Source organism: Odontesthes bonariensis, chromosome 18, assembly GCF_027942865.1.
Source record: "Odontesthes bonariensis isolate fOdoBon6 chromosome 18, fOdoBon6.hap1, whole genome shotgun sequence".
Lineage (NCBI taxonomy): Eukaryota > Metazoa > Chordata > Actinopteri > Atheriniformes > Atherinopsidae > Odontesthes > Odontesthes bonariensis.
Genome location: NC_134523.1, coordinates 35,097,463 through 35,385,820, shown reverse-complemented (window position 1 = coordinate 35,385,820; position 288,358 = coordinate 35,097,463). Strand labels below are relative to the sequence as shown.

General features: G+C 40.9%; 10 protein-coding genes, 2 long non-coding RNA genes and 1 other non-coding gene across 18 annotated transcripts; 5 read left to right on the top strand and 8 right to left on the bottom strand.

Moving 5' to 3' along the window:
* Window positions 1–18,682: 18,682 nt before the first annotated feature.
* LOC142367391 (replication protein A 32 kDa subunit-like) lies at window positions 18,683–31,467 on the bottom strand (the record flags this gene model as incomplete). Its single annotated transcript, XM_075449352.1, has 7 exons — window positions 18,683–18,776; window positions 28,179–28,276; window positions 29,241–29,348; window positions 30,159–30,266; window positions 30,370–30,441; window positions 30,534–30,647; window positions 31,354–31,467. Coding segments are annotated over 7 exons (708 nt in total), but the record flags the coding sequence as incomplete, so codon positions are not given.
* Window positions 31,468–38,388: 6,921 nt separating this feature from the next.
* On the bottom strand, window positions 38,389–57,597 carry pdik1l (PDLIM1 interacting kinase 1 like). The gene is made up of 3 exons (XM_075450243.1): window positions 57,462–57,597; window positions 48,267–48,562; window positions 38,389–42,231 (listed from the first exon to the last, which is right to left on the bottom strand). Exons 2-3 carry the CDS (start codon window positions 48,549–48,551, stop codon window positions 41,491–41,493), a joined length of 1,026 nt encoding a protein of 341 aa, XP_075306358.1. The 5' UTR covers window positions 48,552–48,562; window positions 57,462–57,597; the 3' UTR covers window positions 38,389–41,490.
* Window positions 57,598–65,542: 7,945 nt separating this feature from the next.
* Window positions 65,543–77,103, bottom strand: LOC142367390 (protein lin-28 homolog A-like). The gene is made up of 4 exons (XM_075449351.1): window positions 77,019–77,103; window positions 75,234–75,388; window positions 70,698–70,876; window positions 65,543–65,768 (listed from the first exon to the last, which is right to left on the bottom strand). Exons 1-4 carry the CDS (start codon window positions 77,101–77,103, stop codon window positions 65,543–65,545), a joined length of 645 nt encoding a protein of 214 aa, XP_075305466.1.
* A 16,010-nt stretch (window positions 77,104–93,113) lies between these two features.
* maneal (mannosidase endo-alpha like) lies at window positions 93,114–102,545 on the top strand. 2 transcript variants are annotated; one of them, XM_075450088.1, is made up of 5 exons: window positions 93,114–93,299; window positions 93,584–94,273; window positions 95,507–95,616; window positions 99,724–99,800; window positions 101,474–102,545. In XM_075450088.1, the coding sequence occupies exons 2-5, from the start codon at window positions 93,769–93,771 to the stop codon at window positions 102,108–102,110; spliced, it is 1,329 nt and encodes a 442-aa protein (XP_075306203.1). In that variant the 5' UTR covers window positions 93,114–93,299; window positions 93,584–93,768; the 3' UTR covers window positions 102,111–102,545. The 2 variants fall into 2 exon arrangements, with proteins under 2 accessions (XP_075306203.1, XP_075306202.1); XM_075450087.1 differs by having other exon boundaries at window positions 93,114–93,433.
* A 3,685-nt stretch (window positions 102,546–106,230) lies between these two features.
* On the bottom strand, window positions 106,231–106,303 carry trnav-cac (transfer RNA valine (anticodon CAC)). Its single transcript has one exon. It is a non-coding gene; the product is annotated as a tRNA-Val (tRNA).
* A 1,608-nt stretch (window positions 106,304–107,911) lies between these two features.
* sf3a3 (splicing factor 3a, subunit 3) lies at window positions 107,912–116,569 on the bottom strand. The gene is made up of 17 exons (XM_075450242.1): window positions 116,338–116,569; window positions 116,174–116,221; window positions 114,885–114,937; window positions 114,506–114,611; window positions 114,339–114,411; window positions 112,333–112,424; window positions 112,165–112,247; window positions 111,941–112,079; window positions 111,778–111,846; window positions 111,577–111,644; window positions 110,061–110,168; window positions 109,886–109,955; window positions 109,592–109,756; window positions 108,647–108,757; window positions 108,460–108,550; window positions 108,314–108,369; window positions 107,912–108,225 (listed from the first exon to the last, which is right to left on the bottom strand). The coding sequence occupies exons 1-17, from the start codon at window positions 116,431–116,433 to the stop codon at window positions 108,148–108,150; spliced, it is 1,506 nt and encodes a 501-aa protein (XP_075306357.1). The 5' UTR covers window positions 116,434–116,569; the 3' UTR covers window positions 107,912–108,147.
* A 1,591-nt stretch (window positions 116,570–118,160) lies between these two features.
* LOC142368148 (ubiquitin-conjugating enzyme E2 E2-like) lies at window positions 118,161–207,460 on the top strand. The gene is made up of 6 exons (XM_075450237.1): window positions 118,161–118,311; window positions 129,277–129,474; window positions 141,560–141,610; window positions 189,473–189,605; window positions 199,742–199,889; window positions 206,695–207,460. The coding sequence occupies exons 2-6, from the start codon at window positions 129,284–129,286 to the stop codon at window positions 206,790–206,792; spliced, it is 621 nt and encodes a 206-aa protein (XP_075306352.1). The 5' UTR covers window positions 118,161–118,311; window positions 129,277–129,283; the 3' UTR covers window positions 206,793–207,460.
* rpl15 (ribosomal protein L15) lies at window positions 143,037–249,277 on the top strand. 2 transcript variants are annotated; one of them, XM_075450238.1, is made up of 4 exons: window positions 143,037–143,047; window positions 246,742–246,923; window positions 247,006–247,142; window positions 248,917–249,277. In XM_075450238.1, the coding sequence occupies exons 2-4, from the start codon at window positions 246,752–246,754 to the stop codon at window positions 249,220–249,222; spliced, it is 615 nt and encodes a 204-aa protein (XP_075306353.1). In that variant the 5' UTR covers window positions 143,037–143,047; window positions 246,742–246,751; the 3' UTR covers window positions 249,223–249,277. The 2 variants fall into 2 exon arrangements, with proteins under 2 accessions (XP_075306353.1, XP_075306354.1); XM_075450239.1 differs by lacking the exon at window positions 143,037–143,047 and adding an exon at window positions 245,820–245,908.
* Window positions 217,287–238,076, top strand: LOC142367081 (ubiquitin-conjugating enzyme E2 E1). Of its 4 annotated transcripts, none has more exons than XM_075448991.1 (7): window positions 217,288–217,363; window positions 218,752–218,790; window positions 219,616–219,774; window positions 219,878–219,928; window positions 236,645–236,777; window positions 237,104–237,251; window positions 237,906–238,076. In XM_075448991.1, exons 3-7 carry the CDS (start codon window positions 219,623–219,625, stop codon window positions 238,001–238,003), a joined length of 582 nt encoding a protein of 193 aa, XP_075305106.1. In that variant the 5' UTR covers window positions 217,288–217,363; window positions 218,752–218,790; window positions 219,616–219,622; the 3' UTR covers window positions 238,004–238,076. The 4 variants fall into 4 exon arrangements, with proteins under 4 accessions (XP_075305105.1, XP_075305106.1, XP_075305104.1 ...); XM_075448989.1 differs by having other exon boundaries at window positions 217,294–217,363; window positions 218,752–218,794; XM_075448990.1 differs by lacking the exon at window positions 218,752–218,790 and having other exon boundaries at window positions 217,287–217,363.
* On the bottom strand, window positions 238,134–245,374 carry nkiras1 (NFKB inhibitor interacting Ras-like 1). Its single transcript, XM_075448992.1, has 4 exons — window positions 245,274–245,374; window positions 244,877–244,977; window positions 243,541–243,782; window positions 238,134–241,446 (listed from the first exon to the last, which is right to left on the bottom strand). Exons 2-4 carry the CDS (start codon window positions 244,968–244,970, stop codon window positions 241,204–241,206), a joined length of 579 nt encoding a protein of 192 aa, XP_075305107.1. The 5' UTR covers window positions 244,971–244,977; window positions 245,274–245,374; the 3' UTR covers window positions 238,134–241,203.
* Window positions 249,278–253,870: 4,593 nt separating the features above from the next.
* Window positions 253,871–255,469, bottom strand: LOC142367658 (uncharacterized). Its single transcript, XR_012767144.1, has 4 exons — window positions 255,332–255,469; window positions 254,696–254,861; window positions 254,349–254,534; window positions 253,871–254,262 (listed from the first exon to the last, which is right to left on the bottom strand). It is a non-coding gene; the product is annotated as an uncharacterized LOC142367658 (long non-coding RNA).
* Window positions 255,470–270,119: 14,650 nt separating this feature from the next.
* nr1d2b (nuclear receptor subfamily 1, group D, member 2b) lies at window positions 270,120–282,796 on the top strand. The gene is made up of 8 exons (XM_075450491.1): window positions 270,120–270,589; window positions 272,801–273,034; window positions 277,573–277,661; window positions 278,231–278,375; window positions 278,900–279,597; window positions 279,798–279,983; window positions 280,094–280,304; window positions 281,380–282,796. The coding sequence occupies exons 1-8, from the start codon at window positions 270,571–270,573 to the stop codon at window positions 281,574–281,576; spliced, it is 1,779 nt and encodes a 592-aa protein (XP_075306606.1). The 5' UTR covers window positions 270,120–270,570; the 3' UTR covers window positions 281,577–282,796.
* Window positions 275,126–275,703, bottom strand: LOC142368343 (uncharacterized). The gene is made up of 3 exons (XR_012767317.1): window positions 275,635–275,703; window positions 275,416–275,527; window positions 275,126–275,314 (listed from the first exon to the last, which is right to left on the bottom strand). It is a non-coding gene; the product is annotated as an uncharacterized LOC142368343 (long non-coding RNA).
* Window positions 282,797–288,358: the final 5,562 nt, after the last annotated feature.

Genomic DNA, 288,358 nt, shown 5'->3' with positions numbered 1-288,358 from the left:
GCATTGCTAAATCAAACAACCTGCGAAAATGAAACGCCAAAGCAGTATTTCGTCCTTTTTTGGTGGACCATCAAATAAAAAACAATCGACCCCCCCAACATCCGCACTTAACTGCAGCACACCTGATACTGTATTTAGTTAGAGAGATAGATGAATTAGGCTACTTTCTCTGTGTTCATTCTCTTGTTAAGCGTTCATTTTCATCATTTGATATCGTCGGATATTATTTAGCTGTTTCATGATTTCAAAAAAAAAAAAAAAAAACACTAAGTGTTATTCATTTGATATCATCCAATATTGAGCTGTTAGCTGTGTTACCTTAATTTTGTGACGTTTCATGATTAAAAAAAAAAATAATAATCCCCCCCTCTGTTTTTTTTGACAAATCGCACCCTGTGTGTCTGCATTTCCGACCGTTGATTCCGCCATTTTTCATCTATTTCTTTTTTTGTTTGCTACGACTGTAAATTGTAAAGCTAACCCGTCCCGCCGCTGAGATTGAGTATGGTCACGTGACGAGACTGCATGGCTACGTTTGATTGTTGAAACACAGTCACATGGTAGAGCCTTTGGCGGAAGTATCTCTCTCTCTGTGTCAAAATAAAACATTCAAATGAGGCGTACGCGGGGGGATAAAAATAATGACACGTAGAATACCAAAGAGGTAAAAAGAAAAGTAACGAGCTCATTGTAGCCTAATGTAGCGGAGTAAGAGGACAGTTTCTTCTTCACAAATCTACTCAAGTAAAAGTAAAAAGTATAGGGATTTAAAACTACTCCCACGAGTACAATTTTTTCAAAAACTTACTCAAGTAAATGAAACGGAGTAAATGTAACTCGTTACTACCCACCTCTGAAAACTCTGTAATGTGAATTTGATTAATTTGAAATCTCTGATGGGACTGTTTTTCTGCATTAAAATCAGCAACACTTCTGACTGCAATGGAGCTGGAAGTCAATCATCACATTCACAACTATATCAAATGGACTTTTCTCTCAAATTTCTGAATATACTGGACTAGTTCTAAAAATGCAAATTGTAAATTTCCACTGGTTGAAGAAAACTTAAAAAAAAGAAATAAAAATTTAGTAGTCCCTGTAGAACCACAGGGACTACTGTCAGAATATAAAATTCAGTGATAAAAAAAATAGAAACTAAATAAAAAGAAAATGAAAAACACATGTCGAACTAAATAATTGTTGCTGATTCTGCTCCAGCAATGCCTGGATTATCAAGAGTTAAAATCACCAGAGCAAGGACACTGTATGCCATGGAGCCCTGCAAGTACCACCAGGAGTAAAAAAAAAACTGGTGAAACTTAAACTGTGCTCTCGGTTGTGCAATTTTTGCAAAATCATCCATGCGCATCGTATTCTATTTTATGCTGCAACATAGTACAATCCAGAAGCAAACACCCAACAACCTGGTATGTTTACATCCTAGAGCTAAAGCCCTCTAGTGGCTGTAATAATTATGACTCCAGTAATGGTAATGTACAGCCACAATGTCCAACCAAACCAATGCGAAGAAGAAGCGGCTACGAGATGATGTGAGGATGTCCACAGTTGGTAATCTTGATTAGGACAAAAAGTACCTTATTACATGGTATCTGGTAAAGTACCTGACCTTCATGGGACAAATTGCTGGTTCAAATCTTTCATAACCTTTTCTTCAGTCTGTTCACTTTTCTATTTCTGCAAATACCAACTTTTCAACTCCCCTCTTACCTGCTACTGGCCATGGTAAGTAGTAAAAAGTACATGATTAGAGTTAGAATTAATGTAAATGTATATTTACATATTAAATGAGATACATGGTTAGGTTTAGAAAATTATAGTGTCATGGACAAGAAAGTTTTGGACTTATTGGTCGTGCTTTTCATCACATGACATGACGCTACCCGGCACAAAACAATTGCATGAAAAAATGTCATGTCACAATTTTTAATCCTGGACTGTAAAACTACTGGGCACTGCACATGTGGACTAAAGCCTCGTTTCCACTGTCAGTACGGTTCGGGTCACTTCATATTGGTACTGGTCGGGTCGCGTTGGGGTCAGCTTTGCGTTCCCACTGTACAAAGGGGACCCTCAGGGGTGGGCGGAGTGCGTGCCGAAGCGTAAATAGCATCCATAATTTCAAACCACCTCCAAGCTTCTTCAGCTTAATGCGACACTGGCTCGCGGCCCGGTTGAAACCATTTTTGCAGCAATTAGCTGGAAAACTTTTTCGTTTCGCACAGCACCATCGAGCTCCCGCTGCACAGCCTCCTCACAAACAACGGACAGCAGAGCCTGGAACTGGTTCTGTGTGCTAGGTACCCCAAGCAGAAGGGTTACAAAAATGGTATCGGGTACCATGGGACCAGTACGCTTTCGTGGTAGTGGAAACACAGAAATGAGCAAACCGTTCTGAACCGACCCGTACCGGACAGCATAGTGGAAACGGGCTAAACAGTCTTTATTTACCATTTCTGGTGAAGATTTCTGGACTGTGTAATACAATAAACAATAAGAGAAACTTGAAAACCACGTAGATAGAAAATTCTTAAAGGTGATAGAGAATGGTTGAATGGGGCATTAATCCTTGTTCTGTGATGTGATATATAGCCCAAAAAAAAATGGTTGGGTCTGTAATGGCTCAGAACCTCCCTAAAAGGCTCTCTGAAACAGCTATGTTACTATGCTGGGTTTAGAATGCGTCGTTTGCCCTTATTGGCGTCGTTTCAGAGCTTATCTGGCAACCACATTATGAAATGCAGGTAGGTGTTGGCGCTATTCGGTTGCCGTTGCTTGATTGGCTGCCCTTGCTCTCACTGAAAATAGAGCTATAGAGTAAAAGAAAGCTCATTCCCTTTAGATGAACAAGCCAGAGCAAACGTGCAATTCTTACAACAGGAATATTGCACAACACACATTTAAAACAAAATAAAATGTGATACTTACAGGCTGTACTGATTGCTGGGGTTGATTTTGTTCAGAATCAGAATCAGAATTCGTTTTATTGCCATTGTTAGTGAACAGTGTTCACTAACTAGAAATTTGCTGCGGCGTAAGGTGCAAACATGTAACATAGGATATAATAATAAAAAATAAAGAATAAAAATATATGAATATAAAATGTACAAGGTGTGTACAACAATACACAGTATCCAATATACAGAGCAACAACAGTGCAGCTTCATTAGTGCAATTTTAATGATGGTAAAGTGACTGGGGCAGGTTATGAGGTGATTATGAAGTGTTCATAAGTCCAACTGCAAGGGGGAAAAAACTGTTTTTGTGACGGGAGGTTCTAGTCCGAATGGACCGAAGCCTCCTGCCCGAGGGGAGTGGTGCAAATAGTCCATGTGCAGCGTGAGAAGGGTCAGCTGTGATCCGACCTGCTCGCCCCATAGTCCTGGAGACGTGCAGGTCATGGATAGATGGGAGACTGCAGCCGATCACCTTCTCAGCGGAGCGCACACCTCGCTGCAGTCTGTCTGTCCCTGTCGGAACTGACCCTGTACTGAGCAAAATTCCGACTGAAGCCTGCTCGGAATCGTGCAAGCTTTGTGAAACTGTACTCCGTGAAATGCGCAGAGCAAAGGAAAAGTCGGCGGTTGTATGTACTGGGGATGCTGTTAAAAATAAATAAAAGCCATTGATCGCGAACATTGCTTTCCGGGGGAAGAATATGCAACGATCGTAGTCCGCTTTCACAGCCTTGGAAGGCACACCAGTTCCTGTTTCTCGCCGAAGGGGCGTGTCTGAAACGGGGCGATTGCTGGAAAAAGTGACGTCACTTTTTCACAAACACGGATTGGCACTTTTTCTGGCAGCAAATCAAAAAAGGGGGAGTACTTGAAACAGAGGTTCTGACACTTGCTGGCACTTCGTGTGTACTCCCCACAGCGGGGAGACTCAGAACTAACACCAAAAACGTGAAAAAGATGATTTTGATTCTCTATCCCCTTTAAACATAGCAGTGTGTAATTTGTGTTTTTCACAAATGTGAAATGAAGACAAATGAAAAAGGATTGTTTGTGACATGTTAAGTTAGCTGTTTGCTTCCTGTCATCGCTGTCACCTCATTTCTTGTGCACTACGCTGAACAGCCAATCGGAATTAATTGATGCCGTCACGAGTCAAGTCGCTGCTCTCTCTCACGCTCACCCATGACGCCTCAGATTCTGGGGTCGGGGCTGTCCTCTCCCAGCGCTCGCCTGCAGACCACAAACTTCACCCATGTGCTTTTTTCTGCAGACGCCTGACTCCAGTAGAAAGAAACTATGATGTGGGAAACCGAGAGTTGCTTGCAGTGGTCTTGACCCGGTGGCCGGTGGTCGGGGCCGCCGTTAATCGTCTGGACAGACCATAAAAATCTGGCCTATCTCCGTTCTGCTCCCCGACTGAACTCATGCCAAGCCAGATGGGCCCTCTTCTTAGGAAGGTTTGACTTCACCCTCTCCTGCCGCCCAGGCTCGAGAAACACCAAGCCTGATGCCCTGTCCAGGCAGTTCACACCAGAGGAGGAGGAAGCTTTGGAGGGAACTATCCTACCATCATAGCACGTCTCCCAGCCTCCTGGTCCACGTACTTGCCATGGGTGGAATACTCCCACAACTCCCTGAACAGCTCTGCTACGGGTATGTCTCCTTTCATGGTCTCCATTGGTTTTCAACCCCCCCTATTCCCCAGTCAGTAAACAGAGGTCGCTGTCCCTTGAGTCCAGGCCCACTACCGCCGTACTCGTCGTGTCTGGAGGGAGGCCAGAGCCACTCTAGTCCGGACGACTGCCCGGAATCAGCGGATCGCTGATAAACACCGCACCCCTGCTCCAGAGTACAAGGTGGGTCAGCAGGTCTGGCTTTGCTCCCGGGACCTTCTTCTCCAGACAGAGTCCCGAAAGATGGCTCCCAGGTACATCGGCCCCTATACCGTTGACCGCATCATTAACCCAAGCGCTGTCCAGCTGAGACTCCCTGCGGCACTCAAGGTACATCCCGTTTTTCATGTGTCCCTGTTGAAGCCTGTGTTTGACAGTCCCCTGCATCCCCTGTCTGACCCACCTCCTCCTCTCGGTCTCATCGACGGCCACCCAGCATTCACAGTCAACCGCATCCTGGATGTTCGCAGGCGGGGCCACGGTTACCAGTTTCTGGTGGATTGGGAGGGATATGGCCCCGAGGAACGCTCTTGGATTTCACACTCCCTGATTCTGGATCCCAGCCTGTTAACTGACTTTTATCATAGATTCCCTGACAAGCCTGGTAGGACGCCAGGTGGCGTCCCTTAGTGGGGGGGTACTGTTGTGGACTGGGGTTTTCTGTTTTGTTTTTGTTTCCATATAGTTTTTGGCTGTGTGTATGTTTGGGTTATTTTCCTGTCTGTCCTGCAGGGCAGGTGCTGGCTCAGGCTGACCTACTTCCCAGAAGAGCAAGGAGCACAACGGATCACATCTGAGTTATATCCAGCAATCATCTCACCACTCCAGAAAAGCCTGGTTCACCTCCACAGCGCTGTCAGATGATTCAGTCTCCAAGCCATGCCTGAAGCCATCGCCACCTGCATCAGCCCGTTTTGTGTCATTTATTCCCCCCAAGAGGAAGCCTAACTGGACCCCCTATACCGCTTCCCAAGTGGCTGCTTGAGTTTGGATTATTAAATAAACCTCTGTTTTGTGAACTGCCTTTTGGGTCCACCCTGCTCACGAACCATCTCATATGTTGCAGATTCAACGTATTGAGTCGGCTGAAGATGAAAATTGACGGAGTCTGACAGTGGCAACGTGGCCCACACACACTCCTTAGCCAGGCAATGTTTTTTTTAAATTGGCTTTGTACAAAAAGAACCGATTTGGAATTGATTTATTTGGATAATGATTGTATTACAATGAATTGGATTGTAATTGGCTTGAATTGGACTATATCTTTGAAGTGCCTTGAGATATATGATATTATATATAATGACACTATATGAATAAAACTGAATTGAACTGAACTACACTGAACTTGAAAAATACAAGAGACAGTTGATCACTGATTCTCCAGACGTGGCTAATGGCCAACTGTCTGTGTGGTAAGGGGGTCAAAATGGACAGATGAGGTGACAAAAGTACTAGACTTTAACACAGTAGACAGGGTTTTCTTTTTTTAGCTCCAAGAACACTGGAAGAGAAATTAAATGAAAACCATGGTGCCTCTTGTCAGGATGCAGGTAAGATTCTTGAGTTGCAAAATGTAAAAAGTTTTTTTTGCTGAATTGCACTAAAAAAACATTTATATTTCACTTGATTGCTTCATAGCTTTTTACTAATTTTAATATGCAAACATCGGTTCTCATTATTTTTTTAATCTCTTCACACTATGCTCATATATATATATATATATAACTACACTAAAACACATATAACAAGATGAAATCAACAGATGATCCATCCAGAACATCAAAACCACATGATTTAACATCATAGAGTCAAAGAATCAGACTTCCCTCTCTGTCTTTGTCTCACACCATTGCCTTTGGTGGGTTTAGTCCATAAAGCAGGCTCCATCAATAGCTGCTCTGTGTATTGTACGCTCCTCTGGAAACCCCCAACACTGATAGAGCCTGCCACTCTCTGACAGCCGGTTGTCAGTGACAACCGTAACCTCAAATGCACCTAAATGGAATGCTTTCATGAGGACTTAATGGGCCTATCAACAAGAAGAGAGGGCCGATCTGTGTTTGTGTGTGAAAGAGCGACAGAGCAGAAGAAGAAAAAAAGAGAGATGCTGTAAATGGGAACAAACAGGGAAAATTCAAAACACATGGCTCTGCGGTTTGGAGAAGGAGATTTTTATGCGCTGCAGAGAAGTTGTAACAGGAATGTGGTGTGACTCTTATAGTATGGAATGAAAACACTGAAGCTATGCCAGCAGGGTGGATATAGGGTGTTCAGCTGGGGCTTACAGCAAAGTCCTTATCATCACGACTAGGTGATGTACCGCCGCAGTGTAAACATGAGAAGTGTGAGTCCCACGGCTGGACACCACAAGATGCAGACAGAGAATTGCATAGTTTAGCACATGGCGAGTGGAATATACGGAGGCTGCAAAATATAAAATCAAATCAGTTCAGCCTGAACGTTCCATATTTTCCCAATAATGTTTCAATTCCAATAATGATTTATTAGATAAGCTGACTGACTGAAATAGATTTTTGTGTGATTCATGTTTATCTATTGTTTCTGTGTTTTCCCATTCTCTGATATTTATATTATACACATTGACTGTTTCTTATTGATCTCTAAAGCCACTGATGTCATGAAGATGGGAAATAATGAAAGTTAAATAACTCTGCAAACCAAATCTATCTTTATTTATGCTGTAGAATGACATACATCCTTCTCACATTTAGGAAACTGTCAATGTTTTGAGAAATACTGCAGAAACCTACAGTCATACAACAGCCATAACATTAAAGTAACTGACAGGCAAATCAAGTAACAAGCCTCATCCTGTTAGAGTGCAATGATCTGCTGGGAAAATCTGCATCCTGGCATACACATTGATGTCAATTGCCATGTACCCAAACATTTTTGAAAACCAACCACACACCCACCACATGGCTACAGCACTCCCCCTATTGTGGGAGTCCACCTCCCACCCTCAAGGACAGCTGTGGACCCCAGAAAAAAAGAACATCACAAAGAGTCTGAGGTCTTCACCCATCTCCAAAACTCCCCAGATATCTTATGAGTGCTGGTGGCATTTGAGGAAGGCAAGCCCACTCCACAAAGACCCCACAACCCACAAGGCCAAATGATCTATTGCTAACTTCACGTTAACAGACACTCCAGGACACCCTCAGAAGTTTTTTGTCAACATGCTGACTGGTCAGAGCAGTTTAGTCAGTAAAAAGCTGAGCTATTAAATATCAGGTGGATGGTCATAATGTTTTGATCAGGATATGTACACTTATGACAGAACAAAAGACTAATATAAAGGGTAAGGATTAACTGTATCCAAGTGAGGAGTACAAAACATCTACCAGTTACTGCTCTTTATCAACAGAAAAATGTCAGCCTTCCTTTCTCTAAATGTTTAAATAGCCTTGTCTCATCATAAAACATGAAAGATATATGTTTGTGTGCATCACTATAACCCAATTGTGGCAGTTTCACAATCCATGGTTATAAATATGTTAGATGGCAACATCTCCTTACAGGCTGTTGTTTTCTGTAGGGCAGTGTCTACATGACATGGCAGGAACCACAACCTATGAATAGTTGAATTTTAGTCACAAACATGTATATTTGTCTAACTCTAAATATGTATATGATTCTAACCTCAACCACGTGTTTTTAACTCCTAACTCTAACCATTCCTGCACAAGAGTGAAGTAGAGAAGTGAAAAGGCTGTGAAAAACCTACAGGATGGGTTTCAAACTTGTTATGTGTTGTATGGAAATCCCCAGATTATCGGAATCCTCTATTCATTAGGGTATGAATCATTGGATGTGATGATGTACATGGAGACATGGAGCATGAACTGGGTTACTTGGGGAGGTGCTCACTTTGGAGGTAGATCATCAAGCAGCAAGATCTAAGGAAATGCTGAATTTTGGTGGTGACATACTGAGATAAAAGCCACATGTCTGTGGGGAACTGAATATAATTTTGTATCCTTTACTGTTTTGTGCTGTGGACCAACATAATTGTAACATGTTCTGTTTTGACATTAGGTTGACTGCTTTATTGGCTAACTGTGATCAGGTGGTCAGACACGCCAAATGAATGCTGATACTGCAACATGTCTACTGGTAATATTTGCTAAAACATGCATATAGACAAATCTTTCATAAAATGCTAACATATCAGTCATACATTTTCTTAGTTTATAAGAAAACTAACATTCTTAGTGTTCCTCTGTCCCCAAGTGGCCCCACAACACAAATTAAAAAGTTCCTACAGCTTTAGTCATAGAGCTAGCAGATTTAAGAAGATCATAGGGTTGGTTTTGTAAGGCAATATTGTGACCTATTTTGTCACTTAGGTATGGAGACTTGTGAAATAAACCTCAATGTCTTGTTTTTACATTGTTTCCACATTGCATGAGAAGGGAAGTTTTGGAGTTGGTGGAGGGGTTACTTTATATGTTGAAGAGTCAGGCTAGCTGTTTCCCCTGTTTTTTTTGTGCTAAAGTTAACTTAACCACACTCCAAGCCATACCACTATGCCAGTGCAGGACACATGGAAATGGAATTCATGTTGATCTCTAAGATGACTAAACAATATTTTCAAAACTTCTAATTTGCCTTGTAAATAAACAGCCTGGTAAGTATTGAATCATTTATTAAAATGGCACAGAAAGAGGTTCATAAAGATGAAAAGGTTGCTGCTAAATTATTTTTATTTTCTCATAGCGATAACTTGCACTACATTGATCATCAACAGGGGCTTAGGGTTTGCCCTCTTTTTAACACAATATCACTAAATACTCCAAGGCCCCATATACCTTAGTGTGAACACTAATTGCCTTTTCTCCACAGGTCTTCCTCTTCCATTTTTATGCCTTTTCCAGTGAGCCAGCCAGTCAACCTGCAGGATTATTGATGTGTTTACCAGCGGAGGGGGGATGCCACTCCTTGCCTTGGGAAACCCTGTGGCTTTCAACTATTGAGTAACACTGACTGCTGCCACGGCCGCTTCCAATCAGAAAAGTTGGAATGTGCTCCTATGTGCTCATAATGAGGAATAACAGAAGGAGAGAGATGGTTGCACCCTGAGTTTGACTCACCTGTTTCACTTTATTTAATCATAAAGCTGAGTCTCAACCAGGGCCCATTCTGTACAGGTTTTCAAGCCAAATTGACACAAAGAGGGTAAATCTGTCAAGACCTTACAGCTCCTTCAAATTGTTCAAACCAGAAAGCTTTTAAATTGAATTTATGTCAATGTTCGTCCATAGTTTTCTCTATATTAATTGGCAACAATAAGACTATACCCAACAAGTTACAGTAAATGCTGATCTCAGAAAATACTCCAGCATCTTTAGAAAAGCTAGCCTGCTAGATTGTAAAAAAAATTCCAAACTTATCATTGTAACCTTCATGTGCAGCTGTGGTGTACAATGAGCTGCTGTAGGTTCATATAGGAATTGGTTATATTGGCTATTAATTACATTGGTAAATTGGTTATTCACATAGTAATTATAAGATCTTAGTTTGTAAGCAATTACAAAAAAAGGAAAAGGACAAACCAATGAAGATGTTGACTGAAGATATTTACCTGGTCAGGGAAACAAGCATCATATTGTCAACAGCTGCATATTGACATGTAATATGCAGTTTGTCATCCCTCAACCTATTGGTGCTCAGATGACTAATTTATGTGATTCGCCTCATGGATTTCTATAGAGAATGTGAAGGACGTCACGCTGGGCTGCATATTGGAACAGGAGTGCGATCTTTCCTCCTGCTTTTCTCCTGACTTTACAGAGAGAAATCAAATCGGATTGCCAATGATCATGATAACCAGGATTGGACTGGACTGGATTTCTGACCCTGATTACCTCCACCAAATTTCCAGGACATTTCCAACTACATTTCTGAACTGTGTGTTTGAAATCCAAAAGAAGTTCATGAAAATGTTTGCATTGATTTGTGTGTAAGACCAGAAAATAAACAAGCAGATGTGATTTCCTGCAAAAATAAACCTCTCTTTTTTTTGGGCTAATTCAGTAAACTAATTATAGCACTTTCAAATAATTTTCCGTGGTTTGTTCATTTCGTGAAGTCCTTTAAGAAATGCTGTCCTGATATCTACCACCATTGTTTTCTGTTAAGCTTTGGTTGAGTTTGGTTAAAATGATGGTCAAAATGATCAAACCTGGCGGAGAAGGGCAGAAATGGAGACAGGGAAAGGGATGGAAAATTAAACTTACAAAGAAAGAGTCCATTATAAAACGTTATACTGTCAGTAAAATATCTGGTAATCTTGGATTTTTTTTAAATATTAAAAAAAAATAATAATAATTACCAGCAATGGACAGATATGTTTATGATTTTGTTACATTGATTTGCAAAGAAACAGGACATGATTTTAGAAACTAGTCTTACAGTATGTGCATAAAATTTGTCCCAAAAGGTTTGTATGAAGGCTCAATCCATAAAAACAGATAACCTTTGTGTTAACAGAATCCTTACAGCTACCAACATTTCAATGCAGCATGACATCAAGTTCACGTTCTCTGTACATTAAAGTAAATATTTCCATATGTTTATGCTTAGTTTTAACAATTCCTGAGAGCAATGTTTGCAATTTTGGCATCATGCCCATGGCTCGCACCTAGCTATGTCCACAAACTGCAGGGTGCCACCTGCTGCCAAGAGAAGTCAGTCTGATGAAAGCAGTAAAGTTGATATCAAATGCTAAACCAAATGGTCCTGAAAAGAAGCAAACTTAGGTCAAGTGTTAGATGATATTTTCTGTGACACCTCACTGTTACTTTCAAATAGTCATCTGATTAATTTCTAACATACAACCAGTCATTGGCATGGCTTTTAAGTCTTCAAGGGATTTTTTTTTCTAAAGTTAGTTTGTGTAAAAAAGTGTCAGTGTCTTAGCCATAGCAGACAGTGTGGAGAGTGCTCTCCGTTTGGAGATTTAAGGTATGGGACTGGCAGATGCCCGAAGCTGGCAGCTACTCAGAATGGGGACAGTAGAGGAACAGTATATGACAAGCCAAATTTTTTTTCACTTCAGAGTTACGTTTAGTCAACACCTCCAGATTGGGTTTAGGCAATAAAGTCCCATGATCAAGGTTAGAAAAACCCATGGTTAGGACTTGTAAAAATAATGTATTTAACACAATTGTCACCTTCACAGACACCATTTTGTTGGTTGTCTTACTTTTTTTATATATATATATTTTTGGGGCTTTTTATGCCTTTAATGATAGGACAGTTGGAGAGAGACTGGAAGCAGGGGGCAGAGAGAGGGGGAAGACATGCAGCAAAGGGCCGCTCGGTGCGGGACTCGAACCGGGGCCAGCTGCAGCGAGGACTGTAGCCTCTGTACAATGGGGTGGCTGCTTAACCCACTACGCCACCGACCACCCCGGTTGTTCAATTCAATTCAATTAATTTTTATTTATATAGCGCCAAATACAACAAATGTCATCTCAAGGCACTTAGATAATAAAGTCCAATTCAAGCCAATTGGAATTCAATTAATTGTAATCATAATTATTCATAAAATAATCCAATTCGTTCATATAGAGCCAATTCAAAAACAATTTCCTAGCTAAGGAAACCAACAGATTGCACTGAAACTTTTTTTTTTTTTCGGTCCAATCTCCCGTCCTGAGCATGCCTGTGGAGAGAAACGACTCCCTTTTAACAGGAAGAAACCTCTGGCAGAACCAGACTCAGGAAGGGTGGCCATCCGCCTCGACCAGCTGGGGCTTGAGAAGACAGAAGGTGGGGGGGGGGGGGGGGGGGGGCACTGTAACACCATTCAAAGGATATCTCTTGGAACACGGAAACACGAGTTAATGACCACAATAATGTCACATATACATAAAGAGAGGAAAGTGAGGAAAGGTGTGACAGATGAGCTCCCCCAGCAGTCTGGGCCTATAGCAGCTTAACTATGGGATGTTTCAGGATCACCTGAGCCATCCCTAACTATAAGCTTTATCAAAAAGGAAAGTTTTAAGCCTGGTCTTAAAAGTAGAAAGGGTGTCTGCTTCCCGGACATTTACTGGCAGCTTATTCCACAAGAGAGGGGCCTGATAACTGAAGGCTCTGCCTCCCATTCTACTTTTAGAAACTCTGGGAACCTCAAGTAAACCTGCAGTTTGGGAACGAAGTGCTCTGTTAGGAAAATATCTTACAATGAGATCTTTGAGATATGATGGAGCTCGGTCATTAAGAGCTTTATATGTAAGGAGAAGAATCTTAAATTCTATTCTGAATTTAACAGGGAGCCAATGAAGAGAAGCTAAAACTGGAGAAATATGATCTCTCCTGCTAGTTCTCATCAGAACTCTGGCTGCAGCATTTTGGATCAACTGAAGGCTTTTCAGAGAATATGTGGCCTTGCCTTTGCCTTAAAGAAAACAGCAGAGGACAACAAGGGTAATTACTCCTCAGAAGTCATCAATACTATCAATAACAACTTTTATGTCGATGATTGTTTGAAAGCCCTGCCCTCAGAACAGGATGCCGTGCAACTAGTTGAGGACCTGTCTGCTGCATGCGAGATGGGAGGATTCCACCTCACAAAATGGGCAAGTAACAGTCGCACTGTGCTCTCTGCTATCCCCCAAGAAGATAGAGCCAAAGATGTCAAAATGCTGGACCTGGAGAAAGATGAACTGCCGACGGAGAGGGCCCTTGGGCTACAATGGTTCGTTGAGAATGATTCATTCATGTTTAAGATCACACTGAAACACAAACCACTTACTCGAAGGGGCTTGCTATCTGTTGTTAGCTCAGTGTACGACCCACTCGGCTTCTTGGCTCCAGTCATGCTACCTGTCAAGCACATGCTCCAGCAGTTATGCAAGGACAAGTATGGCTGGGATCAACCAATTCCTGCCACAACATCCAAGATGTGGACAGAGTGGACATCTAGCCTGGAGAAGCTGAGTGACTTCAGGGTACCTCGCTGCATCAAACCAAAGCACTTTGGAAAACCAACACGCATCCAACTGCATCACTTCTCGGATGCCTGTGAATACGGCTACGGCACTGCAACTTACCTGCGGATGGAGAATGGCAAGGGTGAAGTCTGCGTCGCCTTCATGATGGGAAAAGGAAGAATGGCTCCCTTGAAACAGATGACGATCCCCAGAATGGAGCTCTCCGCTGCTGTGCTGGCTGTCAGAGTGGATAGAATGCTCAGGTTTGAGCTGCAGCGTCAACTTGAGAGGTCAGTGTTTTGGACTGATAGTCAAACAGTCTTGAAATACATTGCCAATGAACATTCACGATTCCACACCTTCGTCGCAAATCGAGTATCCTTCATCCAGGAAAACTCCAGCTTGTCTCAGTGGAGATTTGTGGGAACAAAATCTAACCCAGCTGATGACGTGTCCAGAGGCTTGACTGTCAAAAAATTCATTGAGTGCAGACGTTGGATAGAAGGTCCAGCCTTTCTCTGCAAACCAGAAGATGAATGGCCAGTCCAACCTATTGACCCCCAGCTCAGCCCAGTGGTTGACAAAGAGATTAAAACCAAAGTCACTGTCATGAGTACTGGTGTTCACGATAACCCGATTGCACAACTGCTGTCTCATTTTTCAGATTGGCTGAAACTGAAGAAGTCAGTGGCTTGGCTGTTGAAATTTAAGAATGTGTTGCAGATCCTCGCAAGAAAAAGAAAAGAAATCGCATCTGCAAAAACACGCTCTCAGAGCAGAGAAATTGCTCTAAAGATGCAAGCCTTCAAGTCAACACTAGGTGGCCAGAAACTTGACATTGAAGACCTGGAAATGGCAGAGAAGGTAATCATTGGAATAAGCCAAAGACAAACATTCTCTAAAGAATTGGACAAGTTGGAAAAGGCGCCACCTGGTGTGCAAAGAACAAGCTGCATATTTAAGTTGGACCCAATTCTAGACAATGGCCTACTGAGAGTGGGTGGGCGGCTCAGCAGATCTGCTATGCCTGAGCAAATGAAACATCCAGTCATCCTGCACAAGAGCCATCCCATCTCTTCTCTGATCCTACGTCACATCCATGAGCGTACAGGCCATAGTGGAATAAATCATGTCCTTTCTGAACTTCGGAAAAGGTACTGGATTAAACATGCAAACTCTGCAGTGAGAAACATAATCAACAAATGTGTTGTCTGCAAAAGAATATCTGGAAGAACAAAAATACAAAAAATGGCAGACTTACCAAAAGAAAGACTGATGCCTGACCTCCCCCCATTTACAAATGTGGGAATGGACTACTTCGGACCAATCGAAACTAAAAGAGGAAGAAGCCTTGTGAAAAGGTATGGAGTTGTCTTTACATGCATGTCTAGCAGGGCAGTGCATCTCGAAATGGCCCACTCTAGACACAGACTCCTGCATCTGCGCCATTAGAAGATTCATGTGCCGCAGAGGTCAAGTGTCTCACATCCGTTCAGATAACGGGACTAACTTGGTAGGCGCTGAAAAGAATTGAGAAAAGCTCTTGTGAGTGTGGATCAGGACAAAATAAGAAACTCCCTGCTTAATGATAACATCAAATGGTCTTTCAATCCTCCAGCAGCATCTCACCATGGAGGCGTATGGGAGAGGATCATCAGAATGGTGAGGAAAGTGCTTTTGTCAGTTCTGCAACAGCAAGTACTCAATGATGAAGGCCTGTGCACCATCCTGTGTGAAGCAGAGGCTATCCTCAACAGTAGGCCCATCACCACCATGTCACCTGACCCACATGATCTCGAAGCTCTGACTCCTAACCATGTCCTTCTCTTAAAATCTAAACCCATTCTACCACCAGGGACCTTTCAGAAGTCTGACACTTACCTGAGACGCAGGTGGAAACAAGCCCAATACATGGCTGATTTGTTTTGGAAGAGATGGGCCCAAGAATACTTACCACTGTTACAAGAACGCCAAAAATGGATGACTCCAAAGAAAAACATCCAAACAGGAGACATCGTCCTGATCGTGGATGCAACAGCGCCCCGAGGGTCCTGGGTGATGGGTCGGATCCTACAAACCTTTCAAGATGGAAATGGGCTGGTTCGTTCAGTGAAAATAAAAACACAGACCAGCATCCTTGAACGGCCCATCACAAAAGTCTGCCTGCTGATAGATGATTGCTCCCCTGACAACTAAATCAGTGGAAGTACGTAACCTTTTTTGTTTAATCTTTAAAGAAATGTATTTGGTATGGTTAAAGGCTCTATTGTTATGTTTATGTTATTGTATTATAGTCACACTCCATACAATTAGGGGCCGGAGTGTAAGAGCCAATTTAACCCTTTGGATACAAGTACCTCTTTCGCACCCTCTATGGACCTGGAGTATAAACTAACCCTTTCGTTTGAGTGTCCCTTGTGCACCCTCTACAGGCCTGGAGGGCTGTGTCTCCAAACCTGAGGCTTAAATACCTGCTGATGACCAGACCAGGTGTGGCTGATTGGAGGCAACAGCTTTCTTAGGTCTGTCTCCTGCCCTGAGAAGCTGAACTGGACTGAACACTTAAAACTCTTTTTAATTTCTTTATTTTGTTATCTGTGACAGTACAATTAAATCCTCAACCATTTGAGGTAAAATGATTTTCTTTTGTGGACATTCCGTTCTTTAAATTTTGATGGCAAGGACAAGTCAGTCAAGAACTAATACTCCCAATCAGTTACCGTGGAACATTGGTAAAAGACCAATACACTTCTAAAGCTACTGTACTTGATGATACATCACTGATAATAGTGGGAAGGACTCCATCAATCTTCTCTCTAATAGAAACAATTTTATTGATAAAGAAGCTCATGAAATCATCACTGCTCAGAGTTAAAGGAATACCTGGCTCAACAGAGCTCGGACTCTTTGTCAGACTGGCTACAGTGCTGAAAAGAAACCTGGGATTGTTCTTATTCTCTTCTATCAATGATGAATAATAAGCAGTTCTAGCTTTACGAAGAGCTTTCTTATACGTTTTTAAACTATCTTTCCAGACTAATTGAGACTCTTCTAAATTAGAGGAATGCCACTGTCTCTCCTTCCTCTGCAGTCTGCTTTAAAGCACGCAGCTGTGAATTATACCAAGGAGCCAACCTCTTCTGACTGATTACCTTCCTTTTCAGAGGGGCAACATTGTCCAGTGCTGTACACATTGAAACTATAGTGCTGTCAACAAGAAAGTCAAGTGCTGCTGGAGTAAAGTTTAGGTAGTCGTCCTCTGTCATATCTGCACATGGCAGTGAAGAAAAGGTTTAATTCTTTAAATCTGGTTACAGCATCCTCTGATAGACACCTTCTATATGTAGCACATTGAGTTGCCTGTGGTATGAAATGCGCTATATAAATAAAGATTGATTGATTGATAAATTTCTTTTCAGAAACTGTATAGTCAAGTAATGTAAACTCAAAGGTTATCAAAAAATGGTCAGATAAGACAGGGTTATGAGGGAACACTCTTAACTGTTCACTCTCAATGCCATAAGTCAGTACAAGATCAAGGGTGTGATTAAGGCAGTGAGTCGGTCTGTGAACACTCTGAGAAAATCCAATAGAGTCTAATATAGAATTAAAGTTCATATTCAGGCTATCATTTTCAACATCCACATGAATATTAAAGTCACCCACTACAATGACTTTTTTCTTACTTACATATAGCATGTTACGTTCTAGATGGAGTGTGACCAAAATTACATAATTTGGTTAGGGTTTAAAACATACAACCCAGGTGCATGTTTTGAGGAGATGGACAGTCTAAAAACTGCACAACAAACTTGTTTTGATAAATGAAAATATATTTTTCTCTTGTTCCCATTTTGAGTAGCTGCCAAGAGCGCTCTCTTGCACACCGTTGCTTGAGCGTATCACGTTTTTAATTGCAAAGACCATAGAAACTCAGGTCATTAATTGCCAAATATACAGCTAAAGGGAAAAGACTAATGACTGAAATCACCCACAATAGGGTTTTTATAACAATGAAAACCTTATTATTATCACCTGCTTAATCCAGTTAAGCTAAAAACTAGCCTTTGACAAGTCACTTACTGTACTCAACTTTGTTTCCAGAACAGCCTCCTTCGTTTTTTCTTTCTCTCCATCCATCATAATCTCCCCCTCCAGTCCTGCCAATTCTTTACAACCAACCCTTGTTACATAAGAATGCCAAAACTATTGCTCTCCAACAGGACTCACCGCTGTGAGCGGAAACTGTGGGAGCAAAGGGTTGGGCATCTCAGCCCGTACACAGCCGATGGCCATCCCAGGAATGCATCCTCTCAGTGAGTCTGGGCAGCAGCCAATCATGTGGCCTCCCAATGTCACTGAAGCACCGAGAGAGAAAAAGAGACACTTTTTAAATTTATGTTGGAAAAACGAAAAACAGATTTTTTTCTCACATACTGGCAGTACATGCTGAGGTTCTGTAGCACTGCACGCACAAATTCTTTCTTCTACTTTTAATAGGTAGAAACCACAGTATTGTGTTTTTCCTGCCTCACATCTCTTTGATGAATACAGTTTTAGTAATATTTAAAGAATCCCCCTCAAGCAATGTTCAGCGGTGAAAGGGTTCAGGCAGACGCAATGACAGATCTCTCTCTGCCATACCTGACATAAAGAGGTTTAGCTAACGCTACCCGACACCTACTGTTAATCCTATTTCAAATTGCACTCTCAACCATGAAATCCACTCACAAGAGGAAAAAAATACACAGCGATGCAGTGCAGAGGTTTTACACAGATAATCTTTCCCCTGCCACTTTTTCTCCATTGGCTTTAAAGCAACAAAAGCAGGTACAATTAAAGCACAGTTAGGACTTCTTAGTGGGGGGAAAAAGCCACATAGAGGAGGTTAGGTTTTTGTGAAAATAGGTATGTGAGAGAAATAAAAAGGGGGGGATGGTATCTCACTGCATCAGCGGGCGTTGCCAGACATATGGCAGACATTGGTGGTAACCATGCTGGAAAGTTCTTTGCCAAAGCTTGATTTGACCCAGTCCTGTAAAGCTTCCTGACGGTGGTTACAGTGAGTTAATCACATGAACTCTTCCAGGCCTTGTGGGCTGCTGACCCAGCACTGATCCCAGAACTTACGGCAGTCTTTAAGTCTTTTCAGCACAACAAGGCCTCTGCACGACCATCACAACTGGTTCACATAGAGGAGCAAGACAAAGAAAGCCAGAACTACTGCAGCAGAAGACATACAATAAAAATTATACAAAGGGCTGAAGTTAAAAGCTTATTCTTAACCTAGGAAAAAAAAGTTTTAAAAATATATTCTTCTATTTCTACTTGTTTTGATTATATCCCGACTTGCATGAGCAATACTGTAGTCATGGGTGAGGATGTCATTGTGACATCATCGAGTTGACATGAGCTTGAAACTTCAAGTATCTGGAGGAAACTATTTGGAAAACATTGCTATTTGCAATACAAAAGATCCAAAAAGGGGCCTCAAGAAAAATGATTGATTTATGGTAAATATAGTTTCCTGTTTTGTGTGTGTGACCAAAAATGTGATCTTACAACTGAATATCAGGATATCTTAGCCTGCACCAGTCTAGCTTTGACCAGTGTCTTTTACGATTTCCCCAAACTTTATGAAAGTGCAAATGATTACGGCTGTGGGTTAAGGACAGAAAACACATGTATTGTTTCTCTATTGTCTGAATTACCTGTAGTGTGGCAGCACGGTGGTGTGGTGGTTAGCACCGACACTTCACAGCAAGAGGGTTCTGGGTTCAACTCCCAGCTGGGGCCTTTCTCTGTGGAGTTTGCATGTTCTCCCTGTGTATGAGACTCCGGCTTCCGCTGTCCAAAAACATGCATGTTAGGTTAATTGGTGTCTCTGAAATTGTCCTTAGGTGTGAGTGTCTCATTTGTCTCTGTGTGGCCCTGTGATGGACTGGCAACCTGTCCAGGGTGTACCCCACCTCTCACCTGATGACCGCTGGGATAGGCTCCAGCCCCCCGCAACCCGACCTGCAGATTCAGCAGGTATAGAAAATGGATGGATGGATTTCCTGTAGTGAGGTTTCTCTAACAGGAGGCTTCTTAGTGTTAAAAGGAGTTTTTCATCTTCCTACTATCACACCATATATATATGTGTGTGTGTATGTAAAAACTGTACGATCTAGAAATATTTGAGAAGCATGCTAATCTCGGACAATTCAAAGTAATCTAGATATATTTCAAAAACTATATACTGTAAGTGAAAGTTATCTGCAATTCCTAAAGTGTATTAATGTCAGTTCTTTATGAAATATATTTTGTATATTTTAAAATTGTATCTTCAGAAATATTGTATATACGGGGCTCTGAAAGTATATACTTGTAATGTATATTTTGATGCCATAAAGTCTTAGTATTGTTTCAATTCTAAATGCACTTTTTTACACTTACTAAAAAGTAATCAGAAAATGTATTGGTAATTTACTATTAAGTAATCATTTCTATCAATAGAAATCTACGAAGTTTGATCAAGCATACTATCAATAGAATAAGAACATATCAATAACATAAGAATTAAGAACATATATTGCCTTAAAATAACAGGTAAGTATACTTCTAAAGCAAAGTAAGTAAATCTTAATCTACTAATCAAGCATGCAAAATCATACATACACAGCCATGTACTTAAGAATACTTTAAGTAGTTCCACACAAAAGTACAATAAATACATTTTGATTTTGCTTTTGTACTATTCATTTAAGAGTGGTAAATTTAGGATTAATCTGACTGCATGTACACTCAATTGGACTAAAATGGAATAAACTTTAATAAAAAAAAAATTTAGCAAGAAAAATTTGCAAATACCTTCAGAAAACCTGGAGAACTATAGCTCATTTTTCCAAATTAATCAAAATTGTTGTTTTGATACATGTTGATCTTTACCAAATGAATACTATGTTGACATTTTCTGTCTCTGCTCCACCATCCAGAATCTTTAAAGAAAGATGCCCAGTTGCTCTTCATACAGATCTCCCAAGCTCCTAAGTAAATGTGTGAGAAGCTAACATAGAACAGTTCCGACTGGTGTGGACTTCCTCCAAAGATGGGGCTGCTGGCTGACAGGAGGCTGCACAGAAAGGTAGTAGACAGAATGGGAGGCTGGCTGTGACGGATGGCAGGGTGGGTGTCACCAGGTACCATTCCCCCTGTCTCCATGTATCTCAAAGAGTTTCGCCTGGCTGATCAGGGACGACAGGAACGCTGCTCCCAACCTTCAGTCAGCTGTCACACGAGGTCACAGCAAAAGACAAAGCGAGCGTGTCACATTGTGTACAGGCCAGACGCACACCGGCTACACGCGTTGGCATTCAGCAGCACCCAACAGCTCCAGCTTCCAACTCCAGGAAGGGAACAGGCGTGGGCCGACAGGAAATGATGTGCTGAATTTAATTTCAGTGTAATTTCTATTATGTTGATGGTTACGGCTCTGACACTAGGGAGTGAAAACGGAGGAATAAAACCACAAAGACTTGGATTAGAGAGGGGAAAAAATGAGGGAGTTCAGAGGGTCGTATATCATTAAGCAATTGAGAAAGTTAATTAGGCAGCTCTGATAATTATTGCCATGGCAACCTGAGCGCACTCATGCAGATTTGATTAACGAGGTGCCATTTATTTGTACTGGCTCGACAACAAGACCTGCACAGAGCTTGAGAGACCCCTAAAGGTGGAATATATGAAATGTTTGCTTAATTCAGTCATAATGCACAGAATAACAATAAAGAATATTTAATATTTCACCTCAAACATTACAAAAATACTGGCCTAACATTTTCCACCAGTTTCACTAAAGGAGATATCTTTGGTGAAGCAAAGCGTTTGCTCTAAGTGGAAAAAAAAGCCATCTCGGGGGAGGTAAGCAGAGAGGGTTTTTCAAGAAAATAAATTGCATTTTTTCTCTGATAAGTGACTGTCAAAGGCATATGGTATACAAAAAGTGTAAAGTGAGGATGTGATTCGCATGTAGAGAAGCGTGGAGAGAATATGACATTGAGGGGATGTTTGTGGATTCCAGTACACATGTTGCCCTCTGGTGGAAAAACAACAACGGGGCTTGCTGTTGAGGGCCGTCTGGAGCCATATTTAGCCACAGCCACATATTGTCAGGCACAAAGATGCTTCATTATGCGCCAGGGGGCAATTATGGCTGATTGTTAAGTGAGCAGAGTACAGGAGCAACTTGGGAAAAAAATAAAAAACAATAAACCTGCCCTGTATCCAAAAAGATACAAGAGCTGTCACCAATCAAGAAGCATTCACAAAGAAGGAACAGATAGATGCTCTGGCTCTTCAGAGGACGTTTTCATCAACATAGGGGGAAAATGACACATTTAGCATGTGTTTGAGACATGCTATCAAAACCAGTTTGCTAAAAGAAAAAAAAAAAAAAAAAAAAAAAAAAAAAAAAAAAAAATCACTTAATTAGCACTCTCAAGGGTTTTTAGATGGTACCATTGGCAGCATGCAGACAAAAGTGAATACATGAAAGTAATGTAAGCTCAGTGGGAGATTTCTCCAGGGACCCACTAATCCTCCTCCACATCATTTCACACAGAGCCAAGTGAGAGGTATGGATTATAATTTATTATACAAATATCAAACACAGATGAATTCTAATAACAGTCAGATCAATTACAGTCATCTCACTCATAAAGTGTTTCATAAATATCTGACAATTTCTGTGAAGGACACATTCTGGTTTAAAAATAGAAAACAGAAGAAAAAACATTTGATGCTACTGTCACATTTCTTCTTTTTTAGTTCTTTTGAAGTCAGTCTTCACCTGCAGTTCATAGCCTTGTCACGTACTATTACATATATATTCGCTGTTTCTTTCCAGGCTAGTGACATTTTCTACATATTTTCCACAAGTAAATCAGCTTCTGACCAAATGTAATTCACACAAAGAAGAATTCATACAGAGGGCGATCAGGAAAAATACATACAGGGCAGAAGGGGATGAGTTAGATGGATTAAGTTTCAAAAGTTTGTTTTTATGAAGCTGCAAGCGAAGAAGTTTAAATCAGTAGATATAAATGATTCTCCTCTTGCTCAGGTTGTCAATCATCAAAGTCACAGCTTCTAGTAACAGTGCTGTTTGTCAGGAGAGAGCAAGCTCACAATCTTAAAGTATCAGTGAGTCAAAGTGGAAGTTCTCTGCTCTAGTAAAATCAAAATGTATTACGGTTCATGTGAAAAAATACAGAGAGCTGTATTGTAAATGTATGTTATATTATATTAATGCTACATAAATTGATATTTGAAGATGATCTTTAGATTAAGATTGACTACATCTACAGACACAAACTAATATTTTTCATTAAGTAGTGAAATGTCTCTCTTTCAGCATTTGATGTGTTTTCAATGTTCTAACATGAATATTGGTTTGAGAGATTTATCATCATTGCATTCTGTTTTTATTTAGATTTTATGTGGCACCCCAACTTATTTGGAACAGAAAAACACAAAATGAAAGGTTAACATTTAACGCGACGACATGGCAAGATGTAAGGAAGCGCATTGTACCATCACAGTCATAGCTCCTTTGAAATTAGGAATAGATGTATGTGGTTGAAAATGAGAAAATCCTATTCATACTAAATTCCTATAAAGTTATACTTATTATATATTTAACCATGAAATGCTGACATTCATACAGGCTCATAAGAATGATCTTCCTTAGAAAACACAGCTTGGCAAGAACCAGTGGCGGCTCCTCCATAGGGGCGATTTGTGCGACGCACTACCAAACACGGAGTTTTTTTTTTTTTTTTAATCTAGTTGCTAAAGTGGGACTGATCTGCTGTAGGCAAACTGGTTGTATATGTCATTGTCCAATCAGATTAAGGTCGCGCCTGGTGTTGCTACGCCCATTTTGTGCGATTTCTGTCAGGGTCGAATTTGCACCAGGAAGCTCCCATTGACATGAATGGGACCTCGGTTTTTTTCAAAAATCCTGCTCCCAATGCATTTTCTATGAGGGTTTATGTGCTCGCACAAACGACGCACAACGTGCTTTCGTCATCATATGTCTGTTGCGCGGGACCATGAACATTCTACTTGTTGTTGTAACATTGTGGTTTTCAATAAATAAAAAAATAAAAAAACATTCTATGAAGAAGATGGCGAGTGTCGAGTGCAACAATACGTTAGTGTTTCTGACCCTTTAGTCGTCGTACTAATGCAGAGAAGGAAGTTTGGAAGAATTTTGCAGGATTTTCGGGCTCGCCTTGCGAGGCAAAGATGAAACCCAGGGCTCCACCAACCCTGCTATTTTTCCAGGTAGTATAACTTACCCTTTTGTGCTCAATCATTGACTTGTAATGATTTAAATCTTTTATATAATGTTGACAATGATAGCAGAATGTATAATGACACATTCATTGTTAACGGTGCAGTATTATATTTAAAAAAGAGAGAAATCTCACATAAGTAAGCTGCACTTAACCATGTTTGACAACTGGTTATACTTTTCTAAGTCATATTTTCCAAAACTTCAATAAACACTTGACTTGGATTTATATGTTGTCATTTTAATTACATTCTTTAGAATGAAAATTGAATTAATCTTATCATTAAGAGCTTATGTGTTTACTTATTTCATAGAATCCTGGAACAATATGAGGAAAATAAATAAATAATGGTTAAGGTGTAATATTAACTGATTGGCAAATTATGCAAAAAATAACAAAAAATTATTTAAAATTATTACAATAAATTATGCTACCTAGACAAATATACCTCAGTCCTATGGACTTTTATGGTACTTATGGACATAACGGGGGAAATTGCAGTCACTTTGGTTATTTGGAAGACCAAATAACCCCTCGACTCTGCGTTGTGTTTATTTAAGGAAGACAAGGAGTTTCTGGATGATTGGACATTTTATTTCCTGTGTGGGAGCACAACAGGTTTGCATCAGTGCAATCGGTTCAGCTTCGCACAGCTCACTCTGATGCAGCTTTCACAGACTGGAAATTGCACTACCTAAAAAAAATGTCAGGAGCCGCCACTGGCAAGAACACCCCTGGTGATTGAAAGAAACAAAACTCTTCATCTTTCCCACGAGTTCTGTAGACAAGTCACAGATGTGCAGTGAAGCTAGTCCATAGCAGAGCAGGGGTTGTGTGCCAGTAGAGTTGAGAATAGAGCCCAAACTTTACCTCACTGTAAGCATTTGAAATGTCAATGTAGCCATGCAGCCAGGTCAGCTAATGGGAATCTTTGTTGCCCATGTGGTCTATGCTGATGCAGATAGAACACGAGTTTAGTCCATATTAAGCAAATGAACATGCTGATGAAATGAATAAGTATGGCAATTAATGAAAGCATCCACTCCATATGCCTGGAAATCCCTTTAGGTTTTCATCCAGAAATTGGCTTACTTTGCCATTTAGCAGACAAAAAGAACAAAACAACATTTTACCATCAGCAAAGGAAACTGAAATTCAGAACATAATGCAATATTTCAACCAGACAAGACTACAGAGTTCAGTGTTTCTCAAAGTATAGAATATATTCAAATGAGTTAAACCAAACTATTCTAAAGACTCAATTTACTTGCATCTCAAATGAAAACCAGCACAGGATTTGGTGTAAGTCATATTTATCTGATAGATTCCCATTTGCTCTTGTAAACGAAGAATCTTCCTCGCACACCAGAGTAAGTCATGGAGTTCCGCAGGCTTCTGTGCCTGGACCAACTCTTTTCACTTTATACATTAGGTAATCTTATTAGAAAACATGGCATAAATTTCCATTTGCTATGCTGATGATACTCATCTATACCCATCTATGAAACCAGATGAATCCAATAGGTTGGTCAGACTACAATCATATCTTAAAGACATAAAGACCTGGATGACTCAGAACGTTCTGCCTTTAAATTCAGACAAAACTGAAGTTGTTGCCTTTGGACCTCAGCGCTTCAGGCAGTCCCGGCGTCAAGAGGGGGCGCCCCCTCACACGGACTATCCTGCCCCCTCAGTCAAAATGCAGTATTTTCTTCTTTTTTTATTGTTTTTAGTCTATGATGTGTTAAAAACAACAGAAAACTCCACTGACTTGTTCAAACCAAAATGAACAGTCTGGATAAATAAAAAAAAATAAAAGTTGTGCAATTCCAAATTCCGAGTTTCCAGTTGTCCTTGAACTTCAAGCGTTCATCGAATCATAGCGTGATACGTTATGCCGTCAGTGCATCATCCCGCCACAAACAACAACGAACGAAGCACAAGATAGCAGCTATTTTTCAATTCAAGATGGACATTCGCAAATGGCTGAAAAAGCCAGAAACTACACCATCGGTGGCATCCCCGCCGCCTGGCAGCAGCAGCCCCAGAGCAGCTGAGGAGCACCTGCCGATGCCAAGTTGTTTGGAGAAGGGGCCGCGGGTTCAGCCTTCAAGTGAGGAGAGTGAACGGCTTGGCAGGTAGTGATGGGTCATGCGCACAAGCATCGGCTCTGAGAGCCGGCTCTTTGTAGTGAATCAGAAGAGCCGGCTCGCATCAAGTGAGAGCCAACTCCAAGTTTTTTTTCCATTCGCTGCTTAGATTTCACTTTCAGTGCTCAGTCCCAGCTTGACAGAGCTTTGTTATGATTGGCCAGCATGGCGACCAGCATGCTGTATTCACGTGAGAATTAAGGAGTTTGGTTCTGGTTTTGGTTCTGTGGATTTGTTTGAAATTTTTTGGTTCATTTGTCCAATAAAAAAAGTTTAATTGAGGACATTATTAATGTTTGCTTGAGTTTGGTTCTGTTCTATGGATGTGTTTGAAGTTTATTGTTAATTTGTGCAATAAAAAAGTTTAATTGAAATAAACAAATGTAAAAGTGGTTTTGTCACAATAAATGCAAAGAATTAGGCAATTATAAGGTCTCTCATAAAAACACTGAAAGCAAAAGGGTTTTCAACACATAAACCATGATTTATTTTTTTTGCAAAGTTAAGGTAAAATATAGGCTACAAAAGATCCTAAATAAGGAGCCGTTTGGGAGTCGAAAGAGCCGGCTCTTCTTTGGGAGCCGAGTCAAAAGAGCCGGCTCTCGGAAAAGAGCCGAACTTCCCATCACTACTACTGGCAGGTGTTACACCAAATTCTGCGACCCATCATATTCTGCGACCACAGGGGGCAACAGCGTACATTCCTCTGTATGCAAGTCTTGAGGACCAGCGACAAGAAGAGTATTTACGTAAACTGCGTAGCACTAATAGAAATTGTAAACTTCACCATGCATTGAATCGCTGTTGTTTAAATATGTAAACCCAAAATAGCCATTTAATAAATTGGAAAATGATTAATAAATGTTTCCAAGTGCTTTGTTGGGAGGGAGATGGGGTTCAAAACAGCTTCTGCCACCTCTTCATTACAATCAGCTCTTATTTAAAATAATATGTGACCCCCAAATAGCCAGTATCACAGAATATGATGGGAATCATATTCTGTGACCTCTGTGACACTGGCTATTTGGCTGACTGTAATGAAGAGGTGGCAGAAATATTAGAAGCCATTTTGAACCCCATCTCCCTCCCAACAAAGCACTTGGAAACATTTATTAATCATTTACCGATTTTATTGGTTTTGTATGTATGAATTGCAGTAATTTGGAATTTAAGGAATTGGATTGTATTACAATGAATTGGATTCTAATTGGCTTGAATATTTGAAGTGCCTTGAGATTGTTGTAATTTGGCACTATATAAATAAAATTCAATTAAAATCTTAAGTAAAAGGAATGGGACTCATAGTGAAACCACATATCGTCTGAAAAACACACTGCACTTGTATCAATTGCATTGAAGGTTAAGCGCCAACATTTAGAAAAGCCATGATGATAAAACTATCTGAACATTTGAATGAATCTACAAAGAACTCTCAGCCCATGGTCAGATGTCACCATCCATGTTTGGTATATTTTGGGAGAAAGACAACTGTGTTACAACAATTAGCAAGAAAGTGTGGACTGTCAAAAGGAACATAAGGTCATTGAAAGTTTGCATCTTAATAATTCGACAATAGAATAGCCTTGAGTCCTCATGAAAACCTGTCTCAGAGTAGAGATTGGACTCACAAGAAAGAGGAATAATCAGAATTCCATGGAAACTTTATCTCTTTAAGGAGTGTACAAGAAACATTTAAACTTCACTCTTTTCAGGAGAAGAAAAAAAAAAAAAAAAAAAAAAAAAAAGAAATCAGCTGGCGATACCGATGAGAACCAAAACAATGTTATCGGCTCAGAAATAAGTTCTGTTAAACACAATTATTCAAATTTGTTATCCAAACATGTGGCCAGCGCTTACATCCTTATCTGCTACAGGCCAGGACTAATGTTTTCATATTTCCACCAGCTTAGTGGCCAACTACTGCTCAGCTGACTTGAAATGATGCTCATTGTGGAGAAGATGTGACCTTTGAGGAAAGCCAATGAGGTTCTGTGCACAAAAATAAAAACGAGGCATATTGTAGTTGTATTTAAATGACAGGATGCATGTTGGGAGAGTGTAAATTATGAGCAAGTACCTGATGTCCCACATGCCAAGGTAATCCAGCTGTGTCCTCAGGTCATAAAAACTGATGCCTTCATCATGAACAGAGAACTTCCGTATTACACACAACACCTCACAAAAAAGTACAAATGCTGAAGTCAAATTGTTTGCCAGGATAAAAACGGCACTTTTTTTAAAATGTAAATTCTCGTATGCATGACGGAAAATTAATTTGGGTTTTTAAAAAAAAAAAAAAAAAAAAAAAAAAAAAAAAAAAAAAAAAAAGGATCAAAGTTACTTTTATTTTCCAATATTTGAACACAAAAATATGTTCTCGTGCTGTTAAAAAGACTCTAGGAAGAGAACGAGTATTTTGAGATGCTCGTTATTTTCTGGCAGAAGGTGATAGTTTGCTCATGTGCCAATTTAGGCTTCAGTGATGTTCTTGAGCTTTGGGAGAAAAACAAAAACCATGATGCTGCCTTAATAGTTATGCATATAGAAAGACGGTTTTCACCACAGTTTAATGTTCATATGATTAACTAGGAGTGTCTACACCCTTACATGGCTAAATATAGGAGTGTACAATTTCACGATGACTGACTTTTATAAAAATAAAAATTAAATAAAAAAGAACCACAATGTTTTACAAGTCTGGTGAAAAGAATGCATGTCCAATTTTGCCTTTGTGTGTATAGTCATGAAGCTATACAGATTTATACTGCATTTGGCCTGAGTTTTAAGGTTGGGACCAATGTATGGAGGGTCTTTATTTCCCTTTTATCCATGTGACTGAAAGTTGAGTAGGCTACAGTACAATGTTGATATTGTTTCATCTTAACCATTTCTTGGAAACTAGCTGTACATTTCAGATCATTGTCTTATCGGAAAGTTAAATGCAAACTGAAGTCTGCAGCTTGCCTGATATTCCTATAAAACTGTAATGAGCCTTGTGTGCTTTGGATGCATTTTCAGCTGTAAAAGTTCTGATCCAATAATGACACTCAGAATCCAGACTTTGCACGAGTATGAATCATTTTGGGCTGTATGAAAAAGTGGATGCAATTTGGGTGAACTAGCATTTTAGGTCACTGACCTGGCCCTGGACAGTGGAGAAACCTTTTGACAAGATGCCTTCAGAATGGGCACCACTATTCCCATCAGGCGGCAAGGCAGCAATGGTGTTCATGTTCACATCAAAAACCTGAATTATGAAAAAACACAATATTTTTTTTTTATTTTTTTTTTTAAAGCTTCCCAGCGACTTAATATTTAAGCCCATTATAACAAAATGAATATCCAGCTCTAACCAAATGTATGCCAGGAGCCAAGTTCTAACCCCAAAATAGGTATGTAAACTTGTGGGATGCAGTATTTTGGTCCCTAGAAAGCCTTCATATTACACAAATAGAATCCTTGTGTTCAAACCCAATCAAAAAGAGTTATTGACGATAGTTTTTTTTTTAAATAAACAAACTTTCCAGTTTTAACCATCATTTAAAAAAAATAATAATATTTTTTTAAATATTGGTATGAGAATGTCTTCAGAACAGAAACTGTAACATGAACAGTTAGATGCCATTTATATTAGAAAAACAAATTTCTGGTAGAGAGGGAAGGAAAAAAATAAATTATAATTGGGCACAATTGTGTCGTTTTGGTATCAATTTCTAAGGTACTGTTCGAAATTCATACAGATCCTGGTGCAAGTAGCTGCAATATCTTTAGTTTAAAAATAAAAAAAAATAAATAAAATTGTTTACCAAACAGTTAAAGAAACAAACTACATACTGGTTCAAGAGCAAGTCTTTCACAGCCTTCAGTTCGTCCCACGTGCATAGACGGGAAAAGTAAGCTGGGTATTCATTCGATTGTCATCTGCAAGTCTATGCATCTATGCGTCACTAAATCGCACAAACATACTGGATCTTTAACATTTAAAAACAGTGGTATATTGCTTTTTTAAAAGACAGTATCTATGACAGAATATCTGCATCAATCACTATACCATTACCTTTCCAAACAGCCGTTTGTGAGCTTGTACCACTTCTAACATGTGGGAAGAGATCTCATTCAGGTCCTTTATACAACGAATTTTCATTGCCAGTAATGATCTCTGACCCTAATAGGAAAAAAGTAAATAGAAAATAAAAACAGAGTCATATTCTCAAAGTCCTCCACAATCACATCCATTAAACCTCACCTTTGGTAAGTTCTTTACTTACACAGAAGTTGTGTAGACTTCCTATCACCTTCACATATGTTCCTGGAGAAGCAAAGATTGTCTGTGTGCCATCCTGTAAAAAACAGAATTTATAAATAACCATTTACCACAACCCGGAGTCCTAATCCATTTTCCATCCAAGTGAGAAGTACGGATACTACTGGCCTCCATGTTAACCCACAGCTTCACATTCAAAGGTGGACCAGTCATGTCATCCACAGAGTATTGGACGTTGGTCACAAATGGAGCAAATCCTCTGATGATGCCAACAACAGAAACCTAAAAATAAAAGATAAACAACTTCTGCTCCAACTCCATTCAAAAGTTTTAAGGAGGGGGTATGTGTATATGGTAAGACCAATATCTCCACCTTCCAGCACATCCTCAAAGACCACCTCTGAAAAACTCATGATGCTACACTAATATAAGATCAATCAGCAATAGAATAGTGATCAAGGCTGCCAACTCTCAGAGCACCAGAATCACAGACTTTATTTTTTAATTTTTTTTACATAAGATGCAACAAGTGCTTGCAACAAGTTGGGTGGATTGCTGGGTAGACTGCCGTCTGCCCGCCCAGGAATACAAACGGTGTGCCTGGGACTTGTCGCTCTTAAGGTGGATGTGTGAGAAGTCTGATTGTGCACCTTCCAGGGAAAAGCCTGCTTCCCTATAAGCTTTTTACAAAAATTTAGAAGGGGTGTCGTCTGTGTCTTAACTCTGCGACTTAAGAGGTCAGCCAGAACCAGCAAGGCGGCAGTATACCTCATCCAGCAGTGGGGTAATCTACCCCAGTGTTGGGTCAGACTGAGTTCACCTTTCTGAGTCTGAGGGCAGTGCTCTGCAGGGTCAAAGCAGAAATCCTCAGCGACAGTGCTGATGGCCGATTTTGCTTGCGATGTGTTTAGTAACAGAAAAAGAATCTGCTAGCAAAGGGGATAAAGTTGTTTAGCACTGGACTTTAAGGATTGAGAAGCACTCATACCTGGTTGAGTTCCAAATCACAGATTGCAAAGCTGTCATTGTTGACTCGTGAAGCATACAGCAGCTGAGACACTGTGCAGGGCAAAATCTCTAATTGAGCCCTCTGCGGATGAAGGGATGCACAGATTAGTACAGATAGTTAAACAGATTAACACATTTCCCCTGATAATTTAATTGTTTCACTTGATACAAGACAGACAGACCTTTAAAACACCTGCATTGGAGCTTGTGGTCCCACTACTGGACTGACTACTCCCTGTGAAACGACACTGTTAACTGTTTGAGTAAAGGATATGAAATACAGATGACTTAAGAGATCTGTCACTTACTTTGATTCCACATGTCAAAAGAAAAACATAACCATCACCTTGGCCGCTGCTAAAATGTTCTTCAGTAAAGAAAGCAAATACAGCATTCAAGCCAGAAGCACTTGAAGAGCCTAACTGATCTACCTGGCAGGTTTTTCCACAGGTGAACTGAATTAGGGCAATTATCTGTGAGACAGAGCAGGACTGTAGAAAATAACCATATAAGGTCATGAAAAATAATTCTGGATGAATTTTTTTTCTTTTCTTTAAATGCAGTTCACTTATTTCACTTGTATTTTTTATAAAAAATCCATTAAATCAAAAGTGATTGACACATGTAAATTTCATTTAGTCTCTTCAAAATATCTTACGACATGAGAGCAAACACGTTTTCCAGCAAAACCGTGAAAGCAAAGGTGTGTCCAGATGCAAACTCAGATCACAACTGGTTTTGGCACCTTGTCTTCAAAGCTTAGTTCAACCGTCAGAAATCTGGGAGTCACCTTTGACAGTCATGTGAGGTTGGACAAACAAATTAACAATGTCGTCAGGACTAGTTTTTTCCAGTTGCGTCTCATGGCCAAAGTTAAAATGTTTTGAAGTTGTCATGACCTTGATAAAGCCATCCATGCCCTAATGAGTTCAAGGTTAGACTATTGCTTTTATAACAGTCCGCAATCCTGGTAGAGCTCTGAGGTCAACAAATCATTTTTTGCTGGAAGTGCCCAGGTCAGAATACAAACACTGGGGTGACCGAGCCTATTTCTGACCTGGGTTCTGATGCTGGTCTATAAAGCTCTGAATGGTCTAGGACCAGAATACATCAGTGACCTCCTGACCCAGTATGAACCTTCCAGACCCCTCAGGTCATCTGGATCCGGTCTTCTATCAGTTCCCAGAGTCAGAACCAGACATGAAGGAGCTGCATTCAGCTTCTATGCTCCACATGTCTGGAACAAACTCCCAGAAAGCCTCAGATCAGCTGAAACACTCAATGTGTTTAAGTCCAGGTTGAAGACACACCTATTTTCAGCTGCATTTGAATGAAGCTCCAAATCTGAAGCTTGAATTTCAAAACTTAATCATATCTTAACTACTGATTTTATCTAATTTCATCTTTTGTTTTTATTTCTTTCTTTTTTGTTTAAAATTTAAATCATGCATTTTATTTCTACTGTTTTAATGTAGCCTATCTGTAAAGCGCCTTGTCTGTAAAAGCGCCTTGCCTGTAAAAGCGCCTTGCCTTGCCTTGCCTTGCCTTGCCTTGCCTTGCCTTGCCTTGCCTTGCCTTGCCTTGCCTTGCCTTGCCTTGCCTTGCCTTGCCTTGCCTTGCCTTGCCTTGCCTTGCCTTGCCTTGCCTTGCCTTGCCTTGCCTTGCCTTGCCTTGCCTTGCCTTGCCTTGCCTTATATCCTAATGTTGCACTGAGGAACAATTGCCTTGCCATATATCCTAATGTTGCACTGAGGAACAATTGCCTTGCCATATATCCTAATGTTGCACTGAGGAACAATTGCAGGCAATTGGTGCCTAAAATAGTTTACATCCTCTGAGGTTTTGAGCTTTCAAACCATGTATCATTTAAAAAATTTAAGCTTTTAATAATGTGTTTAATGTGAACTCAGAATTCCGGAGTTCCCAGTCTGAAAAATGTTAAGTGGAAAAGCCACTTGATTTCCAACTCAGAAATTTAGAGGAGCCTCATGGTCCCGACCTATCAATCCAACATGGCTGCCCTGTGCATAAAAAAAAGTGTTGATGGCTACAGTACAAAACAGTATGAGAACTTCCGTCAGTTTGTGTCTTATTAAATTTGTCTCTCACATGCTACTACCCAACCTCTTACAGTGAACATATTTTTATGAAAAATGCAGCATAAAGTACGGTGGCCGAGAAGGGCAAAACAAAATTACAAACTCTGAAACACTTTTACATTTTGGAAAACAAAATTACATTTCCCAAAACAAATTAACATTTCAGAAAACAAATTAACATTTCGCGAAACACAATTACATTTCCCAAAACAAATTAACATTTCAGAAAACAAATTAACATTTCAGAAAACAAATTTACATTTCGCGAAACACAATTACATTTCCCAAAACAAATTAACATTTCAGAAAACAAATTAACATTTCAGAAAACAAATTAACATTTCAGAAAACAAATTAACATTTCGCGAAACACAATTACATTTCCCAAAACAAATTAACATTTCAGAAAACAAATTTACATTTCGCGAAACACAATTACATTTCCCAAAACAAATGAACATTTCAGAAAACAAATTAACATTTCGCGAAACACAATTACATTTCCCAAAACAAATTAACATTTCAGAAAACAAATTTACATTTCGCGAAACACAATTACATTTCCCAAAACAAATTAACATTTCAGAAAACAAATTAACATTTCAGAAAACAAATTAACATTTCAGAAAACAAATTTACATTTCGCAAAACACTTTTACAAGTTTCGAAACTAATTTACATTTCGCGAAACACTTTTACAAGTTCCGAAACAAATTAACATTTCACAAAACACTTTTACAAAGTCGACAATATTACGGAAAGGGAGGTTCCAAACCTCCAAGCTCCGAGGTTGACCCGGAAGTTATAACGGAAGTCTTCAGTTGGAGTTCACTATGAATTCAAATCGAAGGCTTCCGTTATAACTTCCGGGTCAACCTCGGAGCTTGGAGGTTTGGAACCTCCCTTTCCGTAATATTGTCGACTTTGTAAAAGTGTTTTGCGAAATGTAAATTTGTTTTCTGAAATGTTAATTTGTTTTCTGAAATGTTAATTTCTTTTGGGAAATGTAATTGTGTTTCGCGAAATGTAAATTTGTTTTCTGAAATGTTAATTTGTTTTCTGAAATGTTAATTTGTTTTGGGAAATGTAATTTTGTTTTCCAAAATGTAAAAGTGTTTCAGAGTTTGTAATTTTGTTTTGCCCTTCTCGGCCACCGTAATAAAGCCTTATCATCAACTTGTATTGCTAATAGTCAGGTCATTTAGCAAATCCTATTGGTCTCCCATGTGAAATGCAGTCAGATTCGGTCTAATGTCATTCCCAGCTCAGAGTTCAAACTTCAGAGGCAAAGTGGATGCAACATAAAACCTGAAGTAGGTTTTATGTTGCATCCACTTTATAAACATGCAAATTGGGATACCCAAGTTTCATCAAGTCTCCATGGAACAACACCATGTAAAATCCAGTAGCCAGAATCAAGCAGGTGAGTGATTAGGGGTTACAGTAATCAATACAGGATTCAGATTGCAGCCGGTCGTTGTGTTGATAGTACATTGGTGCCACAAACAGATTTTTAGGCATTTCAACTTTCTGAGGCTATCTGCTTCCACTTGATACATTTTAAAATGTGGCAGCTTCACTACTCAGGTAGACAACTATGAGAACCCATAAATCTGCCTAGAAGCCATGCCTGCATGTTATAGCGTGAGCAGTGTTAGCAGCTTCACTTTACTCAGGTCGTGTACAGAGGCTGTAACATTTCTAAAATGCAGACACGTGAAGCTGTTGCTCACACTAACGGCTATAAAGCATTAGTAAAATATGAGCCTTAACCTTGCCAGAGTAGACTGCTGCAATGATCACAGTAACATATTTGTTGTTGGACATATATGAGATGGGCAATAGACAAATGGATTCAAGTCTGTAATTGTACCATTGTGTTAACATGGAAACCCTTTAGCATCTCCGTCAATGACATCATGATATAGCAGCACCATATGTTTGGAAATGTTCTGAACACATTTTTCTCTCTCATGGTTTTCACGCACTGACTCGTACATGTTCAAAAACCAGAAGACTGTGAAGCAGTTTCGGAATCACTGTGCAAACATCTTTTAGAACACCTGAAAAAAGGAATGGAATAACCTCTCTTAACCTGGGTGTTGAGCTGTTTTATTTTTCAGAAAAAAAATACAGGTATGTCACAAAACTATATCATTTAACAGCGGAACGTTCCGGATTTGTAACACATACTTCAAAAATTCTAAATAAAATGGTTGTAATCAATGACAGTTTGTGTTAGATCAAGTAGAGGGGGAGAAAAAAGTTGTAATCATCTTGTGACTTGCAAAAACAAATACCTGCACAAGTCTAAATGTAGCTTAGTGAGCTGTTGTGCCTGGTTGACTGGCAGGAAACAGAGCTGTCAGTGGAAACAATGGAAAGGATTTTAAAACTGCTTCCAAAGGTTCAAATTAGACTAAAGGGCTGTGTATACTCTCGCAGCAGTGTGTCGCAGTGAGCTTGTCGCAGACACGACGCAGTTATTTTTGATTTATGCCTATGTTAGGACAGAAAACTCAAAACTAGTAAGGGCACAACCAAATAATCTTTTTTTAAAAAGGGCAAAAACAAAAGTCAATGTTTAAGACTGTGGGAAACCAGTTGAATGAAATGGGGTTTACATCCAGAAAAGCTAAATGTAAACCATCATAAACAGATTAAAACAAGTTTACAGTGGACTAAAGACAAGCAGTCATGGACTGTGGATAATCGGATGAAAGTGAGAATCAGTGATGATTCACCAATCTCCATTGGACACGCAGTTTATGCTGGAACGTCTGTTTGGTAAAGAACCAATGAAACACGTAAAGACTGCCTGAAGAAAACAAGCCGTTTTTTACCACATTTTTTAACATATTTCCATAATTATTGATGATATGGGGTTGATGTTACGCATCGGACTAGCGAGAGCACTGCTGTCTGAAGTATTCCATTTGTTTTTTCCTCCTCTTGATCTGAAAGTTGACATTAATTACAAAAATTCCATTATTATAAGTCATATCGCGATTTCTCTTTTTTAATAAAAGAGCTGAATGATGGTCCTGGATCAGTTCTATGTGGAGGGATGATTTCAACTGGTAAAACTGGAAAAATTCCAAAGTTCCGTTTCCAGATAGTCCCACTTCCAGACAGAGAGGACAGCTGACTTGACCCGTACTGTATACCAGCTTTTGCTCACACAAAACTACAAACAACAGGCCAATGACAAACATACAATTATCACTAGTACACAGACTGTATTATCCAGGAAGTATATCACATCTTTTCTTTGACCAAAGGAACCTTGAGAGATACTGAATCAAGACCAGAAGGAAAACTGAAGCCATCACAGCAATTTACATGTCAACCAATCAGGCTCTTGAAAACAGAGCACTCAGTCATATGTACATCAACCTTATTCATACCGTTGATCCTGTACAGTATTTACACGTGCAAAGAAATTGAATACAACAAATCAGAGGAAGAAATCTCTTAATACCCCACATCGAGCATGTGTTTGACAAGTGCCTTCTTCCTCCTTCTCGTCTAGAAGGGTAGAAGGGAGAAATTTGTCCGGAAGTGATTCTACCCATCATCCTCTTCTGTGCTTAGAGCTCGGAGGCTATGGGTGACCTACTTTAAGTCCAAACTTTGCTGCTCGCGCACATTCTTTAAGCGAAGCAGCATCGTCCGAAGCAGCCAGAGATGTCCTGCAGTGAAAACAGGCATCAGAATACTGATTTTTGTGGTATTGCTATTCACAGCAAAGTACAGTGCTGAGGGTTCATAAAACGCTGTGCATCTCAACCACAAATTCTGCCAATTCTGTGTCTGAGTGCAATATTAGGGAGGCCACTCTAGTATCAAAACAGAACGTGAAAGCAAATGTCAAGTGCTTCATTACAGGGATTCTATCTGTTACAGATGAAGGGGTGGGGGGTCCATCACACTGAAGATGGGCAACAAGTTGAGTGAAATTTAATTTTTCACCAAAGCTTAAGAGCAGCAAAGGAGCCAAGATTATTTGGCTTTTCTGGGTTCTTGTAAAAAATCTGTAAAAGTACACACAGTAAGAGGAAAAAGGGGTCCCAAGCGTGATCCCTCTGCCAAGTTCTAAAACAACTTAATAGGCTTAGAATTAGCTTGTCAAAGGCATGACCAATTGGATTACTGTAAAATTCAGAAGCAAAGGAAACGAGGAACAGTGACATAGTGAAACGAGATCAAGTTAAACACAACGGTATTATGTGTCAAAGAAAACAGAAAAAGCTCAGATCCTCTGGCTCGAGGAGGATGGCGTGTGCTGTCTTCTGTCACTTCTTCCCTGAAGGTAAGAGGTGCTGCATGCATAAGTAAGAACACTGGCTGACATTGTGCTCAGCCTCGTAAACAAATACCAACAGTGTTATCGCACCCAATCCAGCCTCACAGCGCTCCACCGCAATATGCAGTAGGTAGTTAGGAGGAATAAATATTTTAAAACAAAAGTGCTTTCACTCAATTCTTCGCTCTCTTGTACACGTTTGGGTTCGAAAATGTTCCAATATGAATGTTCAAGTCGCTGCTCTTATTAAAGAAGCAGCTTCCTCTTCACAAAAACAGGTCGCATGGAGTTCTCTCAAGAGTAGATCTGATTGCCATCTGTGGGAAAGTTGCTTCACAAAGTTGTTATTGTTGTACGCTTCCTTGTTAGATTTTTTTAAAGGATCATTCTGATTTTTTTTTCCAAGTACGGCCACATTTTCATAGTTTAAAACACTGTGCTCAACAAAATAACTAATGACTTCTGAGAAAGACAAACCTGTATCACAACAAGCACAGCTGTGACTGATACCATTACTGACGACTGCATTTCCAAGTTGAGCCAAACCCACGGTTTGGTGCTCAATAAAGAGGATCAATGTGTGCCTAACATTTAGTCTGAAGTTTATGGGCTATAAAATTTTTATTAAACACTTGATATTTACTTAAGCTTGCTTTGCTTGTTGATAAACTAAAAGATTACTACAGTACAACTATACATAACTGGCATGTCAACGTCAGGATTGTGCCCTTGTGATTAAGTTTGGGGGTTTTTTTGTTCCTCAGTTTAACATTTTTATTAATCTAAATGCGCTTTAGAGTATAGTTCATGACAGTTGATTCCCCCTGTCCATTTATTAAATGGTAGAAGAAAACTGAGCAGCTGCAGATAAGCTGTGGGTAGAGGAGGGACCAAATTGTATATTCACAGATCAAGCAAAGGTGTAGGGTTAGCTATTTTAATGCATGAAGGGATTATTTTTATGTAAATAAAACATTATAAATATGCATTTCTTTTATTGGTGGAGATGAGTTTTTAGGGGTTTCATCAAATCCCCAACAGTGACTTTAAAATAAAGCTGTAATTCAACCTTTGTGGTTAGAAAAAGCGTTTGTAATCGTGAAGTGCCAAATGTGAGTAGATTTACTGTTTGGAAAGTCAATCTCTTAAGGCAATTCATGGGCAGGTACACAGTACAGCGATCTAATAATGAATGGTAGCTCAATTCCTTTAATGAAACTCAAAAATCGCAAATAAATAAGAGACCCCTGGACCATGTGGGAGGAGGGTGATGGCTGTACAGGGTAGGGAGTAAGACGATGGAGTTTATTAGTTGTCCGACAAACTTCAACATAACCACAGCACTATAGAAGTTTGTGAGCCTTAAAACTATGTGCTTCTGATCTTTGAAGTACACTAACCTTTGTTATGCACATTCTTTGTCATTTACATTTAATGCCATCAGAATGCCCTGGAGCGCTCAGATACAACAGATCACAAATTTGGTTTTCAGCCCGTAACCACAAAGTTTTGCTATACAGTAACATGTCATGTGCCAACAACTGCATAACGACAGATTAAAGATACATTTATTTATTTTTTTAAATGTGACAGGTGAAGTCAAGAGACTATGTTACAAGACAACACTATCTGGGGACGCAAAGAAAATGAGATAAAGGGTGGCCTACAAGAATAATGACTGGATGACAGACGGATGCAGACCAGCTCAACTGTTCTGTGCCGCATCGCGTTGGCTTTGCTCTACAGATAAATTTGTCGACGTGCAGCTTCATGAGCACGAAAAGTTTGCAATGTCTCCCTCTGTTCTGTGGAGGCTGTGAATCAGGAGGTTGGAGCTCTGGTTGATTCCTATAATGTAACTACTGAAACATGTTTATATGCTCCAAATATTGTTTTGGTGTAAAAATGTCCGTTTTTCAAATCTCATCCAACTCTTTAAAGTTTGCAACCTTTCAAAAGATTCAATGCGGATTATGCTTCACAGGTGTTCAAAAAAAATAAATCAGAAGAAGACGCAAGCTGTACTACAGAAAAAGTAGAACATTTTTATTTTGCGTTTGTCTTTAGTCTTCTTCTAGTTAAGTCGTGCTACATGACCTTTAATGTTCCTCAAAGGTCTTTTGTCGTGTCTGTGGTGTCTTTGTGGCCTCAACTATAAGACATCTAATACATCCTAGCCCATTTAAATCTAATGTGTTTTATTTCTAAGTGCCTTTGACAGCAAAAGGTAGAATTTCAAGATCAAGACTTCCTGAGACCAGAGTCCCATTGGAAAAGAGTTGATTTCAAACTTGAACAGAGAATCAGCTGATCATGTCTCGTTTAAAATAAAAGTTTGAAGCTTAGATAAATTGAATTAATCAGAATGGTTATGCCAAAGTTATCATTAAATGTTCCTGTGCTGGACAGTTTTAACTCCAGAACCAACCAGCTGATGGGAACGTTGTCAGCCTAAACTCAGACATATTTGAAAAGTGATAAAGTTGACAGCAAGGAAAAATTGTTTGGAATTAAATGAACATACTTCACAAAAATTACTGAAGGTCCAGTGCGAAGATAGCAGATATATACATGTCATATGTCCAAAAGGTGCTTTGTTGAGCATAATGTTACGTCTACACAAGAGAACTATGACAAGAACCACTTGTAATAAAACCGAATGATCCTTTAGGCTCCCTGTCTCAATGGCTGTGTGAAGTGCTCCATTGTTAGGATTAAGTGTTTTTGTGTTTAAGGCAGTACATAAATAAAAGTGGCAACTCTTGATCATCATACATTCTAGTCAACTGGTGTGGGCTGGGTCTGGGACCAGTCAACTTATTTTGAAGTTTGCAATGGGCAGTAAGGACATTGAGAGAGGAAAAAAAAAAAAAAAAAAAAAAAAAAAAAAAACACCAACCACAAGCACCTGCTGGCTGCACACAAAATGTTCTCCACTAAACCAATGAAGCAGCTGACGGAGAAAAAAATATATATTTTTACGCAACAAAGTTTGGTATTTTTCACCCCCCAAAACCAAGGACCGAAATCTAAATCAACAGTTAACATTTGCCTACAAATACCATCATGCTTTATGTTTTTAATTACCTGAGCATTCAGGGCAGAACTGCATTTGATGCCAAAATACAATCAAATCGTGATCTAAAAATGAATGCTGGTTGTAATGACCAGGCTGAAATGAGTTTTTCAGCAGATTCTGTCAAGCCAGGAATGGCTTCAAAACACATTCCACACATTGAGGTGACTGGGTTGTAATAACGACCCTTTGGATAACTGTATGTTGCAAAAATCACAGGATAACGTCTCATATTGCATTTAGTAACAATTAGCACCAAGTTCATGATGGTATTTGGAGACAAGCTGTCGCTTTAACTTTCTCCGTGTACTGAATGAAGGACTTCTGGGGTAATTTTGTTCTTCCATCATGCTCGAGTGATGGTGTAAGGAGGAAGCAGTAGCTGTGATGCAAGTGGCCTGAGACAAAGCTGCAGTTTGGTGCAGCAGCAGCTGTGGGTGTCACACCTCCATCCTTTAATATAAAGACACAGCTAGTAGAAGACTGTATGTGCTTAGACAGTGGATGACGTTTAAACAATAATACAACCATTGCCTGTTCTATTTATTCCCCATTACATGAAGATCTGGGTTGTCAGTAGGTAATGAGATGTGAGCATGTGCTTGATGGGAGTCCATGGTGCCGTTTGCCCATCCATCACGTGTCCCAATCCAGCTCTCTACATGCAATGCGGACCAGTCTGAGCTCCAGTTCAAAGGCGTCGGGCCGTTCCTGAGGGTTGGCCGACAGCATCTCCCTGATCAGCTGCTTCATGTGGCTGTTCATGCTCTTTTTCCTGGCAGGGATCAGCAGCTCCATCTTTGGGTTCTCCAACAGGGCCTCCCCTAAAGGTACAATTTCTGAGCCCTGCTGCACGTAGCTCCCCAGGAGCTCCTTCTGGGTCTCCACATCCACAAAGGTGATGCGCTCCACCATGGCCCAGATGATCACTCCCAGGGCAAAGATGTCTGCCTTGGCCGTGTAGTGGCCCTCCCACACCTCCGGGGCCATGTAGAAGTCTGTTCCACAAGCTGTGGACAGGAAGCACTTGTTGACGTTGGCGGGCTCCTCGGGGTTGAGCCCAGAGGTGGAGCAGACTTTGCTCAGCCCAAAGTCGGCCACTTTGAGGGTGGGCTCGGATGAGCCGGCAGGAGTGCAGGCCTGCGAGATGAGGATGTTGTCTGGTTTGAGGTCGCGGTGTATGATCTGGTTGCGGTGCAGGAAGGCCAGAGCGCTGCCCAGCTGCAGCATGAAGCTGGTGTTGGTCTTGCGGCTGGGCTTACGGGACAGTAAGTAGGCGTTCATGTCACCCCCGTCACAAAAGTCCATTACAAACCATAAGTAGTAGGCACAACATGGGTCAAAGGTGATCTCACCCTTCAGTGACGTCTCCACCAGCTACAGCACAAACACAGAGGAAAAGAAAGATATTCTGTTAAAAAGAGATGGACAGTTCCAGACACAAGCAGCACACATCTCCCTCCATTAAGCTGTCAACACAAACTAAACAAAAGTTCACAACAAAGCTGCGTCTTTTTTTTTTTTTTTTTTTTTTTTTTTTTTAAATCCCTGCCACAGGATGTAATTTGATCTCAAATCTTCTGGAGAATGGGCCTCAAACCTGTGAGGTTTACCATTTCTCATTCAATTCAGATCACATGGACTGAGTTTCTGGAATTCGATAGATAATGACGTGTATAAAACAAGCAAAAGTGCAATTTTTTTACACAATCAATGAGAAAGTAAAAAGTTACAACTTCTGTGGAAAATCTCATTTCGGGCTTGCTCAAGATGTTCATGTTGAAAGTTTCAGATATGATCTTCTTTAATTCTGATCACAAATATCAAGAGTTAGCATTTGTACTAACTTCATATCATAATATTACTAATTATCTTAATGAGCAGATTTTCAATAACAATTTCTGACAAAAGTAACAGAAAAATATGAGAGCAACTCTATTGGGACTATTGGACTGTTTTAGATGGAGCGTGTGCAGAGCACCAAGGCTCATTTCAGTACATATGCAGATCGAATCAAACCCCAACCACGTTAATCGAGTGTGTTCGTCCGGTTTTGAGGATCATACAATTTTTTATGATTTTAGTTGGACTGACATGTTTACAAGTATTTTAAAAGTCCAGTTTTAGTCAAACCAACATAATTTAAAATTCTAAATGACTGTTTCACACAGCATGTCCCAGCTTTAAAGATGAACCCTGCTGCTTGCATGCTATAGGCTGGCATTGCTAGCTGGCTCTAGGTGAAATTTGAATTCCTTCCTTTCACACTGAAACACACACCAACTTCTGTTTTTACAAAAAACATTTAGCCTGTGACTTTAGATCCTGTATTAAAACGTTTAATGTAAACTGCTTTACAGTCAAAACAAGTGTCCCGAATATGTGTAGCAGGCAATTCCCCCATGAAACCCTGCTGTAAACAAATGGCTGTCAATTGTGTGACATTCCATGAGCCAAAGAATCCACTGCCCTATTATGATTTGCTCTTCTGAAAGCATGTACTGGAATGTCACAGAGCAGTAAAAAAAAAAAAAAATTAAACAAAACAACAAAAAGAAGAAAGAAAAAAAGAAGTGGAATAACAGGATTCTGGGAAAGCGTCCAACGCTGGCACTGCAGAAAAGTGAATGAACAGTGCGACAATCGGCCAGTGAGCTGTTCAAAGGCTATAATCAGGCCTGTGAGCCTGCTGTCACGCAGCGGGAGGCACTGGAACATGACAGGCTGCAGACAGGCTGACTGGAGAGAGGGGCCCTCTCACCCCCACCCTCAGACCCCAACCTGACAGCACATTCATGTAACTCTGGGGCCACCGACAACAGGGATCCAACCAGAAGCCCGAGGACACTTCTGCATATGCCCACATAAAACACAGCCAACATCTGTGTTGATAGCAACTGTCTCTCAAACCTTAAACTATAAAATCATATCATAAAAACAAAACTTGTTACCGATCCCTGATGACTCACTTTGCAATACAGGGGAGGGAGAACAATTTATTTTTTTCTTATTATTATTTTTGTGTGGGAGTGAAGATGTCAGTTAAACACAGAAAGATGGCGCAATGTTGGAAAAAGTTATTAACTGAGGTCGGCAGCTGATTTCAAGAAAGCTTCATATCCTGACATGAGACATGACATCTTCATTATGTCATGGCACACTGTAAATCTAAACATGCTTTCATCAGTTACAGAAAGTTTACAGTCAGCCTGTTTTAGTACATAGCAACATGAGGCCAAACAAACAAGTGCTCTTTGTACACTGTATTCAACTTCCTCCTAAGTCTGCAGTCGTCTCTGTAACTTGTGGAGGGAAACCATTAGCCCAGTGTCTTGCCATCTAAAGAATACCAGCTGATATCAACAAGCTGTGCTTCTGACACCACTTTGTTAAAAAAAAACATGACAGTAGACAGTGCGTTTGTATGAGGGGGAGATGATCAGATAATGCTGGGCTCTCTGATACAACAGATGTTCCTGTAAACTTTACACATATCTGGTTGTGTGAAACTCAAGCCTGTGTCCTGGTTGGTTCACATTAATAATTTCAAAGAACTAGAACACATGCACATTTAGGAGGGGCCACACCCACCACACCAAGACTGAAAAACATCTTACTACAATGCAACCTACAGCCTCATATAGTTTAAAAACTAGTTTAACTGGCTAACTGAGCACTGTAGCAGTAGATTAAGTTTGATCTTTATGTTTCATTTATCTGAAACTGATTTCAAGATACAACTTTTCATCAAACAATGTAACACACCCACCATCTGGAAAAAAAACTTGACTGCTAATGAGCGAAACTGAGTGTGTCCTGTCAGCTCTAAATCAAAATATACATGAAACAGCTGATTCCAGCTGGAAAACAGACGCTTTCCTGTCTACAGTGGTACAAAGTTTCCACTCCTACACTTCTGTAAAGCTTTCAGCTGCGCACAAACCTGCACAGTTATGTGATGGAATGAATGCGCAAGGTGACAAGAAGCAGACTTACACAATGTGACACAACATTGTTTCTCGTAATGTTAACAGATGCATTTAAAAAAAAGGTTAGAGCCCTTCCCTAATGTGGAAATTCTCAGGTAAATAAAATGTATGGCAGCCGGGAAAATTTACTTCCCAATTTCCTGGAGAAACACATATTTACACATAAAAACACACACAACTTGCAAGGAGAGAGACAGACAGTGACGTGCTCAACCTTCCTACTATTTGCTTCTGTATGCAGTCAGATGTTGTCGAAACAAGTTAAAAGGAAGAAAGAGTAAACAAATGTGAAGTATGAGTCCACGCAACAGGTTTTGCTTGGAGCAATTCTGACACATAAAAGTAACATGCATGAAAGACAGAAACTGAAAGGAGCTTCGTCCAAGTCTTTGGACCAGGACAATTCACAGAAGTGAACCAAACTAGTGCCAAAAAAAAAAAAAAAAAAAAAAAAAAAAAGCTATTTCTATTCAGATTAATTCAGACATCTGATTTCCCCACAACAACATAGGTTAATCCATTTTTTGTTTAAAAAAAAAAAAAAGATAATAAATCATATTCTAATCTAATCATATACATTCAGAATATTCAACTGCAACATCTCTGTTTATACAATCCTATAAAAAAAATTTAAAAAAACAATCAGGACAGCCTTTATTTTTAAGATATTTATAAGATTGGTTGAGCCTGCGAGCAGTGAAAAAACACATACTTCTGTTTTTACTTTATTTTTGACTGGCTGACCCACCCACTGGGTACTGGATGCTGTTACACACCTGTCTAGTCTGGAAAGCTAACTCGTAGAGAAATCTACTCATTTCTCTCTGGCTGTTACTGAGTCACACCTGCTTGTTTTCAAGTAGTGATGCTCCGATCGATCGGCTGCCGATCATGATCGGCCGATAATGCCCAAAAATAGCCTGATCGGCGATCGGAAAAATATGCCGATCAAAAAACCGATCACGTGACGTAAATTACTAGCTTTTTTTTTTTGACGTAAATTACTAGCGACCACTTTCTAATGTGGTACGTGACGTGTGTACAGAACCGAACAGGCAAAACCTCTACAGTGCATCTCGACAACATGACCTCTCCTGTCTGGAATTTCTTCAAAGTGTGTCAGAAAGATGTGAAACTTACTGCGGTCACGCCATCTGCGCTTCGGAGAGGCACGGTCGCGCTAGCGACACTTGAAAATCGAGTGCCCGTTTACATCGCGTTGTACGGTAAAGCGTGTGAGCGGATTTATGGTGCATTCAAGTGCACCCCGTAAACTCAGAAATCTATATCGAAGTTGATTTTTCATTTGTTGGAATACATACACCTGTCATTACTTGGTTGTTTTTTACTACATTCTTTTTAATGATTAAAACAAAATGATAGAACAAAATTATTGAAGCATATTCAGAATCAAACTCATTTCTGCATAGTCAGATTTGAAAACTTCACTTAGAACCAAATCAAAATGTTCTCTGCCGACTCCACAAGATTCTTGTTCTACATGTCCCCAGCTACCTCTGTGGTGATTTTCAAGTCATTTCACTGCATCATTGTTTAATAATCTGATGTTGAAATCATACCCAATGAATGGTGTATATGGGCAGATTAAAATATTAATAGAAAATAAAAAAAACAATTGTTTTCTGCAAACTCCACCAGATTCATGTTCTACATGTCCCCAGCTACCTCTGGCGGTTTAATTTCTATAAATGGTGCACTCTCTGCACTTCCTTTCATCTGAAAGGCATGGAAATGTCAGATTCCTTCCGTGATCGGCAATCGGGCAGATCATGATTTTGTTGATCGGTGATCGGTCCAAAAAATGCTGATCGGAGTAGGGCTGTCGCGGTGAGGGAATTCCCACCGCGGTGACTCATAGCCGCTCAACAGCGCGGTATGCGGTGATATCGTATTTTTGTTCATTAGGCTACTTTTCACGACATGCAATGTCAGATGAAAATCGAGCGCATAATCCGTCTTTTTTTCCCAGCGATTCTGACATTTCACTTTGCTTTGCCTGTCATTTACTCGCTCACAGACCAACATAGCGGAGATCAAGCAGCGCATACCCCAGTTCTGTTGCCAGTGCCACATGGCAAATATCAACATTGTTGCAGACCTGCGCACGTTTCGTTTAGTAATGACGGAGAAAAACGAAGCAGATCAGTGCAGCTGTTGAGCTCACGTGTCCGGGATACAGTTTTTTTAAACAGACTGCCGCCGACCAACCAACCCAAGCTGAACTTTAACTGTTTCCGCGAACAGACAATTCACAAACTACTCTGAGAATACGTTTCACCTACACAGTTTTGTTGAAATGATCAGGTATTTCCCAACAGCAAATGTGCACACCAAGCTGTGGTTCTGTGGAAGCTAGTTTTTTGTTGATATTAGACGGTCGCATTTACAACGTTAAACATGGATAACAAGGGAAGATTCAAAGCCATAAAGTGTCCGGACTATGCAGAGGAGTAAAGCCGAGATAAAGATAGGCCACTGCATTTTATTTTAACTTCTATTGCTACGACACTGAGTAGGCATATTCTTGTAATATCAGCTGCTGAGGGAGAATGAGACCACAACGAGTAGCATGCAGACGTGTGTGCGTGTGCGGTGCCTATATGCAAAGATGACGACAGAAACGGGGCACCTCGCTGTGTTAATGTGTTTCTCCTGCCTTGCGGAAAAACTCTTTTAGTTTCTCGAGTTGTTCTGCGCGTGCAAGGGGGCGTGCGGTGGTGGCGGTGGCCTGGACACGCACCGCGGAGGTCCTCTCAGCACCGCGGTGATTGCATTTTGCGGTTATCGCGACAGCCCTAGATCGGAGCATCGCTATTTTCAAGTATTTTCTCTGTAAATAGAATGAACACCCTGAATGACTGAGAACTGATGTCTGCTAGTGAGCCCACAGGTGGCTTTATGAGCTAAATCCATAACCTTGTGTAATTACCGGGAATAATACTGCATGACATTATAGCAGCGAGCCAATGTGTGTTGACTTCCATCAAATGTAAACTTGAACTATGTTTTTCACTCTTTGGGAAACTCAAGGAGTCCTTTACCAAGATAAATGTACGGGTATCCATCTATGGTCTTTAGGTGTCTGTTTTGCTTTGATCTGTTAATTTATTTTCCAAATGTCGCAATCAGTTTCCTCCATTGGAAAGATTTCACTTTGTGGCAACTAGAGGAAGTGTTGAGTGTACACTTTCAGCACGGTTATCTGCTCTGTGCAAATAAACTGGAACAAATATGGTTTCACAATTTAACCTACTTCATAAATTCAGTGTGATTGCTGGGTGGTGTCAACAGTCCTTCAAAGCTTCTATCGACTGTCTTTACTGCAGGACATAAATCCAGCATGAATGCATGAAATATTTGTACTTTTTCCAAACTTTGTTTAATAAAATTCTGCATCTGTACCTCAAGGTAGAGAGGGGAGTTGGAGCCATGGTTCATCCGCTGGGCTAGCTGGTCTCGCTGAAGGATACACTCCTCCAGGTGGATGACATTTGGGTGTTGGCTTTGGATGCTGCTCAGAGCCCAAAACTCCCGCAGGGCCAGCTCCACATTCTCTGGAGAGTGGCAGCGGATCTTCTTCACTGCCACCCGGGCCCCTGTGCGCTTCACCACTGCCTCATAGACAACGCCGTAACTACCGCGCCCCACCTCCTGGATTAGCTCGTACTTCGGCTGGCTGCTTACCATCCTAGTCCTCACTGTGGAGAAACAACATGGGTGTTAATCTCACCCTGTCAAACTGGTTGACTTTACATGATTCACTTTAAAGCGATACTCCGGAGTAGATTCAACCTGGGGTCATTTGAACCGTGATATCCAGCCAAGTAGCCCACCCGCAGTTTTTTCGATATTGGCTGAACATCAGCTGAGTTACTGAGTTATCCCGAATAGCTTCGTACAAGGGTTAATGGATCCTGGCACTATCTCCAAAATTACCACACTAAAATCACATGCCATGACACCAAACTTCTACAGTAGTACAAATATGGTCTGTACTCACAAAATGATGCATTTGGAAGTTTGAAAATAGTCCAGGAGTTTATTATTATCAACACAAGCCTGATAGCTTTTCTGCTGCTAAAGCTGCGTCGACGTCACTTCTGGGAGCTGGGAGCTTCAAAGTAAGATGAGGGTTGATCTACTACTGTAGACAACAAAGCAAGGCTGCTCAATTTCTCCATTGATAAAATAATTTCACAACTCTACGACATAAAAATTCATAAAAAAACATGTAGAATATACTTTGTTCTTTCCTTTAGATGGACATCTGTCCCAAGACTCAGGTTGGGTGTGTTATTAAAGAAAAAAAGCACCGACTGTCAGACATATGCTCCACATCTGCCCACAGCTCGTTTTTAGACAATTGAACTGAATTCATTGACAATTGAATTGCTTTACTGTTTACATCTATCTGCTGCTCATGGTGTTGACATTATCAGTTCAGGAAAATGTGTTTTGTTGTGCGTGTGTGTGTGTGTGTGTGTGTGTGTGTGTGTGGGGTTGGTTGATCCGACCTGGATGCCTCAATATCTCAAAATGAATAATAGTTACTTGACTCAACTCCAGTTGAGTACTTGTTGCTTTCAACAGGCTTTGCTAAAATATTGCAGCTCTCGTCTCCTTTAAAAAAAAGAAATTATAATAATAATTAAATCTGGCCTTTTGATTGGGCTTCTTTGTGATAATCGACCAGCTTATTCAGAACAAATATCAACTGATAACAATCAGTGCAAGATCGATCGAAGTTTCCTTATGCAAGGAGTTCAAACATACTGTCAGCGCAGTGCAAAGATGCAGAGAATGGAGGCTTTTAGCCTTCTGCTCAGTAACATGTACAGAAGTTTACATTCACTTCCTCTTAAAAACAGTTAAAAGCAATCAACACATCCCGAGTATATTTGTGCGTTAGTGTGTACCGAATGCACAGACCGGAGGTCCTCATGAAACTAGTTAGATCATGATGGAAAACACTGGAAGTAACAACGTGACTGTGGCTTTAGAAGTTAAAAGGTCCACTAAAAGCGCTGCTTCCCCAACTGACCTCACATAAACAGACACGCTCAATAAAGATGAATAAATCATCCTCATACAAGATGCACTTTTTACAGCAGAAAGGGCATGCAACCTGGTGCAGCTACTTGCTATCACATAAAGCTGTGACACATATTAAATGCTTAAAGTGATACTCCGGAGTAGATTCAACCTAGGGTCATTTGAACCGTGACATCCAGCCAAGTAGCCCACCCGCAGTTTTTTCGATATTGGCTGAACATCAGCTGAGTTACTGAGTTATCCCGAATAGCTTCGTACAAGGGTTAATGGATCCTGGCAGTATCTCCAAAATTACCACACTAAAATCACATGCCATGACACCAAACTTCTACAGTAGTACAAATATGGTCTGTACTCACAAAACGATGCATTTGGAAGTTTGAAAATAGTCCAGGAGTTTATTATTATCAACACAAGCCTGATAGCTTTTCTGCTGCTAAAGCTGCGTCGACGTCACTTCAGGGAGCTGGGAGCTTCAAAGTAAGATGAGGGTTGATCTACTACTGTAGACAACAAAGTATATGCTATATTCTACATGGTTTTTTTATGAATTTTTATGTTGTAGAGTTGTGAAATTATTTTATCAATGGAGAAATTGAGCAGCCTTGCTTTGTTGTCTACAGTAGTAGATCAACCCTCATCTTACTTTGAAGCTTCCAGCTCCCAGAAGTGACGTCGACGCAGCTTTAGCAGCAGAAAAGCTATCAGGCTTGTGTTGATAATAATAAACTCCTGGACTATTTTCAAACTTCCAAATGCATCGTTTTGTGAGTACAGACCATATTTGTACTACTGTAGACGTTTGGTGTCATGGCATGTGATTTTAGTGTGGTAATTTTGGAGATAGTGCCAGGATCCATTAACCCTTGTACGAAGCTATTCGGGATAACTCAGTAACTCAGCTGATGTTCAGCCAATATCGAAAAAACTTCGGGTGGGCTACTTGGCTGGATATCATGGTTCAAATGACCCCAGGTTGAATCTACTCCGGAGTATCGCTTTAAGTAATTATTCATAAGTTAGTGTTTTATCATTTTCAATTAAAACAAAAAAGAATGATTTTGTATGTTGGTGATCATAGTTGGTGATCAGAAATCTGAATTGCTCTAGAGAATACCCACGCTAATATGACGTTAGTCAGACCAAACCAGGACTTTTAAAGTATATGTAAACATGTCTGTCCATCCAATAACTGTCTGAAAATGAACTTCTAACAGGCCTGGGTAATGTGGTTGGGATCAACCGGACTCAAATGGGCCTAGACACTCTGCACATGCTTTAAAGTTCAATCTTTTTGCATCTTTTTCCAGCAGAAAAGTGTAATGTGCATATCAACACAGCTGAATTCTCAACAAAGCTGCTCATTCACATGTTTTTTTTATCTTTAGTCAGGCAGCTAAACGCCTCAGAAACTCACAGTGACAGAAAAGCAGCCCATTAAAACCGTGTCAACACGTGGTCTCTTAAAGCATTTCCTGTCATTCTGCTCCAACAAAATCCTGACAAAAATCATCATTCAAGCAACTTAAAGACAACATATCTCTGCAGGGGATTTGGCTTTACTTTCATGTACAATGATCTCCCACAGACAAAGTTAGAAGTGGCAGTATGTGTTGAATATTTTTTTTCAAGCTGTCCATAGCATCAGACATACATCATTCAATAACTCAATTCCCCTCCTGTGCGTGTATGCTGGGATAAGCATTGTGGCCCAGTTAAATGGCCAAGTCAAGCTGTAACCACACCTTGACTCAACCGTGTTTGTGTCTGTGTGTAATGTTGCCCAGAATGCAACATCCAGTATTAAGTTTGTTGTTTGTCACACCCATGGATGTATTATATTAACTGGATAAGGGACTGCAAAATGGCCGCCGTAGATTTCAATGGAGTTGCTCGCCTGGCGCATATGCCGAAAAAGTTCCTGACTTCCGGGTCTACTTCCGCGTTATGCGGCCCATAGAGCATGCACAGTAGAGTCACCCCCCATGATGCTTTGGGGCCTCCCATCATGCCCCGGGGCGATGAGGACGTGCACGTACACAGCTGTGACGTCACGCTGGGAAAAGAGACTTTTCTGGGGCTTTTCTGGCCGTTAGAAAACTTTTTGACGGATAAAAAGTCCATGACTTATATAATACAAAGATTAGTAAATAACAGCGGTTACAGCTGGAGACGTCCTGTGAACAGTTTTACAGGCATCTCTTTTTCTATTGCGGTCTATGGAAAAATGCTTTTTGGGCCACAGGGGATTTTTTTTTGTTGCAATACCACGAGTGGCCACTAGGAAAAAATCGGCGTGCTGGCTGAGAGGCAGCGCCGGAGTGTGGTCACACCCAGTTCCCTCCACCACCCTTCTGCACACAAACATATTACTATCAATAGGTAATAGCAGGGTAAAAAGAGCAGGCATTTAGTTTGGCAGTAACAACAGCAAATCTCTCTTGTTGCTCTCTTAAAGTCAAGCTGGGTTAGCATAGCTTTTCTTCCAGCTCTCTTGTTTCTGTACTCCAACTTGAGCTAATGGCATTACACTCCACAGTGGTTTCTTCCAAACATAGGGAGTGACACACTTCCGATAACAAACCTGCTAAGTTAGACTGAGTCACAGATGCAGTTAGGGGGTTGGTATATGCAGTTTAACACAGGAATCAAGACAGGTGAACCTCTGAGGATGTCATTTAGCAATAAATCTAAGCTGCTGTCTGCTGTCATTTGCTCAGCTGATACACTTCTGAGCATGTTGCAGACTCCCTTTGGCTGCTACATTAAAGTACTTTATGACTTAAAATGTTTCTACAATTTGTGACTGGCCTGTAAGATGAACCCTTTCAAGACATAAAATATCTGCCATTAATGGCTTCATAATCATCCGTTAAACTGTCAACATTCTGTCATTCAGACACACATACAACAGCAGTTTATTTGCAGTAAAGTAATGACCATAGTTATAATAAGTTCAACAAATTTTTCTCTTCATCTGGAGACACCTTATCCACTGTCACTTCTGCTGTCCGCAGTGTGTGTGAGTGGATCTGTCATTATATATTCCACTCTCCAATTTGCATTTAAATGGAGTTATTAGATTCTGGTTAATGAGCTTAATGTGTTAAATTGCAATGCTCAGACTGCTTTCTGCTGTTATATAGAATCATCATGTTTGACAACCCCTCACCCCCTACTCATCTTTCAGAGGTCACACTGCTCCCATACCAGGCCTCTAAATCCACAGGATACGCAGTGATCATGTCCTTGCCTAAACTCATATTGTCACATGAAAGGGACAGAATGCCTTAATTTACCCGTCTCCCTCATATTCATATTCTTGGTGCTGCTCTGAACTGAGAGACTGCAGTCAAGTAAATGTGCCCTCACCTGAATTACAATAACATTAAGATTGCAAGAAGAAAACCATATCGGCTACATTGTTTTGGCTGTTAATTACAGAACACTCCTGCAGCTATACTAGGGGTGGAACGGTACAAAAAAACTCACGGTTCGGTACGTACCTCGGTACGGACCCTACGGTTCGGTACATTTTCGGTACAGTGCCGAAGGAGGCGTGTTGCGAGGTTCGAGCACATGTAATAGATATCTGAATCCTGCCTCTTCTACAGTGGAATATGGGCGCATAGCAGATGCGATGTAAATTCCAATTGCTTCGGTAATTTGTTTTGCTCTGCATGTATTCGTATCCAGGGGTTGTTGTAATACATTTGGGAGACGTAATTGGTCGGGTCTTTTCATGGTTCTATAGCAACGCATCTGACGGAGGTGTTTGGTGGTCGGTAGCTACGCCACATGTCATGCTATCACGGCTGAAATGTTTCATCATACCACACAGACAGAACCGGCGCGTGTTTAATAAGTTAAACTTACACGTTGTCTCCTTTGTCTGCGGCGCTCTGCTCTCCTTTCTTCCTTCATGAAACGAAGAAGTATCACCTGACTCTGTGTGCTTTTCCAGCCTCGATATTAGACGCCTGATGTGATTGTCCATGATTAATATCACCGTCATGCATACCATGAACACGGTGGCCTCCCCGCTCTCCATATTAGCTTCTTTGTGGTGTTTTTTCGTCTCTCGGGTTTTGTTTTGTTCCGTTTTGTTGTTGAACGTGGCGCTAAACGGCTAACGGCTAACACGTCACTGACACGGACGGCTGCGCGCGGCGCATCAGTCCCGACTCATGTGCGAATGCAGACTGAAACAGCTCCGCTGGGGAAGGACAGTTATCAGAACGAAATTCGAGTAGGACAGTTCTGATAACTGAGTTCTTATAACTACTCTGTCCGAAAGCGTATATCTCTACGGACCAATCAGACCTTGCATGTGGCAGTGTTTAAATGGGTCCTGAAGGAAACTCTTGCAAAATAACAGTTCCGCGTTCAGAAAACTTCCGTACCGTGTGTATTCTGCGTGGAAATGCGCGTACCGAACCGTGACCCCCGTACCGTGACGGTTCGGTACGAATACATATACCGTGCCGGCCCTAAGCTATACAGTATGGAATGTCTACGACACACATAACAGCACACAACTCAACAACAACCCATGTTAGAGACACAAAATTTGCCACTTTGTTAAAGGACAAGACCGTTTTTTTGACATTGGGCCCTTGATTTCACATTATAACATGATGTTCTACTCACCCCTGCTTGTTGTTGGTAATTTGGAGCTGTTCCGAAGATATTCGAGAGGCGTCTGGCTGCTCTCTTGAGATATTCGGCCATGAAACGGTTTCCTATGGGCAATGTTATACAGGCACAAACTATGCTGTTTATAATTTATTAATTACTGTACACTAGCACTGATAACGTGGAGGTGTGTCGCTTACTTAAAAAAAATCCGGGTTACTGTAATTTTGAATTTTTGTCGTAAAGTGGGTGTTACTGACGTCATCATCGTGCTACTACCACAGACAGCCCACAGACAAACACACACAGACTTTACGACAAAAATTCAAAATTACAGTAACCCGGATTTTTTTAAGTAAGCGACGCCCTCCACGTTATCAGTGCAAGTGTACAGTAATTAATAAATTATAAACAGCATAGTTTGTGCCTGTATAACGTTGCCCATAGGAAACCGTTTCATGGCCGAATATCTCAAGAGAGCAGCCAGACGCCTCTCGAATATCTTCGGAACAGCTCCAAATTACCAACAACAAGCAGGGGTGAGTAGAACATCATGTTATAATGTGAAATCAAGGGCCCAATGTCAAAAAAAACGGTCTTGTCCTTTAAAGTGAGGCCATGTTTCACAACTGGTTTTCATTACATGGATATTATGTTACCTCATTGAGGTGTTTATAACCTCTTTTCTATGTGTACAGTATGCATATGCCCATCATTTTGTGACATTGAAAAAAAAAAAGAAAAACTAATAAAAAATGTCACTGTTTGTTCTTCTGTCAAAACAGATAATCATTTTGGCAGCTGACAGTTGCTTCATGTTGGATAACTGTTAACAAGACTGGAGTGAATAGGTAGGTGAAACATCTCCTGAATGAGCTGCGGTTCTTTAGCAGTACCACAACCACAACAGGTGGATGTGGTACTGCTACGTAAGCAGGACAGACATCAGGTAAGTGGTTCTGCCCAAGCATGGAAGCAATCATGTTAAATGGATTTCAGAGCAGAGTTCATCCTTTGTATCCCTTCATGGTTGAGGGACACTGAGTTTTTCCTATAAACCTGATAAACACAAATTAACACCTGTAAAGCAGCACTTAAAGATGGCAACAACTGCTGTAGCCACAAAATATCTAGAAGAATTCAAGCTGCCGTCGGCAGGTTTTCAAAATTGCGAGTCTAAAGTCGGAAAATTCGAACTGATACAACTTTCAGGTCCCTCCCCCAACCTCTAACAAGCTCCGAATCGCCCCCAAACCCCTCCCCCTCTGTGGACAAGGTTGTGCACGTGAGTTCACACCAGTGTGAGCGCACTCAAGCTGGGGCAGACTCACGCTCAGCAGCGTGTGCACAAGCTGTGATTGACAGGTAGGATTCCTCCACCCTAACTTGATTGGTTAAAAACAGCCGGGAGTGCTTGGTTTTTGCAAGCATGATTACAGGCTTCAGAGGGAGCTACAGATTTCGTTATTTTTCCTAAACAGCCTACTTAATATTCTACTTCCAGAATCCCATGACAGTTCAAGCTAATATGACTACAAAAAAAGTTGCCGACCGCAGCTTTAAACATTAAAACCACAAATTACATTAATATATCTCAAGTACTTTTTGTTTTGTTTTTTCAATCAACCCTGCAGTAAATACAAATTTGCCCGAATTTGAGACACATTTTTAATATTACCAAAACTAAATCAAATTCAGATAATGAACTCTGTGTCCTCTGGCATGTGCAGCAGTTCAAACCAGTAGAGATCCACATATCTCATAAGTCACATTCATCCTCATTCCAGTCATTCCAGAACCCTGATCGACCACCTAAAGCTGCGCTCTCTCAACTTCTGATCAGTGTAACTATCAAGTATTTTAACAATTGGTCTGAAAATTAGTAGAACAAATACATTAGGAAATCCTTTGATTCTAAAATCCTTGAACCTATGGTCAAGAATCAACAACTTGGACTACACATAAAGATTATTTTTAGTGTTCCTGTGTGTTTTTAGACCAACAATTCAAAACAAAGCAGAAAACAATGTAAGAACGTTTGATATCTTAACTCGATGCATACATCAAATCAGAAACAGCAACTGATCTAAAGTTAGAGGAATACTGGCCCAAAAAACACCTGTTTAAAAAAATAATTAAATGTTTCCCTATTTGTTAACATTTTTATGAAATAATCACTAATGTTACAAAACCCACACTATAAACATCACATTTGGCAAGCTGCCAATTTCAATTATTACGTTTTAATACGCTGATTCGAGTGTGGAGCCAAAGATTTCGTTGTCCTGCATACTGGAAATAACAAGACACACACCTGCCTGTAGACAGATATCCAACGGACGAACCACAAAACTTTATTTTACTGTAGAAAAAGATCTGACAGTGTCACGTTTTGGGAGCGATAAATCTCTACAATAGTCATGAGAAAACAACTATCTCCCATACAGAGAAAACGATAGACAACAACCAAACTAGCTAATTATGGGTTCATTTGTATGATATGAGGCTATGAGGCTAACAGCTATATGGCCAGGACAACGTCAGCTAACGATGTTGTTGGTTAGCTAATGTTAGCTAATGATGTTAACACCAGCTAACAAAGAGTCCAGCTTTCGCTTACAAAATCGAAATACATATCGGCATTAGCTTTTGTAATTCGAAACAAAAACAACGTAACTGCTTTTAAAATTGCTATTACAGTGGGACACAGAAGAGGCTTGCGCGACAAGCTCAAGGTATTGACAGTTTATTGTCCTGTGTATGTGTGTGTGTGTATGAGTGTGTGTTATCAAGAAATCCAGCCTCAAATCTCACACACCTGCACGCCAAGCAGGCAAACAAGCAAGACAATGGTCGAGATATAGAAGACTGTAGTTGTTACATCGCGGGTTGTCATCTTTTCAGTCTCACCTTTGAGTCGCTTCTCGGGTGTTCATTTGTTGTCTTCCTCACGCTCCCTGGCAGCCATTACCGCTACGCACGTTCTGCTCGCTCAATCAAACCGACGAGGTTTTGTCAAACACTGGACGTGAGAACGTGCAGCTGCTTGTGCAGCGCGGCGCAGCGGGTTGCCCGAGCGAACGACTTCCGGTCACATTTCAAAGTAAACAGCATAAGCCGTTCTGGAAATCTAAAGACGAATGTGCAGACGTTTTGCTTCCAGGCGTATGATTATACATATGAAGCTGTTTGTAAAAAAAGGGCATGTCTCTATTGCAGTCAGGATAAAAGAAAGAAAGCCCCGGTAAAGATTAATTGAATATTTCATCCTAAAATACACCATTTCAACTAAATAGTTGAAGTAAATAGTAATCTGTTATTATATTATAATTCCAGGGTGTACCCCCCCCCCCAATGGGACCTGGGATAGTCTCCAGCCACCCCACAACTCTGAATTGGATTAAGTCAGTATAGAAAATGGATGGATGTTTCATAAAGCCTGAATGTTCATCTGTTAGGTATAATAGTTTTACACGGTGCAAAACTGTCATAGCTGTCTGAACCAGAGCTATTTTACAGATTGTTTTACTTTCAGCGTGTCATTACGACATCAGACAGTGGTTTACTCTTACTGTAGAAAGTCCATGTAGCACACAGCACATTCCAAAACAATCCAGGTTGCAACAGGTATTATGTGGACCAAAGTGGACCAACTCTATGTAACTGTCAGGTATATAAGTAATGTGGTGTAAAAATCCAAAATATGCCATTTACTCAAACTGCTATAAAACTACTGAGGCTTAGATGTAGAAAAATGTACTCTTCTGTTGGCCCCATTTTAAGTAGCTTCTGGTTTTGGCTTGCTCATCAGGAAACCACCTGATTCTCCAGACTGAAAGTACTCTAACTGCTGCCTACTGCAGGTAAGAATCTGATTAATTATTAATTATAAGTACTACACACACTTTTCTACTTAAGAAATAAAAACAACATATCCCTTTCACATGAAGCTTCTCAAATTTGAGCTCCATGGCTGAATATGAGACAGAGGACAGGGTGAAAACAGAGTAAGGGGAGAGTCTGTCTTCATCCGCTGAAAGTTCTCTGCAACCCCAGTCACTCCTTACTATGTTATAACAGACTTTCATCCCATGATAAACATTTCAGACATTTGAAAAATATCAATCCTTGATAGGTTGCTTTTTTTTATACATGTTTATTTATGTTTAATTCTGAACTCTTTGAAAGCATGGGAAAAGGGTCCTTATCTGGACCTTGAGTTAGTAGAACATCATATAACAATTCCTGGCATCTACTGGCTAGGCTGGTGATAGCAATCATCTCAAAATACATTCACCAACTATCCAGGAACAAGTTGTACCTGTTTCTGTAGGCTGAATAACTTTTCAACAAGAAAAAAAGCTTTGGTGTCAACCTGAAGACCTTTGTTATACATCAGTAATATCTATCAGGCAAAATCACAACAATAGTTTTATTTTCTATTCTTATTTATTTATTTATTTATTTATTTATTCTTTTTGTCATTGCTTATCCCAAATTTGCTACACCTCTTTATGTTTTCACTTCTTTCATAGTGTAAATTCACACACCATTGACTGTCCTTGTGTAATACAGTGCACAGTGAAAATGAGTACACCCCTGTTGAAAAGTAACATTTTGAACAATATTTTAATACACACACAAGTTATTCCCAAAACGTGCATAGAGTAAGTTTAATACAACATCTGTTCAGCTTACAACAGAAAAGAAAGGTCAATAATATAACTTAAATGACATATTTGTCCATTTTTGTGAAATTATGCTGGTGCAAAAGTGAGTACACCCCTATGTTAAACTCCCTGAGAATGGGCCGTGTTGGCCCGAAATGTCATGAAATGAAAAGGCATTAAAAGGGAGGTCATCGTTGTGCGTTTCATCCTTGCCTTACATTGAAATTTTACATTTTGAGTCTGCACCAGGCTAAAAGAGACGTGTGTGAGATTTGACTGAAATCCTATGGAGAGTATCATGATCTGCTTCAGTAGTCACAGTACATGTTGACAAGCATGTTTCTTTTGGTGAAATTCAGCTTCCTACTGTTGATGGCATCCATACAGCCCCAAACCATGTCACTCCCACTACTATGCTTGACTTTAAGCATGGGGCACTTTTCTTTGTACAAATCACTTTTTACCACCACACATGCTTGACACCATCGAAAGCAAATTTGTTTATCATTGTCTCATCAGAGACAAACAAACTAAGGATATGGATTGCTGGAACCATGTCCTGTGATCTGATGACACCAAGATGAACAAATTTGCTTTCGATGGTGTCAAGCCTGTGTGGTGGTAAAAAGTGATTTGTACAAAGAAAAGTGCCCCATGCTTAAAGTCAAGCACAGTAGTGGGAGTGACATGGTTTGGGGCTGTATGGATGCCATCAACAGTAGGAAGCTGAATTTCACCAAAAGAAACATGCTTGTCAACATGTACTGTGACTACTGAAGCAGATCATGATACTCTCCATAGGATTTCAGTCAAATCTCACACACGTCTCTTTTAGCCTGGTGCAGACTCAAAATGTAAAATTTCAATGTAAGGCAAGGATGAAACGCACAACGATGACCTCCCTTTTAATGCCTTTTCATTTCATGACATTTCGGGCCAACACGGCCCATTCTCAGGGAGTTTAACATAGGGGTGTACTCACTTTTGCACCAGCATAATTTCACAAAAATGGACAAATATGTCATTTAAGTTATATTATTGACCTTTCTTTTCTGTTGTAAGCTGAACAGATGTTGTATTAAACTTACTCTATGCACGTTTTGGGAATAACTTGTGTGTGTATTAAAATATTGTTCAAAATGTTACTTTTCAACAGGGGTGTACTCATTTTCACTGTGCACTGTAAGTATGATCCTCCAGTTCTCAAATGTATACCCTTAAACTTCTTGCAAAATAAAATTCAAAACCACTAAATTCTGCACCATTTTGACTTTATTGCCCTCTGATAGGTACCTGCTTCTACAAGCCTTTATGTGATAGGATGGTCATTGTTCAGTGAAAAAGGGCCCCCTGCACAAAGATTTTTAAAGATTATTATTTTTTGTTGTTATATGTTATAACTTATCATTTGGACATTAAATAATATCTTATCAAAACTCCATGTCAGATGAATGTCACCATTTTCTAAATAAATACAGTAAAAAGTGAACATGAGCGTGAAGCATAGACAACAAGAAACAGAACAGTGCAATACAACATTTTTTATCTTTAATTTCTCATTGTTACGCCATGTTATTTCAGCTGCAAGCTGACAAGGAAGTTAGTAGAGAGTACAGTCATCATTGAATTCAATCAGGTTACAGAGTGTGTTCAGCACACACCGGAGTATTAAACATTTACTAAGAAAATCAACCGTAACTTTTCAAACATGTTTTGCCTGCACAGATAGTGTCAGCTATTTCAACATCAAAGTATAACCCCCAGAGAAACTAAAGTTGTGGATGTGTCTTCTCTGGTCTGTAAAACATCTGATTTCCATCTCCATGAAAAGGTAAAGCTTCAGCTGGAAGCATCGATTTGGTCTTAAACGGAGGATTTCTCAATATATTGGCAGCAACAATGAGTATAAGAACAAGTACATTTTATGGTACCACACATATATTGAAATGAGCAGTAACAAAGTAATAAATATTTGAAAAGGCAACTTATTAAACTAGAATTTTACATTAATTACATACTGGTTTGTGGACATGCTGTTCTTAAGCTGTTCATATAAAAACCAGAGACACACCTGAGGTAGACTTGTATAGATTTTTGACAGGACAATTCATGTCTTAGTAAAGCTACAAAACTACAAAAAAGAAAAAAAAGCACAGGGATGGGGTTTATATTAAAGCTTTGAACAAGGGGGATTAGACCTCATTGTATTGCAGCATGAGGAGCACTGTGGTGAACCCAAGCACATAATTAAGGCATAATGATCCTTAATGATGATCAATACTTGTGCTTCCTTTGTGCTCTGCTTTCAGTGGACACACCCAACAGCTCCCTTTAGTATGAAAAAGCTTCTCTACTTTTCTACTCTTGATCATGCTGACATACAACAAACATTATTGTAATACAGAGGAAAACACGACTATCTACAATAAGACAAAATTACCATGACTTTTAAAACATAGTGCCGCATTTGCTTTGATTCAAGGAAATCAAGCACATCAAACACCTTTTTTGGCATCCATCAGAACAGGACTGATAAAGTTAGATATGTCAGTGTTAACAAGTAAGAAAGCTTTATTTGGATTACTGGTGTCACACATGTCTAATTTTAGTGCCCTTTGTAGTTTCTACTCTTCTAGTTATAGTCTACAGGTAATATGATGTTCAGTGGATTTCAGGGCTAAGGTTGTAATTACCTTTTTTAATTGCTATCCATGTGTCAGCTTTTCCCTGATTTGTTAACATTTTGTCTTCTTTATATGACAATATCTATCAAAATATATTACAGCAACTTAATAGCCTCAGCCAGCAAAACAAATACGAAACACAGCTTGTTCACTCAAGTGACAAAAGAAGGCTAGCCACAAGAAACAGTTAGCCTGCTTGTAAAGTAAAAAAGAAAAAAGAATATAACCACAAATATCTTTAAAGTTCTAAAAAAAAAAAAGGTATCTTTTTAACTTTTCACACAAACAGAATCATAAAACTGGCAAATTTGGGTGATGTGTGTGAAGAAGAAAAAGGTAAAAAAAAATGACTGGAAACAGTGGCCACGGAATGGAAGGTAGTCATGTTGAAAGGTATATAGTGCTTATGGCGCAGACCATAAATAAGAAAGAAAAACAAGTGAACATGTTGCCATCACACGGTGTTGTAGGCAATTTTTCCACAGGTCTCTTGTGGTATTACAAAAAAAAAAATTGTCTTACACCCAAAAGGCATTTCCTAATAAACCACAGTGATAGAAAAGACATGTGTAAACATGCTGACAATATATTTTTGACAGTTAACAAGGTCAGTTACTCTGTACCTTGAATTTGAACCGTGACAATGTTTTCTCTCTCATTTTCCTTGGTCTATATGGAGCTTACGCCATGATATATACTGTATGTATGTTCAACATCTCATTAGTTCTCACTACGCTCAACTGTTGCATGATGATGTTCATCGATGAGACGTTGCTATATGACAATGTACACCCATTGTACACTGCTTTTTTGTGGTGTTGGGGGGTTAGTCAGCAGACTTTCACCCAGGATACCTCAGGATCAAGACCCATCTAACACAACAATCCTTTCAATTCCCTGCTGTCACATGTGACTCCTGACTTTTCAGCTTTGCTGTCACACGTCAGTCGTAGAAGGAGCAAAAAGCACATGTTTAATGTTATAATTAATACATATGGTTAGGTTTAGATGTTATAAATGACATGTTTAGGGTTTAAAAAAAAAAAAAGAGCAGGGATAGTTCACTTCTCTACATCCATGGGTCACCTTTATGGTCATAACCCCTACACTACACAATAGCCTACAGATACGCTGCCATCTCACAGTTCTCAAACCCTGAATTATGATACCATTACATTTTGGACATGTGGACAAACGTACCTATTACACATTTTCTTTTGTGACTGGGCTGCATATTTGCAAAACTCTTTCAGAACCTCAAAAAGTCTACTTAATTTTCACGAGGTTATCACACTGTAAAGACTATGAGCTGAGTGGAAAGATGGCAATACCCATTTCTGCACTATGATGGATTAACTTTTGTACAGTGTGGAGAAAATGGTGATGCATGATTCATCTTTATACATAGTCTAAAGGGGTTTAGAGTAGATAATTCCTTTAAGTCATACAAAGATCGTCTTTGTATTGGCTGCTCTGTTTTATATGGCAGAAAATCACAACAGTGCCCTGAGTTTTGCTGAAAATCAAAACTGTAAATAACTTAAACACCTATCATTTATGTATCTTTTCAGACTACTGGAACCCTAATAGCCTGTCAGAAAAGTTCTCCCTGAGTTCTGAGTGAATACATTACTGTAAATGAACTGAATGTGGACTACGGTTTCTGAGAAAGCCATTTTACGTAAACAAACTAAATAGAAGTCTTTTTCATTTCTTTTCTGTGCAGAGGCAATATAATATATCTATAGATTTTTTTAAATTACTTTGTCTGTAAAAAATTGCACAGTTAAAAGAATAGTCAAGGTTTGTCCAAATAGTTGTGGCATAGTTTGCAGCATGTGTAGTTAATTGAGAATGTGAAGATACAGATATTTCTGAATTGCAGAACAAGTCAAACACATAATCATATAAGAAAAATTATATGTACTTCATATGCATGCAGCGTTTTCACCAGAATGAATGTCAACATATACCAAAAGAATTGAATAAAAGACAACAGCTTTAAATACCTACAGCTCTTGTTCTGTCTTCTGCTTCGGCTTCAGCTTCAGCTTTCGAGTACAAGAACTAACTCAATACTGTTCCCCTTATATGTTTGTGTAAAAACATTCCCGTTGGATCAATATATCTTTGCAGACAAAGCCTGCCATACAATCAACTCTGGTCTTGCATATAAGTCAAAATAAGAAAACTTGTGTATTAAGAGATCAATTTCACCACTAATGCAAAAAGAGTGGTGAAATGACGTTTTTTCTCAAGGAATATGGCATTTGAAACAGCTCTCATCAACCTCACCAGCAAGTGGAGGTTTTGGCACTTTAGATCCATGTAGGACCTGAAAATGTTTACCTACTGTACATTGACAGCAAAGATACATGGAATACCAGTAAAGTACTAGTCTTTCCATTATACATTCGCACATAGAAGTTTTTCTTTTATTCTAATCTCTATTTTAGTGATTAAATTGAAATAACACTGCTTTAAATAAACAGAGTGTGGATAGCAGCTGAAAATTAGAGCAGAAAAGTCAGTATTTTGGGAGTAAAGTTGTAATCTTACAATTCCTTTGTCATACTACATAATTTTCTCACACTACTTCCTATATTTTCTCCAAACATTTTGCCCATAAATCTCTTTGGTAATAGCTTTCACAAACATTCACTTAAAAAACAAAAAATATTAACAAGGTGTAATATTCCCAGGTCTTGCATTAAAAGGATTTAAACTAATTTCTCCATTCTAGCTCCCAAAAGAAGGGTTGGATTTTTGCATGACGCTATATCACAATGGCCAATCAGAGAATCAGATAAGGAGGACAAGCTTATTGTTGCCGTTTGTGGAAATCTGGACATACACAATTTCACATCTGTCTTTCACAGAGACAGAAACAAAAAGAGAAAAGTGAGCAAAATTGTAACAATACAAGGTAAGTTTTGAAAATACATAGGCCTATGTGTATAAATTTGCTACACGGGCTTGTTAATGAGCAGGCTAGAAGAAATGGCTTTTTGTTTAACTTACTGTATGTGTATATGCTTTGTGTCCTAAATGTTTGATTGTGATAGAAAATGTACATAGTTTTGACCAAAATAAATAATGCTACAATCTAGCTAACTAACTAAGTGGCAAATCAAACTTGCGGAAAGGATACAAATGTTTTGGGGACAATGTAGTTTTGTTGATTATCAATACCACATTGTTTAAACATATTTCTGGCAATGTCACCACAAACTGGAAGTTAGATTTGTAAAAGCAGATGATGAAATTAGATGAGACAAACATTTTCAAACCCTTATATCAGTCAAGCTCATCCGTCTCCAGATGGAGGTGTAAACCAGATAGATTTTAAATTTAAATTTTGTAAAAAAAAGTAGTGTGGCTACAACACAACTGCATCTACAATAAATATGATTGTTTCCTTTTAAAGCCAAGACACTTATCTAAGGCAGAAAAGACTGTGAAAAAGTAATGTAAAACTATTTCCAAAATGGAAATGACCTGTCATCTCTGTATTGAAGAACACATGACATCAGTACCAGAGTGATGTCTGTTTGCTGTTCAATAAATACGTTTAAACCCTGAGGTTGGTCTTTCTATACTGAATTAAATGAAAAACCTCACACTTTTCGAGAATTATTCACTCCAAGTATTGAGAGGGGGTGACCTGGCTTCGCTCCTCTTCTTCGCCCTTTGCTGAGGTTGCAGTTCCCTGAGAGCCTTGAGATGGCTGCTGTTGCTGCTGTGCTCTGACCGGACAGCTGGCCACCATGTGGGAAATGCTCTGGCAGAAGTGGCACTTTTTGGGCTGAGGGGGCAGCTGACACTCTTTGGCATGATGGCCGTGTCCTCCACAGTTGTAGCATCTAAAATGACAAGAGCAGAGAAATTGAATTTTTGAAAAATTTGAGAAATTTAAATTTAAATGCCGTGCACTAAGTATTAGAGTTAATACTTATATTTTCTCATTAGAGGCAATGGTTGCAATGCCCCCAAGCCGTTTACTCAACATGATTTCATGTCAATCCACGTAAATGGCATTCAACTTTACAAAAGTTAAGCTTTTGGCATGTCATTTTAAGCTATTGGTTAATGGTAAACGGACAGGGCAGGGTGTCATCCTCTCACAGTGCTTAATGAGACGGGAAACTACAAAAACACATGCAAATAACACTCAACACGACATAGACTAGAGTAACTGTCTTTTTTATGAGACCATACTAGTTTAATCACTAATATGAATAACTCAAATCACGGTACATTGCGTGAATTATATAAATTAGCCAACAAATGAATTAATAAATAACAACAAATAAAAATACGAGATTAAATAAATGTAAATGTTGTTTTGATAATAATCGAATAGTATAGAATAGTAGTTGTGATATTAAAGAGTTCAGTTCATAGTTCAGTTAACAGTTTTCAAAAGCAGATGATCTACAATGGCAAATGATGATGGCAAACTAAAATCCCATTGAAATAATGTGATGTTGCTAAATGTATCCACATGGGGGCAGTACAGTTCCACTTTTCATCTCAGATAATTGTCTCTTAGCACATCTGTCAGCCTTTGTCCAGTCTGTGAGGAGATTTAAAAACACCGGATCTGTGCATTGACAGGTTGTTTACAGAATGTGATTACAGATATCTACCAAAACCTTGCTTTGCTGCAGCCTAAAACAGAATTAAAAGAAATTATATGAAAATACTGCAAATGAAAATCATGACCTCAACATCTGCTTATCATCTACAACGTTTTGTCTGTGAATATTTTGAAATGTTTTTGTTTATATTATGTTAGCAGGTAAAAATATTTTTTTCTATTGGCTAAAAAAAAAAAAAAAAAAAAAAACACATCCGACATGTGACACAAACCATCCCAAAAACCTAAACATATTTTATTTATTTGAAAATATCCTAATAATCAGGACTACAAATTTTTTGTCCTGTGATTCTGCAGCCAGTACCAAAAAATGTGAATAAGTGAAGTCAGGTTGTTGGCTCAAAGGCCTCAGCTAGAGTTAGAAACATGTGGCTCATATGGAAAAGATCCAATAGAATGATGATTCATAGAGTTTGATTTGTGTAGTCAGAGACTTTAGGTAAATGCCAGACTAATGTTTCTGTTTCCGTATTGCAGAAATCAATTAATTGACCAGAGAGGTTTGAGTTGAGTGTTATGGGCTTCCATCCTGTAAGTCTGCTCAACTTTATCTGTGGCAAAAGTTATGATCAAATGTTTGCATTTATCTGTAAAAATAAACATTTAAAAAACTTTAAAGTTAAGAAGGCATGTTTGGCTTGCATGAGATACACAAGCCCTAATTAGTTAGATGAATAATAACACAATCTTTTATGTTCAGTCGTTCATCGAAGGTCGTAAGACGTGGCAAGAACCAGATGGTTTTTATTATGTTCTGATATTTCAGATCTTAGAATTGAAATAGAGTGTACATTTTTTTTCAGATGACTTTAAAGTGGCTGAGTGTAAGTATCCAACAGAGGCAGGAAACCTTGGAGTAACTCTACGAGAAATGCTTACTGATGAAATGAAACAAGAAAATATATTATTAGAGCCAGTGAAAAGTACAAGAAGTATATTGTGTGCAAAGAAAAGTAATACTCTACTATAAATAAGAATGATTTGTATAATTTTAAAATAATCTATATTGCAAAAATGTACAGTCATAATATTCAGGTAAGAAGCTGTATTTAGCAGGATTGATGGCAGTCAGTAATTTAAGTGTGGTATTATAATTTCTCGATATATTAGAGTTATGTAAATATTCTCAGAACCAAAGTTTGGGCAAGAGAGATTGAAAACTTTATTTAAAGAAATTAAGAATTTTTCATTTGGGTAGAAAAGATGTATTTTTTAATAATTTGAACTGAATTGTTTGGTTCCAAAAGGAATTTGTGGATGTTCAGCACAGATTTGACCTCAGCCCACTGAAAAAAATGTGGATCTGAAAATTTGGCTTCAAGGGTCCAACTTCAACTCTGAACAAAGAGACTATTTGGAATTGAACTCAGATTTTGCAAGATCCCAGGAATGCAAACTCCTAGTTTGTTATTTTTTTAAAAAAATGGGAAAAAAATGTAATAGGGAATGGAAAGAGAAGTGTGAAGATTTGTCTTTCTTTCAACCTTAATTTATATAGTTAAGTTCCCCTGGCTGACACAAACTGCTCAACTGTGTAATGGAATAAACCATCAAGTATCAAACTATCAAGTATTTTTGTTCAATTTATGAACGAAATGAAAGGAACCTCACCAGAGATCTCCTTTAAACGTGAAAAATTCCCTCTGTGACACAGCGAGTGATGAAAGACAGACTGAGCCCTGTATCATCTCACAACTAACCCCATCTCCTCAAGATTTGGCCTCAGTATTGATCAGCATGGCCACAAAGGTTGCAGAGGGAGTTCCTTTGTTTCAATATCCCTGTGACCTCTGAACCTCAACTCCCTTCGGCTCAACTGACGTACCTCCCCCACCATCCCGTCCACCTCATTTACACACCACACCCCATTGTTGCTATGGCAGTGGCGACCTCTGACCTCTCACAGGCATCTACATCTGTTATCAATTAAATGGATAGGATCCTTTCCTCTTCTGGATGCAACATTTATGTTTGGGAGAAAAGAAGCCGGCTGTGAACCTATGGCAGCCATTTAAAGGCAGGAAGTTGTGGATTTGTGCGTGTCATTGGCCTCAATGATTAATTAAGCTTTGTTTAATAAGATGTTATCACAGTAATAACCCCATCCGATCTTAATGACCAACAAACCACAAATCAACTCTTTTAATCCTTTCTATTCTTTTAAATGCAACATTTGTGTTTGGGAACTTGGGAGAAGAGGAAAGAAGAAACATCTGAATGCAATCAAAAGCAGTAAGTATTTACAGACAGGAAGATGTGGGGCTTATTTTATCACTGCAAGCCATGATTAACATGGTCAGATCTACTCAATGCTTTCAAATAAATGGCCTCACTGGATCTCACATACATGAGCAGGTTTCAAAGACAGCGGTCACAAATAAACTAGTTTCCTTTAATAACGTTCATTTACAGGCTCATTCCTGACCTTTTAATTGTTGTTTCAAGATAAAGTGACACATTTGAATTGATAAAGCAACACTAAAGTCAGCATAGACCCCCACAGAAAAGAGAGCATAGGGAGAGGCCAAACAATATATTGATCCACCTCAGTTTGACGACCCAACGTCCCATATAAGTATAATACTTTCATCCATAAGATATGAACCTGATAAAGGTTTAGGCAGGAACAATGCAAATAACATGCACTTGTTTTTAGTGTACATACACTATATTGCCAAAAGTATTTGCTCATCTGCCTTTACACGCATATGAACTTAAGTGACATCCTATTCTTAATCCATATTTGCGGCTATAACAGCTTCAACTCTTCTGGGAAAGCTTTCCACAAGGTTTAGGAGTGTGTTTATGGGAAGTTTTGACCATTCTTCAAGAAACGCATTCGTGAGGTCAGACACTGATGTTGAATGAGAAGGTCTGGCTCCCAGTCTCCGCTCTAATTCATCCCAAAGGTGTTCTATCGGGTTGAGGTCAGGACTCTGTGCAGCCCAGTCAAGTTCTTCCACACCAAACTCGCTCATCCATGTCTTTATGGACCTTGCTTTGTGCACTGGTGCACATTCATGTTGTAACAGGAAGGGGCCATCCCCAAACTGTTTCCACAAAGCTGGGAGCAGGAAATTGTCCAAAATCTCTTGGTATGCTGAAGAATTCAGAGTTCCTTTCAGTGGAACTAAGGGGCCAAGCCCAGCTCCTGAAAAACAACCCCACACCATAATCCCGCCTCCACCAAACTTTACACTTGGTACAATGCAGTCAGACAAGTCCTCCTGGCTCCAAACCCAGACTCGTCTATCAGATTGTCAGATGGAGAAGTGTGATTGGTCACTCCAGAGAACGTGTTTCCACTGCTCTAGAGTCCAGTGATGGCGTGCTTTACACCACTGCATCCAACGCTTTAGTCTGTAGTCTATCCAAGCTGCCATTGGGAATGGCCCAATGGCACTGGCTGACACAGAAACAAATAACTATGCACACTCACACTCACTCGTTGGGTCAGTGTAGAACATGGGGAGAACACTCAAACTCCATACAGAAAGGCCCCTGACAGGAACTACCAGATCTTTCTTGCTCTGAGGCAACGGTGGTAGCAACCACTCCACAATGCAGCCCCCAATCAGATACAGATTGAATTGGATTCAATAGAATATAGTGATTTTTCTGATTCTGTTTCTTATCAGTAGTTTCTCCGATATACTTTCTCTGATCATTTCATTGTGGATGCTATAAAAAATTCCGGACATGGTCTTGTCTTTACGGCTGTGAAAGACTTTGCAAATGATGCTTTATAAAAGAAAATAAGCATTTAAAGATTGTTCCAAATTTCATATGCTGCTTTAGGCTACCAAAATTTGTTTTAAAAAAACTCAACAAAAGAAAGATTGCATATACACATTTCTGCCTTTGTGCATACACACAGTTTTAGTCATTGAATAGTCTTGTGCCTCTGGCCCTACATGTTATAGGGGAGAGACCTGCCATTTCTATTCAGTTCTCCTGAATACAAATCTATGGAAGAAATGATTGGAGGTAATACCAAGTACACATCAGTTACAACAGTGTGACAGCAGGGTTAAGATGGATTTAGATGCTTTTAACAGCATTAAGAGGAGCGTATTACATGATGGTACAAGCTCACTAAGCAAGGTTGCAGGTTTCTTCAGACTGGACTTACTTGTCATTCTTGGAGCGTCGTTTCTGGGCACTCTTTGGTCTTCTTTCGCCACCCAAACACGGTGCTCCATTTGGCCCAGTAACCTGAACTGATTCCAGCCCTTTGGATGATTTTTTTAATGTAAACTCCACAGCTTCACCTTCTCTGAGGCTGCGGAAGCCCTCCATGTGCAGTTTGCTCTGTTATTGGAAAACAGTGATGATCGTTTAAATTGTTTAAATTAGTACAGTACTATTATTTGCAGCCACATGGACAATCATGAGGTCCCAGACTCGTGAAAAAAAAAAACACAAGTTTAGCAGTCTGAGGAATATTATTTATTATTTTTAACTTTTAATTTGTTACTGGAACAATAACTTCTGTACTTTATTTGTCAAACAGCTTGCACTTTATATTTTTAATATTTGTCTATGTAATTGTCCACCATGACGTGTGCTGCTGCCTTTCTTGGCCAGGACACCCTTGTGAAAGACGTTTTGATCTCAATGGGTCTTTTATCTGGTTAAATAAAGGTTTAATTTAAAAAATGAAAAAAAATATTGTTTCTAACAGACTGAAAGCACAGCAGCACAGTAAACTGATATTTTTTTTGTTTAGTTTACCTGCCTCCACTAAATGCTTTGTTTATACATCTCCAGATGTCATGGTGAAAACTCCAATTGTAAAAAAAACTACGGTACAAAGCCAATCACTCTTGCTTGTTTCGTCTCAAATTAGACTTGAGGCATGTCACAGTCTTCCATGCAGTCTGTGGAAGTTACTTCTTGGAGACTCTTGCTCTCAGACTTTGGTGTCCTAGGAAAGATTATCATCCAAGTAAAATTACTACACCAAATCGGGGAAGAAACGCACATTATCTAAAAAGTAAAAAAAAAAAAGTCATTGCACTTTTAAATTTTGTTAAAAAGAAAATGACTAAGGCTTTCAGGTCTGATGTCTATGAGCCATGAGGGGACCAACTTAGTGGCAATAATGAAACTGGCATCTATAGTGTCATGTATGCCTTTGAGAGTGCACTGCATTTATCAGACCGTGATGAATTTTCTATGACAGTTCAAATGAAATAGTGACCAATGAAGTCAATAAATGTGGTGAAGAAATTATAATATAGAAAAAAGTATAGTTCTTTCATTGAAAGATAGGGCTGGAACCTATCCCAGCGGTCAATGGGCGAGAGGCGGGGTACACCCTGTACAGGCCGCCAGTCCATCACGGGGCCACACAGAGTCAAATGAGACAAACAACCACACACACACTCACTCCTAAGGACAATTTTTTAGAGACACCAATTAACCTAACATGCATGTTTTTTGGACAGTGGGAGGAAGCCGGAGTACCTGGAGAAAACCCACGCATACACTGGGAGAACATGCAAACTCCACACAGAAAGGCCCCAGCCGGGAGTTGAACCTGGAACCCTCTTGCTGTGAGGCGACAGTCCTATCCACCACACCACCGTGCTAGTGTAATAATGAATGCATCAAATTTTGCTTTTACATCTTGTGTTTAGCTGCTATTATTTTGCGTTTTTGCCACTGAAAACTGTATTTGTGAGGATGAACATGAAATATGTCTTCCTTTTTTCTTATCTTTTTTTTATGCAGATCAGCACATGACTTAAACTGGTGTCTTTCAGTAGGACGTCTGGTACATGTTTCCAACATGTTTTGTGTGTGTAGCCAAAGAGATGAGTCATCCTGGAAAAAGGATATTTTAATCCAATACAATGGTTTCTCAGCTTCACCGTCTTATGACTATTTCACAAAATACATCGACACTTGTTTCTTCCTATGGACCAGTAGCATGAAAAAGCTGTAAGATCTTGTCTTTGGACACAAACCAATAGATTTAGTTTTTGTGGCTATCTCATGTGTCCCTTGAGACTGAATTGGTTTTTGCCTGATTTGTTTCAGATCTTTTTTTTAGCACCCAAAAATCTAAGACATCTGTTAAACATTTCGGCCAACTGTCAGCTAAAATTACTGCAAAAAGAACTCCAGAAATAGCCTAATTAGGGGTTAGAGTTAGGGTTAGGGTTGTATAGTATTAAATACCATGAGCAATAAGTGTTTGAATTGGATTTGACAATTTGAAGAATGAGAACTTTGCTTGTGCTTTAGTGTGAGAGGAAATAGCATGTAATAAATGTGTCAGGAGTTCTCAGTTTGAATTGAAAGGAAATATGGTGCCAACATTCTCTTATAATTTTTATTGCTAAGACACTGAAGGAAAAAGAGAGGCGAGACTAAAATATAGTTTGAAATGTCAAAAAACTTTTTTATGTTCTTCATCATTAGAGCAGAAGCTTCAATGGACTCTGAACTCAGGTATACACTATACAGTTTTCAATATGTTTTGCATTCAATTTATTCACATGACAATGACATTTTACACCTCCACACAAAGTAAAAACTGGACATATTCATATTTATGTGGTCTCAGTTGGAGGTTTTAAACACAACTCATGGTGGCTTTTCAGATAGGCAGAAACACCACCTTAAGACATTGTCCAACATTAGATTGTGCTGTCTTCTGTATTTATATGATTTCCTTTTGGGATTTAATTTAAAACATACCATTCAAACAAGAAATCATAGAGAGCAACTGATTAACTGACTGCTTGCACATCTAAAGTACATATACAAAAACCCATGCTACACTGAAGCTCAAACTAAGCACATAAAAAGCCCTTGCTCTTTCATCAAAGGATTTATGGCAATGCCGGGGCAGAGAAACCTGAAACTTAGGTCTCTACCAGAACGTTCTATGTGAGGCTGGAGTACTGGACTGAAAACCAAGGGCAGGGTGGGCTTCCTGATGCTTTAATGACTTTATGACAGGAAGCAGAGTTGGATATGGGGGAGGAATAAGCCTTGTTATCTCTGCTTTAGCCTCTAACCCCTTTAAAACAGAAAATCTTGAGCTCTAAACAACCCTTCCACCAGTTTCACAGCAAATATCTGTGTGTAAGGTGACATGCTTTGGGGAGTAGCAGTGTACTGTGTTGGGCATGGTTGGCTTGAGTTTACCAGTGTTCTTTCTAGCTTTACTCCTGTTTAAATAAGTTTGGTCACTGCTTAAAACACTGGCCTGGCAAAGAGTAAAACATGATGCTGCATAATGCAAAGACTCAGTATTGACAGATAGCTAATAAATAAATGCCCTTGAAAAAAAAAACAGAACATTAATTATATTTTTAAATGCTTTTTCTGCCCACAGTTCAAAATGTGTTTTCTCCTTACATGTCTGCACATTTTTTCTCTCAGCAGAAGGAGCAATTGTGTTGCCTAAGATAAAAAAAATTAAGAACATGGTAAAAAGGACTATTATTCCCTAAAGACCATATCTGAAGGTACTGAGTTCAGACAAGCAGACAAGATCCTTAATGACCCCCAGAAATTGTAGTCTCTGAATTTGACCAGTTCTTACATGTATCATGCTACTTAATAAGGAAACCTGTTGATTTATCCATGCATTTAACAAACTTGATAGACCTTACACTTTGATTGGAGTATTTAGAGCTTTGGTTCCTAGGTTTTAATGGCTGTTTTTTTTCTTTTAATTTGAAGTGTTTTATCTCTTTAAGAGTTTTGAAAAATATACAATGTTTATCTTGTTTTTAATATTTTTTTCTGTCTTGTATGATATGTCCCATTGTACTGTCTGTTGTTGTTATTACACAGCGCACTGTCTTGCTGCTACTGTCACATTTTGGCCAAAGAAAAAATTCCCCTTGAGGACACAGTACATTGCATGCAAAGTTAAGTCAAGCTACAGTTACAGCTCAACTGGGCCATTTAATTATTATAATTATTATTATTATTGTCCTTGCATATAGGCAGGAGGAGAATAAATTGAGAAGAACCAATTAATTGACCAAATTATGTACATTCCCACTACAATACATAATGATAGTCACCCTTTCAGCTTGATAGTATTGGACTTTTGGAGGACCTGTGGAGCATGAGTGAAGCCCATTGGCCACTTTTGGGCTTGAATGAACATAAACGTGCGGGAATAATTTCTCTCTTAGCCACATTATATTAGTGTGTTAGCCTGTAATGTAATGTTCCTAAACCCAACCAGGAAGTCCCAAAGGTGAGTAAAGTGTTTTCACATCACTGGGTTAACATAACCATAGAGTTAAAAAAAAAAAACAGTTGTCATATCTGGGTGTCAAACTCACGTTCTGTTGTTGAAAGAAAGGTTGAAGGCAATGCAAGTAATCAGGCCATTCACCCGTCCCACCCCATCACTTCCTCTCTTCGAGGATTCTGTGGCTTGTTAAAGGAAACACTTGGGAATTAAATTTGTTCCAATGTGGAATGGAAATACTCATATAAGTCATATTTCCTCTCTGCCACCTGTAGTGACAGTAGTTTAGAGAACGCCTTTGAATCGCACTTGACAGTATGAACAAACAATCACTTTGGTCATTTTAATTGGTGGACTTGTTGCTCATCCTGTACCTGGCACAATCAGGCCAAACGTGAAGCCTCTCTTGTGAAAGGAAAATTCAAAGCAGCACCATCTTACCTGATGGACAAACACATCTAGTGGTTGCTGTAGAGGAACTCCATCCGTGTTGTTCATGGACAGGAAGCCGAAGCCCATCCGAACGTTGAACCACTTGCAGACGCCGCTGCCTCTGGACAAACCTACAACCTCCTCCGCAGCCTGCGCTTTGCCCCCTGCACAGGAGAGACCGTGAACAGATATGTCGCCTGGAGAAGCTGACAAACTGAGTATTTACAAACACCAGTGCAGATAAGAGGCCCTAATTAATGTGACATTGATCGAAATTATTTCAATCCTAATATTAACACTAATCAATTTCAAAAAGTATTGTTTCCCATGTAGTAGGAGGAACTATTATTTTCAATAAAAATAACTGTATCCAAGTTTGGCTGAAGCAGAAAATAACAAGCTGGAAGAAAACTTTTTTTTTTTCCTTTTTGGCACGAAAAACAGGAAAAAGCTGAAAACAAGAACGCAACAAGGGTCTTGTTTGTGCTTAGATAGTAACAATGAATTATAATAGTAAAAATGTTTTTATTCATTTTATTATACAGTGAACAATAATGTTAAGTCAGGTGGATAAACATTATGATACAGACTTATCTAACTTTTCATCTATCATCATATACAAAGCCTATTCTAAAAAATCTAATTAACCCAATTGAAACTGATTCTTCTTCTAAAAACCCTTAGAACTGATCTTTGCTACAGTCACATGACATAATATCAGGGACAGAACTAAGAGGTGGCCATGGCCGCCACCCCTCATGCCATCAAACACCACCAGTAGAGAAGTCCTTCAAAGGGCTACTCATCTATTGGAGTTCTAGTATCTTAAAATGATATCTGATCAATCAATTAATCAAGCAATTAAACAAGACTTTGTTGGTATGTCACTGAATGTCGTACAAATTGATTTACAGAGTGTAATAGCAAAAAGCAGAAACAATCAAAATGAGCATTAAAAACAATATTTTTCACACACCCAACCGAGTCTTCCACACCCACAAACAAACAAATAAGCAAACAAAAAGCTCAATACAATGGACTGAAAAAATGAGGAACTTAAGAAAAGTGCTCATATTTATGTCAAATAACTCCTGTAGCTTTACAATGAATAAACACATCAGACAGATAGCACAACAGTTCTATCGTAAAACTTAAAGGGGACTGTTGGACAGTAAAGATTAACAAAATCCAATGACATGAAATTATTGTTATTTTTTTTTTTTTCACAGGCTTGGAGATAAAATAAACCAAATGTTAAATAAGTTAAATAAAAATTCTGTGTACTTCTATGGAGGTCTTGCCTGCGTATGTAAACAACGACAACCATAAAATAAATAATAATAATAATAATAATAATAATAATATAGCACTAAATGCCTTACAGCTAGGTGCCATGCAGAAAAAAAAAACAAGTATCTGTGCCACCCTAACCAGAATAATGTCCTCACCGTGGACACCCCTATAAAAATGTTGTGTTTCCGCCACTGAACAAAAAACCCAGCAATGTCTGTTGGGCTCCCCTTACTTTTTACACTTTTCTTATTCAATGGCTGGAAAGAAGCTTTACTTTTGTCTGCGACAACCTCGAATATCTTTTTTTTTTTTCAGAAGCCAAATATGTTCAGTTTACTTCCATATATACTTTTTTTTTTTAATGAAAGACAGCAGCTACTATAACGACTATTCGATCATCAAAACTGTTTTTTTATCTTTTCTAAATGACAGGTGTAGGTCACGTGAATGAATCCAACTTGAATGTTAAAAGTTTGATTTGTCATTCAGTGGCTTTTCTACCTGAGAAGCTGACTGGGAGTGGAGCCCATCCCGCCGCCCTCTGCTGATTATTCCCAGCGTTGAAGCGCACCGCGGTCCTCCTCATCTTCACTCTACCTTCACACCCGCAGAGTCATACTGTTCCTTCCCGTCTGACACTAACATGCTTCTACAGAGATTCTTATGAATGGACACCCACCCACCAGACTCTCGCAGAAAGACAAATCAAGCAGAGGAAGAAAAACCTGACCTCCTAATTGTGTTGTCTCCTGCTCCACTAAGAAAGAGCATATCCTCCTACCTTCTGCCATGCTGGGAGGTTTCCACCGCCTACTGCACAAACAGTTCCAGCTCAGGACAAGTTCACATGAAAGAAGATAAATTCATCTTGAATATGTGTCCACCTTCCCTCCTTAGGTGTATGTCTCTGTGTGTAATCCTCCAGGAGAAATGAAGGGATTTCCCTTCCTCCTGCTCTCTTCTTGCACAATGTGCCCAAGCCCCCCCTCTATCCCCCTAGCTTTACAACCCCCACATCCATACACATACACACACAACCACTGTTAACCACTGTTATTGTCAAGTCCACGTGACTTCCAATTCCAGATCAAATATGTCAAATAAGTTGGGGAGCCAAAACAATTGATCAACTGACCAATAAGGGTAACATTTGCACTTAAGGGCCCACAGAGATTTTACCCTGCCCATTGTCTCTACAAACACACACTGACACACAAAAGAGAGCAGCGACTGTTCTGAGAAAGATATTTCCATTCCATCCACCCTTGTTACATCTCTTAGATCTGACATAAATGTATCTTCACATGTAATATTGTTCATTACAAAGCTTCGTGCATGGATGTATCCACATAGAACCTTTTAAATAAACTGAATGAACACACAGGAAATGGATCATACAGACATTTAAATATGGCAGATTATAGTTTGGCTGTTTGTTGTAACACATGATTTAAGAGGATAATAATGATACAGTTAAGTGGCAACTTTGAAATTAAATTCTAGTTTAAAATTAAGATTTGCCAGTTTTTTGCACATATGGGGTTTAAACCTGTTAAAAAACCCCAACCTATTGTAATGTATCAGTTTATCTATTAATCAATCTTGGAAATTTGGAGATAAATTTATGGAAAAAAAGTTATATTAAAACATTACAAAATGCATTAATTTATGAAGAAACCCAATATAAACTCCTTTAAAGTTTATTCAGTTTACTCCAAATCTGTGTGCACATATGTCAGTGCTGGATATAATTAATCAGAGATTATAGAAAATAGTTGTTGCAAAAATTGAATTGCAAACTATTTTGTAATAACCACTCAAGGATGTAATGAAGAATAAATTTCATAAAATGCGTTATTTTAGGACATCTGGGTTTCTCTACTCAAGCTGCTGCCCCCGCGACCTGATCCCCGGACAAGCGGCAGATAATGAATGGATGGATGGCGTTATTTGAGTTTTCAGAGGATTTAGATTTATGTCAGTTAGGGTGGGTGTGAGGCGTGAATGATAGGACATGGATGTGGACTTAAAAAAAAAAAAACTTGATTTATTTAAAAAGGTCAAGGTTAACACAAAGTGCGGCTGAGCCAGATGACAAAACTAAACTGTGACAAAACAAACATGACTATGGAAAAACAAAACATGACTATGGAAAACAAAAGACTTGACTTAAACTTTACTATACTTGGCTTGATTTAACTTACTGTGAGACCATGAGTGATGGTGATGATCTGGCAAAGTGAATGAGGAAACCTGGAAACTAAATACTGAGTGAGTGATAGGTGAGTGAGTGCAGCTGAGGGGGAAAACACAGGTGGTGTGAATGAAGGTGATGGCAGAGCACAGAAACTATGGGGAAAACATGGCAAAACTAAATACTAAACGTGAGCTTGAAAACTAAAGACATGACAGAAAACTAAAGCATGGTTAAAACTAAGAACTAAACAAGAACTAATGGTTAGATTAATGGTTAAATTAAGGTTTTTTTTTTCGAGGTCCCATTCAGGCAGTTGTAAATCCTCTAAAATCTCAGCTGTTAACCTCCAAATTATACATATAAAAGTTTTTTTCCTGGTTAAAAAAAATTCTTAAGTGTTTAAAATTGCTCTGTATATGACTTTATATCTTCTTCCTCATTCAGTGAATGGAGATTGATAAATATGGTAATCTGGCCCCATCCAATCTCCACCCAACAGTCGCTGACATCAGCCTTCCACCCCTCTGCTCAGCAATTATTCAGCCATACATTATCATATCCAATGTGAGAGGAGTGTCTAATAAAGCCCAGTTAAAAAGAAATTTAGTAATACATCTTTGAACAAGAGAGTGATTCTCAGGAAAGCAGAAGGAATTACCAGGTCATGTACATGTAGAGGTATCATAATGGTAACATATTCACTTTCACATATTCGACCTACAGGCAGAAGCTGAAATCTGCTAAGCCTGTGGTCAAGACGGTGAGGAGATGGACCAACAACGCCAAAGTGGAATTACAAGCCTGCTTTGACTGCACTGATTGGAGTGTTTTTGAGACTGCAGCCTCAGACCTGCATGAACTGACTGATACCGTGACATCTTACATCAGCTTTTGTGAGGACATGTGTGTGCCCACCAAAACCTTCCGCACATACAGCAACAACAAACCCTGGTTCACTGCAAAACTCAGGCAACTTCGTCAGGCCAAGGAGGAGGCCTACAGAAGTGGGGACAGAGTCCTGTACAACCAGGCCAGAAACACGCTGACAATGGAGGTGAAAGCAGCCAAGAGGAGCTACGCTGAAAAGATTAAAAACAGCCTTTCAGCCAACGATCCAGCGTCAGTGTGGAGAGGCCTGCAGACCATCACCAACTACAGGAGACCGTCCCCAAACACTGCAGCGAATCATCAACTGGCTGACGAGCTGAATGTGTTCTACTGCAGGTTTGACACATTCACACCTCCCCCCCCCCCCCCCCCCCATTGACATCACCTGCCACTCTGCCACCTCTCCCCTCTGACCCCCCACCAACACTCACGATCTGTGAAGAGGATGTTCTGTCAGTCTTTCACAGACAAAAGATCAGGAAGGCACCCGGCCCAGACGGTGTGTCACCTTCCTGCCTGAAGGTCTGCGCTGACCAACTGGCCCCCATCTTCACCCGGATCTTCAACAGATCCCTGGAGCTGTGCGAAGTGAAGTCCCCTCATGCTTCAAACTCTCCACAATAATCCCGGTCCCCAAGAAACCCACCATCACAGGACTGAACGACTGCAGTTCGCCTACCGAGCGAACAGGTCAGCGGATGATGCCGTTAACATGGGACTGCACTACATCCTGCAACACCTCGACTCTGCAGGGACGTACGCCAGGATCCTGTTTGTCGACTTCGGTTCGGCGTTCAACACCATCGTCCCAGCCATCCTCCGCAACAAACTCACCCAGCTCACTGTGCCCTCCTCCACCTGTCAGTGGATTACAAACTTCCTGACTGACAGGAAGCAGCAGGTGAGGCTGAGGAGCATCACATCTAGCACCCGGACCATCAGCACAGGTGCCCCCCAGGGGTGTGTACTCTCTCCACTGCTCTTCTCCCTTTACACCAACGACTGCACCTCAAGAGACCCGTCTGTTAAACTCCTGAAGTTTGCAGATGACACAACAGTCATCGGCCTCATCCGGGACGGTGATGAGTCTGCATACAGACGGGAGGTTGAACGGCTGGTCTGCTGGTGTGGTCAGAACAATCTGGAGCTGAACACGATAAAAACAGTGGAGATGACAGTGGACTTTAGGAGAAGCCCCCCCACTCTGCCACCCATCACCATCACCAACAACGCAGTGTCTGCTGTGGAATCCTTCAGGTTTCTGGGCCCCACAATCTCTCAGGACCTGAAGTGGGAGACCAACACAGTCACTACCATCAAAAAGGCCCAGCAGAGGTTGTACTTCCTGCGGCAGCTCAGGAAGCTCAACCTACCCAAGGAGCTGCTGATCCAGTTTTACACCGCCATTGTTCAGTCTGTTCTCTGTTCATCCATCACCGTTTGGTTCGGATCAACCACCAAACAGGAAAAAAACAGACTGCAACGGACAATAAGGTCTGCAGAGAAGATTATTGGTGTCAGCCTGCCCTCCATCCAGGATCTGTACCTGTCCAGAGTCAGGAAACGGGCAGGTTACATCTCTGCAGACCCATCACACCCTGGACACAAACTGTTTAAACTCCTCCCTTCTGCAAGGCGCTACAAAACTCTGTACGCCAAAACAACAAGACACAGGAACAGTTTCTTCCCTCAGGCTGTCTCTGTGTTAAACAGCTAAAACCGGACTTCAGTGTTTCATCCTTGCACCATGCACCAATTTGCACTTCTGATTTAATCTTGTTCTATGTCTATTTTTTTGTCTATTTTTTTTTGTAATTGTTGCACTAAAGAGAGTGAGGTGTAACCGGAGTCAAATTCCTCGTGTGTGTCCACATACCTGGCAATAAAAAGCGATTCTGATTCTGATTCTGATTCTGATTCTGATTGTATGCTTTCATCCATTTAGTAAACAGGCTAACTCAGAGCTGCTAGCTAGTCAGGTGTTCCCAGAAATAGTCTAGTTTGCTGGGATTAGCTGAACACAGTGAAGGAAGGTAGTAGCTATGTCAATCGGCGGAGCATGGGAACCAAAAGGAAGCTTGCTTACTGCTCTGGGAATCAAGGGCTTGGTAAGCCTGGATAAAGGCCTGGCCACCGGAGTTTGCGGCTTCCGCTCCCATGGCTCGTTGAGTGCTGCAGTTTTTTACGTGGCGTTGCTTTTGTTGAGTTAGCGGCATTCACTCTGAGTTTAAATAGCAGACTTTAATCTGCTAGTTTATGGGTTAGCCCAGTTTCTGACCTCACCTACCCCAGCGCTCTCAGAGCAAGTGTCTTGTGCGCTTTGCATAACAATTTCCACAGTTTGACCAGAAACAAGTTAGGAAGTTTCTTGCTGCCTACAATGGCTCGCCAAGTGCTACAGCTCCTTTCTCTGTCTTGCTTCTGCTGGATTTCCCACCTTGCCCGAATTAACTTACTTGTAGCTTATTAGCTTCTCATTTCATATGTTACTCATAATGCATGCAAATTAGCTGTACAGCCCCACCCCACTGGTAGTCAGGATTGGTTAACTCTGGTTTCTCTAAAATGTCTGCATAGAACATACAGACCTCACTGTTCTGCGACTGTCATTGGTGCCCTGCAAATTCACAGCGGAAATCCTCAGCTATAGCATTAATGGCAAATTTTGCTGATGATATATCTTGTAACAAATTAAAAAGGTTAAAACAACTTTTAGAAAAGAGGTTCTTTAAAAAGGCCTTTTGACCTCGGGGTTTACTTTAGGGTTTTTTCATTTCTAAAATCAATGAACATAGTAAGGGATCTTTGGCTAATTTTGTTATCATTTTATTTTTAAGAATTAATCTTAACTAGTAAAGTTAATAAAGCAATGGAATGTAAAACCACTCAATAAACACAGGATATTATCCCAGGGAGACAAACTAATGAGACACAAAATAATCCTAAAGAGACACAGAATGACTGCAAAGACAAAACAGCTAAGAGATGTAAAATATCTTTTAAACATAAAATCTAACACAAGTTTGTGCAGATTAAAGGTGCTGTAAAGCATTTAAGAGAAATATGTGGTACACAAAGTACACGGGATTAAGGCATTTTTATGTTTTCACAATTGAATAAACAACCCGTTCAATTAGATTGCGAATATAGATGAGTGCTGCTTTCATGAAGTCTGATACGTCTGCTAAACAACAGGTAAATATTAGGTGCCAGATGTCAGGCCCCTTTCCCTCCATAATGAGTTATAATCTGCTGGCTTTGTCTCTGAAGTGATTCACCTCCATCCGTTACAGCCATACTGTGGCCTATAGGAGTCAGTTAATTCACTGCTGCTCATTAATAGGTAATTAGTCGCTTTCACGCTGGTGGGAAGGACCACAAACCTCCTGTCACCACAGCTGAGTCATGGAGCTTCCTGTAGAGACAAACATGCACTAGTTTTGCACATGTGCACACAGAATGAGTCTGCAGTGCTTCTGACTTCTTATGAACCAAAGCAGCTTAACGAGTTTCTCCATTGCGTTTACATTTGTGTGTCTTACAATCAAACCAAATGTTTTCCTCCATCCAGGTATTGGTGTAATAGTCAGATTAAGTCACATCCTATTTTCTTGTGTCTTCAGTGCAGTTGTACTGTCTTTCTCTTTGGCGTCTTATTTCCACAGGATGCGCTGAGCCGATAGCCAACCCTTTTAAAGCTGCCGTCGGCAGGTTTTCAAAAATCCGAGTCTAAAGTCGGAAAATTCGAACTGATAGAACTTTCAGGTCCCTCCCCCAACCTCTACCAAGCACCAGACCGCCTCCCAAACCCCTCCCCCTCTGTGGACGAGGTTGTGCACGTGAGTTCACACCAGTGTGCGCGCACACAAGCTGGGGGCAGACTCACGCTCAGCATGGAAGTAGTGGTTGGTGAGTGTTCTGCTCAGATAATAGATAAATAATAAACCTAACGTGATTGGTTAAAAATAGCCGGGAGCGCTCGATTTTTTGCAAGCATGATTACAGGCTTTAGAGGGAGCTACAGAATTCGGGATTTTTCCTAAACAGCCTATTTATTTATTCTACTTCTAGAATCCCATGACAGTTCAGGCTATAATGACTAAAAAAAAGTTGCCGACGGCAGCTTTAATGGAGCTTACAAAAAACAACTTAAATTCTCCCCCCAATGAATCATTTATACAGTTGAAATTTTAACAGTTTCAGAACTTTTTGTGAAAAGTTCTGTCTGATTGATAGAGGATGTCAAGCTTACTGTTTTTTTATTGCCACACAGTCTCACTCCAGAATGCATATTAAATATGTTGTTACAGTTAGACAGTAAAGGCACATACAGTAAAGGCCCAAAAACTGTAAAAAAATAAATAAATAACCACACTTTTTAGACTCCTGAATTGTTACATGCGTACATATACCTTTTACATTGTGTGGTGACCCCGCTCAGTTTTTAATTTTAGCTGGTATGTCCCTCTGACCGAAGAACTGTTAGAACAAATCTCTGCAACTGACGTGGACAAACATATCTATGACATGTTTTCTTGTGATACTGGGCTGCTTGTTAGAACATTCAAATCTTAAATCATGTGACTGAAACTTCTCACAACTTGGGCAGGCAGGTAAACAACTCACAGGTGACAATAACCCAAAAAATAACCCAAACAAAAAAAATACGTATTTTTGGGAACAATCAAAATAATTTTTATGTACAGACTTTAATACTTAGAATAAAATAACATATCACAGAACAAAACCCTTTTCCAGATTTAAAAAAAAAAATTGTTTGTTTGAAAGCGACTACAAATTGAATCTGTAATTTTTCAATGTTTTTAAACCTTTATTCAACAGTCACAAGTACAAAGGAAATTATTTTCAGTGTATTTAATAACAACTTCTTCTTGATTAGAAAATCTAAACAAATCTTTAAAAAAAAAGTTTGGATGGAAACATGTCATCATATGTGTATCATGATATCTACAATCTTTCTTTTAATGACACTTCTTAAGAGTTTGGGAACTGAGGATACTAATTTTTACAGTCTTGCAGAGAATTTAAGCTGTTTGACAGTCTCAAGGAGACAAAAAACGTTAAGTATATAAAGATATAGTCGTGTTTACCATTGTGTTTGATCAGCTTCCTTTTTAATAATTTGGAAACTAAAGAGACTACTTGGGGGACGTATTGGTTATTCTTGGACAGAGTTTGGTCAAAGTGGAGTGCCATGAACCATCCTAACTTGGGATGACTAAAACTTTGATGAAATGTTCCTTTTATTCACAATCCTGACACCCACACCTGTCACTGCTAAATCTGCTAATTGTAGAATCTTCCAGAACACTGTCACTTCAATTCTATAAACTTTTCTTTGCAGAATAAAGATTGACCACATTTCAGATTGAAGTATTGTTGCATTTTAGAAAACCTTCCAACTGTTTGCAGAATAAATGGTCACTTTAGATTGTAAGTACTTTCTTTTTAGTTTTTTGCTGTTTTCTAAAGTATAACTGTCTTGAATAACATTTCTCTGAGCTTCTGAGCTTTTATTGTTTATTGGTGGAAAATGCTACATCTTTTTTTAATGTCTACAGTTTTTAGAATGGTGTTTCTCCTGTTTCCTATTCAGTAAACACCAAAAGTTATTGTTTCCCTACTTGTCTTGCACTTATACAGTTTAATGACTCATTGTGCTCACACAGGACGGCCCAGAAAGCAGGTCTTAAAAAGGGTCAGATCGACAGCTGGTAATGTTTTGCGGTGCTGGTTTGCTTCAGCAACAAAAAACAAAAAAGAGGCCCTGAAAACCACCATAGAATTAGAAAAGACCACAGGCCGCCGCGCAACAAAACAGGTGACCCGGGTCGCTCAGAGAGGGGCTTGTGGGAACAAAGCTCTGGCACGTGTTTGATCCCTGAATCAATACACACATGCATTCAACTACACACACACACATGGCTTTATGTTTAAGAGATTGAAAAGATGTCCCTGGAGCACCAAAATTTGTGACTGAGTGTTATCTCAAAACTTCCAGCTAAAACCATAGCATCTGTGTCTATCTGTGTTGTGTGTGATGATGGATGGTTAAAAGCACACTTTGGAAATGCTTCACACTTCACGAGTCCTTGTGGGTCAGTGATGGGGGGGGGGGGGGGTGGGCGATCAGCTGTCCCACTTGAAAGGCTGTCAGGTCACCTTTCACCCCTAAATAAATCAATAAACCTGATCAATAACAAATCTATGACCTGCTGTCCTGTTGTGAGAGATGTCCCTCCCATTATGAGCCTGTAAGATGGGCTGCTGTGAGCTCACTTGGGGCCCATCAGTCAACAATGACCTATCTCTGTCTATCAAAGGAATCTTAGGCTTCTATTCCTTTTTAGCATGATGACATTGCAGTTGAAATGGTAGCCATTTGTTCATTTGCATTATCGTGTTACATTACAATGATGCTATGATAATAACAGTTCTGATGAAAATTGCAAACCTGACAGAAAGCAACAGGATCACCCTTAGAACCACCAGATGGCACCAATGGCAGAAATAAGCTACTGTAATTTTTATTTTTATCATGTTGTATTTAGTGTGTTGTATATATGTGTGTGCAGTACTTGGCAAAAATCTTCAGTCACCCTTCTTTCCTTTATAGTTTTCTTTCAAGCAACCAGGCTTTCCTGTAATCTTGTAAAATGGTCATGAGCAATAGTTCTCCAGACTTCCTGAAGATTATACAGCCTGACAGTTTATCTTTTTCTTTGGACATTGGCCACTTTTTCACAGTCAAGTCCTTTTACCTGCCTATTTTCAGATGTGTTTTTTGAAAATCAAGCCAATACTGACCTATATTTATTCTAGCATGAAAAGGTACCAAACTCAAGGGAGGAACCAGTGTTGTATCTACACATAACACAGAACTTAGCAAAGACCCAATTTTAAATAGTATCTTTAGGCACTTTGATACGAGCAGCCTGTCACAAAGACACGTTTTTTAGTTGCATCGATCATCAAAATTGCCAAAGATAAAAATTTGATAGATGTACAGTTGTATTTTTGCACAACAAATTCCCAAAGAGATATTAGCCAAAAAAGTGGTATATCTCAGCCTGGTGTGCAGTGTATCCTTAAAGAATTGCAGAACTGTCCAAGTGAAGAACAAAAGAAGGGGCGTTGGGCCCAAAAAAGGCTGAGGTATGTCAAATGACACCAGAAGTGGACTGAAAATCAGTGGCAACAGGACTTATGGAGGGATGAATCCTCTCCACAGGCCAGACCTCAAACTTATTGAAGCAGTGTGGTTTCATTTTGACAAAAAACGGAACAAAAGGCAGCCAAAATCCAAAGAAGAGCTTTGGGATGTCCTTCAAGAAGCCTGGAGAACTATTCCTGAAGACTTCTTAAAAAAAGTGACAAGAAAGCTTGTCTAAAAGGGTTCAGACTCTGTTGAGGAATAAAGGTGCTCAAACCAAATATTGATTTTCAGGTTTGTTAAAATAATAAAAATTGTACTTTCATTTATGTTTGCACATCCATCCATCTATCCATTATCTTTTTCTTATCCGAGATTATTACACAGACACAACAGGTCCAGGAGAGAAACCCAGACATTAATCTCGACAGGGACACGCTCCAGTTTCTCTTAGAGAATTTCAAGACGTTCCCAGGCCAGAAGGTTTTTATGATACCATCCATCCATCCATTTTCTATACCCGCTGAATCCGTTGGTCGGGTCGCGGGGGGCCTGGAGCCTATCCCAGCGGTCATCGGGCGAGAGGCGGGGCACACCCTGGACAGGCCGCCAGTCCATCACAGGGCCACACAGAGACAAACGAGACAAACAACCACACACATGCTCACACTCACTCCTAAGGACAATTTTAGAGAAACCAATTAACCTAACATGCATGTTTTTGGACAGTGGGAGGAAGAACCCACGCATATGGAGAACATGCAAACTCCACACAGAAAGGCCCCAGCCGGGAATTGAACCCTCTCTAACCACCACACCACCGTGCAGCCCTTTTTATGATACCTCCAGTGAAAATTATTATTAGTAGTAGTAGATAGATAGATAGATAGATAGATAGATAGATAGATAGATAGATAGATAGATAGATAGATAGATAGATAGATAGATAGATAAGTACTTTGTTCATCCCAATTTGGGAAATTATTGTGTTGCAGCAGCAGCGTACAGTATAAAAGATATGTCAACAATTAAAGGTAGTAGTAGTAGTAGTAGTAGTAAAATACATTTTAATAAATTTCTGCATCTGTTTCCTGATTTCCTGACAATATAGAGAGAAAAGGGGGGATGGCTCAAAACCTTTATACAGTCATATATACATATACATATACACACACACATCTATATAGATATCAATATCGGCACTGGGGATGGGGGGGACATGACCCTCCCAGATTCACAGTGACCCCGATCGGTCCCCCCCATCCCGCCCTTGCTTAAGGCGGCAAATATCAGCAATAAAACCGATGATTAATGTCCCGTTACTTTGACTAATTTACATTGCAGCGTGCATTGAGATCCCAGTGTTTGTGTGTTACAACTGATGATGCATGCCAGTTCTACATGGATGTTGGAATTTCCTAGATCCAAGTCAGATTTTTAAACTCAACCCCATGTGAAGTCGGATCCGGCTCGGAAAGTCAGATTCATTTTACCAGCCCTACATAGAATTCATGCTATCTGCAACTCACGTAAACAGTAGTTACATGCTTTTTGTATGTTTGCAAGGCTGGGAGTACTCAATTTTGGGGTCACATTATTCCAAGCTCAAAGTTCCAAGTTTCATCATAAATGAACACACCAAAGGGATGACTGTCACTCCCTAGGATCCTAAAGAGGAACGTGTTGCTGTACAGAGTAATGAAAGGAGGAGAGATGTTTTGGGTCCTTCATTGAGTCTGCTTCTAGAAAATAAATTTGTTTGACTGCACAATAGGGAATTCCTAATAGTACCACTAATGTCATTTAAAATGTGAGTTTCATTGACAGTATGCATACTTATTTTTATTCATAAAAATATGTTGCGGTTTCCATTTCTGAGTCCACACAAACGTTTAAATAAAACGTATTTTGCATTTGGCACCCTCTATACTTCCATTACTACTTATCTTTACCTCTTCTATTTCTACCCCCTACCCAAACCAGGGTTTGCATCCCCACCCCGCTGTGACTGGTGTGCAGTTGGTGAGAGGCTGAGGTAGCTTGTGGCTGTGGAAAAAAAAAAGATGGTTGTTGTGGTGTGAGGAGCAGTGTTGGCTGGCATTAGGGGGGTGACTCTGGGATGCCAGTGGTCATAGCCTCCTGGAGATGTCGTGGGCACGACTACACAAAACACTGATGAAAGGTTCCCACCCAATGACATGTTGGTCAGCACTGCTCACTGATCTATATAGGGAGTATAGGGAATTATTCACTGAGTCTGGTCCATTTTGTTTTTTCTTCAGCACAAGTTTCTTGTGTTTACCTTAAATAAATTAAGCATGAGGTTTTGGTGAGTGATTGGTATTTCAGACAGTTTCATAATGTATGGCTGGTGTTATTTTTTAATTTTTTATTTTATTTATTTATTTGAATAGGGACAATGCACATTAATGAACATCAGTATAAAAACAAATGTAAATATGTCGGATTATAGCTACAAAGCTAGTTTTCATCCGTAGTCCCTAGGCAGGCAAATACACAAGAAAAAAATACATAAGAAAGAAAATATAATATACAATAGAAGCATCACAGGGAATGTTTAGAGTCTAATGGTCACATGACTGGTTTGCTTTCAGCCATAGTTTGAGCTGAGCTCTAAAGCTGATCAGTGTGGGGCTCTCCCGTATGTGCAGAGGAAGACTGTTCCAGATGTTCGTGGCCCTCACAGAGAGAGTGTTCTGTCCAAAAGTTGTTTTCCTGTGGGGGACCTCACAGTCTCCTCTGGAGGAGGCCCTTGTTCTCAGACCACTTGAATTCCTAGGTTGAACAAGGTAAACACTGGAGGTGGGGCTAGTCCATGTAGCGCTTTTTAAATGAAGCATACATACTTAAAAGTAATACAATTTTCAAAATTTAAAAGATTGTACTTGTTTAAAACATTACATACATGAAAAGAATTGGGTTTTCGGTCAAAAACTTTAAGAGATTTTTTGTACAGTGATTCAATTAATTTCAGATTGCTAGCTGTGGTGAGAGACCAACTTGTGATGCAGTATTCAATGTGAGATAAAATCACTGAATGGAGAAACATTCTGGCAGCACCAAGTGTTAAAAAAGACCTGATTTGTTAAAAAATTTTAAAGTTAAATTATACAGTATTGGCCAGTTAATAGGGTAGGCCTTTGTTTAACAATTTTCATTGTTGTTTATCCATGATTTCAAATAATTCTACAATGGCTTTTTAGTGCAAATTATTGGCCCATAGGGTATTACAAAAGTAACTTGAGCCCAAATGCCCAAATTACTCAAAAATAATTTATTGAGTTGAAATCATTTGTTGACTGCTTGGTCCCCCCCAGTTCAAAAATCCCATCTGCGCCCGTTCATGGAGAAAAGAAAAGAAAAACATTGGTGATGATAAACATCAACTAAATGATTAGCTGAATAAAGTGCCACACATTTTGATGGAAGCTTTGATAATCAACTAAAGCCGTGATGGCAGATTTTTACTGAAGTCAGGTATGTTCAAATACCTTGTTTTCGTTTTGAACATTGCATATATTGTTTATGTTAGTTTATATTTAGTTGATAAACTTTTTATGGATGTCCTAGATTTCCATGAGTTTTGATTCAACATAAAAAACGGTGATATTTTTGAAAAAGGGTTAAAAAAAAGGCATAAATGGCATGGACATTACAATGACTTTAGATCAGAGTTCAGCTGTCAGACTGTGTTGCCTGTTTAGAGTCCTCGTTCTGTAGTGGTTGTTAAGATAAAGAGTTAACAACAACCCATGGTATCAAATAGAGGACAGTTTCAGCACTATGGACAGCTCCATTAACAAGTAAAGGTTTTCAAGAAGCTTTTTGTCACATCTGGAAAGTCATGCTTTAAATTATGTATTTCAAGCCTGTAAATCATTATTGACTTAGGAAGATAAATACCCAGCGCCACTGAGGCAGAGTTGTTCAGTAAGATTTATTGCTAGTGTTTGTTTAACTTCAGATTTTTATTTCTCAACTATTTAAGCAAATTGCACATATTTTGGCAGATATGTACTAAAAAGTAAGTTGATTATTTTTTTCTTCTTTTCTAAAGCACCGTAGACAGGCAGCTGTAGCTTTACATTCAGAGCCCAGGAACAAAGAGCTTCATCCATAGGCGTGCAGATGATCGGCACACATGAACTCCACTAGATGTCACCTCAAGCATGTCGTCTCTAAAACCACCAAAGACTGCATCAATGTCAGAAATTTATCAAAATGCCTGTCAGAATGCTTTTTTTCCTTTCTTTTTCTTTCAGAAAAACAAGAAACCAAGTTTTTTCTTTGGACATTGGCTGCCTGACCATTTTCAGATGTTTGTGTTTTTTTTCTTTGCATGTGAAGACACTTAACACTGACTGATTATCAAGCATAAAACTTAAACTAACTTAAGGGATAAACCAGTGTTGGGTCCACACATAACAGACAGCAAAAAAACATTTTTGATTGTAACTTTTGACACCTTGTTAATAGCAGCCTGTCACAATGACACATAATTCTTTCCCCTTTCTTTGGAAGCATCCATTAAATATAACAGAGATAACACAGTTTGACAAACATAAAATAAGAAGCCATTCTTAAGGATAGGAAACAGGGAGAAAAGGCTGCGGTATGCCGAATGACACAAGAAGTAGACTGAAAATCGTGATGAATCCTCCCCAGAACCCGGACCTCAGTATTATTGAAGCAGTGTGAGATCATTTTGACAGTGAATGGAACAAAAGACAGCCGACATCCAAAGAAGAGCTTTGGAATGTCCTTCAAGAAGTCTGGAGAACTATTTCTAAAGACTACTTAAAGAAATGACAGAAAGCATGTTGAAGAAGGTTCAGACTGTGTTTGAAAAATAAAGGTGCTCATACCAAATATTGACTTTCAAACTCTTTAGAATTGAAGAAACTCTGCTTTTGCCTTATTTACTGTATTTCAATTAGGGTGTACCCTGCTCACCTTTCTAATTTCTTTGGTAATACATCAAGAAATGAGAGGTGGCCTAAGACTTTTATGAAGTGCTTTATCTGGTTGGTGCACAAAATGAAATGTAAAGCAAAAATGTATGATTTAAAGTAAACAGTGAGTTTACTGGGTTTAATTTAATCATGCTTTAACTGATTTTACACGTCTTCTATCATGAAATTGATTAAAGGTTTCCAAAAATTACATAAGGATAAAATAGTAAACACTTCCACGATGTAGTTCCACCTTAAGGCAAGACACGGCAGGCAAAAACAGTGATTTCATGCAGTGGTCAATTTTTAGATTTTGGGCCAGTCTACTCCTTCAAAATGTGTTATGGGTTATGTTTAGGTTTTGTTTAATTGCGGCAGTACATTTCGCTCAAATTTATCAAAATGAATTCCCCTATTTAAATCTTTAAATGTCGTTTTCTCAAAATCATTTTTTTGTATTTTTCCAGTATCAATATCTCAGCCTATGGAGCACCTACTAACACCAAACTTTCCAGTTATACACTTAGCAGTATTCTGAAGATATTTACAGAAGGATTTGTTGATAAATCATTCCTGGCCTGATTTATGTGACATTATAATAAAACAATATGGCGAAAATTGATGTTTTTTTAGGCTATGGGCAGTATATTTTGATTTCCTAGGTAATGAAAGCAGATATCCTGAAATCCCTCTGTAATTTTCTTTTCATTTTATGTGTAAACAAAATGAAAAAAGAATTTTGCACCTGGCTTTATCATATGTTCAGATCTATCTTCCGGAAATATATGCAAATGTGGGCATATTTAATGAGATAATGTCTAATTTGCATAATTAAACATACAAATTTCTAAAACTTGTAATAAAAAATTTTTTCATACTTGTATAAGTAATCAACTGAGGAAGTTTCATGGTGATATCTATTATTTTAAAATATTACCCTATTCACCTGTAGTGTCTCGCCTTAAACCACAAAGAGCTTCTTTTTACATTTCAGTTATGTGGACACTTTACAAGGAGGATTATTTACACAAGTCAGCAAGCTTCATAGACCATTAAGCAGGTTGATGTTTGAATCTTGATCAAAGAGATAACTCCAGTGTTTATTCTCAGCTAAGACTGATTGGGTGGTGTTTGTTCACAGAAAAGCTCCATCAAAGACGATGGCGCGATGAGAAGGTGTATTCAGGTGAGCTCCAGTTGAAGCAAAAAATTGTGAAGAGTGTTACAACAAAGAACTTACACATCAGCGCACATGTACATATTTAAGAGGTGTTCCCACACGTTAAGCTCCACCTCCTGCTTCTTTGTGGCACCAATCGACCCTCATAGGCTGAATCTTTTTTTTTTTTTTCCGGTTGGGCTTAATCATCCCTCCCACTAGCATCACTGAAATAAATGTACTATTCTGTCCTCTAGTTTGGGTGTTTTTCATTTTTGTTCTTTTCATTTTTTGTGCCGCTTTCCGAGAAACGAATGTTGTTCCTGACAGAAGGAGCAGCTACAGCAGCTCGATGGGCAAGAGGGAGGCAGCAATTGGACGAAATACAAAGGTAACCGGACTGAGTTCGTGTGAGCTAGACAGAAGCTTCGGCTGTACCCACAATGCTCTCTGCTCTCAGTGGATACGGTGGAACGCCTGCTGGATAAATGAAAAATGTAGCATTACTTTTGAAGAACAAAGAGTGTGAGTCAGTATATATACATATACATATATATATGTATATATACATATACATACATGTACATTGATATTACAGAAGCAGGAGGAGATTTACTGAATTGCAAAATTTCCCCTGGTCTTGATTATGGAAGTAAAACGACGTTGTTTTCACAGGCTCCGTTATGCAACAGCCTCTGCAGCTGCAGAACGTTCGTTTACCTGCTCGACGCCTGTTCATGCTGTAAGACGATGACTGCGCTCATGGGTGGTCGGTGGCATTAAGAAGAACCAGCGTCCTTCCCCCGCCGCCCTCCGGAACGGCCGTTCTCCTTGCGGCAGCAGCACCACGGACAGCGACGATGAGTCGGCTGCGCAGGAAAGCTCTCGTCGCGCTCTTCCTCTTCACTCTCTTCATCTTTGGGACCATGATGGGTCTCAGAACGCTGAAACCCAGCGACGGCTTTTCGGACCTGGCGCCCGGCATAGACTTCATCGGGGAGAGATCCGAGAGGAGGCGGCTGGATGCGAAAGACGTGGTGGTGTCGCCAGGCCAGTTCCACATGGGCGGCAGCGACACTAAAGTGGTTTTCACTAGATCTGACCGAGAGTACAGTATATTCTATGACGTCCACATCTTCTACTACCTGTGGTATGGCTCTCCCAGCATGGACAACAAGTACATCCACTGGGATCACGTCCTGGTGCCGCACTGGGACCCAAAGATCGCAGCCAGTCATGCTCAAGGGAGGCACTCTCCTCCAGAGGACATAGCCTCGAGTTTTTACCCTGAGCTGGGACCCTACAGCTCCAGGGACCCGAAGGTGCTGGAGTCACACATGGCCCAGATAGAAGCGGCTGCAGCAGGTAAACATTGCTGCAACACCAGCTCTCCATGTCTCTGGTACAGTGCTGTCCATTTTTGAATGATAATTCTAATAACAATGAAGTTTATGAGTATGTTGCCTTAAACAGGAACAGAGAGGTACAAAAGTCCCCATTTAACAATGTAAATTGACAGTAATTAACCTTATTTCAATTAGCTAGTTAGTTTTAAAACCTCAAATTTCATTAACAAAAATAGAGACCACTCGTTTTTTTTTATCCTCATCCATAGACTGCAGCAGGTATAACGTCAGTGCAGCTAAAGGCACATTGTTAAATATTTACCACAATTGACAAATTCCACACACAGACATAACTAAGAGTTGAAAACATGCTTTACTCTTTGCACAAAAGGTCAGAAAGGGAATACAGACCCTGTGTCCCAGCTGCACAGTTAAGTTGAGCTATGGTTGTAGCTCTGCTGGGCCATCTCACAAAATTACTTGTCTTTTTGCCTGCATACAAACAAATCACAAAAGTTTTATTGACCAAGGTATGTCAGATAGGTAGGGATATGCCCCCTTTTTAGTTTGTTCACAGTTGACCCTAAATTAACCTGTTATGTTACAACTAAAACAAATTATAAATAATTTGGCTAGCTGCAAATCAGTACCATGTTGGGTAGTCAAGATTATGATATTTTAGTTGTGGATTTATATACAGAAAATTGTACGTGGCAGACATGACATGTCCACAGCTGCAACGAGATGATGTCTTTAAATGGGCTACAGCTTTTTCAGTCAGTCAGCTCTGTTAAATGGTGGAAATTTTACATTTGTGTCAGTCTCACCAAGCTTTTTCCAATAATTTGATGGCGCTAATTGGGATCATTTTAACCATAATCCTAATCATCTCAAATAATTGAGATAACATGATTAATGGTAATTATGGCAACCCTGGTAACAAGTTGAGGAGTAAGGTGATCAGCTTTACTTTTTTTTATTTTTCTAAACAAATGAGCTGCACACTCTCTTTTACATTTGGTCTCTTTTGTTACTGACTTCATCTTCTTTGTACTGGATTTTGTTTTACTTCTGGGTCAAAGGCCGCAACAGCAACCCCAAGAGAAATTTGAATACCAACTAATTATGAAATGAATATTTAAAGAGAGGAACATTTATCGAAAGTCCTGATTTACTTGAACGCAGCTCTAATGAAACAAAATTCTCAAACTTCATGCCTCTCTGTCCTTCTCCCCACGCTGTGGTTTTGTAGGGGTGCTGGTGTTGTCATGGTATCCTCCTGGGGTGGCAGACAACCATGGGGAGCCCTACGAGGACCTGGTTCCTGCTGTCATGGACGCCGCCCAAAGGCACAGCATCAAGGTAACTGGTGAGACAACCGGTATGTTTTTCCCTTTCTGATGATTTACTTTATGAATATAATGTTAACAAAACATTGACCTGAATCTTGTTTGATAAGCTCTGTGTTGTCTGAAAATGACCTTTTTGTAATTATTTAGCCTTAATTTATCTAGAAACCAGAACAATGATTTGTATTCAAATGTTTTGCTACTGCCTCTAAAGTTTGGTAAGAATTCTACTTTGTATACATATACAGTATATACATATATAAATATACATATGTACATGCTGTCAGAAGTTAAAGTCCTCCACCGAACTAAACATATGCAGACCAGTCTTACCCATAATGTGTAATATCAACATTTGTCCACAGCCTTTTCTCTGAGTTATAATAAAAGCTTTTAGAATCTGAGGCACCTTTTGTTTTGTAAATGGCAGTAATCTTTTTTCTTAAATTTGCTGTTCCATTTATTCAAAATGCATGTGTTGCATTCTGGTCCACTGAGGTCACTGACAGTCAGCCAACTGGAACTTTTACATCGGGTCCTGGTAGCAGCTTTTATTTGAACTCTTTGACCTGAACGGCTCACATTTACAGCAGCATGGATGTTTCAGAGATATGAAAGTGTCCCTCTCTCTGAGGCCTGTATTGTAGAGCCTTAAGTTGTGTTTAAAAACTAGAAGTGTGTTAGCGCAGATTTACCTCGTCACTGCACAACTAGATCTAACAAAGTCATACCTACTTCAGCACTGAAGGGGTTTTGATAACATTTAGCTGTACGATGCTGAAGGTGCTCGAGATGGCGGCCACTAAACAACGGAGCCCAGACTCAGCGTTAACGGGTCAGAGGAGCTTTGCTTTGGTCTACTTTCTCGCTCCTTATATGGAAGTCTTGGACTGAGAACTGGGTCTCTGTGTGTCTCAGTCAGACTTACACAACAGTGTGTATCTCACAGCTGACCTGAAGGCTAATGCTCCAGTGTTTCAGTGCTCTAGCACTTCTTCTGACAAAATACAAGCTGAAGTCTGTGTGTGTGTGTGTGTGTGTGTGTGTGTGTGTGTGTGTGTGTGTGTGTGTGTGTGTGTGTCAAATGTCCTAAAGATGAAGACATTTTGTATATTCTGTGTCATGTGGAATAGGTATTACAGCACTATTATACTATTATTATCGAGAAAAGCTGTATGCAAGGCCAAAATCATGTAGATTATATGTCCACACTGGATATCACCATTTTTTTCAATAACATTGCATTATTTGGGTCTTGCATACCCCAGTGTATCTTCAATCATTGTGAGTGCACATGCCCAGAACAACTGGGACATTTTCAGAATTTGTCTGTGTGATTTGTCTTGTTTTTCCCACATCCCCATGCAATGAAAAAGCAGGTTCACTTTTTTTCAAGAGAATTCCCTCCATATTCATGGGTTTTGCTGTTTTATGTTGTCATTCACACTTGCTAAACCACAACACAGTATCACTGCTTTCATTCATTCTCAGTCCCACTCTTAAGTGCATGGATATTGTGCTTCTTTGTGTGGGAGCTCCGCATTTTCTATACCTCACAGTAGCTATCTGCAGCATTGCACAAATATGCAGGAAATCGGATCAAGCCATTACTAGATTATCTTTTCTTTTGATGGAAAGCACAACTTATATAAAACACATTGCATGCCGACCACACTGCAATGTTTCTTAATACATCCAATTACACATTGGGGAAAAGTTGCCCTGCAGAAACTGTAAGTTGCAAATAATGTAGCACACAGCAACATGATGGTATGGCATGTTTTCAATTTAGTGTCTTGTCATCAGAGGAGAGGCCAGACATTGGTGAGAGCAGTTCAGGAGGCTTGTTTGCTTCTGCAGCACGGATACACCTCATGTTTGGAGTGTAAATATGCAAGTCATTCGACATCACACTACACGAGGGGATCTGAGTAAACAAAGCACTTCTCATCCCGGTTTATTCAACCAAACAGGAACAGATTGAAAGGCATCTTACCTCGATGGCCTTTCAGGATTTCCAACCAGTCGAGAATGCTGACAAGCTTGAGCAGGGGCACCAAACACAAATGCGTTGCCATGGAAACTGTTTATGAAGACCTTGCAGGCTCTTTTGAAAGATGGAGTGGGCGTTGAGTGTTCACTGTTTGCAGCTCGACAGCTCCATCAATGCTTTACTGTTTGCCATTAAACTGCAGCGGATCTTTTCGAGCCTTTGTTGCTGAAGCGAACGAGCCCACTGTAGTTATTTCAGGATGACAGAAGGCATCCATCACTCAGATTTCAGCTCCTATCAGATAATGCAACACACTGTTCTCTGTGAGAACATGTCCAGTTTGTGCAGGTATGCATTCAAGTTTGGATTATTACTGTGAAGCAGCTGAAAAAAGGGTTTCAGAGAAAGTCGGATCAGTGGAGTGGATATACCCTGCAGCGTCATCTGAATGTAGGGAAATTACAGTTACAGTCAGATGCATGTGGGAATGGTAAGCATCTGTTGCACTTTTTTTCTCCTCCTCCTCTTGCTGAGCTCCAATCTCCAGAATATCTAAGCTTAAGCTAAATGTGGGTTCCTGTAGTTTTGTAGCTGTTTTGTTTGATTATATATGGGTCACATATTACTAATTTTTGTGGTCAGTGTTGTCTTATATCTATGTTCTAGCAAGTCCTCTTGAGCTATATAGTGTATCTAACTCTGCTGTAGCTGCAAATTCAGTGTGTTGACTCTAATTTCTGTTGCACTGAAGCAAATTGTGGGCTGGCTGAAGACACTATGATACACTGTTAGTTCATAAACATCTAACTCTGAAGGCTCAAAGACAGGACATGACTGCAGAGTGGCTCTGTTGTGGTTTCTGAGTGTTCCTGAAGGAATGCATTTTGTGGGTGGGGTGTAATAACCCTCTGTACCATCACTTGCCACTTCAGTCCAAGGCTGTGTTCAGATAGTAAACTCATTTACTCACTGACTCACCAATTACATAGTGTTTGCTATAAGGACTTATTTTTGGATAGAGGTAGCCAGCTGCCCATGCATTTTGAATCCTAATTTTGTACGGGATGTGATGCAGTTACATGTCACATAAACAGATGGCAGCAGGATAGGTAATCGCCAAATCTGAGGTGATGGGCAGCACACGTTTGCTGTTTTTGGTTGAGAACACGTAGTTGCTCTCACCACAACATTGAAATAGAGACATATATTGCTATTGCTATAGTTCAAACATTTTAAAAATAGGAACATTTCAGAGTTTCAAACATGGTTCCTTTACTAATATTTTCTAAAATCCTACATATCAGGCAGAAAAAGAATAGCCACTTCACAGTTTAGATGTCTGAGGAAAATGATTAGCTCTCCAGGCATGTTGTTAACTATTTCTAATGCTTAGTGGTTAAATGTGTGTTTGTAATGTTAGTTTGACGTGTTGCTACATGATGATATACATGTTCAACACTGCTGCATTGACCACAGACACAAAGAGGTAAGGGAAGGGGCAGGAGGTCTTGGTCTGATGATGATGGGCCTCAAGAGCTGAGTTCGAGACCCATCCTATATGATGTCTTTCACAGCCTTTTCAATTTTCTACTTTGCTCTCATTCGCAAATGGTTACAATTATGATTTAGGGTTAAGAGATATTCATTGTTAAGAGCTGCATATTTTACTATTCATGAGGTGCAGTTCCTGTCACGATACATGGACACTGCCTTACACCAAACAGAAGCCTAAGAGAACCATAGATTAATGTGGACAAAGGTTCCAATAACATGTTTTCTGGTGAGACTGGGCTCTATAAAACACTGACATGACTTGTTGGGATTATCTGTGATGGTGTCATAATAATGATTAATTTGAATTAAAATGATTCACTCAAAATTAAGCATTCGGTGTAAAACATTATCAAGAGAGAAGACTAAATGACAATGCAATCAATGCTGTGGTTCAGAAATGAAATGAACAAATGATTATTTAAGTCCACAGACTGCTGTCAGACTTGATAGAAATTATATATAATAACACAAAAATAATGATCAGAATTTACAGGATAATCCCTTGTTTTCAAGGTTTTTGCAGATTCACTTGATGCTTTTAATTAATATGTTTATTCGCATGTCTCTGCACAGGTGGCCTTTCACATACAGCCATACAAGGGACGAACGGACCAGAGCATGCATGACAACATCAAATATATTATTGACAAGTAAGATGATTTTTTTATGTGCCCGCTTACGTCAGGGTTAGATTTTGTTCCTTTCACTACCTGAACGGGTCGAGCTCTGCTGTCCTCATCATTAGCTGCTGACGTTACAGGGCTAAAGATCTGCTGAAACATGAACCCTGAAAAGGGAAGATGAGTACCAGCAAGTTAAATATAGATGTTTCCCCAGTGATCATGCTGTAATGGATCAGAGGGAGTTTTTCTTAGTTTTTGCTTTGAGTTCGATGTGTGTGAGATTTAACAGAACCCTCTCATCTACAGTTTAATCATAAACAGCTTTTCCTTGTGACTTAAGGATTGTATATTATATGTTAGCTTAAACAGTGTGACAAAAGGTTGTGTGGCAAATTAGATAATGTTTCTTATTTAATCTAATATGATATCCATACGTGATCCTATAAAAGCAGAAGCAAAGATTTTCATGCGCTGACTAAAGACTAGATTAAAGAGTCTCAGTGATTCTCAGACTCAATATGTTTGTAATGATGTAAGAAGAGAGCAAAATCAAAGCCTGGGCTTTGAGTACTGTCAGTTAAGTTGGATCTCTGGACTTTACTGCTGCCAGTGTTTTGACTCACTGTGCTGAGCAACTGTATAACACTTAATGACAACTTGATTGTAAGAAAAAGTGGTCTACATTCAGTGTGATGCCAGTGGTATTAAGCTTCTTTCCATTTGTGGTTATAATTGAACAAACAATTGCATTAATAGTGAGAAATCCTTCCAATGGATGTGGCTAAACAAATGCAAACACAGGCTAAACAAAGGTCACAGCGAGAAGAAAAGTAGCCATTACTGCATGTATGTTAAGTCAGACTGGATCAGACATTAAAACTGCATTTGTAAATATTTTTAGATGATGGTTTCTGACTTTCAGTACTGTTAATAGCGATAAAAACCCTACACTCTGTGTATTATATTTCTAAATTAAGTTGTGACTTTGGCAAGTCACACAGACTTCCACCTTGTTCCATTGTTATTTAAGCACTAAATTCCTCCAAATACCTGGAATGGTTTAATTAGATTCTACAATTTAAAGGCAAAAAATATGCAAATCCCTTCTAATCTTTCCTTGAGGTGCATTGCTTTAAAACGTTTTTAATGTTTTTGTCATACATTTGTAAACAAACTGGAGATCCTCTGCCCACTGTTGCTCCTCAGAGACTCGGCCTTTTGTCGATACTGAAATCATTGCATCATTGCTAGCTCTAAATTCTCACCATATCAACACAAATTAAATTAAAATTATGAAAAATATATATATGGGTTTATACTGTCTGCAAGGAAATAGGTAAGAGTAAAAATAGGAATTGCTGCCTTTATTTTTTATTATTGTTTTCATTTTCCATACTCCCACCTTTTTCTGATTTGCATTTGTATTTTTGGAGTAACTGATGGCTATTAGTTTGACAGAAGAAAATTAACTTGAGTATGTGCAAGATTTGCAAAGTTCCTATTCTAGCATCCCATGTGGTGGCAGACCACAATGCACACTGCAGCAGCCACTTATAAAAACAGTCAAGTTCTGATATGAAAAGAATAATCTGCACATTGTTCTTTTGATTAGTAGCTCTGCATTTCATGGATAGTATACTGACATCAAATGCTTTCAGTGTGGGTACCTGATGCATTTGCTTTTCCTCATCTTTCCTCAGGTATGGAGAACATGGCGCCTTCTACAGATTTAAGACAAGCACAGGGCGAGTCCTTCCTCTCTTTTATGTCTATGACTCCTACCTGACACCACCTGAGTCCTGGGCAGAGCTCCTGACAGCTAAAGGCTCCAGGAGCATCCGAGGCACACCTTATGACGGGGTTTTTGTCGCCCTCATTGTTGAAGAGCGCCACAAACATGACATAGTAGCTAGCGGTTTTGATGGCATGTATACCTACTTTGCCTCCAATGGCTTTTCCTTTGGCTCATCTCACCAGAACTGGAAAGCCATCAAGGCTTTCTGTGATGCAAACAATCTTCTGTTTATCCCCAGCGTTGGTCCAGGGTACATAGACACTGCTGTGCGACCATGGAACAACCATAACACCAGAAACCGCGTCAACGGACGTTACTATGAGACCTCCCTGCAGGCAGGTCTGTCTGTCAGACCAGAAATTGTCACCATTACGTCCTTTAACCAATGGCATGAAGGTACACAGATAGAAAGGGCCTTACCCAGGAAAACAGTGATACGTCTGTATCTAGACTATCAGCCTAACCAACCAGACCACTATTTGGAGCTTACACGACAGTGGGCTGAGAACTTCAACAAGGAGAAGGACAAGTGGCTGATGTGATCATGGACTCAGTTGCCTGGTAGCTGTTCTGAGCTTCACTATAAATTACACTGAATTACATAAAGCCAGCCCATTCTGTTAAAAGAAGGCGCCTTAGTGTTCATCGTGTTTTCTCAACTCTGAGCATACCCAATGAGACTTTTCTTAATCTTTCACTGTGTCCCAGACATTTTGAATCACTAACATTTTTTTGTACAGGTCAATAATATCACTGATTGTTGACAGGTTGAAACTACATGGACACAGTGATGTGAAGCTGAACATTGTTTTCTGATCAGTATTTCTTTGTGATATCAAAAAGTGTTGCAGTTATTGAACTTTCATGAAAAATACCTGCTCTGTAGGCTTGTTTTTTTTTTTAATTATTATTTCCATATGATGAGGACTGTTCTATTCTGTATTTCCCTGATGACCAATAAAATGTGTGTCTGTTTACCACTGGAGAATCTGTATCTATTGTCAAGTAAGAGAGTCAAATGTAACGTTAAAGAATTAGAAAATTCGTAAGAGGGCGTAGTCGTACGGCGGTTAAAGCCCTGTTCCTCTACCAGTTTCCCCACACTGTCTAGTTACAAGCTAACATTGGCCTATAGACAGGGAATTAATCAACATTGTCAACATAAACAGACAAAAAATTTATGTTTTCAGCTTAAAAATTGGTATTTGAAAGTTAGCAGTTTGTTTTTGCTGCTACCAAGGGCCCAAAAATATTTGTTTGAGTTTAAGGTTTTTTAAGATGTTTTTGTGTATTTAGTTACACCACCCAACTAAAGACCACCTACGTGGAAAGTTATATGGTGCCTTAACGAGTTTGAATATTTAGCACACAGTTGTGGTGACAGGCTAATGGTACAACGACATCACAACAGTAAAGTCTTCTAAATGTTGGACTTCTTCTCAAGAATAAGCCTGAGAACTCTTAAGATCTCAGCAGTTGTACTTTCGCATTATTATTATTATTATTATTACTGATACCAGTGATGACCAAATTTATAGCTCTCTGGCAAAGAGCAGCCACAACACTGACACCAACCACCTTATACTGTGAAAGTCCCCCTTATTCAACCAAAACAACCCAATAAGCTGTAGAGCTCTGGAGGTATCCTGTGCTGTTTGGCACCTTAAGGATGCCTGTAAGGGATTCTTTGGCTCTTATGAGCATGAGGCCTCACTGTATTAGGCTTGTTCTGGTGCATCATGTGGACTCTCAGTTAAACTGGGATATACCCTTCAGCTCTTGGTCCTGTCCCTTTGGCCATGAAGGGATGAATATGGTCTGTGCATGGACCTAACATCATTAAAATGAGCTGTCAGTGGTTTTAATGCTTTGACTGATCGATGAATGTCTTGTCAAACTATTAAGCCAACCTGTAAGGTTGGGCGGTCAAATGGTGGTCAAGAACAGAAAAATGAGAAGGGCTGAGAAGAGGGATCTAATACAGAAGATAAATAAAAGGTTGAAAAGGTCAAATACGTATTAATGATGGCCAACTAGTCGCTGCCATAGCCCAGGGGCTGAGACCCTGATGTGGGTCACATTAAAACCAGGTTTTTAAGTGATCGGAACCAGAACAAATGTTCTGGGTCTAAAAGGTCTAAACACCTACTTTATAGGTAAGCACAAAAATTGTCTTTTCCATTTCACGCTAGCTTTCTAAACAAAAATCAAAAGGGAAATTTTAAACGTTAAAAAAAAAACTTTCCACAACAACGCTTTCTGTTAACACTCTGCAGACATGTTGGTATTCCGAGCTGTTCTTTCATATGGTGAATTTTACAGATGCAAGGAGACTTGTCTCTGTGTGATTTACTGGCAGCTGAGAGTGCAACATTTCAAGTAAGTGGTGCCAAGCGTCAGTGGATGACCAGCTTCAGCTCTCATATAAAAAAGAAATCACTGGAGCAAAATTTCTCTCAAGAGAGTCTAATACCATGCTTTAATGATTCTGCCTCCATGAAGCCTATAAGTTTCAGATTTGAAAGGCAGCAGCAACTGAATTCTCCCTAACAGAAGCCCTAGAAACAGAGTTCAGAACATCACAAGGAGCTGTTACACAAACCCATTATGATGGCTTTTCCCATAAATGGTACTGCTGAGCTCACCTCTAGTCTTTTTTGTTTGTGTTTCTTGTTTTCCATTATATCTACCTGTATTTTTTTTCAGCACTATCATGAGCAAGTTCCATGTGAGCTCAGCTGACACTAAACTGACGTAAAAAGACTTTTCAAAGCTTATTGGTCAGAGAATCCTCACCTGTGGGCATAACAACAACACTGCTGCATAAGTGTTAAAGGCCTGCATACACTGGCTGAACTGTGTTGCAAATCCATGAGCACAGTTTACAAATCTTTGGGCATGGACTGCAAAATTCAGTTTTATTTATATAGCACCACATCAAAACAAATGTCACCTCAAGGCACTTCAGTGATACAGTCCAATTCAAGCCAATTAGAGTTAATTTCATTGGATAATAATCCATAATAATCATAATCAAATCAAATCCAATTACATTCATTCAAAATTAGTCCAATTCATACATACAGAGCCAATTAAAAATACTAATTCCTAGCTAAGGAGATTGGACTGAAACTTCTTTTCAGTCCAATCTCCCATTCTGAGCATGCATGAGGCGACTGTCGAGAGAAACGACTCCCTTTTAACAGGAAGAAACCTCTGGCAGAACCAGACTCAGGAAGGGTGGCCATCCGCCTCGAACAGCTGGGATTTGAGAGGACAGAAAAGAGGGGACAACAAACACTGTAACACCATTCAAAACACAAGTTAATAACAATAATAATGCTAAATATACATAATGCCATATGAGAAAATAAAAGGGGGAAAAGGGAGTATGATTGTACATCTATGACCATTAATATTATTAATCCAAGAGCACCTGCAGTTTTATGTGACTCTTTTTTACTTAGCTGACCTGAGGTTAGCATACAGCATGCTGGTAACAAAGAGAATTGCACAATTTCACAGAGCAATTGTCCAGTGTTAGTACTAGTAGAAGCAATAGCGGCTGCTGTTGTGGAAAAGGACATGAAAAAGAAGAACTTCTGTTTCTTACTGAGAGCTTCAGTTGTGTGCAGACTGCAGCATTGAAAACTGAAGTAAACTCATAATTCAGCCTAAGGCTGCTCTGACATTGCAGTGCTAAAGCTCTCTGAAGCCATTCGTTAATATTGGCACAACATCTTTGAACTATTTTCCACTGTTTCTGTTGTTACTATATATATATACATATTATTTTGACGAAGACACAATGTCAATCAAACATGTCTCCAACATTCTAACAAGTTATAATTTTTATTCAAAATATCTACAGTTTCATTAAGAATTTAATTTCTGAAGATATCTTAAAAAGCAAGTGGAGATAACTATACACAATTCAATTGTAGAGATCTGAAAACTGGATTAAACCCTATACTACTGATTCTATTGCAGATGTTTGTAATGAAAAGCCACATACACATGGATAGCAAAAGCAACTTTAAATTAATGAAAAGGATGTCTTTATGGATGTGTGAAATGCTAATTTCTAATGGAAAGGATTGGCTTAGATATAAAAATAGAATAGAATAGAAAATAGAATAGAAAAATACTTTATTCAAATTCGAATTAGTCAAGTAGCTCAAAGAAAAATTATAAATATTTACAATGATTGTATATTGACAACAACAACAACAACAATAATACTAATTAAAAATACTACACCTAATAAGAATAATAATAATAAATGACTAAATAAATCAATTTGAGAAGAACATGTCAGCAGTCACTGTTAAAAAGCCAAGATGAGGTAAGATCAGATTACTTTATTGTCATTGTATGTAGCATACAATTAAATTCAGGTGAAATACATAGACATCAAGAAAATCAAATAAAAACATGAAAACAGCTTGCTATTATAAAGAAAAAAAAAACTAAATTAATGCATACTTGAACATCCTCAATATCGAGATAATTCAAATAAACAATTATTTAAATCAAAATGGTTAAATGCACAAGTATTATTGTCTGTATAGTCGGGTTGACATTAAAATGCCTCAAAGCTCAAAGCTAAAAGATGTCCCACTGTCAAAAAGAGACCGCGTGAAATTAACAAAGCGAAAAACATGTTTCCGCCCGGTTTCGAACCGGGGACCTTTCGCGTGTGAGGCGAACGTGATAACCACTACACTACGGAAACAGGTATTTCATTTGGTAAAAACAATGATTATCAAATGATATATAGAAAAGACTGATCACATTTTTTTAAGTGTAAAAATTTAAATTACACGCTACAGCAAATAAATACGTATTTCTCGAAGTGTAAAACACATAGTTGTCCTGTGTTTCTGAGGCATACAATAACGCTGGAGGACAACAACATAGTTAAGTGATTGTCAGTGAATTGTTACAGAGCAACATGTCAAAGAGACTACGCTATTCTGGCGAAAAAGGACTAGCTGTTCAGAGAGCCTCAGTTGAAACAAAACTTTTTTCTCTGCTTTCTCCTTACATCAAAATATATAAATTCAAGCTCCAACATCTATTGTATTCAGCGGTGATGCAGTGTGGAATTTCCACGTCATCACAGTTTTAACTATTATGTGCAGCTGATAGCAACAGACTTTGCGACCTTCCCTGTTTGTTTTTTATTCTTTCATTTTAATTTCCAAAGTGTGAAGTCTGCATTAACAAACGCTCTGATGCAAGAGCCCCATCTGGTGGAGTTTACAAATCACATGGAAACATCTGAGGTCACTGCAAGTCATTAAACCCGTTTCTGATTAAAACACTTTGTTGCAAACCGATTGTACCCAAAGTAGAATCACACAGAACACTTACACTATTTTGTTGTGTAAAAAAAAAATGCTTATGTGTCATTACTTTGAAAGTTTTTTTGCTTATAATATATACCGATTTTTAAATAAAGCTAGAAATGGGATATAGAAATTTTATTTGTAACTTTACATTTTGAAAAAAAGGTGGAACTGGTGTGTCTACCTGATTAAAAGACCAGGGATCCTCTGCCTCCACAAGGCAATCAACCCATCCTCTATAACCAAGGAGAGAAGCAGCCATGCACAGTCAAGCTAGATGTTTTAGTATTTCATAAAAGTTTTTCTCTTTTTCAATTTGATTCAGTGGCATATCTCACAAAAAGTTGAGATGGGGGTAACAGAAGGGTAGAAAAGTAAACGCTACTGAAAAACAGAAACAGAAACCACTGGAAGAAGGTGTTGCAACTAATTAGGTCAATAAGATGAATGGGTCTAAAAACAGAATCTTTCAGAAGTGAAGACGGGCCGAGGTTCAGCGATCTGCAAAACCTGCGGCTGCAAATTGTGAATCATGTGTAGAATAATGATCCTCAATGTAAAAACTGTGAAGACCTGTGTATGCGTATCCCATCGTCAGGCTAAATGGAACTCTAAAACTGACCCCGACTGGTGGGTGTGTTGACTGTCGCTCTGGGTGTCTCCATTGTGGGTGCCACATTGCCCAGCAGACAGCTACCTCACAAAACAGTTGGACTTTTGTGGGATTGGCGAGATCATGAGAGAGTTAATCTCCTCAGCCTCCAAACTCAGTTTATGGCCAAGAAAAAGAAAAACTGGGACTGATCAATGTGCTGGAGGCGCTAATCACGCTCGGCCTTTCCACTTTGATCCATCTAATTGGTTGATGTTCACTTGTGACATCAGATGCTTCATCCAATCACGTGTCTGCCCTTTTCCAAAGTTTTCCAAAGGAACTGCCAAATGGTTCCAAGCCTCTGGGGCATCAGGTGACCAATAGAGCGAGTCTTAGATTTGACAAAAGTACTCAGTTTATTTGAATGACCAAATGTTGCCACGTTACAAAGATATTAAAGGGGGTGGAAGGAAGGAGGGAGGGAGGGAGGGACAGTCTGTAAAACAGCATTACAACTTACAAATAAAGCCAGACATGCGCAAATATGTGATAAAAAAAAAAAAAAGCTGATTTAAAATGAGGCTCCTTAGAAGATACATCTTTTTATGTCATCTGCCACTCAGTGGTCTCCATTTACAACAAGCCCTGTCGCTTCAGATCCTCATAGGTCTTCTTGTTGACCACATTCCCACTTGAGTCCTCGTACTCCTCCTAAAAAGCACAAGTAAAAAAAATGAACCGATGCTTCAAATTTAGAAAACATTGTGTCCCGAGCCAGTTGTTATGGATGTTTCTTTACCTCTGTGTCAGGCTGCCACCGCTCTGATGCCTTCTGGGACTTCAGCTTTGCCCACACTGGAGTTAAACACATACCGATTCTCAAAACTGACTTCCATCAAATGCATCAACATAAAATCATAACAATAAGCTGCAAAGAGGACTTACAAGAGACGGCATCCTCGATCTGTGTGACGTTAGCAAAATGAGCGGTGTTGGGGATTCCTAGACAACGCATTCCGTGAGCATGCCTCCACTCCTTAAAAAAAAAAATAAAAAATGCATTTAAGTTCCAGCCTTTAGCATTCAATGCCCCATAAGTAACAATGAGCCCATTATAACAACAACGACGTACAGCAAAGTGCCTCTGGAAGGCTTTGGGTCCTCTGTAGGTGTAATTCCCACAGATCTCACAGTTGTAGTTGATGTTCAGACCATGGAGCTTATAGAGCCAGTACGGGATTGGCTGGAGAGAATAAAAGAGCAGTCAGAAAACACAAAGTAAACATATGCAGCAAGTAGAAACAAAAGCGAGGGATGGGAATCAAGCCGAAACAATTCCTGGTTCACTAAAAATAAGGAGTTGCAACATATGTTTAAGACATATGTTTACCAGTTCGGTAAATATGAAACCACTTATATCTTCTCATGCAGATCACTATCTGTCTGTTCATAAGCACAATAACTTCAATTCTTTTTTTAAGTCAGAGAAGACATGTCCCTTTACAGTGTCCTTATGTCACGGAACATCGGAGCTGCTCAGTGGTCCACACTTGTATAACGCCTTTTAATCTCAGTAGGGTCTACGAAGTGCCTTACGCGTGCCTTGCATTTTTTTTTTTATATATATATATATATATATATATATATATATATAAATAAAATGCATACACACTATGGAAGGCCCTGTTACTCAATTTCCTTTACAGACATTAAATATGTAATAGCTTCATCGATCTATCAAAGCGACGGCATTCAGTCACTGGTCACATTGATGTAAATGTTCCTAACAGCTTCATGCAGACTTGCCCTCTGCGCTTACAGAGAGCGCCACAGGGCAAGGCAACGGTCTTCTCATCAGCCACAACATTATGACCATCAGCCTAATACTGAGAGCGTCCACCAAAAGATGGTCAGGGTGCACAAGGAAACATCTTGGGGTGTTTCGCATTCAGTACCCTGAATCATGAAAAAATACAATAGTGAACCGTGTTGTTGGCGGTTGACCCACATCCCGCGCAGTAGGCCTGTCGACACTGCTGTGTTACAATCAGTTTTTTCTGACAGGCTGTGGCCTCACCTTTCCGTCCCAGCCCAGCGGCAGGTTTTTGGGGTTGTAGATGATCTCATTGTCTTCATCTTCGCTCTCACTTTCACTGAGCTGCTCTTCCTCCTCCTCCTCACGCTCCTCTCCTGTCCTGGCCTGCTTTCTCTGCACGTTCTCATGAGTCAGCTGCCTTTGCTCCTGAAACCACGCCCGAAGCCCACATTAACACAGTCTTTAACACTGACCACAACAAGCTGGCAACAGTTCTCTTCAAATGACAAATGAAAACTTTTGTGTGAAAGCGGACCTGATGATATAAAAACTCACCCCAAGGATCTCCACATATTCATAGACTTGAGCTTCCAGGAAGGCGATCTCCTTGTTACGCTCTGTGTCTCTGCAGGAGTGATAGATGGAACATGTTATGAATTATGTAATGAGCACCATCACATAAACACAATCAGTATTACACTCATTTTTTTTTTTTTTAACGGCCACTTACTTTTTAGGGCCTTTGGCTTTGGGGTTCTTGGCAAACAGAGACGGGTCCAGTGATTCCAGGGATTTGCCTTTAGTGCTGAAGAGTCTCTGAGCTCTCTCCTCCAGAGTTCTGCCCACACAGATCCACATCATATCAACAGCTTGTCAAACCACCACATGTGAATATACCCGTCCCTGCTCACTTTCAATCTTGTTACGCAAAAACAGAACGTTTTCGGGTGAACAACGGTAAAAATAAAAACTTTAACAATAAAGCTGGGAAAAGTACTTCTAGGCTCTTGGGCCTTTGTGCATGAGGGGTGCCCCACAGTGCGTCTTTATTGGGAACATGTTAGTCACAACGTTTCCCAGATGCTGCACAAAGCAGCTCTGTATGAATTCTTGTAGAAAATGCCGTTAATTCTGATCGTCGTGATGCTGTAACCAAGAGCTAACAACTAATTGGGCTGTAGTTGTCTTCAAGCCCGGACTGGATTGGAGCAGATGTGACATTGTATGAGCGAGTTGAAAGGACTTCCTTTTTCATGGCAAGGCATTAACATTCGTCAGTTGTAGTGTAGATTTACCAAATATGTTCACTGCATTAAATCTCAAGGATTGGGGAGTTAATCGAAACACAATGCTTGAAAACTGCAAAATTGCAAAGTATATTTAAACTTTTTAAAATCCCTGTATAGTTCAGACTCGGATATATACTTTGGGCCAGATTTGAAAATGCATGCATTGATGAAGTTATTCGTCTCATGAGCATCCAATGCGGCATGACAACATTAGCCTTTCAGCTAATAGTTTAGAGCGAGATCTAATAATGCCAGCTGATTTGATCAAAAATACCAGATAAAATTAATAAATTTAGCTGTGTGGCACGCTGGGCAACATTAAATTCAACAGGCAAAATAAAACATCAAACGGCAAGAAAACAAGAGAAACTCTGAGCTTGTGTTTTTCCACTGCTGCCTTGACTGCCAGTGCATGCTGCTGCACCGTTTTTCTTGTTAATGGTCCTTTCAGGAAACCAGCAGACTAAATGCTTCATGGCATTGGTCTGGTTGGTCTCCATAACCCTGAACCTGCACTGGAACCGTTTTGGTAGAGGAAAAAAAAACATGTGATGCTGCTGAAAGCCTTTAGAAACTGCAGTGAAACCCAGATGGTTGCAGATTTACTTAACCCACACAGAAATCAATATACAAGGTGGGTGTGCTGGCATCTACCAACAGATTTATTTTGGCTTCCACCAACACTAAACTCAGCTCACTCAGGCTCTCATCTTGGCCCGCATCCTAAATAAAGTACAGAAAAACTAGGGACTTGCATTCAGTATCACCTCCTGAGCACTGGTTAAATGCAGTTGTAGAAATTAGGTCATAAATTAGGAAGACAACATTACAAACAAATGCCTCTAAAGCCTTAGGAAGCTACGCTCAATGTTGTGTTTGCAAAGTTAAATACCACGAAAATCATGACAATATCACAGTCCTCCGTGTTTTATGTTCCTTTGTTCCCTTCATTCTCACCCTCCACACTTCAGTCCCAATGCCATAAGGGCAGACTTCAATCTGTCCAGACCCAACGAAGCCAACTCCTGTGTGACAGAAAGATATAAAGATGAGTAAAGGTATTAAAAAAAAATTAAAATTAAAAAAATAAAATTAAAAAAAAAGCAACTTCAACAATCACATCAAACATTCAAGCATGAGAACTTTGAGTTGATTTACCTCCCAAGAAGAAAAAGCAGAAAGGTCCAGGTGAGCTCCAGCATGTGTCAAAGCACTACTCGTCTCTTTCTGCAGCAAGATCAAAAAAATAAATAAATGTCACAAATCTGTTGACGAGACTCCAACCATCATCACACATTTAGGTCCCACCAGGAGAACTTACAGGCCAGCCTGGAAAGGTTCCGTTATCCCATTTCTTCTCAAAGTCTACCAGTACTTTGCCGTAGAGATCGTTCTGGTCCAGCAGAGGTTTGACTCTGTCTGTGTAGTCCTGCAGGTATTCCAGCAACATCTCCAAATACCTGTAGAATCAACAACACGCTCGCTTTATTAAAACTGAAGTTCTGCACCGAGAGTTCAGATGAGACGTAAATGAGATGGACCTACTTTCTGTATTCAGCGTTCTTCCTGTCCTTGGCGATGTCAAAAAGTTGGTCAAATGAAGACAGGTAAGTGATGTACTCCAATTTCTGCAAAGACACAGAGCAGTCGAAAAAATTCTGGCACAAATCTCATGCATGTGACTTAATCAAGTAGAATTTAAAATATCCCAACCTCAGATCCCTTTAAGTTGATGTACTTCAGGTAGCAGTCGTGGAGATCGAGGTAGCGGCCGTATCCCTCCTCATCAGTGAAATCCACCATGTCTGAGAGAGACGCACGGATGTATTTTAGAGCTGTGTGCTGACCAGAAAACATCTGAACACTGATATCACCCATCAGATCTCAATTAAAGAAAAATTCAAGATCAAATCTTTGATTTACACGGTGTCATTCAAAACAAAATTACATGAAAAGAAAAACTGTTGTTTTTCCCATGTGCCTGCATACACCAACATCTGGTCATGCTACTAATGACACAGCAGATGGCATCCTGGATGATTTTCTCCCAGACCAGGATCAGGGCATCAGTGAGGTCCTGGGCAGTCAGTGGGGCTCCAAAAAAATCACATTCCAAAAGGTACTCAGTTGGATTCAGGACTGGGAAACTCAGTCACTGTATTAATATCTTTCCATTCAGAAACTGTTAACACAGCCGGGTAATCCTAAACCAAGAGAAAATTGCGACCCAGTGCACCAGCGTACGGTCTGATAATGGGTCTGAGGTACCGAACAGGCATCAGGGTACTACTGGCTCACATTAGGAGGTCTTTTCCTCCCCAGACCGTCACTGGTTCACCAGCAAACCGGTCATGCTGAAGGATGATAGAGATAGAAACGTTCACCGCAGCTTCTACACTTTTTAATGTCGTTACAGTGTGTGTTCAGTAACAACCTGCACTCAAGAGCAAAGCTGTCTGCTCTGGTGTTCTGTGGTGAATGCCAATCAAGCTGCACAGTGCCAAGCTGTGAGCATAGGTCCCACCAGAGAACATCGACCCTTATGGTACCCACGTGAAGTCTGTTTCCAACAAACTGGTCGGCAACATGTACCATGTCTGTACTAATGTACTAATATACCAGTCAGTCTGCATTGATGGAGGGTAGATAAGAGTCTGTTCAGATCTGCAAATACCTGGGGGTGGTGCTGGATAATAAACTGGAGTGGTCTGCCAACATAGACGCAGTGTACAGGAGGGGCCAGAGCCGTCTCTTCTTCCTGAGACGGCTCAGGTCCTTAAATGTCTGCAGTGATATGATGTGCAGGTTTTATCACACTATCATTGAGAGTGCACTGTTCTATGCTGCTGTCTGCTGGGGGAGTTGCACGACAGACAAAAACTGTAGGCGCCTGGACAAACTTGTGAAAAAGGCTGGTTCTGTTGTAGGCAGAAGGCTGGACCCTCTCGGTGCTGTGGTGGAGCAACGGATGAGGAGGAAATTATATTCTGTTTTGGAGAATAATAAACATCCTCTCCACAGCATCCTGACAAGACAGAGGAGCAGCTGCAATGAGGGGCTGCAGGACTGAGAGGTTCAGAAGGTCCTTTGTTCCCACAGCCATAAGGCTTTTGAACAGTGACTGCTGAGTTATTCTCAAATTGATTGATTGACTTTTTGAGCTACTTGACTAATTTGAATTTCCCCCATTGGGGGATGAATAAAGTATTTTTCTATTCTAAGTATCCTGATGGAGTTTTCTTATTCTTTATTAAGAGCTCTGGCCACGCTCCTCCTGTTCTTAATCACAAATAGAAGCAGATACCACTTTTTCTTTAGGGTCGTTGTCTTTCTTCAGCTCTGTCCAGCTCAACTAAAGATCCATCAACCTAAAGTCTCCTCAACACTCCTGAAACTAAGTTGGGAGACACAGCAAACCTGCCTGTAATGTAACACATGGATGTACTCTTCTTAGGGAGCTGGACTGCCTGAGCAAACTGAACGGGGTGCAGTTACCACCTCATGCCACCAACAGCGAGAAGCAGTAGAAAAACACGAAACCCAGAGAAACATCAGGAGAGAGGACTGGTCTGTGGTCAAAACCATAACCTTTAAGGGGTTTATCTTGTTGTTCCCTTTCCTTTCCACCTGTTGTCACTTTCAATTGCATCAGAGGAAGTGTAAAAGTGAATAACCATCAAAAATGGAGGAATGACTTACTGAACAGGGTTTTAACTTACTTTGAGCCTCCTCACTGGGGTTGTCTCTGGCCTTCATCAACTCTTCAAACTCTACAGACATGGGAATGGAAATCTACAAGAAACATACAACGATATACTCTTTCAGCATCTGTTTCAAATGCAGGTTATAAAAGGCGAGATCAGCCATACAAAGTGAGATTTAATACCTCATTGGGGTGCTTTCGGTGAAACTCCTTTATCTGTTTCAGTCTGTTGTAGAACTCAGCAAACTCATTTGGTCCGGAGATGGCAGCAAGCTCATCTCTCCTCATGCTACCAAAATGAATAATAATAAGAAAAAAAAGGTCACAATAAGCACAAAAAATAAGTTCTGAATATTTTTATTTAATTAAAAAAAGGACAAAAGAATAACTTATTCTAAAAGCAAATATTTAGGCAGCAGGCAGTAAATCGAAAGCATTTTCCACAACCCAATATCCATCCACAACATTCTCAGAAGTTAAGGGGACCCCGGCCACATTGTTACTTCAAACAATGAAATAAATAAAAAAAAAAAAAAAAACAAAAAAAAAAAACAACACATACCAATCTTTGTCTTCATAGGAGTCTCTGAGATTTGCGCTCACTTCCATATACCTCTGTCAGAAGAAACACAAAACTCTTTGATTCCCTCGTTAATACTTGTCAAAATTTTTTTACAATCACCGTAGGCAATATTGTCATCGACAAGAGGTTTGTGTTGCAGTCTTGAATTTCAGTGGATGCTAAGGAATGTCGTAGGAACAGCAGACCTGCAGAAAATGTGAAACTTGCAAGAAAAACTTTCTTCCCTCATTGGCTTGTCAGTACATACTGTTTTACTATGATCAATTCAATCTGTTCTACTAGTACTTCTATCATTAGTAATCTATTTTCTTAATATGGGCAGAATAATACTAATACAATAAAAACTATTCCATTTGTAGCCGTAAAACTAAAAAGTTCAGTAAATATATAATTTTGTTCCACTTCACAAATATGCGCTACTTTACATTGGGCTATTACAGAATATCCCAGGTAAGTTCTGAATACACTGTAAAAATCCCTTTCGTTTTTTAGTGAACATCGCAGATAAGAGTCAGATGGGGGAATTCTGGTGTTAAATGGTGTTCTATCAGCGCGATGAGGACAACGAAAAATAACTGGTTTTGTTGTAGCTAAACGCTCCAGTGGCAGTAACAAAGAAACGCTTTGGTTATTGATGTTAGTTTAATGATTACTCACGACTAAAAGACTTTAATTGGGTTGATAAGTCGACCTCAAAAATCCCTTAAAATGCCCATCTTAATTTCAAGATCACAATTTAGAGAAAGGTTATGATTACTAAAGTCGGGTTTTGGTACCTTAGCTGATACATTGAATATGCAAAGGATTATGTGCAGGTTAGCTAAATCAGCTAATAATATGATCTAGTCTTCAAATAGTCCTCGGCTGAGCTCACTTTTGTTTGAGTCCAGCACAAGGAGCCACTGGTGCTCTTGTACGCATATTAATGTTTATCACTGTTGTATAATTAATGTTTACATTTTCATCACCATTGATGCAATTGTTGTTCCTATGGAACTAACCAAACTGTATTCTCAATAGTGGTTGAAGTGAAGATTCAAGTAAAACATAAGCGCATTCTTGAGCACTAAAAAGTATAGGTACAATTGACTAATTCTTCAGTTTTCATCGGAATTTTGCACCGAAACATATTCTAAATTTTACTAATAAGCAACCAACACGTTAAATGGTACACCCAGAAAAGATAAGTTACCAATTTTAAAAATAAATTAGCCAATAACATTAGAGTCGGTATTAGCCGATCAGGATACATCAAACTTCATACTCACATCCAACATGGCTCTTATTCGGTGGTCAGAATTTATTTGTTCCCGCAGCTGAAAGAAAAGTGAATGGAAAAAAAGAGAAAATCGACTCAATCTAAATGGTTGGCATTTGTACATTTAAAACCAACAAGTTCATGCTAATGCTAGCCGCCAGCAGCACAGCTTACCGTGGACTTCTTGTGTAACATTTCTTTTGTTTTAGCGTCCATTAGCCTCTCTTTCTCTTCGTGATAGCGCCGCTGTTGTTCTAAAATAGTCTCCATTGTTTGAAAATATGCTGTACGTTTACTAAAGACGGGACTGTGTTCTCCAAAATAGCATCAATTTAATGAAAATGGTAACCCCGCCGTAGCAACTACGTTTGTTTTCAATGGCGCATGCTAAGGTGCTCGCATCCGTCAGTGTAATCAGTGCTGAAGAAACATCTACCAGTTATTGGTTCCGCTCTGGTGACATGGTCGGCACAAAGCCCTAGTCAAACCAATGTAATTTAATTAACTCATGAAACAAATTAATCATTATTTTGTTCGCTATTTTTATTCAGACACTTAAAATATTTGACAGATTTTATAGCCATTTTACGTTCAATTCTGCCTGCCCCGGTATTTTAGATCAATTCAGTAGGCGAATGATGTAGCATATGTAGCGGCCTCTCAGTGGAGATATACTGATGCTGAGACTTCATGAATAACCCAACCACCATAACATATGGCTCCATATATCGGACTGGTAGCACCATATACATAAAACCTCTAAAATTGGACTAGGAGACGCAAAGCAAAATTTTAAAATATAATGCACTGTCTGCATGTCTTTATCCTCGTTTGTACTTCTTTTGTAGTCTACACCATCATCAAAGCCTGGTACAACGACGTATCAGAGAACACAGCGCGGTCTCGTGCGAGTGCGCGCAAGAAGGCGGTCTGTTTTTTTTTTCCTTTTTTCTTTTTTTTGTCAAGTCTTCTTAGAAAGGAACAAACAGGAAGTGGTCTGTAAATAAAACACTTTTCAGACATTTGACGACGAAAGTATGATAATTCGTGTTTCTGAGGCATCGATTGAATAATTTACACATTCATTGTAGCTGTTTAAGTTCTACTAAGTGTTAAAGAATCGAAGTCCCGTTGATGGTGCTTGGTTTGTCTTTGGGGAGAAGAGTACAAACGGATTAAACCATTATAGGTTTATATAAACCGAAGTGATATCACTTCGGTCAAAATAGGTGTAAATTACGTTTTAACAGCAGTATAACATCGGCATTGACATTCTGTAGACATGCCGAATGAACATCACTCTGATTTTTGCATGCAAAAGAAGCTATGAAAATATGAATGTAAACTTATTTCTCCCACATTTAGCCTTGACCGATGAAGTTGACTCAGAGTGAATGTGTCTGAATGTGTCCTAAACTCAGCCACATAGGCAACACACATAATAAAAATCTGCATTTTCTTTGGGCTTTTGATCCATGCCTGGCACCTACCACACCTGTAAAACCCTAGTTAGGCCAAACTCATGACATGTGGACTGATAGAGTGACTGAGCCTTAAGTGCCAGAGGATAGGCCTAAATGTGTCTCCTTGTCTCGGCTGTTTATGCTGAGTTTTTCACTTCGTACACACACTGTACGGAAGAGTATTAGGGCCAGGCATAAGAAAAAATATTTATATTTTGCCTGTCGAGAATAAAGTCCACATGTCGAGAATAAAGTTGAAATGTCGAGAATAAAGTCGAATGACATGTCGACTTTATTCTCAACATGTCGACTTTATTCTCGACATTTCGACTTTATTGTCGACATGTGGACTTTAATCTCGACAGGCAAAATATTATTATTTTTTCTTATGCCTGGCCCTAATACTCTTCCGTACACTTGACTCAGTCAAAGTTTGTCTTCTTGATAATAAAAAAAAAGAGGGGAAAAAAAAGTGCGGCTAGGCTTTTACTTTTGCCAGAGACAACCGGAAGCTGGGAACGTTACGATCTCTGCTATGACAATCGTGTTGTGCCACATTCTCCAGCAACAGTAAGTCAACAGACTGCAAGCTGCGGACGACGGGTGTTTCGGATTTACGGAATAAACTGTGGCCATTATAAATAATTTTCTCTCCTGCCTCTGTGCGTCCACCCTGCGTACAAAGGTAAGTAGCTCGTTTTGACCATTAAAAGAAACGTTTCTTCAAATAGAATGGAGGTGTATTACGTTATCTTCTGGAACGGGGGGGTGGGGGGGCGGCGGTGCTTGTCGCTGTGAAGGGGAGGGTGGCATCCATTCTGTCTTTTGTGCTGGGGCAGCTCTGGCAGTGGTCAGCACGAGCCCTGTTGCTGGAAAAGACGGGATACCGTGCACGTGTGCTGTTTAGCTTAATCTTATCATGAGATTTTTCGACACTGTCTTGCCAGTTACTCCTAATTTGTAGCCAACTAAGCAGTGGACCTGGTGAGAGAGCTCGTGGGCTCCCCAACATTTGCCCCACACGAGCGCTTTGGGGCTAATATTACCTACGTTACAGCGTTTACCCGAACTCTTGCTCAAATAATGAGCCACTGTAAACATTCATTTTCTGTCCCCTTTTTGTACAGGAGTGCTATAAAAGACCATTAAAATTCTTGTTACCAACATATTACTTTGATATATTCTCAATTTCCCTGACTGCACTTAATAGAATGTAAACTTTGGTCATGTGTCCCGTGGTTGTCGGGACAACCTTTTCCGCCAAAAGCAGTGCGAACCAAATGTAAAAGTGATATTAATTTGTCGTAAGCGTTGTCTGTTCTCGACAGATCATTTTACTGACGTAAAGGTCCAAAGTAGAATACATAGTACGACGTATTAGCTGAAAGTTGATGCAAAACGTAGCCAGCAGCCTCATTTTAAAGGGAATTTGACATTTTGGGTTACTCTGACAAGAGGCGGGTATGTATGAGGATTATGGGTTCAGTTTTGGATGCGATTTACCGGCCGGTTTTCTAATATGGAAACCCTATGCTGGTTTGGTAGTTCGTGTTTTAGGCCAGTTTCACAGGTACCGGTGAAGAAAATATATGCCAGCCTCATGAGCTCTTATTACAAGTGGACACATCTTCTACATTATACCATCAGCCTTTCCCAGAGAGTCTCCTGTGAGGAAAAACCTTTGAACCATTGTCACACTGTGTCATTTTAACCCTTATATTTCCCCAATTACCTCCCCTCCTCACATCCAGTTGCAGTTAATTGCATCAGATGGTGAGGTGCAGCTGTTTGTCAAATGTCAAAGGGCCTGCCCAAGGCTGTCATGGTTATTGAAGAATCTGCCCATACTTGTGTCCAATATGGTATTCATTTCAGGCAGCAGCAAAGATGCCCTCACACCCATCAGACAGTATCATACATTTTTCATGCTGGACCTGGGAATGTAAATGGAGGCATTCGTGAGCCTCACATCATGATGGGAGCTTTCGATTCAGGGAACGTGACCTTGTGTGTGTTCCCGTCAGCTCTTCAACTTGACTAATTCTGAGGATAGGATGGTTGATCTCTGTATTCAAACTCATTCAGTTCTGCAGCTGCAAATGAGGTGCATATTGAACAACATAGAGGCTGACATGACACATCTGGGGGGTATTCCTAGAAGCTGGCTTAGCGGAAAGCCTGGCTTATTTCGCTACTTCTGGCTAAATTTAGCGAGAGTTCCGTTCCATAAACGTGGCTTATTTGAACGCCCGCTGAGTAACCATGGTAATTTATGCTGCTGAACTAGCCTGGTCCCGGGCAGGCTAAAGTTGAAGCTTAGCTTAGCTGCAACTCAAAAAATGTCCGACTGGCTGAAACGGACTCCGGAAAGAAATGTTCACCTCGAATTCTGCGCTCCCGCAACTCATGTATTGTCTAAAAAACGAAACAAAAACTGTGGTTATCATATCACCACTTTCACTGTCTCGAAAAATCAATCAGTCGGTGCCAGTGCAACTAAAGAAACGCAACTATACACACGTATTGAACATGAAATTAAACGAGAGAGAACATGGTATTCATTAAAACTAATCAATACCTAACAAACATCCGATCTACACCCACGTAGGACCAGACTCAGAAAAATGGGGACAGGTAATAATGTTAATGATACAAATTATTGAAAGCTCCTTTCAAAACAGTCAAGGACACTGCACAAACAAGATATTAGATAAAACGCAGGAATTAAAACATCATACCATATTAAAAATACACAGAACGGAGCAATAAATGGAGGTAAGCAAAGTTAAACGGATGGGTTTTGAGTTAAGACTTGAACAGAGGGAGAGTGTCAGTATTGCGAATGTCGGGGGGGGGGGGGGCTCTGGCTGCTGCTCCACATTTAGCCGATAATGTAAAACAACCTACTGGCTGAAGTATTTGCATTAAGTTCATCATCTCCCTCAGGCTTCCCTAATGTTATCGGTGCACTACACTGTACCCATGTACGCATCCAAGGCAAGGCAATTTGTAGAGCACAATTCGTACACAAGGCAATTCTAAGTGCTTTACAGCTACATAAAATCACAAGAAGGCAATAAAATCATTCCAAAAAACAAAAAAATCATTAATTAATTAATTTAAAAGTGAAGAGTGCAGATAAAATACTTTCAGGTGTCATATGCACATCTAAATAGAACTGTTTTCAGTCTGGATTTAAACATTGTCACATTGTCCAGGCCCCTGCTGGACCCGTGGAGGCTGACTATGTAAACCGAAAATTTTTCCATATCCTAAATGTACAGGTACACTTGGGGATAATTGTCCATAGACTCTGAACTGGATTTCTCATTTTGAAAAATACCACATCAACCCCTTTGAGTAATGCTGAGCAATGTTACATTTATGCCCTGTGAAACCTCATCATTGACTCCTATCCCCCGTACATACAGATTATCTGTGATGGAGGTCATTTAATTTCCAACATTGAGGCTAAATGGCCGGGATCAGTTCATGATTCTAGGATCTTCCGAGCATCCTCACTGGCACAGAGGTTTGCACAAGGCGCAAGAATTTTACTTACCTGAAGGAGTGTACTTTTGAAGTAAGGTGTAGCATGGGCAGAATTTTGGTAATCTAATGAGAGGTCAGGTGTAGAGGTCATCTTAAGGAATTTAAAGTGCTCGTCATACTTTATTATAGATAGCCATATAAGGCACATATTGCATCAAATTGCCAAGTCTTAACACATGTATATCCATCCAACATTTCTCTTATTCTGCAGGAGAGTTCAATGGTGTCCTGCTTGGGGATAAAGGCTATGCATGCTGGCCGTACCTCCTCACGCCATATCCTGATCCAGGAACAAGGGCATGCACATGCACATGCACATGCACATGCACATGCACATGCACATGCACATGCACATGCACATGCACATGCTAAAACAAGGGCACGGATAGAAATGACCTTTGGCCAAATTAAATACAGGTTCATTGCTTAAAGTTCTCAGGCACCATGGCTGACTTCTGACAGAGCCATCTTAAATGAATAGTATACTTCATATTTTATACATTTTATCTTGTGGACAACTTTTCAGGCTGAAGTCTGAGTCCCTGGAGCTTCCAGTGCCCGAAAGGACTCAGTTTCTCCTGACACAGTGAGGACCTATACACAGGGACACATATTTCCTTTGATCCTTATTGTTGTGACCTTTGAGTTAGAACTTCTTTTCATAATTTAGCATTGACACAGTAGCAGTTTAAGTCAGAGCAAGTGTAAGAAGGCTAAATGGACAGAGATGATTTATAACTTTCCACACGTTTAGGTCATGGCATCCCACTGTGAATATAAATGTAAAAAAACATATTTCTAACACGTTGCATGAACCGTACAATAATGACAGGTTTGAGTTCAAGTTGTGTTGAATTGTTTAATTATTATTACATGTTTCTCAAGCTGTGGAGAGAAAACAGAATTAAATACAGTTCACAACACGAAATTCTCCTTTATCTGAATTTATACTAACATCCCTCTCCAGTTTCATAATCTCTAGCTTGATCTTTTTTATTTTCAGTTTCTTCCATATCTAGTTTGGTGCTCTCTTTATTGCACAAACACATTTCTTCAAAGGCTACTTACCACTCTGAAATATTTTCCTGTACTTTACCTTCACTTGCTGCCAGGTACGCTTTTGGCTGTTAAAGGGGAACTCCGGGGCATTTGAAGCGTGTTTCCATTGCTAGAGGTTGTCAAATACTGATAGTAGGACACAGAGAGGTGCAAATCTGTGCTCCCTGTGTGGAGATCGCGCTGTGCGCACAGCGTGTCATGGGAGGCTAATACGTGGTGGCTAAGGGGCAAATGCTAACCCTTCCACGTAAAACAACAACTTGCACACAGCAGAAACGTCACACCACTTTATAAACCATCCGACAATAAAGTCACAAGCCTTACTATCAAAACCATATGCATGGTTCTCACATTACTGGCATGGGGACGTTACAAAACAACTTTATAAACAGCATGTAACTCACCGGCTGGTTGTAGGCTCGCGCATGTGAAAGCCCAAAAGAGTCGATGGACGATACTCACATATACAAAACAATTATATTCTCTAGAAAAACTGCGTTCAAGTATTTAAAACATTACAACAATATTACTGGGTATAAGGTTGCTCACTCACAGAGGAGTGTTAATCCAGCCTTAAAGGATAAGACCGGTTTTTTGACATTGGGCCCTTGATTTCACATTATAATATGATGTTCTACTCACCCCTGCTTGTTGTTGAACATTTGGAGCTGTTCCGAAGATATTCGCGAGGCGTCTGGCTGCTCTCTTGAGATATTCGGCCATGAAACGGTTTCCTATGGGCAAGCTTATACAGGCACAAACTATGCTGTTTATAATTTATTAATTACTCTACACCAGCACTGATAACGTGGAGGTGCGTCGCTTACTTAAAAAAATCCGGGTTACTAATTTTGAATTTTAGCCGAATGAATAAATAGGCAGCAGGTCTGTGGGCTGCCTGTGGCAGTAGCACGACGATGACGTCAGTAACACCCAGTTTACGACAAAAAAATCAAAATTACAATAACCCGGATTTTTTTAAGTAAGCGACGCACCTCCACGTTATCAGTGCTAGTGTAGAGTAATTAATAAATTATAAACAGCATAGTTTGTGCCTGTATGAGCTTGCCCATAGGAAACCGTTTCATGGCCGAATATCTCAAGAGAGCAGCCAGACGCCTCGCGAATATCTTCGGAACAGCTCCAAATGACCAACAACAAGCAGGGGTGAGTAGAACATCATGCTATAATGTGAAATCAAGGGCCCAATGTCAAAAAACCGGTCTTATCCTTTAAAGGCAGTGCTTAATGACTAGCGTTACCTCAGGGTGATGGCTTTGGGTGGCATTGCATATGACAAGGTGACTTTGAAAGTGCAGGGTTCATCATTTTGTGGGACAGATGGCAGACACAGACTGCTCATCTGACTGATGAGTTCTTCTGACCTCTATTAAATCTTCGATTTATATTTGACTAGAAGAAAGGACTTCTTTATAGTAGGGATGTCCCGATCCGATCAAGTGGTTTCTGACTCGATCGGTATCGGACGTTTCATCCCGATCAGGGATCGGATATATACATTACATTATATTTACATTATTATCATTATTTTTTTTTATCAGAAATATAATATTTCAAAACAAATGGGAAAAAATAACAGCTTAGTAATTACTGTTATGTGGTGGTACAGAGTCAGACCGTCTCAACCATAGACATGATATACGTTGACGCCTCATAGACTGACGCTACCATGTCCGCGGTGTGGAGGGATTTCAAAGTGGATGACAAAAACGTTGCGATTGCAAACTGTGAGATGTGCAAACTTGGGATTTCAAGAGGTGGCAAGGACATCGCTAACATAGTTGATGAGAAAAGAAACAAGCTCAAACCTGACAAGGTAGATATGTTGGTTTTCATCAAGAAAAACGTACATTTCCTTCTGTGAAGCCAGAGGAGGAGAGTAAGAATTAGGAATGCATTTCCGAAAAGCACATTACTGGCCTTACTACTACTTAACACTGTGGCACTTTTATTTGCTTATTTGTTTACATGCCTGCCAGGTATTTCAAGTTGAGCTGCAGCTCGTTTTTATATTGGACATTGTTGCACTAAACTACAATGTGAATAATTTGTTTATTACTTGATTACTTTCTTTTAGGGCTGGGCGAGTTAACTCGTTATTATCGCATTAACTTGTTAATTATTTAACGCAGATAAATATTTTATCGCGCATTAACACAGTTTTTAAAAAAAATGTATTTATTTATTTTTTATTATTTTTGGGGGCTTTTGTGCCTTTAATGGATAGGAAAGTTCAGAGAGACAGGAAGTATGGGGCAGAGAGAGGGTGAACGACACGCCACACGATGTGGGACTCGAACCGGGGCCAGCTGCAGCGAGGACTATAGCCTCTTGTACATGGGGCGCCTGCTCAAACCACTACACCACGGACCACTCCTGTTTTATTATTTATTTTATTATTGTAAAAGTCTGTTGCTCACAGGCTTTTATTTTGTAAAAATCTGTTGCTGACTGCTGCGGAACCGGAAAAGAAAGTAATTGGCGGATCCACCAAATATGGAGAAGGGTACGGAACTTTTACTCGGCCATTTTCATTTTAAGGTTTTTCCAGACGGCGGACTCGACAGAACCAAAGTCATCTGTAAACACAGCCAAGTTGAATTGTCTTCTCAGCGTAGTAGTTCCAGTCTAAAATATCACTTAAAGGCAAAACACACAACTGATACGAGCAAGTCATTCAAGGAAACAGACAGTGGAGCGAGGCTTCTACATAAAAATGCCGATGTTAAAAGTGTGTTTGCACAACACATGTTATGGCATTTTCATTCATACCGCAGTACATTTAAAATAAAACTAAATGTTAAAAGTTATACACTACTTTTGAATTTTTTTTGGATTTTGCGTACAAATGCGATTAATCGTGATTAATCAGGGAAATCATGTGATTAATTAGATTAAATTAAATTTTAATCGTTGCCCAGCCCTACTTTTTTGTTCACGCTACCTCACAGAAGTGCTCTGTTTATATGTGTTAAATGATAAAATAAGTGAATAAAATACAAAATCGGGGACATCCTGGATCTGTTTCGTCGCCGTTCTTCATTTATTTAATGTACTGTAGAAGTATCGGATCGGGACTCGTTATTGGCAGATACTTAAAATCAAATGACTCGGACTCGGGGGCAAAAAAAAACATGATCGGGAGATCCCTACTTTATAGATAACCTAGTGTACACACCACCAAATGATTAATCACCTTTATATTGACATTATATTTCAAATGAGATATAAAATGTTACACCACTGTTTCCAAATCGTATGAATTGCTATTGGTGAACAGTTTTTTTCTGTTGAATCTAGCACATTTTTCCTGTTTCTCAGAGGAAAAGGAGTCTGACTGAGCAGGGGAGATGGAGGCTGGTCTCAGTTTCAGCAGCACAGCTGACCACAAGCTGCACTTGCAAACTAACTTTTTTTTATTGGAATAAACCTTTTTCATGCAAATATATTTGAAATCAAAGTACAGCCTTTGCAAGAGTGGTTTTTTATTTAGTCATTCAGCTGAGTTATTAGGATGCTGTTTGTGAGAGCTCAAAGAGTAGAAAATAGATGTTAAGGGTTGATACTTGCACAATGTAATACCATTGTAATTATTATAATACTAAATATTAATAGTTGTGTGTTTCCATTAATTCTATAGATGCAGAGCTGTCAGCTTTGGCTCTTGCATCACAGGCCACTTGCTTATCCCTGATCAGTCATATCGTGTTGTCTTTCACAGCTGGCTTCTGTTACTGTGCTGGTATCATGCTGTATGAAGTCGGTATTGGATATGAAGCGCACATTTTTTGGTATTTTTGATATTTAATGGACTAATAAGTACAACCCCAAATCCCAAAAAGTTGGATTGCTGTGTACAAGTTAAATAAAAACAAAAGATCTCATAATCAATGTTTCGTTCACAGTGGAAGTTAGAAAACATATGATGAAAGTGAGACATTTTACTAAATCGTGAAAAAGATAGGCTCACCACCCGTGGGAGGGGCCATGGGGGTCGGGTGCAGTGTGAGCTGGGCGGCAGCCGAAGGCAGGGACCTTGGCGGTCTGATCCTCGGCTACTGAAGCTGGCTCTTAGGACGTGGAACGTCACCTCTCTGCTGGGGAAGGAGCCTGAGCTGGTGCGCGAGGCTGAGTGGTTCCGGCTAGATATAGTCGGACTCACCTCGATGCATGGCTTGGGCTCCGGAACCAGCCTCCTCGAGAGGGGTTGGACTCTCTTCCACTCTGGAGTTGCCCGCGGTGAGAGGCGTAGAGCAGGTGTGGGCATACTTATTGCCCCCCGGCTGTGCGCCTGTACATTGGGGTTCACCCCGGTAGACGAGAGGCTAGCCTCCCTCCGCCTTAGGGTGGGGGGACGGGTCCTGACTGTTGTTTGTGCTTATGCACCAAACGGCAGTTCAGAGTACCCACCCTTTTTGGAGTCCCTGGAGGAGGCACTGGAGAGTGACACTCGGGTGAAGAGAGGGGCGGAGCTGTCAACTGATCACCACCTGGTAGTGAGTTGGCTCCGCTGGTGGGGGAGGAAGCCGGTCAGACCTGGCAGGCCCAAACGTATTGTGAGGGTCTGTTGGGAACGGCTGGCGGAATCCCCTGTAAGGAGGAGTTTCAATTCCCACCTCCGGCAGAGCTTCAACCATGTCCCGGGGGAGGTGGGGGACATTGAACCCGAATGGGCCATGTTCCGTGCCTCCATTTTTGAGGCGGCCGACCGGAGCTGTGGCCGTAAGGTGGTCGGTGCCTGTCGTGGCGGCAATCCCCGAACCCGCTGGTGGACCCCAGTGGTGAGGGAAGCCGTCAAGCTGAAGAAGGAGTCCTATCGGGCCTTTTTGGCCAGTGGGCAGCTGATGGGTACCGACAGGCCAAGCGGAACGCGGCCTCAGCGGTTGCTGAGGCAAAAACTCGGGCTTGGGAGGAGTTCGGGGAGGCCATGGAGAACGACTTCCGGACGGCCTCGAGGAGATTCTGGTCCACCATCCGGCGGCTCAGGGGGGGAAAGCGGTGCACCGTCAACACCGTGTATGGTGAGGGCGGGGCTCTGCTGACTTCAACTAGGGACGTCGTGAGTCGGTGAGGGCCTCCTCAATCCTACCGACACGCCTTCCGATGAGGAAGCAGAGTTGGGGAGCTCGGACGTGGGGCCTCCCATTTCTGGGGCTGAGGTTGCCGAGGTGGTCAAAAAACTCCTCGGTGGCAAGGCCCCGGGGGTGGATGAGGTCCGTCCTGAGTTCCTCAAGGCTCTGGATGTTGTGGGGCTGTCTTGGTTGACACGCCTCTGCAGCATCGCGTGGACATCGGGGGCAGTGCCTCTGGACTGGCAGATCGGGGTGGTGGTCCCCCTCTTTAAAAAGGGGGACCGGAGGGTGTGTTCCAACTAAAGGGGGATCACACTCCTCAGCCTCCCTGGTAAGGTCTTTTCGGGGGTACTGGAGAGGAGGATCCGCCGGATAGTCGAATCTCGGATTCAGGAGGTGCAGTGTGGTTTTCGTCCTGGCCGTGGAACAGTGGACCAGCTCTATACCCTCCGCGGGATCCTGGAGGGAGCATGGGAGTTCGCCCAACCGGTCTACATGTGTTTTGTGGACTTGGAGAAGGCGTTCGACCGTGTCCCTCGGGGACTCTTGTGGGGGGTGCTCCGGGAGTATGGAGTGCCGGACTCCTTGATATGGGCTGTTCGGTTTCTGTATGACCGGTGTCAGAGTTTGGTCCGCATTGCCGGCAGTAAGTCGGACATGTTTCCTGTGAGGGTTATTGGAGCAGGAGATTGACAGACGGATCGGTGCGGCGTCTGCAGTGATGCGGGCTCTGCACCGGCCCGTCGTGGTGAAGAAGGAGCTGAGCCAGAAGGCGAAGCTCTCGATTTACCAGTCAATCTATGTTCCTACCCTCACCTATGGTCACGAGCTGTGGGTAGTGACCGAAAGAACGAGATCGCGAATACAAGCGGCCGAAATGAGTTTCTTCCGCAGGGTGTCCTGGCTCTCCCTTAGAGATAGGGTGAGAAGCTCGGTCATCCGGGAGGGGCTCGGAGTAGAACCGCTGCTCCTCCGCATCGAGAGGAGTCAGATGAGGTGGCTCGGGCATCTGGTGAGAATGCCTCCCCGGTGAGGTGTTCCGGGCCCGTCCCACTGGGAGGAGGCCCCGGGGAAGACCCAAGACACGTTGGAGAGACTATGTTTCTCGGCTGGCCTGGGAACGCCTCGGGGTCCCCCCAGAAGAGCTGGAGGAAGTGGCCGGGGACAGGGACGTCTGGGTCTCTTTGCTCAAGCTGCTGCCCCCGCGACCCGATCCCCGGAGCAGCGGAAGATAATGGATGGATGGATGGATGGTGAAAAAGATATTATCTCATCTTAAATGTGATTTGTTCTTGTTTTTTTAAAACAAAACCTCAAGATTTACCTGAATCTGCTTTAAAGATGTGAGAATGAGGGTAAAATCATGACTGAAATGACCAGGAAAGTTGATGAACAGAATACCCATCAACAGCAATGCTGGTAGAGATGAATGAATAGGGGAGGAGTGCATTGAGTGCATTTCCTGATCAGTGACTGTGGAGAAAAAACAGGAAATAAAGGGGAGTAAAAGCTGGGAAAAGATATTTAAAGTTCTATGTGGGTGTTAAAGCAAGGCTGTACTTCATGGTTGCTAAAATAACCCTTAAGCGCAAAATCAATTTTTCTTTAGTAATTTATTAAGCAGAAATAGCTCCCCAGTTCTATCTTCCTGCCTCTTTTAACTGAATATGTTTGAATTTGACAAGGTTGGTTGGAACAAACAACACTCCTGATAATTTCCTCTTTGGCTTATAAAGATTGTGTTGATCATTTTACAGTATTTTAAACACTGAATGATTTTATTTAAGAAGCAGTGTATGTGATGGAATAATGGTTCCACTTTGCTGAGTCTTCATCAGTGGATTGAGTTTGCCTGATTAAGACAAAAATGCATAAAGGCAAGAAAGGTGCAGTAGGTGTGCGTCTCTGTAAATGAAGTGCGTAGCCAATTTTGTGCTGTTCCACAGTGTCAGCATGTCCAGTGAGGTGCAGCCGAGGCCAGATGACAGCCCCAACACCAGTGGGGGAAGCTCAGATGCCGAGCAGAGGGAGACCGCTCCGCCGGAGCAGCCGGGCCCCGAGCAGCGGGACCAGTCCCAGCCCAAGAAGAAAGAGGCCAAAATCTCCAGCAAGACTGCTGCCAAGCTCTCCACCAGCGCCAAGAGGTAGATCACGACATTCTCTTTTTCTTAGTTTTTGTTTTATCTGCTGGGTGAGTGCCTGTTCTGCCCTGACAGCTCAGTTCAGCTACTCAAGCGGCCCTCTTTCTCTTACTTGTTCTCTGGTTTTGGGGCTTTTGCTACCACTTGTGCCGACACAGCTGTGGAAACAATAAAGTGTTAGACAAAAACAAGAAGTATGGGCTCTGCCTGAGAAATTAGGATTGAGATGTTTTCCAGTTTTCTGGCATTAGACATTAGATTCAAGGTTAATTTAAAGCAAGCTAATGGAAATCATTATTTCGTTTAGCTATTTAAACACTCCCTTGAGCTGTCACCTTACCGTGGTGGGGGGGTTTGCGTGCCCCAATGAGTCTGGGAGCTATGTTGTCTGGGGCTTTAAGCCCCTGGTAGGGTCACCCATGGCAAACAGATCCTAGATGAGGGACCAGACAAAGAACAGCTCACAAAACCCCTATGATGACTACTATGTTTGGACACCGTGTTCCCTTGCCCGGACGCGGGTCACCGGGGCCTCCCCCTGGAGCCAGGCCCAGGGGTGGGGCCCGCCGGCGAGCGCCTGGTGGCCGGGTCTGTGCCCGTGGGGCTCAGTCGGGCACAGCCCGAAGAAATGACACGGGTCCCCCTTCCGACAGGCTCACCACCCGTGGGAGGGGCCATGGGGGTCGGGTGCAGTGTGAGCTGGGCGGCAGCCGAAGGCAGGGACCTTGGCGGTCTGATCCTCGGCTACTGAAGCTGGCTCTTGGGACGTGGAACGTCACCTCTCTGCTGGGGAAGGAGCCTGAGCTGGTGCGCGAGGCTGAGCGGTTCCGGCTAGATATAGTCGGACTCACCTCGACGCATGGCTTGGGCTCCGGAACCAGCCTCCTCGAGAGGGGTTGGACTCTCTTCCACTCTGGAGTTGCCTGCGGTGAGAGGCGTAGAGCAGGTGTGGGCATACTTATTGCCCCCCGGCTGTGCGCCTGTACATTGGGGTTCACCCCGGTAGACGAGAGGGTAGCCTCCCTCCGCCTCAGGGTGGGGGGACGGGTCCTGACTGTTGTTTGTGCTTATGCACCGAACGGCAGTTCAGAGTACCCACCCTTTTTGGAGTCCCTGGAGGAGGCACTAGAGAGTGCTCCTCCGGGAGACTCCCTCGTCCTGCTGGGGGACTTCAATGCTCACGTGGGCAATGACAGTGAGACCTGGAGGGGCGTGATTGGGAGGAACGGCCCCCCGATCTGAATCAGAGCGGTGTTTTGTTGTTGGACTTCTGTGCTCGTCACGGATTGTCCATAACGAACACCATGTTCAGGCATAAGGGTGTCCATATGTGCACTTGGCACCAGGACACCTTAGGCCGCAGCTCGATGATCGACTTTGTAGTCGTATCGTCGGACTTGCGGCCGTATGTCCTGGACACTCGGGTGAAGAGAGGGGCGGAGCTGTCAACTGATCACCACCTGGTGGTGAGTTGGCTCCGCTGGTGGGGGAGGAAGCCGGTCAGACCTGGCAGGCCCAAACGTATTGTGAGGGTCTGTTGGGAACGGCTGGCGAATCCCCTGTAAGGAGGAGTTTCAATTCCCACCTCCGGCAGAGCTTCAACCATGTCCCGGGGGAGGTGGGGGACATTGAGCCCGAATGGGCCATGTTCCGTGCCTCCATTGTTGAGGCGGCCGACCGGAGCTGTGGCCGTAAGGTGGTCGGTGCCTGTCGTGGCGGCAATCCCCGAACCCGCTGGTGGACCCCAGTGGTGAGGGAAGCCGTCAAGCTGAAGAAAGAGTCCTATCGGGCCTTTTTGGCCAGTGGGACTCTGGAAGCAGCTGATGGGTACCGACAGGCCAAGCGGAACGCAGCCTCGGCGGTTGCTGAGGCAAAAACTCGGGCTTGGGAGGAGTTCGGGGAGGCCATGGAGAACGACTTCCGGACGGCCTCGAGGAGATTCTGGTCCACCATCCGGCGGCTCGGGGGGGGGGGAAGCGGTGCACCGTCAACACCGTGTATGGTGAGGGCGGGGCTCTGCTGACTTCAACTAGGGACGTCGTGAGTCGGTGGGGGGAATACTTCGAGGGCCTCCTCAATCCTACCGACACGCCTTCCGATGAGGAAGCAGAGTTGGGGGGCTCGGACGTGGGGCCTCCCATTTCTGGGGCTGAGGTTGCCGAGGTGGTCAAAAAACTCCTCGGTGGCAAGGCCCCGGGGGTGGATGAGGTCCGTCCTGAGTTCCTCAAGGCTCTGGATGTTGTGGGGCTGTCTTGGTTGACACGCCTCTGCAGCATCGCGTGGACATCGGGGGCAGTGCCTCTGGACTGGCAGATCGGGGTGGTGGTCCCCCTCTTTAAAAAGGGGGACCGGAGGGTGTGTTCCAACTATAGGGGGATCACACTCCTCAGCCTCCCTGGTAAGGTCTTTTCGGGGGTACTGGAGAGGAGGATCCGCCGGATAGTCGAATCTCGGATTCAGGAGGTGCAGTGTGGTTTTCGTCCTGGCCGTGGAACAGTGGACCAGCTCTATACCCTCCGCGGGATCCTGGAGGGAGCATGGGAGTTCGCCCAACCGGTCTACATGTGTTTTGTGGACTTGGAGAAGGCGTTCGACCGTGTCCCTCGGGGACTCTTGTGGGGGGTGCTCCGGGAGTATGGAGTGCCGGACTCCTTGATATGGGCTGTTCGGTCTCTGTATGACCGGTGTCAGAGTTTGGTCCGCATTGCCGGCAGTAAGTCGGACATGTTTCCTGTGAGGGTTGGACTCCGTCAGGGCTGCCCTTTGTCACCGATTCTGTTCATAATTTTTATGGACAGAATTTCTAGGCGCAGCCAGGGCGTTGAGGGGGTCTGGTTTGGCGACCTCAGAATCGGGTCTCTGCTTTTTGCGGACGATGTGGTTCTGTTGGCGTCGTCAAGCCGTGACCTTCAGCTCTCACTGGAGCGGTTCGCAGCCGAGTGTGAAGCGGCTGGGATGAGAATCAGCACCTCCAAATCTGAGACCATGGTCTTCGGCCGGAAAAGGGTGGAATGCTCTCTCCGGGTCGGGAATGAGATCCTTCCCCAAGTGGAGGAGTTCAAGTATCTCGGGGTCTTGTTCACGAGTGGGGGACGAATGGAGCAGGAGATTGACAGACGGATCGGTGCGGCGTCTGCAGTGATGCGGGCTCTGCACCGGCCCGTCGTGGTGAAGAAGGAGCTGAGCCAGAAGGCGAAGCTCTCGATTTACCGGTCAATCTATGTTCCTACCCTCACCTATGGTCACGAGCTTTGGGTAGTGACCGAAAGAACGAGATCGCGAATACAAGCGGCCGAAATGAGTTTCCTCCGCAGGGTGTCTGGGCTCTCCCTTAGAGATAGGGTGAGAAGCTCGGTCATCCGGGAGGGGCTCGGAGTAGAACCGCTGCTCCTCCGCATCGAGAGGAGTCAGATGAGGTGGCTCGGGCATCTGGTGAGAATGCCTCCTGGACGCCTCCCCGGTGAGGTGTTTCGGGCCCGTCCCACTGGGAGGAGGCCCCGGGGAAGACCCAGGACACGTTGGAGAGACTGTGTTTCTCGGCTGGCCTGGGAACGCCTCGGGGTCCCCCCAGAAGAGCTGGAGGAAGTGGCCGGGGACAGGGACGTCTGGGTCTCTCTGCTCAAGCTGCTGCCCCCGCGACCCGATCCCCTGACCAGCGGAAGATAATGGATGGATGGATGGATGGCTATTTATATTTAGACACTTAAAATATTTGATATTCACTGGATATCTTGGTAATGTGGGTTGTTATTTGTTTCAGTGACGTTCAGCAGTCACTAACTTGTACTTAATAGAATCTTTTTAATACTTCCAGTTTGACTAATAAAAAGAGCTCAGATGCAGAGTTGAAGAAAGATGAATGGAAAGTGTCTGGAAAAGTCCTGGCAACTTCAAATATTTTTTGGTGGAAGCGTAACTTTGGAGAATTTAATCGTGTCTCTGAATAATCCCCACGATGAGACCAGAACTCTGTGTGGACCATACACCCTGCTGCAGGAGTACTTGTTCTAATTATGGCTGCATATGATCTTTCTAGGTTAATGCTGATCAACAGCACCCAGAAGGTGCTGTTTTTCAAGGAGCTAAAAGATTATTTCAACCCTGGTTCTGTTGGATATCCGCTCAGATCTGAGGCTCAGGGTACGCTGAAGTGTTTTGGTCCACTCAAACAAACCTTGCCAGAGATTCGGTGAACCTGTATGGACATTAAAACCAGGAAGTCCGCTTGAGCTGTATGAACTCAATTTGTCCATGTTACACCCATTTTATGGATTTTGGGGTGTTTTTATGTGTGCATTAGTCCATAACTGCTGTGAAACAGTCAGAGATTGAAGTTTTATTGCTCTCAATCTCATCTTTTCCCAGCTGCCTCTGTTGTTACCTCTGGACGCTTTGCCCATAAGAGTGTCCTACAAACGAATAGAAGTGTGCTTCACATGTAATAACTCTGAATCTGTTCGTGTTACACATAACAGCTGTGAAAACATAACGAGGTGGTATTTTGTTGCTCTGATTTCACTGCTCTCTTGTCATATTTGGAGCAATCTCTCATTCTGAGCACACCCGTTCACCGTAGCTTGAGCTGCGTCTTCTCAGCTGTTTCCCACATCGTGACTGAATTGCGAGGAGAAGCTTGTCAGTTCTGTTTACTTAAAATGAGCTAATGTTAAAACCACTGGACTACTCAGAGAGTTACACTTTATTGCTCTAAGTTAACTGCCTTGTAGTCACAATCTGGTCTCTGTGTCCTCATTCCTTCTGAGGCTCCCAAAATTAATGTCTTTAGTTTGTATATATGTATTTACAAACTGTAACAACAGTAGCACTTTAAAGTTAACAGATTTTTATTAAACTTAAGATGAATGAGACAGAAAGGTAGAAACAAAAGGCTGAGGATACTTTAACCAATCAGAAATGTCCATCTGTCTGCCAGCCCTACCCTAAAAGTTCAGGGTAATCTTAAAAGGGCTACCTGTCTTCTCGGACACTTTTTGGGGTTGAAATATCTCCCTTGGAACTCTAGGCACTGGTCCCCGCAGTGAAAACAAGGGTCCAAGGAAAGGACCCCCTAAAAGACCCTGGTTCCTGGGAAAGGTCCCTGTGGTGGAGATGCAGCTCATGACTCTGGCCGCCTTTTTGGCCTTGCGTCCCTGCAGCAGATTGAATTTTGGACCCAGCCCCTTTGTGAGATGAATAAGAATTTTAACTTTGCACAACACTCTTCATTACTTCTCTGTTGTGTTTCTACATACTGAGTACCCCACTCAGCTAATCAGATATTAAAGACTGCTGGGAAAAGATTAATGATTCATCCAGATAGAAGAAGATCTAAACACGCTCATGGTGGGTTATTTTGCCCATTCTTTAGGTGTAAGTTAATGGCAGATTGAAACCATCTTGGCATGATGACACAGGATGACAGCCGTCGTAATCTGATCGGGCAGTAAGCTGGCCGAACAGTATTCTGCTTGTGTGTGGTGTTGTAATCCTCTGGACGGATGGTGCCACAGTTACTGGCAGCTGTGGTGTCGGTAGGTGCTGGAGGACCCAGCCTGCTGGAAGCAACATCACCTAGGAGTGACCCATTTTAGCATTTTTTTTGGTTTGATTTATTTTAATTTGTGCATGAGAATGTAGCCATGCAGAACTGATTGTGTTTCCTGTACACTGAATTAATCAGTGCTGGCCCGCTGGTGCTTTATCTTTTTAAGTTGAGTTACTGCTAACCACCTAAACCCGAACCGCTCCATCTCGTGTCTCACTATCTGCCAGCTGGTCACTGTGTTTTGTGGCAGTTCTCAGTGCCCATCAGTTGCTTCTTCAGCTCATCTGTGATCGGCCTCCAACGCCACTGTCCTAGACTGCAGCTGGTGACTGTATGTTTGCGGTGAGCTCCAGGGCCAATCCATGAAATTAGGGCAAGGCAATAGATTCATTTCTATTACTGCCAAATATTTGCATTAAATCACCACACAATATAATGTACAATGAGCAAAATAAGCTCCAGATATGTCTTAAAAACACTTAAAAATGTGTTTTAGATATGTTAAGGGTGATGTTGATTTATGGTAGAGGGGTCTTTAAGTTTTCTGAAGTCAGCTTCACACAGCAGGAGATATCCTACACTTGGTGCACCCTTACGTCTGGAAATACTCAAAGCTATGCTTGATAGAGGACACAGGAAGCAGGATGTGATGCAGTTTGTTGCATAGGAAAGAATGACAAAAGTACAGGGTTATTTCTGTGGTGTAAATCTAATAACAGCGGCCAGCAAATAACCAGCTACAGTTTGTTTAATAATCTGCTGGAATTGTGGTACTGCTTTTTCTGAAAGCCTCTGTATTCGCTCATTGAGTTTTCATGTGGCACCAAAGCAGTGATGGAGTGATAACTTCACCCACAGCAAAAAGTGTCAAATAAATACAGCAATGACTTCTTATCACCCGTAATAGCTACACAATAAAAATGAGGACCTGGTTTATTGGAACACTGACAGGCTTTTCGGTGCTTGCTCACATCATAAATCATCAGCTGCCACATCCACTGACAAAAGCTAGTGTTTTGCATCATAAAATCTCTGCACGCACAGACATGCAGTATGTATTAGTCTAGTGTGAGAGCCGTCTGAAGGGATTATCAAACAGAATGAGCTTTGGAACATCAGTGAAAGCAAGTGTTTGGTTAAAGAGGTCGTGCACAAGCGTGAGGATCTGGCTGTGTAATCAGAAGCACTTTTCCCCTTTTGATCATGACTTTGCTCACTGCACCACTCTCACTAACAAGTCCCCAGCTTCAGTGGTGTAAATGTGCCACCTCAGGAAATACTGCAGATAAAATTACACAGCACGCACTCAAGCTGCGAATGACTCCGTAACTGTGGAGATTGTGTTGCTGGCTGTCTCATTTTTTTCTTTTTCTTCCCCGACTCGGTCGTGTGGAGTCATTCCTCACAGAGGACAGTTTAAAAGGAAAAGCCCTTCCTGGATACTCTTTGCCCTTGTGTATATATCATCTACCTGTCACATGCACTCAGGATGTTATTTTAGGATGTTGTGATTGTGATTTTTTTTGTACCCTTGCCCTCCTTTTACGGGCTGTTCTCTTTAGCTACATATTTTTATTTTTATTTTACCTTGATTAGAGGCAGTGAATGAGCTGAGAGGGAGTTGGAATAAAATGCTAAAAAATTGTTGGTATTCAAGATGAAGCAGTGATTGAGTTTGTCACATAAGAATCATGAAACCATGTTTTCCTGCTGTCTATCCTGTCAGACAACAGTTTGCAGTATAATTCCTTGGGATTTTCCCCTCCTTTATTCTCAAAACCTGACTTCATTTCGATTGCACATTTTAATAGACTTTTTGTTTTGCTCTTTAAATGAACAAACTGTAAATGGCAAATCAATTAAGTCTAGCTTTTAACTATAAAAGTTCCCTTCTGGGATCAATGTATTTGACTGACTTTCTCTTTGGGCTTAAAGTGCAACCAAACAGCAGCTAAAAACAGCAGGTCCTGCTGTAGTAAACAAGAGGGATAAAATTGATTTATTGCCCTGCCCTAATTCCTTAACAGTTCTATAAGTTGGATTTTTTTTTTTTTTAAATGGGAAGAAGATATGCAAGTAGTGATGGAACAATTTTGGCCTCAAAATTGAGATATTTTTAGGGAAAAGGAATTGATTTATACTGTGATAAGGACAACATTCTGTACTTCCGATTCAAACTGAATGGTTCTTACATAACTAAACACAATTAAAGATAATGTTTTTTCCCCAGAATGAAGTCCAGCGCACCTTTATCACCCATCACCTCCAAATACTTTCACGCATACTTTCAGCGGAGTCTGAGACCACAGATTTGTTCTGCTTTTTTTATTCTGATATAAAATACTTAATCACAATAACCACTGCTGTTTTGTTTTTGTTTTTTTAAATTTTGATTTATTTTTTTATTTTTTTAAGAAGCTCTTGAACATATTCTCAGAAAAAACGGTTTATTGTTCTGTTACTACCAAATTTGGACTAGTCAGGGTCAGACTAGTAAGTAATTGGTCACAACTGGAGTCATACACTTCAGTTAAAAAAAAAATCTGTTTGAATGAACAAAGGAGAATGTTTATTTCAGTGTGTTCAAACATCTGCAACACAGTTGCAGTGATTCTGACAAAATCAAGCATTTTCTTAATGTGGTTCTAGAAAAGCACTCAATTTACATTGAGTATGCACTTTAGACAAATCTTTCCTGGATTGGGAAGGTGTTAATGATGTCATCTCGTCGCAGCCCAGAGGGCGCGCCGTATCTGCCGCGTGCGGTTTTTGTTTAGACAAACTAAAAGCTCATTTACGCTCCAGTGCTCATCTCCAACAAATGGATGTCATTCTTTATAAGAGTTATGCAAAAAATATTAGATGATCAACATGCTTAATGGCATAAAAATGATCAGATGGCAATTATTTATTAAAGTGAAAGCCTGAGCTGTCTGCACCTTGGTGTCAAAACAGATGTGGGGAGCTTAATTTGACATTATGTGGCAAACGCAGCTGTAAGCTGATAGTCTGACTGACTCTCTGAATAAGCATTAATTTATTCTCCCTGTCACAGACCGGCAACCTGTCCAGGGTGCGCCCTGCCTCTCAAATGATGGCAGCTGGTATGACTCCAGCATTGTTGCATTTGAACTTTGTTGTGGTTTTTAAGGTTTGAGTGCCTGAGAGCAGTGTTTCAAGTTTAATGAACAGTTGTCAGCCGTGTTTCGGTAAGAAACAATCAGACTTGTTCATTGTGTGTGGATGAGAGTTTGGCTGGCTCTCTGACTCACTCCACACCAGGACTGGAAAGTGTTTCTGTGGTATGTGAGCAGCTGTTTGTTTCCGTAAACTCGGCCTCTTTAGAGCTTTCTTGCCTATCAAGTGGGATATAATGATATCACAATTCTCAATTACAGTCTCTGATTATAACAAGCTTTTATGCCTTAAATGTGTTGATGTGAACAAATTATTCTGCTTTAGATATGAGCTTTAAGCATGATTGTTTCAGTTTCATGCTATTACATGCAAAAGCATCCATCTTTTGATGTTAAAAATGTTATTCTATTTTTTATGACTCCATTATTTTGCCGTATTTTTCTGGTACCTTTTTACATTGTGCATTCCTGAGACAGGCTGAACACCACTGCTACCATTTTATAAAAGTATTTAGTTGAGCTCTGATACATAAATCAGCTGCTAACTGTGTTTATTCTCACTGTATTTATCATAGTAAGGGATCTAAATTTAAATATTATTTCATGTTTGTTTGAACTTAAAGTGGTGGTTTTAAACCAACATAGAAAAGACAATTTAAAGGTAGAAAAAAAACACATCAGGAAGCAGCTACATAACAGGCGAGATTCAAATTTATTCTTACTATGTATTTATGTTGTGTTAAGTTGCTGACCCATACAATGTTCTGCATTCCCCTGATTTCTGGGACCAGTTATTATGTTGTTCAGCTCCACTTCCATACACTTTGCCATTTTAGAAAAAGAAGAAAGGGTGTGACATTTTACACAATGCGTTTTGTGCGCCTCTCTTTTCTGAAAAGACAAATCTGCAGCAGCGTGACGCCGCCGACTGTGAGCACAGCTGCGGCTGCTCTTCCTCACTCTGCTCACTGAAGTTGTGGATGTGCTTATTTCCAGAAATGTGACATCAGGTTCGATATGTGATGCTGGGATGGGGACAAAAATCAGCCATGGTTGGGGAAATCTCACGGTTTACCTTGTTAGCATGCAGGTTGCACAAACATCAGCCACAACAAAAAAGGGCCCGAAACTCAAAACTATCATTCAATAAAAAGTCTGAGATTATTAAATGAATGTTGATGGATAATTAATAGCTTTTGATATACTATTCCCTATTTATTGAGATTTGTAGAACTTTTGATAATGCATATGTGCATATTATGACAGAAATGTCCATCTAATCGACACAAAGCCATTTTTTCTTCAAATTAGCTATGATCTGTTTAAATCAACATGACATTTACAGGGTTTCTTGTCACCCCTGTCACATGATGCAATCACCATACAACATCGTATCCTACCATGAGATGTTTTTTCTCAAATACAAAACTGGAAATAAAATCTCATCTTGTTTGAACAGCAAGGAAGGAAAATGTGTTTTAGCCATGGAAGCACTTCTGTTTCATTTTGAAAAGTCAATGAAACTTTTAAATACAGACCTCATTTCCTCATTTTTTTAACAGACAGTTAAACAGTTCAGTGTGTTCACTGACTAACTTCGTTGTGTTTAGAAAATGAACAACTCTAAAAACAATGTTAGGATAGAAGCATGTTCACCGTTGTGCAACATCACAACAGCTGAGCGATCAGTTACAAGATTTCAGCTGCTCAACAGTCTGCGGTTGTTGTTGTGTGATTCTCCTCTTGGTGATGCTCCATTTTTTTAACAGGACACAGATGTGGACTGCAGGTAGGCCAGGAAAGCTCGCGCATTCCGTCTATGAAGCCTCGCTGTTGGAAGTCGTGCAGAATGAGGTCTCGTGTCTGCAGAACTGAGGTGTTTTCTGCTCAGAGTTGAAATGTGGCTTCCTCCTTGTGTGATACAGTTTCAGGTTGCATTTCTGAATGTGGTGGCAGACTGTTGAGTGAAAAGGGTTTTCCAGGATACTTTTGAGTCCATGTGGTCATATTGATCATAATGTTGTGACTGTTTCTCATGCAGGGCTGCCTGAGTGCTCAACGGTCACACACATCCAACTGTCCTCATTTTTATAGTGCCTTTTAACCCTTTCTAGGTACCACAAAGTGTGTTTTTCATTCACCCAATCACACAGACACTCATACAGCTCCTCTTAACATGTGTGTGTATGTATGTATCTAAATATATATATATATATATATATATATATATATATACACACACACACACACACACATATGCACTTTTTATCTGCATCACACACTGATATGGGGACTGGGGTAATACTGGGGACATTATGGGGTTCGGGACACGTGCACAGATGAGAGATTGAACCACCAACCACTCTTCAAACTGTCCCACCACAGCTTGTGTTCTGTCTTTAGCCTTTACACACTGAGATTGCCCCAGACATCCTGAATATTTTCACAATATTTTTTCTGAGTAGACGTTGAAAGATCTAAGTTATTTGAGTCTTTAACTGATAGATGATTCTTTATCCAAGTTTGGCACGAAGTGGCCAGTAGCAATCCATTCTTGGTAAGGAACAATAAGTCTCCTTTTATACCCATTCTTGACACACACCTGTCACCAGTCAATCTGCGGATTGTAAAATCTTCCAGAACACTGTTACAGGTTTATCCTGGAAACTTTTCTTTCTTTGTCTCTGTCCCAACATTTTTGCAGCGTGTTGCTGGCATCAAATTGTACATTTGTACATTTTTAGTATATACTGTCAATACAGTTAAGTTGGTCAGTGAATATATTTTTTTTAATATTTTTTGTATATTTGTCTTTTAAATAAAGCTTTAAACAAATTACAGATTTAAGTTTTGATTGCATTCAAACATAACGAGGAACAAGGAAACGTTGTTGTAAAACATTTGAGTAGCTCCATCGTGAAATGGGGAAGAGATGGTCCTCTGCACAACAGAGAATAACAGCAACCTTTATAACCGGCTGGACGATTGTAAAGTAGCACCTGGCTTCTGCATCCATGCAGGCAAATCCCTGCCATGTAATGAATTCTTGATGAGGGAGAAATCTGACCCCTGTACAGTCTATTCATTAAAGCTTTCTTTGTGGAAATCCTCCCATCAGCTTCATGAGAGGACTACGATTAACAGCAACATTAGTTTATCCTGCTATACCAGAATTGATGATTTTTTCACTAATATCATCTTTTATTTGTACTCATTCTTGAAAAATGACAAATATTCAGCTATGGATGCCTTTTTTTTTGCGTGACAGCACTTACTCCCGCGTTCAATCACAGTTCTCAAGAGCTCATTAGAAAATCAATGAGATGTTCATTGTGTACATGTAAAGATGGATTTTATAAATGTTTGTGAGAGGGTGATTATAACGCTGATCCTCCTCTGGTTTCAGAATCCAAAAGGAGCTAGCAGAGATAACCTTGGATCCACCACCAAATTGCAGGTAAGAGCCTTTTGATTGTGTGTGTTGTGAAAGGGCTGTTTGCTCCGACACCTGAGGCACTTAATGTGCGTGTGTGTGTGTGTGTGTGTGTGTGTGTGTGTGTGTGTGTGTGTGTGTGTGAGTGAGTGGACTCTGCCAGCTCAGTGACTTATGTGAACAATGCAGGCATGTATAGATTGCTGCGCTGCATTTCCACGGCTGTTTGCTCTGGATGAGGCTGAATGGATGAACTTTGTAAGCAGTCTGAGGTATGAACTTGACTCGGAGGAAAAGGTGGAATAAATAAAAATTGGTGGGTTTGACCTGATTGTCTGTCTGTGTTCACCACCTCTTTAGCAGCTGTGTTGTTTGTTTACACTGCTTAACGTTTGGAAAGGCATGCTGCAGCAGCTCGACTGGTTTGCATGGTTCCTCTTCCTCCTGATCCAGAGTGGTGAAAGGCTGAAACACTGCATGCCCGTTATGATCTGAATAAGGGCTTTCACGTTGCTAGTTTTTGTCACTCTCTCTTGATGAAGCACTTGTTGTTCTTCTCAAAGTGAAGACTTTTGAGAGCAGGGTTGGAGGCATGTGGAAGGTTGATGTGCATCCTGACAGCTTAACACCCAGCATGTCGGTGAAGTCCAGGCATTTCCTGGAGAGCTGAAAGGGAATCTCATGGATGCATGGGCTTGTAGGCCGTGGGTTTAGGCAGTCCAAATGTTTGTACCGACTTGAGATGTCGGTGCTACTTTCTGAAGTGGAGGCCCGCAAAAATGTGTTCTTTGGCACGCTGTCCTCCGGCATAAGCAGCAAACGCAAGAGGAGTGGGTGGGAGAGCGTGTGCGAGGCTGTTAATGCTGTGGGGTCTGAGAAGCCACACAAGCAGAGGTGAAGAAGAAGTGGTCCGACATTAAGGTGGATGTGAAGCGGAGACTGGTTGCCCACCGCCACAGTGTGGCCAAAACAGGCGGGTGGGGGGGTGACCAACTCTGTTTGAACAGAGAGTTGGCACAACTATGGGTGACCCTGCCTTGCCACAATGTTGGTTAATTGCATTTACGCATCACATATGATCTGTACATCGATCAAATGAAAATGTTTCCTGTTAACATACAAATTCATCATGTGATGGCGCTTTTATAGCAAGTGCAGTCGATAGCTCCGATTACAAAACAAGCTCTCAAATTGAGCTTTAATGTTGGCCTGTTCCCATTGTGGGAATTTGATATACGTGGCTGAGATGCGGATAATTCTGTCCCACACGGCTGGCATGGCTCGGCTCAGGGTAGACTGGCACAGTCCCAATCGGTTGGCCAGCTCCCTCTGGAATGCCCCGGTTGCTATAGGAACCCCAGTGTGCATGGCTCCTCGCTGTGTTGCGCTCCAACGCCGGTCACAGCTCTGCGCACAGTTCCAGGAGGATTTCCCTCAAAACGGCTAATGAGTCGCCATCATGTGCCAGCTAATCCTCTCTATTGTAGTGAAAACACGCTCTCTTTGAATTGCACCATTTGCAAAGTCTTCTAATACTGCTAAAGCAGCCATTGTTTTTAATGGTATGCATTGCACCACTTTGCGCGCATGCTTTTAAATCCACTCGTGTAATTGCAGACACGTGGGTGTGTTAATTGTTTATCAGTATTAATTGTTCATGTATCTCAAATGTGCACATCACTGTCTGAGCACTAATTGTTTTCACATTTATTTATTATAACAGTTTCCCAACATCACCTTAGGTGTCGCCAAAGAATCAGCAGCTGTAGAAAAGTGCGTACGCCAGCCCTGAAGTTGGCGTAAGGCACCGCATATTTCCACGATCTTTTCGCTCTTGATACATCTGATCGTTGACGTGAAAAGGTGCGTACGCCACTATTTTGTGCGTACGCACCCTTTGTACATGAGGCCCCAGGTGTATGTTAACAAAGCCAAATTCCCAATAAAAGCTTCTCTCATTTACATGGTTCTTCTTGTCACTCAGTAGTTTCTATAATTGGAGAATTTGTAAATGCAGACAGGCACATAAATTGAGCTCATGTACCTTGCTGTTTATGGACTAAAGTAACAGCTGAAGTGTCTTTAAGCAGGTGAGAAATGAACATGACTGGGACGGTATCGGTTTGTCAGCTTTCAAACTTAAGACTAATCTGACTGAGGCATGCCCTTATGTGTCCTGTCAGAAGAACAAACATCAAGGTGTGTATGTGTGTGTGTGGGGGGGATTTCACAGGTTGATAGTTGTATAAAAACTGATTTTTGAGAAAACAGTCTTGTGACAAATGGATTGAGCTCTCCTGCAGTCGAGAGTCCTTAGCCAAAAGTGAAAAATCAGGCTTATGCTGCTCTGTTCAGTGACAGTCAGAGATATAATTCAGCGGAGGCATGGCACTACTTGAAATGTAGATTTCTGCATTCATAGGCCCTTGGCGGTATTTGACTCACTCTGATAGCTTCCAGTTATCCCCCAAGCCTATCAGAGCCCAAGAGTTTGATTTAACCTGTGCGTTTCAGCATTGCGGTCCCAGTTCAGACTGTCCGTTTGTGCCACATAAAGGTACACTCGCACATTGTGAACATTAAAAACCTTCAGCCGAGATCAATTCCTCCTGTGTGTCCTCGCACACAGTGTCTGGTTGAACAAAAGACTTCATGTCTCCCCAGCCCTTTCTTCACCTGCTAATTGATCTGACGGTGTTAAATAGGCTCCACTCACTAAAAGGCATCAGATGGGAGGCTTTATGAACGGACGCTGTGATTGGTCTCATTACCCTACAGGTTTCAGTTCTTCTGCCCCTGTCAGAGTAAAGCATGATCGCATACACTCCTGCAGATATCTTTTCTGGCTCATTTTCTACATTCGCTTCCTCTGTGGCTAGAAAGATGGTGTAATCACCTTTGGGAAATTGGGGGGGGGGGGAGGAGCACCTTTTAAGTTTTACAAAGACGGCAAGCCTCCTTTTTAAGGATTATTTGGCTTCTTTTTTTTTTAAAAAAGACCTTTTTGAGGAAATATTTTTAATCATTCTTTTTAATCATCTTTGTCACCCTTCCAGAGAGTAATTAATTGAATGTGACAGGCGTACGAGAAGAGTATGTAAATGGCTCCAACACCAGACACATTGTATTAGTGCAATGCTTGGTTGGGCTTCCTTGCTGTTTGTGTGTGTTTTTGGTAATTACCATATCCTTTCATGATATTCCTGGCAGCATTTTGATAAGAATCCCCTATTGGCTGAGGGGAGACAATGTGTGGATTCCAGCGGGAGAGTTGGTTGCAGTCTCTCTCACTATCAATCATGCTCGTTTGCCTCGTCTTTCTGTTTCTCCCTCTGAATTCTAGTAAGACTTTGTGCTTTTCAGAGGAAATAAAACTTCTCTGTGAATGCCAGTGAGGAAGTTAGGAAATTAAAGCAATGCGGCCAACAAGAGAATCATCTCAGAACAGGGTGAGTTTCTACAATCCAGCTGTAGATACTCAACCACAACTCCCAAAGCTTTTGTTCACCGTTTCTAAGGATCCCAGACACTTGGGTCTGCTGATTGTGTCAAGGTTAAAGGGATAGTTCGCCTCTTTTGACATGAAGCTGTATGATATCCCATATTAGCAATATCATTTATTAAATTTGACTTACCCCCTGCAGCGTACTGTGAGCCGAGTTCCGGCCTCGTTTTGGCGTTGACGAAGGTAGTCCGGCTAGTTGGTTGGGGCTTAAAAAATAAAGCGCAATCCTGAAGGATTGCTCTGGGGTATCAGGTAATTTTTGCTTTATCTAATGCTGCTATTCAAACTAAAGAGATACCCATTCCAGACATATTCTGTCTTATTCTGATGTGGGAGTAGGTTGTGTTTTAAAAGTTGAATAAATCAATCTTAAATCTTGATTTTTACTTGCCTGTCGAAGGCAGTAATACATCAGACCATTTTCAACAGCTGGGTATGTAGGGGGTTTTAAGAGGCTGCAAACTATTCTATTTTTTTCTCAGTAAGCTCAGTAGGACCTGTCTTAAAAGCTGCATTTGGATCGTAGGAACCTTTTCCTGGAACCATGGTCTTTCTCATGGCTCCATTTCTCATTGAAGGAGTTGTAGGCTTAAGTGTTTCAGAGTATTAAAGAGTTTCAGGGAGAAATCTTACCCCCAAAGACGGCTAATTGTGAGCAATGAAATGTTTAACTGTCTGTTAGCTGCTTTGATCACCGTGTCAGTGATGTGTCATTGCAGACAACAGAGGCAGCAGCAATCTTGTTAATAAGGAAGTGATTTAGAGCAACACACAGGTTTTACAGGTTGTGTTCTAATTCACTAATAAAAATATCTACATCCAGTTGAAGTGTGTAAAGTGAACAGTAGGCTCTGTTTTCATTATTCTGTCTGTATGTCAAGATCTGTTTTTGAGGTTAACTCCTTCGGGAAGTTAAAGCAGAAATCCAGACCCCAGAGGAGAAAAGACTCATCTTAGCAACACCAGCAGCTCAGTTGGACCATACTGTGATTTGAAAAGGTCCACAAAATAAAAGTTAAGATGTCATGTTCTGTAGAAACAAAAAAAAAACTGTGGCTATTGAAATATATAAAATACACTTTAGTCAACACTGCTCAACTGCCAAAAACACACCAGGGGATGCAGTCCATTGAAAGTTATGGTGTCACTGTAAATGTGGCCTGGCCCAGATATTCAAACCTCCCGGATCAATAACTCATACATGAAATGTAGTGACAATACAAACTCCCCTCTCCAAGTGTATTAGGGTAAAAAAAATAATGTCAGAAAAAGAAGTCCTGGACCAGCCTCCAGTCTGGACAAATTACACTGGTCTCAGCTATAGAGAACAGCACAGAAAAGAACAGCGGCCTACTTTCTTTCGTGTTAATATTCAATATACTGTCATTTATACATCTGACCACCTTACTGAAGATTTTACACAAAGATTTTTTTTAATTATTTATGTTTTTAAGTTAATAACTCCGTTATTAGCTCACTCCATCCCACAGGAAATGTAACCAAATATACTTAATTAGATACCTTTTTATAGGTTTTTTAAAAATGTATTTAGTTATTTAATTAGTTTTTTAGGTTCAGCTGTACAGTTAGTGGTCCAGAAGAAATAACTGTATGGTAATTGTTTGAATGTATGAATGCAACATGAGCAGTTCACCACGATAAACCTCATCACCCAGATAAACAACAGTTTTTCATGTCGGTCTCTCAAAGGTTGAACAAAACCGAGGAGTGAAGTAACAGTGAAGCGCAGGGATTGTGGAGCAGGAATTCTGATGTCCTTTTGGCTCATCTCTCCCTTTTTTTTTACCTGGATATGAGCATGTTCGTGCAAAAGAAGTTGTGTTGGCACGAATTGACTAGTAACACACATGCATTAAGAGCCAAATATTTTCTTAGAATAACAAAGTATAACCTCAGCAACCATGAGGATTTTAGAAATATAAAGACGACTGTATGAGACCCACCGTGTTGGGGCACAAATTGATTGATTAAAGCAGATCAGTGTCACAGTCCCATCAAGGGACTAGTAGATCTGACTGATTGTCTTGGGTGTGACCCTGGTGGTGGTGACACTGAACTCTGACATCCACCCTTGATGGACTGAGGTTAAACCTGCAGGTTCCTTGCTAAGCCACAGATCTCACCGCTCCTCCACCAGAGCCACAGCTGGCTCGAGGTTTCAGAAATGGTGTGCACTGATCTAGCCTATAGCTCAGGTTCATAGTCCAGTATTCAGCTTCCCTGCAAGCTGCTGTAGCTGGAGTTGTGGTCTTGTCAGATAAATGGGAGGAGGGCCAGTTTATCGGCAAACATCCTGCAGCGAAACAGCCGGCGAGTGGGTGCACCAGCTGTTCAGCCATTAACTCGCATTTCAAGTTAAAGGCTTATACACAGAAAGACAGTGAGAAGAGGGGCAGAGTCCAAATGTGATTTCCAAACCAGAGCATGTGTAGACAAAATCCTTCTTTGTAGCCAGAATGTGTGTGGGCCATTGCTGTGTGCTGATGCACAGAGGTTGGTATGAAGTGCTGATGCTGTGGTTTGCTACTGAGACACAAGTCAAGTGCAGTTACCATGTAAGTTAGGTGCTGATGGGGCTGGATGATAATAACAGTGAGAGAGGGCTGAAATGATCACACATGATTAGAAAAATGAAATACTGTTGTCTTACTGCTGCGTTATCACAGGTGTCTCACTTACATCTTTACTGTTTCCACCAGTGTGTCATCCTGCCTTTCCTGTGTGATACCGCAAAGCATTCATGCAGTGAGTTATTGCGACCTGCTGTCAAAGTCATGTAAAATAAAACCGTTTTTATTGGCGAGGTTTTTTTTGAGCTTGTTAAATCTGAAAGGCTCAATCAACTGCATTACCATAAACATGTGGACACTACATTTGGCCTTACTTTTTTTTAAAAAAACTGTCAGATCAGTTCAGATTTGTGCAGCAATGCCTCTTGCATGAATATAATCTCCAGGGATTTGGGAAAGAAAGATGGCTTGAGGAGGGGGAAAAGCTCTGATAAAATGAGAAATTAAGCTGAGAGTAGCAGAAACAGACGAACCCATCTGCTGCCCAAGATTTGAGGGGGACTTACATTTTCTGCAGCCCTCCTGCAGAGAGCATGCACGGTGGAAGTGTTTCCAAAGCTGCTGCTGTGAAACACTTTTTCATTTTCACGTCTTTCTTTACATGGCCTTTCTGGTTCATATTATATGTTAATTTGTATCACGTGTCATATGTGACTGAGGTCAAAGTGAGATGAAATCTTATTAGTGTGTTTAAGTTTCCTGCAGATGTCAATTAAATAAAAAAATCCAATTTTATGGTAGCACATGCAACATTTCCTCAAAAGAAAGTTTTGTTACTTTGAGGAAGTAAGTTTCATGTGTTTTATGATGCTGTTATACCAGCTGAGTCAATCAGAAGTTGTACCAGATTTACAAGATTTTTATTTCATTGTTTCACAGCTTTTGTTTTGGGATTAAGATTAAGACTTGATTGTCACGTAGATGCATGTAAACATCTGAAATCACTCCTCCGCATTTAACCCATCCAGGTTGGCACCTGTTGAACACACACATGCACATGCACAGGATCACGCACTCAGACAGATGCCATACACACTGGAACGGTGCCATTCACAGTGCCCGGGGAGCATGGGGGTACGGAGAAAAGGGGTAAGCCTTGCTCAAGAGCACCTCGGCCGTGGCAAGGAGGTGGACTGCCCCCCTCCAGCTGTCAGTGAGGTCAGTGAGAGTGGGAATCGAATCTTACGGATATTGGACGACCCACTCTAACCACTGAGTCCCATAATTAGGTTAGACTTTAGGAAATGTTTTTTAGGGAATGAGTTTTAGGTGGAAAAAAATCTCTCTTTATTGTCTCTGCTCTCGGTAGCTTCCCCCGTGAGAAATCCTCCCTGCTTCTCCGGAAAAAGTGCTGCCTGTACTGCTCCCTATTGCGGTTAAGGCACTAACTATTCATAAAAATCTCACACAACCCAACCATTTAGGAAAGTATCCCTTTTATCTGGATCATATCCTGAAATTGCTTTGTGTATGAAGCCATTGTCTTGCTGTGGAAGCCAGTTTATTTGACCTGTCCATTAATTTACCAATGATGTAACCCATGAGGCTATTGAGTGTGGATTTAATAGCTTTGTGCTGTAAAGTGCTACTGTTTTGATGATTGTAACTAAAATTGAAATCACCTCTACTTCATAACATCTGTTTTTATTCAGCAGTTTTTGTGAATGCATACTGTTAGTGCTTTTGGCATTAGACTGAGCAGCTGAGGCTTAGGTAAAGGACACATCTGTGACCGAACCAGATGGGTGTAGAACGCTGTATAACAGCAGTGTGTGTATGAGTCACGCATAAAGAAAGCTACCCATGAACTCAGTGTGTGGAGCCTCATAAAGATGAGGAATTGGGTAAGATTATTAGTGTCCTGTAGCGGCAATTCTGGTCTTAAACCATCTTCAAGACTCAGTCTGTAACCTGCCTAAAAGCTCCTACAGGAAAACATTTCTTGTATAATCATAAGAGATGTATTCACTGACTCCTCGATCCTCACCCATTTCACATGTCTGCTGCTTGATACAGCTGACAAAGCATGTTTATAAAGGGGTGTGTGTGTGTGTGTGTGTGTGTGTGTGTGCGTGTGTGTGTGTGTGTGTGTGTGTGTGTGTGTGTCCGTGAATTAGGTCGTTGATGTCTGTGTATTGTGCACATCATGTCTTTGCGTAGGATGAATGATTAGCCTCTCTTTTTAGATATGCTATCCTGTCCTATAGCACGGAGGACTGCAGTAACCTCCCACAGTGCTGCTCAGTCTCTTAATAGAAACCCACAAAGGCAGTTATGTTTTTGGTCACACACATTCTCACACACACACACACACACGCACACACAGACATGTTTCTATACACCACAAGGATTATCTAACATCACACCACTGACTTCTTCACCATAAAATTGATTGACGCATGTTAAGGGGACTTACTTTTTTTAAAAGGAAGTTCAGTCTCAGTCTGACTGTCTAAAGTCACATATCGCAGTAGCTTTAGTAACACAAGTTCATGCACATGCAAACACACACAAACACACACACGCACACACGCACACACACTATTTAAACATAACCACAATTGTGCTTACTCTTCCAGGATAGGTACCATTTCCTCTCTTGCACTTAAAGGTAGGGTAGGAGATCCTGGATTTTGAGTCCAGCGAAGCTGCATTTTGAAAATACACAGGTAAAAAGTCCCAACCCTTTTCTTCACTTTCCCCCCGAAGGCACGCCTCTAGAGTACATGAACGCGCACGAGCACGAAGGTGCACGAGCGCTGTTCTGACAGCAAGCATCGATCGTTGTCGTATTTAGTATTTAGTTTATGCTAACTATACGTTTAATAATGCTAGGTGCTAGCCAAGCTGGCTCTAGTTTAGCTTCCTGCCAAGCTTCGTTCACGGAGCAGGGTACGCGCACAGGGGGAAGGAGGGGGAAGGAGGGGGAGGGGGAGGGGGAGGGAGGAGCAGATTGCAGTTTGATAGACGGCATCAGAATCCAATCATTGTGAACGGTCCGTTCACAATGATTGGATACTGTTTTTCCTAGATTGTACGTTCTAGAGGCCACTAAAACTTTTCATATTTGTGTCAAAACTTTTAATTAATTGGTTGCAATGGGGGTGTGAAGAGTATTTCAAGCAATATGTAAAAAAATGTTCCAGAAAAAGATCCCCTACCCCGCCTTTAAAGCCGGAAGTTCATTGAAGTGAAACACACTTTTAGCCAGACCCCCCCCAAATAGTTGGGCAAGAATTGAGAGAACAGACGTGACAATTGCAGTAAAATAAATCTCGTTGAAAATTCTCTCTGTATAAATGTGAAAGTGAAAGAAAAAGTGAGTTCTCAGGTGGAAATTGACATGGGTCTATGAAAACCCAGACTGGTTGAACTGTGGAACCATTGTGGGCCACCACACACTACAAATAAACATCATGATCTATATATTAGCGCAACTATGGTGTGTGTATCTCCTTCATTTTCTGCATTTTAAATTTATTATATTGTTGAATGAATAGAATGTCCGTCCAAATTGTGATTCAACCCCTCTAGAGTTCTTCTTTCAGTTCAATCTTTTTTTCTTTCTTTTTTTTTTGGCCCACTTTACCTGACAAGGTGATAAAGCTGCCTGATTTATGCACACCTTGGTATGAAATATTAATGTTTTGGATCACTCCATCCCGAATGATCCAAAAATCTGTACATATCAGTCAATCCAAACAGCATTCCAGTTCAGCAATACTTTAGTTAGAGTTTTGCTAATAGAGAATATTCCCACAAAGTGCGAGGTGACGGCAACATTTGTCAACTGTCCGTGGACTGTTTTCTTCATGTTGTTCTCCATAGTCCTCGGCTCAACAATTTAAACTCTGGATTAGACAGAGGCCATTTTTACAAATATACTGAAGTCCTGAAATGTACTCGAGACTGGTGGCACGTGAGAATCCAAGTGTCCGCAGCATTGGTTTTGATCTGCCTGCGGAGGTTTTCAACTCAACTGACCTCTGGGTTGATTTCATTCATTCATTCCTCGCTGTAGTGGTTATGTTCCAAACAATGGAGCATTAATGTCAACACTGCTAACATCTCAACATGTTGCAAATAAAACACTGCGATTTTCTCATCATAATCTCTACATCATGTCCTCCCCACACCCCATTCCTAACATTTCCAGCTGTGACAGCACATCTCCAGCAGAAGTGGGGGTGGTGGAAAAATGATCAAATATCACAAGCTTCTGAATGATTCACAAATGTAAAAAAAAATATTTTTTTTCTATATGTTTGCAAGGTGACTGAACGCAAAAGCAATTTGGACGTGAAGTGCTCCGACGGTCGATAGCACCACATGACGGCAGAGCAAGAAATGTGAGAGACATCCTCTGTAAGAAGAGCGAGCACATAGAAGCACATCTGTTTCTGTGAATAAACAAACGCGACAACCACGAGAAGCCACATCACACATTTCTAGCTGGTGAAGGATGAGAAACACCCTGTTGTAGTTGCTGCCGACCAGAGGACCGTTGAGCAAGCGATGTCAAAGCTTCATCCGGACCCGAAAAGGGTGAAGCCAATTCCAAACGAATATAACCTACCAGTTAACTTGCTGCATCTCTGCTATTTGTTTTTATGAATAAAGAATACCAAAAGTCGTTTGATTATAGATTTTCACCAAAAACTTTGCTGTGAAACTAGGAAGCAGTCACTTGGTTTAAAAAAGAAAGAAAAAAGGCGCATTGATAATTGTTCTATAATTGCGTCACAGCCTTCAGAATCTTTGTGGAAGTGAGACATGAGGTGCTCGGCCCTTCTCGGCCCTTCTCTGTAGCACATGTGTGAACTGTAGCTGTGGAAAAAGTCTGGCCCAAATTGTTTGCACACTGAAAACTGCGGCAGTCTGTTGGGTTCTGATCGATGTAGAAGACGAGTCCAGTTCAGGTAGTCCTTGTCTGTACTTTATTTTATTTTTTTTATCTCTCGTTGCAAGGCAAAGTCTCGGGGGCGTGCAAGTCTGTCAAGCCTATTAAATCATTGCATATACAGCATGATCTCTGTAATGGGCTCGGACATTTAGCAGGACTAACTGACAGAAATAAACACCCGCAAATCTGCTTCCAAATCACAGAAAAAGTCTTCAGAACTTAGCTGACAAATTTCCGTTTTTTGAGTTGTTTCTTTTTCTCCTAGAAGGTAACAGTACCTTCTTTTTTGTGTTTAACTTTAAATGCTTTTTAAATGCCTTTCTGCCTCCATATCCGAACATCACTGTATGTGTGCCGTCTCTGTCAGACTGACATCAGCTGTAGAAGGTTTTCTCATGGGGAAAAACTTTGAAATGCAAGAACATTACTCAGGATGGGATTAAAATGACAAGAGGAGCAGTCTTTTTTTTCCTTCTTTTTTTTCTTGCCTAACTGATTATTACATTAAAACCACTGACCAGGACAAGTAGTATTAAATACCTGATAGTTACTTCTAAACATTTGACATGAAGACTCTTTTCCATTGTGATTCCACATGCTCGCAAAAAAAGAAAAGGAAGATAACTCCAATGCAATCAGACATTGTTACAAAAAAAACGAGTGTTCGTGGTTTTTAACGATAGCCGGGGGAAGGAGCAAATGTGACACTTTTGATTTGGATTTTAAGGTTAACTGAGTCAGTAAAACACTCATAAAAATGTCTCATCTGTCATGACTGATAGATTTCTCTCTGTTACTCGCTCATCAAACTTCACCGCACACGTCCAAAACCTAATGACTGTGAGAGGTGTTATCCACAAGCAGCCACAAGATAACATCTTGATAATCACTTAAAGTCCCCTGAACTGGAGAGCAGGAGACTGATTATCGTAGACAGATTGATTGCAGGTGTCACGGTTCTATTTTCAGATGATTGTTCGTAGAATAACGGGAATTTAGAGTTTGTCTGTTGCAGTGAGAAATTATGTTTGATCTTCTCTCAAGAGAATGAATGAATTAGTTCATTACAGAGCTGAACGCAGTGTTACTTTATCGTAAACAAGGAATCACTCGGTGAGTTGTTTTGTTTTCATACCGGCTGACAGATGGAGAAAAAAACCATGACCGAGCTGATTTTTGAGTTGACAGAGAATCACAGTACGAATGAATGAAGTCATTGTAGCTCTCAACAGATGTGTTTATGAGCATCATGCCAACTTTTAATATTGTTCATAATACTTAATTTAAAAATTAATTTAGAACTTTTTTTCTTTTTGGAAAAGAAATGTTTTGAACCAATATGTCACGGATAGTGAGTCTGAGAGGAAAACAATCGAAAGTGCAGACAAGGAAACACCAGGAAATGAGGGAAAACACAAGGAGAGGAGGGAAAACGTTGATTGAAACGGTAACAAAAAGCGCTGAGAAACCCGTATGACAATCAAACCTGAACACCAGTGGCAGAGGGTTGTATAAGGTGATACGGCGAGGAACCCAACGGGAATAAATCCACTGAGGGAACTAGTGAGAAAGTGACTGCAGCTGTGAGTCACTGACATTGTGGAAGTGGAGCTGAGGAAACTGAGAATAATGACCAGGATAAACAGCACTGTTAACATGGAACAAAAGCAAATAGAGGACATGGAACCAAAAGAATAAATGATTAAACCACAAAACACTAAAAAAAAAACCTCAAAAGACCGGAACAACAGAACATGAAAAAACACAAGCTAATGTCAACTGATACTTTAATTTTTCTACAGAATGCACAGTTGCAAACTGCATAAAGTTATTCAAATCAATCCCACTCATAAGCTTGACGCCGCAATACAGCAGGAAACAGCAAGTTTAATTCTAAACATGGTAATAAAAAATCACCATCTAATTCTTTTTGCACTTTCCTTTTTAAAATATAACTGTGCCACAGTCTGTCATCACAGAGATAAAACCGAAGCCAACAGCAACAGTTCCGTGCTTCTTGTTATCCGACTGCGTTGTCACAGCTTAGCTCAGCCGGGACAGAGGAGACAGAATTTCAAGCTGTGAGTCCCTGATAATGTGCATCAAGCTTTCCTCGGGTTGATTCCGCTGCAGAAGTATGTGGTCTGAGTGAAGATTGATAGATAAACTACACTGTTGTTGTTGTTGGCTGCTGCGTTTTTTTTCTTTTCTTTTAGGTCAAAGATCGGTTATTGATGTCTGAAAACCAATTATGTGCGCTGTTGTTTTCTGTCCTGTCATTTTGTGAGATGCAGTGTGTTGATGCGGTGTTGTTTAATTTTGATAGATGAATCCTCTTATTGCTTTTCTTCTGTTGACTCACACTCAATGTGAATCATTTACAAGCTCTTATTTTATATATATTTGATTTCGTAACATGCAACAATGTTCCTCTGAAATAAACCCCCCCCCATCATTTTATATTTCAACTTCTGTTTTAAATAACACAAGGGCTTAGTACAGTTGGACTTCTCCTTGACAGATTCACGACTTTTCATTTATTCAAGCAGTGCTAGAATAGATTATTGTTGCTTTATAATACAACAACATTTAAGTGCTCGTAACTTAAAGACCTCAAATTTGTTCGATCTGCTGCAGTAGTTTACCAACAACTTCCAAATGTCTTTTCATTTAGTAGAAATCATTTAGTTAAGTTGAAGCAACCGATATCCGGATGTGTGTGCACTGCGTGTGTTCTGATAAACACACTCGAGTGGATTTTTTTTCAGATCTCCTGCTGTGATTTAAGGTCAGATGGCGTTTAAATGTGACCATATTAATCCAGGGCTGTTGTTTTTGTTTTTCCTATCTTCATGGGGTGCTCACACGGGTCTCTCTTCAGAATGACACTCACAATGTTCCTGAATTATGTATCCGAAACGTTTTCTTTATCAATCCAAACCAACCCAGAATACAGAAAACCTTTTGATTAGATATCCGCTATCTGTCAGATCAGTTTGGATGTGTTGTCAGATATTTTCTTTTTTTTTCTTTTTTTTTTAAACTCGGTTAGGATGCGTGTATGACTGAAATGGAATCTAAGGAATCTAGTGCATTTTAGTTTGAACTAAATGTTTCTGCAGGGTCTGAAGCAGCAGCTAGATTTTGAACTGAAACTGTGGAGAATCTGTGTGAAATCTGTGTCCTGGATTTTGTCCAGTATCTGTTGGTCTGCTCCCAGTCAGCTCCCACTCGGTTCTCTGTGTTTAGTTTCCATTTTTCATCCCCAGCTAATGCCTCTCTAAACTGCAGTGCTGCTGAATCGATGGAGCATCGAGAGCCTGGCGGCACCCACAGTGTCCACTGCAACATGCACATCACAGCCGTCCTAAAATCAGATGATGTTTTTCAGTCCATGCTACAGCAGACGTGGGAACGATGTTTTTTAACCACTCGGAGAGTGTTCCAAGCCAGTTGTCCTCTTTGCATCTCAGGCAGCTCTGATCCCTTTCTGCTGCCTCTCTAAAAGATAGCAGTCGCGCTTATTGTCACACATCTCAGAGCTTTTTTATTCATTCGGTCACCTTAGCTTTCCTCACTGCGCACATGTCTGCCCATGATAAGATTAATTAACTGCTAAGTGCAAAGATAGACAGAGTTTCAAGGTAGTTGCACTGTGGTTAGCAGAGTGTAGGTCACCTGCAGCACCATGGGGCCTGTGGGAGCCATTCACTCTACTGGTCATCCCATTCTGACTCCGGCAAGATCCCAAGCGACCTTTAAGAAAAGATTGTGTTCATAGGATGCTATAAGGGAAACTGACAGATTCTCTGTAGCACACAGGATCACCTTGCTCACAATAAATTTCTGGTTAATTTTCTCCATGCATGCTTCAGTTGATTTTCCAGCTGATGTGGCTGCGACGGCTCTAGAATTCTTAATGCGCCCTTTTGTGGTTCGCCTTCAACAGCCATCACTTTCAAGCCCGTTTAAAGAAGAGCTAATGGTTCTTTGCATATCATCACCAAGTGAACCCCTCGTTCCCGTCCTGAATCACTGCAGCGCTGTTAGAATGGACATGAAACCCTCCTCCTGCAGGGGTGAGCCGCTAGCTCACTGCCTGACAGCTCGTGTGAGGGTAAACTTTGAAATCTGGGGGCTTGGGCAAATAGTTCCAACGCAGGGGAACATTTGGTCATTGTTTCATTACGGTTTTGGCAGGGAGGTGTTCACACACAGCCAGGGCGGACACCCCTGCCTCAGCAGCCACCCCACACACACACACACACACACACACACACGCCGAGGATTAGCTTCCTGCCATGGATTTGATTCCTCTCAGGTGACAAATGCCCAGCAGCTGGCCATGAAGGATGCGATGGGGTGGGGGAGGCCTTTTGTGTAACAAACTAGATAAACAGCAGCATACTGTAAAATACAAAACAAGATACATTGATCAGCCTCAACATTGTAACACATTGCCTGTTCTTTTTAGATGTTAAAACACCTTTGACTAAACAAAACTCACTCTTTCAGACGTCTAAGTGCCACTGAACGTTACTAGTAAATCCTTTCAGTGTCGATTTCGAGTCTTCTTTGATCAGACTTGCCTCAGTACATTCCCAAAAACCCTACTATCTTAATCAAATTATTTAAGATCAAATCAGTGAGACTGTTAAATCTTTCTTCAGTTTATAGTTGGTGTTTAGTCAGTTTAACCATCAAAGTCATATAAGTAGTTTTCCAATAAGAGTTATTATTTGGGTACTCAAAGTGTGAGCTTTTATCTCACCCCCTCATTTAGGATGAATGAAGATTCTTCCAGAGTATTTTTTAAACTCCACCCATTGTGCATCCTGTCTGAGCACTGAGAGCACCGCTGCTCCATCTTGCATGTCACATACCAAATATTGTGCTGGCATCATTGCTTCCTCTGTAATGTCCCTGCTGTGTTTGAATTGAGCCTTTAGGGAACGCTTACATAAGACGAAGCTGTTGCTTTTACATATGAAGCCTACAGTGTAACAAATTGCGTGTCTCAATAGAGCCTCACGGTCGGATTTTTAATCTATGTTGTTGTGATCTTTTTACACTCGGCTCAGGCTGTATGTATCTGTTCAGGGCTGTGACGGATGAGGAGGACAAAGGTAGAGTGAATTACAGAGAGACTGAATGTTTCTGGCTGTGAGTGATTGCAGTCTATTGGAGCTCATCTCAACAGAAGAGTGACATAAAATCAATGCTCAGAGTGCAACCTAATCAAAGGTGCCATGATGACTGTGGGGAGGACAGCGAGAGACGGATTTTCTTTTCTGTTTTTTTTTTTTTTAGCTTGGGAGGTCACCCTGCGTTTTCTTTAATGCGCCCACACCTTGTCTTTACTAATAAAGCTTTGCGCAGTGCGTTTTATAAATGCTGATTTGATCATACTGGAGTTTTGACAGCACTGCTTAACACATTTCTCTTTCACACTAACTTGGTAATTTACCTCATCCGTTCAGTTTTGCCCCACTAACGCACAGAGAATGTATACAACAACACGAGAGGATCTAATGGAGTGGCTCAGGACATAAGCAAGTGGAGTCAGCAGGTCTCTATGACCTTGATAAGTTTGTGTGTGTGTGTGTGTGTGTGTGTGTGTGTGTGTGTGTGTGTGTGTGTGTGTGTGTGTGTGTGTGTGTGTGTGTGTGTGTGTGGGCCTCTTGAGGACCATATAGTAGCTGAGTCTGGTGTACAAGACAACACTCTCCCCTTGGAGAGACTGATATATTATTTAAATGTCATTTGATTTAATCTTGTGCAGATAATAATAGCTCCACTTTACTTAAAGTGGTTCTTACAAAGCATTATGAGTTTATCACATATTGCACTTGTAATAGAAAAGAATAGAATAGAACTACTTTATTCATCCCAGCTGGGAAATTACTTTGCAGTTGCAGCATACAGACAGTAAAAATAATAAGAATAAAATAAAAATATATGTACAGCAAAAAGTTGTGCAAGATTGAGATACCAGGGGTGGCTGTAGCTCAGGAAGAGCAGTCGCCTGGTCGGTGGTTCGACTCCAGGCTGAAGGCCACACATCGTAGTGTCCTTGGGCAAGACACTGAACACTGAACCCCTGTGCGTCCATCAGTGTATGAATGTGTGTGTATATGATTTGAACAAAAAGCACTGTTTAGCTGTATGAGTGTGACAGTGAATGGGTGAATGTGACATGTATTGTCAAAGCGCTTCGAGTGGTCAGAATGTGTTATACAAGTACAGTCCATTTATTTGAATGGAACTGCGTGATGAATTATATCATCTGAGTAGTGCACCACCCTAAAACTGAAAAAGTTGTGACGGTGATTCTTTCGTTCACTTTGACTTTTATTTTAATTGCAGACATAAGCTCCTCAGCTTCCATATGCTGATATCCCCAACTTTTGCATTTCAGGCCTGCAACACATTCCAAAACGACGGAACAAAGCAATGAAGAGTTCTAACCCTCTACCTCATTGTCTTAAAGGCAGCATATGTTGCTCTGAAATCTCTCTGAACTTTTTTACATTGATGCTTCTATCACAGAAGTGTAAATAAGTTTTGCCAAGAGCACTGACACAACCTCATACCATCACCCAGCATGGCTTTTGAACTTGGGATGACGGTCTGGATGGATCTTTTGGTTTTAGTTCGGAGCACGTGGTGTCCATTAAATGTAGAAATACTGACTGGTTTGACCACAGTGTATTTCCATAGTGTGATGATGATCAATCCCAGATGCCTCAGAGCCCAAAGAAGTCAACACCGCCCCAAGACAAGGTCAATAATAAGGCCTTTATTTTTGTAAATATATCTTTTTTTTTCTTTAAGAGGCATTTGTGGATTTAAGTTTGTATTTCAGTGCTTGAAAAAGATTACTGGCTAGTCTGGGTAACTCAGAGGTTACCCACTGATATACAGTGCTGTGCAAAAGTCTTGAGCCACCTCTCATTTCTTTATATATGACCAGAGGGGAAAAAAAACATGTGAAACATGTACAAACACAAGTTAAAAACAGTATATCAGGAAAAAAACAGAGTTTGTAAAGTTCTAACTAGTCAGACCTTTCTTCTTCAGTACAGCCTGAACATTCTTCTGATAATTACCCCTCTTATGCTGCTGCTCACAGTTAAAATGGCTACTGTTTAGGTCTTTAAGGGTTAATGTGCTGATGATGTTCTGGTGTTTGTTGCTTATAGTTTCAGAGGTGTTGGTACCAGCGGAGGAAGTTTAGTCTTAATTCCAAACAAAAAGCTTCATCTCTCCCCAGAGCTCACTGTTGGGAATTCTGTAACCTTTCCAACATAGAAGATTGTACCAAGACACACACTCACACACACTGCCAGAAAATTCCAATTCTCTCCCTCAGTGTGGAATATTAATCTGTCAGGTTTTTTGAGGAGATAATAACCAGATTCAATAAAAGTTTGCAGTGTGATCCTGTTCTGTTGCGTATATTTAACCGGATAAACTTACTTGATGTAGTGGAAAACTTCAGACAAGCAGATTTTCTTATCTATGTATCTGTGGGCGGCTGAACCTCCGCTCATCACCTGACACCAGCAGCACGCCAATGACTTAACAGACAGAAATAGCAGTCAAGGTAAAGTGCCTGAAACATCCTGACTCTTAAGCTGGAGTTACAGTTGACGCGTCGCTCACGGCGGTGGCGGACCATGACGTCAAAATGACGTTTCAGGCCTGGCGCTTCCCTTGAAAAGACGGCGCAGCGCGGTGTCGTGCACCACTCGATTTTTGTAACTTGGCGGCGCCAACAACGACAGACCGGATGGACCATTTTGAGGCCAGGCTCAGTGAGGAAGTGCGTTTATACAGGCACCTGTACGACACTTCTGTAAAACAACACAGGGACCACGTAAACTCCCAAAACTGGTGGACAGAGATTGGCAGAACTTTGAGGAAAGAGGGAGAGTTCTGTAAGAATGTGTGGAAAAAGCTACGGGACAGATACGTGAAGGCAAAGAAGAGGGCAGAGACTCCAAGTGGTGATGCCGGGGGCTTCAGACCTTCACCTCTTTTAACTGAATTAAAAAATTAAAATGATCCGAATACTGCAGCAGTATCATTAATGGCAGTGTTCCTGCTCTTGACAGTGGCATTGTTTTCTTCTCTACTTTCTTCGTTGTAGAGTAGTTAGCGGTAACCTTCATGTAGCAGCGACACCTCTGTGACGGAGAAAATTGCAACTACTGGCGCATCGTATATATTGCGCCAGTATATATTGCGGGCGCGAAATCGTGACGTCATCAACACCGCTCGCGCTAACAGACGCGGCAACCATGCTAGAGCCTTTACAGTAGCATTTACAGACGGTATGCTCTAACACAGTGATACTCACTATTTTTTTCACAAGAGCCACATTGGCAGAGCAAAATCAAGGGAAGAGCCACTTTCACGACAACATACTAAGTCCCCTTTTGCAAATATGCATTTCTACATATAAAACATCCCACAAAAAAGAAACAACACAGCCAATACATTTTCAATTAAGACCACATTTACCTTAAAGGGATATGCCACCCCCAGGCCAAATTAAGTGTATCCCCGCATTCCCGATACATAAATAAGTGTGTGGGAGCGTTTTCCTGGCGACCCAGGCATTGTCCGAATCTCACAGCACTGACCACTGCTTGGTTGCGCGTAATACATACATGCTAGCGTCGCCAGCGTCGGCACTCGAAATATTTCGCCCAACGTGAAATAATTTACTTGATTTACCTTCTAATTACTGTGTGAGTGGTGTACTTTCACATCGAGTGCAAATGACTGTGTAAATCTACACAGAAGGCTTGCTTTGCTCATGTCGGTTTGGGAACTAGTTTCCAGTGCGGAAAACACAGCCGAAGCACACTCCCCGCTACGTCTTTGGGAATTCCCCCAAAGGGGGGTTGGGGACATGAGCAAAGCAAGCCTTCTGTGTAGATTTACACAGTCATTTGCACTCGATGTGAAAGTGCACCACTCATACAGTAATTAGAAGGTAAATCAAGTAAATTAATTCACGTTGGGCGAAATATTTCGATTGGCGACGCTGGCGACGCTAGCATGTATGTATTACGCGCAACCAAGCAGTGGTCAGTGCTGTGAGATTCGGACAATGCCTGGGTCGCCAGGAAAACGCTCCCACACACTTATTTATGTCTCGGGAATGCGGGGATACACTTAATTTGGCCTGGGGGTGGCATATCCCTTTAAAGGTGGGGTATGAGATCTTGGAAAAACGGTTCCTGCAAGCTATATTTTTGAAAATACACAACCTTGCCTCTCCCTTCAGCCCACCCCTCGAAACCACGCCTTCGAAACACATGAACGAATCTGTGAACGCGCGGGGGGGAGGGGGGCTGACGGTTGATTGGCATGTCAGAATCCAATAGAAGTAACTCTCATCATTACTTCTATTGGTCAGACATTTACTCTTGCTACACCCTCTACAATGGACTAAAATATATTTTTTTTCCCCCAAACATTCTATTTTAGTGGGTGCAATGGGGTCGTGAGGAGGTTTTCAGACAATATGATAAAAAATGCTCCAGAAAACATCTCATACCCCACCTTTAATACTGGGATGAGCGGAAGCTGGCATGCATGTCCTTGACTTTCTTCATGTTGTATTTGTAGTTTGTTGTAATCCTAGTGAGACAATCAAGATGAGCATGGTTTTTGTGCTGGTTTTTGCCCTTTTTTAATTAAAAACCGATCAATTGTGCCTGCATCTCGCGCTGGCTAAAGGAGCTAGCGTGCACTGCGGTCAAGTGTGACGGTGGTTTAAGCGGGCTGCGTTGCCAGGTTTAACAGAGCCCCCTTTAGGGAACACCATAAAGCCTTAATTAATACTTAATAAAAATACTTAATACTGTGCAGTATTTGCTGTATGTTATTTGAAAAAAAATATTGTTATTGTTACCATATTGTTATAAGCTACTATGCGAGTGCGAGCCACCAATTAAAGCTTGAGGAGATTCACATTTCCAGCCGGGATTCATCACTGACTGCAGTTGCTCAATAACAGTGAACACAATCAGCGAGAGGACTAGCCTCTTTGGAAAAAAGATGTAGTCCATTAAGCTCATTATTATGGTCAACTAATGTTATTATATGCACTGGTTTATAAAACTGGATTCATTCTGAACTGAAGGTTATTGGTCAATATGAAAACAAGTTATTTTTATTTACCACCCAGAGGGTGACAGTGTTTGAGCTTTTAGGCCTCAAATGAAGGAATGCTGTTTTATCGTTCATGTTTTTTGTAAAGGAAAATGAATATATATACAGTCTGTGTTACCATCCAGTGTTTCCCGCAGGAAATTGCTTAGTCAAGGTGGTGAGTCGTTGGCCGTTGTTTTGTTTTTTTTTGCGAACGTTGGCAAGGCGGCAGTGCGAGTGTGCTAAGGCGGCCGCCTTGACTATAATGCGCTGCGGGAAACACTGCCATCCGCTCAGAGCTTTGGGTGCACAAAGTCATTTATATGACACAACACTGAACAATAAGTAGAGCTTTTCTGAAGTTTTGTCATTTGTTATTACCTTCTTTACTACGAACCACTTTAGTTTCAAACTTAAATGAACATTTGACCTATTTTAGATTGTGGAGATGCTTGTGTTGAACAACATATTATATTCGTGAACTTTGACTCATTTCATTCCTTGAAGTGTGTGTTTGGACAGATTTAACAAGGCCAAGACCAATCATTCAAAGAAAATATTTTTGACCCCAAATACATATTTTGAATCTAACCCGAGAATGATTGAGAAATATCAACTACATCAGTTACTCACAAGTCAGGGCACATTTTGATTAACATCCAAATATTATCGTTTGATACTCTGTGCTAATGGCACCTTTACTCTTACCCCATAAATCAGTGCCACAAAGACTGTGATGAAGTCATTGTCTACTTTTTTAAAGGTCTGATATAAAGCCACAGAAAACCAGTTGGTGCCACACTTAAGCCACAGAGTCTCAGTTGAAGACAATTTGAGCCCAAACTCTCTTTGACCTCATGAATCATTGTTACCTCTATTGAACCACTTGGCAGATAATTGTTGGGGAGTGTTCATTAAGTTAAAAAAAATACTCGGAAAGTGATTGGATGAACAATCTGTCTTTCATGGCCTATAATCATGTGGATTCTTTTCTCTTCTTTCAATGAAAACTAGTCTTAAGATAAGACTGGTATAAGTGATGTAATAACCATCCATGTTAATCTCTTTGCTCCACCTAAAACAAGAGCATAGCTCGAAGCACGGCAAGATGGAATCTTTTGTAATCGTAATGATCCGGTGTCTCTATAATCTATGATCATCTCTAACATCTTTAACCAATCAGCCAAGAAAGAAACATTTTCTCTTGCTGTCTCTCATGACAACATAATGCGCTCATTCTGTCAATATATCCACTTATTCTTGTTACACTGAACCAGATAATCACTAAACAAACAGTTTTCTATGTAGCAGAGCCATCATAAAGATAAGATGTGATGTAACTGAGTTGGAGATGATTGCTGCTTTTCCCATGATTGCACTGTCGGTACTTACCATCAAAAGCCTGAATGGCCTAATTCATTTAAAAGTGCTTCGTATTGATGCAGGTCTCACATCTTATTTTAGGCATAGTTAGAACAAGCATGCACTATGGAAGTATATTAGATCTGAGGCTGGCCCATGAGTTTTCATTTATCATTCAGAAGGTTATCTGCAGCTTGAGCCCTTTCATGTAATCTTGTTGGCTAATTTGATTTATGTGTCCCTGAAGTACCTATTTTGAGTTTGTGAACCATAAACATAAATGTGTGAGAGAGTTTTGTTCCATCTGCTTTAATGATTTGTGTTTTATTCATGTGCAGCAGTTTGTACTGGAGAGTAAACATTGTACAGTATAAGCTGTTCTGTGATCACATGTACAGTCATGTGAAAGAAAGTATACCATGTTTGTTATGTTACAGCCTTATTCCAAAATGGATTAAATCGATTTTTTTACTTAAAATTCTACACACAATACTGCATAAATGACAAAGTGAAATTTCTTAAAAATACAGAACAGAAATATAACATGTACATAAAAGGTTACTGAATTTGCTGTAACAATTGATCTCGGGTGCATCCTGTTTGCACTGATCATCCTTCAGATGTGAACTTGACTGCAGTCCACCTGTGTTAAAGTCAGTTGATTGGACATGATTTGGAAAGGCATGTCTATATAAGGTCCCATAGTTGACACTGCATGTCAGAGCACAAACCAAACCTTAAAATGGAACGACACATGAAAGAGTCTGGATTTTCTTAAGCGTGGTGTAGGCACTGCTAGACCAGTTGTTTTCAAAGTGGGGGCCGCCAGGGGGCACTAGGGGGGGCCTCAGAAAATTGGAGTGAAGATAAGAAAAAAAATGCAAAAATAAAAAAATAGAATTACATTTTTTTAAACATCATTATAAAAAATTGTCACATTTTTTTATCAGTATTGTAAAATACAATTTATAATAATATATCATATCGAAATGTTATTTGCCATGCTTGTCTTTCTGATTGGCTGCCAGTCAAAACATCGTAGACCTGGCGGTTTGCGCCTTTTCTGAAGCTGCTCTGCTCCTCACGCTAGCGTGTAGGTACCTAGCCAAAATGGACAGATTTTTGACTTGGAAGAGACTGAAAGAACTGGCCGACTAAAATCAGAAAGTATGAGGCAGCATACATTATGTTTGGCTTTACAGCCATACAGAAAAATGTCGTCCTCTGTCTGGAGACCCTCTCAAATGAGTGTTCAAAACCTTCGAAACTTCAGTGTCACTTGATACAAAAACATCCGTCAGAGTCCGAAAAAACGATTGACTTCTTCAGACGTAAAGAAGAGCATTTAGTCAGGCTGCATTCACACGGCGAGCTACTGAATAAAATAAAGAAAATACGTTCTAAAAGTTGATGTTTCTTTACATATTTTGTAGCATTTTCTGTGGTTTGCAAAGGGGGTCCCCGCCCAGAAGCTAATACTGCTTGGGGGGCCTTGGCATGGAAAAGTTTGGGAACCCCTGTGCTAGACGACAATCCTGTGACGACCGGAGTGACCGAGTTGTGACATAAGCCTTTGCAAGAGTATTCAAGTAGGCGGGAGCGGTTCCAATAAGGACTCTGTAGGCTAACATCAGTGACTTGAATTTGATACGGGCGGCTAAGGGTAGCCAGTGGAGTTCAATGAACAGAGGGGTGACGTGTGCTCTTTTAAGCTGGATTTACAGTTGACGTGTCGCTTACAGCGCAGCCGACCCGTGACGTAAAAATGACGTTTCAGGCCTGGCGCTTGCCTTGAAAAGACGACGCAGTGTGTTGTCCTGCACCAGTCGATTTTTGTGACTTGGCTGCGCTGAGAACGACAAACCGGATGGACCAATGTGAGACCAGGCTCAGTCAGGAGGTGCATTTGTACAGGCACCTGTACGAAACTGCTGTGAAACAGCACAGGGACCACGTAAACTCCCAAAACAGAGATGGGCAGAACTTTGGGGAAAGAGGGAGAGTTCTGTAAGAATGTGTGGAAGAAGCTACGGGACAGATACGTGAAGGCAAAGAAGAGGGCAGAGACTCCAAGTGGTGATGCCGGGGACTTCAGACCTTCACCTCTATTGACTGAATCGTCTTGGCTCACGAACGAAACACAGAAACATACGAAGCATTTCATCTTCCAGATACTGCAGCAGCATCATTGATGACAGTGTTCCTGCTCTTGACAGTGCCATTGTTTTCTTCTCGACTTTCGTGGTTGTAGAATAGGGGTAACCTTCACGTAGCAGCGCCACCTCTGTGACGGAGAAAATTGCAACTACTGGCGCATGCGCCACTATATATATCTGGCACGAAATCGTGATGTCATCAATACCGCTCGCGCTAGCAGACCATGCTAGAGCCTTAAGACCTTACAGTGAACATACTTGGACGTCCACGCCTGAGAAAATTGGCAGTAGTCTTGAATGTTTTCCTTGTAACCATTGGCCTTATAATCATTCCCTGATCAATGGGCAGCAACAATTGGTTCTTTAAGATAATTGCTGACGTCTTTCCTCCTTAGTATTGTTTTACACGCATGAAAGCTGCAGTCTGCAAGATTTGTTGTTGTCATACGTAAAGTCCTACTTTTTGGCATTTTAAGAGTTTACATGATCTATCAGAACGCTTGAAGTTGAAAACGGTGACCTCCGTAGTCGCAAAATGCAAGAAATGCTTATTTTTTAACCGAAAAATAAAAAGTTATTCAACTTCCTGTCCCGCCCCTTCAAAACACATGAGAACTCGTGCACGTAGACGTGCACGCCAGATGCGCCTACACGACTCCTCATTCATCAACTCACCTGTCATTTGCGATCATGGAAGACACAGTAAGTAGACTAGCCCGTAATGAAGTTCAATAGTCCAGATAAATAAGCGTGGGGACGAGCCTACCTTGTATCGCGCGTGCACAATCGGTGATTGACAGGCAGCAGAGCCCAGCTCGTAAACCTGATTGGTTACCTTTTACCGGTCCGGTCTGCAATTTTGTAAACAAACCTGCTGGCTTTGGAGGGACCTAGCGGGACATATAGGGGACCTAGAGAACTCTTTTTTTTTTTGTATTGGGGTATTTAATGTACTACTTTCAGAATCCCCGGACAGTTCCAGGCATTATGCTTGAAAAAGAGTTGCAGACTGCAGCTTGAATGCTCCAGACCAGCAAACTGACAAAACATCTGAGGTGCTCACACTCATTCCTGGTCAATTATTCAACTGCACTTAAATAGCAGCACCTGGCTGCTACTTAACCTCTTCCTTCCTAAAGAAGCTCTAAGGGTGGGATTTTTCACACGCAGTTTGTGCATTTTGGATAATTTTTTGACATACGTGTATTTTATGTTGACACTTGATAACAAATGGAACGTTAAAAGGTGTTTCCTTGCTTTCATTGGCCTTTGTGTTTTTTCAGTTTTCAGATGACTGAAGCAGCGCAGTTGCATCTGCTTGTCTTACTGTTGTATGATCCTCTTGCAGCACAAAATGTACACGCATGCACAGAGTCAGTGCAGGGATGTAATGTTGCTAGGCAACAGGTTCAAGACAATGGAATCAGTGCTGTTGGTTTAGTGCTGATTCAAAGGTTGGCGGGTGTTGGAGTAACACCACGCTTGACCTTCATCCAATCAGCCCTTCTGTCGCCTGCTCTTGTCACCTCTGCTCCCACTGAACGTGCGCTTTGTGAGCACATCACTGAACCGAGTGAAGGGGGACAAAGGCCGGCACAAGCCAACACGTCATCCTTTCAGCTGAAGCAGCAAAGGAATTCAAAGAGCTTTTATCTCACAAGGATTTCCCTCTGAAGCCTTTTTACTGAGGATTATTTTCAGAGACCTTGAGCTACCCTTCATTAAAAGAACTGATGTGACAACGCTGCTTAGTGTTTGCTAATGAGGCTTTGAAATCCTTTTTAGCAGCAAGGAGCAGCCTCCAGGGATACAAGTAAATGGCTTGATAGTAGCAACTATAAATACTTTGTAGTTGTCAGTTATTATTGACAACAAAATGAGTTTTCCTTACTGATGTTTATTCTTCAAGCCTTCAGGGATTTAAAAGTACAGCTTTAAAACCTAAAAGCATGTTGGCTTGTTGTGCTTTCCTGTCTTTTGCCCAGTGTTAGTTTGAGGTGAAGTCATGACAGATCATGGTTAAAAGTCTCAGCCTGGTTGAAACTAAGTACTTTCTGCGAAACACTCACTCACACGCACGCACACACACACACACACACACACACACACACACATACAGTGTACAAAACTACAAGCTTGACATGTTTCATAGTTAGGTTAAGTGACTGAGTAATGGCATCACTATGGCCTTGAGTTGGTGTTTTATTCATAAATCAATCATAGCATTAGTTTTTCATGAATGATTCCAGCTTGAGGAAGGCTGTCCTGAGGAGGAAGTCGGGTTGGTTACTGTCAAACAACCAAATCTGCAAAGGGTGGCGTATGATGTAGATGGATTTATGTTACCTGACTGCTCATCACTTTTCCATTTCCAGACAACACTTATTTCTTTTTAACTTTACCACATGGTCTACTAATTCTAACCAAAGCGTGACATTTTTAAAACCCTAGATGAGTTTTGGGGCTAACACAATCCTTGATCACAGCTTTATCGTGCCTTTTTTTGTAATTAAAGGGGAACTCCGGGGCATTTGAAGCGAGTTTCCATTGCTAGAGGTTGTCAAATACTGATAGTAGGACACAGAGAGGTGCAAATCTGCGCTCCCTGTGTGGAGATCGCGCTGTGCGCACAGCGTGTCATGCTAGCCTAATACGTGGTGGCTAAGGGGCAAGCGCTAACCCTTCCACGTAAAACAACAACTTGCACACAGCAGAAACGTCACACCACTTTATAAACCATCCGACAATAAAGTCACAAGCCTTACCATCAAAACCATATGCATGGTTCTCACATTACTGGCATGGGGACGTTACAAAACAACTTTATAAACAGCATGTAACTCACCGGCTGGTTGTAGGCTCGCGCATGTGAAAGCCCAAAAGAGTCGATGGACGATAATCCCGTATACAAAACAATTATATTCTCTAGAAAAACTGCGTTCAAGTATTTAAAACATTACAACAATACATGCCCAGTAATATTGTTGTAATGTTTTAAATACTTGAACGCAGTTTTTCTAGAGAATGACACGCTGTGCGCACAGCGCGATCTCCACACAGGGAGCGCAGATTTGCACCTCTCTGTGTCCTACTATCAGTATTTGACAACCTCTAGCAATGGAAACGCGCTTCAAATGCCCCGGAGTTCCCCTTTAAGAATTTTGTTAAAACATTCAGATGTGTTACATGGTTGTATCCAAAGAACAAACATTCACTCTTGATTTTGAAGCTTTGTCCGGATGAGGTTGGAGACATTGTAGATGTCTAAATTATCATTATAAAACATTTTAACTGTGGTTCAGTGTTTATTTGGACACTTCCTTTATAAAAAAAAATATAATCCTGTCTTATTTTCACAAACACACACTTGGAATAAGGTCAACGGTTTGTTGGGTGGCTGAGTTTAAATTAAACGGATGATCAAATGCAAAGGGAACCCACACAGTAGCTAAAGCTAATGACTTTTGTCACATAACCAATGCCTCTTACCCTTCCTGTCAATGATTACGACTTTCTCTGAACTGGCTTCAAAGTGAGGGACAGTTTTCTTCATTCACTTGTCTTTAATATCATTGTGTAGCGTTTGCAATTTCCCCTTGAGCACGGAAGCATAGTTGAAGTGCATCTACAGTAAAAACACAAAAAAGATATTATCACACAATCTTAGACATCTACTAAGCAAAACTAAGTAACACAATTAAAGCTGATATTGTTCTGTACTGTACGGAAGTTGTTTTGTCCACAGTGATAATGTTGGAGCTGTTTGGGTTGAGCGAGTACTGAGATTATTATTACTACTTAGCAGATATGGTTTACTTTTTTAAGCTAATGATGGCAAACTTTTTCAAACCTTTGTTGATTTTTCAGTTAGATATTATGGTGGATTGCCTCTACAAATAAATACTTTGAATAGAATCAAAACTTGTTGGTTAACTCAGAGTTTGAATTAAAAATAAGATCTGACACACCCTGAGGTAAAAAACTTTACACAATCAAAACAAATCATGCATTAACAGTGTTGAAATCCCTCCTCCCTCACAGATTCTGACTTTCTTCCAACAGACTGTCAGTGTGTAAGTAATTTTTTCTTTATGTGCTTGTTTGTAATAGATGGGTGTGATGTATCCTCGGTTCACTCCTCAGTGAGTCACTGACATTTACACAGAGCCCTTGAGTGCAGAAACATAGATGAGGTGCTTCTGCAACAACAGTCTGTTGGTGAGCAAGATGGTGAAGTGTCAAAACCATCAACATATACTGTAAGTAAACATACTGAGAGGCCTGTTAGATTTATTTCACACCCACAATAACAAAGGTTATCTTGAGGTACTTAGTCAGACAGACAATAATAGAGACCTTGTAAAAACGTCCTTTGAGTTCTTTTAAACACGTTATGCTCCTTTTTCACGAGTTGGCACACCTTTCCTGAGGTCTTATTGATATGTCCATGACAGCTGATTTTAGGGGTTGTAGTGAGCCACTTGAGTCCACTCCCCCTCGTCTCTTCTGCATAAGTATCTTGAGCTCTGCCCTCAGCTTTAAGCTACAATTCAAATATAAATTGGTCTCAAATAACCACTGAAGGTCATTATTATAGGAGAGACCAGTGTGTCCAGCACGATGTTGATACTTGGAGTGGAAGCCCAGATGTATTTTTTTTTTTATTATTATTCCAACAGTGACAGAGTCACTGATGGTGCTTATGATGACAAATTGGTAATCAGAAGTCCCAACAGGGTTAGAAGATTAGAACAATTAGAAGTCTGATTTTCTTTTCAGGATAGAAACAAAGTACTGGTAGAGCATTATGAGCTCATTTCTTACTTTGGGCCCTCATACACCAAGCTGACACTCAGACGTTCAGCGCTTCTGGAACATTGGTGAATGCCTGTCTCTCTTCTGTTTTTGTTATGTAACACAAAGTCAGCATTGTGGAACTCCACCAACCTTTTTTTCCCCCTATTTTTGTCAGACTGTTGGGTCTGTTCAAGAAAGAGCTTTGACTGGCCACTCATTATAAGGAATAAGTCCACAAGGGGTAAAAGAGGTTAAAAGCTTTTATAATTCTTCTTTGTGTGAAAATCCTGGAAATCCTTGCAATCTCACAGGCTTTGAACTAGTGTCTGACCTGACTGTCACTCGGCTTCAGTGGCTGAAGTGAAAAACTGCCGCTATGGTCGATCCATCTGACGGGTAAAATGACCATCTCAGCTATGCAAGGAATTAGTTTTGTAACAGTCTTGAGAAGGATACTGGGCGATGTAGGTTGATCAATCATTTCTGTTTCCACTATTTCCACACTCGAGTTCTGATTCAGAGCTGCTAATCTGCACATTACACTGAGGCTGAATAAGAGGAATGATGAAGCTGAGCGCGCTTGCACATCCACATTTGCTCAATTTGTTTGAGTTATTTTTAAACAGAAAACTATCTTGTTTGTGCTGCTGCCTTCCTCGCAGAAAGCATTATTTTGTGTGCGTGTGTGTGGTCTCACCATGGCGCAGAGAAGTGTTTATTAATGTGCCTTCACAGAACTAAAGTCTGTCCCACAGGTCTGACTTATCGGGACAGAGCAGGCTACGCTTCCTATGTTGTCTCATTTACATTTTTTCTTTTAGTCTTTTTTCTAACCACTATTGTATTCATGTGCCAATCACTGACATATTAGGAAAAATTGATTGAGATAAGAGTATACTTTCATACTCTTTCAAATAAAACTGGAAAAGATGTTGAAAGAAAATGTAAAATGACTGAAACAATTTCATCGTCTTTTTATGAATTGAAAAAAGGGAAGTGAGCTACAGCTGATGAAATATCTCTGTTAAAAAAAAAGGGGGAATTTAAAAAAGTGAATTGTTTCCAGAGGATGAATTCTTATGACTTACATTATGGCCTTGTAGCATGGAAATTAAAAACCTGAAAAACCAAAACCTGAAACTCAACTTTGGCGTTCCCTTTACTTTCAACGAGTGTCATCATAAGATTAAACTTTAGATCAGCTTTAATATCATTGTTATAACAGTAGCAAAGATGATAGATCACAAATAGAAAGCTGTGAGTTTCAGCTCATCCTCCCAACTCTCACTTTACACAGCTGGCAGCTGTTTTCAGTTTTAGAAAACCCTCTGTTTGCACTTGCTGTTTGGCACTGAGCCGTACATGTACATAGTGAGTAGCTGCTGAGCAGAGCTGACAGTGTGGTGGAAGCTGGATTTGCAAATGAACAGCAAATTTACAGCTAAAGGACTGTTTTCACCATTAGTGCTCAGAACTCTCACATCAGGCTCTGTAGTCTCGAAACGTTCTAAAGAATGAAAAGATTAGTAGAGAAGATTAGGTGAATTAGTTTACTAAAAACGATTGCTCGGTAAAGAAGAAAATCCTACTTTATGTTGTTAATGTTAAGTTTTAGCAGTCTAACCTATTACAGTTTTATTAGAAGCATACAAGTTGATCATGCAAATATCTTGTTTTGTATCACATCTGAAATTTAAGATAATAATTTAGTTATTGTCTCGTAAACTACGCTGTGTGTATCAGCTTTTGTATTATCAAGTAAAGAATCAGCAGTAGCCATAATAAAGTGTATTATTAACATTTCAGACATCAAATCCCTAAACAGCCTGAAGAGATATGTGCGAAAAAGTGCGGTACTTGTGCTCTCTTCGTCCTGAGTGAACACTGCGGAGGTGCCCTTTAGTCGGACACCGATCCCCCAGCTGCTGTAGCAGCACAACAAGGCTGTGCTTGTGCTGCACTGCTGCTTGTGTGAATGTGTTCGTCAGTATGTTTCTGAGTGTGCACCAAGGAACTGCTGCAAAACACCACAGGGGAAAAAAAAAAAAAAGCCACCACACTTCTCCTCTGTTCATAAACATTTTAGAAGGTAATGTGTCATGTGCATAAACCCACATGAGTGAGTACTCTGCCATCTCTGTGATGTCCTAACAAGTTAAATATTAGTCACATTCAGTGTTTCTGTGCCGAGTTTCGCAAGGAAACCCAACAGTCTGTAGCTACCTGTGAAAGTTCCTTTTTTTTTTTTTCAATGTTACATTACATGTAAAACGTGAAACATGTGCACCTCCTGAGAAAGAATGGTTTCCTTGAAGAATCTAGAAAAAAAGGGTGAAAGTTGTAGATAACATTGACTGGATTTGGACGATACGGTGTGCTGAGTTGCTGGAAAAAAACTCAGTTTTGTAGTCATACACAGTTCACACTCAGATCCCTTTTCTATCAGGGATAGAAGCGTTCCTGCAGTCTGAATTTATTAAACTTAAACAGTAAAATCTATTAACTTTGAAAATGCCGTTTTTTGAGTTAAGCAATAATGTCACAACGACGGTTTCAAACCCTGAAGCAAAGCCTAACTGATGAGTAAATCTCCATCTAACCAGGTTTCTACTCAGTAAAGCTTTAGTAAGATAGTCATTTGCTTAGTGACACTGCAAAGCAAAGAAAAGCGCCAAGATTTTTCCCCATAGGATTTAACGGCTGTTTTCCCCAATTTGCCTTTTCTGGAGAAATGTGGCTCTGTGGTTCAAGTTGTCTGGAAAAGAATTACAGTAAAAGTTTCTGCTGTATAAGATATAGTTAATATTCATATGAACAGTGTGTGCATTTGATGTGTGATAGAAGAATTGTTTTGTCTGCCTTAATTTTCTGCAAATATCATAAAAACTTCCAAATTTAAGTTAAAGGACTTAATGCACATGTGGGTTTAAGAAATGCAGCTAATATTTGTTTGTTGTTATGCAATGGGAAGGTTAGTCATCAAAATTCAGACCCGCATCAAATAACTGCAGTAGTCATTGGTTAGGGCTGGCACCTAATAGTTAACTAGGCTTTAGCCAGCAATAAAGATCTTAGTCGGCCAAATTTTTATTACTCATGTTCATTAAATTAGCCGCAGCATGCACTTATCATTGTTATGTAATGCACCGATACAACACACCTCTTTGTGCTTGAAGCAGATTAGCAGACTGGACTGTCCCACACCTTCATCCATCCATTTTGTATACCCGCTCAATGCAATTCAGGGTCGTGGGGCAGTTGGAGCTTAATCCAGCTGCTATTGGGCAAGAAATGGGGTACACCATGGACAAGTCGCCTGTCCTTCACATGGCCAATGTGTAAGAGGGGAAGAGCCATTATAATATGTATGTGTGGGAGCAAGAGTGAAAGAGAAAGGGGTGAGGGACACACATATATATATATATATATATATATATATTATAAGTGCAACAAATAGTCATCTTTTTACCTAAAATTGCAACTGCTGGCTGAACAAGAAAGGTGTTAGTCGGAGGCAGCTCTTGTATTTATTTGCTCTGGGCCCAGTCAGTATAAACACTTCTCAAGTATATTAGCAAAGATGTCCTGGGAAACAGTGTATTAAGTTTCTGATGTGAATATGGCTTATAATAATTTTTATGCAAAATTTTATTCTGTTTTTGATAAATGTTTTCCTCTTATTTCTAAAGGCAAAGGAAACTCTGCACACCTTAACAAACCATGGTTCACTGTAGAACTTAGGAAATCTACTTTAAAGAAAACAAGTTATATAAAAGGTATTTGCAAAGCCCATGTCCTCTAAATTGCGCTACATACAAAAATTATAGGAATAAATACAATCACCTTATTAGAAACGCTAAACGTAATTACTATAGGGATTTATTTACCCAATCATCAAATAATTCAAAATCTACATGGGATATTTTAAAAGAATTACTCAACAAGAAAAACTCCTCTACTCCATCCCAGGCTACATTTCAGGATGGCACATTAATGATAACAGAGCCTACACAAATTGCTAATAAATTTAATAATTTCTTCATAAATGTGGGTCCATGTCTTGCAAAGCATATTGAAAATGTTCATGATTCTCCTTCTAACTTTATAAATGAAGGTTATCCTTCCTTAAACAATTTTGAACCAATAAAGCCTTCAGAAATACTTGAAATCATTAAGAATCTTAAAAACTCCTCTGCTGGCCATGACGAAATTACAGCCTATCTGATCAAAAAAGTTGCACCCGCAATTATTGTTCCTTTAACATTTATTTTTTCTTTATCACTTGAATCTGGTATTATTCCACAAGATTTAAAACTTGCCATGGTCATTCCACTGTTTAAAGCCGATGATCCATCTGTATTTTCGAATTATCGCCCTATATCAATTCTCCCTTGCTTTTCTAAGATACTTGAGAAGTTGGTATATGCTAGAATTTTGAAGCATTTGCTGATGACACCATTCTCTTTGCTACTGACAGTAATATTGACTCACTTATTGATAAGGCAAATTCTGGGCTCATTCAATTTGCTCAGTGGTTTCAGTTAAATAAATTATCACTTAATGTCAAAAAATCTAGTTTCATCATCTTTAAGAACAAGAATAAGAATTACAATCCAGAAAAAACTAAAATTTATATTAATAACAACTTACTTTCCAATGTTTCATCAGCAAAGTTTTTAGGTGTCAATATTGATGAGAAACTTTGTTTTAAGAATCATTGTGAATATGTGTGCAAGAAGGTCTCAAAATCCTTAGGTATCATAAAAAAGGTTAAACCCTATTTAAAAATAAGTACTTTATTAACCTTATACTACAGCTTAATTTATCCTCATATCTCTTATTGCAACTTAATCTGGGCTAGCACTTATCCTTCTTACTTACAACCAATTCATAGACTCCAAAAATCCTTTGTAAGAATTGCCACTAACTCTCTATATTTAGCTCCATCCACACCTCTGTTTAAAAAATTACAAATACTAACAATCTATGATGTGAATAAGTATCAAACAGGAATCTTGATGTACAAAGTCATATGTTTTCCATTTTCTTTACCCAAGCATTTTCATAATTATTTTGAGTTTAATTCTTATTATCATTCTTATTCCACAAGAAGGAGGAATGATTTGCATATCCCCTTCTGTAGAACTGCTGTTGTAAAATTTTCATTTATCTACCAAGGTGTTGTGCTGTGGAACGGTTTAAAACATCTAAGTGAAACATGTTCAACATTATCTGCATTTAAAAGAAGGCTGAAGCAAAGTTTATAGATTTTTTAACTCATTTGTGTTTTTCGTTTTATTTTTATTTCATTCAAATATATCCTTGGACTATTTAATTGTATTCTGAGGTATCATATGTTTCTGAGATATTATTTATTGCATTTATTTGAGTGTGTGTGTGTGTGTGTGTGTGTGTGTGTGTGTGTGTGTATAAGCACAGACGTAAGCCTATGTCCGAAGCTTATATAGTTTTGTAATTGTTATTTGTTAGGAGGGGGGGGCCGCTTGTAAGCCCATTCTGGTTTTTTATGATCTCTCCTGCACATCTTGTCTTATTTTCTTTTTTATCTGTGTAATGCTCATTTTTTATAAGTGCAAATAAACAAACAAACAAACAAACAATAAACACCTGGGTCTACTAATTTCCATTACAGGTATTGGGGTCATGGCTACAAGTGTGGACAACGCTCATGTTTAACAGAAACATGTTTAATGACTGTAATGGGTCATTTGGAGGCTCCTGAGACTGATTGATTGATTTTAAATGTGGGACATAATTGTAGTTCTCTTTCATAGCATTTGTCTTGTTTTTCACTAAGGGGAAACACCTCCTGTGTGACCTCATCAAAAGCTCAAATACCTTTACGCCAGCCCTGAGTGAGGGACACTAGTGACATCTATGCTAGGAGTGGCCTGAACCCTTACCCGATAACTGTCATTCAAAAACCTCATATCACTTTTCTCAGAAGCCTGCTGACAACTTTACAATTGGGTGCTAAGCTAAACTGTCCACCGACCGGGTGCATAGCTTGGTCTTTTGTTCCCAGCGATATGGTTCCTAGCCAGCTTACGAGAAATAGCAATACTTTTCTACAGCTATGGTTGTATGAAGTAGCAATACTTTCACCAAGGGAAATTGTAATATTTCCTCAAGCAGAAGCAGCTACACTTTTGACAGGTAGCATTACCTGACAGGTAGCAATACTCCTGATGAGTAGCAATACTTTTCACCCCTCACTAGCAAGGGAATAACATTTCCTCTAATTATGTCCATCTATTAGCTGCACAAGCTTCTCAGCCCAGAGCCGGATAGTGTTAATAGGCAGCTAGCTAACCATGGCAACAGCTATCAATTCCAGCATAGACAAGAAAAGCCCAAAGCTTTGCCCGAGTCAACAACATTTCTGCCTGAGATACTCACCCCTGGTGTGTGGCATTCCTGGGATTAGCCCAAGCTCAGGCCGCCCTAACCTCCACACACAACTGTATTCACTGTGCCGCTTTCCCACACAAACTGCTTCGTCGCAGGCTCGCCCATCAGGCTAATCTGTAAGGTGGATACCTGGTGATGTGTGATGCAGCCGCACTGCAGGGAGAAGTGGAAATGTCAGAGAGCTTGATCGCTACACTGTTTCAATGTGGACCCCAGCCCATGACTCCCCTGCTCCCTTTGGTCGAATGCGATGGCTTAGATGTCTCCCATGCTGTCCAGTAGAGTGACATTCATGTAGCAGAGTTGGCTGACTCGGAGCCCATGCTGTCTGACAATGAAGAGGAAAAGTACATCTTCCACCCTAACTCTCATGGGGCTGCAAATCCGAACGCTGTGGAGGAAGGTGTCAAGTCTGCACCGCTATCTCCTCTGGACTTCGATATGCAAGACGTGCAAGCTTGCAACCACAAAGGTTTAAATATCCCATGGCCAACAGTTCAAGCATAGGTTGTGAAATCTCGGTTTGACAGAAAAAAAAAAGAAAAAAGATATGTTGAAAAACATATCGATCGTGTCTGCTATAACACAGCCTCTGGCGATCAGGGGATAGTCTATGAATTTGTGTTTCTTCCTCTCTGACTGTCCCTCAGCCCTAGGGTGTTTGTGAACTGCTCTGAGGCAACAGTTGCTCCTTACTGACAGGAGGGCATTCGTGTGGCCCCATACATCGATAACTGGCTTGTGGACCTGGAGAGTCAGGGTTTTCAGATAAATTGGGAAAAGAACATGCTAAGACCCTCTCAGTGCATCACTTTCATAGGGCTCTTTCTGGATTCTCTCCAGTTATAGGCTTTTCTCTCCTCAGAGAGAATAGAGATCATGTAGTCAAATCTAGCCCGGTTTCCTTGGGAGTCCCGCTGGGGGTGGATGCACTCGCACACAAGTGGGCAGGTGGCCGAGGACCCTACCCCATGCTATTCCACTAGTGGCACTCATCTCTCGAACTCTGGTCAGAGTGAGGGAAGAGGGCCTGTCAATAATCCTGGTAGCCCCATGATGGCTGGGGAAGCACTGGTTGGCAGAGATCTTTCTGCTCCTGTAGGGGCCGCCATGGCAATTACCTCTTCTCGGGGGCCTGGTGTCTCAGGCACATGGGGAAATATTTTGCCCACATCCAGACATGCTGCTTCTATGGGCCTGACCTTTGAGGCACAACCTGAGCTCAGCTGGGCTCCCTCAGAGTGTTATTGACACTATTCAATGCGCTAGGGCACCTTCAACCAGATAACTGTATGATCACAAATGGAATGATGGAAGGAATCACATGCTATCCCCTTTCAGTCCTCTGTAGCAGTGATTTTATATGCACACCATATACAAAACCTTAAAGGCGGACCTGGCAGCTATCTCCGCCTACCATACTGGTTTTGAGGGAAGATGGTAAGCCAACACCTGTTAGTGTGTCGCTTCATGAAGGGTGCACATTGCACATTACCCGCTTCCACACTCCTTCGTGGGATCATCTTACGGTTGTAAATGCTCTCTTTTGTTCTGACTTTGAACCTTTAGAACAAGTGGAGCTGAAGTTATTGGGCCTCATGCAAGAACCGTTCGTACGCACAGATTTGTTCTTAAGTCGTGCGTACGAGTGATTTAAGAGAATTTGCGCATTCGCCAATCTTTTCGTATTTTACATTTTCTTTCAGGTACGAACAGAATTTACGAGTGATCCAGACCTGTCGTAGGAGTTTCGTAAAATAGTCCGCTGTTATTCCAATCAAGTTTGCTTGACTAATGGATTGTATATTTAATTACTTTGAAGCAAACATAAATAAATATATACATTATACCCCATAATGATGCTGACATTATTCTGTTTGACTTAAATTATGCACTAATTGAAGGTTAATTTGACTCTGTATATAACAAGGTCAATGGGAAGCGTAAAGGCGCTAGCATGGTTGACGCGTCTGTCACGGCGGTGGCGGACCGTGACGTCAAAATGACGTTTCAGGCATGGCGCTTCCCTTGAAAAGACGGCGCAGCGCGTTGTCGTACAGCACAGGGAGCATGTAAACTCCCAAAACTGTTGCACAGAGATGGGCAGAACTTTGGGGAAAGAGGGAGAGTTCTGTAAGAATGTGTGGAGGAAGCTACGGGACAGATACGTGAAGGCAAAGAAGAGGGCAGAGACTCAAAAAGTTGTGATGCCGGGGGCTTCAGACCATCACCTCTTTTAACTGAATTAAAAAATTAAAATTATCCAGATACTGCAGCAGTATCATTAATAACAGTATTCCTGCTCTTCATTGTTTTCTTCTCCACTTTCGTGGTTGTAGAGTAGCGGTAACCTTCACGTAGCAGCGACACCTCTGTGACGGAGAAAATTGCAACAACTGGCGCATTGACTCGCGCCACTATATATGGCGGGCACGAACTCGTGACGTCATCAACACTGCTCGCACGAGCAGACGCGGCAACCATGCTAGAGCCTTAACCAGCGGCTGACTTGCTACTTTTGGATGCCTTAGCGCGTCAGGCTCTTGAAGAGACCGTGTACATATCCACGTGGAGACAGACGTATGGCTGAGATCGCGATTAAGACTGCCAAGGACTGTGCTGCTGCAAATATGCAGCTTGCTAGAGCCACAACTCCAGAGAGAAACACGCCGATCAAACCCAATTCCACCACACGTCCAGGTCCTCACCACTCTTGGTTTTTTGGCCACTGGAACCTTTCAGAGGGAGATTGGAGACAGATCGGGGGTGTCCCAGTCCTCTGTGAGTTGTACACTCCCCTTGGTCATCAAAGCTCTCATCAGTTTATCACCCATGGTACATCAAATTCCCATACACCGCTGTCCAACAAGTACAAATTAAGAAGGACTTTCATGCCGTGGCTGGACTGCCAATCATAATTGGAGCACGAGACACATATACGCATCAAAGCACCCGTGCTGTCGTGGAGCGCACTGAGCGGAAGGCCAGGTTTGTCTCGATACAGCGGGGGGGACAAACTGCACTATAGCCCAGAGAAGGCATGCCAGATTTGCACAATATTGCCATGAACGAGGGTCTCCACCTGAACCAGCCCAGGCAGACCAGAAGGTGTGGTGCCAGAAGACCCCCCTCATGGACCACCCCATCAAAGTGCCATCATGATGAGGCAACAACTGATTGCACGGCTTTAGTTGCAGTCATCAAGCGCCTGCTCGTGGCGAGACGTTTTTTTTTAAAAGCTATTTTCATATTAAACCTTCTTTTTTTTTTATTATTATTATTATTATTTCGGTGATATTACGAACTACAGGTGACATGGAATTAACAGCACTCCTAATTGCTTCCCATTTCTTTGCTTTAGCAGGTCCCGTAATTCCACTGCTGACACTGCTAAAAATGACAGATTTTCCTTTTTGGATCTCTGAAAACAGAACTTCAATCTCAGAGCCCCTAAAGTTGTTCTTTTTGCGCCTTGATGCCATTCTCATGACTCAACACTCAACACTTCCTGGCACAGGTGTCAGGGTGCGGTTTAGGGAAGGACACGGATGCAGCCTTCAGAAGAAAGGTTGGTTTAATTCAGGCAAAAATAAAACAATGGAACAAATAAATACTTATCTCTGGACAGAACAGGTTGTGGCATGGCATGACGGGCAGGTGACAAACACACACAAAGATCCGACAAACAGACAGGGGAGACAAGAGACTAAATAGAGGGCTGGGAGTGATTGGAGTGGAGCCCAGAGTTCAAACTAGACACGGTGAAGCAGCTTTTAGCGTTTATGCTGCACACAACTGGAACAAACTACCAGCAGAACTGAAATCAGCCCCAACTGTAAGCACTTTTAAATCCAGGTTAAAAACATTTCTCTTTCGGTGTGCTTATGGTTGAGTTTATATCTTTCTTTTTCCCCTCTTCTTTGATTGCTTTTAACTGTGTTTTTAATTTTTATTCTATTTTTTTTTTCTCTTTAAATTGCTGCTTTATGCTGTTCTTTTAAATGCCTTGTCTTTATGTAAAGCACATTGAGTTGCCTGTGGTATGAAATGCGCTATATAAATAAAGATGCCTTGCCTTGGAGAGTGAGTGCAGCTGGTGACAATGACTAACTGGTGCAGTGAATGAACTAATGATGTGAATGAACCAATGACCAGAGTGAGGGGGAAAAACAAATGACAAGACTGAAACTCAAAACCTGGACATGAACTGAACACCTAAAACATAAAACACATGAGTCCATGGACGTGACAGAGGGAGGGGCTCGGAAAAGTGAGTCCATGGGCTCTGAGGCTTTGTCGGGCCCTGCCGCCTCTTTGTCAGGCCCTGTGGCCTCTTGGTTGGGTCCCTGGTCAGGTTCCGGGTCAGGTTCGTGGTCAGGTTCTGGTTCAGACTCGTGGTTAGGCCCTGAGGCCTCTTGGTCAGGCTCTTGGTCAGGCCCTGTGGCCTCTGGGTCAGGCTCGGGGTCAGGCCCTGAGGCCTCTTGGTCAGGCACTATGGCCTCTTGGTCAGGCACTGTGGCCTCTTGGTCAGGCTCTTGGTCAGGTTCTGGATCAGACTCGTGGTCAGGCTCGTGGTTAGGCCCTGAGGCCTCTTGGTCAGGCTCTTGGTCAGGCCCTGTGGCCTCTGGGTCAGGCTCGGGGTCAGGCCCTGAGGCCTCTTGGTCAGGCACTATGGCCTCTTGGTCAGGCACTATGGCCTCTTGGTCAGGCACTATGGCCTCTTGGTCAGGCTCGGGGTCAGGCCCTGAGGCCTCTTGGTCAGGCTCAGGCCCCGTGGCCTCTGGGTCAGGCTCAGGGTCAGGCTCTGGGGCCAGCTCGGACAATGCTGGAGCCAGCTCGGACAATGCTGGGGCCAGCTCGGACAATGCTGGGACCTGGGGCTGCGGGTCCTGGGAGCCTGAGGAAGCGGAGGGAGAGGAGCTGTACAGCTCAATTACCTTATGAGGCTCCATGCCAAAAACGTCCTGTGAGGCATCGCGCTGCACAGTTTCGGCGTGGCTCCACGCGGCCTCCAGGCGAGCGTGCCACCCCCAGAGCCCCCGCCTCGCCGACAGGAACAGCAGGAGCTCACCAGCCACCCGCAGTCTCTGGAACGGAGAGTCCCGCTCCAAACAGAGAAAAAACTCTGTGTAGAGATCCCAAAAATGGTCTGAGTCCGGCGCGTCCTTTTGTCAGGGTGCGGTTTAGGGAAGGACACGGATGCAGACTTCAGAAGAAAGGTTGGTTTAATTCAGGCAAAAATAACAATGGAACAAATAAATACTTATCTCTGGACAGAACAGGTTGTGGCATGGCATGACGGGCAGGTGACAAACACACACAAAGATCCGACAAACAGACAGGGGAGACAAGAGACTAAATAGAGGGCTGGGAGTGATTGGAGAGTGAGTGCAGCTGGTGACAATGACTAACTGGTGCAGTGAATGAACTAATGATGTGAATGAACCAATGACCAGAGTGAGGGGGAAAAACAAATGACAAGACTGAAACTCAAAACCTGGACATGAACTGAACACCTAAAACATAAAACCTAACACATGAGTCCATGGACGTGACAACAGGAGCGAGGAAGCACAGCTCCTAATATGGTATCATTTTGGGCGTGGAGTATGCAAATTTACTATCCTCGTGCACGTTTCCCTTAAATACGCACGAGTGGGATTCATCATTTGCGCAGGTCGTTTACACACTTTTTCCGAAGTTAAGAGCGTTTGTTGAATCTGACGTGGCGTGTTCGTATGAGACCTTCGTACGAAAAAAGTAAGAGAAATTTAGTTAGAGTAGTTAGTTTAGAGTAAAAATACGAATTGTTCTTGCAAGGCCCATTGTCCTTAACTCATTGGCTGCCAGCCATTTTCAGTTCAGAGCCACCCATACTGCCAAGTGTTTTTCAGTATTTTGACTGATTTTCCAAGACCCACAGAAAAGTGTGTCTTATGACTATGTACACACCGAAATTACCAAAAGAAAGAGTAGACTCTCTTCTTTGATCAGGAAAAAAAAGTTTGTTTCTACCATTTTCAGTCTTTTAGTAATAGACAGTAGAACATAGGTTGGTTTCACCAAAATCAGCTGTTTGACCCAAAAAACGGAGAAAACACGCTTTTTCTTTTTTTGTGCAAAGTGGCACTGCTGCCACCTTGCGGGTAATTTTGCCAGTATATTCTCTGTTTAGTGTTTACAAGCCTAAGATTTAGTGACGAACTCCGCTAGATTGTCCCCCAGCCCGCTCCGTTAAAAAACGCAATTGACGTCTATAGACGTCTTTGGCAGTGAACGTTTTTTTTTAAATTGACGTCTATAGACGTCAATGGCACCGAAAGAGTTAAAGATGTCCTTATTGCTTGCTTTAGCTTCACCTAAGTGAGTTGGTGAGATCTATGTGCATTTGTGCATCAGACATGCACTCAGTTTTGCCCCGACAATACTAAGGTCATTTTGCTGCCTAACTCAGGATGTGGCCCTTCCCTGTGAGGCGACTGGAATGAGTTGTCTTCTTAACAAGCAATGTCTGCAATCCTGGAATTAGCATTCTCCCCATAGTGAGACACAAAACGACTGTTATAAAAGAGAACTTCATGATTATAACCCGGTTCTCTGATTAGCACGAGTGAGGGTCTCACCAGACCACCCTCCTTGCTGCTACAGCAAAGCAGTGGTGAGCTTGTTTTGAATGACGGTTGACGCTATGCCACCCCTGTATATTGGGTGAGGGTTCAGGCCCCTCTTGACATAGACGTCACTACTTCCAGCCACTCAGGGCTGGCGTAATGGTATTTGAGCTTCTGATGAGGTCACGCAGGAGGTGTTTCCGATCGCCAGTCACTTCCACATGCTAATCAGAGAACCAGGATTATATTCATAAATTACCAAATACGCTGTAGCCATAGATCACTGAGGGTTAACACAGCTGCTCCTGGCAACAGGAAATATTTAATCATCTTATTTTAGTTTCAAAAGCTTCCTTTTTTTTCTTTTTTTTTTAAACAGTTCAAACACACTATTTTTGGTGGGAATAAAATGCAAGCTGGCTCTCTGCATTCATCTTGCTTATTCACTTAGAAACCAAAAAGTAAAAAATTCCAATTCTTTGATATGGTACACTATCAATAATCTCTTTCACCTTTTTCGAAATGCATCTCTTTTTATGATACCTAGTTGATTATATGAATAGCAATTTCATACAAATAGCTTGTACTGCAGAAAAATAATAAGTGCTCAGTGGACAGTCTACCTTTTGCTGTTTATGTGGACCTCAGGTGTGTAGAGAACTCACAGTTATGTGGGAGCTAAAGGATTTAGAAGGAGCCTCATCTTAATTACACTTCCCTGCTAGTGGGGCACTCATAGTTTTCCAAACTCATTATAAATGGCTTTTGTTGTGGAAATTGAGACCATGGCTAATAGCCAAGTCCAACATTGTCGTCTGTTGTTGTTATGATTTTTTTCCCCCTCCTGCTCTAGTATTGGTATGTTTTGTAGAAAATCTGGGATTTCCTCCAAACAGTTGAACATAACAGCCAAGGTTTCTTTGATACATAAGAGAGTGTATCATCTGAGTTCTCATTCAATCTGACAGGCCTAGGCAGGCGATAAAAATGTGTGTCTCTCACTACAGGAGCCCAAATCTGTCCTTCTGTCAGAGCGAGTTGTACCAAGCAGAAGAAAAAGAGGGCAGTGCTGGCAGAGCTCTAAATATTTCCAGATGCTCCAGACTCTACTGGGGGAGCTTAGCTGAGAGAAAAATGAGCAGTTGGCCAACCTTCGAAGGCCTAAAGGACTATTTGTAATGTCTACGTTCTTATAGGATTTGACTAATAATAGGGTTTTCAAGGCCAGTACTTGTAATTTGGGGATTGAGTCTACAAACAGTGGTTCTTTTGTGTTCATATTTATCAGAATTACGCAGGATGATGAGCAAAATCAATGTTGTTACTCATCGCATAGAGCACATTATGGATAATAGAGGAAATAGTTCATGAGACAGCTATTTTAAAACTGTGTGTCTCAGTGATTTAAGCTTTTTGTTGAGGCTTTGTGAAACACTTGAACTCTGTACTAAACCATTTCTTACATGGTAATAGTTGTTCAAAGAAATGTTAACTCAGTGAAAAACAAAAGGAGCGCTTGTATATAGACACACATTAGATATATGTGCTATAATAGAACAGTAACAGACTAAATGGAAAACAAAAACAGATCACATAAATAAAATGGGAACGTAAATAGCAAAGAGGAAATAATTAGAGAAAGCCAAACAAAAAAAAACACTATTTCCCTTTAATTTAGTCTCCCTTTAGAGCATCATATGATACAGTTTGAACTTTCGGTCCCTCTTGGATTTGTTTTTTAATACTAGAAATAAATAAAATGTACTGATGACTACCGGCACAGAGTCTGGTAGGTGCTGTGAACTCACCTACAGCGAGCACATCGTAAAAGCTGCTCATACAGATGTACAACCTTTATATTGTTATACCTCTGTCCTTTTAGGAGTGCATTTTCTGAAAGGGTAAATGAAGATGTGATTTGTTTTAGCTAACCGTCCACACAGGCAGAGATGCCTTTTTTTTTTTTTTTTTTAGATTTAGAACACTAGATTTGTGCATTTAACCTTTGATGACTTATTGATGCTGAAGTGATTTTGTAGTGTGCCGTACGATTGCATACAAATGCAAATGAGAACTAGCTTTGTGCTGCATGAAAATGTTAACATTTCTGCAGACAGCATGGCTGAAAGATCTTGAGTTTGTTGTGATTTGTCAAATCAGTAAAAGCAGTGGCTCTCAAACAGGTGACACATTTAAAGGTGGGGTTTTGAATTAATTACTCTGGATGGACATGGAATGATAAATTGAAAGATTTTTGTTGTGTTCGACAAACTAAAATCAATCCTTTTTAATTAAGATTAAATCCAACATAACTTTTCTTACTCCTCTATTATAAATAACCATTCACTCAAATATTTGAGCAGTGATTTATATTTTTTTCCCCAAAGCAGGAAAAGTATGAAAGAGTTTGAACCCACGGAGTTAAGACATGATTGCGCTATCTTGGTTACAACTAGTGTCTGTCATATTGTGAATGGTGTGAAGCACTAACTTCAACTTGTTGCAACTGATCACTTCAGTTCTAGTTGCAGTACCCAGGAACTGCACAGGAACTGCACAGGAATTGCACAGGAACTGTGGGCCAAACTTTGATTTCTTTTTAGGTATATGAACACTTTTATGTTTGACATTTTCTAATTCATTCAATATTCAATGCACTTCCTGAACGCTGGCAATTGAACTAAAATTGCCCTATTTGGCTTAAATGACTAAAATACCAACAGTAACAATGACCTCTTGGCATTTAATTTTTAAGTGTTTTAGCGATATTAACATGTAAAATTATTATTTAGGCCAGATGAACAGCTAACTGCTGTGTGGTCAATTGAATGTGTTGCTGCCACGAGCCAAGTATTCATTCACCAACAAAGCATATCTAAAGTGATCTATTGGAAAGTCGTAAGAAAGAAACATGAGTCAGACATGTCTCCACTGACTTGTGGACTGAATAATCTAGGCTGCATGTTGCAATAAAATCTGCATTTGTAAGTGGTTGTCCTAAGTTGGGGGGAGAAAAAATGACAAAGATAAAAAAAAATGGAGAGAATTCTTCTTCTGAAAATTTGGGATTTTGTATTTAAAGCTGCGGTCGGCAACTTTTTTTTAGTCATATTAGCTTGAACTGTCATGGGATTCTGGAAGTAGAATATTAAATAGGCTGTTTAGGAAAAATAACGAAATCTGTAGCTCCCTCTGAAGCCTGTAATCATGCTTGGAAAAATCGAGCGCTCCCGGCTGTTTTTAACCAATCAAGTTAGGGTGGAGGAATCCTACCTGTCAATCACAGCTTGTGCACACTCGTCCACAGAGGGGGAGGGGTTTGGGGGGCGATTCGGAGCTTGTTAGAGGTTGGGGGAGGGACCTGAAAGTTGTATCAGTTCGAATTTTCCGACTTTAGACTCGCAATTTTGAAAACCTGCCAACAGCAGCTTGAGTTAAGTGACTTTATTTATACCCGAAGGTAGATTTGGTCCTCCACTTTTAACCCATCCAGGTTGGCACCTGTTGACACACATGCACAGGGTCACACACTCAGAGACAGATGCCAACCTGGAGCGGTGGGCAGCCATGAAAGCGCCCGGGGAGCATGGGGGTACGGTGCCTTGCTCAAGGGAACCTCAGCCGTGACAAGGAGGTGGACTGACACCCCTCCAGCTATCAGTTCCACCAAGCGAGAGTGGGGATTGAACCGCCAACCTTCCGGTTGTTGGACGACCGACTCTAACCACTGAGCCACACCCACCCCAAAATTTGGTAGGATGTCGATCGGTCATGGGAGTTTTTTGTTTGCCAGCTCAGAATGGAAACAGCTGGAGTTGCAAGTCACACATTTTAATCTTTGCCAGGTCTCACATGATTCACTAGTGCGTTTCCATCTCCCCTAATGGGCATCGAATCTTTTTCAAAACGGGCAAAAACCACCTTGATCGAGCTTCTAGACTTTTTTTTAAACCTTAGTAGAATTTTGTTTCAACTTTCTACATCCTACTGACTGAGCAGGGCAGGCAGAGATGGAGGAAAAGCTGGTCTGTTCTGGCTCTGTTTAATAGAAAGTGACAATGGTTTCCTCAAAAGTTGCAAGATTTATCACAGAAAGAGAAATCTAGCAACAAAGTTGATTAGTTGGCTGTGTTGCAGAGAGGTTGTGAGCGAGTCTAGAGCCTTCCGGGTTTCCTCACAGCTGCAGAGGAAAGGCGAAAGGTAGCGGTTTGAGGTGAGTGAGAGAAGAGATTGACAAACGCAGCACAGCTTTCAGGTTAATAAACTATTAGGTTTCATTTTATTTCTTGTTTGGAAATATTACCAAGTCTACATATCACCCAGCCCTAAACGGTTGAGCTCAATCTTGCATTCCTTTCTTTTACTGATGCCACTAAAAAAACTAGTTGACACACAAAACACAGAATTCTTCAATAAATCACAACAGGCCGTCACCTCATGCTGAGTGGAGCCATTTATTGGCCCTCTTGTCCCCCGCCGGCCCCGACACACTATCGCTGTCAAACTATTTTTATCCATCCAGGAGAACACGTCGGCATCCTTTCCTCAGCCTGCTCCTATAATTCCTCTCTGTGTCCAAACACACGCTGACAAGAAATAGGTCCGCAGTGATCCTGTGCTTTACGACCGGGTGCTGTTTCACATGAACAACTCCAGTCACGTTCTCATCTTACACTTATGTGCCTCACACGCACACACACACATTCCCTCTCCCTGGCTTTCTCATGCTGTGTAAATGATGAAAGTGAAAGTAATACAAGAAACTGACAGGGGCATCTGGCCTAATTCCGATAGAAAATGGAATTGGATTAGTCCTTCTCTTCTAACAGCTGTGTGTGTGTGTGTGTGTGTGTGTGTGTGTGTGTGTGTGTGTGTGTGCATTTGTTCATGTGTGTGGGGCAATAATTAAGCCAACAATGGAGCTCGGCAGCAGCCAGCTGCCCTGCAGTGAAATGCCGATAAACAGTGAGGAAACAGTCGCTGCTGCTGCTCAACACCTTCCTGTTTGTGTGTGTACGTCTTGGTTGAGGGGTGTGTTTCACGCTTGCATGCGCACACCAGACACATCAGTCATCTGCAAGAGACACTGATCATAAACCTCATTCCTTCTGTCCTACAGATGCAGTCTTTGTTACATAAACTGTAGGAATGTCTCCTAATCTTCCTAATGGATGAGAAGTTTAAACTGCAGCTTTGTGAAGCTGATTTAACAGCTGATTATCACACATTTTATTTATTCACTCGCTTCTGGAAAAAAGAATGAAATTACACCCCTAGGGCACCTTTCGTCTGTAAGCTCTTGTTAGTAGATTCAATTTCATCTCCTCTCTTCATTGTGTTTGTTTTATTTTTGTCAATGCAGCGCCGGACCTAAAGGAGACAACATCTATGAGTGGAGGTCGACCATTCTGGGGCCCCCGGGCTCCGTGTACGAGGGAGGAGTGTTTTTCCTGGACATCGCCTTTACACCAGACTACCCCTTCAAACCACCCAAGGTGAGTGATGCCCTGCAGCTATGCAGTGACTAGAGCCTCCCTCTGTGGAAGCCAGGCCTTTGAATAATGCCATCATTATTCTGTATCACTGCTAACTTTTCAGTCTTGTTGTCGGACTACAACTAATTGTTTTAGGCTAGTTCACCTGTAGTATGTTGACAAATTAATATGACATCAGCATGGAGAGCTTAATCAGGCCTAAAGTCAAGTGACGGTCCACCTGGATATTTTTATTGAAACATAAGGCTGTTTTATGATTTTATTTCCCAATCGAATATCACAAAAAAGCCCAAAATCCAAGTAGTTTATTCCTTCTTTTTAAAGAAAATAAATAAATATCAATATTGTCTTAATAATGAGCAAAAATGATAAATGGCATTTACAGTCTGTGCAGAGGTTTGATCCACCCCTCATTTCTTTTTATTTTGCCTCCATGCAGCTGGGCTTTCTTGTATTTCTCTTGACATTCTGGAAGTCTTAAGTTTTCCTTTGGACATTCCACTTATTTTCAATCCAGTACTTGTACCTGACAGTTTTCAATGGAATTGTTTTTTTGGTTTGTTAAGCTACTTAACACTGACCCATGAATTATTCGAGCATTGAAAAGACACCAAACTCAAGTGACATAACAGACAACTTAGAAAAGAACCAATTTTAAATTGTATCTTTAGGCACTTTGTTACAAGCAGCCTGTCACAAAGACACATCATTTCTTCTAATTTCTTCTGTTGCATCTATGAAAAATGTCAGGGAAATGTCTGTTTGACAGACGTTAAAGCTGCAGTCTGCAACTCTTTTTCAAGCATAATGCCTGGAACTGTCTGGGGATTCTGAAAGTAGTACATTAAATACCCCAATACAAAAAAAATGAGTTCTCTAGGTCCCCTATATGTCCCGCTAGGTCCCTCCAAAGCCAGCAGGTTTGTTTACAAAATTGCAGACCGGACCGGTAAAAGGTAACCAATCAGGTTACGAGCTGGGCTCTGCTGCCTGTCAATCACCGATTGTGCACGCGCGATACAAGGTTGGCTCGTCCTCACGCTTATTTATCTAGACTATTGAACTTCATTACGGGCTAGTCTACTTACTGTGTCTTCCATGATCGCAAATGACAGGTGAGTTGATGAATGAGGAGTCGTGTACGCGCATCTGGCGTGCACGTAGACGTGCACGAGTTCTCATGTGTTTTGAAGGGGCGGGACAGGAAGTTGAATAACTTTTTATTTTTCGGTTAAAAAATAAGCATTTCTTGCATTTTGCGACTACGGAGGTCACCGTTTTCAACTTCAAGCGTTCTGATAGATCATGTAAACTCTTGAAATGCCAAAAATTAGGACTTTACGTATGACAACAACAAATCTTGCAGACTGCAGCTTTAAATAGTATTTTTGCCCCAACAAGGTGATTCTCAAAGAGCTATTAGGTGAAAACTTGGCATCAGCATTGTGTGCAGTGTGTTCTAAAAGACAGTGAGGAAACTCAGTGAGTGGAGGACAAAAGAAGAAGTCAGGCCTAAAAAACTATCTACAGCAGATGAACAGGATCTGAAAGTGATGTCCTTAAGAAAGAGGAAAAAATCCAGCAAAGACCTGACACAGGAGCTGAGAGATGCATCTGGACCTTCAGCTGATCCATCTGCTGTTGGCCCAAGCCTCATCAGAAATGGGCTCCATGGAAGGGTGGCTGTCAAGAAGCCATCTTAAGGAAGGGAAACGGAGAAAAAGGCTTAGCTATGCCAAAGGACACAAGAAGTGGACTGAAAATCAGTGGCAACAGGTCTGATGGAGGGATGAATCCTCCCCAGAGCCCGGAGCTCAACATTACTGAAGCAGTGTGGGATCATGTTGGCAGAGAACGAAACAAAAGGCAGCCCACATCCAAAGAAGAGCTTTGGGATGTCCTTCAAGAAGCCTGGAGAACTATTCCTGAAGACTACTAAGGAGTAAATAATGACTTTTATGGTTGTTGAATTATACAAAATCTTTTTTTGCTTGATACACTGTATTTCAATATATGTTTGCACATTTCACAAAATCATGTACCGATTTACAATTTTCCTTTTGTGACATTGTCTTTCCTTTAACTCCACCTTTTGTGTACCTCCTTACTGTCATATTTTGATGTAATTTCTTTGCCAAAAACTGAATGAAAATGTTGAAGCAGCAGAGTGCTCATTGTTTTTTAGTTTTTTTTATATTTGTGGCAGCAAGATGATGTCTGTTGGACCGGGTTGAAATAAACCAGAATGTGCCTTCGTGGTAATAAAGGTGCTTGTGACCCTGTGCAGCAGGGGTGTGTTTTCAGTCAACAGTTGAGCTGTACATCACAATTATTTGAGACTTTCAGTTGAATCATTTAGCAGTATAAACAGGAAACAATATCATCAGACTTCTACTTGAGATTTTCTTGCGTTTTTGCGTCCTTTTAATGCTGCAGCGTTTGGCTTTCTTCCAGCGGGGCTGTGGGTTTTAGGTGTGAGCATGTGTGTGTTTGGCTGATGCAAGTGTGTGTCAGTATTTACACAGCAGGCCGGCTGACAGGGGTTACCACCTCCCTTGCTTTGAGTCGTGCTTCTGCTTTAGCCCAGGATTTTGGTTTCCAGGCATCCAGAAATTCTTGCTGCGCAACCTCGAGACGTGTTTAAGAATAAAAGTACACAGGAAAATATTTTCAGACATTTATCTGAACAAAATGTTAGGGTAGTCTCTTCAGGGACTTGAGATATTTAGCTGTGTATCAAAATGCTGTAGTTCTGTGTTTTTTTCATGGCTCAGTTTGAAGGAAGGCTTAAAATGCCAACGATGAAAGCAGCTCCAGAATAAAAGAGAAACAGAACTGTTTTTTCTGTAGCTGTTGTTCAATTCAGTTCAGTTAATTTCTATAGACTGTTTATTAAATAAACAGTCATGGCACTAAAGTGATATAGTCCAATTCAAGCCAATTAGAGTCCAATTCATTGTAATCGAATCCAATTAATTAAATTCAAAATCAGTCCAATTCATACATACTGAGCCAATTTAAAAAAAAAAAAAGGTTTCCCAGCTCAGGAATCCAACAGATTGCATTGAAACTTCTCCTCCGTCCAATCTCCCGTCCTGAGCGTGCATTGTTGTGTGTTAAGCACCATCCTTTCTCACATAGATTTATGAAAATATGACAAGTCATTTTGTTATTGGAGCACTGTGCATGTTCGGCCTTAGTTTTTAATGTTATTGTGTAGTTCTCATCGTATGTGTTATTATCTCATTTTATTTGGTATTTCTTATGCAAATTTCTTACAAATGCAAACATTGCAGTATTTCAGAAGTTTGGTCTGCTTTGCAGTATAAGGATTTGTTTAATATTATTTGGATAAAATTGCTGAGAATTATTTTTCTTTTGAGAAACTGGCTACAAAACTATAAAAATTAGATTAAATCGTTATTGTATTGTTTCAAAAGCTCTATTTCCATAACCTGGTAGACTTGAAAGGACAGCACTCCATGCTTTCCCCTCCAAAGGCAAAAAACATCTAATGGTTGTGGTTTTCCAAAATCCCCTTTATTCATCAGTCCACTTCCTCTCTGCTACACAGGTAAACAGCAACCTTTTCTAAACTTGAGTGGGAATTATTCTAGAACTGTGAATCTTCACTGGCCTAGAGATTACATTAATTTAATATTTATCCTTTGACAATTCAATGCATCTAAATATGCAATCCATTGTCTTGTATTCTTAAATTACCATGTAAGCACATATAGCTAATTTTTATTAATAAATACAGTCAGATCAGTCTGAAATCTGCACTTACTGATACTTTAAAAAAAATTATACAAATGTCGTCAATTTGGATGTTACAATCCAATCTTAAGTTTTGGTTATGGGTTCTGGTCAAGGCTTTTTTTTTTCATTGATTGATTGGCCAACACCCTATCTCTGCTGTTTTACATCAGCTGACCGGTTAATTCAATGTATTGTAATTAGCATATCAATACAAAGACACATTACCAAAGCGATCTCTCCAACCACTGTGGATATATTAATATGTCATTGATAACATGTATTCGTAATACTACTGAATCAGTTAAAGACTGTTCGATCAAGGGATTATTGGAAACATTAGCATATTCGCATGTTTCAGTGGGTAACGTTTGCTTAGACATTCTGCATTCAGTGTCATCACAGTTCAGAATTTGGAACATTTAGCATTATTTAAAATTTTTCTGATTTAGATTTCCCATTGTTTTTAGTTTCATCTATAGCCCTTTTTTATATATCCGTTGCAGCTTATGAATTAGGACCCACCGTTGTTCCACCTCGGTAATTCACACATGCCAGACAGAAGCGGCTCAGCCCTGCTTTACTGTGTGCTTACACACGAGTGACAACAGTATCGCTGGTTAGAACAGTGTATTTTGCAACGCTTCCCCTGCTGCGGATCAACTTTGGACCCACCCACCCCCTATTTTGACTCTTTGCTTTTATACATGACACCAATGTGCAACAAAGATGCATCAATTTTGGCTTGAAAGGCGTGTGTTGCCAGATACTCAGATGACTCTGAATGATATCTGGGATAAAAAAAATTCAAACTGGATCCCTAGTCTTCAATATATGAAAAAAAAACTTTGTGTTTTGCGTGTCTGAGTGACCTCAGTACTTTACATACTGTACTCGTACAAAGCAGTCGCCTCTGGAGTCCACAGATGGGCTTCAGTTTGGCTGTAGGACACGGGTATAGTTGTTTCTGTGAAGTGAAATTAGTGAAGGAGCAGATTACTCTGCATCTCCTTGTTGAAACCTGAGGTTCTCTACATCTGAAAAAACTCAGTGAATCCTCAGATATGAAAACTGACAAATATTTGACAAATTTATTTGCTCCCTCCTCTGAGTTGGATCATTCTTAGCTGATTTTGCAGCTTGGCTTTGCTCAGCGCAGTTGCAGACTTTTAATCAGAGTGAAAACAGCCAAATTTCTCACATGAGTTGCATTATAAAGGTATTTCATTCCGTGGGGCAGATTTTACAGACTGTCATTATTCTTATCTAGTCTAATTTATGCATTCCAGTGAGTTCATAACATCCAATGTGTGTTCAGATATCCACTTTAAAAACGCTCATTACATTTTATCACCCATCACAGTGACACAAGCATAATATTGGAGCTACTTAATGTGTTTTTTTGATGCAGTGCAGTATCAAGTGTAGCCATGCCAACGGGAAAGTTGTTTGCATTTGGGAACAGCGAACAGAACTTTTCTAAGCATAGAAAATGTCTGGAATAAGACCTCAATTCTAGATTAGTTGAAGAGGAGATGTCAAGGATGCAGACCAGGATAAATTGGAGAAAAATGAGATGAGAAAGTTTAATTTCTTCCCTTGATCATCATGGAAAAATTGTCACTAAAGTAGATGAACTTGGAGTCCTGATGAGGTAAGAATAACAGGAAGGCAGTAATATTTGTTTCATCAAACATAGCTGCGGGAACAACTCTTCATACCCCTTTATTAGGTTTTCAGACTCCAGGGGCAGACAGAGACTGCAGACTGAGTGGTAGCAGTGCTGCTTAACCAACAGATGGTGTAACCCTGGGTATGTTGTTGAAAAGGAGCATCTCTGCAACCAGAGTTGCAACCTGGTTTTGAGTTTCTGTCCGTGTTGTCTACCCCAATCCGCTCATGGTGATTTCATCCTCTGCTACATTTCAGCTTTCCAAAGGTTTTCAACTGATTTTTGTTTTGTTTTATTTCGTTACCTATGTAGAAGAATAATTTCTATTTCAGCAATAAATTTACCTTTTGGGATTTATAAAGTATTATTGAATTTGATTAAACATTCTGTTCTCTGTGTCGATGCAGAACCATTCAAGTTCACATCAAGATGTATCTTAGAATAAAAAAGAATTCATACCTCTTGCTTATACATGCAACATGCTCCATCCATCATTTTAAAATTTTCAAGCATGAGTGAAGTTTATTTCAACTTAGTGGGCTTTTTTTTTGCAGTCCGGCTATTTTGACTCTGTTACAAATATGCGTTATGACTGTATGAGCTGGTAAGTTTTCCCACTCTGTGCTGTTAAGTATCTAATGCAGTTTGAGAGTGTAAAGTTAACTTGATGAGTCGAGCCAAGATTGACAAATTAATGACGACATAACCCAAATGGAAACTCACCTGAATTCTTATTTACATGTTGTGGGATCCCCTAAACATCTATTAAGTGGACATTTTTAATGAAGTTTTTCTCTGATATTTTGTATCTGTAGCCCACAGTATTTGAGTTTTAAACACCCAGAGAGAAACCATATTCCAGATAACCCATCTCCTCACAACAAGCTCTAACTGCCTCCTTTCTGGCAGTCCACACAGAGGGGAAGCTGAGCTCAGCTAAGCTCTTGGCCTCCTGTTGCCTTGTTTTTCCAGTCTGGCTGTGAGCTGTGCCATCCAGCAGCTCACAGCCCCCAATCCGACAGCTGCAGGTGCTCACAACACTGGCTCACTCACTGATGTTACAATGATAAGACTAGTTAAGGCTGACACTGATACTCACTCTTAGTTTGAGGCTGAGGATAGCAGAGACATTGTCTCTGTATTTGTATTTCAGCCACCTGATGACTGAGAGATCAGACTCTTCTAACATTACACTCTCATAAACTCTTATTTCCTTATGGCTCTGAACTAAATTCCAGCACACACCTTATCTTCCCCTGCTCAACATGAGACTCATGTTCCATCTTACAAAATAGCCCGTTGAACCCCTCATGAAGCACCATAAAGACGAGCTTAGATTATTCCCTCCTTTTTAACCAAACTGGTCTATTCTGTCTCATTTAAGAGGTGCCGTGCTTACCAGCTGTGATTCCGCTGATTTTCCTGTCATTCCATGACAGATGACTGAAATGAACCCAGGCCCTTTAAATTGCCTAGAGGTATGGAATTTTGTCAGCCTGCTAAACCTTTAAAAAGCCACTGTGATCTATTTAAAGTGCGCTGATATAACAGGACTGGATTTATTATTAAGTGTTATGTTGTCAAATGTAAAATATGTTTCTACCTTATCTTTGGTTAAATCGGACCATTTTGGATAAAACTGTGAACTGATGACTGATGAAAGCAAGTGTTTCATATAATACTATAATGGCTGGAAAAATTATTTTACTTTATTTGTTTCTTGTTTTAAGACTGTTTTTCATTCTGGTAAAATAGATAAATAAATATAGTAACAGGAGAAAGTCTGGAATGTACTCATTTAAATTAAATTGGTCCGAACTTTTGACATTTATTCTTTGTGGATTGTGCAGAGTTCTCTTATAAAATAAATGTTTCCTGTTCTAGTGAAATTTTGAAAGAGGATGAACTGATTGTAAAATTCTGGGCTAATGCAATAATAGAACTGATCATTTGCCTGATGGCCAACACCCGGTACTGATGGCTTTTGTCATTTATTTTTCCTTTAGTAACGGGGAAAACCATGAAATATACTTTTTAAACAGATTTCATCACACTATCTTTGAATGATAACAAATGAATTTATACAGATGCTGAACCATTACCAACTGTTTGACCATTTTGTGGCCAACAAAATCAAATGTAGAAAAATAAATCTTGTTAGTTTGAGGGAAAAATCATTGCAACGCAACCAGGACACGGCAGATAATATGGGCCATCACTTGATGTTATCCTATTTGCACACTTAATATCAGCTGATGTTGGGCTGATTTATCTGTGCACCCCTAGTTTTAAAATTAGCAGATGAACATCGTGAAGTATTTAGCAACTTATGTCAGATATTGTCAGATATCTTTCCTTAAATGGGATGCAGATAGAACTTCAACCATAAAGGTAAATTAAAAGAAAGTTTTTTTTTGCTTTATTTTGTTTTGTTTTCCCTTTTTTCCAAGCGTGGTTGTGAATATTATGTAGACCTGCAGTGGAGAGAGGTCGGAGCATTCTCGGTTTGAAGAAGCCGAGAGGATTCCTGAAGGGTAAGCCAGGTTAATCGCAGCTTAGAGCAACACAAAACACATTTTTGCATTTAAAACAACAGAAACGAGTTGAGTGAACACGTTACACTGGATTTTTACATTGAGTCACTTTTGCATCAGACTGTTATTTACATGTACATTTTTCTCAACTGAAGACTGTCCGTGTTACAATGCGGTACACAGTTATTTCACCAACTTTACACTCCATCACATTCCTCAGGTGATGCAGTGCAGCGTTCATTCGTCAGGAATCCTCTCCCATTCTCTAAACTGAAAGTTTACCACTACTGCCGAGCACTTCACACAACGAGAACTAAATATCCATTTTATGACATGTTTTGTTTTGCTTTGAATCTGTCAGATGTGTTAAATGCCAAAAGTTGTTTAACATCTTTTTTTCCCTGCATTTTGTCTCATATTTTCCCTACTTAGTCCATATTGTCCTGAGATTAAAAAAAAATATATGAAAAATTTAATATTTTCTATGAATATTTACATTGAGATATTAAAATGTTTTCCACCGAAGCAACATTGAGTCTCGAAATGCACATCTTTCCATTGAGAGCTGTGGGGGGGTGAAAAATGACCATGCAGAGGTTGAGTTTAGAGGCTGGGGATGAAACCAAAATACAGAGAGGATGTTGGATTAGATTTAAAGCTTTTGTTACGCAGAGGTAGCATCATAATCTATTAGCATCAGCCATGATGGGATTACAGCCTGTTAATGGGACCACACAGGCGAGCCAGGGATCTGTTTCATGGCTGGTGCGCTGCCAACATTAGCATGCCAAGGCTAACCCGCCTCAGCAGAGGTGTAAGAACAGGAGAGGAGTTTTTCTGACATGAGACTTGCACTCATCCATCAAACACCACATCTCCTACTTTCCTCCCATTCCTTTTCAGATTTCCAGAAATCCATTCATGGTACATAAAGTGTCCCATTTATTGATCTGGCTGTCTTATCACAAGTCATCACCACCCTGCATGAAACATGGGAAAGGACGGTTTGATAGGCGTGCAAGGGTTATTTGTTTCTGATAGGGCGGCGCTTTGGGGGAGGACTGGAGCGTTAATGAAAAGATTAAGGAGTTTGAAGATAAATGAGGGCAGGCTGCAGTCACAAAGCAAAAAGAAAGAACCTAACATGCTTGAACCGTCTGTCCAACTCAGCAACCTCAGTGCAGACGAAGCAGAGGTCAAAGGTCCCTCCTTAATGAGGTTGTGCTCCGTGTGCTGATGTCAGGCTCTGCTGGGTACAGGAGAATGTTCAACTCCAGAGTTGACTATGGAGGATCCACAGGGACTGTTGGCTTCACATACAAACAGTGCACAGAATCAAGTGTGTGTCATCGACTTGGTGAGAGCAGCAGCTTCAGTTCATCCTTGTCAGCAACGTTTTTCAACGGTATTCTTATAGTGGTGCACTTACCACAGATGAGCCTGAACATTAAGTTTTGATAATGTCCCTTCAAACCGTGGAAGCAACAAATAGAACATTTGTTGTGAATGAACTGTAAAAAAAAAAAAAAAACTGCTGAAACTGTCATTACCTTTATTTCTGGTTTATTGACTGATTTTGGTCCATGATTCTACCTTTTTTTTTTTTGTTGTCTGGACTTGTTCTGACAAAAAAAAAAAAACAATGTGAAAACATTTTCACCTAATGTTCTTTGAAAAGTTTTACAAAGCAAGAATATTCATATAATGAATATCTAATTAATTAATTAATTTATTTATTTATTTATTCCTACAAAATAAAACGGTATTAAAACAACCGCCAAGAGTAATTATTCTAGATCCAATGATCTTATCCACTCCGGGCGATGATACAATAAGACAATTAAAAGGAAAAGGAGGATTTTCACACATTCTCTACCATACATTATATCTTACATTTATCAAATAGTCAAATCCAAGCAGATATACTTGTCAGTAATGGATTGCTACAATGACAACAGACTTGGGTCTATTTGTGTTGTGTGAAATTGCATGGGGGTCATAAAGATGCCCAAATGTACACAGCTGTGTTAAAATGAGTTAACATAAACTACATGTATGTAAATTACTGTATACATGTACGTTTTCTGTGAAAACATGCTGAATTCTTTCTAATTCTAACTAAACCTGTAAGAGGCTGACATTGATCAAATTCTGTCACTGTCTCATCCCAGGTGACATTCCGTACAAGGATATACCACTGCAACATCAACAGTCAGGGCGTGATCTGTCTGGACATTCTGAAGGACAACTGGAGTCCCGCCCTCACCATCTCCAAGGTCCTCCTGTCCATCTGCTCCCTGCTCACTGACTGCAACCCTGGTGAGTGCAGCAACCCAGTCCTGTTAGGAATTATAGACACTATGCATGTCTATTGGATAAGTCCCCTATCACTCAAAGAGACCCCACCTCCTATGATACATCATTGGAAATCTTTAATTTGTAGAGAAAAGTTAATGAATGAATACCCCCGCATAGTTGTCATCAAGGCACAAATAAGCTATTGAGACCAAATTCTTTTTTTTTATTTCTATTGAAATATTGCATGTTTTCGTAACAAGAGTGTAGGAATCCCTTTTGGCGTGTTGGTAAGAAGACTTCCATGTTGTCTCTCTGAGGTTGCTGTTCAGTTAAGAAATGGATGTTAACTGGAGGGATTAAAAGGTTAAGTTGATTCCTCGAAGACCAAAAAAAACTTCCAGAGAGAACATCTTTTGGTAATCTTCGGAAAGGAGAAAAATTCAATTTCTAACATTAGTCACTGTATACCTTTGGGTGTATTAAGATCCATTCATCCGTTCTCCCAAATTTGGGTAGATGTCAGAACTGGAATTCGGTCCATCCTAGTTTCCATGTTCTCAGAACCAAACTGACCCTCAAAGATTAGGTGGATGTCCACCATTAGAGATCTCACACACATCTACTGTGGTGCTTTGCTCAATAGCACCTCACCAATAGATAACACTCTTAACCTCCATTAACCATTCACTCTTGTGTGACAAAGAAGCAGGAAAAAAGGTCACATTAATTTCCCCATCCTCTTATAATATTGTTTTAACTATGAGTCTGGGCTTTCCTGCTCACTTCGGTGCAGTTGAGTCAACATCCAACCAGGACAGGCTGATTAAACGCAGTCCTGCAAACCGCTGACAGCGTTCGCTGGGAAGACTTAAACTGCTTTAAAGATAATTAGTGCCATTATGGCCCAGTTCACCCACAGTGCAAAGACCACCTCTTGAAGAACTGGGAATTGAATCTGTCTTTAATGAACCTGTTAAACCCAGTTCCACTGGTCCTCTGCTACCAATGCAGTTTATATCCGTTGATATAAAGTATTAAATTGGGCAAGCAGGACTGGTAAAAGCAGCCGCTGTAAAAATCTGGTCTGTATCACCACAATGAGCTCCAACATTTGAGGATTGGGAGGATTGTGCCAGAATGAGAGCTAGATAATGGGTTGGAGAATTTCAGGCGATTTCAGATGTGAGTAGTTGTTCAAAAAAGAAAGAGATGGGGGAGGGGGACAGAAGAGATTGTGCTGATTGTGAAGAGCTCTGATGATAGCTTGTGTCCTCTCTGTGGGGATTGTTCTTTGATAAATATGGCAGCTGTGATTCTTCCTCCATGGGCAAAAATGGGAATAGTTTTTCCTATTGTCCCTGATGTGCTCAGATGCTGGTGAGATGATTCCTTTAAAGTATGATCATACAAAGGAGTTTTGATCAAAAAAGTCACCCTTCTCCCTGTAACTCAGGCATTTTCTCTCCCTCTTTCTGCCTCTTGCCTCATCAAGATCAGTTCTCTGGCTGCTCTTTTCTCCTCTTGTTTAAGTGTTTTTTAACCTAACCTCTAATCTGAACTACTTTTCAAATATCTTTACACTGCCAACAATCTTAGGCTCTCTTTTTCCCCTCATACAGCTGGAGATCCTTGGTATGTAGCTCATTAAAGCATGGGGAAAGGATGGAATGACAGTTAATCAACCCTCCCAGGGCTGCTGTCACGCTCCGCTGCACTCTGTATCGCGGTCTTACAAGCAGAAGCCAACCTGAGTCATCCTGCTTGTTCGTTGTGTCTGAGCCACATGCCATATCAGAACCAGTTTCTTAATGTTCAGACCCTACCAGCGGCCTCTTTCTCGTGTCTATTCCTCTATCATCTTTTGTGGATTGTCCAAAAAGTCACCATAAACTTTTCAGCAATGGCAAAAGGTTTTCCTGCTGGGATTGTGGTTGGATGGTATATTTGAATGATGAGTGTGCATACTCGGACAGTCTTTTTATAATAAAGGCACTTGCTTTTTTACCTTTTTAGCCTCAGGGGTGTCAGTTAGTCAAACTTGTAAGAATGCTCTTCCTGCCATCAGGGAAGGCCTTACGATCTAAGAATTAGAGCTGGGAGAGTTAACTCCTTATTATTGCGTTAACTCGTTAATTATTTAACGCCGATAAACTGCATTAACGCAGTTTTTGGGGGGGTTTTTAATTACAAAAAATTTTGCAAATTTTTTCTTTGGGGGGGCTTCTGTGCCTTTAATGCAGGGGTCTTCAACGTTTTTCAGGCCAGGGACCCCCAAACTGATGGAGAGTTGGAGCAGGGACCCCCCTACTATTTATATGGCATACAATTGTTTTTTATATTTAACGGGGCCTAGTGCCGTGTATAAACATAGCTACTCTGTTATTGTACATTCAATACTAAGCTATTCAAATAATACACAGGTTAATATATTCATGTTTTTATTTTAAACATGTACAAGGTACAGGGTGGCCGTGCCACTGCCATTTATAAACAAACATCTTGCATACAACACTGAGCTATTCAAATAATCCACAGATTTTAACTTTAAACATGCATGTAGATGGGACAATGAATCCTCAAACCATCTGTGGATGGCACACGTTTGCACACAATTTGTGAGAAAAAACTGACAGAACCAAAGTCATCTGTAAACACTGCCAAGTTGAATTGTCTTCTCAGCGTAGTAGTTCCAGTCTAAAATATCACTTAAAGGCAAAACACACAACTGATAGCAGCAAGTCATTCAAGGAAACAGACAGTGGAGCGAGGCTTCTACATAAAAACTACATAAAGATGCTGATGTTAAAAGTGTGTTTGCACAACAAATGTTATGGCACTTTCATTCATATGGCAGTACAAAATAAAACTAAATGTTAAAAGCTATACACTACTTTTGGATTCATTTTTGGATTTTGCGTACAAATGCGATTAATCACGATTAATCAGGGAAATCATGTGATTAATTAGATTAAAAATTTGAATCGTTGCCCAGCCCTACTAAGAATATGTGGGAGAAAACAGTTGTGGGCTTGTGGCTCCTGCTCGATTCTATGCAGCAACTTAAGTAACTGAAGCAGGCCTGAAAATACTATTAAATGAGACTTACTTGCTTAAAACGCAGGCACATCCATGATGCTTAATTCCGAAATTCCTTTAAAAATATTAACACGGAAAAAAAAGTATCCCATTCTTTGCCTATGACGAACCCCTCACTCCCAGACCCAAGGCCACCACAACCTTTGGGTCTGGTGTACTTTGGAAAACCTTACATTCATTCCCTATTACTTTCATTTAACAAACTCTTTTAAGCAAAGTGCCTTACGGATGAGGCACACATAGGGAAGGGGGGAGGGGTGTGTTTCAGTGTCTCACCCCAGGATATCTCAACACGTCCACGCTGGAAAGCTGGGATTGAGCTGCTGACCTACCTGATGAGCGACAGCTTCTCTACCGACTGAACTACAGCCACGTCAGATGAAGATTGCAGTCACTCGAAAAACTCTAGCATTATGAAACTAAACTAACAAACAAATACTACACAGCAGGAAAATGAGAGAAAAACTGAGCTCATGTTCTCCAGCTGCTTTAACGTCACAGTCGTGTATTTTAATTGCTCCTTCTTGAATTAAGATGACTAAATGCTACCCCAGATATTGTTTTTTTTTTGCACATGGTGGTCACAACATCTTAGTTAGTCTGGTTTGCCCCCTTAACTCCGTCCCCAGTCTCTGACATAAGTATCAATTTCAGACATCGATCCTGTTCTGTGCCTGGCACTGCTCTGAACCCGCTACAGCTGCATCTGGACTGAAGATTGTTGCACAAGATGCTCAACATAATTGACAACTCTGCACAGCCTCAACACAACAGTGTTTAACTAAAAGAATGTGTTCAGTCAGAGGATTCTTCAGCTATGTAGCAACAAAGAAGGATACAGCAGTTAATTTGTGCCCACAGAAATAACTCTGAGCTATGACTGTTAATAATCGCAGACTCTGTAGTGTTTGTTTATATTGCAAAAATCTCATTTCTTTTTAGGGATTAATGTTATTATCCAGTTCAGTACAGCTCAGCACAATTGTATTCAGTTGGGTTGTTTTCAGTAAGCTGACAGTTCATTCACTATGGCTTGTTCTCTGTTAACGCAACAGAATTTAGAGGCTATTTACTGTAACAATCCCCCTTATCCTCTATAAAGCTTCTGTATTTATTCGTCACTCAGGATGACATGGAGGAGATGAGAACTCAGATCTGTGTGAGGTGATGGGAAACCTGTATCCTTCCTCACATTAATACATTTATGAGTTATTTCTTATTTACTCGTCGCACCCTCATCTGTGACACCCTAATGGAAAAGTATTCCCAATGATTACTACTTTGCATAACATTGAATTTACACCTTGTGTGGAAACAGGCAATAATAGATATTTGTTTTTTCAAGATTTCTGGAGATTAAATTAAAATTGAATCTGGATTAGTTATGGAATCTGGTTATAGAGGGGGTCATCAAGTTTTAAAAGTCCTTTGTTCTGTTGTGTGAGGAATGAAAATAAACCTGCACTCCTGCCCGTCAGCTGAGTGAGGTGTGCCTCACGCCACCAGTTTTCTAAAATCTGTACAATTTGTTTCAGCTGCTCAATAATTCACCAGTACTTTGTTAGAATATATTGAAAGCTAAAGTCTATGTGTGTGTAGCTGTACTGCCTCTCCACTCAGAACACCAGCCCAATTCAAACAAGATTCTCTTCTCAAACTGCTACTTGTGTATCTGGACAGAAATCATGAATAACAAGCAGACTTTTTGAGTTAGTTTTAATATGAAGTCCTTCCAGTTTGAAGCCAGAATGCCATGAAGTGAGGATCCAGTCATCCAGAAATGTGGGTATAAGCCCATAAAAGCCCCCATCATTGAAATCCCAGCTGGGATTAGAGCAGAGGGTGTTTGTCCTGCTTGTTCGGCCAAGCTCATCGCAGGGCTCCGTCAGTGTGGCGTCCCGACAGGAGATCGTCTGGAGACGGGGCAGAGCGTGCGTGCGGCACAAGGTTTTTCTTTCTCTGTCACCTCACTGAGAAATGGACCAGCGGCACAGTCGATAGAGGAGCAATAGACGACTGTTGTCTGAGCGAACGTGTGTGGTGTGTCAACAGATGGCCCTGCAGCCAGAGAACGCCATGATCACCTCTAATTCTACAGCAGTGTGCACATTTTAGTGAAAGCGTCTGCCCTGCTGCACGTCTTGTGATTCAAGCCTGACGTCAGACCACAGACATGACTGAGCTGTACTCGTTTGACAAATGGGTGTAATGAACTTATTATGCCTTATTGTGAGTCCAGGGGATCCATTGAATGTTTCTCTGCCTCTTTAGATTATGATACACTGGGCCAACTAATTGGTTGTCAGACAGCAGTGTGTGGCAGTGTGAACATGCCATAAATCTTCATACGTGAAACATAACTCTGACAGATGGGGACTTCATACATTTCCCTCATAAAGTCTGAGGTTATCATTATCATGGAAGGTCCAGTATCTCTTTCATTCATTTTGTGGCAGATGTTCTTGTTCCACGGTGGATAAATTCTAAGTGTTGCTCTTCTGCCACCATCAGACCAAAATTTGTACCTGTCCAGGAACAAATAAAGAAAATTAAAAAAAAGTCAACAAGATATTTTTTTTTATCGTATTGTGAGCAGCGACTGAAGGATTGTGAACAAATCCCAAAAATGTTTTTATTTTAAACTGAGTGGTTCGCAGTAGAAATCAAGTGCTTGAATCAGTTAGTTATCAGACTTTAGAGGGGAAACATGTGATGTGACTTTTATTGATAGTGATGTTGTTGCTGTAGATGGTGAGTCCATGAGTGGAGTTCAGGTAAAGGTGTGGTGAGTGGATCTGTTTTCTGGTCTGGATCAGGTTTTGCTCAGAAGTGGAACACATCTAGTGTAAAGAGTTGGGCCAAAATCAAGAAATTGAATTACTGATGAAAACATAACGCAGTCATTACTCAGCTGTCCCTTTTTATCATGGCCATCGCTGAAGTATCGCTCTGATATAATGATGAAAATAAGCAGCAAAGGAAAGTTGGCCTTAGAAACTGCATGCGTTGGATTAGGTGCACATTTTTTCCTGGGGCTACATGTGCTGCATGTGTGTGCATATGTGTGCTTCGGTACAACATATTTAGGTGAACACTGGTCAGCAGGGGAGCTGGAAGGAGGGGAAGCTGTGTTCAGACGTAGTATGGAACAGTCATACATTATCTTGAAGAGCCCTAACATTTATTGATTTGAAAACTATTTTCAGATCAAGACACCACAGGAAGTGATGCTCAAAAAGTTATGACCTGATTCCAGATCAAATGGGGAAACGGCAGCTACTGCTGAGAGGAGGTCAGGGGATCAGGTATCCAGGCAGCTCCACTGGGAAGCGAGGGTGCCCTTACTCACTGTACTGTTACTCTGCCTAAATGCACAAGGTCAAAGGGTCACCAAACTGTGTTCAATTCAATTCAATTCAATTCATTTTTATTTATATAGCGCCAAATACAACAAATGTCATCTCAAGGCACTTAGATAATAAAGTCCAATTCAAGCCAATTGGAATTCAATTAATTGTAATCATAATTATTCATAAAATAATCCAATTTGTTCATATAGAGCCAATTCAAAAACAATTTCCTAGCTAAGGAAACCAACAGATTGCACTGAAACTTTTTTGTGTTATATCCGCCATATCAGAAGCTCCGTTGGCAGTGGTGCTCCATCTTGGATATTACAGAATAGATACTCCACATGCACATTTTGATGTTCTCCGTTGTTGTGTTGCAGCTGACCCTCTGGTTGGAAGCATCGCCACACAGTACCTGACCAACAGAGCCGAGCACGACAGGATAGCCAAACAGTGGACCAAACGCTACGCCACATAGAGCAGCTCCAGTTCTCCAGGGTCTTCCACCCTACACACACACACGCACAAACACACACACACACACACACGCACACCTTCAACACTTCCCCTCCTCTGGAATCTATGGAAGCACACCCGCCCTGTCCCTGTCATCCACCCTGTCCCCAACCCCTGAGATATGAACTGTTATTTGTTCCATGCTGACTTGAAAAGCTTCTTTTTATACAAAGAGTCTATTGGGATTGTATTTTCCAATACACTGAATGTTGATATGGTCATGAAAAGCTTTAATACTGTTATCGTTCTTGTTGATGTTGTTGTTCTTATTGCATTGTTCATAACATTGTCGCCACCCTCGTCATCTTCTTTCTCTAAACGCGTGTGTGTATTATTCCCGTTTCATGTGATGTAAAAATGTTCATACTGAGTGAGTACATTTAGTTTACTTTTATTGTTTTTGTTTTTGTTTTGTTTTTCTTATTCCTCAGCTCATGGTCAATATTAGTGCATGGCATCAGGATATGTGTTCATGCAGTGAAATCACGGTATTATTTCTCTCCCAGCAGACATGTGGCATGGAGTGAGCCGATCATCATGTACGACAATAGTGGTTAGTTGCTGTACATTTAATGCCTTGTGAGAATACATACTCATTGAATACTCAATTAAACACTGGCTGTAATGTGACAGTCTGTCTCAGTCTGCTGTTTTTACACGACCGTGTGTGATTCCAGTGTGTGTACTATGGTGAGACTCGTCTCTCTGACCACTTCCTGTCAGAAATGAGCTGTTACAGGCTCACCGCAGAGAGCAGAATGATCAGACGGGGAAAGGTGACACATCTCGTACGTCTAATCGGGCCTCTTTATTCCATTTGCTTTTCAGATTCTTTTTCTGGTGACTTAAATTCATGCTTTGTAGTTGTGCAGTGTTGTGCAAACACGCTTCATCTGAACACACTTCTAATGCAGTTATGTAACAATGTTTTCTGCTTCTTCTGTGCTCTCAGACAAAAACAAGGTTTCAAGGAGTCAAAGAGTTTAGAGCAGAGCCACAAGCTTTAATTGGTGGCTCGCACTCGCATAGTAGCTGATAACAATATGGTAACAATAATTTTTTTCAAATAACACACAGCGACAACTGCACAGTATTAAGTATTTTTATTAAGTTTGCGTTTTTGTAGTATTAAAGGTGGGGTCTGTGATGTTTTCTGGAGCATTTTTTAACATATTGTCTGAAAACCTCCTCACGACCCCATTGCACCCACTAAAATAGAATGTTTGGAAAAAAAAAACTAAATCTTTTAGTCTATTGTAGAGGGTGTAGCAAGAGGAAATGTCTGACCAATAGAAGTAATGATGAGAGTTACTTCTATTGGATTCTGAAACGCCAATCAACCGTCAGCCCCCCTCCCCCCTGCGTGTTCACAGACTCGTGACTCGTTCATGTGTTTTGAAGGCGTGGTTTCGAGGGGTGGGCTGAAGGGAGAGGCAAGGTTGCAGACAGCATGAAAAATGCGAATCTTTTTTTTTTTTTTAAACGGCATTCCTACATTTACTTTTAATTACGCATACTTCATTGGGCAATTTTAGGCTGGTAAAGAGGTTGATGAGAAATAATGACGTTATTTGAAAGGATGTCAGGGATTGTAATCGTGATTCGGTACAAAAGCGGTCTCCATGAAAGGCGGAGTCTTTGAAAAGCAGAGATGGCCAGAGGATCTCTGGTTTGTCAACAGATGTGTGAGAAAATCATTTAAGGGTATAATCACAGTTTTCCTCAAAGAAAGATCCGAAGCAATTTGCATATTTCTCCTTCTGCATTTCAGCATGTCCTAAAACCCCAAGAGGAATTCAGTGGAGCGTAATAGACAATAACACAAGCCAAAAGGAAATATCTGTGATTTCAGATTCCTCAGAACACACTGCATGAAGAACCGGCATTCGCCAATGACTGATAAAACATGTGGGAAACCTTTGTCAAGCACTACAATAAAAATGTACATTCACGATTGCCATTTAAAACTTAACCGTACAAAAATTTTTTAAAAAAAGCCTTATGTCAGCCTTATTTTGAGGTGGCGTTGACCTCTCTGGGCTCGGAGGCATCTGGGATGGACCGTCACACAGTGAAAATGTGTATTGTGGTCAGACCAATCAGTATATCTGATCTTTTTTGGGAGACCAAAGATAAAAAAAAAAGGAGCATCCGGACTGTCATCAGCAACAAATCCAAAAGGCAGTTACACTTATGTGTGGCAGCAAGAATGCAGCAAAGTTAATTGAGATTTTTTTAAAAGACAGTCACACAGTGATGGCGAGGCTGGGCTGCCCTGCCTGCCGTCCTGACCTGTCCCCAAGTTGAGAACGTTGAAGAATTTGGAAACGGAGAAAGCAGTGATGAAACAGGTACTGTTGCACACATCAAGACATGTTTGCGGGAAGAAAAAAACAACACCTGAAACGCTTCATTACTCAATATCTTCAGGTATATTCCAAAATAAAAGCTCCAATGTCCCAAGTTTTTTTTTTTCTTTTTTGCAATGCATCTCATGCCTGAAATGCAAAAACGGATGTATATTTGATTAGAGTATTGACGTGACCAAACATGAAATGTTGGTTATTCTGTCTGCAATGAAATACAAATCAAAGTAAATAGAATTAGCATTATCCACACCACATTACTTTCTGATTTAGGGCAGCACCCTATCTGCCCTGATAAGTTTCTGCAGATACTCTCCTCCTATCGGTGAGGTGGTCTGTAGCGGGACTTGCGCTGCTGTTATGGTCGGAGTGTTTGGTCTGAGTGCAGGGTATTAAAGAGAATTTTGTCATTTGATATCTTGCCATTCGTACATGGATGATAAGACTACACTTCTTGGACGCATTTTAAAGGCCATCCTTATCTTGTAAACGCAACTGGGCCGCTCAGTGTGCCGTGTCGGCACATCAGAAACTGAATGGGTTCATTCTTCTCCTTAGTGGCAGCTCTCAAAGGTGCAAAGAAAAGCTAATTGTAATTACTGTTTGAACAACAATGCGGCTGTGTTGTAATTTTGCATTTTCCTCACGCACTTCCAGCGTGAATGTAATGAATTCAAAATGCCCGCAGAGCAGAAATTATGCTGACTGGTAGCTTATAACTTCTAAAGCTCTAAAAATCACATTTCCTCAGTCTGCAGCCACAAGCGCAAAGAATGGAAGGCATTAGGTTTCAAACATCGCTGAGCTGCTCCCCTGCACAGCAGCGCACACATCATGTCAGCCAGCACAGCTTTAATGTGTTACAGGTTGTCATGAAAGCACTCGGCGTGTTAAAGCTGCACCTGGACTGTTAAGGCACATACTCAACTTTATACCCACATGTTTGAGTTGATTTTAATGAGATAACAGAGGACATGAAAACCTGAGCAGGGCTCACAGTTTCCGCTCCTGCTATCGGAGGAATGGTGTCGTGTTTTCTCCTTCATGAGCTGCCACTCATCACTGAGTTTATCTGACGTACTCAACTTCCGAGCGTCCACACACTCATAAAATAGCTTTTTTCTTTTCATCACTAAATAAAGCATGTTGTCTGATTGCTTGTTCACAAAAGATCTGGATCTTCAAAGTACTAAATAACTGGCCGTTATCTTAAATATACAAACACTAGTTATCCTGAGCAAAAATCATCTCGCCTTATCTTGTCTTGTATCATCTTACAGCAGCTACGTATAGCACGAGCACGCAAGGTCCATACACTCAACAAAAAAGATATCTGATATCCTATTAGCTAATTTTTTTTTGCTGAGCGAAAAGCAGCAAAAATTAGAATCAATTTTTCACAAATCGTTTTGATGAAACAAATTTTGAAAAAAGTAAAGGCATAGCATACACTGTCTTTTAGCACTAAATACCTCAACCAAGTGGCAGAGGTGGCTAACTTTTTGTAAGATACAGGACATGATTTGGTCAAGCCATACATTTAACATTGTTTTATGTGTCCACTACAAATCTGCATAAAGTTGCATAAGTAAGTACAAAACCTCTTTCCAGAAAAGTTGGTCAATTTTCAAAAAAATGCAAATAGTTAAATCTGTATTTTGTATCTATATTTGAACCTTTATTTAACAGACAAAAAGACAAACAATTATTGTTTTCACTGAGCCACTGTATTATTTTTTTTTTAAAAACACACACATTTGAAACAAATTTTAAACTTGAAGCAGAGAGCGAAACTTTACAAAGTTTTCAGGAAGATTCTGCGATGAGCAGATCTTTTTGATGACTGGTGAGGATGTCAGAATCGGGTGTAAACGGCACGATACAGCTGTATAAAGAAATGTAACCTGACTCAGGAAGCCATATATTAACGAGAAAGGTGCAAAAGCTAGTATCTGTGATAGTATGTGGGTGTATCTGTCTCCATGGGTGACTTACATGTGTGTTTTGGAATCTTGAAAAGACGTACGCTATCACCAAGGTCACATATTCTCCCTGGAGGTCCGTGGTTATTTCAGCAGGACAATGCCAATGCCGTATCATCCTGCACGACTTTCAACAGAGTCGCTTTAGACACAGCGTGTGTTTGTTTGAGTAGCGTGTCTGCAATCCACATCTGTGTCTTATTGAAAATGTTTGCAGCATTATGATGATGAGCATCAGATAACATTAACAGCAGACTATTGTGTGGCTGAAGTCTTGTATTCAGAAAGAATGGACATAGATTCCTCTGTAAAACTCCCACAATTATTATCCTCAGTTCCTAAACAGTTAAAAAATGTTGTTAAAAGGAGGGTCGGTGTCACACAATGGTAAACATATTTCCGTTCCAACTTTTCTTTCGAAGTTTCAGACCATTTTTTCTCGAATTATGTTTGTAGTTTGTGCAAACTTATAAACAGGGTATTAGATGACACACATAGTGCTGTGGCACAGGTGAGAATTTTTGATGAAAATACAATTTGTACAACGTGATCTCAAGTTTATGCTACGCATATGGAGAGGCTATCTAGTGCAAACAATATGTCAGATTTGATCTTTTGTGCACAAAATCAGACTTTGTGAGCACAAGTTATTGTCTCACACCAACAAAGTCAATGCAAACAAGATATTAACGTAAGCACAAGTTATGGATCAATTGATCAGAAACCAACAACCCATTTATAAACAGATCCCTAAAAATATCAAGTTAAAACATCAAATAGAGGGAAGACCTAAAAGGTTTTGATGGCAGATGCCTTGTCATTATGACAAGCATGAAGAAGGTGGGATGAGATTAATCTTAACATACTGCACACTCTTAAATCCTGGTAAGATTCTGAGCTTCCAGAAACTGAAGGACAGTTTTCTTAGTTTTACTGAATCTGAACCTAGTATGCAAGACTGTCAGAGTTCAGATGGGAGAATGGGATTCTTCTGTGTTTCCCATATACCGTATATTTGTATTATCTGTTTAAGGAGAATAGAGATCAGACTGATGAGAACCTGGACAGTCAGCTGAACATGTTCTTTAACATTTTCAGATGAAAATGATCCTCGCCAGCCCCCAACCACACAGACCTCACTCCCTTTGTGTTGGAGGATACCCTTTATATAACATCGTGATTAAACACCAACAACAGAGTGTGTTAAGTCAAAGGCTTCTTCAGCTCTACTGCAATAAGGACCAGTACAGGAGGACATCCCTTCCCACAACAAAAACCATAAACAATGAACACTTATTGTTATTCTTCCTATTTATTTATTCAGTTATTTCATGTGTATAATTTATTTTATTGTAGATTTCTCCTCCAGTCATTTATCATACTGCAACAATAAAAATATCCCCTCTGGGATTAATGAAGTATTATTCAATTCAGTTCAGTTTAATTCAATTATTCTCTCATGTCAAGGAAATGTCTATATAATGAAGATATGTGTCAATATTTCAATGCACAGATCAATTTCTGACTAAATGTATCGTCCTGTTCGTGTGGGTGTGAACATACAATATGGGTGGAAATGTTGGCAAGTATTGCAAGTTCTGTAAGTGACAAAAAAACTATTTAAAAATCTATTTGCTTCTGTGTTGTCAGTTCCCTCTCTGAGTAATGATTCCTATTTCCCAAAGTGCCTTTTTCATTGCTTTTGTTGTTCTGAAAAAAAAAAAGAATGATCTGATTGTTCAGCAAGTAGGTGCACAGTGTGGTGCACCGGTGACTGCTGCCAAAGCATGCGTGTTGAAAACAGAACAAACCACTAAACTAACTAACACTTGTCGATGGCCCTCTTCACAGGCGCTGCGCCTGCCGTGTTCTGAGCAGGAGACGCAGCTTTGCTGTGGTTTCAGTCCCTTACTGCCTTGCAAAATCAGCAAAGTGGAGCAACAGTGGCAGAGTTAATTATGGTTGACACATCAAGAGGGGGGAGGGGGAGTCCTTTCCACCTCCCTTCCTCCTTCACAGGCTGCGGCAGGAAGAGTCTGGCAGAAAAGGAGAAGCCACTCGTGCATGGATAATAATGTAACATTTGCAGTGAGAGGAAGCTAATCAATAGGAGTGAAAAGGTCAAAGTTTGTCTGTGAATTTATAAGCGGCTAGTGTGCATAATAAAGGACATTATGCAGGGATAATGTGTTGGAGTGGAGGCACTGATTGGACACACGTGTTGTTTTACTGCTGAAAATATGCCAGATTATCGTGCCAAACAACAAGCACAATGTTCACCCTTTGTTAATTCAGAGAATGGACCTATGTACGTTTTAATGGTTTACTGATGTTGTTGACTTAAAAGTTTCATTCACAATGAAGAGTATAAAACGTGCTAAAAGGAAGTTTATAGGTTACTTATGTAAGTATGTTTAATCCACCCAGAAAAAAAAAGAACCAATTGTGAGCCCTGGTAGTTGGGCTACGGCTCTGGCCTTTAGAGAAACATTGTGTGGTTGAGTGATCACATATTAAAACACGTTAGCCATGGGAGGAGACATGAGAGACATGTCCTCAGTGACATCACAAATTCATTCTCATGGCTGAAGAAATGAAGATACAACAAATCTGACCCTCATTCCTCTGACACGCCTCTGTGGAGCAGCCTGCCGCTCTCACCGCCAGGAGAATTAGCCGTGGAAATTCAATAAAAGTGCCTCTTCATAACTGTCTGCCTTTCACATTAGCCACTTTGTTTAATGTTTGTTTAAGCTGCAGTAAATGACACTTGTGTAGGCATTTATCAAACGGTATAATGGTCTTTTAAAACTGCAACTCAGCTCTGTGTTGCTCTGTTTTTAGTTCTGAGTAGTAACTCAGCCTAACAGCCACAGGTAGCCTGCTTTTATTACTTCCCAGCCGGCACATTCAGCAGTTGTGTTTTTTGTTGTCACTTCAAATTGCTAAAAAAAAAACTCGAAGAAAAACTTTTTGTAAGTATAAACAATGCAAATAGTTAAATCTGTATTTTGTATCTATATTTGAACCTTTATTTAACAGATAAAAAGACAAACAACTATTGTTTTCACTGAGCCACTGTATTATATATTTTTTTAAAACACACACATTTGAAAAAAAGAAACGATTTCCCATCCCAGTGTTATTAAATTATATATTCGTAGTAGGCTATAGGTCAAATATGGCTTCTTTGATAAAGTAAGAGAAGCTAAGCACTTTTCACCAGCTGGTATAACACCTGCTACAGCTAAATGTAACAGAGCGACCAAAAGAAGGTTATTAACCATACTTTTAGGTTTTTTTTTCTTTGTTTGTTTTTCTGTATTTTAAAGTTCTGAGTAAGTTCTTGGGTTTCTAAAATAATCATATTTAGCTGCTTACATCTGGCTAATGTCAAGGTACACTGACAACATTTAGCTTCTTTCTGTAATGCCAAATCATGTTTTTTTTCACAACGCATCTCAGTAGAAGCCGCGTTCACATTGATGTGGTGTGAAATAAATAATAACTGAAACCATATCACGATGTCGCCTTTCTGCTGCTGGACCAACACTTCCGGCGAGAGCAGGCACGCTTCCATCCAGCGCCAGCGTCAAGTTCCTTTCGTTAACGGTGGGACCGGAAACTGGACTGCTTATTTATACAAAATAAAAGCACGAAATGACAGCACAGAAGCTCGCTGCGGACGCCCTTAAAATTCCTCCGCTGAACGCAACCTGTGGTGTTTTCAACATGTTTGTCAGAACAAACAGACTGACACGACGCAATGTAAATTCTAACAAAAAAAAATCAGACAAATGCTTAGAAGTTACAACATTTTGATTGTTAAGCTATTTATAATTAAAATATTAATATTTTATTACACTTGCAGTGAACTTGTGTATATATATATATATATATATATATATATATATATACACGCACACACACATTCATGTAACTTTACTGACTTTGACACATATTTAATTTTTAGCATATTTCCTCAAGATTTGCACATGTATGACATCCATCCATCTATCCATTTTCTATACCCACTGAATCTGTCGGTCGGGTCGCGGGGGGCCTGGAGCCTATCCCAGCAGTCATCTGGCGAGAGGCGGGGCACACCCTGGACAGGTCTCCAGTCCATCACAGGGCCACACAGAGACAAACGAGACAACCACACACACGCTCACACTCACTCTTAAGGACAATTTTAGAGAAACCAATTAACCTAACATGCATGTTTTTGGACAGTGGGAGGAAGCCGGAGTACATGTAGGCTATGACACAGGGGCGAGGCTAGGGCTAGGTGCCAAGGCACCACTAAAAAGATAGCTCGGCACCCCCTGGCTCAGCACATTTTTAAAATATTTTATTATGCAAAAACACTTTTTTTTTTGCTCAAGGATGCATTATTTTAGTGACCATTTTATTTATTTTCTAGCATTTGTTTTTGTTTTAACTCTTTACTCCCAAAATAAATGTTGAGTTATCTTCAATATTTGTCTCAGGCTCTCTGTTATCCCTGTCAAGCCACAGTCAGTGTTGTGCGTGAACGAGTTCAAAAGAACGCGTTCATTGAACACGCTCATTTTTTCGCGAACGTTGAACTGAACGCAACACGTTTTTTAATAAAGAACTTGAACGTGAATGAGTTCACATTATGTGTCATGAACGGCAGACATCACTGTAAATGAACGTTGGAATTTGTTTTCCATTGAAAACTGAGTGACATCTGTTTTCTCTTTTGAAACGCAACAAGAGAAATTCCTCCCTCCTGTATTCTCGCTGGTGCCGCTTAAATCATGTATCACCAGACAGAAATGGTTTTGACATTGGGTGCGCAGTGCATTGCGGGCAACGTAGTGTCCGGCTGAGAATAGTTGAATAACATACTGGCTTCCGAACGACGTTACCCGTGATGAATTGCGCGCGGAGGGCTGGAGGAGCGAGAGAGAGAGTGAGAGAGAGAGAGAGAGAGAGAGAGAGAGAGAGAGAGAGAGCAATGACGAGAGTGAGTGAAAGCGCTGCAATTAAAAAAAAAATGGCTAGTGGAAGTGATGGCACGGAGACAGACACCGATTCTCCTTCTGAACATTTAAAACAATTTTACACTCTTGCAAACCAAGACCCCGACGGCAAAAATCTTACCTTTCTGTGTAAGATATGTCCACCTGCGCAGCAAAAACAAGTTAGGACATCAACAACGTCCTTCTCGAATTTGAAACGGCACATTGAGTTAAAACATCCATCCAGTGTGAATGCATATATGCACGCCCTCGAGGGTCATAAGGGAGGAAAGGGAAAAAAGACCCCCTGCCAACCCCAAATGCAAATGACACTGCCAACTGGTCTACCTTGTCTGTACTGCTGCAAGTTTCATCACCTGGTAAGAAACCCACAATTGCAGTGTCATGAGCAAATGTCTACAATGAGCAGTTTCAAAGAACATATAGTGATTTCTAGCTCGTAGTGTGAAAAAAAGTATTTATTTGAATATCTCACGAAAAAAGTAAAATGAACTGAACTTTGAACTAGTTCAGAATTAAAATTGTGAACTTTGAGCATGTATGAACTGAACTTGAACTAGTTCAGAAAAGCTGTGAACTGGCACAACACTGACCACAGTCTTTTGAAATGAAGAGGTCAAAATTGAATGTTGTAGGGGAAAACACTACTCAAAGCAAAACTAATACGGCTCCAAAATTGATAAATGTACTAGTTTGCCTCAATTATTGAGAAATAATGTGCCTCTGTGAGCACTGGGGGCTGGGCACCCCTAAAGACCAGATCCTAAAATCGCCCCTGGAGACAAACGAGACAAACAACCACACACGCTCACAATCATTCTTAAGGACAATTTTAGAGAAACCAATTAACCTAGCATGCATGTTTTTTTGGACAGTGGGAGGAAGCCGGTGTACATGTAGGCTATGACATATAATACAAATATATAATTTTACATATACATACACACGTGCACACACACATATATAAATATATGTATATCCCTACTGCTCTTGGGGTCGAGACAGATAAAAAGTCTAATCTAATATATCGGTGGAACTGCACACATTTTTCTGTGCTTTTATTTATAAATAATTGACCGGAAGTTTCAGTTGTGCTCATTGAAGTTCTTTTACAGCAGTGCGTCCAGGCGGCGGAGGCACACACGCATAGTCTGTGCTTATACACAAAGAAAGGTATCCATTTCGAAAAATGTATATTACGGCGAGGAAATGATGTAAGATTTTGTGTAATTGTGTGCTCTTGAGGATGTTAGGACAACTGATGAGTCTGTCTTGAGGCCATGGATGAAATTAGAAGTCGGTCCATCCTGTGACTGTCTACATTCAGATCAGCTGCATGTCGACGCGCATTGCTTTTAAACGATAGAAAACGTCTAAGTGGCCGGCGTGTTGTGATCGGTTTTAATATCGTAGTGAGGGTTAGGAGGCGGTGTAAACAGTTTGGCAGAGCTATGCGACCTTGCTGACTTCCCTTAGGTGAAAGTTTAATTCGGCTGAAATTTGTTGAGGTGTAGTGTCAGGGGTTCCCTGTCGACTGCGACATCGCCCCGTCGATGTGTTTCTGCTTTTCCACGACTTATTCGACTCAGTCGACAGCAGAGGTCTGATGTTTGGCCGTGTATCACTCCGTGGTGTCGGACAGAAAGGAGGCCTGCAAGTCGAACTATTTTAACCAAATGATTTCCTTTGTCGCAGCCCGACATTGCTAAAAATAACGCCCGGGCACAAACGTTAGCTGGGCTCACAATTCTGCGTTGTGAAAGGAGGGGGGGACGACTACAAAATGCTTTTATATCACCCCACACACTGAGGACTTAAACTGGTGGAACTAGTTAAGTCGGTAAACGTTTGGTCCAGGCCTCGTAGTTAAAACGACGGAGACGTTTATGGAGTGCGTGGCTGCAGGGATCCATAGTTGCTCCCCTTCAATGCACGCGCTTGTACGTTTGTAGAAACGGTGTCCCAAATTCCGTTTACAATTCTTAATATTTACATTTATCAGGCGTATTGGCAGCAGTATTTCCTCGTGTTGTCGCTCATTGGGATTGTAGTGGAATTTCCTTAAAGTCGGCGCATCACGACACAGTTTTTACCTTTCAGGGAGATTTGGGCTCCAGAGCTCAACGCTGTCTGCGCACATTTTTCGCGTGAAAAAGACAGTTGTTGTGACTCTTTGACTTGTCCCTACTGTATTTGATGCTTGCAGAGTTTAGGAGTGCCGTCTGACTTTTTGCAGTTGCCTTTTTTTTTTTTTATATACCTTAGCCCTGAAGCAAGGTTCTACATGTAAATGTTGGACCTTTTTAATCAGAGTTTGAACCTAAAGTTCAGTGGCTCAGTGGTTAGAGTCGGTCGTTCAATAACCGGAAGGTTGGCACTCAAAAAAGATTGGTGGAACTGATAGCTGGAGGGGTGTCAGTCCAACTCCTTGTCACGACTGAGGTGCCCTTAAGCAAGGCACTGTACCCCCCATGCTCCCTGGGCGCTTCATAGCTGCCCACCGCTCCAGGTTGGCATCTGTCTCTGAGTGTGTAACCCTGTGCATGTGTATGTGTCAACAGGTGCCAACCTGGATGGGTTAAAAGCCGAGGACAAATTTCGTATGTATGCATGACAAATAAATTGGATCTTAATCTTAAGCAAGGTTCTACATGTAAATGTCGAACCTTTTTAATCAGAGTTTGAACCAGGGTTGCCAACTTTTCCAAAAACCTTGGAGTGAGATTTCAGCAGGTCGGTTCGCGACACATCTCAGAAGTTGTTCCACAGTAGATATGATGTAGATGCATGTACACATTTTATGAATATGCAATAGTGCAGAGTGTGGGGCCTTCCTCTAGAAAATTTAGCATTTCTTAAATGCAATTTCTTCCATTCTAGTCGATTTTAGGGTGACTAGTTAGACATGGCAAATCCTAAATCCACATCTCATTCATAGCCTACATCCTCAGCTGCCCTTCAAAAGACAATGTTGTTTAACAGAGAGAAACTAGTCTAGGCTGGTTCAACAAATTTCAAGGCAAAGGTGAGATGGTATATGTAGATTTTTAATGGAGTTTCATGCCATAGTCATAGATCAATTCAGAATTGAACAGAAAATGTACAAAATGACAATGTACACGGTCCCTCTTAAAAATAACTTAATATACTGACGTACCGACTAACGTAATGACAAGCCGTTTCCAGCGAATCGGCAATCAGACAGGGATTAGACACTCTGCTGTGGTCCAATCATGAGTTTAAGCATTCGGAAATTATAGAACGAGAGTGAAAAAAATCAACACAGAAAGACAAAAATGATCTAGCGTGAGATTTCTTTGTTAAGTGTGAGAGTGTGACACTAAGTCTGAAAGAGTGAGTGTCAAGGCAGATGCGTGAGAGTTGGCAACCCTGGTTTGAACCTAAAGTTCATGTTTGTCGCCAAGGCTCGGTATGTCGGATGAAGATTCTCGTGCCAGCACAAGCTCTTCCTCCTCTTCGTCATCAACCCATCAGCAGCAGCTGGAGGCAAACCCCCCAAAGAAACGAGAAAGCAAAGTCAGCATGAGCAAGACCTCCAAACTTCTGTCCACCAGCGCTAAAAGGTGAATGTTGATGGCCGAAGTCGGGGGGCAGCTCCCCAACAGGCCTCTGCTGGGAGTTGAATTTAAATGTCCAGCGTCTGATTATCTTGTTTGCTTTTTTCAGAATTCAGAAAGAATTGGCTGATATTACACTGGACCCTCCTCCAAACTGCAGGTAAGGGGGTCGTTTCATTCATGGAGTATCATTAACGTGTCTCAGCAGCAGTATTTTCTTCAGTGAGGACTAATGTAGACGTCTGAAAAGCCCACGTCTGTTTGCCAGTCTCCCACATTTAGGCATTTAAAAACCATCACACAGCAGGGTAATGAGGCACTAAATTGTCTCCTGTAAAAGGCAGAAGTCAGATAAGCTTTGTGTTTGCTGATCTTTTGACTTTTCCAGTAGGTTATCCAGATAAATGGACAGCTTTCTGTTCACATGAAGAAAAGCACACCTCCGCCTGCTCTTTTCACGCGTCGGTGGAATCCGGTTGTTTGGCCTCAGTGTGTAGCTGTCTGGTCAGAGTTCTGATCAAGTTCACTTGCTCCTTTTAATCATGTAAGCCTTGACGTGTGTACCAAAATCTTTCCGTTTCTGCACAGCTGCCAGAATAAACCGCAACATTTGATGTTTTAATGTTTGGTTCTTGTTAACATTTTGGATTATGACAGAAAACAAAGGCACTTAATCAGTTTGAAAAAAGAAGGCAGCATGTTTTTCTTTTGTTTTCACTGATAGCAGAATTCAAGCATTGTGTCTGTACTTGTTTTAAAACCCTCTATCAGCTGGGTGAATGATTAATCATGTGTGAATTGAAAGCAGTTATGAGAACTCCCTGCTCACAAGAACACTGGTGTTGGATTTGTCCACATGCATTGATTTTGCTGGATTGGATGATGTGTAGCTTCTGTGTACGCTCAGGGTCAGGGCTCCGCTTATAGATGGTTTTGTTCAGTCTGACATGCCACTCCCAGTAACTTTTTTTACATGCTTTAATAGCATTGAAGTGATGTTGTTGGTCTTGGCTAGCAGCTCGTGGCCATTTTAGACCAAATTTGATGTCATTTTTAAACTTTCAAGGCACCTTATATCACTGTTTCAGAAATCTTGACCTTGGAGGCTTTGAATGTGGATCTTGAGGATTCAGGAGTTTGGATCAGTCTGTTAGTTTCTGTTGCTCAAACTAATCTAGTCAGATTAGTTGATTTGTATTCAGCTTTATGAAAGCTCCTTACATCGGTTTGCTTCTCTTTAACGCTTTGTGCTGACAGAGATTGTATCCTAACACTGTCGAAGTTGTTCTCATTCATATATTTTTCTGTTTCTGATATCAGATGACAAAATTGGCATATTGACTATTAATTCAATTCAATTTTATTTATTTATATAGCGCCAAATTACAACAAATGTCATCTCAAAGCACTTAAAGATTCAAGCCAATTAGATTCCAATTCATTGTCATGAAATCATAATCCAATTAATGAAATTCCAAATGAATCCCATTCATACAAAACCAATTTAAAAGCCTAGCTAAGAAAACCAACAGATTGCACCGAAACTTCTCTTCGATTCATTCTCCCGTCCTGAGCATGCACGAGGCGACTGTGGAGAGAAACGACTCCCTTTTAACAGGAAGAAACCTCTTTCAGAACCAGACTCAGGGAGGGTGGCCGTATTTTTTAATTTTTAATTTTTTAACAGGTATGATGCTCATTCAGTGAAACGGCTTGAAGCAACACGTTATCTAGATTGTTTTCTCGCACAGTCCACAGCCTTCTAATGCAGAAGGACAACACTGGGAACACATTCTGCTGCTTCTGTCTGCCACTTAGCAGGGTGACAGCAGAGAGAGAGAGACTATGTTCTCGCAGGGTATTACTAGAGACATCCGTCTTAAGTCACTATTTGTTGTTAGTCGTTTGTGTTTCCTAATGAGCCGCAGTAATCTCTGAAGGGTAGCTGAATTATGTGAGAAAATTGCCATGTTGGAAACGCAATCTATGAAACAACTTTCAAGCCAGCGAGATTTGGTCTTTCCAACAAGTCTTGGGAGTTTAGGCACTTCGCTTGGAAGTAATGACAGGCCTGTTGTTGATTATTGGCACTAATGTGCATGTCTGGATTGCCGGTTATGATGTCTCGGCCTGACAGGCGAGCTCAAAAACTACCAGTTAGGTACCTGAGAGCCAAAACAAGCGTTTAGAAGAGGCACGTAGTCTTCAGGGGTGCTTGAGGCTTCACCAGGAGCTGTTTCCCTCTACACTCCTCTCTCTGTGTATTGTGTTCGAGTCAAAATCTCACCTTTGGCAAAACCTGCACTGCATCTGCACCTTCAGAACCACAGCGGTGTCCTGGATTGCACTGAACCTCGACAAGTCCAGGTTTAATTTAAAGTCAGTCAGGTCCAAGTCAAAAAATAAGGCCCTTTGTTTAGAATGCGTTTCGCCCTGTTGTCCGTTTATAAAGTCCTGTTTATTGCGGAGGGCGAAATAAATGCTCAGAGATGATGTGCGTCTGAGCCTCATCAATGATGATTATGCCTCCCAAGTTAAGCTTGAGAGCTGATGAGACGAGCAAAGTCAACAAATCTGTCAGAAACACTAAAGCTGTGTACACATGAACACGAGTATTTTTTTATAAGCACAGATTTTTCTGTGCTTATAAAACCCATCGTTTTATAAGCGATGTTTGTACCCATCGTCCACAAGCGAGCACTGAAACAGAGCGTTGTGGGAAATCGTCTTCGAGGGTGAAGATTTTGACTGACTTTTATGTGTGGACTGGGAAAAAAGGGGATTTTACAGATGGAGACGCCATCAGTCTTTGAGAGCGAGCTTGTTTTCCTTGAACAATGATGAAAGAATCTTCGTATATCAGGACATCACTGTTGCATTTGACCGAGCTGCTTCACACATACTTTGAAGGCAGGAAACGGTTAGGAAATCTACTGTCCAAAAAAGAATTGCACGCACACAGCAATCTAGCATTTTTATATGGATGGAGATTTGTTTATTTTTTTTCTAAACGGTGCTGTGTCTGTGCAATTGTTTAAAAAAAAAAATTTAAAATTGGGACCAGAGAAAAGGAAAAGCTGTATGAAAACTGGTAGGGTCTGACAAGAAGTTGTGGGAACCAAAATACTGAATCCCACAAATTTGAATTCACTCACAAGGACTTTTCAAGAAAACGTTTTGGGCTAAATATTGCATTATTTCAATAGAGAGATCCCACAAAGACCCTGTAACAAGCATATATGTGCATATCAAAGCCTGATGTGTTGTTGCTCTGTTCCACAGAGGTCCACTGTATCACGCCGCTGCAGTGGAGAACGTGTTCCTTCATTACCAGGAACACGCTTTTAGTTTTTGATTCAGTAACGCACGTATTCTCCTGCTACTGCCGAGACTCACCCCAGCACTGAATGTGTATTAGTCCACGAAAAAAGGGTCATATTTATTCGAGATTAAGGTCCCATCCACACGTAGCCGGGTATCTGCTAAAACGAATATATTTTTCTACGTTTGGACCTGTCATCCACATGAAAACGCATAAAAACGCATCGTACACGAATGTTTTTAAAAACTCCGGGCAAAGTGAAGATTTTTGAAAACTCCGTTTATGCAGCTGCGTGTAGACAGAGATAACCGGAGTTTTGCGTTTTCGATCGAACGTCACAATATGCGCCAAAACAACAACAAATCTGCTTTAAAGTCTAAAGTGCGACCTTTGTTTACTGAAGAAGCATGGATGTCTTGAGAACTGTGGTGGTTATTATTGTGCAGGCGCTGTTTACTGCCTTGATTTTACACGCCCAAGTCGTACTCCTCTCTCCTGTCGCTGTCGGAATTATTACGTCCTCATATCGAGGGGCAGTCATGTGATCACCTGTCAGTGTGCTCAAAAAAGTTGCGTGCACACTTTATTATTTAGCTGACGAGGGCAGATTGCGCAAAACAGCAAATGCATTTGGGTTGTCAAGACAGGTGAAAACGCAGATGTTCGGTTATGTGTGGAAGGTGTTTTTTTTCGAAAACGAGGTAATGTGGATACAAATTATTTTAAAAACGGAGGGGGGGAAACATTTGGTTTTAAAAATACCCGGCTACGTGTGTACATAGCCTAAATAAAAATGTCAGTGTCCAGCTATTTACTTTTTTATTGACCATATAGTTGAACTTTTTTAATGTTTGTATTAATCAATGAATGGCACACAGATAAATGAGGACATTGTTTGTATTTACATGGAATTTATTGGTTACAACACTGCAGTTCTAAGTGTTAAGCCTTTTGTTAGGGAAGTCTGCAGAAGAAGTGTTTCCGAGCTTGTCGGGAACACAAATGATGAAAGATCAAGATGAGCAAACAGCGGAGTTGGAACATCTGCGCCGTATGTTTTGGAACAGATTCTAATTTGTCACAAAGTCATCTTTACTCTGATGAACCATACTTTAGTTCTCCTAGAAGATGCCGTGAAAGCTGCATTTTCTGGGGTTGCTCTGTGTTTATTTAGTGATACAAAAATTCGGGAGCCATCCATCCAAACAAGCTAAAGGAGACCTGCATCATCGTGTGACAAATTTATCTGTCCAACAGATTACCTTATTTCTTCATTTAGTGTAGTTCCACTGTCTAGAAAACACCTTCCTTTTTGCATCAAATGCAGAAAAGCAGAGTTTTAATGGCTTTTGGTGATTTCTGCCTCATTTAGCACAGACTCTGCTCATTAGGCTTTGAATGGTGCAGGTTGGTCCCGCTCATTGTGTGTTGCTCTCGTTTTATTCTCTTTTCCTCTCTGATGCTCTCCTTTTTTTTCTGTCTTCCACCTTGCTCTCTGCCTACTGGCATTCTCATTCACTACATTTCCTCTTGAGATGTTGCTTGTGGGTGTCAGATTCCACACATTCCAGCCTCAGGCCTCATGACTGCTAAGGAAATTTTGATGCTGTCCACAGTGGGGCTATTAGTGTGGAATATGTTTTGACAGATAGTCTCATGAAGATTAATATTCATTGTTAGTACTATATGGAAATAATATTTTTGAATACCTTCTGTGTGTCTGTGGGCTCTGGTTCAGCTATAGAAACAGCTGGTTCAAGGCTTCCAAGCTGGAGATATTTCCTCTGGGTGGCTGATGCCAGCTGTAATCTGTCCACACACACACACACACGCACACACACATCTGAAGTGTTATTGGTTTGCATGTTTGATACAACTGAGGATTTCTCAACAGCTTCTTCACAGCTATAAAAAGTCTCCTCTCTGGAGAGGAAGTGGCTGGTCTGTATGCTGCTGTTACCTCAGAGAGCCCTGAAAGCACAGCAGCGTTTTTTAGCTGCTGCACAGATGGAAGTTTGAAGGAGGGAAGTTTCCCTTCCGAGTGCCAGGCTTTGGTTCAGCTGCACGGGAAGGGAGAGGTTTAGCAGCCGCGACAGCGACGCTGCGGCTGTTTTCTCCTCGTGCGTGCGTAGGTCTGTGCGTGTCATCATGTTCTAATGTCCTGGGAACACTTGCTGTAGTGAGAACAGCTACAAATGTGGTCTTGAGTACTTTGGCAGCTCAATGTGGAAAACATTTTGTCAACAATATCCCACCTGTGAAACGTACATTTTTTTAGAATAAAAGCTTAGAGCAACACTTTGTTTTACAGGTCTGTAAATTCCTGATAATTTTCCAGGAAGTTGCCTTCAAAGGGCTGTGTAATCTGGTAGCAGTTACAGGTAAAATGGAATATGTGCTCACTTGGTGCTCTGCCAGTTAATTGTTTTCATTTAATCTTAAACCTTCTTACTCATCGTTTGTTTTACCATTCTTGTCCAGGGAAGAAAAAAGGTTACCATCCAAAGAATTTTTAAATAAAAGTTACCAGTAGATCTAATTATTATTTTAGTGACGTTTTTCATTTTAATCTTTTAAAGTTGGAGTTTCTCTGACATACCCTGACTTTGTGACATAACCGTGTATTTGAAAACCAGAAGTGGTCCAATTGGCACCTCAGACAAACTTGAAGCCTGATAAGGAGATCTTGATTTCTGGCCCTTTAGACCTTTATCATGCTTTAACATACCAGAACTTGGTTTTGCAGTCACTTTGGTCCATCTTAGGGAAAATATAGTAAAACAGTATTTTCAAATAACATTTAATTGGGAATGCTCTGAAACTTTGAGAGAAAATATCAATCTTGGGCTTAAACTCACCAGGTGATCGCTCTCAAGCCCTCATGAGATATGAAACACTGATGAAAGCGATTACATTCAGACATTAATCACTTTTCTTGTACTCAACAACGTTGTGCTAAATTTTCACATGAATCACGTCTAAATGTTGTTGTTTTTTTTTGTTTTTTATGCTTTAAAAATACCTTTTTATATAGCATTCAAGTGAATCGTTTAAATCGGGGATGTCCAAAGCCGGTCCTGGAGGGCCGCTGTCCTGCAGGCTTTAGACGTTGCCCTGCTTCAACACACATGATTCAGATGAAATGGATCACTTCACAAGATTGGCAAGTTCTGCACAAGCCTGCTAATGCTGCCTTGATCTGAAGCAGGGCAACATCTAAAACCTGCAGGACAGCAGTCCTCGGGGACCGGGGCCCTCGAGGACCGGATGTGGACACCCCTGGTTTAAATGCTACTTTGCACTGCACAAAAATCAATAGATGTTGTATAGGGTGCCCCTTCGTTCTGCTTGGCCATTCTGTTTGGAAGGTATAGGTAGAATTAAATAGATTTTTGACGTCTCTAAAAGCAGTGCGCTGTACCTCACAGTGCAGTAACAAGTGTTTCTTACAGATTTATGCTGTATGAAAAGCACCATTTTAATACAAACGGTGAATAAGGGCACTATTTGCTCTCTACTGAAACTCCACACAGTGAGTCACAGGGACGCTAAGTTTGCAATTTGTTTCAATGTTTTGGTTAATTAGCACACAGCTGTCAGAACAGAGCTGCTTTTATTCCCCCAAGATTTGAAGTGACTGCAACACGGTTAAGATATTCCGATTAGAATTTGCTGTCATGAGTCTTTCTGTCCACAGTAACCATCTATAACCTACTTTTTCTCTGAGCAAGACAAATAACGGGGGTCTGTGTGTGCAGGCACAGCTTAAGTTGAGTAATGAGAAGAGCAGCAGTCTCTGGTAGCTTTCATGTTAAATGAATCATAAATATTTCACAAGGGGAGAATAGTCTCATTTGAAATTAACTAAATGAACTGACTGTTTCAGTCCGAAACTTTGGTTAAAGTTGGAGAATATATGTTTTTAATTTCAGTCTTTTTAATATAAATTACTAAATAATATCAGGATTAGTGCTGTGCGATATAGCCCTCTATTGTTTATATCATTGTTGGTTTTTTTTTTTTTTTTTTTTTTTTTTTTAAAATTACACGTTGTATGAACAATGAATGAAGGCTAAATGTAACTGCAGCAATGCTACTACTTTGCGGTAGCATTTTTACGTCACCTGCAAAGACTCATCAGTCTCATCAGCCACAACTCTAGTTGTATATAACTGGCTGCACAGTGGATTCTCTTCTGTAGTTTCATCCATGTTCACAATTTTCATTATAAAAGTTTGAATAAAATACATGTTTCTACAAATCATACTGTATGAAACCAAAATATCAATTTGGGATTTCATCCTCTTAATTTCTCAGATGAATCCCTCTTCATCCAGACCTTTTAGGCTTAGCTTCTTTAAATATTTCCAGGGTTGAAATGAAGCAGATCTAGACAACAGGATTCATGATTTGATTACTCGATTGATTTGTTGTGCTCCCAAACCTGCGAGTATCAACAGCAACGTTTTTCTACACTGTGGAATATCGGCTGTCAATTTAAGCACTCAAGACGTGTCTACCTAGAACAGCGACGTAGGTGCATACCCTCTATAGCAGTTCTGTGATATATTCAGCAAAGAACATTTACAGGCTGATTGCTGTTGTATAAGATTGGTAGGATGGCAGGGAGCAGGAGTGTGGCACTGTTCTATTATATTGTCAGGGTTAGGCTGCTTATTACAGTGAGTCTCTGTTTTCACAATGTTATTACAAGCAGAGAGTGGGGAGTGAAAATGAAGCACATTGTGTGCTGCTGACATATTAAGATCTGTGCTAAACAAATGATATAGGCACATCACATGCCTAATGGTAAAATACATGACAGAGACAGAACCAGGATTAAAAATTAAATAAATAAAAAATGGGTCAGGAGTGATAACAAAATGTGCTTTCTACAGACGGAGCAATATTCTGTTTCCTTGTGCAGTAGTAACAATTTGGTAGTCTGAGCAAGTAGTAAGATATTTAGTTACATTACTTCATTTCAAACCTTCTACTGTTGTAAATTAGTCTCCGGTTGTGCGATTCTGAATTGATTCCTTGGTGTTACAAATGATCTTTGTTTTGTGGTAAGGTTAGTATGTTGGTGGAAGGAAAAAAAGTAGTTTTTTATTGCTGATCTTTAACAAAGGTGGTAGGTGGGTGTGTGGTGGTGGTGGTGGTGATGAGTGATTCAGTGATTTGACAACTAAATTTGGAAGAATGGCTACAGAATGCAATCAACATTTAACATGTGGCATCCCCTGTAAGCATTCAACTGTTGGAAAAAGTTCCAATTTCTAAATTTGAATCTAGGAAGAGTGGTTATAACAATGCCATATTAATTTAGGGACAGCTGTGGCTCAGGGGGGGTATAGCAGTTTTCTGCCATTTGGAAGGTCAGTGGTTCAATACTGTGCTTCACATGTTGAAGTGTCCTCAGGCAAGACCTTGAACCCCACTTTGCCTTCATTGCACTCATCAGTGTGTTCTAAGCGTGTACAATGGAAGAACAAAAAAAACACTCTATTGGATAGAATCTGTATGGACCAAAAGGTATTGCATGAATGTGTGTGTAAATTGATGAATGTTGCTTGTTGTGTAAAAGCACTTGAATGATAATGGTTAGAAAAGTACCCGATAATTGCATCCCATTTACCATTTAATTCCTAATGGGAAATTATATTGTTGCAGTATACATGTTAAATTGATAAGAAAAACAAAGAGTTTGTCATAAGGCTATTGCTGTGGTCAGGAATGGCCTCCTTATTGCAGTGAAACTGAAGAAGACTCTGGCTGTGTTCGAAACCGCATAATACTCCTACTAACTCTTTGAGTTAGTATGCGAGTTTGAGTAAGCGAGAAGTTCCCGGATGCATACTAGATTCGCCGAAATGTTGGGTATGCATCATGAGGTTGCTACTCACACTCAAACTACCCAAGATGCAACCGCCGCCGATCGTCATTTCTTGTAAAAACGGCAGTTTCAAGCTAGCTACAACGAGGGTAGGTTCACTTCCTGTTTTCAAAACAAAAGCACCAATTGTATCGTAATGGCTTTCCCTATGATAAAAGGCAATGGGTATTTTATTTTGTGAAAATAAACGGAAGTGCGTTGCTCACTGGCTAGCTTTAGTAGCGCCGAATTCGTCGGAACAAAATTGTAAATAGCTGGTATTTTGTCAGATTTTCAACACGTTGGGGATCTAAACCACTACTTTCTCGCCTGAAAATGTTTCAAATGTTGCTAGAGCTTAGAGCTTAAACAAAATTGGCTTCAGGCCGGCTGATTTTGGCTCGGGCAGGAGGGAAATGCATTGTGGCTAAACGCTCTGCATACTGTCTGATCGATGAGTATGCAGAATGGAAGTATGCAGTTTGCAAGTATGTAGTATGCGGTTTCGAACACAACCTCTGACTGATGACACTCAGTGAGTGTGCAGTGTTGTCCATTATGTTTAGCTACGGTACTTGTGCAGCATTGTTCTTTCCACAATCCACTCTGTTGGCTCCAGAGTGTCCACCAGTACAGAACCATTATTCTTTAACAGTTTGTTCAGTCTCTGGCTCTAATACTGCTTCCCCAACAGACGGCTACGGAGAGAACTGCGCTTTCCACCACAGACATAAAAAGATATGCATCATCTTACTGCAGACATCACATGACCTAAGTTTCCTCAAGAAGAAGAATCTACTTTGTCCTTTCTTATAGATGGCCTCTGTGTTGCATTTCCAGTTCAGCCTGTTGTCCAGGTGAACACCCAGGTGTTCCACGCTTTTCTATCACGATGAAAATATTTTTTAGCTTATTCCTGGTCCTCCTAAAATCCACAATCACCTCCTTTTGTCTTGTGAACATTCATGATGAGGTGCTTGTTCCTAGCCTAGAAATCTAGACGCCCCTAGCGACCGCAAATTGAATTTGCTCCCGGGTGAGTCTAGTCAGTTGTGGTCGTTTTGTGAGGCTGAAAATCGAAACTTAATCAGGCCAATCAAATCGTGAGGAGCGGGGTCGGAGGCCGGGCTACCTAGTGCGACAGAGGTGCGACGTTTCAGTGTGTAGTTCCAGAGAGAGGTAAACAATGGCTGCGCCCAGCGAACAGTCTTTCGATTTGGCTTTGGCAGCGACTCTAGAAAATTGAAATATACAGTTTTCTTTGCGAGACGACATTAGACTACACACCACGATGTACTTTCCGTCGCGCTGACTACTTAATCCTTCTTCATCGCTCTGATTGGTTGTTGCGCCATCCTATTGCGTGGCGTTGAGTGCAGAGGCAACTTAACAGACAACCGTTTATCCCGCCCACACTGCTATCCAGCTTCACTGGACCCCTGTACAGCTTTTTGCTGTAAGGGTCTAGCTTGCTAGGCTAGCTTGTTCCCATATCATGCCACAAAGTGGTCGACCAGTTTCCTCTACTCGGCCTCTTGTCCATTACCGATCCGGCCAACAACTGGAGTCATCTGAGTGTTTCTGGCGACGGCAAGGACTCTTGGTTTGACCTGGAAGTCTGAAGTGTACAGAGCTGCTATGCTGCTGACAGAGCATGTGAACAGAGCGGAGCGTGGAGCGGACGGTGGAGCGGAGCGGTGAAATATGGTCAGAGCGGAGAGCGGTTTTCAATTCAAAAGCCGGAGCGAGGATTTCGCTCCGCTCCAGTTCGCTCCGATGCGCTCACAATGTCAATTAAAAATGTCGGATTGTTAAATTTGTATAATAACATTTTTGATTTAATGTAGTCTACAAACGCTATCGAGCGTGGATTGTGTATTTCGTCTGGAGTTTTGGGACACGGGAACGCTCGGAACAGGTCAGGTACCGTGAAGACATATTCCCCTTTCTGATTGTCTGAATTAAAGGGGAACTCCGGGGCATTTGAAGCGCAATCCCATTGGTAGAGGTTGTCAAATACTGACAGTAGGACACAGACCGGTGCAAATGCGGCGATTGCGCTGTTTGCGCAGCCTGTCATGCTAGCCAAATACGTGGTGGCTAAGGGGCAAGTGCTAAACCTTCCACGTAAAACAACAACTTGCACACTGCAGAAACGTCACACCACTTTATAAACCATCCGACAATAAAGTCACAAGCCTTACCATCAAAACCATATGCATGGTTCTCACATTACTGGCATGGGGACGTTACAAAACAACTTTATAAACAGCATGTCACTTACCGGTTGTCGGTATGGTCGCGCATGTGAAAGCCCAAAAGAGTCAATGGACGATACTCCCAAATACAAAACAATTATCTTCTCTAGAAAAACTGCGTTCAAGTATTTAAAACATTACAACAATATTACTGGGCATGTATTGTTGTAATGTTTTAAATACTTGAACGCAGTTTTTCTAGAGAAGATAATTGTTTTGTATTTGGGAGTATCGTCCATTGACTCTTTTGGGCTTTCACATGCGCGAGCATACAAACAACCGGTAAGTGACATGCTGTTTATAAAGTTGTTTTCTAACGTCCCCATGCCAGTAATGTGAGAACCATGCATATGGTTTTGATAGTAAGGCTTGTGACTTTATTGTCGGATGGTTTATAAAGTGGTGTGATGTTTCTGCAGTGTGCAAGTTGTTGTTTTACGTGGAAGGTTTAGCACTTGCCCCTTAGCCACCACGTATTTGGCTAGCATGACAGGCTGCGCAAACAGCGCAATCGCCGCACAGGGAGCGCCGATTTGCACCGGTCTGTGTCCTACTGTCAGTATTTGACAACCTCTAGCAATGGGATTGCGCTTCAAATGCCCCGGAGTTCCCCTTTAAGCTGACTGCTCAGGTGCTAGTTCTAACCGTGACCCTCGTTTCCTCTGCTTTGCTTCCGTTTCTGCTGATGCTCTCGCGGCCACACACACGCCTCTCCCTCCTCCTGCCTAGCCCAGCCTGGGCTCTCTCTTTGCTGTGTCGTGTGATGCATATTTAAGCTGAGTAATCTGGTGGGCTTCGTCCTGACGTGGTAGTTTTCTACCTGGCACCCAACATTTTCTAAACATAAATTTTTGTACGTCAAAGTGGCGATAATTTAACAGCCAGTTAAATAAGACAATACACCGGTCACATCATTAAATCAAACGCCGTGTGTCCCAGGGCCCTGTCATAATTACATGAAGTAAAAATGTCAGAAAATTCCTTCTCCTGAAAATTTGAGCGAGCGTGGAGCGATTTCGCCTTAGCAGCAGGAAAATTAAGGTGAGCGCGGAGCGAGTTTTGAGCGGAGCGTCCTAGCGCAACTTTGAGCGGGGAGCGAATGAGCGAACATCCTCCTGAGCGGGAATTGCGCTGCGCTCCGCTCCGTTCACATGCTCTGGCTGCTGACCACCTTCCCAGACACAGCCCTCTAGTCTCTCAAACTGTGGTTTGTTTGTGGCGCAGTCAATAATCCATGCTGTTGTGGAGGCATCCACCTCTGAGTTATAATAAATGTATTGGAGAAATCAAAGAACATGATCCACGCAGTGCTGCCTGCTTTGTCTAGATAACTGTGGGCTCGCTGAAGCAGACAGATGATATCTTCAACTCCAACCCCAGGATGATAAGCAAACTATATTCAGTCCTGAAAGGTGTTTCCTTGCTCACTCGGGTGAACGAATAAAGGGCTCTCTAGGTCTTTACTGTGGTGGGATATCAGGGAAACCATATATAGCTGTTATGTGCAGGCCCTCAGGATTGTGGGGCTGACACCGTCTGGACATGAAGTCTTCTTCCAGTTCACCATCTCCAGCAGCTGCTTCACCTGACTGGTGGAGACAGACAGGCTTGAGGGGCAGGCAGAGGTGGTCACAGTTGCCCTTTTTTTCACACATCGGTTTCATATATTGGTGCTTTATTGGAGCAAAAAAGATATTGTCCTTATCCTGCCATTCTTCCTCACACAGCTCAGAAAGCAGGCAACTTGACCCAGTATTGCTGTGATTTCCACACTTCAGCTGGTATCATAGAATTGGCTGAGTGGCAGCAGCGTTGTTGGTTGGAGCGGTGCATTCCGTGACACTGGCTTGCCCTCAGACACAGCCTGTTTTGCTTCTGTTACTACCTCCTTTGCCAAAAGTGTTTCAGTCCTGGGTTTTAAGTCCTTTGTTAAAAAATATTTCATGTCCTGATATGACGTGAGCTGGGGAGACATGGCTATGTTTAATTTTGTAGTGCTGGGGAACAAAGTGCTGCTTCAGTTTTCAACACTTCAGTGTGGCTTCTGCAGATAAATGCAGTCGGCTAAAGGAACATGTTCTATTGTGCTGTGCTGCAGGTTTTGGCTACACCGCTCTGTGCCGGCTTGAAAGGCTGAAAGCCAAAAGAAAACGGAGCTGAAATGTCAGCACTCTTCTTGCAGAGCATGTGTACACAGAGGTTATGGAATAAATGGCCCCTGATATTCATGTGAATGACACCAGTGGTGTGCATTGCCTATTACTGCCTCACACAAAGCACTGGGTGGCCTTTGTATCTGTTTGGGGGGGGGCACGTGGAGAGGAAGCTCAGGCTGACTCTGTGGTGCAGCTGTGAGTGTGAGACGCCCCTTGTTGTCGGGCAAAAGACAGTTGAAAATGATATAGTATTTGTTTTGGCACAGCTGCTGGTCCTGACTGAGGTCTTGCGGTGTGACCAGTAACCTGTGTATTAGCAGCCACATTGCAGGTCACTGCTGCCTGCCTGAACTGAACTGCAGGGAGCTGAATAAGATGAAGCACAGCACGATTTAATGTGTAGTAAAGCTCTGAGCAGACTGATGGTCCGTTAGAAACAGAGGAAACGTGCCGGAGGACAAAAAAAAGATTCTGCAGAAGGTGTCTTCTCTTTAATGATGAGATGGGATGTATTAAATGTGGTTTATAACCCAGCAGGAAGGTGCTCTCTTGTTCCTGGATGCTGATTGATGGAGTTGCTTTCTGAAAATATTCAAACAGCCATCTTGTGCAGCACTTTGTACACAGACAGTTAAACTGTGTGCAACTATCTGGGCCCTGCAAAGGCAAAGTCTAATAGTCATTCTTTTACAATTTTGTGCATTATCAGTTTGTTAGAAAATAATTACTAACTTCATACATACATGGCTTCAATGATTGGTCAAGTGTTGTTGTTTATTAATGGAACCTGAATGACGATTATTTTAGTTTAAAAATAAACAAAGGGGCAGAGGACTGAATACATGTGGTGAGGGCTACTTAATAAAATCTAGATGCACCACGATGCGGACATGGACAATTCTGAATTGATTTACATCTGTCAAACTACTTTCTGATGGCATGACGATGCCTTGATGATTGTTTTATAATTGCATCGCAGCCCTCTGAATCCTAAAAGAATTGTGAAGTGCCCAAAGATTCCCAACTTCAACCATTTAATAATGGACAAAAACTTCAGTGGCAACTTTTTCAATAACTGATCAACTTCAACAACTTGTCTCTCAAAATAATGAAGGTAGTGAGGAATATAAGTTGCACATTATGCAGCAATGAAAATCATGAGCTGCAGAGAAATAATTTGAGGGGGGGGGGGGAAGCACACAAAACTGTAAAATTCACTTAATATCTCATGTATATACTCTAAATGGTCACTAATAGTGCAGCATTTTTGCTCTGAAAGTTGTGTTGCTAATCAGCCAAAATGTTTATCTATATAACGCTGTCTGCTACAAGCTAACACCAGCTCATACATAAATGCATTCATATGATTGTATTGACCAATCCGCACGCTACTTTCTTGATTAACTGCTCTGTCTATAAAACATGAGAGAATAGTTGAAATAAAGTCCAGTGTGATGACAAGGCACCGCAAAGCGCCTGGATGCATGTTGTCAGCAGCCTGCTGTGGATGTGGAACTGATCGCGTTTGTCTTGTTGCCATCGGTTGGTCTGCGAGGAGCCTCAGACTCCCGACTGTGGTTGTTCCCTCCTCTGATAAAGAGCAGACAGCGAAGCATCTGCTGCACAAAGTGAGATTATTGCCTGATATTTAACTCTTCTGCTGTTACTCGGAGTAGAGCCACTTGATAAATGAGCTACTAACACTCGAGAAATCGGATTTGTGCACTTATTAATGGATTTTATTTACTTGAAATATTCAGATGGTTTGCAGCATTTTGTTCTGTGTTCCATTGTGTACCATTGGAAAAACAGTCTTTGATTTTCATCCCATTAACGTGCACTTATCGTTTCAACATAAAATGGTGAAGTGTATTTTGCAGTGCTTTGTCAGGCAGTCGGTTATGAGAAAATATCTCTGCATTAAACTGAGAGAAGCTGCTGCACACTCACTGTGTTGAATCTGAGCTCTGGTGAAGCAGCTTTAGTCATCAGCTTCATCTCTGCGGGCAAATTAAGCCATTTTATCGTTACCTACTCTGTCACCAGAATAACTTACATGGGCCATTGCTCTTTATTGCTATGAACTACCAATAATGTGGTGCGTGATAGATGTTTAGAGGGATTTCTGACTGCAGCACATTAGAATTATACAGAGGCATTTAAACGCAGCTGCGGGTCCTCAAGTTTAAGAGCTCATTTCCCTCAATAAAAGGACCATACCAAGCGCATTCATACTTGTTAAGAAAGTTCTGAATTTATATAGTAGCTGAGGAGATTCAACAGCCTTCGGGAGGAAATTCTACGTTGTTTTTTTTTTTATGTGCTGCTTGAACTTCCTACACCTCAGGCACAGATCCTGCAGCCCGAAGATCTTTGTGGTCATTTGTCCCTTTTTGTGATGGTTTTGAGTCTTTTTCTGGTTGAATCTTGTTTGTGCCTCAGCAGACGGTTTCGCCCAGAAGCCTGCTGACCCCTCAGGCCCCCAGGCCTACGCCCCACGGGCCTTTTGAATAATCCAAACATCAAATTAATTAATTTCACTTCTGATGGCTTTTTTTTTTTTCAAAATACAACTTTAAAATGCCATTTAAAAACCTGACATAAATGTATTTTAATTCCTGACCTGATGAATATTGTAGAACTTGTCATTAGTTTTATGTTATTCTTTGACAGGTATGACTAAGAAAAATAACTTTATACTCTGTGGTGTTAACATATTTAGTTAATTCTTATTTGAAATAAAAATTTATTCAGTTGTTTAATTTGAAATGCTGACACATTCATCTTTCAGCAGATGGGTGAAATACAGGGATGATGGAAGTTTCTGCCTAATGAATGAACTGAAGCTAAAGACCCCCCCCCAACAACCTAATTTACCGGGGTTTTAATGAAAATAAGTATATTTAAAAAATTCTATATCAGGTTAGTTATTTTATTTTCTCAGTTGCATGCAACTGTAGAATGGCTTATTTTCAAACCTTTCCACAGGGAAATGCATGGTACAGTTGCTGCATGACACACACACACACACACAGTAAACTTTAGAGGTGAAAGGCAGATCAGAATTGTGGGTGTTATTATTTGGGAACCAGACCACACATGAGCAGCAGCCTAAAGTCAATTACAGCTCTACAGTAGAGCTGTGTTCTTTTTTTGTTTGGATCAATGGAGTGGTGTTGATTTTAGATATGACTGAAAAGTATGAGGGATATAACTAAATGTTCTGTAAACTGTTTAACTGAGATTTCATGCTTTGTGTCAACAGCGCTGGACCTAAAGGAGACAACATCTATGAGTGGAGGTCGACCATCCTGGGCCCTCCAGGCTCTGTGTATGAGGGTGGTGTGTTTTTCCTGGACATTGCTTTCACACCAGACTACCCCTTCAAACCACCTAAGGTGACACAAAATTTCAGTAATTGCTAGTCAACAAGGCCTCTTCTGTAAGATGTTTGCATAGAAATCTCTACGTCTTTTTCACAGGTGTAGTTTTAATGTATTCCACTAGAGGGCGCCATCAGTCTGTGGAAAGCAGCTGATAGAAAATGCCGCAAAAATTCCAAGGTCTCATAGATTTGGAGAATATGATAAATCACCTGTTTGTTTTAGGTAATAGACTCTTATCCTGGAGTGGTTGTTAATGGAGAGGCATCCTGAAAGACTTGCATGGAGATAAATGTGTCAAAGCTGTGGGTGATAGGCCTGATATCTCTTTGTGTGCGCAGGTGACGTTTCGTACAAGGATCTACCACTGCAACATCAACAGTCAGGGGGTGATCTGTCTGGACATCCTGAAGGACAACTGGAGTCCCGCCCTCACCATCTCCAAGGTCCTCCTGTCCATCTGCTCCCTGCTCACTGACTGCAACCCTGGTAAGAGCTGCCAATTCCACACAAATGGTACAAACCTATTTGTCACAGTATTTTCTCATCAAACATGCTGTGTTTGGAGATTTTTCTCACATCAGGTCTTTTACTGACTGGATGTTATTGTACTGTACTGGTACTTCACTCTTCTGTGATTATAGATCACAGAAGATTTTTTTTAATTTATTTTTTTTAGTTAATTTTATCTGAATGTACAGACTTTTGCTCCTAATAATAACCTTAAAGACTGACCACACTAACAGAAACATAACTCAGAAAGTTTGTTTTAGTTTAGGCAACAATAATCATTTTTAACGCCCAGGTTACATTTTTAGGTTACATTGTCTCTGGACACCATGAGCACAGTCAACCAATCAGCAGACAGACAGAAGCATGAGAGCCCTGTAGCACACAGAGCCTGGGTTTACTCGCTGACATAAAAAATACTTGTATCAAAGACTGTCAGATGTGTCATGATTACTGGCAAGAAATAAAGTGACCCTTTTCCTGTCATGTCAAACTGCAATGTCTCACCTGACATTGTCATTTCTACAATACAATTCTGATGGGAAACCGGTATCACACAGCTCTGATTCATGCATTTAAGCAGAACCAGCACAGGAAACGCTCATCTGTCTTGTTTTGTTGTTGTTTTGACAGCTGACCCTCTGGTTGGAAGCATCGCCACACAGTACACAACAAACAGACCTGAACATGACAGGATAGCCAAACAGTGGACCAAACGCTACGCCACATAATGAGCCGAGCAGCTGCCTGCTGGACGACCTGGGGAATGTGGGGGGTGGTGGGGGCGTGACTTGTAGCAGAGGAGGGAGGGGGGTGGGGTGGGTGGGGATTTTTATTATAGAAATTGAAGTCTTAACTCCTTGTTGTTTGTTTTTTTTGTTTTGTTTTGTTTTTTTTCCTTTTCCTTTTTATAAGTTATCGCCGGCCCAACTATAATCAGATTTGGCAATAAACGCAGTTGGTGTTTTCTCTTGAAGTTTTAGCCAGTGCTTGAAGATGGACATTAATACTTAACCGCTAGATGAAATGTGTCTCAGCATGATTCCCAGTCAATAATGTCAATGTAAACTCTCACATGTAATAAAAGTACCAGTTGGTGTTTGCTTCCTCTCCAAACTCCCGCTCCCGGAAAATGTTCGACACATGTAGAAATGTTTAGATATGGATGGAAATTGGTTGTGATTTGTGTTCAGCACTGATGAAAAGCTGTTCTGTTTCTCCCCTTTAAAGAATTAAACATGACCATGTGACGCATCCACACATTGTTTGATCATTTCACAGGCTTTAATCTGAAGAGGCTACAATTGATTCAATACAGACAAAAGCAGGGATAGAATCATCATCTCACCACCTCTGCTTACACTGAGTGTTAACACTCTTCACAAAAATAAATTAGTTAGAAAATAAATATTTGCTCTAAACACTGATTATTTCTACTATGATGGGCTGACAAACAGCTTTAAATAGCAGCGCCTTTCGATTATACGGGCTCAACAACACAAAGGAGTGCAACTAATATCAGACAGACATAATGGAATTATACATCACGAGTAAAAGCAGTATGAATATTATTGCTGGCAGGCTACAGTTGACAGATGGAATGGACGAGGCTGAGGTGAGGAGAAATGCTACGTTCACATCAGATTAGGGGGAAAAAAAACGCCTCCTGTTATATGGACAGAAGTCTCAAGTTGTTTTGAACTGAACACACTTCAAGGTAAATTAACTAAAAAATAATAATTTGCGCTTATTTAAAAAAAAAAAAAGTTTCTCCATTGTAAGGCTTTAAAGTCCTAGTCGACTTATTGGTCGATAAGTTCTGGGTCGACCAAAATTCTGATTGGTCGAATTTTTTTTTTTTGCCGTGTTAATTTCATATGGTTAATTTCATCAGGAGGAAAGTACCAAGTGCTAATGAGGGTGTTTTAAGATCACCCCTGTTTCACAGATAACGGCCTGTCTTCAGAGAACACCCCCCTTCTTTTCACTATTTTGGATTAGCCCAACCCACTAGAGACGGGTATGTCTGGTGGTTCGGTTTGCTGAATATTTATTTTTATTTTGAGCGTTTTATTTACAGTGAGTCCTCCTCTACCATCCATGTCAAAGACATCGGCAGTGTGGCAGAACTTTACCTAAATAGATGGCGGGAATAAAGTCGAATGCAAAATTTGCAAACAACAGTTTGCATATCATAGCTGGACTACAAACATGGCGTATCATCTAAAATGGTCATATTTCAATATTATAGGCTATTAATATCATATTAAACATATTTCAATATTTTTGTCTAATAATCGTTTATTAGTTTTATAACTGCAGACGCACCCGCCCGCAACAACGGCAGCATCCATCAGATACACCCAGACCACGCAGGATGTTAAGCCTCCTCTATCATCCAAACGCAAAAATGAAATCACAGAAGGAATTATCAATTTTATTGCTCAGGATATGAGTTTAATTGCCTTCTTGTGCTGATATCAGTATATTTTCGGTAAACATGGGCAGATGCACGTGATGCAAAACGCTGTCAGAGCCGTCGGAGTCGAGTTTGCCGTCAGACACGAGTTATCGCTGCCGAAATTTCAGGGTTTCAGTCGACCAAGAATTTCTTTGGTTGATTATAGCCCTACTCCTTTGAGAATATTGTCAAGAACAATCTAGGTCATTTTTTGGGTGTCTGTAATAGTGACCTTACTATTTAAGGTGCATCAAGATAACTTCTGTTGTAATCTTTTCCTTCTTTTTTTTTTTTTTTTTCTTACAAAGCAAATTGAACACATCCTTCACTGGGCGACTTTGATTTCTATATTGTGGTGGAAGCTGCACCACAAACCAAAGTTAACTTTTTGTTTAGTCCTAGAATTTCTGTCCCAGAGGAAGACGACTTGGTGGCTGCACTTCTTTAGTCTAGCTTGGCACAAAATTTGGTGACAGCAGGAAACGGTGAGAATAGTTCCCTGTGAAGAAATATACTGCCTGCCGACACCTTCCCACCTAAATGATATGTCTGTTTAGTTATTCTATCAGTATTCACTTTATTCAGGGTGCATGTACAGTCCAAGCAATCTTAAACTGAGATTTTTTAATGCAGGAACCACTTGACACAACCGGTGCCCAGCAGTACTGTGCAGTGTCCTCCATCTACAGTCTGGACTGCTAGATACAGGCCATGAGCACCTCGCCTGAATCTGGCAGCCTTAACGTGACGAGGACTGTAGAATAAAAAAAGCCTTTCTCTATGCATCTCTTTGGAAAATGTCATTAGTGAGGGTAAGGACTTAGGAAAAGACATTAGCACCGCAACGAGAATCCAACTTAAACTACAGCTGCTCAAACTATTCGACTGAAGTGAAAGATGTTGTCATGTGCTGCTTCCCGTCCTCAGATTTATTTACACAATTCACAAAGGAGGCAAAGGACAAAGGAGAATAATCGAGCGTCACTTGAAGGTTGGGACAGTTATCTCTTCTTTTCATAAAGGGCCATTGTGTTTCCTAAGCTATAGAAGATAAAGGAGGCACTGAGACTCCTGTCCTTAACTTTTATAGAATTAAACAAGCTCTCGTCATGGCAGCCACTTATATTCTTCTGGGTCACTTCACTCAGTCGGGAACTTCCTGAACAAAAAAAAATGATTGTTCAACCAGACACCACAGCTCTGTTACATCAGTGATGTGCAGCTTCCTGATCTCTTGGCTCAGTGTTGCCATATTTGGGCATTGTTCCTGTACAGATATGAAAACCTGTGCACTGACTGTGTTACAGCCAGACATGCTGTACAGAAGTGCTGGGTGGATGAACACATTTATCCAGAAACGTACCTGTCATTTATGACCCAGTGGTTTTACATCTCTGCTTGTGTATGCAGTAAACAAATGTGACGTAACTGGTTTACCAGTCAGCCGGGAGGGGGTGAGGTGGGGGTGTTTCAGATGTCACTGGATGGGGTGCCTTTGCTTTTGCGTCCAGGCAAAGGGAAGGCTGACTTGCTCTGAGGCTGCGTGAGGCGGCTGGTCAGCTGGGTGAAGGGTTCGATGAGTGAGTTGCGCTCGGCCACGCTGACCTCCCACAGCTTCACCTTCTCGCCTCGGGCCCACTGCTGCGCAGCGTCTTGCTCCACCTGACGGCGCTCCGGCAGGTCGGTTTTATTCCCCAGCACTATGACTGTAACCTGGTAAAACGACAGTCACACCTGAACCAACCCTGATTCACTTTGTAAAGATTTAATACATGGCTTTATGCAAAGCTCTGTTGGGGGGAAAAGAACAGAAACATGGTTTTGTTTGAAAATAGTCTTACTGTTGACTGAAAAATCTGTATATGTAAATTTGATTCAAATTTAAGTTTTGTATTGAATTTCATAATTCCAAGCATCTCAGGAAGTAGAATTTGTATACAACATTAACCACGGTAATAATCCGCAATACAGTAAGAACCTCTGTGGTATCTGCATGTGTTTGCCATCATCTGTAGGAGAAGCTGTGAAGATGCAGCCAGAGGCAACGTAAACATTGATTGCAACAGTTTCAGCATGGCCGCCACAAAATTCCACAGCTGTCTTACCCTGAAGCAGACTGAGGGAATACTTAATCAGAGGACATATAAGTTACACAAGTTATAGTACAGCAGTAAGAAATCAGGCAAAAACCCTTTGTGTCTGCTGATCAGGAAGCTTATTTGCTATCAACTAGTGGCAACAAACAAATAAGGAAATTAAGTTACAGTCAAGGGTACTCTGTGCTTCAAATTAGTGCTGCTCATGTATAGTTTGAGACATAAACGGGATCACTTTGCATGGCATGGGTGCTACTGCTTCCAGCTGCAGCACCTGGGTGGAATGACTGTTATTCAAGACATATTGAAGATTGTATGGCGTTACAGTTCAGTGGAAACCTGACCTGAAAAAAAAAAATATTCCATAGACTTCTTTCAAGTACTATGTATAATGTGGCTAACATACTCTGTACCACACAAAGGTCTTCAGCCTCCTCTTATTTCTTTATATTTAGCTTCCAAGCAGCCAGACTCTCTTCTAAAAATAAAAAAATAAAACCCTCCAAGGCACTCTCCTTTAAAAATAACTTTAAATGCCTTTATTTTTATGGCATAGTCATAGTGGCTTTTAAAAACCAACGCCCACTAGCCTGCCTCAAGCAGTCAAACGGACCTACTCAAGTTCAAGGTGTCCTTAAAGTGGAATTCCACCCATAGGAAATCTCCACCTGTGATTGAACTTTCCATCTGCAGAATATCTCACACAGGAAACCCAGAAAAAAAAAAAAAAAAAAACTACAGAGACTCAGCCAGACTTTCTTGTAATCTTTTAAAGTGGCCTTGAGCAATATTTCTCCAGACTTTCTGAAGGTCTTTCAAAGTTTTTCTTTGGACATTGGCTGATAAATTGTATCTTTAGACACTTTGTAACCAACAACCTGTCACAAAGATACATCATTTGTTCCCATTTCTTTAGATTTATCAACAGAGATATCACCAGCATAAAACAAAGTTATTATACCAACAATGTGAATTCCAAAATAAAACTTTTAACTTTGGTTCACTGTGTCCTTAGTTTTTTGAGGAAAGAGGACAATGGAGGACAAAAGAAGCATATGAACAGTATCTGAAATTGATGCCCTACAGAAATAGGAAAAATATCCAGCAAAGACCCAACACAGGAGCTGAGAGATGCATCTGGTCCTTTAGCTGATCCATCTACTGTTGGCCCAAGCCTCATCAGAAATGATCCATGGAAGGGTGGCTGTCAGGAAGCCGTTCTTAAGGAAGGGAAACAGGGAGAAAAGGCTGAGCTGTGCCAAAGGACACAAGAAGTGGGCTGAAAATCAGTGGCAGCAGGTCTGATGGAGGGATGAATCCTCCCCAGAGCCCGGAGCTCAACATTACTGAAGCAGTGTGGGATCATGTTGGCAGAGAACGGAACAAAAGGCAGCCGACATCCAAAGAAGAGCTTTGGGATGTCCTTCAAGAAGCCTGGAGAACTATTCCTGAAGACTCCTTAAAGAAAGGACAGAAAGCTCGTCTGAGAGGGTTCAGACTGTGTTGGAGAATAAAGGTTCACTGACTTCCATGCTTGTGAGAGCTATACAAACTCAGTTTTTACCTCATATACTGTATTTCAATTGATATTTGCACATTTTTCAATAACTCACTGCACTCCTTTGTCATTTGCCAGGCAATATATAAAGAAATGAGGGGTGTGTAAGATTCTCTGCAAAGTTTGCTGTCATGTACTTTGAACCGGTCTCACCTCTTTTTTATCTCTGGACTTGTCTATTTCCTTCTTCAGAATGTCCACTTTCTTGAAAGACTCCAAGCTGTCGACACTGTAAACGAGCACAAATCCATCTGCCACTGAATAGTAGTGCTTCGGGAGGTCGTGTCCGTCATGGAGTCCCTTGGTATCATAGAGCCTCAACTGTTCCTTCACACCTCGGTCCGTTTCCACAGAGGCCACATACACATCCTCCTGTGTCTCGTTGGACTCTGAGCCTAGAAAGCACAGACAACACATTCAGGACAAATACTTTCAGCCAACCAAGAACATGCCATTGGAATGGCATCATAGAAGTGATATGATGTGATAGAGGAGTAAAAGCGTCATGGAACCAATGTCATTAAGTATAATGCCAGCAGGCTGTTATAATGCAGAATTTAAGATTCTTCTCCTCACATATAAAGCTCTTAATGACCGAGCTCCATCATATCTTAAAGATCTCATTATAAGATATTTTCCTAAATTTGTTCCCAAACTGCAGGTTTACTTGAGGTTCCCAGAGTTTCTAAAAGTAGAATGGGAGGCAGAGCCTTCAGTTATCAGGCCCCTCTCTTGTGGAATAAGCTGCCAGTAAATGTCCGGGAAGCAGACACCCTTTCCACTTTTAAGACCAGGCTTAAAACTTTCCTTTTTTATAAAGCTTATAGTTAGGGATGGCTCAGGTGATCCTGAAACGTCCCATAGTTAAGCTGCTATAGGCCCAGACTGATGGGGGGCCTCATCTGTCACACCTTTCCTCACTTTACTCTCTTTATGTATATGTGACATTATTGTGGTCATTAACTCGTGTTTCCCTGTTCCAACAGATATCCTTTGAATGGTGTTACAGTGCCCCCCCCCCCCCCACTCCTTCTGTCTTCTCAAACCCCAGCTGTTCGAGGCGGATGGCCACCCTTCCTGAGTCTGGTTCTGCCAGAGGTTTCTTCAAGTTAAAAGGGAGTCGTTTCTCTCCACAGTCGCCTCAGGCACGCTCAGGCCGGGAGATTGGACCGAAAACAAAGTTTCGGGGCAATCTGTTGGTTTCCTTAGCTAGGAAACTGTTTTTGAATTGGCTCTATATGAACGAATTTGATTATTTTATGAATAATTATGATTACAATTAATTGAATTCCAATTGGCTTGAATTGGACTTTATTATCTAACTGCCTTGAGATGACATATTGTTGTATGTGGCGCTATATAAATAAAAATGAATTGAATTGAATCAATGAGTAATCTACGTCCGAACCACACAGGGCTTTCAGACTTAAATAAAACAGGAAAGCTGCAAATACAAATAGTCTCGGATCACTGTACGTGCAATACTTACCTACACTGTGATTTCCGTACAACAGCTGTTCCAGAATGGCAGTTTTCCCTACCGCTGCCTGGCCACACACCACAACTTTACAACCTTTCCCCATTTCGAGCCTGCAACACATGAAGAAAAACGCCCGGTATCAACAGTAACATCTGGCGCATGTTCGACATGACTCTTCCAACATTAACACGGACAAATGCTGATCTGACACGGCACAGAAAAGAATTCGGGATCTAACTGACACTGAATCGCACTGACAGCGTTTTGTTGTTTAGCTGGCTGGCTAATAGGTCAGCCCGAACAAATCAGAAGCGTCACATCATTCATATTGTAAAAGAAACCAATGACAGACCCGTTACTAACAACATTTGTTCAATTTCTGGTACGTTTGAGGAAAGTAACCAACTTGAGTGAGGTAGATAACTAGACGTTTGTGAAGTCTGTAAATGTAGAGTCCACAACCGGTACATCCATTCTGCTTTGCTACGCTTGAGTCGTCCATCTAGCGTGTAAAGGGTTCTGGAGTCACAGCGCATGCGCAAATCATTGCACTCGAAATAATAGTAACGCACGTGATAGATTTAAAGATATTTCCGTGAGTTTGTGACGGTCGTCTCTACGCTACAAATGAACAAAGCTCTTGTTACATAATGTTTAAATGGAGACCGTACATACGTATGATAATTTAAACACGTTGACTATAACAGTACATTTAAAAGTTGTATGTTTGTGCTTACTGTAGTTTCTATGGTTGAGATCAGCTACAGTTTGAATAACGCTTTGAACCACTAACAACCTGACTGAACGTCTGTTTACAGTATAAGCACTTTATGTTATCATATTACTTTTAAATTATTTTAACAACTTAAAGCTGGTGTGTTTATTCACTTCAGAAATATCAAATGGGCTGAAGCGGTAAATTAGAAATGAAAGACAAGATGACTACATTTCCCATGATTACGCAAAGGAAACGCGCTACTCTGATTTTCATAAGGCATGCTGGGTAAATGCCCTCTCTCTTTCCGGCTGGTACGCCATCATGTAAGCGAGATTTTTCATACTTCTGAACAAAACACAATCCACAAAAATCGTCATTTATACAGTTTCATCACTTGTTTAAATTCAGAGTATAACTTATAAACTTGTGAACGATTTATACAACCGTGCTATTTTTTTGACAAATGTTGTAAAATTGTTTATTATGGCCCTTTTTTGCTGGTGCCGAGATAGTGTCGATCTGCTAGCCATCTGCAGATGTGTTAGTTGTCGATCTTAAATGTGCCGTGGCCGTGTTTTCGTGACATTTTGGTCAAACTTATTGTGTTTGTAAATTTCACGTCGTTCAACGTGTGTATTTATCATAATGGTTCATTTTGTTCCTTTGTCCACAAAATCCCGGCTAGGTATTTTGAAGCTAAGCGGCTAACGGTAGCATGCTAACTTAACTCGTAGTTAGCATGGAGTAATGCTGCCTACATGCTTTACATTTGAACATGTGCACTGTCCTTTCACTCTGGTTTTTACTGGGATCCTTTACATGTATGTTAGTGAAGCGGTTGACACCTTTTAACATGTGGATGCCCGTAAATAGTCAAGTGGCTCTACTCTTGAATGTACTTACTTGACTGGTCGGTCTGAAATCATGTGTTGTTACAGGCATCTGATAGTTTTAACAGATAGCAGATCAACCTATCCTATGAACCAGTTATTTGTTTTATTCTCTTTTGTAAGCAGTGTTAATCTGAGTTTATCTCAGAACAGGTGCCAGTCGCACATTGATATCAGTCCTGAGTTTGATTTTTAATTGCAGTATGAATCTAGACAGAAAGCTGAGAACTAATAGCAAATATCTAACAGATTTTTCTCTTCTTCAGATAAATCAACATGGGAGCATATAGGTATATGCAGGAGTTATGGCGCAAGAAGCAGTCCGATGTGATGCGCTTCTTGCTCCGTGTCCGCTGCTGGCAGTACCGCCAGCTGTCCAACCTCCACCGTACTCCAAGACCCACTAGGCCAGACAAGGCTCGCAGGCTGGGCTACAAGGCCAAGCAGGGTGAGTGCAAAGTGATGCTTGTGTATCTGTCGTGATAATCTGCTCAATGCCTATTAATCACGTTTTACTTTGGTTCAATCAGGCTATGTTGTCTACCGTGTCCGAGTGCGCCGTGGAGGTCGTAAACGTCCCGTTCCCAAGGGTGCTACCTATGGCAAGCCAGTCCACCACGGTGTCAACCAGATCAAGTTTGCCCGCAGTTTGCAGTCCACTGCTGAGGTAAGTTTGTCCTAATGTCAGACTGTGGCTTTTAAATGAGAACCTACAGAGATGTGTCATGTGAGTCTTAGACTTTGTGTGAACAAGCTGTTCCAGTTATGTTCCATGCTCATTTTATTGAGCTCAGTGATCATGAAATAAGAAATATGGAAGGTGGTATTACTTCAAACTTTAAATGGTATTGTCTTAATAAAATATACGTGATGTAGAATTGGTCAAATGATACTGGTTTTATTAAATGCAAATTTTCCCACCATTTCCTTATTGACTATATGTCCAGCTAACCTAAACTATAAAATCCATTCCCAAAGGTATCAGTGTTTTCATTTAATCTAACAAGTATAGACTGTAAAGTTGGATAGCATAACAGTTCTAGAGAAGAAAAACCAAGATATCCTGCCTCTTATTCATCTCTTGTGCACAAGTCTTCAGGGAAAATACTTCTTCAGCTAGTTGAGGGTTATTAAAATGGGCATATTTAGGATCCTACACTTTTGTTTTCAGTTGCTTTGATATTAGGTTGACTGACTTATTTATATATATATATATATATATATATATATATATATATATATGCACATACATACACACACATTTTAATGATAATCTGAGGTGGAAATGTTGGAATCAGTTGGTGCTATTGCTATCAACAGCAGGTTTGTACATGTTTTCACGTCAGGATTTATCAGGACACAAAAATTGAATTTCACAGTAAACACTGTTCTGTTCCATCTGACACAAAAAAGCAAAGATTCTGTCATTTTCTGCATTTTTGTCACGTAGAACTGAAGATATTTTGGTTTTGAATTGTAGATCATATAAAACAAAGATTTTGTAAATGTACATGTTGAACAAACGGTTGCAAACATCCAAAGACGAATCCTTTTGGAACCTACATTTCCTCAGTGGATTCTTTGCTTTCACTCATCTTTTGACTAATCATTTTTATAATGCTCAAAAAACCTGCTAGTTGCTACGAGGATCCCGCTTTTAACTGCTTTTAAACTGGCATTCAGTCCTGCTTGAAATGACTGCAGTAATTGTTTATCGCCTCCATCTCCAGTCAGACTCGCAGTATACATGCTAATTTTCAGTGAGTGTGCTGTGGGCAGAGCTGCAACGTTTACCGACTGAGAAGTCTCATATGGGGGGCTTCAATACTGTCAGCAACAACCCACGAAGAAGAAAAGGAAAGGGCCCAGATTAATTTTTTTTATTGGATTGCAAATGTCAGCTCCACACCTCAGTAAAATAAATCAATCTCAGAAGGTAACAGCAAACTGAGGACTAACACAACTTGTAGAGTGCTGCATATCATACCTTTGTTATTATAGTTACAAACTATCATTTAGTGAGAGCTGGAGTTGAACTGGACTTAACTTGCTGTGTGAAAACCACACCATGTTGTTTTGCTTTTCTTTGCAACACAAAGTGGTGTTGTTACATCAGTGTGCCGTTTTCAGAAACAACCCAGCTGTAAATGTTTATCAGCCTGTTGTCAAATTGCACAAGGACGGAACAGTGTAGCCATCTTTAATTCTGAAAACGTTGTTCATGACTTGATTGAATTAATATTTAAAAAATAAGACTTTTCTAAAAGAATGTAAACTGTATAGGTCTTACAAGACCACAGAACAGAGAGAGGTGAATGTTGTCTGCAGTTTGTGTGCGATTTCAGATTTCTTGGTGTTGAAGTTTGAACGCGTCCTTATGAACTGCCAAAGTAACTGATTTTGTGTTTTGCTTTCTTTTCTTCATTTTTTTTCCCCTTCAGGAGCGTGCTGGTCGTCACTGCGGAGCCTTGAGAGTGCTCAACTCTTACTGGGTGGGTGAGGACTCAACCTACAAGTTCTTTGAGGTGATTCTAGTTGACATCTTCCACAAGGCTGTCAGACGCAACCCAGACACTCAATGGATCACAAGGGCTGTGCACAAGCACAGGGAGATGCGTGGCCTGACATCTGCAGGGAAGAAGAGCCGCGGTCTGGGCAAGGGCCACAAGTTCCACCTGACCATCGGAGGCTCCCGTCGCGCTGCCTGGAAGAGGCGCAACACCCTGCAGCTGCACCGTTATCGTTAGACCACGCCAAACATGTCTGTACATTTAAACAAATAAACAGCCCTTTTTATGGTGACCATCTTGTGTGCTGTGTTTCAGGCTTAGTAGAATGTTAGTGTTTTTAATGCGGTCAGGCTCAGACCCAACTTCTCCACCTGTGTTCAGTCCTTGTTCCATCTGTCAGAGCAGGCCCAGCTCTCTTCCAGTGTTGGAATAAAACAACTTTCACAAAGAACTAAGTGCATGAATAAGTCATCCGAGCGAGGTCGCAGATCCATAAAACAGCTTTCCACATTTGTATGAACAGCAGTGAGCCAAATAACAATGTATCCAATCCAGCTTTATTTATAAAGCGCTTTACATGACCACAAGGACAAAAGTGCTGTATAGAATACATAAAAATGAAATTACACAAACAAAAACAACCAGCCATGCAATAATGAACTAAAATCAACATCTCACGTGGTGTCAAAAACCGAGGCAGAGATTTAAAAACTGACAGTGATGTCGCCTGTTGGATGTGCAGTGGTAAGACATTCCACATGTTAGGAGCTGCCACAGCAAAAGCACGGTCCCCCCCTAAAGTCGTTAAAATGACTTTTAAAATGATTGGGAAGCTGAAATGTGCTCATATTTGCGTGTGCCAGATAAAAGACGTGCCGCAGCATTTTGTACTCAGTAGCTGGGCAATATAGGAACCACTAACCCCCACATAAAGTGCATTACTTTAGCCGAGTAGTTATGAAGGCATGGATCACTGCGAGAATTGATTTTATTTTGACAAACTGCCTTAATTGATAAAAACTTGACTGCACAACTGCCCTAATCTGACTGTCAAATTTTAGATCAGCATCCACTTTAACCGCAAGGTTTGTAATGGCTGACTTCTTATACTTGGCCAAATAACCTATCTCAATCAAGAGTATGTCCATGTTCGTGTGTGGGGCCAGACACAGACTGTACAAGATTAAAAGAGTCTTAAAAAGGCCTACGCTATTGGCTATCCAGCCAACACACATGAATATTAAAATCACCCATAATAAGGAATCGATCATATTTAGGCAGAATTTCTGCAAAAAAAATCTGAAAGGTCATTCAAAAGGTCTTTGTTATATTTGGGAGGCGATAGACCACAGTACACAACACTGTTGGAGAGATACCCAGCTCAGATGCGCTCAGTTCAAAGCTGGTAAAAGAGGAGGATAAAAAGAGCTGCTTGCATATCAACGTAAACCTCCACCCATCCACCCATTTTGTACACCCACCTCAGGGTCGCTGGAGCCTATCCCTGCTGTCATTGGGCGAGAGGTGGGGTACACCCTGGACAGGTCGCCAGTCCATCACAGGGCCACACAGAGAAGCATCCACACTCACACCCACTCCTAGGATCAGTTTTAGTTTTAGTACAGCTTTACTGTACTTTCTTCTATGAATTATAATTCCAAGAAATGTGCTGTTGGACACCCAGAATGCATCATTTTCACTTTAAACATGCTTCCATTAGGTAACATTATTAGACAGCAGGGCATAAATTTCCATTGCTATGCCGATGATACTCAGCTGTACTTATCTATAAAACCAGATGAACCCAATAGGTTGGTCAGACTACAAGCATGTCTTAAAGACATAAAGACCTGGATGACTCAGAACTGTCTGCTTCTAAATTCAGACAAAACTGAAGTCGTTATCTTTGGACCTGAGCGTTTCAGGGAGAAATTGTCTAGCTATATAGTTACTCTAGATGGTGTTTCCTTGGCTTCTAGTTCTACAGTGAGGAACCTTGGAGTTATTTTTGACCAGAACTTATCATTTGACTCGCATATAAAACAGGTTTCTAGGACTGCCTTCTTTCATCTTCGTAATATTGTTAAAATCAGGAACATCTTGTCTCAGAGTGATGCAGAAAAACTAGTCCATGCATTTGTTACTTCAAGATTGGACTACTGTAATTCTTTATTATTGGGCTGTCCCACATATTCTCTGAAAAGCCTTCAGTTGATCCAAAATGCAGCAGCCAGAGTTCTGATGAGAACCAACAGGAGAGATCATATTTCTCCAGTTTTAGCTTCTCTTCATTGGCTCCCTGTTAAATTCAGAATAGAATTTAAGATTCTTCTCCTTACATAAAAAGCTCTTAATGACCGAGCTCCATCATATCTTAAAGATCTCATTGTAAGATATTTTCCTAACAGAGCACTTTGCTCCCAAACTGCAGGTTTACTTGAGGTTCCCAGAGTTTCTAAAAGTAGAATGGGAGGCAGAGCCTTCAGTTATCAGGCCCCTCTCTTGTGGAATAAGCTGCCAGTAAATGTCCGGGAAGCAGACACCATTTCCACTTTTAAGACCAGGCTTAAAACTTTCCTTTTTGATAAAGCTTATAGTTAGGTCTGTTGAATCTGATAGTGTATCTGCTAGTGTGTCTTGTTCTGCCTCCACCTCTGGCACCCTCTATACTTTCATTACCCCCTACCCGAACCAGGGTTTGAATCCCATTCCCGCTTATCTTACCTCTTTTATTTCTCCCCCTACCCGAACCAGGGTTTGCATCCCCACCCCGCTGTGACTGGTGTGCAGTTGGTGAGAGGCTGAGGTAGCTTGTGGCTGTAAAAAGATGGTTGTTGTGGTGTGAGGAGCAGATCTATATAGGGAGTATAGGGAATTACTCACTGAGTCTGGTCCTTTATTTTATTATTTATTTTTTCGTTAGCACAAGTTTCTTGTGTTTACCTTGAATAGGGATGGCTCAGGTAATCCTGAAACATCCCATAGTTAAGCTGCTATAGGCCCAGACTGCTGGGGGGCCTCATCTGTCACACCTTTCCTCACTTTACTCTCTTTATGTATATGTGATATTATTGTGGTCATTAACTCGTGTTTCCCTGTTCCAACAGATATCCTTTGAATGGTGTTACAGTGCCGCCGCCGCTGCGGCCCTCCCCCCCTTTCTGTCTTCTCAAACCCCAGCTGGTCGAGGCGGATGGCCACCCTTCCTGGTTCTGGTTCTGCCAGAGGTTTCTTCCTGTTAAAAGGGAGTCGTTTCTCTCCACAGTCGCCTCAGGCACGCTCAGGCCGGGAGATTGGACCGAAAAACAAAAAGTTTTCAGTGCAATCTGTTGGTTTTCTTAGCTAGGAAATTGTTTTTGAATTGGCTCTATATGAACGAATTGGATTATTTTATGAATTATGATTATTATTAATTAATTGAATTCCAATTGGCTTGAATTGGACTTACTATCTAAGTGCCTTGAGATGACATTTGTTGTATTTGGCGCTATATAAATAAAAATGAATTGAATTGAATTGAATCATTTCCTACTGAGAATCATTTTGTGCCGGTCAGTGACGCAAATTATCACCATGGTGTTGTAGGTTAACGTCGTGTTCTGAGTAACTCATCAAAATGATGGAGCAGCCCTGGACGACAGGAACCTGAGTGGAAAACTGAACAGATTTCATGCACTTTGAAGAAAAGCAGATGCTCAAAAGTAGCAGCAGTGAACACACAGCTTTAGTGATTAGTGGCAAACATCCTAAAATTGCGATGTTAATGTCCCAGCAGACCGAGTGTACTTTTCAGACTAAAGTCAATATTGTGGAAAGGCCTTTTGCATTTTGTTGATGCGTTCAAACAAACTGCCCGGTACATCTGGGGTCCGTTTCACAAAGCAGGTTCAACCAACTCTGAGTCTATTCCTGATCTCTGAGTTGATCTACTCTGAGATAGAAAACTCTGAGTTTTCGGTTCCAGAAACGCTGATTTGAGTGAGGTTAATCAACTCTGAGTAAGTTCACCTTGAGTTTAGCGCGTGCACCACAACTTTAAAAAGCCAGCATCAATGGAGCCCCGATTCGACGAGTCACCTTGGCAACGGGGAAGAGGAGGGGCTACGTTTTTCACCAACCTCGAATTGGAAATCTTAATGCGCTCATACGGTGAGTTTCAATACGTTTTTAGAAATAAGTGCAACACCGTTGCAGCAGCAAAAGTGTAAGTTTAAATGTAGTCCTTTGCAATCACAATAATATTACAGGGAAACTGCTTGAATGGTAGCCCATTCATTTATTTCCAAGAGAGTCTGGCTGCAGACCTGCACTGTCAGGACCCCCAGACCTGCACTGTCAGGACCCTGTTGCAGACCGTCACCTGCACTGTGAGGACCGGAAGTGCACTGTGAGGACCGGAAGTTGATTCGAAGCCTTTCAAAATAAAAGCGTGTGTATCGGAAGCACGTATTTTTAAACTATTTTAAACGCTATATTTTTCAAGAGGTCCTCACAAATGAATTAATTAGTTAACAGTATTCCCGGTCTATTGTTTTTATTTGTATTGTAAACTTTTGTTTGGTCACTGCACACATTTTCTCTTAGGCTCATATTCATAAGCCAACATCTCACAAGACGCCATAGGCCTATACTGTACATTTTATTGTATACTATAGAGTAAGTCACTGCTATTTCATTATCATTTCATTTTGACTTTATCGCACTGCTCTTTATATATATATATGTATTTGTTTCAATTAGTTTTTCTGTTGTATTATTCTGTATTTTTATCCTTAACCACCATAAATTTCATGTTTGGTTCTATGTCTATGCCAATTATGTTCTTGTGCTGCTGGAACACCTTAGTACCACTAAATAGTACCCTAACTCTTGATATCTACAGTATAATCTTAGTCAAATTATTAAGGGATCAATGAGAAAACATAAAAAGCACACCAAGTCACAACATGATCAAATGTTCTGTAGTGTTTATTCAGTCAAACATTCACAATATGACAAAAAATCTTTGTTTTTGTCGACTACCTGTTCACAAAATATCAACATGTCGTTAATATTGTGAAATATCATTTTGAAAGGCTCCAGGATCGCTTCTCTTTCATCCTCGTCCAGTTCTTCGTTCCACAACCTCCCATACTGTAGAGCAGCCTCTGCCTGTTCCTCTTCCCCCATGCCCAGAACGTCAGGCAGGTCCACTCGGGCAGACAACAGTGGTTTGTTGGCCTCAGCCCACTCTGCTGCATGTCTGCAATTTTGAAGAATGCGATCTTCAACCGAGTCCTATGGAAAAGACAGAAAGAAAGATGTCTGTCCTATAGCTGCCACACCAACAGTATCTGACCAATAGATACTGTGCAAAAGCTTACGCCTTCCACTGGTGTGTCCACATCAGCAAGTCTGGCTCTCTTGGAGACCTCTGCCTGCTGCTCTTCTTCCTGAGTACTCAACTATTAATATGAATACATGCATTATACATACTTTATACTCTTACCTGAATTTGTAGTCCAGTTTTCTCTGTCCAGTTGCCAGGATTTAGTGACTGGGATAGGTTTCTAAAAGACAGAAAGTGAGGTGTCAGATGTTCTTCACTGCAACCTACATTCCCTTCATTTTCCTTTTACCCTTTTACAAACCAAACCACAACCTGCCAGAAGTTAGAAGCGTTGGCTAATACTTATGAGTACAAACAAACAGACAAATACATTATGCTTACCTTTAAATAAAATGCCACCTTTTGTATGTGCCTCTAAGTGGCTCTGCAGCTTGGACAATTTTGTTGGTTTAAATTGTAGGCACAGAGGGCAGTGAAACAGTTTGCAACATGACGTGCAGCGTTCGATTTTTGGCGTAGTGCCGGCGGTTGTTATTGAAATATGCATCTGTAAGAGACAAATAATGTCGTAATAAGTAAAACTAAATTATATATATATATATATATATATATATATATATATATATATATAAATGGCGCATTTAAGTGAGCACTATCGATACGATAACAACGCTAAAGACTAGCCAAAAGTAAATAAACCTGATTCTTTAAAATTAATATAACTTTACAGTATATAGTTATTGAAATATGCATCTGTAAGAGACAAATAATGTCGTAATAAGTCAAACAAAATTATACAAGTCAGCACTATCGATACGAAAAATGGCACATTTAAGTGAGCACTATCGATAGGATAACAACGCTGAAGACTAGCCAAAAGTTTAAAAAAAACCCTGATTCTTTAAAATTAATATAACTTTAGAGTATATAGTGTGCAACGTAACGTTCCAGTGAATAAAGACTGTTTCTGTTTCTTCGTATGAAAGAAAGAGTAGTTTTCACTCGACTTTTACTCACCTCGTCGTCTCCACAGTTCAAATGGGGAACGAAAAATACGTGCTCCTCACTTGTAGCTTCGGGTCCTCACAGTGCAGGTGACGTCACAGTGCATGTCTGCAACTAAGGGTCCTGACAGTGCAGGTCATGGGTCCTGACAGTGCAGGTCTGCAGCCAGACGCCTCTCTTTATTTCATTTAGGTGCAATCCCGCGGGGGAGAAGCGCTCTTGGCAGCAGTTTAAGATGAAATATAAAAACATTGTTCAAACAGGTGAGACCTCGGCATGGAGGTACCTCATTTTGATCATGTTTTACACTGTAAAATAAATACTAAGTGGCTATTTGACTGTGCAGTTATTTTATTCCCAACATAATGCTGTTTTCACACACATAAACTATGTCTTCTCATCTATACCATCCATCCATCCATCCATCCATTATCTATACCGCTGAATCCGTCAGTCAGGTCGCGGGGGGGCTGGAGCCTATCCCAGCGGTCAATGGGCAAGAGGCGGGGTACACCCTGGACAGGCCGCCAGTCCATCGCAGGGCCACATAGAGACAAACGAGACAAACAACCATGCACACTCACAGTCACTCCGAAGGACAATTTAGAGTCATCATCTATATCATGTTCTGTTAAATAATTAAGCCTATTTAAACTAACACAGATTTCTACTGAGCCAACAGAAAGAAGGCAGATGCCCATAAAACGGGTGGTGGCCACCACCTCTAACGGGAGGGCAGTGGCTGAGGGAATCCCCGGAGGGAATCCACCCCCAAGACACGAGTGCCTTTATAAAATATAATAGGCCTATATATGTCTTTTTTAAGCCAATTCATACAAATATTTATTTGTCTTTTATGTCTTTTTTTTCTTTTGTCCCAACACATTCTGATGGTGCCGCTCAAAAAGATAATTGTCTGTAAATGCAAAAATCTATGCACGGTCTGATAACCATCTCCGACGAATATTTATTTCTCTGCGCAATAATGCTGCACCTTCATCCACGGGATCGTTGTCAAAAGGACATGTTCATGAAAAAAGTTGCCTCCTACTGTGCGTAATGGACTTCTAGAAGTAGAAGAACTCGCTCTGCTGACTGAATGAATGAGGAAATCAAATGGCGTGTGTGGCTGAAAGAGGGCGGAGACAGAAAGAAACTCAAGGTTTCTTGAATAAAACCTGGTCCCGACCAGGTTAGGTTCAGAGAGTCTGTTACTCCGGTAACTGACCGTGAGGTTCAGTTACCTCTCTGTGAAACAGGCTAGAGTTACCCCTCTTTCTCGGGGTTGAGTTACCTCCCTTTGTGAAACGGAAAACTCAGGGTTTCCTTCATTTCAGGGTTACTCAGAGTTTTCACTAAACCTGCTACGTGAAACGGACCTCTGGAGGATTGCTTTAACAGCAACTGTAATGGCAGAACAGGTGTAGCTAAACTGAAGTTGGGGGCATAAAGATGCGTTCAGTTACAGCTGCACCCATTATTGCCATGAACTACACTTGGCTCCTGAACAGTTTCCTTGGAGAACTGTAATTGTAAGATATAACAGCATCATAAAACTGAGATGGATGAAGTCTGTTACCATCAGTTTTTCCAAATAACCCGATTACTCTGAACGATCAATTAAATCAAAAGTAGTTTTTTGTAAAACTACTAGTATAAAACAAGACCAAGATTTCACATGGTTTAACAATTCAGCTTTTCTTGTGCATGTTTTAAAAATTCAATTAGGTAATTCAAAGGCTATGTCAAATTAATAAGAATTGGAGAGACTTCTGAAATGTTCACTGGTCTGACATTTGCACATAATTTTATAGAAAACTGAGCCATTTCCGACCAGTAACACCTTCACAATACAATACAAATCATTGCCATTTCATGAACAACAACAACGAGATGGTTACATCGGATTTAGCGGGAGTGCTATTTTCCATCCGTGGTCCTTAAAGGGGGATGGGGTAGGGAGTACAATTATTATCATTTTTTTCCTTTCTTTATTTAAAAACAACCTAATTACAAGTGGGTCTATTTTAATCATTTTAATTTGTTCATTTCCGAATTATACATTTTGATTCATATTTGATTTATTTTTTATCCTTTCTTTAAAAAAGTCTTTTAAGAAGCCTGATTAAAAAACAACCTACTTATCAGTGGGAGCATGTCTGTTTTAATAGTAGGTACATTTTAATTTGTTTGGTGAAATCTTTGATGTTTATGCAGGACTTTATGTGTTGGGGGAGTTCATTCCATTCTTTTATAGCTATACATGAGAAGCAGTTTTGTGCAAAAGCGCTTTTTCTTTTTGGGATGGTGCAATTTCCCTGAAGAGCATTTCTGGTTGTTCTTACTGTACGTTCTGAGGCAGGCTGGATGAACTGCTTGAGTGGGGGTGGTGCAGCTCCGTGTAGTCTTTTGAATATGAGGGTCAGGTTTGATAGCTTTGATAGATGGCTAATGTCTAGCTCGTACTGTTTTAGGAGGGGACCGATGTGATATGATTTGGGCTTCTTTGCCAGTATTTTTATTGCTTGCTTGTAAACTGATTTTAGGGGTTTAATAGAAGAATAGAATAGAATAGAATAGAATAGAATAGAATAGAATAGAAAAATACTTTATTTATCCCCCAATGGGGGAAATTCAAATTCGTCAAGTAGCTCAACATTTTTTTTAAATATTTACAATGATTGAATTCACAACAATAAAACAACAATAATAATACTACTACTAACTAAATAATAATAAATGACTAAATGGCAAAATAAACAAATAAATAAAAATCAATCAATCAATTTGAGAAGAACTCAGCAGTCACTGTTATAAAGCCTTATGGCTGTGGGAACAAAGGACCTTCTGAACCTCTCAGTCCTGCAAAAGTCCGTATGGTGTTGAAGGCACTGGAGAAGTCAAAGAACATGACTCTCACATATGAACCAGGCACATCCAGATAAGCATTTGCCCGATGCAACATGTACAGAATCGCGTCTTCCACTCCTATGTGTTTCTGGTAGGCAAACTGGAGGGGGTCAAGAGCCTCAACAACCTGCAATCTCATGCGACGAACAAGAAGTCTCTCCAAGGTCTTCATGATATGAGATGTCAGAGCCACCGGTCTGTAGTCATTCAGCTCCACCGGTTGCCCTAATTTGGGCACCGGTATGAGACAAGAAGTTTTCCACAGTACTGGGACTTTTTCCATCTGAATGCTCATATTGAAGAGCCTCTGAAGAGGGACTGCTAGTTGACCAGCACAGTCCCTCAGAAGCCTTGGACAGACTCCATCTGGGCCTGAAGCCCTCCCTGGCTTAAGTCTCCTGAGCTCAGCTCCAACCTCCTCTATAGTTAGACACAGAGGTTGTAGCGGAGGGATGGCGACAGGAGTGATGTTGCTATCAACCATAGAGATAGGGGTGGGGGTGCAGCTGGACCGAGGAGGCCAGGCGGTTGGAACAGCCACAGATGTGGAGATGCAGCTGTGCTCAGGATGCCTGGTGGTGGAAGCTGCCGCAGAGGTGGAGATGCAGCTGTGCTCAGGATGCCTGGTGGTGGGAGCTGCCGCAGAGGTGGAGGTGCAGCTGTGCTCAGGATGCCTGGTGGTGGGAGCTGCCGCAGAGGTGGAGGTGCAGCTGGGCTCAGGATGCCTGGTGGTGGGAGCTGCCGCAGAGGTGGAGGTGTAGCTTGGCTCAGGAGAGCAGGCGGTGGAAGTTGCTGCAGAGGTGGAGGTACAACTGGACAGAAGAAGCTTGTTGGTGACAGCAGAGGTGGAGGTGCAGTCAGGTGGAGGAGGAGGCTTGGCGATGCGGGTTGCCATTGAGGTGGAAGTACAGCAGGGCAGTGGAAGCAGTATAGAGGAAGCAGCTGTAGTGGTGGGGGTGGAGGGAGCAGCAGCAGAGGAGGGAAAAGCCACACTGTCAAACCTGTTGTAATAATGGTTGAAAGTATTGGCTCTGTCCACATCACCTTCTACAGACTGAGAGTTCTTCAGTCTGTATCCAGTGATGGTCCTCATGCCCCTCCACACCTCCTTGGTGTTATTGTTCTCCAGCTGTCTCTCCACCTTTTTCTTGTACTCCACCTTAGCTCGACGTAATGTCTTTTTAAGCTCCTGTTGTACACTCCTCCGCCTTTCTCTGTCCCCATTCTGGAACGCCCTCTTTTTCTGGTTCAGGAGGTCTTTGATGTCACTGGTGATCCATGGTTTGTTATTTGGATAGCACCTTACAGTCCTGACTGGAATCACAGTGTCCCTACAGAAGTTAATGTAGTCTGTGATAATAGTTGTATAATAGTTGTTTATACAATAATAGTTGTTACAATAAAAGTTGTTATATAAGCTTGGAACCAACTCGTTATACAGTAAATGAAGCGGGATAGAATCATTGCATGATAGAATGTTATTGCTGCTTCCCTGTAGAGTGAGTTTCTGATATGTTTAAAGGTGACTAGGCTGTATTTGATACTATTTGTCATTTTCTTAATGTGTTTCCGAAAGTTTAGGTTGGAGTCTAGGATAACACCGAGGTATTTAGTCTCTTCTGTCACATTAATGGTCTTTTATTTAGGAGATTGTCAGGTTCAAATACCTACAAATTTATAAAGAAGAGAGAGAGAGAGAGACGTTTAGGATTTTTTAACTCATGAGGAGAGCTGATGAGGAGACAGCTTTTCACAGCTTCTTCCTGATCACTCTGACCATCACGCCTCCTCTATTTTATTCAGAAGTGGGTGTGTACAACAGCTCTCAACAGAGAGGAAAGGGGGGATCCAGTCTCAGGCCGCATTCCTAACAGTGGAATTTATGACCTTAACACAAATGAGCAAAGCACAACTTTGCTTACAACTCTTGATCAATACAAAAGACAGAGTATATATGGGATAACTAACATAACATACATTTACAACTCAACAGAGATACTCTTAAACATCTTGCCTTCACACTTTGGGCCTTATCAAAGTTACCTCAGACATTTAAATGTGAATAGTGGGAGTAGCACTGAGCCTGAATGTTGGTGTGAAAGTGAAATAAGTGACATTGTATGGTTGTGTCCTTGAATCAAATAGTCAGGTACACATAAAGGTCTGGATATATCAAAGTGAATTCAAAAGAGCGTGGACAGCCGATGACTGGTGTGTTAAAATGTACATACAGGAAATTCTGCGCGTGCTTCGGACGAAACCACAAGTAACTCTTTTTTGCATTTGTATCCCAAAAACCAATAAGACAGAATCCCAAATAGCCAACCATTTTTAAGTCACTAAAACCCCATTTACACATGACCATCCGAACTGATTTACGAGTGTTTGCATTTACCCAGGTGTTAGAATGCATTAAAGTTATCTTGATAGAGCTGAAATTGGACCCAATCACAGCAGTTAAAAGTCATTATTTCTTTTCATGTTACAGTTTAAACTGTAACAGTGTGTGATCACGAGGCACAGTTGTGGTTGTTTATGGAGCTTTTATCATCATCACAACTGCCTCCAAATCAACTGCTTAATTAATCTCTATAAATCATTTTATTATGTGAAATGTTAAAAATTAAGAAAAGAAGGAAAGGTAAATACATATAAATATGCGTATGTTTATGTTAATTTTTATGTTAAGCGTGGCATAAACAACAAACCACACATAAGAAGGTATCTATAGAATCTTACTCTGAGGGTTTACTTGGTTACTTGGTTTAGTGGTTTATTGCAACTTTCAAATGCTAGATATGCTTCAAAGCCTGATGAGAACTTTTTATGGCCTACAGAACTTACTCGTTATAGATTTGAATTAATAGCCAGACAGTGTTATGGATCTTTTTTTTCTGTCAGAACATTTTTCTCCTTTTGATTTTTCTTTTTTTTGTGCTGCAAGAAAAAATATTTTGTTTTGTTTGCCGAAAATATTGTGTATGATTTACAGTATGCGATTGTTGTAAATGCTGTGGATATGACAGGGTAGAACGTGACAAAAATAAGGACAAAGTGACACAGATCATTTGATGGGTAGTGGGTATAAGCAAATAAGTAGTGATGACTATTCAACTATGAATATAAGGGCAAGAAAAAAAGAGGCGAATAAATTAAAAGAAAAAAATATATATATCATGGAATATTCAGTCTTTAGCATTTTTCGTTGAAGAACACGATCCTCCCGAATCTGTAGACACAGATTGTTTAATATCTGCCCATGTTTACTTCTGAGAGAGTCTGCCTCTCTAAGGTGCTCTTTGTATACTCATCACATCGATGACATGTTGCCAATAATTCAAAATAGTTGCAACATGTTCCTCCAGCAGTTTTTTTGAATACTTCTTTCTTTTTCAGCCTTTTCTTGCTGTTCCAGTTTTTTCGACACATTGCCCAACTTTTAACATTTGATGTATTCTATATTTTCTATTGTAAATAAGATATTGATTTATGAGAATGGTTATTGTGTATCATTGGATTTTTATTTCGTGTACATTTCACACGACATTTTGTATCTTTGAGGTTGAATATCTATTTCAACTATGGCATTATTTAAAACATGACATTCAGAACAGTGATCAGAAAGTGCAATGACACCATATTGACTTGTAGGAATATTTACTGACATTTTACCCTATTTTAGGAGGGAAGCTGTTGTCTTTTGAATGAGAATTTATTGCTGTAACAGATTATTCGTACTAGCATCCAATGGCACTGAGTGGTATTGCACTTTAAGGTACTTCTATGTCAATTTACGGTCCGACAAATGATGAACTCTCCACATATTTACACCAGAGACACTCAGCCAATCTCAGGTATCCTTTTTAAACTCTCTTCACTTAGCTTAATTCATTTAGTTTAAATTTTTTGATTAAATTTTGGTGATTGTTATTATTATTCTCAACAACTTCTCCAGTCTTTTAGTCTTTTGCTGTCTCTATAATGTCTACCTTTCCTATTAATGGGACTAACATGCACTGACTTTTGCTCATGCTTCCCTGACTGTCAAAATGTGACCCACTTTAACACAGAAGATGATGTGGATGAGTAGATTTACCTAACTTGTTCTGTAAGTTCATCTAAGTTCTTATTAAAACGTTCGTCAATGCCAAATTGCAGTCCCGCCTCCTCAATCTTGTTAAAAAAAAACACCTCATTGTTCAAAATCTAATTTTGTTGCACTATTAATTCTATTACAGTGTGTTGCTATACAGTATTAACTCCTTACATTATTAAATATCTAAAGGGTACCAGAGCTTGCAGAGCTTTGGTCTTTTATTCAAATTCAATTCAAATTCAAAAATACTTTATTTATCCCAGAGGGAAATTAAATGTTGATGTAGCTCAATTAAATCAAAGAGTTATTATAGATGCTGATGGCTGTGGGCAGGAAAGATTTCCTGTAGCGGTCCGTTTTGCATCCAAACTGAAGAAGCCTTTGACTGAAGAGACTCTGTTTTCCGATAACAGTCTCATGGAGAGGATGTTCAGGGTTGTCCATAATTCTCTTGATTTTATGCAAAATCCTTCTTTGCATTATTGTCTCCAGAGGTTCCACAGTCGTCCCCAGAACAGAACCAGCCTTCCTTATCAGGTTGTTGAGTCTTTTTAGGTCCCTGGTTCTGATGCTGCTGCCCCAACAGATGACGCAAGAGGAAATGACGCTCTCAACAACAGACTTGTAGAAGATCTGCAACATCTTGTTGCAAACCTTTAAGGACCTTAGCTTCCTCAAGAAGTACAGTCTGCTCTGTCCTTTCTTGTAGATTGCTTCACTGTTGTGTCTCCAGTCCAGTCTGTTGTCCACATGAACACCAAGGTATTTATATTCCTCAACCACCTCCACTTCTTCTCCCATGATGGAAACAGGGTTTGATCTGACCCTGTTTCTCCTGAAATCTACAATCATCTCCTTTGTTTTGTTAACATTCAATATGAGATGATTGTTCCCACACCATGCCACAAAGTGGTCCACCAGCTCTCTGTACTCAGCTTCTTGTCCATCTCTGATACACCCGACAACTGCAGAGTCATCTGAATATTTCTGTAGATGACAGGAGTCTGACTTGTACTGGAAGTCTGAAGTGTACAGAGTGAAAAGGAATGGTGAGAGTACAGTCCCCTGTGGTGCTCCTGTGCTGCTGATCACCTGGTTAGACACACAATTCTTCAGTCTGACAAACTGTGGTCTGTTTGTCAGGTAGCCATTAATCCAGGTGATTGTTGAGGCCTCCACCTGAGTCTTCTGGAGTTTCAGACGAAGCAGATCAGGCTGGATTGTGTTAAATGCACTGGAGAAATCAAAGAACATGATCCTCACAGTGCTGCCTGCTTTGTCCAGATGACAGTGGGTTTGTTGAAGCAGGTGTATGATAGCGTCTTCAACTCCAACTCCATGGCGATAAGCAAACTGCAGGGGGTCCTGATATGTGCTGGTTTGCTTACACAGGTGGGTCAACAGGAGTCTCTCCAGGACCTTCATGATGTGGGATGTCAGGGCAACAGGTCTGTAGTCATTGATGTCTGAAGGGTGAGTTTTCTTTGGTACCGGAACCAGACAGGATGTCTTCCACAACAGTGGTACCTTCTCTTGGGTCAAGCTAAGGTTGAAAAGGTGTTGCAGAATCCCACAGAGCTGCTCTACACAGGCCTTCAGGACTCGGGGGCTGACACCATCTGGACCTGCAGCCTTGTTCCGGTTCAGTCTCTCCAACTGCCTCTTCACCTGACTTCTAGAAACAGAAAAGTGGGAAGGGGAGGCAAAGGGGACAGCAGCATCTCCTGATTGGGTTGAAGACAAACTAGTGGAAGCAGAAGAATCCATGTCTGAGGTGGAGGTGGAGATGTTACAGGAAAGCTGTGAGTCAGAGGAGGGTGGGATGTCTCTTTGGCTGGGAACAGGAGGGGAGGATGGTGAGCTTGTTCCTGAACTGAACCTGTTGAAGAATGTGTTCAGCTCATTTGCTCTGTCCAGACTTCCATCCATCCGATCCTCCCTCTGCTTGAGGCCTGTGATCTTCTTCATTCCTGACCACACATCTCTGATATTGTTCCTCTGCAGTTTACTCTCAAGCTTCTTTCTATACACCTCCTTGCTCTCTCTGATCTTGACTTTGAGCTGCTTCTGTATACTCCTCAGTAACTCCCTGTCTCGCTCCCTAAAGGCTCTTTTTTTCTTGTTCAATAGTTCCTTTAGCTCACTGGTGATCCAGGGTTTGTTATTAGGGAAGCATCTCACTGTTCTGGTGGGGATGGTGTTGTCCACACAGAAGTTTATATAGTCAGTCACACACTCAGTCATGGCATTAATGTCCTCTCCATGTGGCTTACAAAGAGAAATCCAATCGGTTGCATCAAAACAACCCTGTAAGGCTTCTTCAGCTTCATGTGACCACTTTCTAACAGTCTTTTTTGTGACAGGTAGTCTCTGGACAAGGGGTTTATATGCTGAACAGAGAAAAACAAGGTTGTGATCTTATTTACTCAGGGGAGGTCTTGATTTTGAAATGTATGAATCCTTGACATTTGTGTAAAACAAATCCAATGTCTTGTTTTCTCTGGTAGAGCAGCTGACAAACTGTTGAAAAGTTGGCAGTGTAGCAGAGAGTGAGGCATGATTAAAATCACCAGATATTGCCATAAAAGAATTGGGGTGTTGTGTCTGTATCTTAGCAACAACGGAACTGATGACATCACATGCAGTGTCGGCAACAGCTGAGGGTGGAATGTAAACAGCCACCAAAACAACACTGGTGAACTCTCTTGGCAAATAATATGGACGAAAACTTACTGCCAATAGTTCAATGTCAGGACTGCAGAGACGACTCTTCACAGTAACATGTCTTGGGTGACACCATCTGTCGTTGACAAGCACTGCCAATCCACCCCCTTTCCTTTTCCTGCTACTCTTTAAATCTCGATCTGCTCGTACAGTCAGGAAGCCCGGCAGAGAGACGCTGGAGTCGGGGATATGATCCTGTAGCCATGTCATTATGTAAAACACATAATGCTACATTCCCGATATTCTTGCTGAGTCCTTGTCAAGGCTAGAAGTTCATCCAACTTGTTAGCTAATGATCTTACATTGCCCATGATGACGGATGGCAGAGATGGTTTGAACTTCTTCTTTCTTTCTCTCCTCTTTGCTCCTGCTCTGCATCCACGACGCCTCCTTTTCAATTCCAGTGGGATTTCTGGCTTCAGTTGTCGAATTATTTCTGCTTTTCCAATGTTAATCAGCTGCTCCCTGTTGTAAACCACCTTGTTGCTATGGTTATGCATCATAACAAAAGAGTAAAATATACAAAAGTATTGGGAAAAATTAATCCAGCTGCACAGCATCCAAGGCAGGAAGGAACAGTTGTCCAAAAAATGCAATTTCTTCCAAGAAATAAAAGGAATGAAATTTAGAAAAAAGAAAAATCTCAATGTGAGGTACAGAGCTACTCCAACGTGCTGCCACCCTCAGCAGCGCATTCTAGAATTCATCATATCACTGGATAAAGGACTGGAGGCTGTCACTGATTCATTTTGCTTCATTTAGCACACCTCCTTCTTTTGGTAAAATAACATCTTCAATACTCATATCATATATCATACATATTTGGTATTGCCAGATTCAGCACAACCTCACCTTTCATTTGAGCTATGATATGTGTTGCTATGATCATCATGAGCAAAGCAACCATAAAGGAAATGATAACATTCTCCATAGACATATTTTTTCCTCATTGTCCGCCTATTTTAGGCATGTGTTTATTGGTCTACATCTTCTTCATACATCAAGATATCAACATCCAAAAGCTGCAGTGACTCCCTGGCCACAACTGTGCAAAGTCCCAAAGCTCTCAGGGCTTCTGTTAATTTTCTGCATGACTTTTTAGGTCTTAACACCCATACGGAGAGGTCACATTTTAGTTTTCTTTCATTGTGGACACTTCATTCATTTGGTGATATACCATCTTCAATCTTCACAATATATATACATATTTGGTATTGCTAGATTCAGCACAACCCCACCTTTCAATCAAGCTATCATATGTCTGCACTTGACACTCCCTGACAAAGCCATTTCAAAGTAAATGATGACATTCTGTATAGAAATAATTTTTTTATCATTTTCCGCCTATTTTAGGTGTGTGATTATAGGCCTATATCTACTTCATACATCAAGATATCCACATCTAACCTTTTCTAGTACATATAGTGGAGCCCTGGGGACAACCATGCCAACTGTCAAAGCTCTCAAAGCTTCCGTTAATTTTCTGCATTAAAATCATTTTGGCCAAGAATCAATTTCATGTATGGGAGACCTTTGAGATGAGGAAAAACATTGTTGGGTTTGGTTCTACCTCCGGTAGGGGTATCTCAACATTTTAAGGCCATTGTCACTAGCCTATATGGTACATTAAGTTAAAATGACTTTCAAATAATTTTTTCTGTTTTTTACTTATATTTAACACTATATCCAACCGTTTTTTTGGAAAGACGATTTTTCATTTTATAAATACAGTGGTACTTAAAGGTTTTGTTCTACAATGTGAGACAAACATATGGAAAACTAACAATCAGTTGTGTTGTCCTATAGTTGTTTTGATTATTTATTTCCTAATCTGATGCAATGCTGCGGATGCAGTGTCCTCCTCTGAGTTTGAGAATGTTGTCCTCTAATAAATCAATCTCAGGTCATGGTGATATTCCAGTCTAGAGTTGGAACAGTGTTTCCATGACCTACAGGTTGAACAGGTCAACTAAGAACGTGGTGGGTGGGATGAGAACCACAGACATCTCTCAGATTACTTTCTCTATCGTCAGTCCTTGCGTTACTCTGCAGGGCTACAGCAACACCTGACACATCTATTAAAATCCCCCAAAAGAGAAACTAGTGATTACGTGGGTGAATGTGGGACTGATGACTCCTTAAAGGTTTAATTGTAGTAAGTCAGGAAATATTAGCTCCAATTGAGAGTATGTTTGTGAATGCAGACTGTGGCTTCTTTCTTGGGCTGTAGCCGAGTCCTGTTTACTGTTTGGAGGAGGAGTATGAAGCTCTTAAATGTCATATTAACCCAGTAAGAATCGAGAGTATGTGTGGGGGTGACTCGAAAGCCTCTTGACACGACCGCTTAGAACTGCATCCAGTAGACTCCTCTGTATCTTATCTCCTGCCAAATAGTTTTCAGAGATATTTGACATACTGTGAATGAAAACGACTACTTTAACGTTGACAAAATCTATTTTTTGAAAAATTGGCAAGTTTTCTAAAACAGAATAAAAACTTAAATCTACATACTTTTTTTTAATTGGTTTGAAAACTGCATTTAGAAAACGTGAACAAATCTAGAATTTGATGCCAAAAATTAAAAAAGGATGTTACTTCATGACATTTTATAGCACTACTGACCTCCAAATCAGCAAGAACAATCATTTTATTTGTCAATTCAATACCCCCCAAAAATGAACAACTACAACTTGTTACAACTTACAATTAAATTACTTTTTATTATTAATTTATGGTGTAGTTAAAAAGATAAAGGAACTCTGCTTTCAAGAAATATTCTACCAACTTCCAACAGTAACATGTTTTTGAAGTAATGGACGTGTAAAAAGAAATGTGGTGCCTATCCAACACACAGAGAAAATGTTCATTTATGTATTTGGAAAGCCGCTCTATAGTTGAATGTATCAATATTTGATGTTCTGAGATATTTTTCTCCTCCCAAATATCCTTTTTTTTTTTTTTTTTTTTTTTTTGAAGAATAGTTTTCATTCCATTTAATTAAATAAAGGTTTCCAAAATAGACATTATAGTATTTGGTTCATGTCAGGGTAAGATCTCAGAATGGTTTGAGTTGACACACAACAGCATCTTAACTGATGTCTCAACAAACCCCAGCTTCCATCTCATCCAAAAGCACCAACGTATTCAATGTATTTGGTTGGTTATCTTAGCTACTTTTATGACTACAGTTATGGAAAATAGACAAACATTTTGTTCATTTCTAATTGATTTTAAAATATGAGGAACACAGAGTATCTACAGAAAAACATTCAGCACACCTTTGATTAGGAGAGAATATAATTACTACTCTACGATTAAAGTTGTCTTAGCATGGTTCATTTCTTTTTTCCTTTAAACAAAAAAAAAGTATTAAGATTGATTCTTTCTCTGCAAAGTGCCCTGACATTACTTTTATTGTGAATGAGCATTATGATAGTTTTTTACAACCATCATCCAGGTTGCTTCTTAATATAATATTTCCAGTAGGTATGTGTCACTTAATGGAAGGGCGGCAATTGGATCATTCATACTGTAATTATAGATGTAGATATATCTGTACAATAAGAGAACTATTCCCGAAGACTAAAGAAATGACAAGAAAGCTTGTCAAGGAGAGTTCAGGCTGTGTTGAAAAATAAAGGAGCAACTCTCTCGCCCTTCTTGTGGGCGGTACCCTTCCTTCAGGCTCGGGTCCTCTACCAGACTCCTGGGAGCTTGAGGGTTCTTTTCAGTATCTTAGCTGCTTGTAGAACTTTAGTCTTCTGGACAGAGTCCTCTGATGTTGTTCCAGGATCTGCTGTAGCTGCTCTCCCAGTTTGGGGGTCACGGTTCCGATTGCTCCGATCACCACTGGTACCAGCAGTGGTAAGGCAGCAGGCCTTCCCTTCCCACATCTTTTCAGCTTCCGTAACCCTAACCCTGGTATTTTTCCAGCTTCTCATGTTCCTTGTTCTCGATGTTGCTGTCACTTGGAATTGCTACATCTGTCACTACTTCTCCTGCAGTTTGTCGATCACCACAACATCCGAATGGTTAGCCATCACCTGCCTATCTGTCTGGATCAGGGAGTCTCACCGGATCTTAGTTCTGTCATAATCCACTACCTTTGGAGTTGCCAAACATTTGGACTTTGGGACTTCCAATCCTAGCAGAGAATGTGTCCGAATAGTATTAAGTTATAATAGTGGCTCATTTGCAAATGTCATTTGGAAATGGCATCAAAAAGACATAAAAAAAAAGATAAATATATTCAAGATTCAAAGGTTTATTATCATATGTGCAGTTAGAAACGTGTTTCCCTGTACAATGAAATTCTTTACTTTGTTGCCCGCACTGGATGTCCAAATATAATAAAAGATGAGATAAAATAAGCATGCAACAACAATAAATATAGAAATAAAAATATAGAAATCTAGCTTGTGTACATAAATGTGCAGTAGTGCGCTACATTAGCTGTCTTTGTGGAGCAGTAGTCAGCAGTAAGGTGGTTGTGATTGTGCAAAATTGCAAGTACATTCAGGTAGTCACGGTGGGTAAAAGATACAGTTGCAGTAGGTGACCCCAAGGGGGTCCGTTCAGTCTTTGGCAGAATTCAGTGATCTGATGGCAGTGGGAAAGAAAGAGTTTTTAAATCGGGTGGTTTTGCATTTCACACTCCTGAACCTCCGTCCTGAGGGCAGAAGTGAGAACAGTCCGTGCTGGGGGTGTGTGGGGTCTTTGATGATGGAGGCAGCTCGTCTGTGGACTCTCCGTTGGTAGATGCTCTGCAGAGATGGTTGTGGTGTCCTTGTGATCTTAGATGCAGTCTTTACCACTCTCTGCAGGCGTTTGCGGTCTTTCACGGTGGGGCTGCCGTACCATACAGTGATCGAGGTGGTTATATAAATAAAATATAAATATGGATTCAGACTAACTTGGCGTATGCACTACCATTTCGCTGTATCGTGATTCACTTGCCAAGTGTCTAAGTTCACTGGTGAAAGTATGTCAGTGGGTTACATGAACACCAACGCAGGGCTCTGCTGAGGGAGGAGCCGAGGAGCTGGGTCACGTGGTTGCACAACGCTCGCTTGTAACATTCGCTGTAAAACCAGTCCAACTCACCTGGAGTTACGTGTGAGAAGTGTCTGTTCTCCTCGCATTGCCCATAAAAAGAAGGTACTGTATCTGCCTTTGTAATTCGATCAGAGTGAGCGCGAGACAGAACCTTTCTGCAGAAAGAAGCGAAGCGGAGGAAAAAAACTGTCCTTTCAGCGTCGAAGAAGCTGCTCTGTGAAAACTTACCGCATCGGATTTGACGAATGACAGTCTCTCTTTTATCACTGTAAATTTACGCTTTTGACTGGAACGACAGACTGCAGCATTAAGGGTCTTCACTCGGTGTTAGTTTGGTAAATATACGTGTTTTAGCCTCGCAGATAGTTTCTCGAACCTGCATCTTATCAGCGACTTTTCAGTTGCTGAACATCAAAACAGAACAACGGCTTCAGCAGCGAGGTAACAGGAGGAAAACCAACTGGACATGGAGTTAAGCAAATCTGGTGAGTGTGCTTTAAAGTGCATTTAAATGACAAGTAACTGCTGCTTGTTCCAATAGACTTGTTGTCACATACTGCCAAGGGGGTTAAATGAAGTTATCTTATGTTAAAGTAAAACGAATAATACAACAAGGTCGCGTAATTTAATTTCAATAATGTTTACATTCTGACGAAGTCCAAAAGGCAAAGCCTTGTTGTTGTGTGTTAATATTAAACTGGGTTAGGAGTTGCCAGGGGGTGCTGTTGTTCTGACCCACAGTAGCTGGCTGTGGCAGCACTGCAGTCCTCTGCTCACATGGACCACACAGCCTAGCCATGTGCACCTGTGTTTACGCTCGCCTTGCGTCCCCGCTCATTGGCCGAGCAGCGAAGTGACGTAGGCATTACATAATTTGCCCCAGCAGGCTGGTGTAGGGACTCGCGGCGGATACACGTGAGACGTCTCGCGGCAGAGCGCGGTGACCTAGTTTTCACGCGGAGAAACATGCTCGCTCCACGTTGGGGCGCGTTGAAAAAACTCGTCTGAAGTTATGGTGCGTTCATTACTAACGGACTATAGAACACCTTTGCAGTGGTATCTAAGAACATGGGATGAAAAAAATCTAGAAGTGACATTTAATATGAAATTGTGTATTGGGATTTATTTGTCAACATGGCTTATTTTGAGCTTTTAGAATAACAATATCAATTGTGATATTAAGTAGTTTAGAGTTTTATACTTTCTTGCAAAAAACTAAAGTGACCCTGATTAAAAATCTAATTCAATTACCACAGGTTGTATAATTAAAGAAAAACTCTCCTAAAGCATTGAGACAAGTTCAAGTTTTATTAATTTGTGTGGAAATTTGTATTTCGCGTTGGACTTGAATGCAGCACATTTTTTGGAAAAAAATGATGCAGTGCTCTAGTTTCCACAAGACACACAATTAGTCATTGCGAAAATTAGAATTTAGAGTTCATCACTTGAATTTTGTGCTGTGTTGATATGTATTCGGTTATAATAAAAAGGGCAAATGTTAAATTAGGGAGTGAAAGGCTTGTAAATAATATCATAAAAATCCTTTATCACAAAATGCTTTATGCAAGGTGCATTTTTCCTGCACAACAGAGTGACTTTTTACAGTTGGTGTGTAAGCGCCTAATATGTTGGCATGCTTTCTTGTTACATCTGATTTGCTGTGTGATAATGTGGAGATGGATGTTTTTATTGTTGTTTTAAATCATAAAACAATAAAATCCATAAAAGTCAACCCGTTATAGAACATGGTTTGGCGTAAGCTCTGTTTGTGTGCAGCCTGAAAATGTGAGTGGCTACAGGGCATGGGCCAGACTACGGCACACACCCATGTCAAGCTGACATTATGTAATGGCTGTTACTTAACCACTGTGACTGACAAAAAAAGAAATCAGGTCAGCCAATGTTAAAGGGGGAACGCGGGTGGAGCGACACGGCAACTTGTGTGCCTACCTCCCACAGGCAGAGGAGGCTATTGTTGTATCCTGATCTGGCCTCTTTAAGTAAAGCTGGTTAGTTCCACACAGGGCAAGTGTCTTGGTGCTGGTGGCTGAGTTATTTTCACTAAAGGTGAAGTAAACAGCGGGGAGATGGCATCAAGGAGTGAAAGCTACCAGAGCTGATCAGATAATGAGAAGAGAGCCACCCACAGAAAAGGAAGATGAAGGCGTGGAGAAGTCACAGCAGTGGTTACAGAGTTCTCGTGTTGAGGAGGCAATAATTGATACGTGGCTGAAACGGCCAATGCCATATTTAACAGATATCGATTTCTGATAATATATCAACACAGCTGTAGTTTCCTATTCTGACAGGAGAAAAAAAGTAGTTTTTGGGGGATCGATTGCAATCCTGGATCATCCTGGAGCTGAAACCATCTGCAACTATTTTGATACAGTAACTGAGAAATCATTGGTGTTAATTCAGAACCTAAAAGTATTGGTCGTTCCTTGATTTGATGCAAATGCAAACTTAGCAGATGATCAGACCAAGATAAGACATTTAAAGAGCTCAACTTTGAATAGTTTTCAATCAGGCTTTGAAGACGCATGTTTTAGAATCAGAAAAAACTTTGTTTATCCCCAAGGGGCAATTAGGAATGTTTGTTATCAGAATGAGCGTTTCACCAGACAGTTTTTTTTCTAGGCTCAGAGTTCTGTTCAGTGTTGACTTTTTACCCATCCCTCTCCTCTCTGCACTAGCTGGCGGTGTAATAGCCTACATCAGCTCGTCCAGCTCCACCTCCAGCCCGGAGTCCTGCCATAGTGACTCCTCCAATGGCAGCTACCAGTCATCCTCGCCTGTCCAAGGCTCCTCGCCCAGCCATAGCCGGCCGGGCCAGCCGACCAGCCCCGCGCCTGCTGCAGGCAGGCAAAATCTTCCAGGGACTCAGAAAAGCGGGCGCTCCTCATCCTCAGGAAAATGTGGCATCACGAGTAAGTCACACACTCTTTACATGTGTTTTTAAAAGCTGTGGGCTGCGATTTTTGCAGAGCTCTTTGCATTGGTTTAATCCCAGAATAAACGTTTTAGTGCAACACATTTAAAAATTCCCATTCTTCAATACAGCTAGAAGCTGTTCAGTCCTACAGCAACAGAACTCAGTCCTCACCAGTGGTTTTCCTTATGAAAAAATGAACAAAAAACACTTTTTGTAGGATAATTTGTGAAAGGAAAGAACAGGAATGTTTGAATCCAAGTTACTGTTTTTTTTCTTTGTTGAGTGCACAATGAAGGAAATTTACTTAAAGCCCAATTGGATCTCAGCATATTCATGTAAGTCTCTCAGCTCAGAGGTTTTTCCACATTGCAAATAATTATCCTTCTATTCCTTTATCCTTTAAACTGATTAGATTTACTGTTCCAAAGACAGAACCCACAATGAGTGTTTTGTCTCACATTTCATGTTCGTGTGGCTAGATCTGATCGACCTCTGGGAAATCAGTATTTTTCTATATTTGCTGTCTCGTTTCTCATAAGTGTTACCTTTTATTGATGAATACTCATACGATTTTTTTTCACGAGACACTCATCCAATCCAATCTATCAGCTCTGCTTGAAGTTTCATTAGTCTTGGATCTTTTCATCCAAACTGTGGTAATTCTACTTTACCAGTGAAGTTGCTTTGGGTCACAGTGTCTCATCAGACTGCATCCTATTGAAAAGCATTAAAGTGTACAGACATGAGGACCACATTAGATTATTCTAGATAACAGAGATGTTCCTGATAAGTGTCTCCGCAAGGGGAGGTGACCGACTTAAACGCCTCCTCCAGCGCGAGACGTTTTGGATAGATAAACTTAATGCCACCACGTTCCCTGGACTTAATGATGAGATTGACTTCTCCCCATTCCTGTAGCCCATTTTTAATACTGTCTTTGGTCCTGCATAGGGGTATTTCATACTGATGTGTTGTATTTTTCATTTTTATTTGACCAGCCTTGAACCTGTGCCGCCTTTACTTGTTGATAACAGCTCTGTATTGTTTTAATGCTGGTCTATGCTCTGATAGATGTTTTTTGCTTAGTCCACCAGTGAGCCAATCCCATTGGAAAAAATTCTTGGTGTGTCCATTTGCAAGACCATTTAGCAATGTTTGTTTTATTTTGTGTTTTATTTTTATTTATTTTTTTGCTCGCTTTATGGTCTTTACAATATTGTTTTGTTTGTGTGTCACTTGGGGCCCGTTGCACAAAAGTAGGATAAGGGATTAAGCCGGGATATGTTGGCTATCCTGGATCAACTTATCCGTGATCCAGTTGCACAAAAGTGGGATAGAGGGAAGTGGGATATGTTCAGATGTAAGTTACCATGGAGATTTATTCTGTGAAGCTAGCCTGCTCCAGACCAGGCTAAGTTCCAGGATCTATTTAATCTCATTCCTTATCTCAGTTAGCGGTCGCCACAAATGGAAACCAATATTTATTCCACTGCCTAGAACATTATTAAAATATTTAACTATACCCACTATCATTATTGAAACATTTGTGATCATTAATTACAATAATTTTAGATAACTGATGATTTTAGATGAACCACTAGATAATTTAGTTTCCCACAGACTACACATAAAGTACATCACCATATAAATATAAATACACATTAGAGTGTACCATGATGTTCCTTTATTGAACAAGGATGAATCAAAGCAAGTAAACCATCAGCTCCTTTCAAAACTGAAGTCACACAGTGCTCTACAAGACAAAAAGCACAGAATCAAAGCATGCAGTTTGAGACAAACTGTAAAAATGGGCTATACAAATAAAATTGCCTTGCCTATACAGCACAAAAACCTAACAAAAATTCCTCTGCCATTGCAGGCCCAACTTAAATAAACATGCAATATTAATTAAAATAATTTAACACATATTGGTCTCTGACCAGCCGACCACAGTCGTCATGCGGGAAGATGGCAGGACTGTCCCAGTCTATGAGAGCTGGCACTCTGGGGGCCCTCTCCTTTCTCAGGCAGGCCACATTGTGGAGGACAGCACAGGCCACAGTGATATCACCTGCCCCGTCTGGGCTGACTCTCAGGTGGTTCAGACACTGAAAACGTGCCTTCAGTAGGCCAAATGTCATTTCGATCCGGGCCCTTGTTCTGGCATGGGCATGGTTGTATGCCAGTTGTGCCTCCAGAGGGTCTGCAAATGGAGTGAGCAGAAAAGGCTGGCAGGCATACCCTCTGTCACCCAGCAATACACCCAGGAATTCACCTGTGAATACAAAATGTTACCATCACAACCTCATAAGTAGTGACATTCTTAACACAGCCATGATGTTAAAAGTGGTTATCAATAGAGTTTCTGTGGCTCACCTTGTGATAGGCGCCGATAGATCTCTGAGTTCCGAAACACTCGGGAGTCGTGGACCGAGCCGGGCCACTTTGCCACAACATTACTGATCAAATAGTCAGCATTGCAGACCATCTGAAATGATAAGATGTTAAACCAATTAATGCACAGTACAGGCAATCTGTGGGCAGGCACATTCTTAATAAAAAGTACACTTGTTAAGTATTTGTCAGGGGACTTACCATTCTGCAGGATGTTCTTATATTTCACTTTGACTTGCTGCCATGTCCGTTTTGGCCCAGTCATGTTAAAGATACACACACAAAAACACACACACAATGAAACAGTGGAGGAGCATGGAGTTACATTTAGATAATTTCACTCACATGCAGTCAATTTCAACTTATTCATAATCAAAGTAGGCTACAAATATCTTTTCAAATATCGTCACCTTCCTAAAATAATCGCATAAGTCATTTTTTCAGGTTTTTCAGGAAACACAAAAAACTCCCCCCAAAAGTTAAATTATAGCATAAAATAATAATTTCAGTCAGTAAGTATGTATCAAAGGATGCTTGACATAAGAACACTTATTGTTTTTCATAAAAACTAAGATTAAATAAATGACTTAGGCATTTTTTGGACCACACCTTTGATGCCAAAAAATGACTTGGGCGATTATTTTAGGAAGGTGTCGATATGTTAATTAACATTGCCTAATTGTGATAGTTTCAGTGGAGTGGTGAGTGTGTATTTGTGCACTACTTACGCCAGTGTTTCCCAACCTTTTTTGGCCTGAGTACCCCCTGAGCCTTCTTGTCACACCACGAGTACCCCCTCACACATACAACGCGTGTGATGATTCTCCAAAAGTAGAGCAACACAGTGGTTATTACATGAAAATCATTTAATTTAATATCCTTAACTTGAACATAAAATTCTCAGGCTTTCCCTCTCTTTTTTATAACCTCAGTTGAATTCAACATAAGAATAAAAAACATTTTCTTGAATATAAATAATTAACCAAAATAGTATAAATACTAAATCAAAATAATCTTCCTTTGTTATCTAACTGAAACAAGTAACATTTCTCTTTTTTTTAAGAATACATGAACATAACTCATTTCTCTCTCTTTTTAAGAATACATTAACAGGCCTAACTCATGTAACAATCATCACAAAACTGGAGTCTCCTTCATAAACAGTCCTCCATAAAAGTGTGACGCCTGCAGTACCTCCGTGTACCACTAGGGGTACGCGTACCCCCGGTTGGGAAACACTGACTTACGCATTCAGGCGGTCAGCAATGGTTTGCCACGCTTGCTCCCTTTGTTTTTTGACTGTGGCAGTATTTCCTTTTCGTTTTATTTTCTCCTTCACCTCTTCATAGGTTTCCATTAATAATTCTTGCTCCGCTGGGGAGAAATACGCCGCCCTTGTTGCCATGGTAAATCAGTGAATCTATGATCGATCGTGGGGTCTATTTAAGCAAGCCGTGTGCAGCACTTATCCGGGATCGGTTTCACCTGGCTTGATGAATCCGTGTCTGAATCTGGCTAAGTAATTCATCCTGGATGTCTAAATCCTACTTTTGTGCAACGGGCCCCAGGTTTGGTGTTTGCAAAACAAAAGGCTGTTTGGTATTCCCTCATTACTCTCCCCTTCCCTATTGGTCAGCCAATCTATGTCCTGGTCACATGACCTTATGTGATTTCCTTTTAAAACACACCTGTGATGTTTTTCACCTTTACACCTTGAAAAAGACTCCTGTGAGTCGAAACGCGTCGGTGCGTGTGAAAAAATAAAACAAAGGACTTAACAGCAGAGTTGCCTCGGGACCTTCCTTCTTTTTGATGTCAAAGAGTTTATAGTTGAAAAACCAAAATGTGCTGAAATCAACCTATAAAACGTCTCACTCATTAATTGGAGAACGGAACATTCTTGTTCTTGCTGTGGAATCTGGGTCACGCCCTCTTCATTACATTTGGAGACACAAAGCAGAGGTCCTGGGTAGAAGGAGGAAACTGGTCTACGACGGTCTTCTGCTTAACCCTGTTGGATGGTTGGATTTGATGTAGAATGAAAGCATTCCATATTTGAAGTGTTAAACATGCAGAAAATCACTGGTGTGCACGTTTTTTTTCAGATGAACTGTAAGAATGTGTTCTTGTATACATCAGAGATCAATGGCCTGGTGCTGCTGTGTAAGGTGTGCGGGGACGTGGCCTCCGGTTTCCACTACGGAGTCCATGCCTGCGAAGGCTGCAAGGTGAGGGCAACTCTTTTAAACACACACACACTCCTAGGACACTCACACACACTCCTAGGACACTCAAGGAGTGTGATTCTGGGTGTAGCAGTCAGCACGGGCTGTTCTTGAAGTGGGTCAGTGCAGGCACAGCCATCTGTGTAGCTACAAACAGAATCTCAGTGAAACTAGTTTACTCTTCATGTGGTCGAGTGGCCTAGTTAACTGGGCAGCAGTGCATGCTCACACACGCACACACGGGCCAAGTTTTGAAAAAATACAGGCAATTTCTTTAAATTTCTTTTAAATAAAGCCCACCCTGCAAAAAGAATGTTTATAGTTTAAGGAAACTACATTTTCCTCTCATGAAAATAGTACAAGTGGATTATTTTCTGATTCTATTTTTGTTGTGAGTGTGAGTGATCTGCCTCCTGTGGAATCCTGTAGTATCCTGTAATGGTGAAAAAGCTCCTTCTGAGAAGCATAAGTTCATGTTTCATTAGACATGAAGATCCCATACTTCCCCTTAAAGGAGTCCAGACTCTCATTATCGTCTTCACACTGGGCTGTTGGTCTCTGTGCCTCCTCAGGGCTTTTTCAGGAGGAGCATCCAGCAGAACATCCAGTACAAGAAGTGCCTTAAGAACGAGAGCTGCCCCATCATGAGAATCAACAGGAACCGCTGCCAGCAGTGCCGCTTCAAGAAATGTCTGATGGTTGGGATGTCCAGAGACTGTGAGTGAAAGATATAAAACAGCTCTGTGATGGAAAATCAGAACCAGGGGCGTCCCTGAATATCTTCAAGAAACTCTAAAAGACCCAGCTCTTCAGAGAGCATCTTCTATCCTAGCACTGACCCTGTACTTCCCTCTATGCCTGCACTCCATCTCTACACTGTCACCTCTGACAGAGTCTGACTTGTGGTTTCCTTCTATGTAGCTTATCGTTAGCTTTGATATTAGCTGTAATGTTCTATATTTTTTTCAATTGTAAGTCGCTTTGGATAAAAGCGTCTGCTAAATGCATAAACATTAACATAAAACAGATGGTGAAGAAAGTTTATGAAAAAGTCTTATCAATAACACACATTTTTAATACTAGTTAATCCAGCTCATCATTAGAGGATTTTAACTAGAGAGCAGTTAACAGAGGTTGAGATGGTAATTGTTCGACTACACGATTAAACCTGTCCTTTCTTTGAAACATCCAACTAAAAACTGTGAAGGAATGAAATTGAATACTCTCTTCTTTCTGTTCAGCTGTGCGCTTTGGTCGAATCCCGAAGCGGGAGAAGCAGCGCATGCTGCTGGAGATGCAGAGTGCCATGAACAACATGATGAACAACAACCAGCTGCAAAGCCAGCTGCACGGCAGCCACACGCTGCCCACCGCCAAAGCGCTGCCAGCCAGCGCCACTGAACCTACCTCTGAGGACGCCGGCTCCACTCCCGCCCACTGCTCTTCACCACACTCCAGCCAATCAGAGTCCAGCTCTGGTCCCAAGCCCGCTGTGTCCATGGACACCAGGTCCAGCTCATCCTCGGACGGCAGCGAGGAGGAAGTGATTGGCTCGGTGACCAGGGCCCATCAGGAGACTTTCATGTACAACCAAGAGCAGGGCAGCCTTGCCGCTGAGGCACCCCAGCTGTGCAACGCCCCCCCGAACAATGGCTTCAGGAAAGCCAACAATAACCTCCGCATGGAGGAGGGGCAGAATGCCTGGAACCACCACAACAACCTGGTCACTGTGGTAGGAAACAACTCGCCTTCGAACGTAGGTCCTCAGGGGAAGGAAGAGAACACCCCCAACGAGTGCCCATTCAGACTGTCCAGGGGCGCCACTGCCAGCCACTCTCCAGCCTACATACATGGAGCTGTGAGAGCTCCGCCCACAGAGGGCTGCGCCTACAGAGCCTACAGCCAGCCTCTGTGGAGAGGAGGCAACAGGATGCATCTGGTAAGATGACACACTGCAAGAGAGAATATCTGTGCAGCACAGAGTTAGTTCAGTATTTTCCAGAAAAGGAAAAATCATTCCATCAGGGTTTTTTCATTCCTTCATTTTGGACAGTTCAGCATCTCAGAGTTTACTGATAAAAGCAGGCAGAGACTCAGCGGTCAGACTGATGGGAACTCTGATTGAATGTCTGTCCCCAGGTTTGCCCCATGAACACATCTGCTCACGTGGACCCCCAGAAGTCTGGCCATGAGGTATGGGAAGAGTTCTCCCAAAGTTTCACCCCCGCTGTCAGGGAGGTGGTGGAGTTTGCCAAGAAAATCCCAGGTTTCAGAGACCTGTCACAGCACGACCAGGTCAGCCTGCTGAAGGCCGGCACCTTTGAGGTACATAGTGTGTTTATTTCTGTTTAATGAACATTTTTTCCAGGATACAGCAGATGATGGGGAGTTTTAGTGAGATACTCAGTGTACTCAGGTGTTGTCATGTCCTGCAGGTATTGGTGGTCCGCTTTGCCTCACTGTTTGACGTGAAGGAGCGCACCGTCACCTTTCTGGGTGGGAAGAAGTACAGTGTGGATGCACTGAGGGCCATGGGGTCCGGGGACCTCCTCAACTCCATGTTTGATTTCAGCGAGAAGCTCATGAACTTGGGCCTCAGTGAGGAGGAGATGAGCCTCTTCACTGCTGTGGTCTTAGTCTCTGCCGGTGGGTTCATGATGCTTGTCAGCGGTCTTACACGGGGTTTAACAGAATGATGGTGAACGCATCATCACTTGCTGCCACTGACTTCCAATAAGAGAGGAAGATGTTTAAGGAAAGGCTGATCTCAATGATCAATGATTCCTTCATACTTTTATGTATCGGCTCACAATTATCACAACAACTCACTTCCTGTTCAGGGCTCTCGTGTAATATTGGCTATTTCTTCCAAGCGTTTTTTAAAATTATTCACTACAGAGACAAATCTGAAACAAAAAGCTGCTAAAAAGATATATGAATCAGATATGCTGTATATCTGTTAACAGGTGTGAAGTGAATAATCTAGGCCGCGTAGTGAAAGGATGGTGGTGTAGGCCATGTTGCTTGTTCTCGTAATTCAGTAGAAGTAGCAGTTCTAGTTGGCAATCAACCTTAAAAACAGGAACAACAACAGAACAAACCAAAAAACAACTGTGGTGGACATCCACAAGAGGAAATTGAGTCAGCTCTTCATCAGGAATTACTTCATCTCTGGGGAAACCTGCAATTTTTACATTGATGCCAGTCAGTGAGTTTAAGGTTTGCTGTCTGTCGCGTCACATCATTCTGGTCTTTGCCAGGCTGGATGAGATTCACAAAGGCAATTCCATTCCCCTGAACATGCATCACATCTTTCTCACAAAAGGCAAAAATAACCTCGAGTTCTTTTCTTTCCTTGAATCATTTTTTTATACACCCTTTCTTCTTCAAATCTTCCAAAATGTGAATAAAAAGAAAAGCGATAAAAGCTGGCTACATACAGGAATTTTAAAAAACGCTACCCATTCATATTAGACGAGTAGTTTCTGTAAATTCAAAACATCGACAACACAACTGTAAGGACAAATGATATTCAAATCAGATATTTACAATAAATTCAGTTTAACCATGGCGTGCCAGTTTGGATGGGGACAGGTCGTGTAGATGCAGATTCCAGTGACTGGTTGGACCTGTAGGAACTGCTGAATTCATGTTCTTTTTCAATCCAAACTGTATTTAGCCATCAGCCTAACCACTGCTTCCCCTTCCCTCTCCCTCCCAGATCGCTCCGGCATCGAGAACGTGAACTCTGTGGAGGCCCTGCAGGAGACGCTAATCCGCGCCCTGCGAAGCCTCATCACAAGGAAGCACCCCAACGAGTCGGCCATCTTCACCAAGCTGCTGCTGAAGCTGCCCGACCTGCGCTCGCTCAACAACATGCACTCCGAGCAGCTGCTGGCCTTCAAGGTCCATTTCTAAAGTTTCCTCGAGTACCTGACCTCCCCAACCTTAAAACACGGAGGCCATACGAATACGGAGCTCCGTTTCACCTCCCGCTCATTCCCCTGTGCACCTCACCTCTCAGCGAGGGGCTTTGAGAACAGCACGGCAGGCCGTTAAACCTTCTTTTACTGTACTGTTGGGCGTAACAGCCAGTGTGATGGTAGTGCTTACATACAGACACACTGATCTGATTGATGTGGATGTTTCTGGTGTTTGTATGTAACCCCTGTACAAATGTTAGAAGCACTTTTCTGTGTAGTGTAGACTGAGATTTTTGCATTCACAGTGCAATATATGACTGATTTGTTTGATTTGATCAGAGTAGCAACGAGTCAAAAAAATAGTTTTATGTTTTTTCTTTCCCCTGTGGCTTAATCAATCTGAATGAATATAGAAAATGAATGGCTGAACCTTAAACAGCAGTGGGGGGGGGGCATGGGGAATAAAGCTGCTAAGAGTCTCAGCTTTCCAGTGGGGCCATTCAAGAAAGTAGAATGTAATGTTTAAGTTCAGTGATTTTGAAAGCAGAGGTCTCAATTCACAAGTACTGTGCATTTGCATACGAGCTGTTTTTTCTTTTTTTTGTCTGTAAATTATTTGGGCATTGTGACAAATGAAATGTATCGTTAGATTTCCTCTCGTGGATCAGTGGAGATGGACACCAAAACCCTGACATTCTGGACTTGAACTGATTTGAGAGTCCGGTTTCCCATCCCCTCATGTTGAGGTCTTGGAGTCTCTTTTTTCTTTTTTCGGGTTTTGGGACAGCAGGCACAGGACACGTTTCTCTGTCACCAGCAGCCCCCTCCTGCTTGAACAATCTGCATTTCTGTTTCAGAGTCCTGTACATACTTCAGCTGGGTGTAGTTAGTGATTAGTAGGACTATTCCACTTAAGATATGATTGTACTGTCTGTTAAGTGATTGTAATTTAAGAAAATATGTTGAGTTAACAGCTGAGTCACTGGTGTTAAAATATTTTTGTTATTGTTCCATGAGTTCAGAATGTTTGGTCTTTGATATCCAGAGCTTCTGTCTTTGTGTTAACAGTGATAACATGTGGGTCTGTTTTCCTCTGTGAAACAACGGCAGTATACATAGATCTCTATATAAGTATGTAATAATATATATATCTATATATATACTATTAAACATAACTGTATAGATGGATGTCTATAAATACATTTTCTAAATGCAGTGAAGTGGTTCTTTCTTGTGTCCCGTCAGTAAATCATGTGATTGCTTTTTGTTAGAACATTTTTTCTTCAGCCCTGCTGCAGTGTGATAATTCTCGGGGCTCCATTTTTTTTTTTTAAACTGCCAATTAATAGAATTAATGTCAAAGTAATGGCAAGAATGGGAGTGCATGGCCTCACATTTGACTCCAGAACACTCGGGCATATAGAGGAGTTGAGTGCATGGTCGATTCCGAAGCTCAACTCATCAGCCCTTCACCATCGCCATGTTTGACAGTTGCTATGAGGCGGTCGTGCAGAGGCCTGCGCAGTCTGACATTTAGCTCGGAGGTTTTTTTGTTGTTCCTCTGAACATTGCACAATCTGACCTTGGGATGAACTTGCTGGAATGTCCAAAATCTTTTCCATTTTTGAACTATAGAATGGACTCCAGATTGTTTGGAATCCCAGATCGATGGCCAGCAACAATGGCCTCTTTATGCCAACATTGTGTTAACACACACCTGGATGCTCCAGACCAAACTATAAAAACTACAGCTTTTACAGAAGTGTTCACATTTGCTTTTGATCAGTTATTCAGTACATTTGATGCTTGCGCTCTTAATTCCTATGGAAGCAATAGGGGTGAATGAACTTTTCACACACTGCTACTGCATTTTGGAATAGTTTTGCAAAATAGATAATGGCTCAATGAGTTCTTCTAAAGTTGTATTTTACTTCAGTTCAACTCCGTTTTATCTATATAGCGCCAAATCCCAGCAAATGTCATCTCAGGGCACTTCAAAGATACAATCCAATTATTTACTTCATTCTAAGACCCGATACAAACCAGGTGATTTTCTTTTTCTTATGTCATAATATGTCAAATTTTAGAATTGACCGAGGAGGGTTCACTTTTTTTTTTTCTTACTGTGACTGTATTTGCAGATGAGGTTTTCAACTGAGTTTTATGTGAGAGAAAATAATCAGGACTACAAGTAAAATCACACCGATTCCATGGTATGATTTTAATGGAAACAAAGTATATTTTTTCTGAAGATGGATGTGCATATCTAAAGCTGGAAGGAGTGACGGTGGTAATGTCACCATCCACCAGCAGATGGCAGCATCAAAGCTTCCCCTCAGTTGTTCATGTATTGCCACTCCCTGTAGCCTGGAGCTCCACCTGCAGCCTGGAGCTCCACCTGCAGCCTGGAGCTCCACCTGCAGCCTGGAGCTCCACCTGCAGCCTGGAGCTTCACCTGCAGCTTCCTCATATTCACTGTGTGGACTGAACCGGAAAGAGCGTCAATTCAGAGGTTTTATAAGTGTAGTGTAGAAATGTTGAAGTGATGCATGCTAACATTTCAAGCAATTTCATTTCAATTTTGCTCTTAAACCTTTACCATCAAGATCTATCTCATTCATACTAAATTATTAAGTCAAACAGGATAATCGAAGATAATTATGATGCTGTTTGAAACAAAAATTAAACAAAGTACTTATTTTATGCTACTAGTTGACAGGAGTAACATATTCACAGAGGAAGTGGGTAGTTTAAGAACAAGCCCTCCAGGTTAGGCATGCAGGGACTTTATTGAAGGGTGGAAGTGTAAAGTGTAATTACATTAGGAAAGCCTATTGGAATTGTTGAGAGACAAAAAGCTGGCATGATGCATTCAGGGTTAAACGGGAAGGATTTTCAGTAAGTAGATTTTTGCAATGAACAATATGTATTTTCTTCCCTAATTTCCAATTCAGTACAATAGCTTTATCGCTCATGTTCTGGTTGGTGGCCAATCTTGTGAGGAGAAAGAGGGAGTTAAAGAGAGATGGTGCACGAGGATGAGGGACAATTACTTTGTCCATTTTTAAGATGCAATGGGAGGTGGAAGACCAAAGTTGACCAGGACCAAAGTTGTAGATATATAGCACTGACAGAAAAAAGCCAAAACAACAACAACAACAACAAATTGCATGTAAGTATAAGGAGCATACAGCAAAACAGAAAAGGGAAAAAAAAGAAAAAGTTGAATCAACACACAAGTAAGAAATGCAAGTAAAAGCAAAATTTTTCTCTCAAAACCACCTTTATTGTCAAGAGTAGATTCACATTAGCTGCAGCCATTGTCCATCATGTGCTTTAAAAGGATGGAAGTCCTCCACACTCGTGCCAAAAACTGTTCAGAGTGGAGCAGAGTTCCAGGAAAATTTGTTACAACCACAAATTCACTCAAACACTTACAAACACAGTCACTCCCTTTTTCTCGGATGGTTTTCCAGGATGTGTGGAACATTTGAGTTGACACTGAAACACTCAAGAGAGATCTGTGTTCACGGTGGATGAAGTTTCCCCTAAAACGTATTCATGTGCAGCCGTCCAGCTACAGAACGGCAACGGACTTTCTTTTTTCGATTTCAAATCAAAGAACTGCAGCTGGACTCGTGCTTTTAGGATTTATTTTGTCTTGCTCTTTTTTTTTCTTTTTTCTTTTTTACAAAGAAGTGGAAATGGACTTGAGAACAAGATATTGCATTTCTTAATACTATGCAAAAACAAAACCATGTTCCTATCATGCTAACATCTGTAAAAAAAAAAAAAAAAAAAAAATAATAATTCTGCAGTGTGAAAATATACATCCATTTCCTCTGTACTGTAAAATAGCTTTTCTATGGTGCATGGTTATCGTGTTGTAACTGAGTGACCTTTAAGAGTAACAACTCGTGGGAGAGAGAAGAGTGAGCACCCCTTCAGGAACAAGAAGTAAACAGTTTCTGAATCAATAGTCACCGCTTACTATGTTTACATGCACCAACAGCTCGTCTGCATGGTCATTCTGGGAAGCTACCATGTCTCATCACACACACACACACACACACACACACACACAAGTGGAGGCTTGTACACAGTATATATGCATAGAGTGAACTGAACTGGATTATAGTTAGATTGAACTGGACTCTTCACAGATGACTTTGTTGTGAAATGGCATGATATACATAAAGTAAATTAAAAGCATTTTGGTCACACAATAGTGATTTCTGTGACGGTTGTTCATGCCACTTTCAGCAGGCTGAACTGCTGCAGTCATATTTAATGGATCGACAAGTGACACGCACTAAATGTTGATGGGTCAATTTTTTTCTTTTTAAAAATACATTTGATGTAACGTGGCCTATGTTTCACTTAAAGTGCAAAAGCTAAATATACATTAAAGTTTTGCAACACTCAGAGTTGAGAACTATGTCCTCATCAATAGGTCGTAGTTCTCAGTTTTCTTTGTCAGGCCCACTAAGGACAACATGGAAACATAAAAATGACCAAAGCTCTCCACTACAGAGTGTACCTATGAGCACTGTAATGTTCTTTAAAAAAAATGTAAAATTCAGGTCAACAAAAGAAAACTCAAGTGGGGTCTGCCGATATTATAACACTAATGAGAAATGTGTGTGGAAGAACTGCTCATGGGGGGGGGGGGGGGGGGGGGGTGTTTCAGGGAACAGAAGAGGAACAGTTTGGTAGGCCAGAATCAGTTCACCCTCAGGTTGACCCTTTTTAAAGTTTATTTTTCGCCTCCAAAAGTAGTGATTGGATTGCAGTGATCTGGCAAAAATATGCATGTTTGAGGCCCAAGATTGATTTAATTGGGGAATTGTTTTCATGAAGGACCACCAACAAACTAATCAGAATGAGTGCATTTAGCCAATTTCACTACAATGACCTGGAAGAAAGTTTCATTCACTAAGTATGAGCGAGATGCCTGGCGATCAGGTTTTGGAGCCAGTACCAAGTGTCCATTGCACGTTAAGGTACTTCATCATTGGAGTTGCATCTGACATTGGATGAGAGCGGGTGAGAGCGGGTGGGGGAATTCAGCAGAAAATTTTTTGGAGCATGTGCGTTCTGGCTCCAGGTTCTCATCTCACACAGACTGAACAGATGAAGATATTGTCCCCAGAAGAAAGAAACAAATGAAAGAAAATAAACAAAAAAAACCTCTTGGAAGTAAGAAGTCAGAGTTCTTTATAACACCAACTGTTCAATGAAATTAAAATGTGGTAAAATGATATTTTCAGATGCCCATACACCATCTTTAACACAACCACAACACATGCAAATATTCTTAAAGTATTCTGCCTTTGAACAGCTGTCCAGTCTCATGTGAAGTGTAACTATCACAAGCACCATGGTCGTCTTTGCCACGTTAGTAGACTGCACAGGAAGAGCACCGTCTGAGTAGGTGAGCTGTACTATCCTTTTTTTTATCTTTCATTATGAAGGTTGCTATTTTTGAACTTGTGTAAAATGGGTCTCTGCTGAATATTTTATATGTACAAAGATACCATTTGCAAACTAAGCTATTTCAAATCATGAGTGAACTACTGTGAAATTGTGGTGCTGTTAGTTTGTTAAGAAGTTAAACAGCCTGGTGGTGAAAACTGAAACATAATGCACCTTTACTTTTTTTTTTTTCCCACTTCCAAGCATCTGATTTCATCATCTTATTGTGGCCCATTAATAGTCCCTGCTTTGTAAATATCATTAGTGCTCCCAGTTCGACCACCCCAGAAGTGATTATCTCATTGGATGCGGAGAAGGCCTTTGACAGGGTGGAGTGGAACTTCCTTTTTTTTGCCTTGCAGAAATTTGGTTTCACCCCAGAATTTATATCTTGGATCAAATTGCTTTACGCTAACCCAGTCGCCTCCGTCCACACAAATGGACTCCAGTCCGACCCCTTTCCCCTTTATCGTGGAACCAGACAGGGCTCCCCTCTTTCCCCCCTCCTTTTTGCCATAGCTATTGAACCTCTGGCCATCTGGCTGCGTCAGGAGGGTGGGTTTGAGGGCATCACCAGAACTGGTACAGCTCATAAATTGTCATTGTATGCCGATGACCTCCTTTTATACATGTCGAATCCAGCTGTTTCTCTCCCCGCGGTTCTGAACATCTTAGACAAATTTGGGTCCTATTCAGGTTACAAGCTTAACCTCCACAAAAGCGAACTTTTCCCCATCAATTGTCTGGCCAGGAATATCCCCCCTGCTTTTTTCCCTTTCAAATACACTACAGATGGATTTAAATACTTGGGGGTGCACGTTACAAATCCAATTAATCAACTTTTTTCCCAAAATTTTACTCCTCTCCTTGAGAGGTGTGAGCTAGACTTTAACAGATGGTCTGGTCTCCCTCTATCCCTGGTGGGTCGTGTGAGTTTAGTTAAAATGGTCGTTTTACCCAAATTTTTATATCTCTTTTCACATATCCCTGTCCTTATTAAAAAGTCCTTTTTTAGATCGCTTGATCAATTAATAAGTTCCTTTCTCTGGGGCAATAAAAATCCACGCATCAGAAAATCAGTACTGCAGCTCCCAAAGGCTCTTGGTGGCTTAGCATTGCCAAATTTCTTACACTACTACTGGTCCTGTAATGTTCATAAACTTTTATACTGGATTACCAACACAGCAGATGAAGAACGCCCTGCTTGGGTGGATATGGAGCTGGCATCCTCTAAGCTTTCCCTTCACTCTCTGATATGCTCGCAACTCCCTTTGACTGCCTCCAACTTTACGTCAAACTCAG

Excerpts from the sequence above, each read along its gene's own strand:
- pdik1l (XM_075450243.1), bottom strand. The coding sequence starts at position 48,551 with ATGGTAAGCAGCCAGCCGAAGTACGAGCTAATCCAGGAGGTGGGGCGC. Across the intron at positions 42,232-48,266 it reads ACTCCCCTCTCTACCTTGAG|CTGGTGGAGACGTCACTGAA; the intron begins GTACAGATGCAG and ends TTTGTGCTGTAG.
- LOC142367390 (XM_075449351.1), bottom strand. The coding sequence starts at position 77,103 with ATGAGGAGGACCGCGGTGCGCTTCAACGCTGGGAATAATCAGCAGAGG. Across the intron at positions 75,389-77,018 it reads ACTCCCAGTCAGCTTCTCAG|GGGGCAAAGCGCAGGCTGCG; the intron begins GTAGAAAAGCCA and ends TCTCCTGTGCAG. Across the intron at positions 70,877-75,233 it reads TAGATGTGTTTGTCCATCAG|AGCAAACTGCACATGGAGGG; the intron begins GTAAGATGGTGC and ends TTCCAATAACAG.
- maneal (XM_075450088.1), top strand. The coding sequence starts at position 93,769 with ATGAGTCGGCTGCGCAGGAAAGCTCTCGTCGCGCTCTTCCTCTTCACT. Across the intron at positions 94,274-95,506 it reads GATAGAAGCGGCTGCAGCAG|GGGTGCTGGTGTTGTCATGG; the intron begins GTAAACATTGCT and ends GTGGTTTTGTAG. Across the intron at positions 99,801-101,473 it reads ATCAAATATATTATTGACAA|GTATGGAGAACATGGCGCCT; the intron begins GTAAGATGATTT and ends ATCTTTCCTCAG.
- sf3a3 (XM_075450242.1), bottom strand. The coding sequence starts at position 116,433 with ATGGAGACTATTTTAGAACAACAGCGGCGCTATCACGAAGAGAAAGAG. Across the intron at positions 114,612-114,884 it reads TCCTATGAAGACAAAGATTG|CATGAGGAGAGATGAGCTTG; the intron begins GTATGTGTTGTT and ends TCATTTTGGTAG. Across the intron at positions 112,425-114,338 it reads CCCCAGTGAGGAGGCTCAAA|ACATGGTGGATTTCACTGAT; the intron begins GTAAGTTAAAAC and ends CGTCTCTCTCAG.
- LOC142368148 (XM_075450237.1), top strand. The coding sequence starts at position 129,284 with ATGTCCAGTGAGGTGCAGCCGAGGCCAGATGACAGCCCCAACACCAGT. Across the intron at positions 141,611-189,472 it reads GATCCACCACCAAATTGCAG|CGCCGGACCTAAAGGAGACA; the intron begins GTAAGAGCCTTT and ends TTGTCAATGCAG. Across the intron at positions 189,606-199,741 it reads ACCCCTTCAAACCACCCAAG|GTGACATTCCGTACAAGGAT; the intron begins GTGAGTGATGCC and ends GTCTCATCCCAG.
- LOC142367081 (XM_075448988.1), top strand. Across the intron at positions 219,775-219,877 it reads CTGTCCACCAGCGCTAAAAG|AATTCAGAAAGAATTGGCTG; the intron begins GTGAATGTTGAT and ends TGCTTTTTTCAG. Across the intron at positions 237,252-237,905 it reads GCTCACTGACTGCAACCCTG|CTGACCCTCTGGTTGGAAGC; the intron begins GTAAGAGCTGCC and ends TTGTTTTGACAG.
- nkiras1 (XM_075448992.1), bottom strand. The coding sequence starts at position 244,970 with ATGGGGAAAGGTTGTAAAGTTGTGGTGTGTGGCCAGGCAGCGGTAGGG. Across the intron at positions 243,783-244,876 it reads GTACGGAAATCACAGTGTAG|GCTCAGAGTCCAACGAGACA; the intron begins GTAAGTATTGCA and ends TGTGCTTTCTAG. Across the intron at positions 241,447-243,540 it reads AGTCCAGAGATAAAAAAGAG|GTTACAGTCATAGTGCTGGG; the intron begins GTGAGACCGGTT and ends TCGTTTTACCAG.
- rpl15 (XM_075450238.1), top strand. The coding sequence starts at position 246,752 with ATGGGAGCATATAGGTATATGCAGGAGTTATGGCGCAAGAAGCAGTCC. Across the intron at positions 246,924-247,005 it reads GGGCTACAAGGCCAAGCAGG|GCTATGTTGTCTACCGTGTC; the intron begins GTGAGTGCAAAG and ends TGGTTCAATCAG. Across the intron at positions 247,143-248,916 it reads GTTTGCAGTCCACTGCTGAG|GAGCGTGCTGGTCGTCACTG; the intron begins GTAAGTTTGTCC and ends TTTCCCCTTCAG.
- nr1d2b (XM_075450491.1), top strand. Across the intron at positions 273,035-277,572 it reads AGGAAAATGTGGCATCACGA|AGATCAATGGCCTGGTGCTG; the intron begins GTAAGTCACACA and ends TGTATACATCAG. Across the intron at positions 279,984-280,093 it reads TGAAGGCCGGCACCTTTGAG|GTATTGGTGGTCCGCTTTGC; the intron begins GTACATAGTGTG and ends CATGTCCTGCAG.